Source organism: Microtus oregoni, unplaced genomic scaffold (assembly GCF_018167655.1).
Source record: "Microtus oregoni isolate MIOR12 unplaced genomic scaffold, Mior012 000037F_ref0000500, whole genome shotgun sequence".
Classification (NCBI taxonomy): domain Eukaryota; kingdom Metazoa; phylum Chordata; class Mammalia; order Rodentia; family Cricetidae; genus Microtus; species Microtus oregoni.
Window position 1 is genome coordinate 15,137,650 of NW_024543096.1, and position 262,530 is coordinate 15,400,179.

A 262,530-nucleotide genomic window follows, 5' to 3' on the forward strand; every position below is an offset into this window, starting at 1 on the left:
CCCATCCCAGAGCTGGGGTTACAAATGTGCACCTCTGCATCCCACTCCACCCCAGAGCTGGGGTTACAGGTGTGTACCCTGCATCCCACCCCATCCCAGAGCTGGGGTTACAAATGTGCACCTCTGCATCCCACCCCACCCCAGAGCAGGGGTTACAGATGTGCACCCCTGCATCGCATCCCATCCCAGAGCTGAGTTACAGATGTGCACCCCTGCACCTGACCTTTATGTGGGTGATGAGGTTCTGAACTCAGGTCCTCCTAATTGCACAACAGGCACTTTACCAACTGAGCAACTTCCCAGCCTCAGATATCATACTTTTAATCCTCATTAACCAGCCAATGGCATCAACTAGTCCAACAGAAAAAAAGAGATAGTCAAAACTGATAGTTTATTTAAATGCACAAAATGAACATATGACAATCGTATCAAGGTTACTACTGCAGAGTCGTTTTAGTTAGTATTTCTCAACATCACCTCTCGTTTGGTTCTAATGGGAGTATAATTCAGATCTTCACTTTTTTCTCTTTAGGTTTGAGTTGCATATTTTGTATCTCCCAGTTAAGATCGTTATATATTATTTTATTACTTTAGTTTTAAATAAGGTCCATGAACTTTATTGATATTGAACTCCCATTGTAGTTCTTTGAACTTACCTAGAAAACATCTTTAACATGGTAATCACTTAGCAAGGGAGGGTCTATGCCACATTGGTGCCAGGCCTCCTTAGCCTTATTCCCTGGGGAAAGGTGAGTGCACTCTCTGCCTGTTCTGCAGCCCCACAACGCAGGACAATCAGACACAGAACAATCAGATGCAGGACAATCAGACGCAGGACAATCAGACACAATAGGGAGTCAAGTTAAAGCAGGAACTCAGTTTATTACTGTGAGCATCTGCTTATATAGGTTAAGTGACATTGGGGCTGATGTGATGCAGGGGCCCTCCAGCCAATGAGAGACAGCCAAGCCCTCCCTCTGGCTGAAGGGGCATCTACCTAGATTTTGCTGTGTCATTCCCACTCGGTAGCTTTGAGACTATCCTTCAAACTTGAGCCAGGCTTTTCTCTGTCCTACAGCCCTCGAGGCACAGGCCCTGAGATAATTTTGGCCCAACAATTGTAACCGTACAGTTGTTCCTGACAGCGCCTGCATACCAAGATCTTTGTATTTAGGAGAAGGTGCTGTTTCTCCTGTGTAGCTGAAGAATCAAACCTAATAAAAATTAATGTCCTCCAAAGTATCAGCTGAGAGCCCAGAGCCTGGATGTTTAGATTCAAGGACTTTCCCAAACCAGGCTATTAAAAATGATTGAATTAGAATCAAACAGAACGCTGATTCTTAGAAGCTCCTTCCCCACAAAGAAAGTCAGAGCCCTGCCCCCTTTCTCTTTGAATGTATTGAGTGAACTTACATGTCTGAATGTGTACCAGACTGCCTTGAGAGTTCTCAAATGCAGGATTCTTTTTAGTAGTTCTTGTCTTTCTAAATAATAACCCAACGCCCCTTTTCAGAATGGGCCGCAGTTAAAGGAAACGAATACATTAAACCTCATCTGCTTTGGTTAAAATTAAAAACCGGTGCTTGAAGAATAATTAAAACAGGGACACAATTCACATTATCATGGCGTCTTGTTAAGGGGCAGTGCAGACAGGACTCCCCTCGTGGCCGCCTTTGTTCTTTATAGCGAGGGCATTCTCTCACTTCATCCTCACTGGCCGTTCTTCTCGAGATCGGAGATGTGGACGTTTTCTTCTAACTGTGCTGTGCTGAAGCTGAGTGTAGGGTAGTAGAGGCCCCGAGACCCTGTGAGTCTCTGGAAGAAGCCACTGTTCTGCTTGTAGATCCAGAAGCAGAGCACAGCAAAGGCCAGGAAGGCCATCAGCATCAGCGAGACTGCAAGAGGAACGATGCTGTGGTTCCGTTCTGAAGGGAGACAAAGACAAAGAGGGTAGACCCTGCCACACACCTGCTGCCTGTCCTATTGATTCTAAGGAGCAGCTAAATATCCTCTCTTCTTCCAAACCTACCTTTCCCTGGATGCTCCATTACTGCTGGAACATCTAAAATCAAATAAATAAAAAAAAAATTTTTCTTAAATTCAGTAAAGTTAGGTCATTACTGAGACAAAGCAGGAATCCAACTATGGCTCATACATCAAATCTAGTGGCTGGTGTTGATGAATGATATTTCAGTGGAAATATCTGCAGTTTCAACTTTTTAAATGCTACCGTGGTGGGGCAGCATTAACCAGAAAAGAGTCAACAGGGAGACTTACCGTCTCCCTTCACACACCTGCCTCCATTTTACAGATAAACCCATTTTGGTCTTCGCATGGGGTAAACTGCCACACTCCTTCCAGGATCCTCAAGGCAACACACGGACGGGGCTGGAGGGGATCTACAGTTGGCCTCTGAACGCCCCAGCTTGACTGGTCTGTGGGTGTTCCATCAAACCACCTCAAGGTTTCATCTGTGGAAAAACTGCTGACTTATTATGAATTATGTGCATGATTACCAGTGTAAGACTGGGATAAGCCATAAGAGCAGCCCCCAAATCTAAGGAGACACATTTAATTCCGTAAGTACGCTCATGAACAAAACACAAAAATAGGTATGTATCCATTAAATTTGCCTCTATTTTTAGATACAGATGTCTTGTTTCTTAATGTCCTGGTTTGAGTTTTAAAAATAGGTTCACATTTCTAGCCAATTTAAATAAATCACACAGTAAATGAAATGAAATTAATTAATGTATAGAAAATCCCTCAAAAGCCTAACATCAACACCACAACAAGAGGGCTTATTTCCTGAATCTGTCATTATCCTAGAAGTGGTTCAGTGGGAAAGTTCAGCCTATAAGTGGTCAATGTGGTTTGTGTGTGTGTATGTAGGGGGCACTGTCTGAAACGAATTTAAAACCAACAATAAAGCGAACTATAAGACAGCTTGCTTTTGGTTATCACCAACTGCTAGAAATTCAAACCACGTCCAGGATTAAAATACGCAAGGATGGTCTTTGTTCCCCTGCTTCCTCCACCAAGGTAACGCTCTCTCCGTTCCAATTACAATAATTTTCTCTAGCCGGGCGGTGGTGGCTCACGCCTTTAATCCCAGCACTCGGGAGGCAGAGGCAGGCGGATCTCTGTGAGTTCGAGACCAGCCTCGTCTACAAGAGCTAGTTCCAGGACAGGCTCCAAAACCACAGAGAAACCCTGTCTCGAAAAACCAAAAAAAAAAAAAAAAAAAAATTTCTCTATAAGTACTTTTCAGTAACATCAGTTACATAAAGAAGAGTGTGCCTCCTTACACACACTGGTGTTTATGAGTAGTCTGTAAGAATTCAAGAAGTGCAGTTAACAATTGAAATGGCTCCCTGACTCTGTTGGGCTTTGTAACACTTAAGAGAGTCAATGTGGCTTTGCCATAAGGCTCAGGACAGAGTTGGAGCAAGCATCTTTATGGTCAGTATGAAGGTTAACTTGTCATCTGTTTTGTTTGTTTGGGAGGGGGGTGGCTTTCGGATTCACGCTATACTTTCACAGCAAATGTGTCCAAGGAGAGTTTTGTGGCTCCCAGAGGCCTTAACGGCTCCTTATTTATTTACTCATCCTCTGCGCCCACATCACTTACTGTTACTATCAAACTGGGCATTCAACCAAACCATCTGGACAGAAGAACTAAAAGCACGAAGCTCTTCCTGGAGAAATAAATTTTCAGCCTTGTCCTTGATGGCTAAAAGATTAGATCCTGTAAAAAGAGATGAGCAGCCAATGAGCGAGGGAAGTGCGATTCACAAATGTCTCTGCGCCCTGTCTTGTGAAGCCTGGGCTTTGAAAAACCAACATTGCACCACTCAATGCATTTTTATTTTCCTCTCTGGTGCTGCGGCTGGTAGCCCAGGGCTTGCCATGTTAGGCAGTTGCTCTACCCCTGAGCTACAGCCCCAACTCTGTTGTTTCCATGGCTAAAAAGTGATTGAGCATGTGGGGAAATAGCTCAGTTGGTAAAGTGCCTGCTGAACAACCACGGAGACCCAGGTTTGAATCCTTAGGACTCAGGTAAAGAGCAGGATTGGGGAGGCAGAGACAGATCCCTGAGTCTTGCTGGCCAGGTTCAGGAGGAGATCATGTCTTGTCTCAAACATACCAGGTGAAGAGTGATTGAGGAAGATCCTGGGTATAAGACATATACACACATGCCCCCCCCAACACACACACACACACACACACACACACACACACACACCATATACATACAAAAAATAAAGTGATTAAAAACAAAACAAAACAAACCAACAAGTTCTCACTATATAACCTGGTTGGCCCGGAACTCACTATGTAGACCAGGTTGCCCTTAAATTCATAAAGGTTTGTCTCTGCCTCCTGAGTATTAGGTGGCCTGTGCCACCACACCCACCGAAAATGTGATTTAAACCTTTTTAAATTTTATTTCATTTAATTAACAATTTAAAATTTATTTTACATACTGACTAAGGCTTCCTCTCCTTCCTCTCCTCCCATTCTCTACGATTTAAGACTTTTGAGGTAAAACTACATTTATAAACATGTATACAAGCTTTCACTTAGAAAGTTAAAGTCCTGATGATCCAGTTTAGAGAACATTAAAGATCCATAGTATACGTGGCTTGAGAATGAAGAATTCTGGGGGGATGCTATACACTGAGGCACCATCTTGGGTTTCCAAAGTCTGTACTGGAACTTAAATTGCCTGTAATAGCTGTCCCCGTAACAAGCGGATTCAATGGTGTTTATTTTATTTTTTTTAGTGGTTCTCACGGCTCCTACAGTTACTGGATAATGAGCATTCGAGCAGGCGCACTGTTTACTGCGACGTCAAAGAGTCCATGACAGCGTTTAGTGCCACAGAAGAATTACCTTCTCTTTTGCAAAATTCATGAGCATCCTCAAAACTCCTGCTGTCCAGGACTGTAGAAAGACTGTAGCAATTACCTTTAAATTTTATCCAGGGAACCGATGTTTCTGGGCAGAGCACTGGGTGCTCAAATGCCTTTGTTTCTATGAAGAAAAAAAAAAAAAACAAGCATGATTTCAGGCTGGTGCCTGAGCTCCTATGCTAAGATAACCCTTATTTTACAGTCAATGAAAGGCCAGAATCAATGCATTCATTAAGATTTTCATGATAATACCCAAAAAGACTGGATTTGAAGTCAGTGGTTACAAACGTGGGTTAGGTTCTTATATTTCTGTTACTCTTTACCTAAACATGCAGAGTGTGTTAACAGATTGCTTTGTCCTTTTCCTTTGAGTGCTGCCTGGTGAAGGCATTGTCTACTGTTAGCCTAAAGCTTGGGGCATCAGGGAGATACAGTTCCTGGAGGAACTGGGAGCTGAGTGATGCTGGAGAAAGGATGTCTACATGTAAAATACGTGTCCTATGCAGGGCTAAGTGTCCAAGGATTTCTAAAATCCTTAAATGTCAGGGAGCCTGCGAGAGGACAGCACCTTCAGTGAGTATCACAGTGAAACACAACATGAAATAAATAAGCAGAGTTTGAGGGGGCTTTCCTTCTGCCACCAAGCCTGAGAGTCAGATACATCCATGCTGAGCTCCTGGCCCCATAGCTTCCTAGCTGTGTGGCCTTGGGTATGTTACCCTATGCTCAATTTCTTTGTAACAGGGAGCTAACAGCAATGCCATTCTTTTCCCCAGTTCGAACAGTTTAGATATATTAACATCTGGCTTTTGTTATTTTAAGTCTTTCATTTATTATTGTCATATAGACAAGTATGTGTGAGAACATGTGTGACAAGTTTGGGGAGTCACTTCTTTCTCTGTTTCCATGTGTGTTCTGGGGATCTGAACTCAGGATGCAGACTCGCTCTGAAGAATGTTTATCTGATGAGCCATTCTGCCCGGCAACCCTTAAAAGTCTACAATAAACGTGTACAGTTTCATCAAAAAAGGAAGGAGACTTACAGTGTTTTAGAAGAACTAATTTCGCCATATAGGTGTGTGCGTTTCTTACGCTTTCATATGTAGATGCAAGCATATAGACATTACTCATGCTTAATCCTGAACTGCTTTCATCTACAATTATGGAAATGATGTGCGTTGTTTGTCGAAGTATCCAGAATATAAGTCAATAATGCAGTTTTATGAAATGAGAGCTTTAAAAGGAGATCAGAGGGAGAACTCGTGGTGCATATGATAGCAACAAAGAAGACACCTGGAAAGCGGGACCACACACCCCAGCGGGCGAGGAGACCGAATCTCCCTCTCTTCTCCTGATGGATGGAGCCTTGGGAATCTGTGTAATGCTCCCAGTTAACGTTCATCTCCCGTAAAGGATTGGGTCAGCTGAACTTCATGTAAATGGGATACTATGCAAAGTGTGGGGTATCACAGAGTATCAGCTACCACCGCCGTAACCATTGCTTAAGAATCTAGCAGTCTTGTCTCAAACCCTCAATTCAGATTCTCCACAGAGGCTAAAGCACACCTCTGTAGTGTGACCTCCTGTTTTTCTCTTACCCTAACCTGGGATGCCAGCAAAGTCAGCACCAGCTTTGCCGTCTGTGTCCCCATCCTGCACCCCTCTGTCCGTATCTACGCTTCTGCCTCAGAATGCTTCTCTATGTTCTGTGACTTCCTATAACCCCGCCCATTCTTCAAGTTCCAGCTACATATACTGCCACACCCTTCAAAAAGCCCTTCTGTTTCTCTAGACAAATAGGATGCTCTTTTAAAAACAGCAAAGTGTTATTCACTATGCTGCAGACATGGGGACGGCAGCATAAGAAGAAAACAATGCACCCCTTTCTTGATAATCCCTCTTACCTCCTCTCCCAGCCATGCCTGGTATGACAGCTACTTGTCTTTGTATCACAGACCAAGGCTTCCCAAGGGCTGGGACTTTCTATTATTCGTGTTTGTATTCCGCAGTTGTGAACATTCAGAAAGCCAGGACACATTGGCTCTGTTGAATGGAATGATACTTACCAGTGGGGACATGACAAATGGCGCCTTGCAGAAGAGACTCACAGGCCGTTCTATGCCAGTGTCCACTAGTGTCAGCAAAAACACAGTCACCAAGGAAAGTGGACTCTTCCTCCTTCCAATAGGTGAAAGGGGATTTGGTGCCGTCCGACCAGTCAAAATTAAGACCATTCTGCAGAGGGAATTCAAAGCATCACTTCACTGCCGCGACTTGCTGGAATCACCCCAAACTACCCAAGGATGCACTCCTTCCAAATTCCACATGTTTTTTCCAAAAGAACCGGAGGTCATGAATGGAACAGAGTTTACCTTTCAGTAATTCAAGTGTGTAATACTCTTGTTTTCAAAAGTAAAAACAAAACAAAAAATAAAATAAAAATCACACAAACAGAACTCTGCATGTTATATTTCAAGGGCAGTAAATTAGTTAATAATTAATTTCTGAGCAGGAAGCAGAAATCATTTTTTTTTCATGGAGATTCTGGAAATCTAACAAATTACCCAAACATGGTACTTGAGTTTGAGATGTGTTTCATTGTATAAATGATTCAGTACTCAGGGGTTCTTGAGAGTTTTCAAAGGACCCATGGGGGCATTATATTTAGAAATCAGGCATTGCATATTCATCCTAAAACAATGTATACTCTTGTTTTGTAGCCCCAGGGTCCTTAAAAACAAAACAAAACCAAAATAAAAAAATCTGAAAATAACAACAACCCCCCCCCCCCCCCCCCGTAGTGTCTGTATAAACCAGCTGTTGGAATCTTATATTTATGATTGTGTCTGGGAATTATGTTTGCATGCTGGTTCCAGTAGTTGTCTCCCTAAGGAAATAGACAGAAACTTTGCAAAGATGACTGGCGGGACTTTGAACACCTACGTCTGTGGTGGAGAGGCCAATCCAGTGGGCATATCCCAGCCTGCTGAGAACAACAGTGAGGAAGGCCTGCTGGAAATTGTCTGCAATGCTGGCCAGTTCTGCTCCATGCATCAGGCAGGTTCTTCTTGCTGTGTACCACGTCATATTGGCATGAATGATTTTATAAGTTCTGTTTCCAAATTCTAATGTATTGGGGACTGAATGCATTTCAGACACGTTTGCACGGTATTCAGGAGTATCTAGATTGAGAACAACAACAAAATTGCTTGTGGCATCTGGACTACAGAGGACGTCAGACTCAACATGCATCTTTGTCACTAACAGCGACACTGACCAGAGCTTTTCCTCCAGAAGTGATGAATTCAAAACAATGACACTATCCTTGGAAGGTGTGCCATGCTAGGGCACTGGAACACTGTGGTGGTTTGAATGAAAATGGCCTTCAGAGGCTCAAATATTTGACCCCTTGGTCCCTAGATGGTGGAACTGTTTGAGAAGGATAAGGAGGTGTGGCCTTGTTAGAGGAAGTATGTTACTGGGGTGGGCTTTGAAGTTTAAAAGGCCATGCCATTCCAGTTAGCACTGCATGTGTTCATGTGTGTAGTGAGTGCCTATGTGTGCTTTCTCTTTAAGATGTGTGCTTTCTCTTTTTCTGTCCTGTATTCTGCTGTAACCATAGAACAGCCTAAATTTAGGAAAATGTTTGTGCATCTGACCTAGAGTGAATTTAGTCCCTCTTGCACACTAGGCTGAAAACTGAATCTGTAAGTGATTTTGGCTTCTTAAAGGGCATGTTGAAATGTGAATGGCTGAAGGCCTGGACTGCATCCCATTCCTGACCCTCCCTGGCTAGGAGGCCTGGAGAAAATCAGTCCTTCTAAAGGTTACATTTCAGGTCTATAAGAACTGATAAGTTCTTCCTAAGGAGGGTGTGTGTAGAATTCACTGCAATATCCACACAGGGCATGCTCTATTGCATCCAGGACACACCAACAATTCATAAATGTTGCTCCTCACTGCCCTCTCCTGTTTTGGTCATGTTCTCCACAATAAAAATGGCAAAGTGAAAAGTAGCCTTTTTGCCTTTGTTACTGTTGCTTGATTTAGAAAGAACTCATTGTAAAACGGAAGCGAAATGAGCCTATTTATTAATTACCTTGTGACAGACTGTACTTGGTCACAGTGTCCTCTTGGCTGCAAGCCTGCTTGCCAGCCTATGCTCCCAGTTTATGGCTAGTTATACAGAATCTATATGACACAAAGTACTATTTTAAAGTGACAACTGGCACAATAATGTAACTGAAAATTTTTTGTTTCCTTTTACTGGGTTACACCATTGCTTTTATACCTAAGAATTTCTCCCAGTGCAATTAGTCCTTCCAAGTTTCAAAACAAAACACACATGGTTTTGAGCAATGTGGTTTTGCAGCTCGTTATCCTGGAAGAAATATCTATGGACACTGAGTTGTTCCCGAGTGTTCAGTCTTTACTTTGTGTGTGTGTCTCTCTCTCTCTCTCTCTCTCTCTGTGTGTGTGTGTGTGTGTGTGTGTGTGTATGCACGTGTGGGTACATTTGTGTGTGAACGCATGCCTGTGGTGTGCCATGGTATGTGTGTGGAGGTCAGAGGACAACCATGAATGTTGCTTCTTTTCTTCTATTTGAGTCAAGGTTTTGCTCTGTTGTTTTTCTGTTGTGTTTGCCAGGTTAGCTGGCCTATGAGCTTTAGGGGATCCTCCTGTCTCTGCCCTCCATCTCCCCCCCACCAAAAGTTCTGGGATTACAGAGGCTTATACCATACACCTGGGCTTTTACTGGGTCCTGGGGGGATTCAAACTCAGGTCCTCAAGCTTGTACTGCAAGTTCTTTCATCCACTGAGCAACCTCCTCTGGCTTTTGCCTCTCTTTTTATCCTTCCTTCCTTCCTTCCTTCCTTTCTCTCTCTCTTTCTTTTTTGCCTTTTTTTTTTGAGGCAGGGTTTCTCTGTGTAACAGCTGTGGCTGTCCTGAAACTTGCTTTGTAGACCAGGTTGGCCTTGAACTCACAGAGGTCTGCCTGCCTCTGCCTCCTGAGTGCTGGGATTAAAGGTGTGTGCCAGCACCTCCTGACTTACTCCTATTTCTTTTTTCTTTCAGGAACATAGCATTTTTTGGCTCAAACCCAATATAAGTATATATTTATGTCAAAAATACAAGGTGTTCATTGTAATAAGAATGAAAGTTTAATAGCATTTTTCAGAAATAACAATTTTTAAAACTGTCCTTTGTTAAACACATTCTGAGAACTATGCTAAGCTTTGTATGTGCATATGAAATAGTTCTTACCTCATTTTACAGAAACTGAAATCAAGGCTCATAGAAGATGCAGTCATTTTACTGATCAGATTTCCAAGATTTCCAAGGTGTCACATTATACAGCAAGAGACTGGGGTGAGTGTATTGTGGTTCCTCTCTCCAGTAAAAGCCACCAAGATACAGCCAGGGGACCCTGTGGCCTTACTCCAGCTCGGTCACCCTTCAGAGACCTCACTTCTGAACTTGTTGCTGACGCTTGTGTAAAGAGGTGAAGTGGGAGCTTGTCTGGTCAGACATGGGGCTTGTGCTCCCCCTCTGTCCTGCAATGTCACCGAAAGAGCACCTATGTTGCTCGTCCCCAAATGCCAAAGAAAGCAATCAGCGCATAAATTTGAGACGAGGTCAACTTTGCAGAAACAGAATCACTACTATCTTTAACTGAAATACTGCTTTGTTTTGTTTTGTTTTTTTAAGACTAACATTCCTTATCTATAGAATGGAAAGACTTTGACCTATTTCCTGGAATGGTCTTGAAGGTTTTATGGCATAATGTTTATAAACCCAAAGGCATGGTGCCAGGCACAGGGACACACAGGTTGTGAAAGCAGGAGCTGTCTTTGCTATTTTTATTATTGAAGGTTACTCAAGGACAATCACACTGCTTAGTCATCCCACTGGATATAGAATATAGGTGATAGTATCACACTTTAATTAGGATCTTAAATATCCTCCAAAGGCCCTGGTATCCCAATTATGATCCCCAGAGTGGGACCATTGGACCTGATGGAGCATTTGACAGGTGAGGCCCAGTAGAAGGTCTTAGGTCACTGTGCATGCCACTGAAGGGAATTAGGGAGTTTGGACTCTTTCTGTTCTATACTTTTGCCTCCCAGTCATGAGTTGGATGACTTTGTTCTGTTTCCCGATCCCTCCATAGCTTTCTGATTTTGGCACAGCCCCAAAGCAATGGGTCTAACCTTCAAAATTATTATGCCAATATAAATAATCTTCTCTTGTTATAAGCTGATTAGTTCAGATATTCTATCACAGGGAGGGGAAGCTATCACATATGGCTTTGATATTACACTCCAGAAATTATTAGGGAGTTTTTTCCCCAGATACAGAAATATACCACATGCCGGGAGGTGGTGGCGCATGCCTTTAATCCCAGCACTCAGGAGGCAGAGGTAGGCGGATCTCTGTGAGTTCGAGGCCAGCCTGGTCTACAAGAGCTAGTTCCAGGACAGGAACCAAAGCCACAGAGAAACCCTGTCTCAAAAAATAAATAAATAATTGAAAGTGAGTTTTCTGCCTGTCTGCCTCTGCCTCCCAAGCGTTGGGATTAAAGGCATACACTACCATTGCCTGGCTTTAGCTCCTCATTCTTTTTCAACATTCTGGGAGACATTTAAAAATTGCCGCAATAGACCATGATTAGACCTACTGTCGGTGCTCTCTGCGAAGTGCTGTATGTTGGAATTTAACCCTCAGTCTGGAGGATTGAGTGGGAAGAAACTTATCTGACTGTGAAGTTCAGAAGTAGGATCTCTGGAGGGTGACCAAGCTGAAGTAAGGCTACCGGGGTTCCCTGACTGAATCTTGGTGGCTTTAACTGGAAAGAAGGCTCAGAAGGCACTCACCCCAGTCTCTTGCTTTATGACATGACACCTTGGAAGTCTGGCAGGGTAGATCAACAGATGTCATCACTTTGACTTTGAAACAGAACTGTGCATGAATCAAAAAAAAAAAAAGTGTTTTTCTCTGTGTTGTTGCTAACATCACACAGTCTAGGAAAATGGACTGGACCACACAGACTCCCAGAACACAGGTGGAAAGCTATTTAGTGGTCCTAGGGTTGGTGTATAAACTCGGCTTTCTGTCAGATGGTTTCTGCAGTCCTAAGTAGTGGGGGACACATGGCTAAATATGCCTAAGTATAGAGGACAATGACTTATATCATAGTTGCAAAGCTCATAGACAGCAGGTGTGGAAGCAAGGTTGGAAATAAAAAGAATAAAACCCCAATTATTTCTTACCTTGCATTTTTTCACAAACAAATCCATAGCCTTCTTTCCCACAGTCATCAAAATACCATTTTCCAGTGAAATGAAAATTAGGACTACTTAGCATCAGGGCACAGAGTGGAACATGCTTTTTCATTTTAGAGGTATTGTAATTTGGTATCTTTAAAGGAATACACATTATTAAAATATGATAAATATAACATTATTGTCACATTGAAAAATTTGATTTAGGGCATAAATTGAAAAAGTAAAACACCATTATTATCTTATTTACATCTAATTAGAACCAATTCAGAAATCTCTTCATAGCCTCCAAGATAAACAATCATCATGATTCATAGTGTAATTGTGTTTATAGTATGCATGAAACTGTTATAATGTTACATTATTGAAAATTAACATATGGCTGGTAAACTAATATAAATTTATAGCTTCAAAATACAGAAAGAAAACAGTTTTAGTCAGTAAGTCTCAGTTACGATCTCTTGTTAAAAAGGTGTAACAAAAAATAAATCTTTGAGGGTCTTAGAATACAGCACAAAGGTTAAAATATACAAGACCCTGATCTGATCCCCAGCAAGCCGTGCCCCCCGTAGCTTAAAACTTACATTTATGACATCAGATGGAGACCAGTTAGAATATACTACAGGCTTCCTATTCACCCACGTCTCGTGATTGTCACTTTTTAACCCTATCCACACATTCGTGGTCTGGCCGAAAAGGTTCATAGTAATGAAAGCTGGAAAATAGAAACACATTATCTAATAATGTCACATAAACCATTGGGTCGTCATCAAATGCTGCTCAAAGACATCATTATATTTAAATGACAGCATTTTGAATCAAGTGTAGAAATTCTTTATTTTGCTCTCATTAAGGTAACCCAGCCTCTTTCGTTTTGGTTTCAGTTTAAATTGAACGAAATTAGCTGGGTAACTAACTTGAGATTTTATCAGATCATTAGCAAAACAATTTCCAGTGTTCACTTACTACTTTCTTAAACAAACAAGGACTAATGGAGTATATTTAAAAAGAAGTATGTAAATGCCTAAGTTTCAACTTAAAATGTATAGGTGAACTCAAAATGATCTTTGAAAAACTTACCGTGCCATTGTAGTAGATATTCCAGAGAAATTACGTTAGCCATTCTAGAACACACATAAATATATCCTCATTCTCTCCAGTTAAAACCTCTAAAGTTAGCAGTTTCTCGGCAGGCTACCGACTCTCACAAATGTCATGGCAGAAACCCTGGCGCTCAACCTGAAATTTCCTGTGTCTTAGCAGTATACTGTTTTAAATGTTGATTTGTAAGCGAAAGTTTGGAGGTGACGTTTTGATCACTATTAGAATGATGGCGGCCATTTTGGCTTGGTGGAACTCTTGGACTCTACCTTGCTCTAGTTCACTTTCGATGGAGACCAGCGTCCCGCCCTTGTCGATGCAGAAGTCCTGAGCGCCTGCCCAGGTCTTCAGCTCGCGGGTGTCTTTGGGAATCCACACCTGGAAGCACTACGAACAATAACAACATAACACGTTCATTCCCGCATGCGAACGAAAGCAAGTTCCCAAAGGCACCGAAGGTGGGCCTTGGAAATGATAATTTTCTTAGGTAGAGAACTCATCAGCTTTCTGCCTGCTCTGCAGGCATTAACGAAGCTGCTTCGGGGTGAAGAGCGATTTGTCTCATTCACGTGAGGCAGAGCAGAAGCAGGTATGTGTTTGTCAACCGGAATGTCACCATGGCGTCTTCTGCTCCGTGGAGAGGGGCACTCTTTCTAAGGAGCCAGTCAATTTGCAAGGTTTACAGTAGGAGTTTAGTCAAAGAAGAACAAAGGAGTGGCTTAGCTAGACCCATCCCGAAGCTGACTTGCTTACTTTAGTGAGAGACGATTGAAGTTCACTCGAAGCTCAGAGCCCACCATTTAACATGAAACACACAGGAAGTTACAGAAAAACAATGGGGGAAATGAGGGGAAGACAGAAAAACAAAGCAAACAGACTGAGGGACAAACATCACCACCAACTCTAAGCGGAACATAAAAATACAGGCTGGAGCTTCACAATGAGGTGGTCATCTTCAACAACAACAACAACAATAACAACAACAAAAATCTTTATTATGCCACACACAGGAAGGTCAGAGAACAACTCTAAGGAGTCAGTGCACTGTGGGGTCCAGGGACCAAACTCACGCTAGCCGTGTTGCGGCCTGTAACCATCAAGGCAGAGGTATTCTTGTTGTCCAATGGGATGAGAATCGGAATGATACAATTAGCCTAGTGTTGTGGAATATTAAAGTGTGTTGTTTTTGTTAATGCTGCACTTAACTCTGTGAAGCTGAAGTTCTTTGGCTGTCTAAAACACCTGATGGTCAAATAAAGACCTGAACAGCCAATAGTGAGGCAGGAGAAAGGATAGGTGGAGCTGGCAGGCAGAGAGAATAAATAGGAGAAATCTGGGAGCGAAGGAGGAGCAAGAGAGGAGGAGGAGGACACCAGGGGCCAGACAACCAGACACCCAGCCACACAGCCAGCCACGGAGTAAGATAAGAAGTAAGAAAAGGAAAAAAACCTAGAGGCAAAAGGTAGATGGGATAATTTAGGTTAGAAACAAGCCAAGCTAAGGCCAGGCATTTATAAGAAAGAATAAGCTTCTGCGAGTGACTTATCCCGGAGCTGGGTGGCGGGCCCCCAAAAGAACAAAGAGTAAAAAGCAACCAACTACAGTCTAGTAGGCTCATCTTGCTGATAAAATGTAAACAGGGTAAGAAAAGCTGAAATAAAGCCATGAGGTAGAAAGAAGACCACAGCACTAACACTTCCGGACAGGGTTCACGGAAGTCAGGAGAGCCTTCGTGCAGGGACACTCGGTGCAGAAAGTGCTGGCAGTTTCTCTTTCCACTCAGTTGCCTCCTCAATGAACAGAGGCAGCCCTAGTCATTGGCAGGTGTGACCCCAGGATTGAGCCACAGAGAAAATTTCAAACTAACCCCAATTTACCTAGAAACTCACACAAAAGAAAGTGCCACCTTTCCTGTCCTACTCTGGGATGGCGCTCTTCTCCCTCAGTCTCTAACTTCCCTTCCATCAGCTGTCACCCCCTCCCAACAGCCAACCATCACTGCAGAAAAGCGGGGCCAGTCTTCTTTGGCACACAAGGATAATCCCTAAAAACCCATCCATGAGACAGAAGAATGGTTTGTGAAATGACTGTCGATTTCAACTCACCAAGCAAGGCAGGAACCTTGGAGGGGAACTATTCCATTAAAATAGTATTCATGTATCTTTCCATTTTTATTTTCTCCAGTGTAAACTTTTTTTGGGGGGTGGGGGACAAGGAAATCCAGTTAGAAGGCAGTTGAGATGGCTCAGTGGGAGAGCACTTGTCACACACTGTGATGACTGGGATTTGGATCCCCCACCCCAAACTCATGTAAAAAAAAGCCAGGTGACACTGGGGCTTTCCACTGTAATTCCAGCAATCAGGAGGTGGAGACGGGGATGGCTGGAACAAGCTAGGCAACACTGAGAGCCCGCCTCCATCTGTAAGGTGAAGAGCATTTGGGGTGATATTCGAGGAAGAAAACCAATGTTAATCTTGGACCTCCACACAAACGTAGACACACATACATGCAGCTATGTAATCATGTGTACTTATACACATGCAAACACTTGCTCATACACTCACATGATGCATGCATTTAAAGACAAAGAAAAATCAGTGCAAATTACTAACCCCATAGAGGTATTCTACCCCATTCTTCTGGGTATGTAAACTTGCCTCACTCTCTACAACATTGAACCAGAGTATTCATGTCCTCTGTCTGTGCGACATTGAACTGAATATGCCCAGAAGTATCCACATTCTCCACCTTAACCTTGTAGACCTGTGCTCTATGACCTTGATCTGAACATGCCCAGAGACGGGTCTATTATCTTTCCTTCTTAAACTATAACCTTAACTGAGCAAGCTCATGGGTGTCCACCTCACGGCGCTTCTCCAGAGGAGTCGAGATGGACTCTCGGCTAAGGTCACCATCCTTCCATGCCTTGGGGAGAGCAGTGTTCGGGGGACAACCCCAGCAGGCTCCTTAACTGTTGCAGGCAACAAGTCTTCCCACTCTTATCTCCTGCTGTGTTTCTGGTTCGGCACTCTCCAAGACACAACTCCTTGCAATCAGTCGCACAATGATGCTCTCAGACATTCTAGACTTTACACAGCACAATTTTCCCTCTCGTGGATATTGCGACAAAGTCTGGGGGAAACTCTTAGTTATTCTTAGTTTGGGAAGAGTTGCCACTGGCGTACACAGATGGAGACTAGGACGCTGGCAGATACTGCCGTGAGTGACCATATGATTTCCCACAACAAAGAATTATCTGTCCCCAAATGTCAGTAGTGCCAGGGCCAATTTCCCCAAAACTCAGTTCTGATAATGTCGTTCTTTAGGGTTTCAGTTTACACACACACACACACACACACACACACACACACACACACACACGACTTTTAGGATTAAAAGCCAGAAACTGTGATGTAGCCTGAGTTACCGATCAAGAGAGGAGTGGGTTTCCAAGCCTCCTGCGTCCCTTTTTCTTGTGTGCTTCACAAAGAAATGGAATTGGCTTTACAGGAGCTTCATTTTTTAACAACCACCCTTTTATCTGTTCCTTTTTATTCTGCTCCTTTCTTCTAATTACAAATCCCAACGAGCGGCACACACTAATTATTGAGAAGTCTTATCATTTAATGCGAGTTCGCCTTGGGTTCAGATAGTCACTAATGAACCATTCATAAACACCAGTGACTCTTGCTGGCTCAGTCTGCTCCACCCTTCTCTCCAGGAAAGCTTCTCCCTTCACTACCTTCCGTGTTTCCTGAAGCCAAGATTTGTCAGTTTGACAGTGGAGGTATGGCTTTCTATTGTCACAGGCTTCTTTTCTAAATATACCATATTTACTAATAAACTCGGAAACAACATCACTAATCAATAAGGCAGAAGCGCTGAAGGAAAAATGGCCTCCTCGATTTTAACTTGTTTACCTTCTGACAAGTTTGCAGATTGTGTTCGAGTTATATGCGTCTCTGATCATAATTGTGAATTAAGGAGGCTCTATAATATTCCAAACGAGCTTGGAGTAATAAAATTTCTTTGTTCCAAAATAATTTATAGTCAACATTTGGCAATAAAATCTATAATATTTCCTTCAAATTTGGTCTTTTCTCAGTTTTCCACCTATCATCGAATGTTGACGTCTGGAACTTTGTGAATATCCTTACTCTCTCCCCCTTCTCTGCCTTAGATGCTACTGAAGGAGTCATTGGCAGGGAACCAACACACACACACACACACACACACACACACACACACACACAAAGGGGGGAGGAGAGGAGAAAAGAAAGAAGAGCTCCCTCTTAGCCCTGCTGACTTGTCCTTCCTAGGGTAACATCTTGTCAACCTCCCCAAATGTCATTAAGCTACATTATCACACATGGAGAAGATGATTTATGAATCATAAGAAAGGATGCTTAGCTTCCAGGTATCTTGGTTTTTAAAACTCTAAAAATGCAATTAACTTGTCAGCTGAGTTTTTTTTAAGTAATAAAAATTAGTCCTTGAAAGAGTTGATGAAGAAGGGGGAAAGTTCAATGGCCTATCATGTATTGAAATTTGTTCTGAACGTATCCCCCACTTTTCTTCCTGTAGCTTTAAGAGTTAAGGGGAGTGTGGGGATGTGGTGGTGGTGGGGGAATGGCCCCACAGCACTTGCTACTTCCCTCAGCTTCAATCTTTTCTTCTCTGGCTTCCAGACTGAGTAACCCATTAACAGCAGTCCCTTCTTATCCATGGTTTCACTTCATCCTTTCAAGGACTCAGTCAGAAGAGTGAAGGCATTGACAGAGGTAGGCTCTGCGTGTGGGAACGAGAGGGGAGGCGGTCCCTTAATTTTGTTATAAGACATCATTTTATTTTATCATTGCTTATAGTGATTCTTTCTCTCCTTTTAAGGATTTATTTATTTATTTATTTATACATGAGTAGGTTAGGGCAGGTGTCTGAGGAGCCCCCCCCCCCCCAGTTAGAGTTAAATGCAGCTGTGAGCTGCCCCCATGTAGGCGCCGGGAGCTGAACTAGGGTCTTCTGCAGGAGCAGTACAGGCGCTTAACTGCCGAGGGAGCTCTGTAATCCTTATGGTTTCTTCTTTTTTTAGATTTATTTATTTATTTATTATGTACACAACATTCTGCCTCCATGTATGCCCGCACGCCAGAAGAGGGCACCAGATCTCATTACAGATGGTTGTGAGCCACCATGTGGTTGCTGGGAATTGAACTCAGGACCTCTGGAAGAGCTGCCAGTGCTCTTAACCACTGAGCCATCTCTCTAGTCCCCCTTATGGTTTCTTCATCCACCTCATTTATAAATGGAAGATAGCTCTCAGAAGGACCCTCAGAAAGGCTTTCTCTACAGGTGGCTGCATTGAGAGGTGCTGTGGGCATTCAAGAAGTGAAGCTGAAGAAGTATTTATGAACTCCAGGCGTCCCTCACAAAGGACCATGGGACCCTAGTCTCTGTTTCTCTGTCTGCCTACTCCCACCCCCACATATGCTCAAGATGCAAACACTTGCCTTTGGATTCTGTTTTAAATAAAATTTTGGGACAGGATATGATGGAGGAAGGTCATTGGCTAATAAAGAAACTGCTTGGCCCTGATAAGTTAGAACATAGGTGGGTGCAGTAAATAGAACAGAATGCTGGGAGGAATAGGAAGTGAGCTCAGACGCCATGCTCCCCTCTCCCGGGCAGACGCGATGAAGCTCTGACCCAGGAGATGAAACTAGCACACAGGTTATACCATGAAAGACCTAATTAACGAAAATTGCTTCGCTCAACTGCCAACTGAGATGAAACTGGTGTGTGTGTGTGTGTGTGTGTGCGCATGTGTGTGTGCGCGTGCGTGTGTATGTGCACGCATGTGTGTGTGCGCGTGTGCGTTGTGTGTGTGCATGTGTGTGTGTGTGCATGCGTGTGTTCCAGTCGGAGAGCCAGGCACCTCTCTTTTCAGAGGACAGCTTAGGGTTTCACTCCTTGCCTTCCACCCTGCTTGAGACAGGATCTCTCTTGTTCACTGCTGTGTATGCAAATTAACTGGCTCATGGGCTTCTGGTGGTTTTCCCGCCTACACCTCCTAGGTAGAAGCATGTGCTGGGATTAGGAGCATGTGTGCTACTGTACTTAATGGTCCACGTGGTTTCTAGAGACCTGAACTCGGGGGGGGGAGGGGTTAACAAGACACGTTTTTTATATATGACGACAGAGGCTAAATTTTGACCTGATCCATATGTTCATAAAAGTCACACAATTGTGCAAGCCTCAGATTTCTCAGATGCAAAATCAGAACGATAACTGTCTATCTTAAAAATCAGATCAAATAAGAAATATTTACGAAACCGCCCAGCAAAATCAGCCAAGAGGCGAGGGTACTCCAAGTATTCATGATGGGTGGCTAGAAGGCTGAGCAGAAGGTGGCCACATGCTGTACAGGAATAGTTCTGAGCCAGATATCTACCATCAGCTGTGCCCCTTACAGAAGATTACCCCAGCAGGCTTTGCTGACCGTTTCCTCTCACTGGGAGGAAGAGGCTCGTGAGACCCTCACCTGAGGATGAGTTCCTCTAGCTGCTTCATACCACCTGGTCTATGCGACACCATCTAACTACATGTGGCCGGGGGGAGGGGCTAGGGTATACAGGCAGGAGAAGGCTAGGGGAGGAAGGCACTGCCCACGTGGCTAGGTCGTCATCCCTGATAGGTAAAGACATAAGCAACCTTTTGCCTACACTCTGGAAGGAAGCCCAATAAACTGAATGGTTCTCCAGAGTCACTTTTGGTAGATTCATACCTTGGTTTGTCTTTGGGGCCTCAGGTACAGGGGTAGATAGTGTTTATATCTCCCACTGGGAAGGGGTTTTGGCAATACATATGCCACAGAATATACTCAGCCTTTAAAAGAAAAAACAAATCCTGTCACATGTCATAACATGGCTGAGACTTAAAGACATCCTACTAAGTGAGCCAGTTATAAAAGGATGGGCACTGCATGTCTCCATGTTCAGGATTCTAGCTCGGAGAGACATGAGATATAACGGGGGAGCCATTTATTTAGGATGCAGGATGTGATGGGGAAGAAGAATAGGGAGTTGTTACTCAATGAATATCGAGTTGGGTTCTGTAAGAAGAGAAAGGACCTGGAGAGGCGTTGTACAACATACTGATGCTGAACACTGGCAAACCACACACTGAACATGACTAAGGTAGAAAATTATATGGTAATTGTATTTCACCATATTTAAACTAGCCATATGTGACTAATCATACGTGTGTGTGTGTGTGTGTGTGTACAGAATTCAGGTAACTCATTGCCTGAGTTAACAGTGGCAGCAAGATAGTGAAGAAGAATATGCCTGCGGTGTGGCTGTCCACAATTAAAGACCAATTTCAAGTTAGCGTGTGGAATTATGACACCGTTTCAGTTCTTAATTCTCTAAGAGTTAAGCAATTACAGTTTGGGATTCATTTAGTCACTTTCACCCAAAGCCTCTAAAGTTATTTTATTACAAAACCTAAGGCGTGGAGGCAAAGTCTCAGCCTCCCCGGACGGACGCGTCAGAGATCATAAACCTGGTTGACGGCGTCCCTGCTGGCAAGCTTTCACTCCGAAATTGAATTCGGCACCGAAGCATCAGCTCTATGAAGCTCAGGATGACATTGACCAAATTGCATTATTAGTTCATCACTTTACAGGTGGGTAGAGTCCTGCGGCTTCTGGGCGGGGAAGAGGAGGAGGAACAGGATATGGGCTCTCTAAAGTTTACTTGCGGGGTGGGGTGGGGGTGGATGAATTAGCACGCAGGCACACACAGGTGTATACACACACACACACACTGCTGACACGCACACACATCCTATCTAGTGACTCACACAGCACAAGGGACATCCCTAGAAAAAAAAAACGCCTCCACAAACAGGGTGTGGGGGCACAGCCGCCTTGCACAAACCCTTTCTGTTCCCAAAGGGAAAGCTTCTGAAGTCATTTGAAAGGCGTGACAGTGGCAGCTCAGGTCCTGTGGCTAACTGGTGCTTCAAACAAGCAAGCAAGCAAGCAAGCAAGCAAGCAAGCAAGCAAGCAAACAAACATGCCTCCCCCCCAACCCCTCTCTCACTTTAAATTACTTTTCAACTGGCATTCCACAAAAGAAAAACAAAGACGACGTTACAAGAAGGAATTTACCTTGTGGTTAAAATAAAGCCAGCCTTTGGGGCACGTCCCATGTGGCAAGGGTGGCTTCTTCTTCTCGATGACCCACATTTCCTCTCTCTTGCAAATGCTGGGCATAGAAACAGAACAGTCCTCAGTGCCCCAGAGCCCTGCGGGAGGAGACAGGTCAGAAAAGCTGTTGGAGCCAGGACAGCCCCTCCACAATCTTTATGGATCGATTTTCATGGCTGCTATGGTTTTTCATAATTTCATTTTTTGAACTCTGGAAACTGAACGAAACGACTAAGTACAAAGATCTCTAGTGACACCCCCCTGGGCAAGGTGCCATCTGAGTAATTAGAATGTAAAAATGTAAAAAAAGTTCACAAAAGTAAACAAATGCTATAATTGAAATAAGATTAATTTAAAGTCATACGAATATTTGGCTTGGGAAGCAAAATAAGCCTTCAGGTTTTTAAGTATTCAGCTTCAGTACAGGGAAAATATTTCTAAGACAATAGATCATCATTTTTAAACTTTATAATACTTCTTCCAAAAATGCAGGATAAATATATCTAATGTAGATATCTAAATCCTAAAATGTTTGAGTGCTGACATGGTGTCTGGGAAGGCATTTCTAGGTTCAGATGTTTAGCCAGGAAACAGCTCGCTTGTAAAGCCCCTGTAAACATCCCCAACTTGCAAACATCAAAACACTTCCTATCTTACTCTTGTTGGATAAAAGATGCTCAGCCTACATAATACTGTAGAATGATTAAATTAGGAACTTCTCAAAAAGGAGGATTGCTCGGTCTCGACTCTTATATGAGGCAGACTCTTAGATGAACATGTCTTTTCTAAGACAGATCTCTAACCTCCCAGCCTCTTGCAAACCATCTTTTAGTTTAGAAGGGCTGCAGTTCCAGAGGAAAGTGACGGATGCCTGTTCGTATTGAGTAAAAAATGCCAGACAAAGAAGCTGTGTGCACAGCATAAGGCGGGTCTAGCTTTGTGTGTTAAAACAGGCATAAAAACCACGAGCTTCAAAGGTGGGGCTGGGCTGTGGCTGTCAGTGCCGATCCTCAGCTGTTCTGGCAAAACAGTCCTTTCCATAGGCTGTTGTGACACCTGCTGGCAAAACAGGCGGATTAGCTACAGTTTTCCCCTAAGTCTGCAGAGGGCCGCCCACAGAGGAGCGCTTCTCCTCTCTCTCTATTTCTCTCCTGACCATATTAGTTATGAACATGGCTTTTTTTTTTTTTTAAGAATGGCTCGTGTCAGTAGATGCTCAACTAGGCAGTACTATTCTCAGAGCACAGAGAAGCCAGTCTTTAGTTTCAGGGCGCCATCGGATCTAACTTGCAAACAGATGCAGTCTCAGATGAGCAGTCATTAGTGCCAGAAATAATAAAATTGTAATGAACAATAAAGATAATAATAAAACAGTGAACTGAATGTAAATACTTTTCTTTAAAAGAATGACTTATTTATTTTTAAGTGATTGGTGTCTTATCTATGTGTATGTCTGTGAGGATACCAGATCTCTGGAACTGGAGATACAGACAGCTGTGAGCTGTCATGCAGTGCTGGGAATTGAACCCGGGTTCTCTGGAAGAGCAGCCAGTGCTCTTATTTGGGTCCATCTTTCCAGCCCTGAACACAGGTTCTAATTATACGTGGGAAAAAATTCATAGACTGCACAGAGTGAGCATTTACAAACAGGAAAGTAGAGATGGATGAAAAATAGCCTGCACACTGAGGTTTCACAGAGAACAGCATTTACAGAACATTTTTTCACTATGTTGAGTCATTTTAATAATTTCACTTTTACAGTTATGGTAATTTCTCTGTACTTTCTACATTTAGTACATTTTACTTTTCCTCTCACACCTTCTTTGATGCAGCTGCTTCCTGTATATTTTAAATTCTATTCCCACTTCATTCTCAAGCTTTAGCATATTTCCTTGTAAAATTAATGAACAATTCTTCATTGTTTTGGGTAGGGACAAGAAACATCTATTTTGTTATATTTGAAAATGAGGTGCATGTTTGTCTTTAAAAAAGATTTCTTAATGTCATTATTGCATGTGTCTGAGCATTTGGATTGAATGCATGCATGTTTACCACATTCTGGTTCCAGAGGTGGTCAGAAGAGGACATTTGATCCCCTGAAGTAACTGGAGTTACAGATGGCTGGGGGCCACCACGTGGGTGCTGGGAAGAGAAACCAGGTCTTCTGGAAGAGTAGCCCATGTTCTTAGCCCCTGAGCCATTTCTCTAGACAGGAGCTCATGTCTGTAAGTCCCAGCAGGCTCACTTCAGGTTCTGCTGGCGTGCGAGGACTTAGCCATTTGCAAGTTATGCACAGGAATGTGACCGCATGAATTTCGCAGGATGGGTGTTCATCCAGAACCCTGACAACTGAGGAGATTGCACGCCATCAACAGAAAACAAAAGTAAGCATTCGAAGGAGCCTGGCGGCCTCTAGAGGTGTTTGCAGCGCAACCCCAGACAAGAATAAGTGAAATAACCTGTTACGGAAGAAATGAAGGCACACCGCTGGCTCTGGTTATCCGCTCTCTTCTCTCTTCCTCCGTCCCAGTCCTGGAATATCACAGGTGACCCATTATGCCAACTGTGGGAAAATTTTTAAAAATTAAAAAGATTTATTTTTTTCATGCGTATGTCATGTCCTATCACTGTGTCTGTATATACTTATGCCACATGCATGCAGATCCTGTGGAGACCAGAAGGGGGTGTCAAGTTCCCTTGAGCTAGAGGGGTATCTGAGCTGTCCAGTGGATGCTGGAAACCAAATTCTGGAACAGAAGTGAGTGCTCTTAACCACTGAGCCATCTCTCCAGCCCCAGAAAAATTAAAACAAAATATTAAGGTCTCATTGGCATGTTCAGTATGTGAGTCCATTTTTGTAGTACTGGGATACAGACTGAAAGTATAATAATTTACTCAATTTAATTAAGCACACGAAGCATTGTACCTACAGCTAATCTGCATTGTGTGCACCAAAGTAAAGTATATGCTGCGTTTTTTATCACATACACACACACAAAATAAGGGAGGCAGATTCTTTCACAAGTGATGGGCACGCTTGTGGTGTAGACCGGTGATGGCTAAAACACGCCTGAACCTTTGGTTAGAGGAATGAAAACTTGTAAGTTAAGGATAACAGTTGAAGGCTATTCAGCAAAGCGGTCACCAAAATCCAGTGCAATCACTATGCACATACAACTTGTCAACTAGTGTTAAATACAGATTAATCTTGGTTCATACTGAGTTGGATCGCTGGCTCCTCCTTCTTCAATTCCAATCCACCAATTTACACCGTGCTTTGATAGCTATTAAAGGGAAGAAAAAGAAGTGAGCATTTGTTGTTCTCGCTTACCTTTTTCACTATTAAGATCAATGAAGATGCTATTAGCTCTTTGTTTATACGATTTTACCTGGCTACATGAGGAGGAGCAATGAAGGGCTAGTATCTAGAGAAAGCTTGACATTGCAGCATTCTAAAACACCCTCTGTCCACCATGAAACAGAGTAGAAATGAACCACCGAAAGTATTTTCTGTTTCATTCAGCTTGAAAAGCCAAATTTCTAACTTTGTAAGAAGTCATAAAACATAAAAGAGAAGATAGACTCTTTTTCTGACTATAATTAGTGGCATCTTCTCTCTGTGATTTATGGAAGCTCACTGCAGATGTCACATGTATTTGACAAACAAAGTACAAAGACATTAGCAGAATAAAGATTCCGAGTGTATGTATTAGTCTGATGAGCTTTGAACAGTGTCAGCATCCAAAGAGAGAAACATGACATAGGACAAAATAATATGGCAGAATCCCAATGTCTGGCAGCTAGAAAATTACCGTTTATCCATTTTATTAATCTAAAGCCAATATCAATCACCCAGCCTAAGCACAGTGAAGTAGCAAATGCACACACATGTACACAGTGCACAACAGATGTATGCTGGACTTATGGCCCAGGAAATTGAAGCCCACTCCTTAGCCGTAAAAGAGGAAGGGACAGAACGGATTTCACCGAGCCCTCTCACGTGCTGTGCTTTATGGTGTATTTGCTCCCTCTGTGTGTGCGTTGAAATTCAAATTCACGTTTGTATGCCAAAAACCTGCTCATTTTAAGGCACTATGTATTTAAATTTGTACTCTTGTTTCATTTTGAGAAGGCTTGGGGATACATTTTAAGATATGTTATTTATTTCCATATGAATTTCAGGTCATCGTACAACAGAACGTGATAGCTTGCTAACATTCTAATTTTGAGATAAGTGTGCGTTTACTCCTTAAACAGCATGGCTGTCTGCCAGATCAGCAATTTGGGAATATCGCAAGGGGGAACTACTATAATTTGAGATCCCTGAGGAGTTGTTTCATGGACAACAACTAAATTCATGTACCGCACGCTAAATTCAGATTTTCATTTTCAGACTTCGGAATGGCTCTGTTGAGGTTGACTGAGGGAGCGGTGGGAAGACCGCAACTTCATCCCATCTAGAGATGGCTTGTGAGTTGCCAGGTGGTGGCGGAGCACACATTTAAACCCAGCACTCAGAATCTCTCCGAGTTTGAGGCCAGCCTAGTCTACCAAAACCAGTTCCAGGACTATTTCAGAGAGAAAGCCTGTCTTGAAAAACTGAGAGGGAGAGAGATAGATAGATAGGAAGATAGATAGATAGATAGATAATGATAGACGGGCAGACAGAAAGACAGATAGGTATGTAGGTAGATAGGTAGTAGGTAGACAGGTAGATAGATAGATAGATAGATAGATAGATAGATTAGATGATAGATAGATAGACAGACAGAAGATAGATAGATAGATTAGATGATAGATAGATAGACAGACAGAAGATGATAGATAGATAGATAGATAGATAGATAGATAGGCAGGCAGATAGATAGATAGATAGATAGATAGAGAAGGCTCATGGGCAACAGCAGTCAAAATCATGGACTGATTGCTCACTGTTCCAATTTAGGACCTTTAAAGAGAAATCATGACATTTACATCTTAACTAGCACATTTATTCCCACCTAAGTTAAGGTATGGTAACCTATAGAGCACCCCACAGTTGTGATGTATGTCGTAGAGAACATCATAGGACAAGCTGAAAGATGTTTAGGCAAAACAGCCTGATGTGGAAAGATCTTAACATTACATGGAAGGCCACTTTCCAACGAGGTAGAAACACAAGCCAACAGCTCATCCACTGAGCTTTCTAAAGCAAAGGCAATCTGTCATCGTCCATGTTTTTTACCAAAGTGATCTAGGGCTTCGATTTATTGCAAGGGCTTAAAATGTCAAATTTTGAGGAGTAATGGATTTGATGCATAGTTTCAGAAGTGTTTATAAACACAACTTAAAAGTAATAGTGAGTTGTCATTTTAAAAAGCAGATACTGGGCCGGGCGGTGGTGGCGCACGCCTTTAATCCCAGCACTTGGGAGGCAGAGGCAGGAGGATCTCTGAGACCAGCCTGGTCTACAAGAGCTAGTTCCAGGACAGGCTCCAAAACCACAGAGAAACCCTGTCTCGAAAAAACCAAAAAAAAAAAAAAAAAAAAGCAGATACTGTAGATCACAGAAAAAAGAAGGAGCCAAGTGTCTGGTTGGCGAGACATCCATGCCTAAGTGCTTATGGCTTTTAATGCTTTCATCATTGATCAGAAAGAGAAGATGGGCCGAAGAGAAACATTCAAAGCTCGCCCTGATAACACGCCATGGTCTGTTATCAAAGAGGGCGAGGAAACATAAGCATTCTTCAAAAGAAAAATCACTTTTTTCAGACTTTAAAAACCTTACCTAGCCTTCTTTCTCATATTAAGTTCTTCTATATTCCAAGTAAGTATTATCTTTGTCTTTCACAGTCCAAGTGACTATTCATCATAGGAGAGTGATATGAAAACTTTTGGACATTTATAGTGTGGGCGTGCCTCAAGATCACGTGACATGACCTCTAGAAGTTTGACCCCTCATCCTGGAATCAGTAAGTTCTGCATCAACCCACTCTACAAGAATAGTCGGGGCTGGAGAGATGGCTCAGTGGTTAAGAGCACTGCCTGCTCTTCCAAAGGTCCTGAGTTCAATTCCCAGCACCCACATGGTGGCTCACAACCATCTATAATGAGGTCTGGTGCCCTCTTCTGGCCTTCAGGCATACATGCAGGCAGAACACTGTATACATAATAAATTAATAAATCTTTTTTTAAAAAAAAAAAAAAGAATAGTCTTGGGCACAAGGCTTCTTAACGGTGAGATGTTAATGCTTGCCATGAACACCACCACACTCATGGGCAGAAATAATATGGCCTGGAAATCTACAGCTAGGTCCCGCCAGACTAGATCTGTATATGTCTCCACCCTCCCTAGTATATGTTAAACTCCTAACTCACAAGATGACAGATTAGGAAGTAGGAGCCTCTGGTAAGTGATTAGATCAGGAGCGTGGAGCCCTCTGGAGCACAGAGAGTGATGAGCGAATCTCACTACACAGAACTTGACTAACTTAAAACCGTTACTATTCCAGAACAAAGTGAGGCCAAGGGCCATAGCAACATAATAAACCTGTGCCTCCATTGTTTTCTATTAATCTGTAGAGTGGGAAGGAAAACAAAAAAAACAAACACACTTTTATGAAAACGTAAATGAATGTGTGGAGCCAAATTTTAAAAATATCTCCTTCCCCAAGGACAGGAATAGGTGTAAACTATGAATTTCATATAGTGATTTGTGTTCGGGTACCACTCTGATTTTGCTGAGGATGAACTCTTGCTCCTGAGCAGAATAAATTGAGAGGATATCACCCCGTAGCCAGCCGCAGAGAAACTCAAAGTCGTCCCACTGGGCAGGGTGGGTGTGGAAGAGGTACTCGGCATTCTGGTAGAAGAACCAGGGCGCATCTGCAAGGGAACCAGATGTGGACTGTGTCAAGACTAGTGAGAGATAGAAGGCAGACGCGAAGGGGCATGGGCTGTCATTGACACCCACAGTAAATTGTAATTTGGTCACTTGGCATTTTAAAGAAGGGCGTAAATACGGATGGACACATGCACACATGTGCACACATACATAAAATTTGCTTATTTCCTTAGTCTACCTCACTTGAGACCCCTCCGCTAGTTTTCAAAGGGCAGGGATAGATACATATCTTAAAATAATATGCCATGAAAATGGAGTTATGATGTTAATTTCAACCCTACTTAATGAGCGTACTTATCACATGGGTTATGCCTTCTTGATCTGTTAATTTGAACAAATCAGCCCAGGTTGATATATAAGAAAACAAACAATATGGGAAGGATAGGACAATGCGGTATCACTCCCCCCCCCTCTGTGCTGTGTATTTAGAAGCTTGAGAATTGCCAGGTGGGCTCTTACCGTATTCGTACCAGTCTGGAAAAGTGGGTATCACACCTGCAGAGAGAAAGCAAAGCATTGCCACTGAGCCTTCTGCATAGGCGCAGTGTCTGAATGACCTCCCTCTAACCACGCTGCTGCTATGCCACCTTAAAACGTGACGTTAAGGACAGACACTATACTGTGTAGACTCTGTGAGGACTTCCACCACGAAGGGGACTCTCCAGAGAGTCTAAAGAAAGGACACGGACACTTGCTGGTCACTCATTGTGCAAGGTGCTTCCATACACTCACCGTATAGGTGATGCTGTGTGCTTGTAACGTCAGGGTGGTATCTCTGCCACCTGCGCTTATGCCACCACGACAGCTGGTGACCTTCATTCCTAATGAACAGCTCGGCACAGGGTACTGTGCTGCCTTCTCTCCTTTGCCTGTTATCCCTGCTTACTACACTGGAGTAGCTGGATCCATCAGGTGGGCTGTCGGCCGTGTGGCTCACGTCCCAGTGCTAAGATGTCGCATCTCTGTGACTATCATATGAGAAAGCGCTACACATCGTTAAAACTCAAATATATCAGGAAAGATCATATACCTCTTGGGATTTTGCATATCCACTCGTGTTTGGAAGCACAGTCTGTGGGCAGCAATGTTTTGTTTGCCTTATACACAGCACAGTTTCTTGCAGCATCTTCAGAGTAAGTACTGTCTAGAAATGAAGACACAACCTGCAACAGATGAAGCTTGTTATTCCTTACTGATGGGTCCCCCAAAGGAGATCAGAAGATCAGCGAAGGCATCTGTGAACACAAGTGCTAGGGCAGTGGTTCTCAACCTGCGGGTCGCGAACCCTTTGCAGGGTCCAGTGACCCTTTCACGAGGGTCACTCAAGGCCATTGGAAAACACAGATATTCACATTGTGACTCATAGCAGTAGCGAAATTACAGTTATGAAGTGTCAGCAAAATAATGTTATGGCTGGGAGTCACCACAACATGAGGAACTCTGTTCAAGGGTTCGAGTGTTAGGAAGGCGGAGAACCACTGCTCTAGGGACTTCAGAGGGATCTTCAGAAACGTCTGCATGTCATTCCAGGGTTAGACCGTCCACATTTGTGACGACTAAGCCAATGGGTACTTAGCATTTTTTCTTTCTTTTCTCTCTCTCTCTCTCTCCTTCCTTTCCTTTTCTCTCTCTTTTTGTTTTACAAAGAAGCATGAGGACTGGGGATATGAGGCAGCTGGTAAAGTGCTTACTGCACAAGCATAAAGACCCAAGCTCAGAATGCAGTTCCCATATTAATTTTTTTTAAAAAAAAATCCAACATTGCAGCATGTGCCTGCTATCCCAGCACTGTGGAAGTGAAGATAAGAACCGTGGACCGTCTGGCCAGCCAGTGTAGCCCAATCGGCAAGTACCAGGTTTATTTGGAGTCCTGTCTCAAAAAATATAGAGAGTGATTGAGGAAGACGCCAATATTGGCCACTGGCTTCCACACACGTGCAAACATGCACATGCGTGCACACATTTTTCTATTGTTTTCTCTAGAAGAAATCAGATGCTTGCTTCATTCTGAACTTGCGATGTGTGGTGGTTCAAATGAAAATAGGCCCCATAGGCTCATAGAGGGGCACTATTAGGAGGCGTGGCCTTGTTGGAGTAGGTGTGGCTTTGTTGAAGGAAGTGTGTCAGTGGGGGTGGGTTTTGAGGTTTCAGAAATCCAAGCCAGGCCCAGTGTCTCTTTCTCTTCCTGCTGCTTGCCAATCCAGATACAGAACTCTCAGCTCCTTCTTTAGCACCATGTCTGCCTGCATGCTGCCATGCTTCCTGCCATGATGATGATGGACTAACCCTCTGATCTGTACGTCAACCCCAATTAAATGTTTTCCTTTATAAAAGCAGCTATTTTTCTGAATGGGAGGCAGTTTAGGGGAGCATTTTTGGAGATTTGGATTTCTTCTCAGGTCTTAGAACAGTACGGTCACCCTGGGTTTCCTGGGACCGTGGTACAATCACTGTCACAGCAAAGACCTAATGTAGTTTGCCAGGGTGCTACAGCCGCTTCCAGGCTCTCTTGGTTGTTTTACCAAGTGGGTCCAGGACCACCTGGCTTGACTTCATGTCCCGTGTGCAGTTTGAAAAGACTTACAGGTGTCCTGTCAGACCACTCCCAAGAACCTGCATTCAGGGGATTCCTTTTATTGAATCCAATCCAGAACTGCCTTTCTTCTGTCCTAAAAGGAGAAGAAATAAGAGTGCTGCCTTTCCAATTTCATTCCTGACATAGATGAAAGGTTCTAAGATATGAAAAAACACTCACGTGAACAGGAAAGAGCTGATGCTAAGTGGCAGGATTGGGCAGGTTGGCATAAATGGGTCAAACATTGTTTTATATGTAAAAACCTGTGCTATAAAATGAGGGGAGACATCTAGACGCACACACTCCTGTGTGGCTTGCTCCAGGCTCATGCACAATGAGGAGCGAGATGGTTTGAACGAAAATGGACCCCAAAGGCCCATAGGGAGTGTCGCTGTTAGGAGGTATGGCCTTGGAGTAGGTGTGGCCTTGATGGAGGAACTATGTCACTAGGGGTGGACTTGGAGGCTTCAGAAGCTTAAGCCAGGCCCAGTGTCTCACTCTCTTCCTGCTGCCTGCCAATGCAGATGTAGAATTCTCAGCTAATTCTCTAGGACCATATCCGCCTGCATGTCACTAATGATAATGGACTAAAAACCTCTGAACTGTAAGCCAGCCCTATTAACTGATTTTCTTTATAAGAGTTATGGTGATCATGGTGTGCCTTCATTGTAATAGAAACCCTAACTAAGACAGGGAGAAGAATAGATCTATACTGAGAACATGAGCCTCTCACAAGAATGGAAATGTCTTCCAATCAGGTCATGAGCACACGAAAACAATCTGCTAGGAAATCCCAGAGCACGGTCTCTCTGGATGACTTTAACTGCTGTACTATTTACTACTTCATTCTGCTTTCTGTGCTATTATACTATGGTTCGATGTGTGGTTCTTCTATCAACTGTTTGTGTATTTTCTACAACTTGATCCCTGTCATCCCCATGTAATAAAAGGTACACAGAAGGTTCGTAGACTTTCTTTTTCCAGTCTCCAACATAAAGAACTCTGTGGCAAATCATCCTGGGCCATGGTAAATTAACTTGCGCAGTCACCACTGGTTTAGACTTGGCAAGAAGCTTCCCAGAGAACCATCGTCCCTTCTATCAGGCAGAGAACAAATATGTCAAATTGCAGAGCCCTCAATAAATCAAGCAATAAAGCCTAATTGTATGATGAACCATCTCACTAAGATAATTTTCTGAGAATAATTTTGAAGAATTAAAGATTTAAGAGACTCAGAAGTTGTGACAGATACTTTCCCCTGCTCAGCACAGAGAAGCGCAATCCTTCTGCAGGGTCGCTTCTCACACGTGAAAGACAGGGACCAAAGTCAAGTGCAAGCCAGAGCATCTGAGGTCGCTGGTGCCTGGGGGGGTGGGGCACTGATGATGCCAAACTCCTAAGAATGTGAGGGCGACCTCTCGAAGGTCAGGCGTCTCCATAGCACAGGCTAGAAACCAGCCTCGCTCTCCCTACACTGGGAGTGTTTCATCTATTTCCTCACTGATTTCAGCGTTTTCAGTTGTTCCTGCTCTACTGGCTCATGGAAGACAAATTGATATTTATTTTCTCTCCACTCATTTCCTCAATTGTGTAATTTTTAAACAACACACATTTGACACAGCTGAATTCCCTCGGTAGCGTGGGCAAAAATAAAGCACACATTATACAACTTCTGTACTTAGATGCTGAAGATCAATAATTGGAAAGATGCACAGAATTCTACCCGGAATTTCAAGTGTGGACCCTTATTTAGCCAGAAAGCACATTGTTATATTTGATTATGTTGAAGGGAAATCACTTATGACCTGATGTGTGGACAGAATATATAAGCATATCCTCGCAAGGGATTAAAGTATCAAAGCACAACAGAACATAGGGCAGTGGAAGGTGGAAGGTGCCCCCATAGCTGCAAACAGTCCAGCCAATGGGGAAGCTTCTTTGACACCAGTCTCACGAAGTCTGAGGTGGCCTAGAGGGCTCTATATCCCAAGATGCCCAGGATGTAGGTTCTGTCTGGAACCAAGGGGTCAACCAGTGGCTCCTATAGGGACTAGCAGTTCTATGGGATGTTAAGAAGCATATTCAAGAGGGAAAAAAAGCATTTTGCAGAGAAAGAGCTAGAAGCCTCCACAATACTAATTACATACCATATTTCTAATGTTGTACGTTGTTTTTTAATTTATCTGGTCCCTCTGATACTATATCCCCTACCCCCTCTCAAAGAACAATAACAATATCCCCTCCATCAAACCCTTCCCTCATGGAATTACTCTAAGACTCACACTTGTTCTCATCTGCAAGGTTATTTTGTAAATGCTAAAGGTGAATAATTTGATGGTTGTTACATGTTCGCTTATGGAAGTGCCCTATGAAACCATTAGGTTTTTTACAATTTAAGCTTAGTTAATAGTGTTGGGAATTTAGCTCATTGGTGGAGTACACAGGCCCTGGGTTTGACCACTAGAAGAAAAATCCCCACAAACAAACCAATAACCACCAATAACCAACCAACCAACCAACCAACCAACCGAAAACTACATTTCTAAGTTCACCAGCATGGACATTCAAATAATTGATGCACCCTGATACGTAAACATAGATCCTTATTCAAATACACAATTAGAGAGCTAGACTTGACTTTGTTTTAAATTGTTGGAACTTCCCTCCCCAGCAAAATCTTCACTGAACTCTCACCTGTATCTCGTCAGTCGAATGAGATTGTGTTTTCTGGGGAGCCAGCAAGCAAGGACCTGGAGCTCTGTCCAAATGGTCCCTTTCACTCCAAGACAAGACTTTGAAATCCACCAACCCAGTTACCGCTGGCAACAAAGCTCTAAAAATCTGACTGAAGGCACACGATTCTGGATATCCAATGTGCAATGTGAACTTGATGCCATAAGACATAAAACTGTACAGGGATATAGTTTTTCTTTCACAGGTTGTGACCAGCTATTTTTTAGGCATGAGACAAATACTTGAGGTTTTAACAACCACTTGGGATACTCATCCCCCAAGAAGCTACTACTAGCAGACAATTTTTGACTCTGATTTCCCCAGAATTAGTAAGGGTTTACCGGTTAAATTTTGAATGCAGAAGCTCATTCACAAACTCTTCTTCCTCTATATGGGCAAAACTTGCCAACTGAGCTCCGAACTCCTCGCAGAAGAATTCGGCTTCTCTCCATGATCTTTTCATCAGGACCTTTTCACTGTGAAACACCTGCAGGGCAACAAAACCAGAGTAAGGCTGCCAAGTTCTGCGTAAGGTTGTTTTCTTTCTTCTTTTGGGGGGTGTGAAGGGCAAGAAATGGAAGGCTTTTTGCAGGCTAAGCACACACTCTTTCCACTGAGCCAGACCCCTGCCCCTTCATTATTCTTCATTGAAATTTTGATCTGAAGAGGTAACACATACCCTCCTTGGCTTCTTTTTCGCTAAACCTCTTATGGCAGAGATAGAGTTTTCTCTTAATAAATGTCTGTCAAGATATGAAGAAAGTCATGCCAAGAGACATTAAACACCTAGATACCTGGTTTAGACCCAGGACTCCTTGTCTCCAGAATCTAGCATTTTCATTAAGGCAGCCTGTCTATGAACCAGTTAGAATTTATGGAATGACAATGAAGTTATGGGATCCATCACAGGCAAGGAGACACAAGGTTGAAGGCCCAGATCAAGCCTATTTCTAGGGTCTCTGTGTCTTTGCTGAGCTGGCAGCTCCATGGTATGTCTCTAAATTCTCTGTTAGTCCTTAGCTGTTATGGTAACAGAAAGCAGTCCCGGGCCTCTGCACCCTTGCTGTTTGTAACTAAGGTTATCAAGCGTTACCCTCTGATACTGCAGGGACACTCTACGGCCACCTTTTGCCAGGCTCTGATTTGCTGAGACCAGAACGAATGCCTCTCCAAGTCCTGTGGACCACAGCACAGCCTTTCCATCTTTTAAATTATATGTCAAAACTTGCTTCCTTGGGGAACCTCCCCCCAATCTCTCAAAATTCATGAATCCTACCACCACGCACATCAAACACACTGTGCCTTTGCTGACACATCAGGGGGATGGACAGTAAAGCTACACTGTACGGGGAGTCCCAAGACCAGGGATTGATTTCAAGGCTGTCAACAAATAATTGTGATCTTGTGCAAATCACTCCATCACACCGGCCTCGGTTTACTCAGCTCTGAAGTTTAACTTATTGCTCCGTGACATCATGGCTGGACCTTTTGCTTATGAATTTTATGTAAGGATTTCTTGTGTACATTTAACCGGAGTGAATCCACTTGTGCTTCCTGCTATGTCTGCACCACAGTATTCTGGGGAATACTGCCTGTCTTCATCCTGTGTGTGCCCGGCTGATGAGGAAGAACTTTTTTTTTTTTTTTTGGTTTTTCTAGACAGGGTTTCTCTGTGGCTTTGGAGCCTGTCCTGGAACTAGCTCTTGTAGACCAGGCTGGTCTCGAACTCACAGAGATCCGCCTGCCTCGGCCTCCCAAGTGCTGGGATTAAAGGCATGCGCCACCACCGCCCGGCGAGGAAGAACTTTTTCCACGGATGTGGAGAATTGTTACCTGAAGAATGAACCAAGAGAAAACTGCCTAACATAAGAGTAATTTTTTAAATGTATGTATTTCTAGTAAGAAGGTTGCAAGAATTGGTTTAGATCTAGGCTCTGAAGCTGATTTGCAAACAGACATTTCTTCAAGAATTTCACTTGTATATCACATGTACGTCTCATGTGTAGCATGAATAATAAAAACCCAGAGACAGATTGGGGTTCAACCTGAAGATCAGAAAAGCAAAGCAGCCAAGCCACAAGAGAGCTCTTACATCTATGAAATCTTCAGACTGAAGGAGAGCGAGTTCCTGTCTCATTCTGCCTTATATTCGTCTCTAGTGCTAGATTAGAGGCGTGCACCACCACCGCCCAGCCTCTGTGTCTAACTAGTATGGCTGCTGGGATTAAAGGTGTGTGCCACCACTGCCCAGCCTATATGGCTGACTAGTGTGGTTGCTTTGCACCGACCTTCAGGCAAGCTTTATTTATTAAAGCACAAATAATATGCTACAACTAATAAGGCTGAACATTCTTAATCTGGGATCTAAAATATGGAACTCTGGGAGTGACATCCTCACTTTCTGACTGTCATAAGTAGGTAGACCATTTCATGTTCCAAACATTGCATAAAACGACTGCCAGGCTATGTGTGCATAGTGTATGTGAAACAAATGAATTTTGTGTTTAGACTTACGTACAAACCCCATGATATCTCATTATGTATATGTAACTATCAACACCTTAAACCCAAACTCTTCTTGCTCTGAGCATTTACATATGTGTGTGTGTATGTGTGTGTATATGTACATCAACTGTCTGCATTACTTTGCTTGATCTTCAGGTGTCTAGCAGGCAGGCTTTAAAGTCTATCTTTAGTATAAGAATTATTTCATATGCCGGGCGGTGGTGGCGCACGCCTTTAATCCCAGCACTCGGGAGGCAGAGGCAGGCGGATCTCTGTGAGTTTGAGACCAGCCTGGTCTACAAGAGCTAGTTCCAGGAGAGGCTCCAAAACCACAGAGAAACCCTGTCTCGAAAAACCAAAAAAAAAAAAAAAAAAAAAGAATTATTTCATAATAAGTACTTTATGCATGGGCTTACAAACAGTACAGACGGCACCATTCTAATACCCACTGAGTGTTGGCTTCACTTATTCTGTATATGCTGGCAATATAAGCAGCATTGACTAGTATCTTTGTGTTGGGAGCAGTGAGACCCCAGATCCCGAATTTCTTGTAATCCCCTGATCTGAGTGCCTACAGCTGCTCTGAGCATGAGACCTTCATGAGTTCCTGATGGCAGGAGAGTGGTTTCTGGTGGGTTTGGCTGGGGCGTGGCTATCTCTATATAATCTGCCCCTGAACACAATAAAGGGGACATTCTTGGGGAATTCAAGGATTCGCTGTCTCTCTGTCTGTGTGTGTCTGTGTATTTTAACCTCCAGCCCCCTTGCCCGAAGCTCGGTAACTGGGTGCCAGCGCACAGAGCGCAGACAGGGGGGTGCGGTGCGAGGCATCTTTGTTCTTATTAAAGGAAGACAATTCCATTAATGACCATGGCTGGCCTTGCTTTCCTCTTTCTTGATTGCAGTTTTAGTCCAGAGTGTATGGAGAATGCAACACCCCGAGGAAAGGAGGAACTGTCCTTGTCCCTCCCAGAACAGGAGGAGGTTCTGCGGTGTTTTATTCCAGCGGATCTATGTGGCTCGTGAGGCATGAAGGCCAGAGAAGGGGGCTTTCCAAAACCCTGGGCTGCAGTAGGGAGAGAGTCCGTCTGCCACCCTGAGTTGCTTTCCTGAGCCTTGAGAGACAGGCTGTCTAGGTTCCTAGGATTCTACGGTTTCTTTTGCCTATCTGTGAACAGTAAAGTTGTTTTGCCTGAGCTGTGGGCCTGTTCTGCCACCCTGGACTTGGACTCTGGTAAGTGAGATTGCTCAAAACCTTCCCGCCAGTCCTAAGGACTGGTCAGGCATTTAGAGCCCTTTCCTAGGGCTGATGGCCAGTGCATAGGGTCCTTTTCCTTGGGTTCAGTACTGATGCATGGTATTTCTGCCTTCAGTGACACTGGGGCATCTGCCATCTTTTTTTTTTTTTTTTGTATTTACAATTATTTGGAATGTAAACATAAGGAGAGAGAGGCAATAGATACTGACTGTACCAGGCACTTGTAAGAAAGAAATCTTAGAAAAGAGACTAGGGATACATGGACCAAATGAATATGGCAGATAGCCTTGACATTACCTTGAAGCAACTGGCTAGACCAGACTGCGACTCCCAATCCGCATAGCATTTGCGAAAGGGCCACCTTCTTTCGAGCTCTGTTTTATCCCAGGTTTTGACTGGCATCTTACACAGGGACATTGCCTTAAAGTTGCTGCAATCCTTCACTTCCCAGCGACCAAGTGGACTTCCTCCTCGCATGACAACGCAGCCACCACTGTAGCCTAAAAGCAGAAGTCAAGCATTTTAATATGCGATGATCATAACATTTTGTGCTCCAAAGACATCTCTCCGGAGTGTTGAATAATCGACACGCCATAATGAAGCACCGGAGAAGAACAATGAAGATGAAAAAGGACGCTTGATTGGCACCATTATCTCGCTTTTCTTCATCTCTGGAGAGAAGAACAGAAAACAGAACCAGGAGAGAAAAGAAGCTATGGAGCCTGAAATTTGGACATTGTCTGCTTTGAGCTCAGATGGTAAATGATGGGAAATGAGGTGCTGTTCTGATGTGGAGCCCAAGAATGCCCCACTGCTCGGGGACTTGCTTTGCAGCCACACTACGAACATCACGATGCCAAGTGCACAGTGCCCATCCCCTGAGAGTGAGGTGCACCAGGGCAAGCTAGTCACATGAATAATGGATTCAAGGCAGACAAGAAGCAGAACAAAGACCCAGACTCTAAGCCACCCACCGTGGAGAATGGGGAAAATGAGGTAGACTCTTTTTATTTTATTTTATTATTGATTTTTATTGAGATCTACATTTTTCTCTGCTCCCCTCCTTGCCTCTCCCCTCCCCTTCAATTCTCTCCCAAGGTCCCCATGCTCCCAATTTACTGAGGAGATCTTGTCTTTTTCTGCTTCCCATGTAGATGAGATCTATGTATGTCTCTCTTAGGGTCCTCCTTATTGTCTAGGTTCTCTGGAATTGTGAATTGTAGGCTGGTTTTCTTTGCTTTATGTTTAAAAACCATTATGAGTGAGTACATGTGATAATTATCTTTCTGGGTCTGGGTTACCTTACACAAAATGATGTTTTCTAGCTCCATCCATTTGCCTGCAAATTTCAAGATGTTGTTATTTTTTTTTCCTTATCCATTCTTCGGTTGAGGGGCATTTAGGTTGTTTCCAGGTTCTGGCTATGACAAACAATGCGGCTATGACAAACAATGCTGCTATGAACATAGTTGAGCACATATCCTTGTGGTATGATTGAGCATCCTTTGGATATATACCCAAAAGTGGTATTACTGGGTCTTAAGTAAGGTTGTTTCCTAATTGTCTGAGAAATCACCACACTGATATCCAAAGGGGCTGTACCAGCTTGCATTCTCACCAGCAATGCAGGAGTGTTCCCTTTACCCCACAACCTCACCAGCATAAGTTGTCATCAGTGTTTTTGATCTTGGCCATTCTTACAGGTGTAAGATGGAATCTCAGAGTTGTTTTGATTTGCATTTCTCTGATGACTAAGGATGTTGAGCATTTCCTTAAGTGTCTTTCAGCCATCTTAGATTCCTCTGTTGAGAGTTCTCTGTTTAGGTCTGTCCTCCATTTTTTATTACATTATTTGTTCTTTTGATGACCAATTTCTTGAGTTCTATGTACACTTAGAGATCAGACCTCTGTCTGATGTGGGGTTGGTGAAGATCTTTTTCCATTCTGTAGGCCCCTGTTTTGTCTTGCTGACTGTGTCCTTTGCTTTACAGAAGCCTTTTAGTTTCAGGAGGTCCCATTTATTAATTGTTTCTCTCAGTGTCTGAGCTACTGGCATTTTATTCAGGAAATGGTCTCCTGTGCCAATGCAATTAAGTGTACTTCTCACTTTCTCTTCTATGAGGTCCAGTATGAATGGCTTTATGTTGAGGTCTTTGATCCATTTGGACTTAAGTTTTGTGTATGGTGATAGATATGGATCTATTTTCATTCTTCTACATGTTGATATCCAGTTATGCAAGCATCATTTGTTAAATAGGTTTTCTTTTTTTTTCCATTTGATATTTTTTGGTTCTTTTTCAAAAATCAGGTATTAGAAGGTGTATCCAGGTCTTCAGTTGAGTTCCATTGGTCCTCCTGCCTGTTTTTATGCCAATACCAGACTGTTTTCAGTACTGTAGCTCTGTAGTAGAGTTTGAAGTCAGGGATTGTGATACCTCCAGAAGTTCTTTTATTGTACAGGATTGTTTGGCTATCCTGGGTTTTTTGTTTTTCCGCATGAAATTAAGTACCATTCTTTCAAGGAATTTTGCTGGGATTTTGCTGGGTATTACATTAAATCTATAGATTGCTTTGGGAAAGATTGCCATTTTTACTATGTTACGTTTACCTATCCAAGAGCATGGGAGAGCTTTCCACTTTCTGGTGTCTTCTTCAATTTTTTTCTTCAAAGATTTAAAGTTCTTGTCATACAGGTCTTCCACTTGTTTGGTTAGTTACTCCGAGATATTTTATATTATTTGGGATTATTGTGAAGGGTGGGATGTCTCCTGAATGGAACTTCTAATTTGGAGCCTTGAGACTGGGATTCTAGTCTCAGCAAAAATATTTAATAACTTAACATTTGAGTGAATGAATTAACTACAATAAGTCTCATTGAGAGAGATAATTCCTTTTCTTCTCACGGGTCCTCGTGAAGATTAAATGAAATAATTACTAAAAAGGATTTCATGAAACAGAAAGTTAAAACCATCCCTAAACTTCTTATGGGCATTTTTGTTACAAAACAGGTTTTTTTTTTTTTTTTTTTTGGTGACACAGGTTCTGCTGTGTGTTCAAGAATTCTTAAAAGGTTTGAATCAGCAAGTTTACAGTAATACTTTTTTTTTGTCGGCCTTGCATTTTGCCTTGCTTCCCCACATTAGACAATGATTAACTAGCTATGGTTTTAGATGATGTGGATATTCAAGTCGTCTTCATTAGTGAGGAAGGAGATGTTTGTGGCCCACCGCGAGGATGAGAAGTCCTGCAGGAGTGTTATTGGTATTCTAAAGTGGCTCACTTAATGTATCATTTGACCCAAATTTTAACATCTCAGCCCCAGAGAAGCAGTAAAATGTGTAATAAAGGGAGGCTGGGCGAAGGGGATAGAAAGGGAATTTGTAAGTCAGCTCCTGGGGAAGCTTGCCAGGCCAAATAATAAGGGAAGGGTAGAGGGCAGAGGCAGGTTTCTCCCAAAGAAACTACTCTTCCATCGGATAACTCCGTTCCTGTTGGAGAAGGGTAGCGGTCATCCTTTTCATTGGTGAACCCCAAATCTCATGGTTCAATGACTCTCTGATGGAGGAAGGTCATTGGCCAATAAAGAAACTGCTTGGCCCTGTGGGTGGAGTAAACAGAACAAAATGCTGGGAGGAAGAGGAAGTGAGGTCAGAGTCTCGACAGCTCTGCTCTCCGGAGCAGACGCCTCAGCAGAGACGCCATGCCCTGCTCCCTGGCAGACACACGTGATGAAGCTAGGACCCAGGATGGACTAGGCTAGAATCTCCCCGGTAAGCGCACCTTGGGGTGCTACACACAGATGATTAGGAATGGGCTAAATTAATATGTGAGAATTAGCCTAGAAGAGAATGGGCCAAGCAGTGATTAAAAGAATACAGTTTGTGTGTTGTTATTTCGGAGCATAAGCTAGCCATGTGGGCGGCCAGGTGTGGGGGACGCAGCCCTGCCTCCCCATATTACTACAACTCTCTTGATCCACCTTTTCTCCCTCTTCCCCTTCACCATCTCCCTTAAACATCAGCAGAAAAACTTTCTGTAATTAAGAAATTATAACTCACGATTCTAGACTTTTCCATGTGAAAGCTGTCACCGGTGACCTCTTTGGTCCAATTCTTAAATATAAACAAACTAATCAAGACATTTGTGGTATCAGGGCAGGAAAGAACTACGCTGGGCCGTGGTACCACTAGACCATTATTTTACTTGGTCTGCCCGGTTACTTCCAGTTTCTTCCTACAATTCTCTCATCTTTAGATGGAAAAATTGAGGTGCGAAGATTTTAATGATCTCCACAGGCCACAGAGTTAGTGATCCTAGCCTGAAAACGAGACTTATCTGCGTCTAAGTATGAGGTGGCACTGAGGCCTGGAGATGTAATCAATACACAGTCGCCAGGAGGAAAGAGTTCTCTCGGGTTATGGCCCCCATGCTGTTGCTTAACTCTTCTCAACTTGACATGAACTGTGAGGAGGGAGCCTCAGTTGAGGACTGACCTCCAACAGATAGGCCCGTGTCATGTCTGTGGGGCATTTTATTGATTGCTAATTAATACAGGAAGGCCCAGTTCACTGTGGGTGATGGCATCCCTGAGCTGGTGGGCTGGGCTATAAAAGAAAGGTAGCTGGAGGGAACAAGCCAGTCAGCAGTGTTCCGCCACTGTCTTTGCTTCAGTTCCTGGCTCTGGGTTCCTGTCTTGAGTTCCTTGATGATGGACTGTGGTGATTATTTGGTAAGCCAAATAAACTCTTTCCTCCGAAGTTGCTTTTAAGTGTTTTAAAAAGGTTAATGAGACCTAGCTTCCTCTTGTACCGAGCTCCCCCTGGCCCCAGTCCCCTTTCCCTTCCTCCACGCATGACTCTCTCCCTATGTGGCCACAGGATTCCTTGTAGAACTCCTGTCATGGGTCACCTTGTTTGACTCTAAGGAGACCTGGAACTGTGCTCAGAAACAATACTGAGGACATCCTCAGTGTGGGGGGTTTCTTTTCAGAATCCAGAGGCACCTCAAGCGCCTGATTGACGTGACAGGTTTCCCAGCCCCCACTGTAAAGGGCACTCTAAGCAGACAAGTCTGGCCTGCATTGCTGGGATACAGCTGCCCTGAACTGGCAGATTACCCCTGATTTGGAAGTACTGGTGTAGCACAAATTCTAGTTGGTCTTAATAGTAAAAACCTGCATTCAGATATAGGCGTTAATGCTGGCAGATAAGAGAAGCGGAGTGGCCAGCCATGAGAGAGTTCTTACCTCTACAATGCTCAGACCACAGGGGCAATCCTGTCCTCAGACTGCGTCCTCAGATTGCAGTGAGCACCTGTCTCTTCCTGCCTTAGATTCCTCTCTCGGCCTAGCCGCATCTCTTCCTGTCTCTACCTCCCTAGTGCTAGGATTAAAGTTGTGTGACTTGCAAGTACTGGGATTAAAGGAGTGAGCCACCACTTCTTGGCTCTGTTTCTCTTTTAGACTTGATCAGTTTCGCACAGCTCAGGGTGACCTTGAACTCACAGAGATCTGTCTGCCTCTGTCTCCTGAGTGCTGGGATTAAAGGTGTGCACCACCAATGCCTGGCCTCTATGGCTAACTAGTGTGGCTAGCTCTGTGCTCTGATCTTCAGGCAAGCTTTATTTGTTAGATAATAAGTAAAATATCACCATAAACTGGGGTCCTGGCTGGCAAACATCAATGACAGAGAGTTACTTTCGTGTAGAAATATCCCATCTGTAAATGAAGACACTCCTGGTAGGCCAGGGGATGTTGTTTGCTAGTAGATCACATGCCTATTAGGAGACCCTGAGTTTAATTCCCAAACCAAAACAAACAACAACAAAACCCCAACTCCACCGAATCAATGAATCTTCATATTGCTCGTCAAACATGCCCTCTCACCACAAAGAGAAAACTGGGGATTGTGTTATTTTATATAGAACAAACAACTACCTAAAAAATAAAATTTTCTAAAATAAAATAAACCTCAATTTTGATGAGGTCTTTGGTGAACAATGAAATATAGACTTTAGAAAAATTTATAAGATGAATAGCCTCTTAAATTAGTAAATATACTTTAAAAGAAAAAAAGGGATGGATAGAAAATATAGACATTACAATAAACTTTAGGAGACTTTATTGACCAATTGCAGTGTGCAAATGTTATTTGGGTCCTCATTCAAACAAACCTTAAAATATACTATATAGTAGTTAAAATATTTGTGGGGGGGCTGTATAATTTAGATATTTGGGTATTAACTGACAGAAATGTTCTTGACCGAGAAGGCCTTCTATTTTAGTGATAATACTGCAATACATGTGGATGAAACAATCATCTCTTTCAAGAAAAGTCTCAGACAGGACTGAGGTTAGAGTTGAGACAACACTTACCATGGCTCAATAATTGCTTGGTGTTTCATCATAATACTCAATGAACATATGACAAAGTTGGGGGGAAAATGACTGAACTGTGATTTCACCATGGGTTGGCCATCTTGTAGGCATGCCTTAAGGACAGACTTGGCAGAATTTATTAAAAGCTTTGGGCTTCCTGTTCAGTGGTCAATTTAGGTAGTCAGTTTATGCTGGATTAAGAGTCTGACACGGGGCCTGAGCTAATGGATTCTTTTGTGACAGGCAGGAGAGGAGAGGCGATTTCAGTGGTGTTTCTACAAGCTGCACTTTAAAAGGGAACAGAGAAACACAGGGGCTTTTATATTGCCATTTTCTCCAGAAACGATTTACATTTTCGTCTTATTCAGAGACAATTTACTCCATGTCAGTCAGTCTGCACAGCCATGCTGAGCATCACAGCGTTAGTTTTGCTTCAGGGAAAAGAGAGAGAGTAATGCCACTCAAATAAATTACCGCAGAAACTTAGGAATGACAGGGCGCTCGGCTTCATTTCCGGATTTTAGACGTCTAAATATGCCCTGAGGAAGTTAGCATGGAAAACCAAAAATGTCGTCTGCTCAAAATGTATTAATTTATTTTGACAGGTATAGACACTCCTAACCAAATTCCACGGGATATAGACGCGATCCCGAGTGATTCCCTTTTAACTGCACAGTGACACAGAGCTGTGCTGCTCTTTGTTGAGCAATGGGGCTCAGAGCACAGAACGAGGAAACTGTCCCGCTGCTCTGGCTGTGGTGCTTCCTCTCTCTGAGCTGTGGCAAGTTGACAGTCTCCATACAGATTTCTTAAATCGGTGCTTACACACACACACACCCGACAGCCTACACCCCACACACATACACACACACACTCATACCACATCCACACCACACACACACACTCACACCAGACACATACCCACACACACACCATACCCACACACCACATACACACCATACACACACCACACACAAACCACACCACACACACACACACGCCACACACTCACACCCCCCACTCACACATCACACACACACACCACACACACACACACACGCACCCTACACACACATTTGTTATCACTTTATGTGCATCTTTAAAAAGAAGAATTAAAAACTGGCTAAACTCGTCAAACCGTCGTCGTAGGTCTGCAGAGTGAGATGGGATGGAGAATGCCGTCATACCCCCCTCCCTGCCTCCTGCACATTGTCCCTCACTTTAGACAGCACATTTGTCACAACTGAGGAGCCTACAGTGACACATCGCAATCACCCAGAGCCCCTCCCGTCCGTTAGGTGTCTCATTTATATAGGAGAAAATGCAGGTCTGCATTTCTGTCATTTCCCTTGCAAGGCCAGGCCAACTGGCACTATGTCCTTCAATTTTTATCTTATAAAAATAGCCCTCCTTCAATTTTAAAGGATAATTTTACGGAGAATAGACCCTGGGTGGCTTCCCTCCTGCCTTTACCACCAGAATTCAGAGTCTTCTTGCCTGCTGGTTCCTGAGAAGCCAGAAGTCGTTCTTATCTTTGCTCCAGCTCGTGGAAGGTGCTTTCTTACTCTGGCTCCTTTGTCTTTTATTTATCTGAAGTTTGAAAGTGATATGTGTAATCCTTAGTCATCTAGGATATGAAATCAAAACTACTTTGAGATTTCATCTTCTACCTGTCAGAATGGCTAAGATCAATGAAATAAATGACAGCTCGTGCTGGTGAGGATGTGGGGTAGGAGGAACACTGATCTACTGGTGGGAGCGCACACTTGTTCAGCCACTGTGGAAATCAGTATAACGGTTCCTCAGAAGGATGGGGATGGATCTACCTCAAGATCCAGCTAAATCACTCTTGGGCATACACTCAAGGGGATGGTTCATTCTATCACAGAGATACTTGCCCAACCATGTTCAGTGCTGCTCTACTCACGATACCCAGAAACTGTAAACAACATAGATATCCCTCAACAGATGAATGGATAAATGTGATACATTTACCCAATGGAATCATGAAATTTGTAGGTAAATGAATGGAACTATAAAAAAAATCATCCTGAGTGAGGTAACCCAGACCCAGAAAGACAAATATTATATGAATTTATATACCGATATTAACTGTTAAGTCAATTAAATCAATGAAAACCAAGCTACTGTCCACAGAACCACAGAGATTAGGCATAGAGAGAGGGAGCAGGGAACAGATAGATTTCCCTAAAAAAGGGAAATAGAATAGATAGTTATGAATAGAAGCCAGGGGTGAGGGGTAGGGCTGTAATGGACCCATCAAGCAGGAATGGGAAGGGGAGAGGAGGAGGATGGAGGGAATGCAGGGAAAGACAGCTAAAATTAAGGGCTATTTGAGGAGTAGTATGGAAGCTTAATACAGTAGAAGATTTGTAAAATATAAACATATATGGAAGCAATCTAAGTGAAATCTCCAAATACTGAAGGAGACAGACCCCATTATTGGACATTCTTGTCACCAAATGAAACTTCTAGTATTGGGAATGGGTTATATCTAGTTGAGTTGTGAACAAAGGTCCCCCATGGGAACCCCCAAACAACCCATAATGTTGCCAAGGTTATGCGTTGTTCTCCACACACCGATAGGAAGGTCCTGTTGCTGAAGACAAACACCTGTAGAACTCATTGAACACGGAGAAGTTGAGTTGGTGCCTACCTAGAGCTTTCACCGCTGCACATTAGTATTCTTGGGGCCAGGAAACAGGGGTGGGGGTGGGGTGAGCTGGTGTTGCAGGGGACTCACTGGGTTGATGTGTGTTCCAGTGCGTGTACTGCATCGGCTCAGGCCTCTGCCCCGCGGTCTTCCAAGTGTACTCTCCTGTGTTGTTTTCGTCCTGAAGAGCTATCCAAAAATAACTGTCTTTCGTTTTTGCCACACTGCTGATGAAACTGTTTAAAAAAGCCTGTTCAAACCTTGAAAAAAAAAAGGAAAACAAATTGTTATACTAAGTTTCTGGATGATATAAAACATTATTAAAACATAATGAAGGACACAGAATGGAACCAGAGAGTTTCTTGTTAATTCTCCAGAACACAGCACAAGAAAATACACAAGGACCCTAGTATTTCTAAAAGATGTTAAATGTCAGTGCAACCTCAGAAATATATGAGAGGAGAGAACATGACTCCCGAAGACTTAATTATTGTAATTGTCCCAAGGACCAGAGACCAGGTCTGTCTCTGCTGTGGGGCCATGCATCTCTAGGAGAAAGATAGCTATTTGATATTTAGGCTGCATACCACACACTTTACCAGCATGAGTGTGGGTCAGAGGAGGCAGAGGGAGGAGGGAGGACACTATGCTTCTCTGAATGCACATTTTCTACCATGGAGTGCATGTGTGCCCTCTCCCCGCACTTGCTTAGGAAGGAAGGAAGTGGAAGAACAATTTTATGTCTCCCAAATCAGTCTGTTCACAGGCATATGGGGTCTTTGTCTTATTCAAATGTGTTCAACTGTGTGTTTTCACTGAAGACAGATTTCAACAAATCCAAGGCATTCCACTCACTAGCATTTTCCCCAAGCAGTTGAATGAATTTGCTCCCAGTGATTGTTGGCCAAGCTGCCTTTCAACTACAAATCCACCTAAAGCAGATGCAGACAACTTGTGCATACATGCTTATACACACACACACACACACACACACCCCTCTAACAAAGCACAAGTATCCAACTCAACTAGCATTGAATTCAAAGCTTAGTTTGCAACTACTTTTAAAACACAGAAAGTTAAAAAGGACTTCCAAATGGTGATGACTTCTGGCCATATCTGCTGAGTCAAAGGAAAACATAAGGCCTGGTAAAATTACCCAAGAAACCTCAGGAGAAAGCGCGTTGGACTTTTAACGTTCAATTTGAGATTCTTTTTATTGCATGCATTATTCACTTGCTACAGGGAACCAGCACAATGAGACCCTCTGTAAAACAGAGGAGCTGCAAAGGGAATGGGGAGGGAATGGCAGAGGAACAAAAGGTGACATTAAGATCCTAAGGGCCTCCCCAGTGAAGCGCCTGAGATGCTCCCTGTGGCCGAGCATGCGGGTTTCATCAGACTTTAGTAATAGTTTCTGCAAATGTTCTACCAACAATCAAAATATTACACCTTTAAAACCAGAAACGTTACTTCTAGCCACACCTCAGAGGCAGACTGGTACAGACGTGTATTTCCGAGGAAGGCATAGAAAGCTAAACATCATCTAGATGCAGTGGGAATTTTTCTTACTCTTTATTGGCTTGTGCGGTCCCAGTGGAAGACCTGCATTACTGATCATGTCTGCTCTCTAGAACTGCTGTGCTGCAGGCAGAACACCGCTAGTTAGTATGTTGCTGCTAAGACCAGGGCTGTGGCTGGTTCTTCCATTACTTTATCAAGGAATAGCAAGAAATGACTTTGTATACTTGGCCTTGGGTATCATCGTTCATGGCAATAGTGCTTTTGTAACCTGTTGGTTACAGATTTATTTAGTCCACTCTGATTTGCTTTTTTATCGCCCTTATTGTTTGAGACGATAGAAACCTACTTATCGATTTTCGTCTTTTTTTATGACATGCATATGATATTCAAACATTAACATCTTCAAATAAAAAAAATCACTCAGGTTTCCTTGGTGTAATTTATAAGATGGTACCATTAGTAAAATAACTCAGCAAGTGTGTCTTTATTCTAAACCAAACATATTCTCCTAGAGCTGTCTGGGAACTCCCCGTACATGATCTGGGGCAAGCTCTTGAGTATCTGTTTCCAGCTGGCAAAGAAGCAGTTTTATATTCTTTACCAGTTTCTGTCTGATTTCAAATTCTGGATGAAAAGCTCTGATTATGATAATACAGATGGTGTCTGTGAAGAGACACCATGGCGAAGGTGTCTCATAAAACAAAGCATTTAATCTGGGCTCATGGTCCAGAGGGTTAGAAGGCATGACCATCACGGTGGGGAGCATGACAGCAGGCAGGCATGCTGCTAGAGCAGAAGCTGAGATCTTACATCTGATGGGAGACAGAGACAGAGAGACAGAGAAAGAGAGACAGGGAATAACTGGGAACCACAATGGGCTGTTTCAAACTCACAGCCCACCTTCAGGGACACACCTCCTCTAACAAAGTCACACCTCCTAATCCTTCCCAAACAGTTCTACCAACTGCAAACCAAACATTCAAATATAGGGACCAATAGGGACGATTCTCATTCAAACAGCCACAGACAGTAACATTTCAAAGGTCTTTCTACTCTGTGTTTTAGAAACATTTACAGAAGAGTTCAGATTTGTATGCCACCTTCCCATTTTGTTTGAATTTCATGATGTTAAATCAAATGTTATCATCGTTTAGGAAAGGAATACCCTTGTGTATATATAGTTTTATGTTATCCTTTGAACCAGGAGAGCAGGATAGTATGCTATGTGGAGAGAATTAAGTGAAGTAAAGATTCTATGAAGTTTTAAAGCATTCAGCAAAGTTGCAGGATACAAATCTCACATTAAAAAGAAAGTCTTTCTTATCTTTAACAGTACAAAAAGGAAGCTAAGATAAGAAGTCCATTCCCCATAATACCAAAAAGAATGAGATACTTAGGAAGAAACCCAAATAAGAAACAAAAAGGACTGAATAACAAATTGCAAGATGCTAACTAAAAAATATCAACGATGCCTGGTGGTGGTGCACCTCTTTTTTATTATTTTATTGAGCTCTACATTTTTCTCTGTTCTCCTCCCTGCCTCTCCCCTCTCCTTCAACCCTCTCCCAAGGTTCCCATGCTCCCAATTTACTCAGGAGATCTTGTCTTTTTCTACTTCCATGTAGATTAGATCTATGTAAATCTTTCTTAGGGTATTCATTGTTGCCTAGGTTCTCTGGGATTGTGAATTGTAGGCTGGTTTTCTTTGCTTTATGTTTAAAAAACCACTTATGAGTGAGTGCATATGATAATTGTCTTTTGGGGTCTGGGCTACCTCACTCAATATGATGTTTTCTAGCTCCATTCATTTGCCTACAAATTTCAAGATGTCATTGTTTTTTCTGCTGTGTAGTACTCCATTGCGTAAATGTAGGTTGTGCACATCTTTAATCCCAGCACTCAGGAGGCAAAGGCAGGCAGATCTCTGAGTTTAAGGCCAGCCTGGTCTATCAAACGAGTTCCAGGACAGCTAGGGATACACAGAGAAGCCCTGTCTTGAAAAGCAAAGCAAGTAAACAAACAAAATCACAGACAAAAACCTCACAAAGATACAAAATGAAAATGAATGGAAAGACATTCCACATTTATAGCTGAGAAAAGTTACTATTACCACTACCATAGTAGACTATATATTCAATTCAATCACTGAAAATGTCAGCGATCTGCTTTTGCATAATGCAAAATTAATTATAAAATCTATGGAGAAATTCAAGATCTTGAATCGTCAAAATGACCATGAAAAAAAGAACAAAGTTGGATGTCTCAGATTTTTTTTTTTTAATTTCAAAACTTCCATTTCAGGACTATGGTAATCAAAGCAGTGTTGTACTGATGTAAGACAGACATACAGACTGGTGGAATAAACTTGAAATAACCACAAAAATAAAAGCTTGCATATATGATCAAATAATTTCCAACAGAGCTACTGAGACCATTGGCCAGTCCTTTCAACAAGTGGTTCTGGGAAACCTGAATATACATTTGCAAAACAGGACCCTTTCCTTATACTGTGTTAAAATATGAACCCAGAGTATACCAAAGACCTAAACGTGAAGCTAAAATTGTTAAATTCTTGGGATAAAACATATGGGGAAAGTTTCATGACATTGAATTTGGTAATGTTTTTCGAATCTGACACCAAAGAACAGGCAATAAAATAACAGACAAATTGGGATTTATCAAAATAAAAAGCTTTTGGGCATCAAAGATAAAAAGATGCAAAAAGTAAAAATGCAATCACAAAATGAAGAAATATTTAAAATCATGTATCAGGTATAGGTTTAATAAACAGAATACACCAAGAACCCCTATAATTCAACAGTAAATACCCTAAGATTGAAAAGGGCCAAGGGCTTAAATAGAAGGTTCACTAACAAATATGTACAGTGGCCAAAAAGCACATTAGGAAGTGCCCAACACTGGTAATCACCAAGAGAAATAAAAATAATAATCACAGTTACCATGGAATACTATGGCATACTCAGGATGCTAGTCTCAAAACAAAAGAAAGGAAAGTCAGTAGAGAATAAGAAGTAAAATCTGAATGCAGAGAGACGGGAGTCCTGTGTGTGCTGGTGGGGGCGTGACCAATATGGAAAGCAGTGTCACAGCTCCTCAAAATATTAAAGATGAAATCATCACGTGATTCAACAATCTCCCTTCTGAGTATATGCTTGAAGGATTGAAACCAAGGACTCAAAATTGTATATTCATTTAAAGTAGCAGGTTCCCAGTAGTCGGAGGGTGGAAGCAACCCACATATCTATTGAGGGGCGAGTTGGAAAACACGATGTGTGTACAAACGATGGGATATTAACCAGGCCTATAAAGCGGGGAAGTCTGGCAGTGGATGCAATGCACTAAGTGAAAGGAGCCAGCTACAGCGACACGCATAGAAGATGGTCCTGTTTATATCTGGTGCCTTAAATAGTCCAAGTTCTAGAGGATAAAAACAGAAAACTGTTCTTCAGGAGGTGGGGGGGGGGTGGAGAATGAGAAGCATTTCTGAAGCAGTATGGAGTTTTCAGTATGGGAAGAAGAACCATGTTCCAGAGGTAGATGGCGCTGGCGGAGGCACAGCACTGCAGATGCTCTCTTAAAGTGGTGACAGCGGCACATTTTATTTCATGATTATTTTATCATGTTAATTCAAATTGGGTTTAGGGGCAAATGGCTTTCAAAACAGGGCACTGAGAGATACGGCATTATATGTCTTTTTGGGCAAATCTACAAAATCAAGTAGCACTGGTGTTATTTTGTACAAAACTTTTCATGGCTGATTGGCTCATGGTTCATTGACTTCGTTATTGAGCATATAGACAGCACTCTGTGGTATCATTGTAATTCAGTTTTTGCATACTGCTGTCTGGAAGCAAAGGGCCAGACTGGAAGAAGTCTGCCTTTCTTTCTTTCTTTCTTTCTTTCTTTCTTTCTTTCTTTCTTTCTTTCTTCTTTAAACAGTAATCCAGTAAATCAAAATCTGTTACTCAGAAAGGGGGCTCTGTTCTTTTCCCCCTTTCTATCCCACAGTGCCATTAAAAAGTCCTAAACCAGAAGTAGTCGCCTTAAAACAAAAGAAATGAGTAATTTGCAGCAGGTGGTTTTAATTGCACCCATCAAACCTGCCACTCTGCTGTGCAGACAGTGGAAAAACCAATTAACAAGTAACCACGAGCCTAGGTGCTCAGAGTGACAGGAGGGTCCGTAACTCAAACAAGAAATCGGTAGTGGAAGCAGATGATCCCTAAGCCTGTTAGTGCGTCTCCCGGGTTTGAGAAGACCCCCTTCGTAGGGGTTCACTCTCTTGATATCTATTCAATATAGTACTCGAAGTTCGAGATAAAACAATAAGACAACAAAAGGAGATCAAGGGGATATAAATTGGAGAAGTCAAAGTATTGCTATTTGTAGATGACATGATAGTATACATAAGCGATCCCAGATATTCTACCAAGGGACTCCTACAGCTGATAAACATCTTTGGCAAAGTGGTTGGATACAAGATTAACTAAAAAAAAAATCAGTAGCCCTCTTACAAGTGATAAAAAGACTGAGAAATAAATCAGGGAAACAACCCCCTTCACTATAGCCACATATAATGTAAAATATCTCCATGTAACTCTAACCAAGCAAGTGGAAGACCTGTATAACAAGAACTTCAAGTCTTTGAAGAAAGAAATTGGAGAAGCTACCAGAAGATGCAAAACTCTCCCATGATCATGAATCAGTAGGGTTAACACAGTAAAAATGACCATCATACCAAACCAATCTACAGATTCAATGCAATTCCCATCAAGATTCCCACACAAGTCTTTACAGACCTTGAAAGAACAATACTCAACTTCATATGTAAAAACAAAAACCCCATGATCACTAACAATCATGTACAATAAAAGAACTGTGGGAGGCATCACCATCCCTGATCTCAAGCTCTGCTACAGAGCTGTAGTAATAAAAACAGCCTGGCATTGACATAAAAACAGACAATTGATCAATGGGATGAATAAAAAAGACATAAATCCACACATGTATGGACACTTGATTTTTGACAAAGAAGCCAAAATTGTACAATAGAGAAAAGAAAGCATATTCAACAAATGGTTCTGGCGTAACTGGATGTTGGCACGTAGGAAACAGATCCATATATATCATCCTGCACAAAACTCAAGTCCAAGTGGATCAAAACCTCAACATACTAGGTATACTGAATCTGATAGGAGAGAAAGTGGGAAGTAGCCTTGAACGCATTGGCATAGGAGACTATTTCCTGAATATAACATCGGCAGTGCAGACACTTAGATTGACAATTAGTAACGAGACCCATGAAACTGAAAAGCTTCAATGAAGCAAAGGGTGCTGTCAATAGGACAGAATGGGAAAATATTTTCTCCAGCCCCATATCTGACAGAAAACTGATTTCCAAAATATATAAAGAACTTAAGAAACTTGACATCAAAAAACCGAGTAATCCAATTTAAAAATGGGGTACAGAATTAAAAAGAGAATTCTCAACAGAAGACTCAAATGGCAGAGAAATGCTCTAAAAAGTGTTCAACATCCTTAGCCATCATGAAAATACAAATCAAAATGACTCTGAGATTCTATCTTACACCTGTCAGAGTGGCTAAGATCAAAAGCACAAACAACAGCTTGTGCTAAAGAGGATGTGGGGTAAAGGGAGCACTCCTCCATTGGTGGTAGGAGTGCAAACTTGTACAGCCACTTTGGAAATCAATATGGTGGTTTCTCAGAAAATTGAGAATCAATTTCAAGATCAAGTGATACTACTCCTGGGCATATACACAAAGGATGCTCAATTATACCACAAACACACTTGCTCAGTTATGTATATAGCAGCTATTTTGTTTTGTTCTTGTTTTATGAGAGAGGGTTTCCTCTGTAGCTTTGGAGCCTGTCCTGGAACTAGCTTTTGTAGACCAGGCTGCCCTTGAACTCAAAGAGATGGGCCTGCCTCTGCTTCCCAAGATCTGGGATTAAAGGCATGCGTCACTGTCACCCTGCATAACAGCTTTATTTGTAATAGTCAAAAACTGGAAACAACCTAGATGCCCCTCAACCGAAGAACAGATAAAGAAAATTTGGTACCTATGCACAATGGAGTATTACTCAGCTGTTAAAAACGATGACATCAGGAAATTTGAAGGCAAACGGATAGAACAAGAAAAAAATCATCCTGAGTGAGGTAACCCAGACACAGAAAGACAAACATAATATATACCCACTCATAACTGGATATTAACTGTATGGTGAAGGACAACCATGCTACAATCCACACTCAGAAAGGATAGGTAACAAGAAAGGCCTAAGGTGGGATACAAGGATCTTCTTGAGACAGGGAAATAGAGAAGATCTTTCCGGTGGACTGGGGGAGGGTGGGGATGGAAAGGAATTGGGTTGGGGGTGGGTGGAGAGGTTGAGTGCTGAAAGAGATGACTGGAAAAGGGGGCTAGGAGCTCTTCAGGGACGTGCAGAAACCTGATAAAAGGGAAACTTCCACGGACCTACAAGGGTGACCCCAACTAAGACTCCAGCTATGTAACCTGAATTGGCCATCTCTTGTGATCAGATTGGTGATTACCCCAATTGTCATTAAAAAGGGCCTTCATTCAGTAACTGAGGGAAGTAGAGGCACAGACCCACAGTCAGACATTAGGCCGAGCTCAGGGAATCCTGCTGAAGAGAAGGTGAAAGGATTGTAGGAGCCAGAGGGGTCAAGGGCATCACAAGAAAGCCCACAGAAACAACTATCTGGCTCATAGGAAGTCACAGAGTCTGAATCAACAACCAGGGAGGCTGCGTGGGACCAACCTAAGCCTGCTACACATATGTGAGAGTTGTGTAGCTTGGTCTATTTGTGGGACTCCTAACAATGGGAGCAGGGCTGTCCCTAGTGATTTAGCTGGCTCTTGGAAACCTAGTCCTCCCACACAATTGCCTTTCCCAGCCTAAACACAAAGGAATGTGTTTAGTCTTAATGCAACTTGATATACCATGCTTTGTTGATACCCATGGGAGGCTTGCCCTTTTCTGGACAGAAAGAGAAAAGGAATTGATGCTGGTTTGGGGGCAGTACATGAAAGGGTGGGGAGGGGAGGTAATGGGAGGAAAGGAGAGAGGGGAAAGAAATAAATAATTTAAAAGAGAAAGCAAGCAAGCAAGTTGAACAAGCCACGAGGAGAAAGCCAGCAAGCAGCTCTCATCCACGGCTGCTGCATCAGCTCCTGCCTCCAGGTTTCCCAGTCGGTTTGAGTTCCTGTCCTGACTTCCTTCAGTGATGATCTTCAAGTAGAAGTGTAAGCCACATAAACCCTTTCCTCCCCACGCTGCTTTTGGTCCTGGTGTTTCATCACAGAAATAGTAACCCTAACTAAGACATGGCTGATATTAAAGTAAAACAAAACAAAACACCAAATGTGATGCTCTGCTTTGGAGTCTAACTACTCCTAAGGGTTAGCTGCTAAATGTAGTTTGTTAAAGCAACAAAAAAAACAAAAACAAACAAACAAACAAAAAACAAAAAAAAACCCCCAAACATTTATAGTATCCTCTTGTATCCAGTTTGGAGGAAATGAAGCATTCTGTCCTCAGAATCTAATAGTTGCATGAGGTCCCAAAGGTAGACTAGGAGGGATTTGCACCTTAGCAGATCTGTGCCTCGGTTTGGGCCCCATTGGCACTGCCAGCAACCTGCAAGGCTGCTTTGGCCTTGCCCAGTTGTTCTGTTACTCCTCCTGCTGCGCTTGTTCCTCTTATGTAAGGTTCTCCCTCTTCAGTTCCGTGTTGCAAAAGGTACAGTCACACCACCTTTATTTCTTTCAAAAGCATGTCGGTGTTAAATACGATATCCTTCCCAACATTGGTAATTAATAAGTAATTTTCTAATAAAAATTGACTTGATTATGATTTTTTTTTTGGCATGGTCAGATAATGTGTGAGAGGTAATTACCACTGTGGGCATGTGGCAGGGTGAGTGTCCTGCCAGCCAAGCCTCTGCCAAGTACTGTTCAAAGACACTGTCTCCTCATTACAAACAGAAGACAAAGCCCAAATATAGCTGTCTGTAATAACAAAGCTGGAGAACCGACGGATGTCTCGGACAGTAAAGGCCACCTGAAGTTTTGCCATTTGTCATTTAAAAATCAAGTTAGAGGGGCTGGAGAGATGGCTCAGTGGTTAAGAGCATTGCCTGTTCTTCCAAAGGTCCTGAGTTCAATTCCCAGCAACCATATGGTGGCTCACAACCATCTGTAAAGAGGTCTGGTGCCCTCTTCTGGCCTGCAGACATGCACACAGACAGAATATTGTATGCATAATAAATAAATTAATTAAAAAAAATCAAGTTAGAAACATCACCAGATTTTAATTCACCTCAACAAATACTCAATCACTTCCTCTTCTACTATGAACCCACTTTCCATGTAGACGGGCTCCCCTGACAGACTCTTGTCATTACAAAGCCCCTGGCAAAGCAGTCAGGTCAGAGAGTTTGCACTCACCTGCTGGTAACGGTCAGGAGGGCAGGATGGCAATGATACCCATTGGATGCCTCCTCAAAGTTTCTCAGGACGGTGTTGATTTTGTAACAATATTTGCCATGTCTCTCCCACCTCTTAAAGGAAGAAAAAGAGACATGATCTGGATTAGTTAATGCCAAGAGATCCCTCCTCTCCCTGCCCTGCTTTCTCTTCTGACTCGATTAAATTCTTCTTTTCCTGTCACTTTGTATTTTTTTTTACACTCGGAATCGCCACTTGCAGGTTTAATTGATTTCTTATTTTATGTTTCAAAAAATGCAACCAACTTCAAAACTTAAACACAACTGAAAAAAGAGGGAAAACACTAGAAAAACAGAACAAAACGAAACAGGTGGGACACTCACTCAAGAGCTACCGTTCTCTCCCTTCTTCAAAGTCACAGAGTTCCTTTCAAAGGGCTGTGATGTTTGGGTAAAAATAGAGTATTGGCCATGAAGGGAGGACACTCATTTGTTTGAATTCTGACTTCCTCACTAAGCCACTTTATTTTTAAGTGATGAATGCATTATTTAAGAAATATAAGAAACATAATTTAAGAAACATATAAGAAATTACTATTTTAAGAAATATAAGAAACATAATATAATAAATTATTATTTTAAGAAAGAGAAGAAACGCAATCTCTCCACATCTAGTTCTGCCATCTGCCAAGTAGGGAAAAGAGTAGTGTTCATGGCTTCCCAAGGATCAAAGGAGAAAATGCGGCAGAGACCTTGAGTAGAGACAGCAAACTTGGAGGTACAGTCAAGCCAGGTCTAGGTAGTGGGGAGCATTAGGGAATTTTCAGTTTGATTTCGCATCCGCTGTGTGGTTCTTAGGGACTTAAGTAGAGTTACTAACCAGTGAATGGGCTGGGCACATCCTGAAGGTCTACCTAGTTCTTCCGAAATCCAGGGTATTTTTTCATTGCTTTTGCTGCTGCTGTTTTGAGTCATGGTAGCCCATTCTTGCCTAACCAGGAACCTCCCAAGTTGACAGATTAGCCTCAAACTTGTGATCCTTCTGCCTTAACCTTCTGGGTGTTAGGACTACAAGAGTCATTGAGTCCAGCTAAAGCAATTGTGTTTTGCTCTCCCCGTCCCACCTGCCCCGTGCTGAGGGTGGAACCCAGGCTTTGGCACACTTGGCAAGTCCTTTGAAACTGAGCTATATCTGAAGCCCCCAGGATGGTCTTGTTTGGTTCATAATGCTTCCATGTAGAAATGGCTCCCTAATATGGAGACACATATATGGTTGAGATTTTTCCTGAATTAAGTGGTTGGCCTTTGGAGAAGTAAGAGCGTAAGTCCGGGCACTCAGACAAAGACGACAATTCCCAGGTCTGTGGGTTAGCAGCGGGAGCAAGGTAGGGTGGGTCTGTCCCTTAAAGTCATGGTACAGTGGCTGCCCCTCAGTCTAGTCCCTCACCCGACTTCACTTCAGGTTCTAAATATTCCTAAGTCACATGACTCTGTTCGTTTCTACGTATTCACCAGTTTAAAATGCTTGTCATTTCATGCCATCCCAGTGACCACCAGCTTTTGATCAGACACAAGATGATGTCTAGGATAGTTTTTGGAAAAGGCCTTAGCTCTGTAATGCATTGCAGAACGCTGTACAATTTGGCTAATTTGGCTCAAAAACACCCAGGAAATAAGCCTATCACAGAGCTCCTGCATCCACCTAGGGTCTGTCCATTCTGCTCTCCCCACCCTTACTCTGTTCTGGGGCCTCAGTACAAAAGCTCTAGACTGAGCTCCCTCAAGCATCCCTGGGCTGTTCTTGGAAAGACGGAAGGAAGAGCAACTCACATTTGACCTTTCTGTCAAAGTAGTTCTTATTTACCAGTAGCTTTTGGATAGTAAGATGGAAGAATTGCTCACAGTGTCCAACATCCCCCCAAAAAACTCAGTGGGTAATAAAAATTACAAATTTTCCCACTGAGGTGCTCAAGATGGACTATTTGTTTTTAAACAGGGTCTCACTATGTAGCACAGGCTAGCCTGTAGCTTACTGTGGAGTCCAGGCTGGTCCCTAATTCATGAGAGCTAATTAAATAAAATTAACCTGGGCTTAGAGAGGCAGGGTTAGCAACTAGTTAACAGGAAGAAGCAGGGAGGAGCTTAGCGTGGGTGTTTTAGTTGGAATGGTGTGGAAGGGAGAAGCTTCCGGGATGCCAGTAAAGAGAGAAGGTTAGCCAGTTGCTACTCTAACTCTCAGAATTCGTGGGTTTTTGCCCTCACCTTTGGATTTTGAGTTTTATTAGAACAGACTTACTTAAAGTTACCCTTAGTGGCAGCAACAGAACCACTGTCCTACCTCTGGACATTCTGATTCATCATCATCAAGGACTTGTCCTGCTCTTTTACAAACGTAAGAGAGTCTTTCTTGGCAGCCTTTTACTTTCCAGAGTCCTTCCTAAAGGGAAAAGAGTCACAGGATGAGCGAGAGGGTTCTGAGGATGCTGATGGGCCGCAGTGTTAGTCAGGAGCCAGGCTGTGACTAGCAAGCGCTCCCAGTGGGGTGGTCGTCCAGAACCCTGCCTGATCCATCACTCGGTAGCCTGGTGACAGCTCTGCTTGTGGCAGTGAGAACGAACGCAGTCCAGAGCTGGGTGGACCTGAGCGAGGAGGAATTTGGTTGCTGCTGGACATACCTGGAAGCTACCACCAGTTATCCTCGGGGCCAAAATTCATGTTCGACTCCGTCTTTCCTTACTCAGCTTTCTCTTTAATTGATCAAATGTATTTAGTTTTTGAGAGTGGGTCTCGCTATGCAGTTCCAGACTACAATTGCTTCAGTCCAGCAATCTTTCTGCTTTGGCTTCCCAAGTACTAGGGCCAGAATTAAAGACGTACCAGGGCCCAACTAGTTTCTTCCCTCCCTCCCTCCCTCCCTCCCTCCCTCCCTCCCTCCCTCCTTCCCTCCCTCCCTCTCTCCCTCCCTTCCTCCCTCCCTTCTTTTCCCCATCTCTTTCTCTCCCTCATTCCTTTTTTGCTTTCTTTTTTGATGCGTGTAGTGAACATACATGTGTTGGGGGGAGGTGAATGTGCACGTGTGTGTGTGTGCATGTGTGTGCGTGCATGTGTGTGTGTGCATGTGTGTGCACGCATGTGTGTGTGCATGTGTGTGTGCATGTGTGTGTGCATGTGTGTGCGCGCGTGTGTGTGCGTGTGTGTGTGCATGTGTGTGTGCATGTGTGTATGTGCATGTGTGTGTGCATGTGTGTGTGTGCATGTGTGTGTGTGCATGTGTGTGTGTGCATGTGTGTGTGTGCATGTGTGTGTGTGCATGCGCGTGTGTGTGTGTAAACCAGAAGTTGACAGAGTGTCATTCTCAATTGTTTTCCACCTTATTCTTTTTTTAAACCATTTTTCTCTCTTTTTTTTTTATTGATTTTTATTGAGCTCTACATTTTTCTTTGCTCCCCTCCCTGCCTCTCCCCTCCCGCTACAACTCTCCCCCAAGGTCCTCATGCTTCCAAGTTACTCAGGAGATCTTGTCTTTTTCTACTTTCTACTCCCCATGTAGATTAGATCTATGTAAGTCTCTCTCAGTGTCCTCATTATTGTCTAAGTTCTCTGGGATTGTGATTTGTAGACTGGTTTTCTTTGCTTTATGTTTAAAAACCACCTATGAGTGAGTACATGTGATAATTGTCTTTCTGTGTCTGGATTGCCTCACTCAAAATAATGTTTTCTAAGGTAAAGAGGCTGAATATGGTCAAGGTGTGTGCTACGCTTGGACAAACATGTCACTGTAACCCCATTACTGTGTACAATGAATATACACTAATTAAAACAATCCCTATCCAAATGTTAGCTTTTGTTCTATAAATATGGTAAGTGAAACAATCACACCAGGCAATAGGAAATGAAGATCATCTTAACTATATATAAAACCAGTGATTCAAAAAACCATCAGCTCCTGAAACTGGGCTGGGTTTCAGCAGAGCTAGATTCACAACAGACATCTAAAGAAATCACTGCGGCTTCCTCCCTGAATGTCACTCAGACACACATTGGTAGCTTGTATAATTATGAATGCGCATGTTTCTGCGAGTCACAAAAGTAAGTGCTTTGAAATTTTTTCATGTTTAGTTGGCACAATTACTTTGTCAAGCTACTTAAGTAGCATCTAATGAGCTGTTTCTTGGGGGTGCTCGACACAACATCCTGTGCTTAGAAAGAATGAGGACCCCTATCAAGCCCTCCAGCCCCCCCTTAAACTCAGCCAGTGCTCCACAGCTGTTTCAGCAGAGAGGGGATATTTGCTTAAAATGTCTAATAAATATTCAGATGGCTTGGACTTAAGACTAATTCTGCATAATCTGATGCCTCAGAGAAGTGGGAGACGGCAGCCCGAGAATGTGCATAACGCTAACGTCACTGGCTTCACCCGTTCGTGTGAGAGCAAGATCTGCCACCGATCCACGGTCTTCAAAGAGGTTCCACATCCTGCACAATCGTTTGCATTTTACTAAGCTAACGGAGCTTCAAAACTCTCACTCTCCAGTGTCCTCCAGCCTTCATCGTCCCTCGCTCTGCACCAGGATGGTCGGCCCCACCACTGTCTACCAAAATGGTGTTTGTTCAAGTAAAACAACAACAACAACAAAAATCCTGCGTCTGAGTCTCCTCCTCTAATTTAGCTAACAATGAATCTTGTTATTTGGAACATCTGATTCCTCTCCTCTCTCCTCGCCCCTCCCCTCCCCTCCCCTCCCCTCCCCTCCCCTCCCCTCTCCTCTCCTCTTCTCTTCTCTGCACAGCCTCCACCCTAGGCTACCCATGGAACAGCCACCCAATTGTTTCTCTGCTATTCTGTCCCCTCCAAACCATTCTGTATGCTATGACCACAGTTACTTTTCAAGTCATGTTTTCCCTCTGTTGCCCTTGGAGTACTCTGATGGCTCTTATACCTTGGTACACCAGCCAGGATTTTTGTATTCTCTTGTCCCATCTATCATCTCCTTACTACCCGTCATCTGTTTGGCTATTGACGAGGGGCAAGCCTTTGTCTACCTTTGTGTCTTTCTTAGAACCGTTTTTGTCTGTTGTGTAAGGGCTTTTTTTTGAAGTCACAGCTTAAACACCATCTGTTCAAAAAGCCATCCCCCACATGTCCTGTCTGAAGCACCTGCTCTAATCCAAGCTTTGCCCCTCTTTCCTCAGAGTAACAACCGTAGCCTTACCGTGTGTAAGGTAGCCCCGTGAGGAGCAGGCACTGCCTCTCTCCGTCTCTACTATGACACAGGACCCTGGCCTGTGTGGTTCTCAGTGTCAGAACCACAAAACGGATCAAATGAACCAACTTACAGCTTGCTCTGCTGAGACGCACAGTTGGCTTCTCTTGGGAAAAATCCGAGGCTCAAGAGGGTGCCAGTTAGTGAAGACGACAGAGGAGCCAGTGGACCATCTAAAGGAGACTGGAGTTCTATTGCTACTCAAACCAATCCATGTTTCTGATGCATTTCCTGTAAGAAATAAATGTAAATTATTTGTAAGGTAGTCTATGTATATTTTTTATGACACACTAAGCTATCAGTAAGATATACCCTTTCGCATGTGATAAATCTTGTTTGAATCTCACTATGATAAACCTCTCTAGGCCTCTTTCCCCCCTAATATCCAGGTTTGCTCAACTTAGGCCTTCCAACGTGAGCTAAAGCCAAAGCAAGCACTGGCCAGAGCAAGTCCGGGACTCTAGCTCCTCCTCTATATTCAAAGTGACCTAAAATGTCTAGTTTTGTGCCTAGAGAAAAGGAAAAATGAAGAGGTTAATTGGATTTTGAAAGGAGAACATTAAAAACATCAACAGAACTCTTCACCTAGGGTAACTTGAACGTCTTTCTGCTCTCCCTCCGCCTCAGCCGAGCACCACAAAACAAGCAGAAGCTCTCCCAGGCATTAACACAGAACAGTGGGTTGCTGGAAAAGCAAACAAAGCCTCACAGCCGGGATGCAGTGAGAAAAGCTAGGTAGCAGAGAGATGCTCAAGTGTCCTTGTTGATACAGGGGACACTGCAGGATTCTTTTAATCCCAAATGCAAAGGATTAGGGAAAAGCACATAGAAGTATTTGTGTTTGCAAACTAAAACCTAACATCTCAAAGGTCATCACATAGAGCTGAGGGATTTTTTTTTTTGTTTTTAAACACTGAAAAATGAACTCAATAATTTCTAGGATTTTTGGGAAGACTTCATGGCTAACGTATGTCATGGGACAAGGGTGGGTGGGGCCTGGCTTGCTCTGAAGAATTGAAGATGGGAGGCCCAGAAGCCTGGAACCTCTGAGTACAACACACAGCCTGAAAAACACCAAGCCAAAAGAAGTTATTTAAATTATTTACTGAAGTAATTCTCTTTATGAGAGCATAGCACACTGTGGCTAGCCAGTGGCCATAAAGCTAATTTACAGCTTTAGAGTTTGCATAGAAAATCTTAGGATTGACTTTTTTCTTTTCTTTGATGTCCTTAATATTCTTCTCTTCTCTTTTCTTTCCTTTCCTTTTTTCCCTTCCTTTCCCTTCCTCTTCCTTCTTCCTTCCCTCCCTTCCTCCCTCTCTTCCTTCCTTTCTTTTTTCTGTTTATTTGGAGACAGGGTTTCCCTGTGTGTATCCCTGCCTGTCCTGAAACTCACTTTGTAGACCAGGCTGGCCTTGAACTCACAGAAATCCTCCTGTCTCTGCCTCCTGAGTGCTGGGATTAAAGGATGAGCCATCACCATCTGGCAAGGAATGACTTGTATGACATCTACCCCTTAAGATTTTTTTTTTAAATTTAAATTTTAAATTGTTTTGAGACTTTAATGTGTGGGCACTATGTTTACATAACTTCTACCCCCTCCTCTCCTTCTCCATTCTGTGTCCCACTACACCCCCTCTCAAACTCATGATCCCTTCTTAATTATTTTGCTACATATATATGCACATAATCTATTGTGCAGTTAGTGTTGCTCGCATGTATGTGTGTTTAGGGCTGACTACTTGGGATTGAATAACCTATCAGGGGGCTCGTCCCCAGAGAGAACTGGCTCTTCCTCTCTCTGTAGCTTAATTGGCTGTAAGTCTTCTAGGGGTAGGGTCCTGTGAGATTTCCCTTATCTACATTGGCACATCATGGGCACTGTCATTACGCAGGTCTTGTTTAGTCAATTGTATTGTTAGGATTTCATGGGTGCCACTTCCCTATTATGTCTAGAAGATGCTATCTCATAGCAGGCTTCCTGGTCATCTGGCTCTCACAATATTTCTGTTCTGTCTTCCATACATTTTCCAGAGCCTTCTGTGTATGGGTTGTATGGCACAGCCATATCTGACGGGAACAGCAAAAGTCATAAAGCCAGCACAGCTGATGGACAACCATCCAGCAAAGCCGAGACGCATGATAGCCACTGTGGCACCTTTGGTTTTCATCTCTACCTGTTGCAACCTGGGGAGACTTTTAATATTTGCACAATTTGGGGATATTGGATTGGTGGAAAAATTTCTTGTGAATCATTTATGCCTTCTCCTAGGAATGTTGCTTCTAAGCTTCCCCCAGACAGTCCTGAACATACTATTACCCTGAGAACAGGCTGCCATATGCCTCTAGATTCTTAAAAACTGGGTCATGGGGTTAACGAGTAAGAATGATTATAAAAGATAACCCCGTCTATCAATGATTACCAATGTTTATCAATGATGACAAAACTTGAGGGAAAATGATTGGCAATGATAACTCCATTCTGTCATAGTTTATTCATGATGACTAACAGATGAGCAAAAGGAAGTGAAATACATGTCCAAAACCAAAAGTGATGCGATCTCTGTTTCGGAACAACAGGAATGTATCCCTGCTTACTAAATTCTGTATAAATTAAGAAGCACTCTGGCTGCCAGTCAGTCAGGGTGCAAGATTCTCCTGCCCATCATAGCCTGGCTCCCTCCCTCCCTCGTCCACTCCTTACATCCCCTGCTGGGACCTGCATCTTTCCTAGGGATGTGCATCCTCCCTGTCCATCTCTCCTAAAATGAAACTAAGAAGTGTCCCGTGTTTGAATCCTCCCATCACTGCTCTTACATCCATCCATCTTCAGACCCTGCCCTCATCTGGAGCTGGACTCCGGCAGTTGTATGTGCACCAATGGGAGTTGGACCCTGTCCCCCATGGTCAGTTGTTACCTCTTAAGATTTAAAAAAATGTATCTAATTTATTTGGCAAATGTGAAAACATTACTTAGCTTCTGAATATGACTTGTGGATTTCTGGATTTTTTTTAGAAATTCTGAATATATATTTATGAATATATATTCCATATCCACTCACATATATACTATATACACACCATAAATATAATATATACCATACACACACCATAAATATATAACATACATACTACATACACACTATTAATATAAAATATATACTATATACATACCATAAATATAGAATACATACTATATACACACCATAAATAATAATATATATACTATATACACATCATAAATATATAATATATATATATATATACTAATCACTTTTAAATAGTTTAAAATGTCTTTTAAACTCAAATTAAAAACTAGAAACATGCTATTTCACAGGTCTTGAATCCAAGGTCTTTGGTGCTTACCATCCCCAAGGAGGTCTATAAGGAACTCCAGCTCTGATAATGACGTCACATCCATCAATACGCTGTCGTTAGTCTGGCAAGAGTGAAGAGCCTCTTGCCAGGTCCTTTCTTCTTTCTGAAGTTTGTAGCAGTTGCGATTGAAGGGCGCCCAGTCAGGATCACAGTGAGTGGCATGGTATGTCCAAGAGTCGTTTTCTTTATAAATTCGCACAGAGAACATCATTTGCACAATTGCTTCCAATATTATTTAACACCGTTTATGCAAATTGTCATTAGTACGGTTACTTTTCGTAAGTAAAACACAAAATTGATTCTTAGCACCCACAGGGTGACTTACAATCATCTGTAACTCCTATTTTAGAGGATCTGGAGCCCTTTTCTGAGCTATACAAGCATTGGTCACACACACACAGTACACATACATACATACAGCCAACACACACACGAAAGAGAGAGAGAGAGAGAGAGAGAGAGAGAGAGAGAGAGAGAATGGAATTGGTTATGGACCATAATTTAAATGGTATTTTAAGGATTTTGTGTAGGAAAGGTAGGTAGTAGGTAGATAGAGCAGATTCTTATCCTTGAGTTAAAATAGACTAAAATTCTGTTTACTTCTTTTAGAACAAGGATGATGATATTTCACTATCGTTCCCTCGAGGTCACTGGGGTATCTGTGCTCCATGTTGTCACACTGGATGTGAATTCTAGGTTAGGTTCCCCAGGGTCACTTGCCCTGAAGCTTTAGGATTGAGACTCAATTTTATCTGGAATCATAAATCCCTCAAGTAGTCAAAACCACGCTAGGCAAAGAGAATAAAATGGAAGATGTTAGATTATTTGACTTTGGAACGTGTTATGAAACTCTAGTATTCAAAAGAATATGGGATGGCATAAAGACAGACACATTGGCCAGTGGAACAGGATAGAGAGCTGGGAAGTGAGCCCATGAATTGCAACAAATGATCTTCAACAAAAGTCATAAAAACAGCTGGGTAGTGGCACACATCTTTAATCCCAGGACTTTGGAGGCAGAGGCAGGTGGATCTCTATGAGCTCAAGTCCAGCCTGGTCTACAAAAAAAAAAAAAGTTCCAGGATAGCCAGGACTACACAGAGAAACCTTGTCTCAAAAAACAAAACGAAATAAACGGACAAAATTCTTACAAATATAAGAACAAGACTGGAGAAAGAAAAGTTTTTTTCAATAAATGGTGCTAATGTTCTCTGGACTCAGTACGTTCACACGGATACTCACACCCAGACACATGTACACATACATCACATGCATATGCCTTATACATACACTGGACACCATCAACACATACATAATGCACACACTCATACATGCCGATGAATAAAAAACAGCGAGGATGATAGAATTGGACTTACATATATATCTAAGAGATTATATTATATTAGATTATAACTAGGTATTAGCTGAGTCTTAATTATAACCCGAGTTTTGCTCATTGCTTTAGTGGGGAAAGTGTGTTACCAATATGAAATGTGAAATCTGGCGGGAACTCCAGAAGTGCTGTAGTGGAGGGCTGGAGTCAGGCCTTGCTTCTGAGGCACACCAGGGAACCAGAGTTTCCACAGCGCATTGGAACGTTCAAATAGCCAGAAGAGAGACCTCTGAACGGTCTCATCGCAGAGAAAGGATCAGATTTGAGGCAATGGATACAATGATCATTGCACAACACACGTAGGGGTCAAAGCACATTCTACTTCACAGTTATAGATGGTTAGTAAGTTAAAAAGTCAGCAAAAGAAAACCAACATAAGAAAAAGTACTACTAAGTTATTTCCCTTCATCGTTAAGTGTGAGGAATCCCACAAATTCAACTTAAAACTACAAAAGAAAGCAAACTTTGGCTCTCTGGTGTGGAATGATGAAGAGTGAAGGTCTTTTAAAAGAAAGGAAGAAAGAAATGCTTGCTTGCCCCGTGCTATGTTGTAGTTCTGTGGAAATGCATTTGCTGCAGCCGCGGTGCTTCAGGATGGCAGGGATCACTTACACATTTTTAAAAAAAGATTTATTTATTTTATGTACATGAGTCCTCTACCTGCAGTATGACTTTGCGCCAGAAGGGGGCAAAAGATCTCACTATAGATGGTTGTGAGCCACCAGGTGGGTGCTGGGAATTGAACTCAGGACCTCTGGAAGAGCAGCCAGTGCTCTCAACCGCTGAGCCATCCCGCCAGCCATTTTTTTTTAAAGTCACCTCTTTCTTAACAACTAACATGTTTAAGATGCCATTTATACATTTTTATTTATATAACCAATTTTGCTAAGTCCCAGTTAGTGGCAAAAATAGAGACATTCTAAGGAAGGCATGAAGTAGGCATGTGAACAACCAAAGAAGACGGAGGAGCACTCACCGAATGTTTCGTGAGCAGTGTAGTTTAGGAACCGTTTGCATATATAAGGCAAGGCCGACTCACAGTCCCTGCTCCTCCAGGCGGTTGAGGGAGGTTTCAGTGTTCCACAGTGATACTCAACAAATGGCCGATCACTTATCTCTGGAAATTAATAGCATGGAAATGTAGATTCAGCATAGACATTTGTCCTTAGAGATTGCCCTAAAGTTAGCCTTAATGCCCCAAGCCCTTAAAGTTGGCCCTTATGGTGCCTCGTTTAGTGCCCCCTACAGGAGATTTGCTATGATTATCTGTGATTTCCAAGTTCAAGTCCAGGCATGACCATGAACTGATTTTCCAAAGATAGCTAAAGAGACACTTCTGTTGTTTTAGAGTAGGGGAATATTTTGCAATTTGTTGCTATTTTGAAAATAGCAGTCTATCTCTGACCCCAATTCTGCTGCACTGTTAGCTAAATACATTACCTTTCTGTCTTCTGCAAGTCAGTAAGGGTAAACCAATATTTATAAACTACCAGGTGTGGGGCATACACCTATATCACAGCACTTGAGAGGTCAAGGCAAGAGAACTGAGAGCTTCAGGCTTGCGTGGAGAGCATAGGACACCCTGACTCAAAAGGAAAAAAATATTAACCACTTGCAGAATGCTATGTGTAAGTCTGCAACATACCCCGCATGTTGAAGGTAAATAAGATGCTGCGGGTACCTGGGCTCCAGTTCAGGTAGCTGAGCGCTGTACCATCAGACCACTGCCAGCCAGCCTTTTCATCCAGCTGATTCAAGCCAATCCACACCTCCACTGCTTCCCTGCTCAGTTGCTCTGAAAAGAAAACCATGGCATTTTTACAGAAAAGAGAACAGACAGAACACAGTGAAAGTTAAACCCAGCACTCCGCTGTTTTCTTGAATTGTTACTTCTTCAGGTCATAAAGCCATAGGTAATGCCAGACTACGACAAAACCAAGTGTTATGACCCTCATGATGGAGCTTCAGTGTGACAAAGCAGAATTTGGCCATCTGCAGCCACACGGCAAGCTTCTGAAGACCTACTGACAGCAAGGAGCAACGACCAGCTCTGGTCTGTGCGAGGCTCTCCCATGTCCCCCAGCTCACACACTTCCATCTTTGGATGGTGGAGGTGGAGACGTCCAGGGCCGCCCCCAGAGACTGGATGGAAGCAAGTACACACACACACACTTAGGTGACCTGAAGCCCCGCTGAGCTGCTGGGCGCTATCTGAAGAGAAGCATCATAGTGTAAGAGCCCAGTATTCTGGAGGTCCTCAGCGGGGACCCAGGCCAGGGCTTACCATACTTGAGAAGCGGGTTTTGCAGTTCTGCAGTGCCTGCTTCTAACCATGGTTTTGCAATAACTCACCAGTTAATTTGACCATGTCTGTGCAATGGATACTGTAAATAAACATTGGCTGACATACTTGCACAGAAAAACGTGCCTGGAGAAGTTGTATAATTATGTTTTTTTTTTTTTTTAGTATACCTAAGTTGCAAACCATTTTGTAGTACATGAAGATGTACTACACTGTACAATAAAATTGGGTAGGGGAACAGCCATGTCAATGACTTTTAGTAAAAATAGTTAATTTTGTGGCTGTCTCAGATATTGCCATTTTGACATTTCTTCTTTTAAAAAGAGCACCGTTTTCTTCTGGTTCATGTGCTCTGCAATAACTCACTTCCTTTTCTCTCTTTATCTCTGTCTGTCTGTCTCTTTGTCCCTCTGTCTTTGTTTCTGTCTGTATCTTTCTGTTTGTCTCTCTCTGTGTTCCTATCTCCTGTTCCTGCGTGTTTCTCTCTCTGTATCTCTCTCTTTCTCTCTCTCTCAATGCAGGGACCTAGCCAGAGATTATAGGCAGGTCCTACAGAGAATGACTGTCTGGATTTCCTTCCTTCTTTTCTGTAGTTTCAGAACTGTTATTAAGCTCCTCAGTTTGGACCATAGGGTAGGATTACCAAGGTAAGGACTCAGTGTGTTCAAATAAATCTGCTGCTTCCTCAACAACTGGACATTTCAATATCAGAGTGGAAGCCTATGGAAGCCAGACACTGGAGGAAAACCCATAGAAGGTGCTTTATCACTAAATAGAACATATTGCACATGAACATGTCCAATTTTTTGTGGTATTATACTCAGTCTCTTCTTGATGTCCATCTGCTTCCCACTTTCAATAGTACTGTTGGATTAAATCAATTAGTCTTCCTGTGAGGATGAGAGGTGGATTGAGGCACTCACTGACAAGACGGAGAGATTTCCATATTCCACACCCAGGCAAAGTGCTAAGTGGTATTTTCAATAACCTAATTCAAATATTAAATTATTCTTGGAATTACTCCACATGCCCCAAACTGTGCAATTTTGTTTAGTAAAATGCATGAAAACATCATGTAGTTTGTAATTCATGTTTAAAAGCACAAACACACAAAACAAACAAAAACAACTAAAACAAACAAACAACCCCCACCAGTCTATTTACTTTTGTAACAGAATTTACCCTTAACACATAAATACAAACTGGGAATGAAATTCCTTTGAATGTTTCTTGTCATTTGTGACAGCCTAGATAATTCTCTGTCTCACAAGCCATTCACTAGTGATGAGCATCCCTCAAAATCCTTTGGTTGGGACAGTTTCTGTCTTTATGAATAGACTTCTATTTCCCCAAACAATCCCCAAAGCCTAATTATAGACTTGGAATGTTTAAATAAAATCCAGTGACAGATCTTATTTTTTAAAATTGCTATTCAGGCTTGATGAATAGGTACCGAATTCTCCCCTGAGAGCCTGCGGCAGTTGAGACAGATAACAGCCGTAATTCATAAATGGTGTGCAAGCTTTTGCATAAGACCCATTGCACATTAGTAATGATTTTGGAAATTGGTATTTTACTCCAATTAGTTTGGACGATAACTCCCCACTTGTGCCGAGCTGTTGCAGGAAAGGCGAGTGTGCACTGTGCATCCATTTATCAGAGGCGTTCTGGGAGGCCTCTCTGACTTTGCAATGATGTAAGTCTGCTTCTTCCGTCCAGTGAATCTCATTCCATAAACACAGAAAACAGCAACTGGGACTCTGCGTGAAGGTTTATGTGGGCATGGCTCACAACAGCAACAAATAAAAGTCAAAAGAGTTTTATCTTTCTATTCCAACAGCAGATTAATATGTTACTACAAAGCTGCATTACAATGCAACAAATTGTTTCTGTGTAACAAAACGGAGTAACAAGATGTAGGGCTGGAAGGATGGCTCAGGGGTAAGAGTTCTCACTCTGTAAGCATGAGTGCCCAAGTTCAAATTCCCAGCATTGAAAAGCTGGATGTCACAGGGATGCCCGTAACCTCAACATTAGGGGGAAATACAGGAAGACTCCAGGAGTTCTCTGGCCTAGCTAGTCTAGCTGAACCTGTGAATAAGGCAGAGTGTAATACAGAAAAACTTCTGACATCTTGTTCTGCTCTCCAACTGTGTGTGTGCTGGAACACAAGCATCTGCATACTCTTAAACACAAGCCACACATGTAACACACTCACATGCACACACACGCATGCACACACATGCATGCACACATGCAACCCCCTCCAATGCAGAACTATTTTTTCACCTTTACAGACATGCACAATGAACACATGCAGGTAAGCTGATTAAACAGATTGCACATAGCTGTCAATTGGTGAACCTACACCATTGGTTATGCATGCTAGACATTATAAGTCTCCCCCTGCGTTATAAGATGCAATGCACACCGAGGAGCTACTATCATTATTTCCACTCGATAGAGGGGAAAACTGACATGCCAAGAGGCTAAATTACTTCTTGAGCAGCCCTGCCAGTAGGTGATGGTGGGAGGATTCAAACACAGATAGCTGTCTCTCTCTTTGCATCCAAGTCCTGCATAATAGCACCTTGGGTTTTATACAGTACCAGTCTCTATGGATATCACTGGTTAGGTTTTATTTGTTTATTGTGGTAGCCAACTTGATACAAGCTAGAGTCATCTGGAAAGAGGGACTCTCAATTGAGAAAATTCTTCCATCAGGTTGGCCTGTAGGCAAGTCGGTGGGGCATTGTCTTGATTAATGATTGCTGTGGGAGGACCCAGCCCACTGATGCTGATGTTACCCCTAGGCAGCTGGTCCTCTGTGGTACATGTACCCTTCATATATCACCTGATAACTTCGTTTAGAAGAAAATTTCTTTCTTTTTTTAACATTGGTTCGTTGTGGGAGGTCCACTTTGCTGGTAAGCCACTGCCACGTGGCGATACTCAGATTAATAGAAATGGGTTAAATAAAGATGTAAGAGTTAGCCAATAAGAAGCTAGAGCCAATGGGGCAAGCAGTGTTTTAATTAGTACAGTTTCTGTGTGGTTATTTTGGTTCTGGGTGGCCAGGATGAACAAGTGGTGCCCTTCTTCAACATTAGTTTAAACTATATCTCTGAGAAATGCTTAAAGATGAGGGAGGAATAATTTCTGAGCAACCTTTAGAGATGTAACTTGAGACCACCAAAATTCTACAACTGTCATTCTTAAAACATCTAGACAGACTCTTGAGAAACTGACACCCATTTTAGGGTCTGCCTCATTCTTTCCTGTGCACTTCTCTAGCAACCTTGAGTTTAAGATCATGTTTAAAATATCATTTAATAAATCTCTAATTCTGCTTCATATTGGTATACTCTTATATTTTTTCCACCCACTGAGCAACAAGCTTTGTTTGTCAATAGAGGTTTCTAACAGACAGGAAGCCCTTAAGGTTGATGTGGGGGATGCTGTGTAGCTGTGTCTCTGCACTTCTCAGTATTGACAATGGGGGCTTGTCTGGAACCCAGTGAAAATACTGTTGGCGCGTTTCCCTGACGATTCCTTGACTGTTCTTCCTTGATAAACACAACTTGTATTTCATTGTGGTTTCTTTGTTTCTATTTACTGGCTACCATGTGATGTTTATTAAAATAAGTGTTATTAGAAATGAAGATAAAAATCCCATGGCATTTTCCATATCCCATTCTTGGATCAGATAAAAATAACACATAGTTTATCTAGAAGAATATTTCCATAAAATCTGATTTACTGGTGTCTCAAGTCATGCCTTAAAGATAGCAGTCTGAGACACCATACGAAAGCTATCTCCCCAAATAGTACATTCCAGGACCCAAACTGTACTAGTAATGGCCACTTCTATATTTGGCTTTGACCCTATATCTTAAGATCTATGTTGGAATGTCTTTTAATAATCTTTAGCTCTATAATATTGAGTGTCTATATGATTATTTTCTTTGTCAAAGCTGCAAATCTTAATTTAGTCTGAATGGAGGGCCCTAAAGGAAAGAGAACAAATGTCATGGAAACAAAGTAAAACTGTTCCCCCCATTCTCATCCCTGCTGGTATTTTGAAATATTATAGTTTTATACTGTTAGTTAGCATTAGTGTTTTTTATTTTCCCATGAATATTAAAGTTTTGGAATTTACCAAAGGTTTTGTGATGGGCCTGCCCACCATGAATGATGGATAGACTATTAACAAATAGACTATTTAATTATTTACCAATGGAATCGAATGTCTAAGTTCTACAGATGACAAGAATTGGTACTTAACGTTAGGAGCTCCTCTGATCCACTTGCAAGAGTTGCAGCTCACCTGGGTCACACACTATAGCTTCAAATTCTCTTCCCCAAGGGGAAAACTAAGACATGAGTAGATGCCAAAGAGAATGACATAGTGTTTACATGAAAATCCAGAACTGGGCTGTGGTGGTGCTCAGCTTTAATAGCAGCACTGGGGAGGCAGGGACAGTGGTTCTCTGAGTTCAAGGTCAACCTAGTCCGCAGAGTGAGTCCCTGGACAGCCAGGACTATGCGGAGAAACTGTGTCTCAAAATAAAAAATAAATGAATAAATAAAATTCAGGATCAGAATGGTGGTGAGATGGCTCAGTGAGTAAGGTCACTTGCCACTAGGCCTGACAAACCTGAGTTTGATCCCCAGAACCCACCCATTGGAGGCAGAGAATTGACTCCTGTAAGATTGTCCTCTGACATCTGCCTGCGTGCATATAGAAACACACACATGCTGAATAAATTGTTTTAAAAATTTAGATTTTGGGCTATACTAAAAAGATAAAAACATTTTTGAGGATATATAATCTCCAAACATATTTTGCATCCAAGGATAGAATTGTTCACAATAGCCATTTTATTGCATCAACTTCAATATGCATCATTCCCATACTTACTCCGTATAAAGTTTTCCTCGCCTTCATCTGTAATACTCAATAAAGAGCCTCCTTGCATCTGACATGAAGAATGTGCCTCATTCCACGAGAGAGATGAAAGCAGGTTGAATTGGTAGCACACATGTGAATTGAAATCCTTGTGCCACACGGCGTCACAGAATACCTCTGTGGAGGCTAAAAACAAAGTTCATTAGAAACTCAACAGTGTTCTCTGTGCTGTTAGTGATATCAAATATTTCTAAGATGAGTTTAAATAATATGACTCCAGGTCACAACCTCTAAAACTTCAGTGCCTTGACTAGGTCCTTATGTGAGATATTTGCTGTTCTACTGATATTTTATGGTTAAACTCTTTTAAATTTTACTTAAGGTAACACAAGAAATGATCAGTAAAGAATCTCTCATACCTTTGAGGAATAAGAGAAACTAGTTTTAAGAGAAAGAAATGGAATTGAAGTATTTGTGAAAATAATATGTTGGTTCTTTAATAAGAAGGTGTTAGAACTGTACATTAAACATGAGAATTATTTATTAATTTGGGATAGTCCTTAATGCTGCTCCAGAAACTTTTCTCCTCTAATACCAGACTGCCAAAATGGAGTGAAAGTGGTAAGCAGACACATATGTGAAAACGAACACATGTTTTCATCAGGCATAGGGACGATGATACTAATTTTAAGTAGTTCTTTCAGAGAGTAGAAGCAAAACTCATCTGTAAGACTGTAGTCAAAGATTTCATAGTTTAAAAGTAAATTCAGTTAGAGTATGAAGTGTGGATCTGAAACCTGAATTTTATTGAAATGACAGAAAGCAAAGGCCTATTTGGGTGCTTTTGCTAAAATTCTAAACCAAGCCCCAAGGTAAACTAATTCTAGAACTCAAACTCAGTTCACAATGCCTATCCTGGGAGCACATCACGTTACTACCACAGTGAAGACCCCAAGAGTCTTGTGGTTGGGAAACCTGCTTAATAGTAACTCAATATACTTCAAACTTACCTGACAATGAAATCTTTCTCTGTGTGATATTTTTTCCCTAAAATACTTCTATAATTCTCTTGAGGAACTTGGAAGGTTTGATTTCATGTCTAGTTACTGCACACATTTCCAGAACCAAATTAGGCCATTGGAAGTTAGTAAATTATTATACATCCAAAGATGTCTACAGTATTTCCTGGCTGATACTTGTATTTATAGAAGGGTTCAGTATTGGAGAAGACAGAAAACAAGGTCATCACCAAACAGCATTCAAGGGAAAGGAGAAGAGAGAAGGGAGTTTTTAGAAATCACCTTGTTGGGGTGGTTAGAATGTCCTCATTAAGACAAAATCCTTTACCATTGAGATATGATCCTTCATCATTGCCTTTAGGTAAAAGAAGGTGGGCCTTCCTTGAGATGGACAGTACACTGGCTTTAGACTTTTGATTAGCCATGTTCATCTGGTGTGACTGGTGAAACCATGAAAGCTGACTGACAACTCTTTCTTTCTTTCTTTCTTTCTTTCTTTCTTTCTTTCTTTCTTTCTGGTTTTTCAAGACAGGGATTCTCTATAGCTTTGGAGCCTGTCCTGAAACTAGCTCTTGTAGACCAGATTGGCCTTGAACTCACAGAGATCCACCTGCCTCTGCCTCCTGAGTGTTGGGATTAAAGGCATGTGCCACCATGAAAGTTGATAGACAACTTTCAAATGAGATGTGTATATACAGCCCATATAGAGAAGCAGACATCTGCTGGGAAACAATCCCTTTGTAGACAGTAAAGATTTGTCATTGTGATCGGCTTAATAAACAAGCTATACGGCCAATAGATAAACAGAATAAGGTTAGGCAGATGCACCAAACTGAGAATGCTGGAAAGGAGAAGGGCAGAGTCAAAAGGTTGCCAGCCAGATGCAAAACGAGTTGGATACACAAAATGGGATAGAGAAAAAAGCCATATGGCAAAATGTAGATGAATGGAAATGGACTAATTTAAGTTGTAAGAGCTAGTTAGTGATAAGCCTGAGCTATTGGCCAAGCATTTATAATTAAGTCTCTGTATTGATTATTTCAGAACTGGCAGGTGGAACAGAAACTTTTGCCTACAGACACCACCTGGGTCTACCTGCATAGAACCATGAGTTCTAACATTTGAGTTCAACAAATGTGAATGGCAAATGAGCTGACTTGTTGGGAGATGTATAAATGTCTGCTGCAAGTGTTGACTGAAGTTTCTCCATTATATAACATTAGAAATCAGCACATATAGTCTACACCCAAGTAAAATCTAACTTACCCCAGGCTGTTTCCACATCTATAGATTTGCTTATATTATATATTTCATACAACTGAAATTATATAATATATGCTGGTTTTGATCTTTTAGCATTATGTTTTCAAGAGTCATATATGTTATGGCATGTAGCAATATTTCATTATTTTATACTGCTCAAAATGATGTATTATATGGTATGCTAGTTAGCAATTTTCAAATTTGACACAAGCTAGAGTCATGTGGGAGGAGGGACCTTAAAGTTAAAGTTGAAGGATTGTCTCCATCGTGTTGGCCTATGGGAAGTCTGTTGGGGCATTTTCCTGATGAATGGTTGATGTTGGAGGACTGTGATGGAGTGAAGGAGAATGGGTTCCATATTTGAAATTTTGGTTCCCCAAGTATATGAGGGGTTAGAGTAAAGAAACTGCTCACATGACCGTTCCATGTTATGGTTAAGGGGAAGAGAAAAAGCAGCAGACTGAACATGGCCAGGGCTATCTGTGGGAGATGGTAGAATAAACAGAGACAGAAAGCAGAGAGTGTATAGAGAGAATGGACAGGGTATCAGAAGGATGAATAGCTGGGGAGGCAAGTCTAAGAGCTAAGGGTGTTAAGGTGGAGAAGGAAGTAAGAAAGGCTAGGATGCTAAGTGTGGACTTTGAAATGTAAAACAGTTACTTATGATATCCAGGGAGTCTGGAGGCCAGTATGGGCTTTGATATACAACCACAGGTATATGTCAATGGAGCCACCTGTCTCTTCTGCAGAGTAAGGAAATGACAGATGGGAACTGGTTTCACAAATTCCTGAGGAATTCTGGCATTTATCTAACCACCAGAAGACCTCCTATAGTCCAGGTTCAGCTCATTTCTGGATATTTGTAGAACTTTTTGGAGTTCGAGGAATGGAAACTTCCATTGGATATGATGACCACCTGGTAAACTGTTTAGGAAGGATTAGAAGGTGTGGCCTTGTTTGAGGCGTGGTCTTGTTCGAGAAGGTGTGCCACCAAGGGTGGGATTTGAGGTTTCAAAAGCCCACTTGTACTTGTGAGATGTGAGCTCTCAGCTACTGCCCTCATGTCACGCCTGTCCGCCTCTTGCCATATGCCCTGCCATGATGGTCTCACCTGTTGTGGAATATTGTTTTAAAGTGTGTTACATTTGTTGATGCTGTGGAACATTTGTTTTAATGATGCAAAGATGTGTTGCATTCTTCTATGTTGCATTTATTTAACTCTATGAAGCTGTGATTCTTTGCATGTCTAAAACACCTGATGGTCTAATAAAGAGCTGAATGACCAATAGTGAGGCTGGAGAAAGGATAGGCCAGGCTGGCAGGCAGAGAGAATACATAGGAGGAGAATTCTGGGAAGAGGACAGGCTTAGTCTGCAGTCATCACTCAGATGCAGAGGAAGCAAGATGAGAATGCCTCACTGATAAAAGGTACCAATATGGGTTAATTTAAGATGTAAGAGTTAGTTAATAAGAAGCCTGAGCTAATCGGCCAACCAGTTTATAATTAACATAGGCTTCTGTATGTTTCTTTGGGATTGAATGGTTGTGGTACCAGGTGGGATAGAAACCTCTGTCAACACAGGCCCCCAAAAGAGTAAAGAGCCAAAAGATTCATAGTAAAAAAAATAATAATACAGCATTACAACATTTTGGCATTCCAATGTGGGGCTAGAGTAAAGAAAATTCAACACTCACTCTCTGAAATGGTAAGCAATCCCTCAATTAAATGATTTCTTTTCTAAGTTACCATGGTCATGGTGTCTCTTTGCAGTAATAAAACAGTAACTAAGACAAGGGTCTAGCCCACTGTTGGCAGTACCACCCCCTGGGAACTCCTTGGATTGCACAAAGTCAGAATTCCTTTTATATTCTATTTACAAGATTCTTAGAGGGCAAAGTATTTATAAATATTTCCTCCCATTTGCAGGAGATCTTTTGAGAGAAGGGTTCTGGGGATAAAACTTGGGACCTCTAACATACTAGGCAAGCACTAAGCCATTCTTTTCAGTGTCTTGGTATGTTCTTTGAAGCATGTGTTTTTGTTTTTTATTAATGAAGAAAGACATAACACATTGTTGACTCATTTTTAGAGACTCTGGTGAGGTTGACAATTACAGTTGGTACCAATGTATTCTGTTTTGTCATTCAAGTTACTGATAAAACTATCAGCATTTTTTTTGTTTTTTTTTAAAAGATTTATTTATATTCTATGTTCTGCCTGCATGTATGTCTGCAGGCCAGAAGAGGGCACCAGATCTCATTACAGACGGTTGTGAGCCACCACATGGTTGCTGGGGATTGAACTCAGAACCTCTGGAAGAGCAGGCTGTGCTCTTCACTGCTGAGCCATCTCTCCAGCCCTGAGGAACAGTTCTTAACCTGTGGGTTACAACCCTTTGGGGAGGGGCCACCTAAGACCGTTTAAAACATAGATCTGTACATTACAATTCATAATAGTAGCAAAATTACAGTTATGAAGTAGCAATGAAAATAATTTTATGATTAAGGGTCACAAAATGAGGAACCTGTTAAAGGATTGCAGAATTAGGAAGGTTGAGAACCACTGTTCCAGAGGATAGAATTCCAAAAGTATCTCTAAATGTAATTCTCTGGCTGCGTAAGGCCTACAACCCAGAGAAAGCTGGCATGGCACAAATTTGCCTCTGAGCAAACCAGCATGAATCCTGTTTATTCCTGACGCTGCTGAACTACACTCTCAGGGCTAGTGTGTTTGGCCATGTATGTGTTAAGTTTAAATTTTGCTCCCTTCCAATCAACTTTTATTAAAGGCAGCCCTCATCCCACCCATAGAAATTTTAAAAAATATTTCTTGTGAAACTAGATAAGACACAGAAGTGTGAATCTCTATTTTGTTTCTCTCTGACCTGTTTATTTGTTGATTCACGGAAAGGACGGTCAGCGCACTCAAATTTCATTCCTTGACACATCATTTTGAGTTATGTTGGCCACCAGAAACCAAAAGTAATAAGGAAGGGAGGAAAACAGAGCTGTAATTTAACACCATATAAACATGCTCTCTGCTGCTGTGGAGGTCAGGGGAGCTGGAATGGGGGGTGGGGGCTGAGGAAGCTCTTGAGCTGTAGGCAGCCGAATAAATAGTCTAAGGAGTGTCAAAGCCCTGAGCCCAAGAAAAGCGACCTTCCAAGGGACAAAGCTGAAACTGGCTACTAGTGACTGTGGATGGTGACAAAATTCTTCTCAGAAACTTAAGAAAACTGTTTGTGCTGGGCAATCTGTCAACTTGACACAAGTGTTGGTCATCTGGCAAGAGGGGACCTCAACTGAGAACAATGCCTCCATTAGTGTGGCCTGTGGACGAGTCTGGGGAGCATTTTCTTGATTAATGATGGATGTGGGAGGGCCCTGCCCATTGTCAGTAGCGATCTCCCTGGGCAGGGTCTCCTGGGTCGTATAGAAAAGGAAACTGAGTAAGCTGTGAAGAGCAGACCAGTAAACAGTGTTGCTCTGTGGCCTCTGCTAAATTTAGCTCCACCTTCAGGTTCCGGCCTTGACTTCTCTTCATGATGGACTGAGGTTGGGACTCTGAGCCAAAAAGGCCCTTTTGGCTCCAAGTTGCATTTTGGTTATGGTGCTTTATAGCAATGCCACAGAAAATAAACTAATATATAGTTCTTTTTTTTTTTTTTTATTTTCGAGACCACAGTGCTTAAAACCAGTCCCACGTGAAGAACAGAGCTTCATACACACTAAGGTCTTCACTTGGGATGGTTGGTTCCTGGTGTGATGCCAGTTGTTAGATGTCTTCCTGCCATCCTGGTGTATAGATAGAGATAGCCCTAAATGACTTGCATGCTGTGAATTCCCTGCTAAAGGGTTATGTGCATCAAAATCACCTGAGCGCTTAGCAAAAATGCAACTGCCTGGGTCCCACGTCCTGGACTACTCAGTCTTCCAGGTCATACATCCTGGACCACTGGGCTTCTTCCCCCAAGTAATGCTAATGCATCCCATCAAATATTGTCTGCATTTCCTGGCATAGAGCAAGCCTGTCCACCCTGCCTTAAGTCTAGATGCCAACTTCTTTGAGGGGAACATACAAAGCTCTAAAACTCTTGGCATTCACTACTATGCTCAGTTTAGAGGTAGGGGATAGCAATGAAGAAGAAGGAATTATTCACTCCTAAGGAAACGGTGGGAGGCCTGGGATGTAGCTCAGAGTGTTTGCTTGGCCTGTTAAAGGTCCTCGGTTCAGTACTCAGCACTGCCAAAACAGCAAAGGTGCTGGAAAGATGAGCGGCAGCCAGTCCTTAGGATGCTTCCTGAGTGCCCACTCCTTTAAGTGTCTTTGATGCACACTATCTTACTGAACATAAACAATAACCCTGAGAGGCAATCCTATGGTCTTCATTTCATCATGAGGGAAACAGAGAGTGAGAGAAACTGAGATGGGGGAGTTTCCAAAGATTCTCTGCTGGGAGGAAGTTGGCCGCATCTTGGTATGTCTAAATTAAAAACAGCCACTCTTTCTTATTTATTAAACCCGTGGCTCTTTCAATAGGAAATAACTATGAGGCTAGCTTATGGGTCACATTATTGGGAGTTATCTCTTTAATTTACCTTTGTTTTCAATTTAATGGTTGCATCTTAGTGTCTGCCTGGAAGGGAGGCAGGCATGGAGAAAGAGAAGGTGGGACATTCTCTGAGTCTTGGGAACCAACGTGAAGGACACAAGATACAGAAAACAGAGGGTACAACTGTTTCTCCAAGCTCATAAACAAAAAAAAAATCTTCTAGCTAAATAAGAAATAATAATCAAGTACTACCTGACAAACAAGAGGTCGGCCATGACAGCTGAAACTTGAAACTTAGACTCAGAACTTGAAGAAAGGTTTGGAGGCTGCAGCAGAAGGTTTGGAAAAGTGAGAAGTCAAGATGAGAGAGAGCTCACTGTTGACGACCAAGAGAGGGCAACTGTGATGCGACAGGAAGCTCATCAAGGGGCTGGCGATGTCAGGACCTGACACTAGGCAATACAAGCAGCCTAGATGTGGAGACATTGTAGAAGCTCCTAGGAGGCCGTTGACTGAAAGACGGGCTGGGATTTATCTGCATACTGGTTATTTGAAAGCATTCTGCTGGGGAGCTGGCATTGGCGAGATCACAGATTATTCTAATTTGATTCCAGTTAAATCATCTTTATGCACCAAGCGTAATGAAGAAACGCTGGTTAGCATCTTTTGAATGCCGAGCGGAGACAGGACTATGAATTAGAATTGTCTCTTCAAGTCAAAAACAAAGCTCAAATCAAAATCTAGATGGATGGAATCAGGGCACTTGTTCAGACAGACATCAACCCATCAATCCCAGCGTCTGCTTTCACTACAGATACGCTTCCAATCATCCTTGATTCATTCACGACACAGGGAGACACAGTTAGTCTTACTAGGATCAGGGCAGTATCCCCATTTCTCATCTCGTTCGTATCGGCTTGTAGTGGCACACCACAGCAGGTTTTCTTTCCGCCCTTCCCGGGTACATTCATGGTGCCACTGCTGGTTGTACTGAAAGGGAAACACACAAGGCATCCCGTGGGCATTCCCTTTGACTGTATATAAATCTAGGAGAGAAAAGAAAATCACAGTCAAATACAGCGTTGCTTTCTTCTTTGGTACGTGTCATCTGTTAGTGTATTTTTATTGGTTGAAACCCCCCCCCCGCCCCCCACACACTGGCAGGCACGTGTCAAAAGCTCTGTGAACCCTGGGGCCTCACCAGATAGTGTGTGCAGACACACCAGGCCTGCAGAAGTGGTGGCAAACGCTTTGCTCCTGTGTGTATCTAGTTGTTTGTTTCCTATAGCTACGCCTCGCAGAAGCATGCAAATTTGTGAAGGAATGAAAAGAAAAAAAGTGCAATGGAGTTTTTCTCTTTTAAAGTATTTGCAGCCTCCTTGCAGGAGGCTGATGCTGTAGACCACAGTCCTCCAAACAAAACAGCGGCCATCTTCACCAGATCAGCTGTGCAAGCGTCATCATGGCTGGGCCCGTGGACTGTGGACATTTCCTGATAGGAGAAAGGGGTGGGGAGGATCACAGGACTCTCACTCGAGTATCTAGTGATGGTCATTTGTATACTAATGTGTCCTAACAGCAAGTGACCTGAGAGATCCCCGATCTCTAGGATGCATAGGCTGGGGAAGGCTAAACAAAGAGGGATTCATCTATTTATCTTGGGGGCTGCGGTTCACGCCAGGCACAGACGTTCTAGTATGGCTGCTTCAGGTCTACCTACTCTCCAGCCAGTAACCATCGGCCATGCTCTGTAAGGAAGCCTGACAAACACATTGCTTCCTCGGGGTTAACTCTGGTGGACCCCACCTTTGGTTTGTCATTATGTCGGGGGATAGATGCTGTTTATTTCTCCCGGGAAAAGAAGTTTTACAACAGCTAGTAGATACTTTGGGAACCGAAGAGATGGTTTAACTTGTTCCTCTTGCAGAGAGAGGACCTGGTTTCGGTTCTCAGCACCGACATATTGACTCAGAAGTATCATAACTCCAGTTCTGGGGGACACAAAGTCTTCTGGCCTCTGTGGGCACCAGACATGCATGTAGTGAATGCACATATGTGCAGGCGGAACATTTATACATAAATAAACAAATCCTTTAAAATTAAAAAATCAGTATGTATTGAACACTTAGCATATCTATGCCGGGAATATAGTAGTGAATGGTAAAACTTCCTTTCTGTTAACAGCTGGCTTGGTGGAGAAAGAACGTGTGATAACACATATGTAAACATAGTTTTAGGTAATAATTCCACGCGGAAAATAAAATAGGATATGAAGATTGCGTGTGTCGTGGAGCGGCCCCTGCATCAGGTGGTCAAGTTGATTGAAGCAAGGACGCTACTAGAGTGTGGAGGGAAACTGTCCCCACAGAAGGAGCTGCAGGTCTAAAGACCTGGGAAAAACAGTGCTTGCAGAATAAAGGCGGCCCCTGGAGTGGACTCCGGAAGCAGTTTCTCAGATGGCTATTACACATGCCCGTCTTTATCCTGAGGGTGGTGGGATATCACTGGCAGGTTTCAAATGAGAAACCAGACTCCCATTCTTAAAAAGAAAAAAAAAATTCAGTGGGCGCACTGTGACACAGTCTGAATGGAGAGAGAGTGAAGGGGGCTAACGGGTGAGACAGATTCTATCCGTAGGAATGCTGGGGTGCCCTTGATGACAAAAGAGTCCTTCGAGGGGAGCCCGGGTCTCAGACACGGCCAGCAGAGTTGCTCTGAGCCAGTGCTCCAGACAGTGTTTGTCTCACGAATTCAAAGCATGAAATCCAGGGCTCCAGAGGGCGAGTCTTAGAAATATTTATTATAGAGTCTCAGGTGAATGTTTGGGGGAGGGGGACACCTGTAAATTTAGCAGGAAGGGCTCCCAGGAAAGCAGGGACCACCCAGCTGACAGTCCGGGTCTTTTAAGGGACGTATGGCAGACACAGGGCTGAGGTCTGAGGGGGGAGATGAACGAATGGGCCCGGTTGCCTCCTCTTAGTCTGTCAGAAACCTGTAGCCTCACAGTGCTCCTTCAGAACATGAAAGGGGAAACAAGAATCAGCACTTTTCTGTCCTCCCAGGCCTTCAGCAAAGACATTCTCAGAACCCCAACCCACCTGACCAGTTTCTACTTTCTGTTCTCATCAAGATGGCCACTATTATTATTTCCTGCTCTCATTGAGACGGCCATGCAGTTCTGCTGTTTGCTTGGAATATTGCAAAACTCCACCATCGCTGGCCATAGTGATAACCAACAAAACCATCTACGATTCAGCAGGTGATTTCCACGGCAGGGGTTACCCAAGCCATACTCTAGGAGGTCATCAGGCCTTAAACAAGAAGGTCATCTATGGCGATTTCTATACCGTCTCACAATTGGCAGGGGCTGGACTGAGTTCATGGCACATGACCGGGTTTTTATAGGAATTAGAGGATTTCAGGACCCAGGCTTTTATCTCTTTCAGCCCCTTGTTTTCCTATTCAGAAGCATGGGCTACTGTGTGTGTGTCAGTAGGGCTAGAGACCTAAAATGCTGACATAAAGTAAGCATCAAGTTCTTCCTGAGAGTCATAGGGTTGCCAGCATGCTGATAAAACTCTTGCTCTGTTGTAGTATATAAGCCCAGCAAATGTCTTAGGCTTGGCACCAACTCTTTGGTCCCTCACTGAGCTACACTGGCACCAGAAGGTCCTGCCCTAGGGCTTAGGACTTCCCTGATGCACTTCTAACAACTGGTACAGTGTCTTAGAATTTTTAATCTTACCAGACACCCTGAGGAGAAGGACTGGACCTGCCTGGTCTCTGTACACCAGGTACCTAGCACTGTGTCTGATTAATAGTCAGTGCTCAAGGAGGTAAAATGGGTGCTGGACAGAGGGATGAGTGAACAAATGGGTAGAACTGGGGTTGGGGACAGAGCCTGGTGTCAGCATTTTGCCGTGGAGCTTTATTTTTGTGGCTTCCATTCTTTTTCTGTTTAAAAATGCCAAAAAGTAACAGAACTGTAGAAAATGAAAGCCCCCCTATAAATCATGCCTCCCCACAATCCATGCTTGGTACACAACAAATAACCCTTGACAACAGTGCATCGTTTATCTTCCTGCGCCTTGTAGCATGACTGTCACACGGACGACAGCCAAGCTTAGAAGGTCTCTGAAGGCCCCAGAGACACTCCCGTCGCCCACCACAGGCGGGGTTGCGCTTCCGCAATCGGAGAAGTATGGGGCACAAGGGTGGGTGCTTTTTATGCATCAGCGCGAAAGCCTTCCCTTTACGTACCTTCCCTTCTGTTTGTCCCTCTTCTCCCTCTTGTTAGTTCTGCTCTTTTGTACTGATTCCCAAAGCTAGTTCAATTTTTCTTTCAGTACCTTTAGAGTCTGAGATTGTTGTCTCTTTAGCAGACTTAGCACATCCATTCCAAGATTCCAAGAATCCTTTTACTATAAGCAAGGAAGTGATGGAAATTTCCCAGAAGTCTCAACATGGCAGGCTCTATGATATATATGTGTATGTGTGTGTGTGTGTGTGTGTGTGTGTGTCACACGAAATACTATCTACATATTCTATACGTCTACTCTTACCTCTGTGAAGATGCTCACAGATGTCTTCACCATCCGACATGTAGGTGATCCACTTATGGGTCTGTTTCCATGACGCCACCACCGTGTTGCCATGCTGGACCTGGACCTTGTACTGGAGTGGACCCATGATCATCTTCCTGTTACAGTGCCATCTCAAGGAAATGAGGGTGGAATCACATTCATAAAGGCTTAATGGCTCTTCTGGATTGGATAGATTCAGGCCGAGGCAGCCACTGCCTCCCACATTAAAGAGGTGACTGTTTGAAACCCATTTCCACAACATGTACTTATTTGGCTGCTTGCAGTCCTCCAGGGTCAGGACGGATCTACCTGCCTGAATGCATGTCTTGAGGCTCTCGCTCTGGATAATGAAAATTCCTTTATCTGTAACAGAAGAAATGAAAGATGCGGTACACAATTTTCGTGTGTAATTAGCTAGGCTGTGATGATCCCAGTGCGAGTATCTGCGCTGTGATAAGACACAGCTGCCAGTCATTTCGCAGTTGAGGGACCGGGTCCACGGGCTTAATTTACACAGAATAGTTTTCTGGTAAGCAGATCAGTCTTTATTGGCAATGACGAGAGACCATTGACCTAGGAGGTCCCTGGGCATGGATGAACAGGGTTTCCTGGAAGTCCAAGTTCTTATAACGCTTGAACAGAGAACAGTGATGCAAGGGACCAGTGGGAGGGACATTGGGTGTCCAGGGTGTGGCCATAATCTATTTGTCTTCAGACCAATTTCTTAGTATTTGGAACAGGGCAGCTCAGGCAAGAGCCATTGAGATGGAGACCTCTAGCCTCATGTTCATGCAGAGACCCACAAGGTAACAGAAGCCCTTGTCTGCAGCTGTCTGATAGAGGATTCAGTACTGGTGAGAACTTAAGGCTTCTGCAGATGGCTTTCTGTCTAAATCCATCAGGAATGTGAAGGTGCCAACGTCTGCTATTCTTATCACGAGTAGCCTAGGGAGCATGCCGGTACCATCAAGAGAATGCATGATGCTTAGATACAACAGAGGCATGGGATACAGAGGCAGCGGTAGAGAAGAACAAGATAGAACAGGACAAGATAGAATATTCCCTTGGCCAGTTTCCTGTGAAAAAGATGGTAGGATCCAGCCAGAGAAGCCATATCCACTGCTTGCCTGCTGACCTAGACGTCACCTACTCCATCACTGGGCACACATTTCCTCATAGGCCTTCTCCTGATGATGATGCTGTCTTGGTTCTGTAGTCTCGATTCAGTAAGTGCGTGATGCTGACTGGATATGTCAGCAGCTGCTGCTTAAAGTGGCTTTATCTCAGAACATCTGTTCACATCCACGAGTTCTTTTGTCCTCCCCCGAACTAGGCTCCCAGATTATGCTTTACTTCTCATTTATTCCTTAGAATTCTGAAGGGACCATATCGGATTCCTTAAAATGGCTGGGTTTAGGGGAGTGGGGAATCATAGAACAACAGTAGGCAGAGTCAGGGGGAGCCTCTGAGAGATGTGGAACCACACAGATGAGCCTCCCAACACAGGAGAATGAAGAGCAGGGCCTTTTTTTGGGGGAAAATCCTTTTGGTTTCCTCCAAAACTGATCTGGCTAAGAGCTGATTTCTAGTAACCCAAATCACTTAAGACTCTGTTTAAAAAAAAAAAAAACATTGTGTATTAGTGAAAGCCGTACCTCATCTAATAATTGATAACCTTGCTCATAGCTAGGAGTGTGAGGAGTTAAATTAGTTGTCAGAAAAATGCTTTGATTACCTCACATCAGAGCAGAAGAGAAGGGAGTGCTGAGGGGCTGGGGTGGGGTGGGGGAATGATGGTTTTCGGGAGATTTCATTTCGATCTGGAAGTTTGTCTTCCTAATGGAAGCCACGTCTGGGTGGTTATTAGTTCCAGTCATTCAAAATCAAATCCGCCTCTCATCAGCGTGATATGGACTTCAGTAATTAACCTTCCCTCCAACTCTTCTTTTCACCTTCTCATGCCTGGGCAGCACGGTAGCCTTAATTTCAGTTGTAATCTGCTAATTGCTTTCGAGCCAACTCCGAGTCCCATTAATTTTTTAATAAGGGATAATTATTTTACCATGATCAACCTGTGGCTTAGCTTCTATCTAACGTGCATATTTCAGTGTATTCAGCCCTGATGTCCATGGACCGGGCCTCAATTTATGCGTCTGAGATGGGTCCATTGGGTAATTGGATTGTGGGTAAGAGCTCTGGACCCAGGTGGACCCGCCACAGACCAGTTGTGTGTCTGTGGACTGATGGCTGGATCTCTGGGAGCCTCGCTTTCTCTGTTTTGAGTTGGAACTGTGTACCATATGAATTCATAGGATGTGAAGGGCAGTCCAGTAAATATGCCATGCAAAACTACCATGGCAAGCGAGAAGCGGCCAGTGAGCATGACTCAGTAGCCTTCCTCGGACTTCTTGATTTTGAGTGACCGAGCACGCTGGAGATCTGTAAATCTTTCTGGGCTTTATGAAGTTCTACTCTGGGCATTTGCCAAAGAATTTTTTATTTTTCAACATTATCATGAAGGTTTATTTTCACTTTTATTTTAACCACACACAGTGGAGCAAAAATGATCCTGGGATCTGCTATCATCCTTTACAGAGGAATCACACTCTTCAAAGAACCAGATTTGGCTTGCTGGGTGGGGGTGGTGCACTCTTTTAATCCCAGCACTCTGTGAGTTCGAGACCAGCCTGGTCTACAGAATGAGTTCCGGGACAGTCAGAACTATAGGGTTTCTCTGTATAAATAAAAAAACAAATAAAACGGCAACAAAAAAAAATCCCTTCAGATTTTAAAAATCCTATTCACACTTTTTCAAGTTCATGTACCGTTATTATTATTAAGACTCCTCATATTTTGTTCTTCCACACCCCCTTCATTGCAAAGTATATACTTAAAATAATTGAGAAAAAGAAAGATTTGTGACATGAACAAGTAGTATATTGGTGGTAGGTTAAATAAATGGTCCAAGAAATTGCACATCACCAGGATTTAAGGTGAAAAAAATAATGTTTTAAGTTTCCAAATTAATACATTTTTAAGGGAAAAGAGTGGCAGAATCAGGTATGGTGCGATCACACCAGTAATCACCAAAATCTTTCCCAAAGTGTAAAATACAACCAAATAAACCTGGTCCATTCTGGTGATCTCCGGGGTCCATGCCGGTTCCGTGTCAGCTTCCTTTAGGGAAAGTGAATCAGTGTGTATCTTAAACAGGTAGGCACGAACAAATGTGCTGCCTTCCAATAAGCCAAGCTAACAAACGATTCGAGCCACTTTCCCATCAAGTCACAACAGAATCTGATTCTAGTATTTCATGTCTCTGTATCTGTCTACCATCCCTTTATTAGTGGCAGGGTCTTGCTGTTTCGTAGGCTGGTCCTGGGTTTCCTCCTTCTGCTCCAGCCTCTCACACACTGGGATCTCAGGTGTGAGCCACCCCACCTGCACCCAACACCCTCAACTTCCTTGAATTCACAAACAGCGAACAATCTCCCAGTGGACCATGAGGAGACACACTGTAAGCATCATTGTCAGAGCTGTTACTGTGTGCACATCTTAGCTGTTCCTAAAAAATTCTGCAATGTGGAAAAAGGCCACTAATCCTTAGTGTGTGCAGTTGCTGTATTTCAGAGAGGATGGAAATCAAGTGTGGGAGGAATCAAGATTGATTATATATGTCAAGGACATCAGTTCTGCCTGAACAGCAACTAAATGATTAATGAAGTACTGCCTGAATTACTAAATATCTTTGCAAGGAAGTGTTATGTTCTTCCCTTCCTAATTATAAATTTGGGTAGAGGAGAAGTATGGATTATTAGAAGAAACCTACAAGCTAATTAATATTGTTTAAAGCACAGGTAAAATAGTACCTGCGTTTCCCTTCTGAGTTTCTAAACAGGGAGAAGGAACCCTGGCTTGATCAACTGCTCATCTTAAGATACTTTTTTCATGACTGTGGGTGGCCCCTTCTTTCACTTACTCATTCCAAAAGCACTCATTGGTGCCAGCCGTGTGGGAGGGACAGGCCTGGAGGCCAAGAATTGTTAGTCTCTCTGTCCCTGGAAACGATCAATATGTGTGTTCTGGGATCTTGAGAATTGCCCTAGCTAGTATAATGAAGGAAGTCCCATCAGCGCTGAAGAAACATGACTACAATCACACTCAAAATGAGCCTGTGAAAATAAGTAATTAAAATAATCCAGGACAAAGAAGATAGATCACACAAAAAGACACTTAACGGAGCCTCCCACAGCTGTCAGTAGGAAGTAGATGGGACTCCCTTCCAAGTACGTAGGGAGCATGTGGATACCTGTGCTTGCCCGTCTTCCAGGGAAGATAAGCTGAACAGCCCTGGGTAGAACCTGAGTTTATCAGAGGAGACAACATTCACCCAGAAACCCAGACCCGTGACCTTCAGAGTCAGCTAGGACAACTTATCTCATTGAACCATTCATTCACTGTTTCTCTTCCAAATTCACTTTGCCTTAGGATACAAGTTCAAAATTTACTGAGGACTGTATTCCATTGTGGTTTATTTTTATATATCCTGTCAAAGCATTTAGAAAGAAGAAAATAAACTCGAAATTTTCAAGAGCAAACATGCAGTGACTGAACTGTTGGGAACCTGTTGATGGAAGGTATCTAAGTCAGAGTGCTGCCCTCAGGAGTCAGTGCCAGGGACGAAGGTGATTGTAACTCAAGGCCAAACTTACGTTTACCTAAGAGAAGTCCGTTGCAGTGGAAACCAGAGGTAAATGGCATCATTTTGGTCTTGAATATCAAAGGATCACAGTCCTCATATTTTCACCCAAGAAATGCTGACTAGGGGCCTGATAATTGTAACCGCAGGTGTGTACTGGTTCAAGATAGCTGTCTCTGTTTGTCACACAGTGTTCAGTGTTCGTAATAGCTGGAGACTGAGTCCATAGATATCCTGGTGGCTAACTAAGGGATCCTGCAAAGAGGATGGATGCCCTGGACACAGCTCAGAGATGATGACAATAGTTAGCCTTTGGGCGATGACAGCATAGCTGGATAGAAAATGTTGGAAAGCCAGGGACCTTTGCAGAGGCAGTCCCAAGCCAAGAACTACTGTGGAAACAGGCCCAAGCCAGCGGCCTCTGCTGGTGCAGGCCTGAGCCAGCAACTTTAGCGGGAGCAGCCCCAAGCAAGCTAACCTCAACAGATTAAAAAAAAAAAAAAAAAAAGAAATGGAATAACCCCATGTATTTTATCGGATCACTGTGGTTTAAAATTAGAATTCAACAGCAACACTAGTTTCAGAAAGCCCACAAACACATGGAAATTAAACAATGCTCACCTGAATCATCAATGGGTCAAGGAAGACATAAAAGAAGAAATTAAAGACTTTCTAAAATTCAATGAAAATGTCCATACATACATACAACATAACCAAATTTATGGGATACAATGAAAGCAGTGTTAAGAAGAAAGTTCATAGCACTAAATGTCTACATAAAGGAGCTGGAAGAATCCCACACTAGTGAGTTAACAGAACACCTGAAAACTCTAGAACAAAAATAAGCAAACTCACCCAGGAGGATTAGATGGCAGGAAATAATCAAACTGAGAGCTGAAATCAACAAAATAGAAACAAAGAAAACAAAACAAAGAATCAAAAAGACAAAGAGTTGGTTCTTCAAGAAAATCAACAAACCTTTATCCAAACTAACCAAAAGGCAGAGAGAGAATATTCAAATAACAAAATCAGAAATGAAAAGGGGGACATAACATCAGACATGGAGGAAATCCAGAGAATCATCAGGTCATATTTCAAAAAGCTGTACTCCACAAAACTGGAAAACCTAAAGGAAATGAACAATTTTCTGGATAAATATCACTTACCAAAATTAAATCAAGACCCGATAAGCTAACTAAACAAACCTATAGCTGCTGAAGAAATAGAAACAGTCATCAAAAGTCTCCCCCCCCCCAAAAAAAAAGCCCAGGACCAGATGGTTTCAGCTCAGAATTGTACAAGACTTTCAAAGAAGACTAATACCAATGCTCCTCAAATTGTTCCACAGAATAGAAACAGAGAAACACTGTCAAACTCTTTTGATGATACTACAATTACACAGATACCCAAACCACACAAAGACATTTCTAAGAAAGAGAATTATAGACCAATCTCACTTATGAACATTGGTGTAAAAAGACTCAACAAAATACTGGAAAACGGAATCCAAGAACACATCAGAAAAATCATCCACTATGATCAAGTCAGCTTCATCGCAGAGATGCAGGCATGGTTCAACATACAAAAATCTGTCAATGTAATCCAACATTTAAAGAACCTGATCATCTCATTAGAAGCTAAAAAAAAGTCTTTGACAAAATATAATATCCCTTCATGATAAAAGTCTTGGAGAGAGCAGGGATACAAGGAACATACCTAAACATAATAAAGGCAATATACAGCAAGCCAACAGCCAACATCAAACTTAATGGAGAGAAACTCCCAGCGATCCCACTGAAATCAGGAAGAAGAAAAGGTTGTCTACTCTCTCCATATCCAGTTGATGTAGTACTTGCAGTTTTATGAAGCAGTAAGACAACAAAAGGAGATCAGGGGATGCAAATCAGAAAAGAAAAAGTCAAACTCTCACTGTTTGATGATGATATGATAGTTTACATAAGTGACCCCAAAAAATTCTACCAAGGATCTCTATAACTCATAAACACCTTCTGTAATGTAGCAGGATACACGATTAACTCAAAAAAAAAAAATCAGTATCCCGCCTTTACACAGATAATAAATGGGCTGAAAAAAAATCAGAGAAACATCACCCTTTACAATAACCACAAATAACAAAAAATATCTTGGAGTAATTCTAAACAAACAAGTGGAAGACCTATATGTCAAGAACTTTAAATCTTTGAAGAAAGAAATTGAAGAAGATGCCTAAAAGTGGAAAGATCTCCCATGCCCTTGGGTAGGTAGAATTAACATAGTAAAAATGGCAATCTTACCAAAGGCAATCTACAGATTCAATGCAATGTCCATCAAAACCCCAGCAAAATTCTTCATAGACTTTGAAAGAACAATACTTAACTCTATATGGAAAAGCAAAAAACCTAAAATAATCCAAATCAATCCTCTACAATAAAGGAACTTCTAGAGGTATCACAATCCCTGACTTCAAACTCTACTACAGAGCTACAGTATTGAAAAAAGCCTGGCATTGGCATAAAATCAAACAGGAGAACCAATGGAACCAAATCGAAGACCTGGATATCAATCCACACACCTATGAACACCTGATTTTTTGACAAAGAAGGAAAAAAATATAAAATGGAAAAATGAAAGCATATTCAACAAATGGTGCTCTCATAACTGGATAGCAACATGTAGAAGAATGAAAATAGATCCATATCTATCGCCATGCACAAAACTTAAGTCCAAATGGATCAAAGACCTCAATCCACCACATTGAACCTCACAGAAGAGAAGGTGGGAAGTACACTTGAACCCATTGGCAAAGGAGACCACTTCCTAAATATAACCCCAGTAGCACAGACACTGAGAGAAACAATTAGTAATTGGGACCTCCTGAAACTGAGAAGCTTCTGTAAAGCAAAGGACACAGTCAACAAGACAAAATGGTAGTCTACAGAATGGGAAAAGATCTTCACCAACCCCACATCAGACAGAGGTCTGATCTCTGAAATATACAAAAAAAACCCCAAGAAACTGATCATCAAAAGAACAAATAATCCAATAAAAAAATGGGGTACAGACCTAAACAGAGAACTTTCAACAGATGAATCTGAAATGGCTGAAAGACACCTAAGGAAAATGTTCAACATCCTTAGTTATCAGAGAAATACAAATCAAAACAACTCTGAGATTTTATCTTGTAAGAATAGCCAAGATCAAATCACTGATGACAACTTATGTTGGAGAGGATGTGGGGTAAAGGGAACACTCCCTCAATTGCTGGTGGGAGTGAAAGCTGGTACACCACTTTGGTTGTCAGTATGGTGATTTCTCAGAAAATTAGGAAACAACCTTCCTCAAGACCCAGCAATACCACTTTTGGGTATATATCCAAAAGATGCTCAATTGTGCCATAAGGACATGTGCTCAACTATGTTCATAACAGCATTGTTTGCCATAGCCAGAACCTGGAAACAACCTAAATGCCCCTTGACCAAAGAATGGGTAAAAAAAAATATGGTACATTTATACATTGGAAAAAAATAATGACATCTTGAAATTTGCAGGCAAATGGATGAATCTAGAAAACATCATTTTGAGTGAGGTAACTCATACCCAGAAAGACAAATATATGTACTCACTCATAAGTGGCTTTTAGACAAAAAGCAAAGGAAAACCAGCCTACAATTAAAAATCCTAGAGAACCTAGACAACAAAGAGGACCCTAAGAGAGACATACATGGATCTAACCTACAAGGGAAGTAGAAAAAGACAAGAGCTCCTGAATAAATTGGGAGCCTGGGGATCATGGGAGAGGGTAGAAGAGAAGGGGAGAGGGAGGGAGAGAAGTAGAGAAAAATATATAGCTCAATAAAAAACAATTAAAAAGAAGAAAATGTTGGCATCAGGAGAACGTGAAGTTAGACTGACTTCTTTGTGCTTTGAGGTCACTCTGTGACGATCTTGACCTTTATTTCAAAAAGTTTGTATTATTATTCCTATGAAAGGGAGGTTTTAAACAAAACATGGCTGAGGCTGTGGCTTAAAAGATGAACTATGGTCAAAGAGCATTCAAGGAAGACATTTATTGCTTACTTTTTGTGTGCCAAAAAAGATGGTGAGCTCCCAAAATGGCTGGCTTCTTCACCCTCTTGACCTGAGACAAAAGCTTGTCATTGTAAAACAGAGGCCTTTGGACTTTTTCCCTGACTGCTACTGGACTGGCTCGACCAAGTTCAAAGCTGCGTGGGGGCGTGTTTACACAACAGCTGAGAACCCATCAGTCATCTTATCTCTCTTCAAACTGGCCAATCCTAAATTAGGGAAGTAAGGCCCCCCCTTCAATGACTTAAAAAAGCTCCAGTTTTCAAGGGGGAGCTGGACTTCAATTTCTGAGTTCCCTGTCTGCCTTGAGGAGGGTCTTTCTGTGTGTTTGCTGTGTGTTCTCTCATCTATCAGTAAAGTTTTCCTTCACTGACTGATGGCTATGCTTGAAGATATCTCAGCTGTAACCTCAAACAGTGGAGATTATTCCTGCCTTTTCGTTCTTTAACCATCAGAGAAAATGAACCCTGTCAAGACCACTGCACCATAGCAAGAGTTAAAGTACAATTGAATCCTTCTGGCGTCAACTGGAGACACCTGTAGGAAGTGTCTCTTGAGGGCCTTCTACTTCTACCTGTCTTTAGTGTCTCCTGGGTTAGACAGCTCTTCTCTTAGAAGCCGCCGCATGAAGATATAGCCAGGACAAGCTTTGAACTGCTAATTCTCTGAATGGCATCAGCACTTTTTTAGCAAACACCACTTGGAACAACAAAACAGAGTTCTAAAGAAATCCCATGCTATGGTGGCATTTTAGGCACACAAAGGGCTCTCTAGTTTTCAGCAGGTAATTCCATAAGGAAGTTGGCCTCTGTGCGGCTCTGTCTGGGGAGTGCAAGGAAAGTTCAAGTTCACAGTTCACACCAAGTGCAATGCTTAAGACAAACTACTAAGAAGTCATAGCTTGTGAACTGTGCCCAGTGTCAATCTCCTTTCTCAGTTCCCCAAGCTTGAGGTCTCTTTGACTCCATCTACCCAAACATCACCCACTGGCTCCAAATGCGGGCCTGCATCTTCTCCTTGAGTAAGTTTATTTCACGCGCACACACACATGAGTGTGTGTGTGTGTGTGTGTGTGATCTATATGTGTGGTATATGCATGAGCACTTGTGTCTGAGTTATTAATGGAGGCCGAAGAAGTTGGGTGCCCTGCTTTGTCATTCTCAACTATATCCCTTTGAGATGGGGTCTCTGGTTGACCTAGAGCTGTGTTGGAGGCCAACAAGCCCCATAATCCTTCTGTTTCTGCCCACTCTACTTCCCTAGTGCTGGAGTTACAAGAACACGTGCAACTACACCTGGTTTCTTTCATGTGGGGATTTGAATCCCAGTCCCTCATGTTTGCACATCATACCTGTTAACCCATCCCCCAGCCTCTCTGACACTATCTTTGTTTGAGTACAGAAGGGTGTGGAGATAAACGGGAAAGGCATAACCCTGTAACTAGTCTGGAGGTGGACATCTTCTCTCCGGAGATGTATTATCGCTGTATCAGCTTCCAGTATTTGGGTTTGTCTGCGTCCTGGTGAGCGCAGGGATTCAGACCCAGCCTCATGCTTATGATTCTGTAGCAGGAAGGGGTTTGTAAGCTGTTGAACCAAACTCCACGTAGCTCTGAGGTAGAGAAGTCTGGTTCTCTTCCATATGATTTTGGAATCCAGAAGTGAGACTCTGCACTTGCTCACAGCCAGGGCCCCCCCCGGTTCTCCACAGAACGGATGCGGATACCCAAGAGAAGGGCAAGGGAGCAGGTCTTCGCCATGCCTCTCTGCACATAAGTGCACAGTTCATCTCAAATTGCCTGAGTGTTATGTACACTTTTAACAGCCCTTGGGGTCCTGTCAACTGCCTTTTATTAATCAACTAACAAGTTATTTAAGTGCAGAAAGCAAACAAATAAAACAAAACAGAAACCTCAAGCCACAACACTCCTCTCTCAGCTCCTCCTCCCTCAGCGCTTTCCTCCTTCCCTGCCCTAGCATCGTCCTTGATTCCAAGGTGTCTTTATTCTCCAGCTGCTTGTAAACCTGAATAATCACCACCTCCCCAGGTCCACAGGTCCCCTCCTGCTAAATCTTTTTACGTGTTCTTTTCCCTTTCTCTCTAATCTCCCCAGATCACCAGTCCAGGTCCCGGGAGGCACACAATGCCCTTTGTCACAAGTGGGGAAACCAAACCCCAACTTAATCAGCTCCACTGGGTACACTCTGTGAGGCTTCAAATTGCCTGTTATCAACCCCTGCAGGTGCGGTAACTATTTAGGCTGCTTTTGACAGTCTCAGCCAGCCTGGACCCATTCTCCCTCCTCTCTCCAAGCCCCCAGCCAGGCTCTTCGTCATAATTCCATATCTTACAAATAAGATTTAAAGCTGAGCTAGGAACATGTTTCTACCCTTCCGTTTTCAACCTATTCCTGCGTCATCTTGCCATCATCTAAAAGGAGTGTATCCAACAGACATCACTGGGGTAAAAAAAAAAAATCGTTACTCACCATGACTCTGTTATCTTCTTACAGCCTGTGTTGAAACTACACATCTTAGTCACCAGGGAGCATGCTTACAAGGACAAGTTACAGCAGGACACAGTAGGATCGTTAAACTTCCTGCCCAAATGCCTGAATATTAAAGCCCTGGGGGAAATGATACAGACTGAACCTAGCAAGCAAACAGAAAACAGCTCCACCATCAACGGAGGGGGAAAAAAAAAGACTCAGGAAATACAAACAACCTTTCTAAAGGCAGAAGAGTTTATACTGACCTGACTAATATACCTTTAGAATGTGCCTGCGTCAAAATTAATGTTAACTTGAGGTAGATAAATACAATGTAACATGGAGGGGGGTTGTTTGTATCTGTATTAGTTGCCACAAACTCTTTGGTCAAAAGTCACACCGCTATATCCAAGAAGTCTGGGATGAATGGAAGCCCCTGGCCTGGCAGTTGCCCTGGCTTGGACTCCAACTCACAGCCTGCCAAGCCATGACCCCACCCCTGGGGAGGGTGAGAACCATTCCCCCAGGCTATTTATGCTTGTGCTGGAAAGAAGAATGCGTGTTTTTTTTGGGGGGGTTGCGTGGATCCCCCTCTGTCTCTCTCTCCCTTGCCATGCTCTCCTGGCCACCCGAGAGTGCAGCATTTATTAAACATGGGCATTTTCATTTGGCTTATCTGGTTTGATTGGATTTCTTTGTGCCATCTTAGGAAATATTCCTAACACAAACACAGTGGCGTCTACACCAGAAATGTATTTTCTCCTGATTCTGGAGGCTGAAGGGTGAGGTCAAGCAGGGCAGGGTTGTGTCTTCCTGAGACTGGGAGGGAAGGAAGCCCTGTCATTGCAGAGGATCTGCTATGTCTTCACGAGTTTCTTCAGCTCTCTGTTTTCTCTGCATTTTTTTACCCTGAATTCCCCTTACCAGGAATACACCATTGCATGAGGTTGGGACCATGCTAACTAACTCACTTGAACTTGTTCCCCTTTGAGAAAACTTTTTTTTTCTGAATAAGCTCTCATTCTGAGGTGCTGGGGGCTTAGGACTCTACCATATGATTGGGGGTTGAGGGCACAATTCAAACGGTGACAGTCTCCATCTGTGATAGTTTGAATAAAAAATGTCCTCCATAGACTCAGGTACACAGAACCCTGGGTGACACTGTTGGCAGGCGCAGTGGCCTTGCTGGAGGAGACGTGCCATTGGGCAATGGATTTGAGAGTGTGTTGCTTTGTCCCATTTCCAGTTTGCTATCTTGCCTTCATGTTTGAAGTTGAAGATGTGATCTCTCAGCTTCCTGCTCTGGCCTTCTGCTGCCAAACCGCCCTTGTCATTGAAACCAAATGAACTCTGTTTTCCATACGTTACCTTTGGCTGTGGTGTTATACCACAGCAGCAGAAGGGCAGTTAATACAGCATCTTCCTTATTAGATTATTTGCAGACTCCCATGCAAAACAAGAACAAGCATCCCTGGATAACAACAGAGAAATAGCTCTCCTTCCCACAGGCCTACAAGGATTACACCTTATCCCTTAATACTCCTTGACACACATTTAGTATCTAGATCGGACATAGGTGACCAGCTCCCACTTAGTCTTCTTACAGTATGTGATGAAGCTGCTGGCCAGTGAGCAGTCCACGCTCAGGCCCCAGACTGTGTGTTTGCCATTCCAAGTGGAAAATAGCAGTCGTTGTAGGCATGTACCAGGGAGGAAGTAGTCAAGAACCCACCCCAGAGAAGAAAAGCCAGGTGGATTGAATCCTGATCCTCTGGCTTGTTCTCCCCTGTCCATCAGACTCACATAAGGCACATAAACTCAAAGATAAAATTATTAAGACCTCCAAACTACCGAGCATTAAACTGAATGCTGGAGGCCCTTCTGAGCTTGGGATTCCAAGAAACTACATTGAGTACATGCCCATGAATCCTTCCCCAGTCTTCTTTGAGCTAAGTCAGTGCCATGGAGAAAAGACTGGCAGGCTACAGAATATACGCTTGAGACTAAAAAAGACTCGGCCTTGGATTCCCCAACTGCAAAATAAGGTTCAACCTAGCATCATAGATTCCTCATGGGGGATACCCTTGGTCATCCGGAACACTTTGGAAACATCAATACAAGTGAAAACAAATCTTAATTTTGAATGTCAGGACAGTGAAAAACAAAAAAACAATGTTCATAGTTACATAATAGTTACATAATCTCTTTGAATTTCCTGTTTATTTTCATCCTTGCAAACTTTCAACAACAGTAATGACCTATTCTTTTGGAACAACACTAGTCTGGGAAGTAACATAAATTAAAAAGTCATGTGACCACTCACAAAAGCAGAAAGTGAACAGAGCTCATTTTTTTTTTTTTGAGCGGCTTTACGTTATAGAGCTACTATAGGTAATCTCATATTTATGAGGTGCTCTTTGGTTTGTTTCTTCCAAATTATAATTTAACATATATATAATATATAAATTATAATATTTCTTTTCATTTCAATCAGTTCAAGCCATGACTTATGTTCTCAGCTATATGCCAGCTCTCTTCCTCCTAAAAAGCTTTCAAGGAGAGTTTCTGAAGGCATAAGGAAGGAACAGTCCACAGATGTCTCAAATCTGTCCCTCTGACGGATGGGGCTGAGTTCAGAAAGATATAGCACAATCTCAATGCTGCTTCAGGACGCACAACATAAATATGGGAATTGTCAGGTCAAAGAAGAGGCACTGCGTGGACGACTGGACTCCCCAAGCAACTTAACCTTTCTAGTCATTGGCCCGGAACCTGCTTGGATGGCACCTGATGCTATGACAATGAACAATGGGAAACAAGATTCCAAACAATAAAGAAGAGCTAAAAGGACCAGGCAAACTGGAAATCTATGTTACTGTGCAAAATAAGTGAGTGAGGTAAAGAGCCAAGCACAGGAGGCTAAAGATGCTGGGCAGAGATGAGAGAAATGAGGTCCAGGAGGTTGGAGTGATATGTGGCCAGGGAAGGCAGTCTGTCTGGTCATGCTTTTGTTTAAACTCCCAATCTCCAGGCTAGGAGAATGGCGTTTTGCCTAAGGACATAGGAGTTTGCTAGAATGGTGTATAAATCAACAGGTTTGCACATTTTTTTGCTTTACAGAAATATTCGCTTGTGCATGTGCGATTTGAAAGCAAGGAGCTGCAGATAGTACGAGGACCCATTGATCACCCTAGGGCTAAATTGATTTTCATGCTCCAAGTATAGAATAGGAGAAAGACTGGACTAGGTCATGGGGTTGCAGAGACACATCCAACACTTCGAATCAATGTATGCTTCCTCCCTACTCTCTAAGTCCTAGAGATGCAAGCTGCTTAACCTAGCATCCCCCTTAGGCAGGTATAGATTGCTGTGGCCTGCCTCGATGTCATGAGATTCAAAGTGATGCATAGAAATAGGCACAGAGTCCTCTCCAGTGTGGGAAACTACTAGGGTCAGTAAAGAGGGCATTGCCATGGGTATCAGAAACGGTGCTAAGGGATAACATCATAGTCACAACTCTTCCCCACCACCGCCCGCCTCCAGGATGTGGCTCTCAGCCTCCTCTTCTGAAAGCCCTCCCAGGTGGCCATCTCTCTTCCTCTACTGGACTGCCCTCAACCACTTTCCCCCACATGCACCATGACTCTGATGGCAGCAGGCTCCTCTCTGTTCCCTTCATCGGAAAATCTTTAGCTTCCACACAGATACAGCAATTCTCTAACTCAGTGCTTTGCCTACTGGTGGCTGTGCCTTCTAGCGTAGGAATGAATTTAGTGCCATAATCATTATGACAGATTCAATGCAATGGTATAGAGTAGAAAAACAGTGTGATCTATTGGGCAAGGGTATCTTTCCGATGAAACATCCAGATATATACCGTGCATTACCTATGAAATAGGTCCATGAACACTACACTCTTGACTTTGGCTCTAGTATTACTCTGGCCGATTGATTTCTTGACTTCTGCTTCAAATCTCTTTTCTCACTCACTGTTCAATTTCATGACTACTCCCACAACCACATCTTCCCAGGAAGCTGTGGAAGCTACACATATTTGGCGCCGGTACCCAGAATGGGACTTTCCGTGTCTGCTACCCCACCCCCTTCATGAACTTCTCCAACCTCCTTTCACTTACTCATTTTTAAATAAAAAAGTAACCAAAGTAAAAAAAAAAAGTAACCAAAGTAAATAAATATATATGTATACATGCATATGTATATGTATATTATATAATATACATATACATATGCATATAATATATATATATATATATATATATATATATATATTAAATTCACACTAGATGCTCCTTGTTAGAACTGACTTAGCTCAACCTTAACTTTCCAGATGATGTCTTTGCTGGGCTGCAGGGGGTTGCTTCATTCCAGTGGCCAGTATTCTTGGGTTTCCATACGATTCTGGGACACTAACAATGAGCCTCACCCTTAGCCTCAGCGACCTTAACAGGCCTTTCTCTTCACAAATGTAAGAGCCTCAGCAGGAGCTGTCAACTCACTGAACTTTGACAGTGGCTAATGCAGTGTTCTGGGGCTTTCTCATAAAACACGACCCAATACCGTATCTCCCTTTCTTCGTATGCCGACCCCCTACTTATTCCTCAGGAAGAAAGGAGCCCTTTGGCGGGCTGCCGGCTCCTCAGCCAGTCCCTGGCCTGCGTTCCTTCCACTCTCCTCATGGCTCGCTGTCCTGCCACCCATTGCTCTTTTCCCGGTTGTTTGTGTTTCTGTGTCTGTTTCTGGCTTCTTGCCTTCTTGGAGACAGTGTCTACCCCTTCTGGTTTTATTTCCCCGATACGGGGGAGTGGAGCTGCTGCTGCTGGCTCTGAGCTCACATCTGCTAACCTGGTGCTTGTTCATCTGCAGACAAGACCTACGCACCAACAGATGGTGTTTCTGGAATGTAAACCAAACATGTTTCGGAACGCTTCCCTTTCTCCTTGCTTCAGCTCCATGTTGACTTGCCTTTAGCTATGATTGGCATCCGTCTAGCAGATGAAAACACAAATTGTTTTAGTTCCATACTCATTAAGAGTGGCCTTACAGCGACTGTACGTAACAGGTTACATGCTCACTAGTGTTCTGTGCATTCCGAGTACTTACCAGCCCCGAGAGGCAAATGGTACTCTGCTGTGCTGACTTCTCAATCAAAAATCAGTCAGTGTGTCGTATGGAAGTAGAGTCCATCAAGTTTCAGATTCCAAACTGAATTCAACCCCTGCGTATGATATCTGTACCTCAGTTTCCTCCTTTGTAAAACATAGAGTCCCAAAATGGCATGTATCCTCCTTTAGTTGTAGGTTCATCATGACACGTTCTTCCCCTGGGTGGTCCAGGCTGTTCTGGAAGTTCGGCCACCCTGCATCCATCATTTCCTGTTCTCAGCACTGTACTCGGCAGATTCTGCCCTCCCCTTCCATCTTGGCTAAACAAACCAAAGGGCCTTTTGTGGTTGACGTTCCCTCACTGAGCCCTACCATGTGCTACATTTTGATAACAGCGCTGTTCTGGTTAGTTTTCTCTTGCTGTGAAGGAACCCTCTGACCAAAAGCAACTTGGGAAGGAAAGGATTTACACACAGGTCTCAATCTATCATTGGGGGAAGTCAAGGCAGGACTTCAAAGCATGAACCATGGGGGAACACTGCTAGCTAGATCTCTGGCTGACTGGGGCTCACACTCATGCCTAGCTATCCTCATATGGCCCAGGACCACCTGCCCAGGAAATGGTACATCCCCTTATGGCCTGGGCCCTCCTTAATTAATTATCAATCAAGAAAATGCCTCATGGATTTGCCTACAGACTAACACAACAAACTCAACAGAAACTCCTTTTCCAGGTGATTCTAGGCTGTGTTGAGTCGTCAAGTTGACCTCTCACCTACTATGCTGGGAGGGCAAAGGGAGAATAAAGAGGGAGCCGAACATCCCGAGGAAGGACAGGCAAAGTCTTTGCTAACGGAAATCAGCCAAGTGGGCATGAATACATTTTAAATCTATGCTGAAAGTTAAAAGCCGTAGCTGTGAAGGGTTCTGATCAGAGCAGAGTGAGAGAATTTCCTCCGTGGTACCAGCTCCCCAGATACACAAATCCGTCAGGCAAGGGCGCGTCTTCTGAACAATTAGTGCCAAGAAAAATGAGGACATGGCAACCCTGAGGTCATTATCTTGACCTTGAGCCCTGTCTAAAGCAAAGACAGTGAAACAAGGTGGGTGACAGGAGGAGGTGTGAGCAATGGCTGAAGGCCTCCCTGGTTTCTGTCTGATAAATGGCGTGTGCTCTTTCCCTGTGCAGTTTTGGGCTCCTCAGAAAGCAATCCCTGAGACGTGCATTTCTTGCAGTGCAGATTGTCTATTTGGGGGGCAGTTCTAGGAAGCATGGTAAGGGAGAGAGGAAATGAGCAGGGAAGGGAAGAAACCCACTATAAGCAACTGAGGTTCAATTCCACAGTGAGAAGACCCACTTAGAAGTCTCAGTGGGCCCACACAGGGACAGAAAGCTGTGGCATTTTCCACTAACACATGTCCATCCGTCCATCCGTGTGTGTGTGTTGTTGCCGTCATCCCCCCCCCCCCAGTTGATTGTCATTCCTGAGACGTTGATTGCAGCTGTTCCTTGGCTCCCGCACTTGAGTACAAACTTCAGCTGTGCTGGCTAGTTTTATGTCAACTTGACACAAGCTAGAGTCATTTGTGCAGAGGTATTCTCAGCTAGAAAAGCAGGCCACAGGCTGGCACCACAGGCTTGCCCCCAGGCAAATCTGTGGAGGGCCCAGCTTACTGCTGGTGGTGACTCCCTCACCTTGGCTGAGCAAGCAACAGGGAGCAATGCAGTAAGCGGCACTCTTCCGTGGCCTGTGCATCAGCTCCTGTTTCCAGGATCCTCCCTTGCTTGAGCTCCTGCCCTAACTCTCTTCCATGATGGACTGTGTTAATCTGTGAGGTGAAATAAGCCCTTTCTTCCTCAAGGTGCATTTTCTCATGATGGTTAGCCCAACAATAGAAACCCCAAGACAGAGTTAGACACTCTTTCAGGTTTCCTCCAGAATACTGATATTTTGTTCTTCCTTCTTTGCTAATAAAAACTTGACTCACATCTGCCTACAATTCACTTGCAATTCTGCTAGTGCAGGTGATAGGTTCTGGAAGGGAGCCCGGATGGGCAGTTCGTGCAGAGTGCCTGTACCTTTAGCACACCCACTGCAGTGCCTGCACTGGGACAATCTTTCTGCCCATGACATTGAACTTCAGGTTTGCAGGCAGCTCCTAGAAAGTGTGCCCTTGTCATTAGCCACTTTCTCAGGCCAGGATTTGGGCCTGCCAAATATAGAAAGGATTTGCTCACGGTGGGTGCTGACTCTGACTGGAGGATCCCCAGATAGGCTGTATGTGGCTCGTTCCCAGCTTGTCTCTCTCACAAGCTGCTGCCTACCACCTAAGCCCAAGATTCGGATGCTAAGATGCAAGGCAGCCAACTGCAGGATGTGTGTGTGTTTGTGACGCATGCTGAGAGGGAGTTCGACTCAGCTGAACAATGTTTTAAGAGCATTTCCAACTTGGGGCTGCGGAAGTGTTGGTGTGATTTAGCCATGGTGAACATAAAGCCCCTAGAGTGCTAGTAAGTACAACCCAGAAAAAAAAATTCTCTTTTGAAAAAGAAATGTGCGTATATATTGAAAGGAAAATAAAAGAACAGAGACCTGGATTACATCTTGCTTTATGCCTCTATTCCAAATGTATTCCTAGGGCAGAGGGGGTGGGGGCTGCCAGGAGGCTCTGTCTGGTTTAAGGTCACAGTCACGCCTTCTGGGACACACCTTCCACGTCTCAGGGACTGGTTCCTGAGCTGGACCCTGAAGGCATTGATCTTTCCTTGGGTTTCCCTCCACATTCACTGGCAAGTCATACTGTCTGTGGTTGGTGCTCAAACTTAGGCTGAATTTATCAGTTTGTGCACGTGTTTGGGCTGTATAACTTAATTTTCAGTGGTCCCATGAATATTATAGATCCATTGTTCAGCCTAGAGAAATCGAGGAGCAGAAGGTAGTTTGTGTCTGTCTGTAAAAATCTCAAGGCGGCCGAATCCGCTGAGAGATGGAACGCGGTGCCCCGCCTCTCCAAGGGGAGGAGCAGACAGGCCTGTTTGGGGGTCATCTGGTACGCACGGTGTCGTACAACGGTGAACCAAATACTCGCTTTGGTAGGGAAAGAAATTTAGACAGCTCTTCGTCAGCTTTATCTAAAAGGTGACCTTCCTGAATAACTCTGGTAAAGCTTGCTTTTTGAAGCTATCCCCACCCTTCTATATCCCGTGTGACTCGCTCGCCCAGAGGTCCTGCCTCTCGCCGCGCCCTAATTCGGAGGCCAATAGGAGTACCGAAGGGACAATACGGACCGGGTCTATCCCTTCTGCCCCGGGACAGTACACTAGCGACCACAGTACAAACTTGGACGTCTTGCTCAACCAGTATCCGTTTCCCGCCCCTGACACCCGAGTGCCAATTTGCCCCAACTCCAGCGCTGGGGACACTCACCTAGCCACTCGAGGGCCGGTTCCGGGGTGAGAGTTAAATCCTGGGCGCTGCCCGGGTGAGCCCCCAGCAACAGCAGCTGCTGCATCCAGAGAAGCTGCAGCATTGCTAACCATTGCACCATCAGGCACTCTAGGTGGCCACGATCGTGTCCCCTGCACTGGACTTCGGTGCAGGAGGCAAGAGCAGCCTCCACCCTTCTTGAGGACTACGCCACCTAGGAGCCCTGGAGATGAACTCGCCTCCCTTGTCGCCACCGTAGGAATACTTTTGGCTCTGGGCGTGGAGACTCAAATAGCCGAGTTTTCCCCGCCCTGCACACGGAGCCTTGGGGAGGGAGGAGGAAGAGGGACCTGGCCCCGAGCAGTCCCAAACACTCCTGCCTTTGGGGTTCGAAGAAGGCAGGGCTGAGGAGGTCCCGTGGTTGCCCCTTCCTGCTCCTTCGGTACCTAACCTTCTCTCGGGTTTGCTCCCCTCTCCCCGCCACCCCAGGACGCCCCACCTCGGAGGGTGAGAGAACTGATCCTCTCCGGGAGAAGAAACCTACCAAGTGGATTTGCAAGAGGGTTTGGCGGGCCGCAGATGAGTAAAAAGAGCTGTCTGATGAACTCAAGCCTGGGACGCCCCTGAACACAGGAAACACCTAGGGGTTTTCTGGTCTCCAACACCCTGGTCTCCAACATCGCCCCAGAGTAACTAGAAAGAGCCTCCACTATCCAGCTTTATTCTGGCTTAAAATAACCCTAGGCTTCTGTTTCTTTAGATCATCTTTCTAATAAAATATCCCTGTGTAGAGTTGAGAAACCCAGCCTGAGAGGTGAGTGACTGGATCTCCCTTACTCTTTAACTCAACAAAACTTACTCCCTAGATGAGTAGAGACAAAACAACGAAAGATACAAGACACCAAGTCCCCAAATCCTGACCAGAGACAGTCTTTCTAACTGCCCCCCTTCCCCCTTAGATAACCAGCCTTAACTGCACTGGAAGCATTGAGCTCACAAGGGAGCAGGTTGAACAAGACCCACCCTAAGCAAGACCTTGGAATTAGAGGACAGCAAGACGGAACCTGGTGGGGAAAGGGGAACAGGTGATACAATCTTGGAGGACCTGTATTTCTTACATATTTTGTCGATTGCAAAACTTCCAAGTACAGGTAGCACAGTGCGTGACTCAGTAAACATGCCTCTGCCTGGAACTGATAGCCAGGAGTGAAGGCCAGAGTGAGATAGGGGCTCAGCTTTACAGGAGTCTGGACAGCTCTTGGGTGAAGGGTGAAATAAGCCTGGAACTCTGGGAACTAGCGAGGTCTGTGCACTTCTGCCCTGGTGAGAGCCTAAGGCTGGAGGCATCAGGTGTGTGGCTTAAGGAAAGGTGTACTGTCTGGTTGTCCTCTGGGAAGAAAACTGAAGGAGTCAGAGGCAACTGGAGAACAGGAGATGTCCCAGTGTGTACCTCCAATCCATAGCGAGTCAGTTGTATGCAGAAGTCAGTATCTATGCCTGAAAATATGCGACAAAAGAAAAAGGCACATTGTGAGCCCAGCAGACCACACAGTCTGCAGTCAGCAACAGTGACTTTCTCTCCATTGACCTCAGAAGCACATTACTGCTGGACTATTGCCTATAGTGGGAAGATTCGGTCCTGATTAAGTTGCCTGGCATCCATCGTGGCAGGCAGGTGCAATCCAGGTGGCCTAGTTAGGTAACAGGGTTGGTTACAGATGTTAATCTCTGGAGAGAAGCAGGGCAGTGGGAATAAAGGGGAAAGAGACAGGAGGATGTGGACTGGGCTCTGTAGGTCACACCAGCATGGGTGACGGGTGGTGGGAAGAAGCCGCGGGCTGGGACAGGAAGTTGTAAGAGACAAAGGTTCGAAGGAAGTGCTTATAGGAGAGGTTGTGTGCCTGGGTTAGAACAAAGGACAGCCACGGGGCACCCTAGGAAGTAGGGCAACCCTAGGAAGTTAGGTCTTCTACTTGCTGGGATCTCAATTTTAGCCACTGTATAATGAGGCCGGGGAGCCTTTTCTGATCCATGCAGAGAATATTCTAAAGCGGCAGAGCTCTGACGAGGAGGAGGGGAAGGGAAGGGAAACAAGTCATATTTCATCCTCAGAGCAATTAGAGTAATGAAGAGAGGTGAGGACAGCTTCCTGGCCTGTGACACCACATATCCTCGTTGCCATTATAGACTCAAGAACAGCTACCGTTTTTTATCATGTTTTCCCAGAATGTTATTATGGCTTAGAGGCAGAGATCCATGGTGGAATTTTTAGTCCCTGAGGAAGGAATGATTCTGATTATTCTAGACTTCCATTTCAGGTTGGTTTGTCGTCGTCGTCGTTGTTGTTGTTTTCTGGGACAGGTTTTCTGTGTAGCTTTGGAACCTATCCTGGAACTAGCTTCTGTAGACCAGGCTGCCCTCAAACACACAGAGATCCGCCTGCTTCTGCTTCCCGAGTGGTGGGATTAAAGGCGTGCACCGCCATCACCACCTGCCAGCACTGTGACTAGCTTTCTCCAAACCTTTGTCTGTAGAATGGGGAGAAAAACATCTCGTTGTGGGGTCACGTTCAGAACGTATTAAATGAGCTAATGGAAGCGAAGTGCGTAGCACAGTCTAACCTGTTGTGAATACCCATCCCTGGTGAAATTACCCGGGGCGAGTGAGAAGGAAACTCGCAACACGCAACAAACCGGCTTAGGAGTTTATTAGAGGGGGTGCGTACAGGCCTGGGGAATCGGTGTGCAGAGAGAGAGCGAGAGAGTATAAGAAGGCAAGTCTAGCTTTTTAAAAGCTGCCTAGCGCATGTGCACAGTGGGTTGGCGTGACTACGTCATACGCAGATATCACAGATGACGGGCTCATGCATGTGCAGAGGGGCTTAACTGAGTCATCGTGGACGTAACCACGCATGCACGCATGTGGGTCACGCGGGGCCCTTTAACATTCAGGCATCTCCATGCTAAGGGCCCGTCTGCACGTGCATGGCTCCTTATGTGGCTGAAATCATTACACTTAGGAGCTGCGACTGTGTGGGGAGGAAACAGCCAGAGGAGCAGACTCAAACTCAGAACAAGACTACAGAACGGTGGGTCATTGGGGATGTCTCTTGCCCCCAATATTATTATCCTGGCACCCCACTATACACCCCCTTTATAATAATAAGAATGCACCCTGCAGCCCAAGACCTTACCTGCCCATAGGATGTATACACACACCACTCTGAACAATGGGATAGGTTTCTCCTCCTCTTAAACAACAGACTTAGAACAATTTGGTTGCACAGTCCTCTGGACCAGACTGAACCAAACCAGATTTGAGTTCACATGCAATAAGCCAAAACTGTCTTCAAGTTGAGCTTTTAGGGAGACTCTCCTATTTACCGTTTTATGACTGTGCACACTTGGGCATGCATATGATTAAAATAAGATGAATTATGGGAAGGAACATGCACATTGAAAAAAATGTTTATGTCACCCAGTCTTTCACTCAAACTAGAGATCCACCCCAAACTATATCCCTTAGTAAGATAAGAGTCTGGATCCATTCAATTAGTCAACCAGTCCAACTCGATAATTTTAGTATAATGGAGGCTTTTTTTTTTTATCAAAACAACAACAACAACAAAAAACCTGGACAGGACCCAATCAGAGAGTTCTCTAGGTAAGGCCATGACTATTGTTAATCCAAGGAATTCAAAGGCAAAAATCACAAAGTTACAATTTTGGGGAGCCGGATTAACTCATGCCTTGTTTAGGTGCAGGCAAAGCTTGGTTTTGTGACAGATGTCCTGCAAATGCCTCTGCCATCCAAGTAAACAAGGGGTTTATACAAAGGCAGAACTTTACAGTTAGCATGTGAGTCTTGTGACCCCATTTCCTTGTAAGAATAGCTGAGGCAGTGAAAGATATTACAACCATCAGCAGTTTTTAAGAATAGCTCAACTGTGCTGGAAGTCATCCATCTTGGGCAAGTTAGCTGCCAGGGTACTTTTAAGATAACAGCAGCTTCCTCACGGCTTGCAAGTTAAAAACAACTTTGTTTTTACAAGACTTTCCAACACAGTGAATTATCCTCTAAGCATAATGCTCACCATCCCAGTAACCAGCTCCTCATTCTTTTTAGATGCCATGAAAAGAAACGCTGTGTAGTAACTCGGGCCCTGGAGTCTTCGCTGTGTGGCTTGCTGTCAGTCCCTGCACTGTATTCCTTTCCAATATGTTCCATTGCTTTGCTCTGAACAAAAGCTTCCTTACCACTTTCCAATCTGTGTGGGTTTTTCTTTCATTCTTGAGTGAGGCCAAGAGCCTGGAAATACCAGGCCTAGGCCCCGACCACCATTGACATTGTCAAAGAAGGGATCAAAAGAAAGGAGGAAAGAAAGAAAGAAAGAAAGAAAGAAAGAAAGAAAGGAGAGAGAGGGAGAAATTGTGGGATCAGGGGAGAAGGAGGGAAGGAAGACAAGACAGGGAAAAAGGATGAGTTTAAAAGGATTATAGTATTTGAAGTCATTAGAAACTTGATAAAACTGTTTGGAACCTGAAGTGTGTGGATGAAAATGCTTAAGAAAATGTATGTGTTTAAAGCTCACTTAAAGAATGAGCTGTTATGCCCAGTCCGTGGGGACCCCAAAAGACTTCCAGGGAGACCAACTCACCGAAATGCAAAAGCAAGGTTTATTGTGTACACGTTTTCAAGCCGTCAGGGACCTCGTCAGCACAGCAGCATGAGGAGGTACCCCACCCTTCTAGAGGGCACTATTTAAAGGCAAAAATCAGAAAAGTTACATTAGCAGGGTGTGGGGTGATGGGTTCAATCCTGATTGGCTCGCATCTAGGGACTTCTCAGAAATTTTATTTTTGAAACTTGCTTGTTGCTTGTCAAGTTTTCTTATGGCTCACCTTCGGGTGGGTCATTCTAGGGTTATTTGTACTTTCCAGATGGCTTCCCTGTTACTTTTGCCCCTACCCATTTCTGAGGACTGGAATGTTTTATGAGAAATAGCTTACGCAAGACCCAAGATGAAAGTGGAGGACAAAATGGAGCAACTTTGGGTCTTTATTCCCCCTTGTTCTAGTAACCATAGTGAACCCAATCATGGTTCCTAATAGTTAACTCATGAGTATCTTCAGTCCTGAGGGGACTGTAGATTTGTGATCTCTGGACCATAAGTTGTATTGTACCCAACCTGAATTTTACTAGCCGGTTAAGAATGCAAGGCCCAAAAGTCAGTTACAAAAGCAGAATTACCAGGGGTCCCAATAGAGTAGAGATGAGAGTAGTCAACCAAGGGGAACTAGTAAATCAGGTTTCAAACCAACCCTGGCTGGCCCCGCCTTCTCTTTTCCACTTTGTCAGTCCTTCTCTAACTTGAGCCATGTTGTCTTTGATTATTCTTGAGTGATCAGTGAAGAAACAACATTCTTCACCTAGCGCTGCACAGAGCCCACCTGCTGTATAAAGAGAAGATCTAATCCCTTCCTGTTCTGCAATACTAACTCTGCCAGGGAGGATAAGGACTCCTTTACGTGGGAGATGGATTTTTCTGTGCTTTCTATACCCACATCTATGGTAACACATAGGTTGGAGTAATCTTGATTCTGGGTTACTGGTGCTGAGATTCCCATACCCAATCCCCCCAGGCTAGCGCCTAAAAGTAGGCTAAGGGTGAGGGCTGTCATAGGCTCTCTCTTATGTCTCCATAGACATGAGGGTTGGCTCCATCCTTGCTGCATGGGGTCTAGGAACTCCTGATCAGTGTGATAGATTATTCTCGGAATGAGCTTGACTAGCACACATATCTCCTGGTCTGGTTTAGGACTTCAGTATGCACACAAGGGGTAAGCCCCATAGAACAGGCCCACCAAGTGTCATTGTGTGGGAGCAAGTACTGATCCTGCTTGGGTAGACAGTGAAGAATTACAGATGGAAGCTTTATCTGGGGGAACCTGTCCTATACATAGTCCCAACCCAGTCACTTGTTCTAGGGTAAAGCCTTGTTTGTTCTGTTGCCACCAGCAGTGATTAATGTCAGTCGTCATGGAAACAGTAGCACTAACTTCTAGGTCCTCATAGAAAGGAGGAGCTATATCCTAACAGAGCCAGCAAGCTTTGGTCAAATTGGGTTGGGAAGCATTCAGTACCAGGTACGGTCTATCCAACAGAACCATTAAAGGGTGATTGTGTCCCATCAGTGGGCTGATGGTTGACGTGGTTATGAGGCTAGAGATGACATTCACCTGAGCTGGCTGTGGAATCATCCCCCAGATGGAACTTGGGTGGCAGGCTCGGGGACTGAGGTAGATTAATGACCCATTTGGGTCCTATCGAAACCTTAATGACTGTGCTTTGCGGATGGTGAATGTCAGGACTGGGTCATAGCCAGTGTGGTAGAGCTGTAGGCCCCAGGTCTTACCAGTGGTCCAATCAGCCTTTTTCCCACCTCCGTGAATTGGATGACAAGCTGGTTGCAGTGCCCTAAGCAGTCGACCAGGGGTGGTTGGGGTATCGCTCCTTATCATAGCAGGGTCCACAGTCAATTCATTTGCTGCCTATGGGGCAAGTTCCTATCCCCACTGTCTTCATATCCCCTGCCCATTGAACAGTAATTAAGTTTCCAGGGACAGAGGGCAACCAGCTAATCCATCCGGTGGACTCACATCCCCATTTGGCACAGTAGGTATCCCCGGCACCCCCGCAAGAAGGTTGTTGCTCCTTGGAACAAGAGTGATAGACATAGAATCCCAAGGATTGAGTTTGTAAACAACTTGTTATGCTTGTAGTTGCTCTGAGCAAAACAACTTGTTTTCCTGTGTTTGTAGCTGCTCTGAGCACGAGACCCTCGGGAGTTCCTGATGGTAAGGGAGTGGTTTCTGGTGGGTTTGGCTGGGGCATGGCTATCCCTATATAAGCTGCCCTGGACCACAATAAAGGGGGCATTCTTGTTTCAAGGATGACCCATGTCCCTGTGTCTCTCAGTGTGTGTGTACGTGTTTAAATTTCTAGCCCCTTTCCTCTGCTTGTGTTCCGTCCCATGGTGCAGGCACTACATTAATGCAGAAAGAGCTTGTTTTAGCTTGCAATTCAGGCTGTCATCCATCACTGTGGGAAATCCATCATTGTGGGGAGTCAGGGTAGCAGGGACTCAAAGCAGCTCGACACACTCACAGTCCAAAGTGGGTGAGAGAACAGAGATAGAGAGAGAGAGTAGGTGGAGTCAAGGAAACTCCAAGTAGCTGCCGAAAAAGAAGGATAGCGGAAGCTTATGGTAAGCCACAGCCTCATGGTGATACACAAATTAATAGAAATGGGTTAATTGAAGATGTAAGAGCTAGCTAGGAATATGCCTAAGCTATTGACCAAACAGTGTTGTAATTAATATAGTTTCTATGTGATTATTCAGGTCTTGGCAACCTCTACTGAAAGAACAGTCTTCTTTTACAGTTTTTCTACCCTCCTTTTGCAGTATTTACCATGCTCTTACCCTGGTAAGTGGTATTTTTGTCAAAGCTGGTTTCAGACAACCATTGAACCACATGTTCAGCCCATATTGTATTTTATTTGTTATTTATTTGTATGCTTGTTTAGATGCTTGAGCATGAACCTAGGGTATTATGTATGCCAAGCAAGCACTCTACCACTGAGCTATCTCCTCTGCAATACACAAACACACACACATTAATATATATACACATATATACATATATATATACATATATGTATATGTGTATATATATTATAGATGAACATCTTGAGCATGTCCAAATGATGGGAAGGATCCAGACAGGGAGAAATCAATAAAAGTTCAAAATAAGGATCCTGAGAATTCAGAAATTCCCATAACAAACATGAGGGGTTTGCTTCCTAGGAAGAAAACAGTATATCCCGTATAGGAAGGAATGAAGGAAGGGTTGTCCACAGGGCTGAGTGTGTGAGCTGCATAGTTGAGAGTTATCCATTGGCTAGTTTTCTAGCTTCTGCTTGGTAAGTGCTGTGAAGTAGTGGGGACCTTCACTCCTGAGGTGGAGAGGGGACAGTGGGGGAGGTTGACTTCCATAGGGACAGAGAGAGTGCTGCTGGGGAAATGTAGGAGGGGATAAGGGACTCGCTAGATGTGATCTAGGGTATTTATAGTGGCTCATGTGCTTTCTGGCCCCTGTTCTGTGCCCAGGTACAGGCAGGGAGAAGGTAGACATCAGCCTTCTCCAGCCTGATGTCACCCAGCCAGGAAGAGCACATGGGCCAGTGGAAGGAGTTAGCAAGAGAAAGGTTGTGTTGGGACTTTGAAAGACATGGTTTTATGATCACAAATGGACCAGTGTTGACAGGCAGAGGGGACTTCAGGGAAAGATGGTTACTTTTGGGTTCTGGCTTATTACTTACTAGTCCAGTGACTCAGCAAAGTTGTTAAACTCCAGTTAATTACCTATAAAATTAGAACAACAACAGCAATACCTGTATTCTTGGCTCACCTCGGAGACTAAAACAGGAACAGTGGTCACAGTGGCATCACAGCCGTTTGAGAGGTTGTTTTTATTATGAGTTACTGTTACTTAGAGTTAACAAAGGAACGTTTGGGAAATTACAGAGTGAATATGGCTGGATGTCTTACAGGGCAAAGAGAAAAACCATCATCAGACAAAAACCAGCCCTCTTTCATCTCAGCAGCAGCCATTCACAAAGGGCTTTGCATGTACTGAACCTTCCAGGTGGTTAGAAGTTTAAGGCACTAAGTGGGAATCTGCTCTGGGATCAGTCTTTGCACCTTGTCCAGCCTTAGTCTCCTTTCTGTAAAATGGTAGTAACGGAGTATCTAGTGTATAAACCATGGAAGTCCTTTACAACCTGGCAAAGGCTGAGCCCTGGCGAAAGGAACTGTGATTAAGTAACACGGCAGTGACACTGTGTAACACAATGTTACACTTATTTTCTGATAAGGACACTGGAAGAGGTCCCATGGCATTTTGTTACCTTATCCCCATTAACTTCCAGTAAATGAGAACTCTATATAGATAAGATAACACACTCATTTATATAAGGCACAGATTTTTCTAAGCTATTTAATACATATAACTGCTCTCTCCCAATATTTATTAAACACTGAAGAGTGTGGTCAAACTATTATTTTGTGCTATGACTTAGCAGTACTGTGGTGCTTCCATAATGCCTGCAATTGCTGAAGCACTGAGAGGTGAAAATTTATTGGGCAGAAATCCAGTTTTAACAGGGAATTAATAAATGAGCTTTTACTATAGCCCAAACAGCAATTTATATCAATTTAATTCAATTAACAGCATTCCCATGATGTGATGCTCAACCAGAAAAAAAGTTCCACTTGGTCAGGAGTTTCAGGCAAGTCCTCTGTCTTGATTGGTTGTGCACAGGGCATCTTGTGTGCTTGCCAAGCCTCCCCCTGCTTCCTGCCTGCCCACAGCCTGGCTGCAGAGACACAAGAGGAAGTGAAGGGGCTGTAATTGTGAATGCAAAAGGTGACCTGTTCCAGACAGTGCCTGCCTGCCATTATGGCACTGAAGCTCACACAGGTGTGGTAGAGCTTCTTCCTGTGACAGAGGTGTGCAGAGCTCCTGTATTGAGGTTTGTTTTGGGGTTATGCCCATTAAACCTCTCAGGGTTCAGAAAGATTCTCTATGGCAGGTGAAAATTGGCTAATTGGATCTAAGGGTAAACCGAATAAATCAACTCACGTACATTACTGTCACGTGTTCTTTATTCCTTTGCACAAAGAAGTAGAGAGAAGAAGAGGAAGAGGAGGGAGAGGGAGGAAGAGAAGGAGGAGAAGGAGGAGGAAGAGGAGGAAGAGGAGGAGAAGGAGAAGGAGGAGGAGGAGGAGAAGAAGAAGAAGAAGAAGAAGAAGAAGAAGAAGAAGAAGAAGAAGGAGAAGGGATAATCTCCACGAGGTTTTTAGTTTTTACAGAAATAGTTGAAAAATTCCATAGGCAAAGACAATGATAATATGCATATCAATCACCAAAAGGACAGGTAGAACTTGACAAAGCAGCACTCTGGAACAGGTGACACCACTTAGGAAAAAGTCAGCATCCAAGAGGAAATACCTGATATTCCAAACCATTAGATAAAGTTACTAAATGTCTCAAAGCCTGGGCTCACCTATTCCCCTCACTCAATCTCTTTTTTTCCAGCTTTGGGGACACCCAGATTTATTTGTTAGCAAGGATGAGGCATGCTACCTTCATACTCAATGACTGTCTTTTTTTAGAAATTTCTATTTGGTGTGTTAGCAAGTAATTTTGTGGGATTGACTTTATATAAATTTGACTGTTAGAACAAAGAATGAATGTTATTGCTCTAAGGCCCCGTGGTGTGGGGGAATGGAAAGGTCATTCTGTTGCCCATTTAGGAGAAGTTACATTGCAGAGGTGTTTTGGGAATGAATCCCATTTTGAAGGGAGAATCATAAACTCACAAGGTTTTTACAGATTTGACTTTTCCAAAGGACAAGTGTTCCCGCAGCTCTGCAAAATGGGTTGTTCCATGTGGACGCGTGCATATACACTTTCCGTGGATTAGTCTATTGGTCTGTTAGCTGTACATTTACTGTATAGCCTTGTGGGCCCCAACACTCCTAAACTTTGCCAGCACTCAGCCCCACTGCCCCAGGGATTCTGATTCAGGTAGTAGTCGGATAGCAGCAAGCATCAGGCATCAGTATCCTTTTCTAAGCTCTGAAGGTGGTGGATGCTAATGGGCTGGTTAGCACGAACCTTGTTGGGGTCTTGGTAGGGACTTTAGGAGCTAATGCTCAGAGCATGGAAAAGAACTGGAATCAACAAGGAACCTCCCAGAGTTTGGGGTGTTAGAGAGGGCAGGACAGTACATAAAAAGCTATAGCAGATGTGTGGCCACTGAGGAGGAGGCTGTTGCCTGACTCCAGGAACCCCACTGTAAGAAGCAATGCTTCCAAGACGTTGTCAGATGCCCAGTCTGTGGGGACCCCAAAAGACCACCAGAGAGACCAACTCACTGAAATGCAAAAGCAAGGTTTATTGTGTACATGTGTTCAAGCCGGCAGGGACCTCATCAACACAGTAGCGAGAGGAGGTACCTCACCTTTCTAGAGAGCCCTATTTAAAGACAAAACCCAGAACAAGTTACATTAGCAAGGTTTGGGGTGATGGGTTCAGTCCTGATTGGTTTATAGTTAGGGACTTTTCACAGATTTTATTTTCAAACCTTGCCTGATGCGTGTCAAGTTTTTTTTATCAGCTGACCTTCAGGTGGGGATATTCTATGGCTATGTGTACTTTCCAGGCCGCTACCCTGTTACTTTTGCCCTTAGTCATTTCTGAGGACTGGAATGTTTTATGGGAAATAGCTTATATGAGACTCAAGATGGAGGCGGAGGACAAAATGGAGGAACTTTGGTTCCTCAGTTGGTTCCCCTTTCACCCTGTAGACTCCATAAAGGGAAAACCAAAGAATGAATTTGTTTGACATCTAGTCATGGATTTAAAGTAATTTTGACATTTTCTCCTGTTTGATATTGAAGAAAGCATATATAAGATCTCTTCTGTAATTACTGGTGCTCCTTTTAAATAAAACTAATAAAATGTAGGGACTGGGTCTTTTCGTTGTACAAAGTGGCTCCCAAATGGAAGTGTTGTGTTTGTTTATGGAAGGAGCCAGGAAGGTGAGAGAGAGAAGGTAGACAGAGGTAGTAAGCAGGAAATGTCACACTATCTTCCTAAACTTATATCTTATGGTACAGCTTGGGTCAAATCACGTAACCAGGCTGAATTTTCATCTTTTACATATGGAACAACGAACATCTGCCTTGCAGTATTGCTGTAAGATGAGAAAAAAAATTCTGAATCAAATGTTGAGCACAAGCTGGTCCTCCTGCAGTCCAGTCACAGCCGATTCACTGGAGGGAGATTTGTCTTGCTTAGAGTATCCATGCTGAAGAGGCTGTGATTGTCTGTGCTTGTCCCATCTTGCTTGCTCCGAAGGTTGGAGACTCAGTAGAGTTTTATTCTAAACAATTCAAGATGCTAAGGTTCAGAGTGAAGGGCACAGAATGGATACACAGGAGATCATTTTAGAGACCTGTACACAAAAAGTCTTCACATGTCCCAGTTAAATATAAAGTTGACTGTAGCTTTTGGAGGTCTTCAAGGCTGGGTCAGCAGAGAGCTGAGACTCCTGCAAACCTGTTTTATGGTGCTATGTCTCCGAGGGCTCCTCCTGAGGAGTATGTTTTTTATAATGTTAATTAAACTTTTCCCCTTGTTCTCAACAGGAATCCCAGTGTTGTCAAATGTGTGGATTTTGTAAGAAGAGGTGTGGATGGCTGAGGGACCAGGGATCCATGAATATGACTTAATTTTCCCTTTGCAGATTCTAGGCTCAATACATAAGAGCAGTAGTTTTTAACATGTAAGTTGTGACCCCTTTGGGATCGAATGCCCATTTCATGGGGTCTGTAGTAGGGGCTTGCTTGTTTTTTCCTGGCTGCTCAGCCCCAAAATAATCACAAAGAAACCATATTTGCAATACTGTTTGGTCCTGAAATAATCATACAGAAACCATATTATTTGTAATACTGTTTGGCCAATAAATTAAGCATATTTCTGGATAACTCTTAAAGGAACTCATCTCCATTAATTTGTGTATCACCACAAGGCTGTGGCTTACCAGGTAAAGTTCTAGCATCTGTCTCCTGCGGGGCTACATGGCTTCTCCTGACTCTGCCTTTTTTTCTCCCAGCTTCTGTTTAGTTTTCCCCACCTACTTCTATTCTGCCCTTCACAGGACTAAGACCATTTCTTAATTAACCAGTGGAATTCACAGCATACAGAGAGCAATCCCACATCAGGGGTCCCCTACAACCATGGAAAAACACAGATATTTACATTATGATTCATAGCAGTAGCAAAATTACAGTTAGGAAGTAGCAATGAAAATAATCTTATGGTTGGGGGTTACCACACCATGAAGAACTGTATTAAATTAAAGGGACTGTATTAGGAAGGTTGAGAACCTCTGCCTAGGAGTATGGGTTCAGAAGGTGAACACAAAAAGTAGATTAGTTAATAGAGTTTGCGTATAATACATATTGTTTATGAGTTCCTCTGCTAATGGACATTTGGACTGCTGCTTAGTTTTGGGTGATTACAAACACAGCTGCTATGAACAGTCTTGTATAAATCCTTCTGGGGAAAACTGTTTGGGGTTAGCAAATACAAATGAGTAGCAGGACAGGATCATGTAGTTTGACATTTAACATTTTAAGAAACTGCTAAATCATCTTCCGGTATAGCATCATTTTACATTCCTGTCAATGGTGAATGGGAATTCCAGCCCCTTCTCCCTTCTACTTCTTCCGGTTGAGCTGAGTGCCTCCAAAAGATGTTGAAGTCCTAGCACTTAGAACCTGTTAATGCAACTTTAGATATATGAAGTATTCCAGGGCGCGGTGGTGGCGCACGCCTTTAATCCCAGCACTCGGGAGGCAGAGGCTGGTGGATCTCTGTGAGTTTGAGGCCAGCCTGCTCTACAAAGTGAGTTCCAGGACAACTACACAGAGAAACCCTGTCTTAAAAAGAAAATATGAAGTATTATCAAGTTACAGTGAAGTCACTCAATGATCCATAATTCAACAAGATGGTATCCTAGAAAAATGGCAAATGGGGAGGCTGCTGAGGTAGTGCAGTGGGCCAAGGGCTTGCTATGCAAACATGAGGATCTGAGTTCAATCCCCAATATCCACATAAAGCCAGACTCCATACCATGTATCTATTGCACCCAAGATCCCTGGGATTCCAGGTTCAGTGAGAGACCCAACTCAAAAACAGATGAAAAATACTTGAGGCAGACACCTAACATACATACATACACACACACACACCCCACATGCACACACCATAATACATTACACACACACCACAAATGACACAAAAAGACACACACAGCACACACCATATATATGACACACCACACATGCAAACAACATACATACATCACACACACCATACACCACATACCACACATGCACACCCCATACATACCACACATACACACCATATACCACATATACCACATACCACACACACACACCAGACATACTATACACACACACCATATACCACACACACCACATACCACACACGCACACCCCATACATACCACACATACCACATACCACACACATACACAGCCCACATGCACACATGATACACTCCACGCACACACTCATATACACACACAGCCAACATTTACTCACCATACACACACCACACACACCATACACTCCACACATACATCACACCCCCACATGAAACATAAAGACACACTCACACACACCACATATTACGCACATATACACCACACACACATCACATACACACACATATACACACATACCACACACACATACACACACACACACGCACTCACGCGCGCATGCACACCACACACGCCACCCTCCCCTCCACATACACACACATACGGGGAGGGAATTGGATACCGGTAGACATGCAGAAAGGGACCATCTAGTTGACATGAAGGCACAGGTTAGAGTGATGTGACTATAAGCCAAGAAAAAACAATAATCACCCATAAACCCCAGCAAGAAGCAAGGAGATGCTCAGAATAGACCCACTCATGGCTCTCAGGAGACCCTTGCCGTGACAACCCCATCCTTACATTTCTGCCTTCCAGAATTATGAGACACTTCAATGCTATTGTGCTTTGAAATGCCTTTTGATATGCTTTGTTGTGAAAGGGGGGGGGGAGTCCAAGAAATTATTATTTAGGCCAACACTTGGTATGGCTAGTGTTCTCAATTTTAATCATTTTGAAATAATGGTATTCCCTGCGGTACACATGTGCACTTCTTTACTGACTAATAATTTTGAAAATCACTTCATGTGCTCACTTCTTATCTGCATATCTTCTTTGGTAGAGTATTTACCTGTTCAAACCCCCTTTCCCCCATTGAGTCATTTCACTGAGTTCTTTTTTTTTTTGTGGTTTTCCGACTGAGAGAATTTATTGTTTATTATTTATTCTGGATCTAAGCTCTTTCCTTGATATATAATTTAAAAATATTTCCCACAGTCTGTAGCTTATATTCTTTTCTCTTTATATTATCTCTTTGAAAGTGCAAATGCTTTTTTTATGATTTTTTTTGGTAAAGTATGGCTTATGCATTGCTTCTTTTATCATTCATACTTTTGAATCTAAGGAATCTTTAGCCTAAGGATGCAAAGGTTTTTGCCCATGGTTTCTTCAAACTGTTTTGTATTTTTAGATTTACTGTTAGGTTTGTGGTCCATTTGGAGCTGAGATTGGGATATGTTTCAGAGTTCCATTCTTCATATGACTCTCCAAGTATTCTGTACAGAGCATCCTTCCTCAAGTTAACTGCCTTTGCACTTTGATTCGAAGTGAGCTCCTTCAGCCAATAGCCTTTAAGATATCAGCCCGCTTGGGTGTGGTCTCTTATACTATAAAAGCAACTGTAAAACACTGCCCTCACTCTCTTGCTTCTAGCTTTCCCTCCTGGTTGCTAGATTCTGTTCCTGTTTTCCATTTGTGCAGAGGACTGTGATCTTGGACAGTGATCTTGAGTCTCCCCTAAATAAATGACTCTTTATTATTCATAATTCTGAACTCATGTGGGATTACTTTATATCTTCTGCCATCAATCTTCAGTTCCGATTCCTAACTCAGAAGCTATTGATAGTGATAGCAGCTAGGGAGGAAGAGCTGGTTTTCTTTAAGGGCTGTGTTTAGTAGGCTAGCCACACACAGTCAGTGGCTGCATACCCAAGTATGTATGGAAAATACAAGCTGGACTCAGTGGGCTAATAAGATGGGACATAAAGTTGTGTGTGAGGACGGTTCTTTTCTAAGTTTTTTTGTTGTTGTTGGTTTGGTTTTGGCTGGTGTGTGTGTGTGTGTGTGTGTGTGTTTGAGAAAGGCTCTCACCATGGAGCCAAGGCTGGCCCCCAACTTGTGATCTACCTTCCTCAGTTGAGTCCTTGGCTGTCAAGGCAAATGGCTTGTTTTAATCCCTTGGTATTTTAATATCCACCTTTCCCCCATATCTTTTATCAGATCTATTTATAGACTTCTTTATTGATGCTATTGTGAATAGCTTTGTTTTTCAAATGTTCAGTTTTCAATTATTTGTCTCCAGTACATAGAAACACAATTGATTATATATATGTAAATCTTATATCATCCAATCTTGCTAAATCAACTCATTTTTTTCCCCTCGTATCATTTTCGTAGATTCCTTCAAATCCTCAGCCTGATCACATTGGTTAGAACCTTTAGTACAGAACCTATGCTGCGTGGGAGTCGTTAAACATGGATATTCATTGTTGCGTTCATGACCTAACACAGACACCTGGCCTTTTACCAATAACTTAATTGGAGCTTTTTAGTAGATCTCTATCGGCTTAGGGAGATCCCCTATACCCATACCCTGCACTATTTCTAGTTGGCTGAGAGATTTTTGGGGGAATGGATATTGCATTTTTGTCAAATACTGCTTCTGCATCTGTGAGCCATTCAAATGCTTCTTGCTAATATGGCAAAAATTTCTTTATTAATTTTTATATAACCAACAAATTCCTGTACAGAATTTCAGTTCAAGTCTTGCCTTCATCTTTATCCCCTTTCCTAGGCCCCATGAAGACCACTGGTTCACCATTGATCCCTTCTCCTCAGCCTAGACAGCCAAAAAGAACATCACTGGTCTTTCTTTTTTTTTTAAATAATTTTTTTAATGCAATCTTTTCTCGTTTTCCATAGTTATCCCTGTTTCCACTCTTTCCCCTCCTCCTGCCCCACCTTTTCCCCCACCCTACCCCACTCCTCAGAAAGGGTAAGGCTTCATATGGGAGAAATCAATAAAGTCTGACACTTCACTTCCAGGCAAGACCAAGGCTCTCTCCCCCATATCTAGGCGGAGAAAGGTAACCCTTCAAAGAGAATGGGCTCCAAGATATCAGTTCAAGCACTAGGATAGATCCTGGTTCCACTTTCAGTGACCCCACAGACTGCTCAAGCCTCACAACTGTCCCCTACATTTAGTAGTCCAAGTTTGGTTCTATGTACGTTCTCCTTCATCAGCCATTAGAGAGCTGGCGAGAAACATGGTACTAGGAAAATTCCCTGGAATTAACAAGGATGACTCCACCTAATCCTCTAAGCCACAGAGGAGAGGTTGCCTAATTTGACCTTCCCTGTAATCAGATTGATGACTACGTTAATCATCATCATAGAACTTTCATCCAACAACCAATGGAAACAGATACAGAGATATCCACAGCAAAGTACTGGTCTGAGCTACTGGTGACCAGTACAAGATTAGGGGAAGCAAAGGGGTCAAGATAAGCAGTGTTAGTAAGCTCTCACTAGCTCAGGTCAGCTGCACCTGTGGATTGAGTAGTACTCCATTGTGTAAATTTACCACATTTTCTTTATCCATTTTTCAGTATAGGGGCACCTGGGTTGTTTCCAAGTTCTTGTTATTATGAATAATGATACTATGAACACAGTTGAGCAAATGTCCTTGTGGTATGAGTGTACATCCTTTGGGTGGTATTTCTGGGTCTTGAGGTAGATTGATCCCAATTTTTTGAGAATCCACCATACTGATTTCCAAAATGGCTGTACAAGTTTGCACTCCCACCAGCAATGGAGGAGTATTCCCTTTACTCGGCCATTAAAGGGCTAGCAAGAAACATGGCACTCGGGAAATTCCTGGAATTTATAAGGATGACCCCAGCTAACACTCTAGACCACAATTGAGAGGATGTCTAAATTGGGTCACTGGTCTTTCTTGAATGTTCTATCAGGGCCCTATCTTAGTTGCCTTACTGCTGTTTGTGGGTTCCCAAATCTCTGCATTTCCACCTGCATTTTGGTTGGCTTTTTGCTTTCTGAAAAATTTTATTTCCAAATCTAAGGTTGTCTCTATTCTGTGGCCTGGATCAAGGTCTGCTGTGCTGAAATTAAGATGCAAGCTTGACTATTTTTAAACCACTCCAGTCTGTCGGTGTGATAGAATTGCTCCACCTTCTGGGATTCCCCTAGTCCTTGGCCTTTAACTAAATCCCTGTAGGGCTGTGTGACTCACCTGTGTGACCCAATGAATGCCTGTGCATCTCTTTTTGCTAAATCTTTCTGGGTTTTGACTTGTGCATTCTGTTCAGGTGAGTCGCTGTTTGTCAGTAAAAGCGATTACTTTCTAGAAGGGATACACCCAAATCTGAACTGGTCCTGACTCTCATGCTTGCATTTCTTGAAAAAACAAGTCTGAACTCTGTCCCTCGTGTTCTTTATTTTCATAAACAGTGGTGGTGGTGTGATTTCCATCGGAATTATTAAATTTGCCCGTAGGTCCTCATGTCCTACATTCCTTTACTAGGCCCCCCCCCCCACACAATTTTTTGAGCTCCATCCCATTTATTAGAAGAGCCCATGATTGTGATTTGTTTCGTGGGCTGTCCCTCTGGAAAGACTAATCAGAGAAAGGGCTAAGTAAGATACATGGTTGTGTAATTGCTGTTAGCACTGAGCTAAGACCTCCAAGGGCCTCCAAAAGCTAAGTGGAGCAACATCGCTGTAAATTGTTTTTCCTTTGTCTCTCTTCATACCCTATATGTCCACCGTTGACGTCCCTAACCTTTCTAAGCATCAGCAGCCAGTGGGTTTGAATGAGGTATTTTAAACATTTATCCTGAATTGTGTGGTCAGCGTCCACTATTATGGTGCCTAGAAGGGTTGAAGGCTCTCCCAGTATTCAAGAACTTCCAAGGCAGTGCTGTCTTGCCATCTTCACGTTCTTTTCCTGTTACCTGTCTTTGATTTTAACCCCCTCTTCCTCTTTTGCCCAATCCTCCAACCTTAGGTTTCTGCCCTTTTAAGTCAGGGTGGCCATAGGATGCCCTCAGATAATGGATGCAGCTAACACTTTGAGTCTAAAGGCTTTAATATGCCATATACTTCCCATGGCAACTCTAGGAGTTGCTGGAGACAGAGCATAAAGCCAGATATCCATAGGGTTGCTATTTTTCCTTTGTGACCCTCTCAGTATGCGACGCTAAGACACAATTCAACACTCACAGTCAGTTGCTAGCTCCTTTTAGGCCTAGGATATTAAAGGACCTTCTGTATGATGAGGACGTTGCCTTACGACCACAGCATAAAAATTATATGCGTGCTTTTCTTGTGTTGTTCAGTAACAGAGACCACTGCAGGTTTTGAATGAATCATAGACTTTTATTAAAGTATGAGTTGGTTATCTCTTAAATGAATATTAGATTTGATTATATCAAACAGTGACCGAATACAGTGTGACCAAGATCGAGGAAGCTTCAGAGAAAAACATTGTCTATTTTCTTTTCTGTCTTGATAACAAGTTCATATCTTTTATTTTGCTCAATGTTTCCAATCTTTTGCTGTTTATATCTGATCTCTCAAATTCTATCTTCTTCATAAAAAGGTTCTAAAATATGACACACTTCTTGAATTGATGAAATGGATATTTAATATACTGAGAGTAAGCAAAAAATACATTTAACCACCTACTTAATTTAAACTTTTATTATCCCACCGTAAAGTTTACAAAGCCAATAATAATCTGTGGAAAGATAGTATACGCTAGTCACTTGTTACAGAAGAAAATGAATAAACAAGAGATGTGAAAAAATTTTAATAAGAAAATATTTGTTAATCATCAAAATGATAAGGTAACTATTAAGTTTATTGGTAGTATTAAGATGCTTCAGAAATCTTGTAAGACATTTCATGAAGGTGTTTATACCTGAATTCATGAGTTTTACACAATGAGGACTTAAACGATCTATTATTTTTTTATTTAATTCTATGTATACTTGTGTGTGGTGTGTGTGCATGTGTGTTGACATGCATGAGCACATATATGTGCGTGTGGAGGCCTGAAGCTGACATCAGGTGTCCTCCTTGGTTGCGCTTCACCTTGTATACTAAAGCAGAATCTTTCATGGATCTGGCGTTTCTGTTTAACCAGCTTGTTCTGGGGAGCCCTTGGCTCTACTTCCAGAAGAAGCTGGCCTCCACATGCACAGATCAGTCTTTGCTTCTGAGGCTAGCTTCCTGCCAAGTGTGGTGGTTGAATGAACAGTGTCCCCCATAGGCTCTGGAATTTGAAGACTTGGATCCCTGTTGGTGGCGCTGTTTTGGGGAGGTGTGGGAGATGTGGCTTCTCACCGCAGGAAGAGTGGTACTGGAGGTGGGCTTTGAGACCAACAGCCTCCAGCTACGTCAAGTTCACTCTCTCTGTTTTGTGCTTGTGTTTGAAACCGGTTTGCTGCCAGCTCCTGCTACTGCGCCTCCATGTCGTGGTGAGCTTTTACCTTTCTGGAACTAAAAAAAACAAAATAAACTACTCCTAGAAGTTACCTTAGTCACAGTGTTTTATGACAGCAACAGAAGAGTAACCCATATACTTTAGAAAACCTCTGCCTCCAAAACAACCTCATGCTCTCTCTAGAGCTAGGGTAGTGAAACAACCATATTGATAGGTATGTGCATAGCGGCCGTCCGTCCTGTCCTGGTCTGACTTAAGAGTGGAAAGTAGGATTACAGCGTGAGAGCTGGGCAGGACACTCCCCACCTCATTTCCTTAACACGGATGCCTAGGGAACAATCCCCCGAAAAGGCCTCTATTTCATAGTTGGGTTTCATTATAATCTTACGGTTAGGCCTACATGGAGCACTGTAAATCCCTTACTGCACCTGAAAGACTTACCTGAGACAAGGCCCCCAGAGCAGCTTAAGGTAACGCCTTCCTCATGCATGAGAGGAGCAGAGCAAGGGGTCTGAGAGTGTACATGTGTGTGGTGTGTATGTATGTGTGGTGTGTGTATGTGTCCCACCTTCAGGGATGTCGGAATGACACAGGGCTGAAGAGGATGACATGGAGCTGAAGGGGACTCTGCGGCCAGGCCTTTTCAGGTCCTGGCCCCACCTTTGTCACATATAAACTCAGTAATTCTGAGAAAACCCCCTTAACTTTCTAAGCTTCCTCTTCCCAGGAGCATAGGAAAAGCAATCACTTCAGAGATTAAAAATGCTATGTTTTATCACATTTCCACAATATCAGCGACAGCAGATTATCAATACATCAATACTATGACCTAGAATGTGTGATACAGAATGCATGTGGAAAAGTATGTATTCTTGATATCAAATACTTGCCTCCAGCGAAGACTCTTACAGTCTAGTAAGGTTCCACCAAGGTTCTTCTCACCTAGGCCTCAATATCCGCCTATAGAGACATTATTGATACACTAAAGCAGTTTTGAATAACTCAAAACCATATCCTTTGCACAAATCTCCAGCTCCAAGAAGAGTGCCTGCTACGGATTTCTCAAGACAACCGATATATTTTATTATTTCTTCAGACAAAACACAGAGATAGGACCCCGCCTTGTCTCTGTGAGCAGACAAGAGACTATCTTCAGTGTATGCCAATAAATCCCATGTTTCCCACATACCAACTCTTTCCATTGGGTCTTTTCTACTTCCTTGTCTACTAAGAACTCAAGTACTGTTTCTATGCCCAATTCTCCACTTACTATGCTCAGTTGTCTCAATCTTACGGTTAGGCCTACATGGAGCACTGTAAATCCCTTACTGCACCTGAAAGACTTACCTGAGACAAGGCCCCCAGAGCATTGCAGGGGATTTGGTTTGGTCTGGAATCTTCTCTGCTGCAGCAGTGTATTGCCAATTAAAATCTGTCCTTCCAGTTTAGTGAGTGACAGACTTCTTTACCTTGGACATTTCATTAACTCTTTCTGGATGTCTCAGCTTCCTCATATCTAAAATGAAAGATAATACCACTCTACAGAGCCATTTCAAGCTCTCAGGGAGTTAGAATATAATAATTACTGTACTTAGAACAATAGCTGTTCTCCAGTTTTATTAACCACACAAGCTATTTAATGCTGATAAGATACGCCTATTAAAATAAGAAAGAAATGCATGAGTGTTTCTGTCTACACACTTCCTTATATTGACAGAGTGAAGGCAACTGGATGAAAGAAAGGGACATGACTTTTCAACAGGTCAGTTATTGACAACCAATGGCATTTCATGGCAGTACCTGCAGCTATTGACCCGGAATGCAATCAACTGGTACTCAAACCACAAATATCAATACATTTTAGACTTAACCCAGCAGATATTATCTGAGCAGTAAATTCCTTCCCAGAACTCATTTTTTTGGAAACTATAAAGGTCAGAGCACATTTCAAGGGCAACACGATCCTCTATGGGGTTTGTTATATCTTGTAGTTATCAATGACATCAAAAGAACATGAAGTGTCCAGATCTGTGTCTTTGGTTGCCACTTTGCCAGAGGTCATAGCTATAAGAAAGCTCATGGGATGAAAAGCTTCTGAGTTACAGTTTCTTCCTTACTGACTGTACAACCGAGTGGGAAAGAAGAGAAAGTCAGGTTCCCCAGCCTTTCTCCGTGCAGAGAGATTTTGCATGGCAGGTTGCCAAAACAGAGGGCAGCATCCAGCCCCCTGTATGCTGCAACACAAAGGAATCATTGTGTTGGTCCAATGTGTGGGTCCACTCAACCACTAACACCCTTCAGTAGTAGCTACATACAGTCTCTCACTTAGAGTCAGAACTTCTCAGTCCAACCACCTTGGTAAGGGAGTCATGGCCACGGTGAAGCCTCACATTTTCTTGCTTTTGGGTTGTGTTGGTTTGAGTCTGTTGTCGAGTAATGAATGCTAACCCAATTATTGCTACTGACGACACTTTGTTCAGTTCCCGTTTCTCGGTATATTTTTCTATTTAGATTTATAAAAATGATAGGGAATAAATATGAATCATCAACATTTTGGGGAGGAGGGGTTGTTGGGGAGGGAGCCCGGGAGCTTGACACCCAAGGCAAGTATTTTACAACTGAGATATAACGCCAGCCTGTATCAATATTTAAGTGAAGGCTTTGAAGGTCAGCCTTCTCTGATAGTTACATAATGCTGGTTGTGGGATTGCTTCTCTGGCCCCTTGAGCCTACAAGATTGTCCTAGCAGGAATAGGCAATTGAGAGATGAAGAAAAAACAGAAAATCAGAGGACTTTCGGTTAATTAGGGAGGTTATTTGTGTCAGAAATGGTACTTATGGGGGTGTTGTTTCAGAAGGTTTTTTTTGTTTTGTTTTGTTTTTTTGAGACAGGGTTTCTCTACGTATCTCTGACTGTCCTAAAACTCCCTCTGCAAACCAAGCTGGCCTCGAACTCATAGAGATCCGTCTGGCTCTGCCTTCCTGAATGCTGGAATTAAAGGTGTATGCCACCATGGCCGGGCTCAGACCATGTTTCTGGTGTTGAAGAGAAAATGAAAGGCATCTTGTGGATGAAATCTCCATATAGCTGGCCTTCCTGCTCTTACCATAGAGCTAGTCCTGCTGGCTGGGGCCCTCAGGGAATGTCTCAAAAGGATGAGCATATTAAAAATGCTATGTTTCATTCACAGTAGCACCCCTGCCTAGGATTTTTCTTTCTTTTCTCTAACTTCCCCACTCTTCTCCAGAGTGGTTTCTTTTTTCTCTCCACCTTGGCTTAGTGATTTACAGCTCATGTTTGCCTAGCATTGCATTCTTCTTTTGGAAGACTGATCCCCTTATTACCTAGGTCCTTTATAACAAAACGACCTCTGAAAGCTGCCATGACCGTTACCTACCCCAGCATTAAAACAATGACGGAGCCGGGTGGTGGTGCTCACCTTTAACCCCAACACTTGGGAAGCAGATCTCTGTGAGTTCGAGTCCAGCCTGGTCTACAAAAGCTAGTTAGTTCCAGGACAGGCTCCAAAGCTAGAAAGAAACCCTGTCTCGAAAAATTAAAAAACGAAAACCAACCAAACACCTTCACAAAAAAAATACCCCAAAACAAAAAACCATGATGAAACTCTAATAAACCACAATAGCTTCTTCTATAAAAGTAAATTCCAGAAATCATTAAGTCTTTTTTGAGGCTGCATTATCATCTTTGGTAGCCAACTACTAAGTGCAATAGTGGATAGGGATCAGGTCACCTTACGGTCAGCATTGTGCTTAAATTTAAGTGGGCTCTTCTCTAGGAACTTATCTGGCAACTGATCTGAACTGTGTTCCTGTGAGTGAGATTGATCACTGAGCAACAGCACTGGAAAGAATTGCAAAACTTAGAAACTTCAAGTTCCATGTCCAAAACACCAATGTTTTCATTTCAACAGTCCAGTCAAATAAGTTGGCTCCATTTTTAGTACACAGTTGCTCCCCTTTATGTCTTTTAACAGTTCACCTTGTTCTTCCTGAAATATGACAGTGTTGACTCCTGGGGCCCTTGCACTTGCTCACGGTCTTCTTACACAGGTCCCTGATCAAAAATTTATCTCTACACACGTCATGATAGGGCTTTATGTTCTTATGTTCTGCATAGCTCCCAGTGCTGCTGGGCTATCTTAGTTCAGCCTCTCTGTAAAGCAAGGGCCTGAAGCAAGCAAAGTTCTGCACTAATGCTCCAGTTGGAGGCGCTATTCCAGGGAAAAAGAGAACATGGACAGCATGGACAGGGGAAAGAGACACACCATGGGAACACACAATGCTGCTGTAGGATGCTGGTGAACTCGTTCACAGAAACTCCTTTGGGTGTCTCAGCTCCACTGTGCCTGATGACTACTTTGCATCTCCCCTTCTAGGGTATCTGCTTGCTTCCTTTGGGTGCTAACTCTCCTGCATTGGCTTGTTGTGTTATGAGGTCCACTAAGATAATAAGCGGCAATGCCACTCTGAGCTGCTGCAGGTGGGTTTACTCCCAAGAGGACTGTGGCAATTAGTGCCAGGATTGCTTCAGCCTCTAAGCACCTGAGTCTCGGGAATCATTGCAGAAGAGGAGGAAGAAAGATTGTAAGAGCCAGAGGAACAGAGAATTTGCTGTGAGATTGTGGCTCACAACCTCAGATATGTCAGAAGCTACATCTATAAAGTCTCAACATGTTTTCCTTAACAACAACAAGGATGACACTAACAGACATGTTAACATGGATGGGGAAAAGCTCGTGTGACCTCAAACCTGTAGTTCTAGACAAAGAACTGTAGGCATCTAAGGAATTCTGAAGTGGGAGAAATAGCCTTCCTTAGGGAAGAACATATCATTTTAATATCCCATACCAAATGGTCAGCTCTAAAAATACATGCATGCAAGCAATATTATATAGACAGAGCAGACTGGGTGGGGGCACAGGGCAAGAGTGTGACAGAAGAATCTCAGGAGCTATGTGGCCAGCCAGTCCAGCTAAACTGGCAAACTCCAGGTTCAGTCAGGGATTCTGTCTCAAAAAGTAAGATAAAGACTAACTGGAGAGGATACACAGTGTAGACGTCCGATCTTCACACACACACACACACACACACACACACACACACACAAAATGTACACATACATACACATGTGTACACACATATATACATGCACGCACACACACCCTAATCAATTAAACCAATAAATGATCTAATGAAATGAACAGATACTTCTAAAAATGATATAAATTACCAACAAATATATTAAAATTTTCAATATCTTTAGGCACCAGTAAAATGCGAATTAAGACTATACCAAGCTTTTATCTTACCATAGTCATCAATGGTTATTGTAAATCAAAAATAGCGGCAAATGCTGGTGTGGATTTGAGAGAAAGGGAACAAACGTTGATGGGAATGTACATTTGTAGAGCAAAATAGAAATCAATATGGGTATTCCTCAAAAACTTGAAGGCGGGGCTGCTATTTGATTCATAGGTATCATTTCTAGGTACATACAAAGCACCCTGAGTAAACATCAAGCCTCCGTGGTTTATGGGTGACAGTCCTCTCCTGTGTCACTGTGTTTCTGTGTACATTTTTGTCCTCTCGCCTCTTATAGGGGACATCGGTCATGTTGGATGAGAGCCCCTCACTATAACCCCACTAAAACTTAGTTGTCTCTTTAACGATTAGATCTGTACTTGTATGGTCACACTCTAAGATTCTAGGGGTTAACATGGTTCCTTGGGACAGTACTCAAGGGAAATATTTGAGCCCATAACACCAATCCTTTTTTTTTTGTTTTGTTTTGTTTTTTTGTTTTTCGAGACAGGTTTCTCTGTGGCTTTGGAGCCTGTCCTGGAACTAGCCCTTGTAGACCAGGCTGGTCTCGAACTCACAGAGATCCGCCTGCCTCTGCCTCTCGAGTGCTGGGATTAAAGGCGTGCGCCACCACTGCCCCGCTAAGAACTTGATTTTGCCCAATGTGGGATAATGTTCTGTTCTTCTCCTTGGCCCTTGACTGAAATCAGCAATGTACATCAGAGTAAGCCACAGAAAGATCCAGAGATATAAGAAGAGGGTTTCATATGAAGTAAATAAAAGACACTCTCATCCAACCAAGGTTCACTGTTTAAATTATGTTTATTTATGCCAATGCAAAATACAATAAAACCACTTAAAAAAAAAACAACCATCTCATCTTCATGTAACATAACTCTTCAGTGAACAGAAGCACTACTGGCAATGTTTTGGCCTTTTCAAGGTCCTGCCTCAGGTCAAAACGGTATTTAGGGAAAGAAAAATTCTTCCTAATACACACGTGAAAGAAACCTCTATGTTTTAAAGTCTCATTTCAGCAGTAATGCAAAAATAGCACACACAGCCCTGTGTAATGGGGGCAGTGCTGCCGTATTATTGGGAGTGCCATATTATTGGGTCGTTCAGGGATCCAAGGAGATTCATTCAGCTTTTTCTTTTAGGTTTAGCTGTGTACTAACTGACTAATTTACCTGAGTTATTTAAAAAATCCAGAAAAGAAAGACTCCAGACAATCAAAACATACACAGACATATCGGGAAGGAGTGAAGGAACTTTGAGACTAAGTTGACAATCCAGTGGATGACCATGAAGCCGCCACTCTGAAGAAGCTGCTCATCTAGTGAATGGTTTCACGTGACTTATCCAGTCACGTGACTATCCACAATGCGCAAAAATCTAGCAACTGGCCCGCATACCAGGGACCTAAGCGCTATTTGTTTCGTGTCAGTAGACTTTCAAACTAAGATAGTTATGCCATAACTAACACAAGCCTTCTATCGTTTTACTGACAAAAGAGTATTAAGGCAGTAGGGAGAGCAAAGGCTTGGCGTTAGAAGATGGAGAGTCTGTCCCCGGCTCTTCCGCCTACGCTCTGAGCTTCTCTGTGGAGATCTAGCGAGAGCAAAGAGCTTTGCAATGCAGCAGTAACCAGAAGAAACAAAAAGTCTCCAGCGACTTCCTCTCCATTCTGCTACTGAATTGCTGACTGCCGGTGTAGATTTTGTAAGTGGTTTTTACTTTTTAGAGCCTGTGGGTGACAAATTCAGCCCGTGAAGCTGGGCTGTGAATGCTGGGTGGTGTGGACGGGATGGCAATGTCCTACGGGAAGCCCAGACTCCATGAGGGACATGCTGGGTGTAAAGTCATGTGACCTTTTATTCTATTACCCAAGGTTCCTTTTATAGTCCTGAAACTTTTTTTGATAAGCTAACCACTTTGAGTTATTTTTAAATGGACACTTTCATATGACAAAGGTGGAGTTTTGAAGACTGTGAAGCTGGGTGAAACAATTAAGAAATATGGAAGGATGGAGGGGGGACTTGGGGACAAGAGTGAAACTGAGCATATTAGACCCTGTCTTCAGTCTTACTAGCAACATAATTTATAAATTACTCCTTCCTCATCTGTGAAACAAAACACTTGTTTGTGTAAATAACTTGTAAGTGAACAAATCTAAGGCAATTACTAACATTTAGTTTTCAATCTTTCACTTGGGATATTACAGGAAGAACTGTATTCTTTCTGTGGATGAGAAACCAGAATCTCATTTCTCGTACTTAAAAAAAAAAAATTGCCTAGCATGATGTGGTACACACCTTTCATCCCAGTACTCAGGAGGCAGAGGCAGGCAGATCTTGGTGAGTTCAGGGTCAGCCTGGTCAATTCCAGAACAGCCAGGACTTTGTAGAGAGACCCTGTCTCAAAGAACCCCAAACCAAAACTAAAAAACCAACCAACCAAACAAACAAAAATCCTCCAGGAAATGGGAGATTTTTCTGCATGTTTAGAAAAAGCAGTCAGTGTGGGTACAGAATAGAACCATAAGGACTCGGTGACTTTGTGGAGACAAAGGTTTTAGGTAGCTGGATTTAGGAAGCAAATGAGATTATAATTCTGAACATTTTTCAAATGCAAATCAAGTCCCCATGAACCATTTTGATGATGTTTTTTTGAGGCATCAGTGCAACAGGGTTCATATTCCTCAAGCGATCTTGAATTCACCTCTTCACTTAGGATATTCTTCTCTTGATTCTTTTGAACCTGCCAACAGTGTCTCACCTTCAAGCTGAGAATGCCTGATCTCCAAATGACCTAGTATTATCTTAAGTCAACAAAGAAAGGCAAATCAAGCAGTGCATTAACCTTTAACATCAGTGAAGTTGACTTTCCCCTGGCCGAAGGAGGTCTGTTTACCCATCTATGGAGAAGCCAGGCTTGTGCTTTTCCCTGTGTTTGTAGGTCACGTTCTTAAAAGTACTGGTGGAGCCTCTGTACAGCGGATTGGTTCCCTAAAGGACAGGGGGAAAAGGGTTCAAAAAAAAAAAGATACATTTTGTTATTATACCACTTTAATATCTTCAAATGTTTACATTGTAGTTCAAATTGGAGTGTCAAGCTCAATCTTGGAAGTTATTTGAATGATTTTCGATAAATTTTAATTTTATTCAGCTTTATTTCATTTTTTGGTGTGGCACATGCATATGCATACTTCTAAAATTATTATTTTTAATTTTATTGTACTTAATTACTTAGAAGAGGGGCATTCATGTGCCAGTATGCCTGTGGAGGTCAGAGGGCACCTGTGCAGGTCAGAGGGTACTTGTGGAGGTCAGAGGGTACCTGGAAGCCATTTCTCACCTTCCATCATGTAGGTTCTGAGATCAAACTGAGTCCAGCAGGCTTGGTCACAAGCTCCATTACCCTTAAAGCCATTCTTCCTGGCCCTCTGCCTTATGTTTTGAAACAGAGTCTCTTGCTTAGCCTGGAGCTCACCGATTTGGCTAGACTGGCAGGCTAGCAATCTCCAGGGCTGTTTGTGTAAGGAACACCAACACACTCATAGTCACCCCCTTCTATACTCTGTGAAGAAGCCCAGTACACTCAGTGGTCCTGTAGAATAAACTGTGCCTGGTTTATCATGGGGCTTTAGGAAGAAAGTGTATATAGCTTTCAACTCCCTGGGGGAAGGAATTTTATCTACTACTTGACAAAGCAAAATCGTATTTGTTCTCCGAAGAATGAGGGAAACAGACACATCTCCTGGAACCATCCCACTCAGAAGCTGCTTCTGTCCTACTGAGAGCCAGTGTCCCAACCTTTGAGAAAGTGCCATGTTGCCTTTGGTCATATGACTTCAGAGAGTCAGATGCCATCTCTGTATTGAGGGTAAGTAGAGGTAGTTCCGTGGCTAGAGTCCATGGCGGGTAAAAGCTGGGTTGCTGTACTGTCTCTACTCCTAAAGTCTGTCTGGCTAGTTAATCCAGCTGCCACAAGAATTAAGAGCTCTTAAAGATTCAGAGAAACTTGTGTGGTCTCAGGTAGGTGTAGAGTCTCTTTTGCAATAACATTCAGAAGACGTTTTATGAAGTTTAAGGAAGAGAAATTAGTTGACAAAGTAGTCAATTGAAGAGACAGAGTTGGATAGCATGAGCTGCGGGTGGGGATGCAGGCTGAAGCCTGGACGAAAGAGAGATAGGGAGGTTAGGGAATAGGAAAATAAATTGGCTGTGATCTGGGCCTGCTTAGATTTTTGTTTGTAGGCCCCACTCCATAGCTGTCAATCATACTAAAATGTACCTACTTCCCTCATGAAGAAGAATTGTAATGTGTGTGTGTGCACGTGCTAAACATGTGTGTGCAGGTATGCTTGCTTATGTGTGGCATGTGTATAAGCAGCAAGAGGTCAGTGCTGGGTGTCGTCTTCTATCCCACCCCCGCTTTGAGACAGTCTCTCAGTGCTGTGGAGCTCACCATTTTGGCTAGACTGACTGGCCAGTGAGCCCTAGGATTTTGCCTGTTTCCAAGTCCTTCAGCACTAGGGTTGCAGATTTGAGTTGAGGGTCTGACTTTTACAAGGGCGTTGGGGATGTAAACTCAGGTCTTCTTTCTTGCAAGCTTTACCCACTGAGGCTCTCTGTAACCCCACAAAATAGATTTTAAAGTACTCTAAAGGGGATGACGCAATGTCATTTTGTAGATTGTTAACCATTCACTTTTATGAAGTTTTTGTTTCTTTTTTTTTTTTTTGGTTTTTCGAGACAGGGTTTCTCTGTGGTTTTGGAGCCTGTCCTGGAACTAGCTCTTGTAGACCAGGCTGGTCTCGAACTCACAGAGATCCGCCTGCCTCTGCCTCCCGAGTGCTGGGATTAAAGGCGTGCGCCACCACCGCCCGGCTTGTTTCTTTTTAAATTACTTCATTTACTCAAGTCTGGGATAGTTCAGGGGTCCCTTGTGTACGGTCAATGGACTAAGATTCCACCCTAGTAGGAAGGTAAGGGAGATATGGAACCCAGAGAAGGAAAGGTTCACAGCACTGCTGAGGTGGGGGAAGGAGGTGTGTACTGACCTCAGACGGTGATCAGAGCTCAGGAGAGCATGCTAGGGTTGGGTTTTGTCAGCAGATGCGAAAATGGCCAGTACCATATTTATTATTGACCTTTGTGGGATGTCCAGTTGAGACTCAGGCTTAACGCCTGCTTTATGGTGGGGGAGTGTCCACTTTTAGACAAGGCTGGTTCTAAGTGTGTAAGGTGTCCAGGCCGAGTTTCTCCAGAACATCTAGCCTAAGCCTGGATTCTGGCAGCCAGTGGCATATTTCTGAGGCTTGAGCAAAAGCGGTAACGAGAAGGCTCCATCATGGCTCACAGCTTCCTTAGTGACTGCCTAACTGCGACCTGTAAACCCGATTTGCTTAGGACAGAACAAAGTCAATCCATGGCTGCAAGAAATGGCGGGAGAACCTTTTTTTTTTTCTGTCACAAGTCCACTTGTTTTCCAGAAGAAAAACTGTCAAATCAAAGATGAATTTAAATGTCTTCTATTTGTATTTCCAGAAGAAAAATGCTGAGTTTTTTTTAATGTAATAAAAGATAACCTTTCTTTATAGTCCTGACAAAATGTTTCAGGGGGCAAGAGCCAAGATGTGTCTTCAACTCTGTCCCCTTATGAGTCTGTGGAGCTCGATGGGTCAGGTGACTGCGCTGTTTTTTCTGTCCTGCTTTTTAAGACTTAGTTAAGTTCACCCCTTGAGAAGAAATAGGTTTTAGATAAAAACTGAATTAAACTGAAGACCTTTAAGTGTACGCGCCAAGCATACATTTGTCCCAGGAAGAGGATGTGTTAGTGAAATTAGGGCTGAATATTGAATTGAACCTCTTTTGCATGTAAATGAATAATTATTACCTGGTCATCATCTAGTCGGGAACATCAAACATTTGTTATTCAAAGAAACTCAATTTGACGGGGAAATAATATTTTCCATTTATGCTTTTATCTGTCTAATATGTGGTTTTGTCCCATTTTAGACGAAGAAACAGCTAAATTTAGGCATTTGAATTTCAGTCATGTTTAGCTTCCTGAGGGAGAACAATTCATGTTTTGGGGGAAATTAACTGTTAATTAAAACGTTATTCTAAAGATATTAATCATTTGTCAGTACTCACACCCGCGTCGGAGAGCATTAAAATATGCTGGTTAGTAGACACGCATCACAAAACAGCCAAGGGCTTGCTGGCAGAATCAGAATACCCACCTCATTATTTCCAGACGCTTCAAACGAAGGCTGTTAGAACGAATTCATGATTGGGGCTCAACTCTACCTGTACCAAGACTTTGGGGAGACCTGAACTTTTGGCTGAATTCTTTTAAGTACAACACCTGTTCTCATTTCTCCTCACTCCTACACACCAGTTTCCTCACTAAAAACTACAGACTGTACACTCAGGAAGTCACCAGGCCTTGGTGAAATCTGATCAAATCAAACATACATCCTTGCTATCATTCTAGTATCTAGAGTACATCAAACTTTCCTCAGTCGTCTTAAAAACAAAATCTTACATCCGGACCCTTCCAAGTCAGGACTCAGACTGGGTCCATAGATCACATTTGTTCATTATAACTAAAGCATTTTTACAAAGATGAGGTAGATTAAATTTTATTAGCTTTTCCCCTGAGATGTACATTATGATTAGTTTGAAATCATCCCACCCATTATAAATGTTCATTATCAAAAATGGAAAATTCTATTTTCTTTCAGAACTGAGGAGAGCCATATAGGGGAAATAGTGTTGCCATCAATTTATTTAGGCAGATGAACCCAAAGGCACATTGTGTTTGCCTGTGTTTTCTCCAGCGAGTTCGCTGTTGTTGGAATCAGTGATGTAAGGTAATTGCTATTAGATAGCTAGACACACCATTAGAGATTGAGAGATGAAATTAAAACCATGAAATTGTTTCCAGGGGTCTCTAGAAATGTAATTATCTCTTCCTGTGGAAAAGCAACACTGAAAACTGTAGTCTTGTTTTCTGTTTGCCTACTGAGAAGACATTTAAATTATATCATTGAATACATATATTTAGAAGTTTATTTCATGTAGCTACTTAAATTTTATGTTATTTGGGAAAAAACTGCTTGGTGTTTAAAAAGGCTTATCAATGTTGTTTTGTCGCCCATGATATCAGCAACAAGTATTTCCATGGAAATTGGCATGAACAGTCACAGTCTCCATTAACATTATCCCATTAGCCGGCATATAATCAATTTGCAGAAAAGTTTAGCTATAGAACCTAGGCTCTATTTAATGAGGTCGCCTCCACGACAGCCCTAAGCCACCATAGCAGGAGATTCATGAGCCTCCCCAGGTGTTACAAGCCCACCACACTGAGACATCGGGTGTCGTGAGGACAACCCGGAACCAGACAATGGGCTCTTCTGGCTCGCTAAGCAAGAGAGAAATGAAAGCTGCTGGGGCTACACAGAGAGTGGTCATGGACAACTGACCTCTTCTTTTCTACAGGGCATGGCTGAGTCCCCCATCATTTTCAGGTCCCCCGAGTTCACATACCGTTTGCCACTTGGCCTTTGATCGTTCTGCTTCGAACTTAGCGACTTCCTTCCGGTCGTGCAATGACACCAGCAACTTCCAAATGCACAGTAGGACGACTCCGATGAGCAGGATAGCCAGCGACACTCCCAACATGATCATGGGGATGTTTGGAGGTTTGGGGCAGTCTGTGGAGCAGATGGAATAATCTTTAGAAGCTGTGACAATTAGTGTTTTGCACTGAACACATTGTACAATTCTTCTCTCTCTAAGCTACACCCCCATCTTATGGAATGGAAAGACCTTACTCACTGGGTTTTTCAAGTCACGTATTTTCTACAGGAGAGGGAAAATAGTGATATCTTCTTGTTCTGTTGAACTTTTTTCTTCTAAAACTGAGCTACTTGTTTTAAAGAGAGCTTTGTATTTAGTCTCAGTGGAATAAAAGTTTCACAACAATTAAAAAATGAATTTATAACCAGCCTTCCATATCATTGGTTTTGCATGCACAGATTCAACAAACTATGGATTGAAAATATGTCTTTATCAGGCACGCCCTGTCTTTCCCCTTGCTGTTGCTCTCTAAATAGTAAGTGTAATATATATTCGATAGCAGACACATTGCACTGGCTTTCAATCTTCGTTCTTTCTTTCCTTCCTTCCTTCTTTCTTCCCTCCCTACCTCTCCCCCTTCCTTCCTTCCTTCCTTCCTTCCTTCCTTCTTTTCTTCCTATTTTCTTCCTTTCCCTCCCTCCTTTCTTCCTTTCTTCTATTTAACATCTCTTGCATCACAGGCTAGCCTCAAACTCTACAGCCAAGGATGACCTTGAACACTTGAACTTCCTGCCTTTTTCTCCCCAGTGTGGGATTACAGATGTGCCATACTATGCCTAGTTTTATACAATGCTGGGGATTGAACCCAGAGCTTCATTTGTGCAAGGCAAGCACTCTACTAACTTACATCTCAAACCCTGCATCATATTTTGCAAGAAACCTAGAAATGATTCCAGGTATGTGGGAAGACATGTAAATTCTATGCCAGTATAAGGGCCTTCAGTATTCACAGGTTTTAGTTTCTTTGGCCCAGGAGGCTCTGGACCCAATCTCCTGCAGATACGGAGAGGTGACTCAATTGGACGGTTGACTTTAGAACTTTTATACAGCAGAGCGACAGTCTTGTCAAGGAGTTCATTGAATCATGAACAGTCTAATTATTTCATTATTTAATAATAAAAATTATTAGTCCTGCCCGGTTGCTCATGCCTGCAATCCCAGAATGCAGCAGGCAGATACAGAACATGTTGAAGACCAACTTGAGCTCCACAGTGAAACCGTGTCTCACAAACAGAGGACTGGGAGTGTGGAACACTTGCTTAGCATGTGCAAAGGTTCAGGTTCCACCTCCAGAACAGAAAAGATTCCCCTTTACTGTGGGATCCTTGCCCCTTACCCCTGTAAAGACAGAAGATAATCATAGCTTTCTGTTTTGTACAATGCTGATTTCCTAGACTAGAAGAGGGTGGGTTCAATTCTCATCTGATGTACAGTCGCTGTTTGGATTCAATCCTTGAGTCCCTTGACCTCATCTGTGAAATAAAGCACAGCGCTCCCTCGATTGCCCTGATGACATGTTGAGGTAGTCTTGCTTATCAAAACCACAGCCTCCTAGACCCCTCCCCAAAATATTGTTTCAGTGGGTTTTGGGTAATACCACAGGATATATATTATTAATCGTATCTAAGTCACTCTTACGAGCAGGGAAGTGTAGGGAATCAGATATTCTCAACTTGAAGATTTTATGAAATTTTATTTTGGCTCGACGGATGGTATAAAGTAGTTTTGCAGTTACAGTGCACCTTCCTCCATTGCCAGTAAGATCACTGATCGCCCTTGCAATGTGCCAGCAAGATGATAAATCTCTTAATGGAACATTATAATTAAGCCCTTCTTTTGCTTTCCTGGGAAGAAAGTCCACATCAAATGATCATTAAATATCTGCATCCCACCACAGGAAGTGAGGCCACACCCCACAGTCGGTGGGGGAGAAATGAACCCCGCTTATTCTAGCTTCCAAAACGTCACTCTTAAATAGTTAATAATGGAGAGTTGAACACCGAGGATGGATCAAGTGGCTTTTCAGACCCGAATCTGAATAACCCTCTAGTGGCATGATGCCTAATCTCATATACTTTTTCTGGGTGGAAAACCATGGAGGTACATTGTGAAGAAACAAGCAGAATTGAATGGCCTGCTTACGATAGTACCAAGGGCTAATGGAGGTACTGTAGCCAGCAAATGAAGCATGGCTGAGTCCCTGGGAAAATATACGGACCCAGCTATATCTTTGGCTAAGCAATGTTCATATTGCTCCTGTTCACAGCAGGACACAGTTTGCGAGGACCTGCAGCTGGAGAGAGAATCAGGAGGATGCTCAAGTAGGGAGTCAATGAGGAGAAGGTGTGGCTTGGGAGAGAGAATCGTTTTAAGAACCTAAGGTCCTAGGCTACTGTGAATTTCTCAAGAAAAGATTTCCACCCGTGTTCCGAGGCAGGTTTTCACAGCACAGGCCTCTACCTCCCATGCTCTGCATGATATTCCTTTGGGGCTCAGACTGAAGAGCGCTAACTAGGCGGGAGGAGAGGGGTAGCTCTGCTCCTGTGTGTAATACCACCTGTCAAGTTGGGTCACAGCTGTACCTAACGCTGAGGTCCTGACCACCTAATTCTTAGCTCTGGCTAAGCTGGTAGCTGAACCATATGTAGCTCTCAGGCACTGGCAATGTGACATCTGAAGCAGGTTGTACTACAAATCCTAAACAGTTATCTCACAGTCTAAGTATGAAAAATGTAAAATCTAAATGATTTTTATGTTGTTTTCCATGTTGAAATGAGAATATTTTCGACTCAAAGGTAAAGAAAACTAACTTCACCTATTTTCTTTTTGACTTTTTAATGAGGCTTCTAGAAAACATCACGTTTCATCCAGAGCTTGCCTTGACCGTCCTGTTGGACAATGCTAACAACGTCATTTAGGGTCAGGTATTTATTACAGTTGTGCACCCAGTGGGAGGCAGTGTAGCACAGTGGTTAAGAGCCTGGGCTCTAAGCCGGGCTGTCAGAGTTCCCCAGGCAAGGAGTTCTGGGAGTAATTACTGCAAGACCAAGCAGTACCCTTGTTTTCATGCCTCAGTTTCCTCTCCTGTAGGTCAAGAATAACACTAGTGCCCCCTTTGTAGGGCTGTTGAAGATAGTGATTCAGCAGGAGCAGAAGAAGAGAGAGCACGAGCAAGGAACTCAGGACCGCGAGGGGTGCACCCACACACTGAGACAATGGGGATGTTCTATTGGGAACTCACCAAGGCCAGCTGGACTGGGTCTGAAAAAGCATGGGATAAAACCAGACTTGCTGAACATAGCGGACAATGAGGAATACTGAGAATTCAAGAACAATGGCACTGGGTTTTGATCCTACTGCACGTACTGGCTTTGTGGGAGCCTAGGCAGTTTGGATGCTCACCTTACTAGACCTGGATGGAGGTGGGAGATCCTTGGACTCCCCACAGGGCAGGGAACCCTGACTGCTCTTTGGGGTGATGAGAGAGGGGGAGTTGATTGGGGGAGGGGGAGGGAAATGGGAGGCGGAAGCGGGGAGGAGACAGAAATCTTTAATAAATAAATAAATTAATTAATTAAAAAAATAAAAAAATAAGCAAAGATAGTGATTCAGCACATAAGAAACACGAGGAGTGACATGGGGGTTAGTAAGGGCCCCATAAACACAGGGACAGTGACCACACGTGTATTCCTCTCCCTTTTCTGTCTCCCAGAAGGCAAAAGCCTGGATCGTCCAAGCTCAATTCGCAGATGTATCACCTGCAGTGGCTGGCTTCTTCCAGCAAAGAAGGCTTGGCTGTCATATTTTTTATATCTTATATGACTTGTAGGCTCTGACATGCTGTCCCAGTGGTTCTCAATCTGGGGGTCACAATCCCTTTAGGGGGTCCAACCCCTTCCCATGTGTAGTCTAAGACCATGGGAATACACAGATGTTTACATTATGTTTTATAACAGTAGCAAAATTACCTTTACAAAGTAGCAACAAAAATAATTTTATGGTTGGGGTAGGGTCACCACAACATGAGGAACTGTATTAAAGGGCTGCAGCCTTAAGGAAGTTGAGGACCACTGCTCTATCCAGATACAGAAGGAAGATGAGGGATGTAAGGTTGTGCCTGCATCCTCAGCAACAGCAAGCATGCTGGACCAGCTCCCTTTCAGCTTGCTTAGAGGACACTGGGAAGCATTAACCTCTCCCTGCTTTTTCCTGGTTTTCATTTGACCTTCTTTCTCATTCTGGTTTCTAACTTGAGAGCCACAGGTCTCAGCTTAGGGAGGAAGGAACTCCTGACACCTTGGGGCTTCTGGAAGCACCAGGCCTGCCCAGGAATGGGACATTTGAGGTATTTTTGGGCCTGTCAGGAGATCTTGTGAAATCTCAGGGAGATTGTTTTTCCTTCTCTTCCGCTTACTACAGAAGACTAGGGGATAAATAAGACACTACAATAGAAAGGCACCCGGACATCTGTGCGTCCTCTGACGGATGGCGTGTTGGTGCGCTTCTCACACTGTGTACAAGAATAAAAGAACGAATAAGAGTTCAGTAACGAGACAGCATTGATCAGCTGAAGACACGTTCCACGGGTGGGGGAGGTGGGCACGAAAGAAAGAAAAAAGAAAATCAAGCCAGCCAAGCCCAGAAACCTGTAGCGGGGTGTAGGGATCAGAAAGGCAATACCTGCATCACCCAGAACACTGGCCAGCAAAGATATATAAGCCCGAGCAGGGGCCATCGAGAACCCCCACATTTTCTGAATCAGGAGGTGTAGGTGCCCTGCGGTCGTGGATCGAGAAGATGGTGAGCACTTTCTGAAGGAAGGGCTGCCTTTGCCAGTCGGAGTACTGCAGCAGGCCCGCGTCCCTGAGGTTCATGCCACACCGACCCGACCTCTCTTTTATCGGGTCAAAGCGAAGCTTGTTCTCGCTGGTACCAAGGTGGAATTTGTCTCTCTGATAGGCCTCACGCTCTGGAAGTGGGCGCGGTAAAGACCGTAGATACCAGTACCACGTTTGGACAGGACATGGCTGACAAAGGCGGCTTCAGAACCACCCAGCCTGGAACCTGGTTGGACAGGCTGCCAAGATGACGGGGCTTGCTGCCCCGCTTTGATGTCACATCTAGAGTCCAAGAGAGGGAGAGGTTCTTTAAACTTCAGTTTCTTTGTCGACCCAGACCATATGAGGTTGACCGCCTGGGACAGTAGGTAGCCCATCCTCTTTTCCCACTTCTGAGAGGCTTGTGTGCTTTACTGGTCTTCTGGCGAGAGGTTCTGCACCCGCTGGCTAGTCAACTGTAAGCAATGGTCCATTAGGACCTGCTGCAGCTTCAATATCTTCCCCGGAATCGTTCTGAAGACCTTCTTTCCAGAGGAGTTCTTTGCCAGCTGACCCTGGGGTTTGGCGTGGGTTCTTGCTCACGACTCTGACTCTGGGTACTTGTTCGGGCCTCAGCCTGGCTGGAACCCGCTCTTCTCCTTCAGTTCATCCCTGTGCAGTCTAAATCTCCACTGCTGACAGTGTCCTCGCTGTTCAGGGACAGCCTGCTCTCTCTCTCTTTTAAGAGTTCAAGAAACCCTGTTCTTTTTAACCCCAAGATTTGGGAGACAGAGAAAATGATGTCTCAAGACCATTCTGGGCTACACAAAATCAATGCAGAAACAAATCCAGGAGGAGGTGGTTCACACATTTAATCCCAGTACTAGAAAGTCACAGGCCTTTAGTCCCAGCACTAGAGGGAACGTAAACCAGGAGGAGAGAGGCTCTGATCTGCTGAGTCTGCAGTTGCCCAGCCTTGGTAGAGGTAAGACTTCTCTGATGGCTTGACTGCTTTGCTTTCCTGGTTTTCAGACTGAACCCCAATATCTGTCTCTGGGTTTCCATTATTCATGCTACAGAAACCCACACATGAAAACACGGCCTTCCACGGAAAGTCGCTTTGTTGTTCCGGATGTGATTTCCCAATAGAATCAATTTAAGGGGTGGTTTTGATTTCACGTTAACATGCTAAAATCACTACCACAACTACAAACACAGTGATGGGGGTTTGTAATTGTAACTGTATAAAGCTCATAATGAGGGGACAGGATTTTTTTTAGTTTTATGAAATAACTTGCTTATTACACAGTGTGACTCACCCGGCTTCCTTAACTGACTGCAAAATGCATTTTGTGTTTATATTTCTCAGAAATATGCCGGGAGTATCCTGCCCTCCCAAGAATCAAATCCACATCCCCAGTCATCCCCACACTTCACGAACTGTGCCCGACCTCCAGCTCTGTTGGCAGGATAATGTGACATTTCTCTGGCCATTTTCTTGATCGTAACATGAGGTTTAAACCCACTTTGCAGGTATTTGGTTTCTTTTCAACCTTTAGTGTGATCATCAATTTGATAGCTTTGATTTCAAGATCAGGACTTAACATTCTCCCAGCGCATTGAAAAGCAAGTCCACACAACAAACTCCATCCGCTGTGTGTTCTGCTGTTGTCTGGGCCGGACCTTGGGCTCCAAACCCCAGACTGATGAAGTCACTTAACACAGCTGTCATTTCTCTGGGACATTTTAGGGAGGGGTAGGTCACCGCGGAAGACAGAAAATGTGAGTCACCTGTGCGTGTTTCAGAACGCCGCCAGGGTTTGTTAGCACAGTGGCTCCAAAAGCGCCTGGACCATCTGTGCTAAGTTGGATTGTTGGAATGCAGACCCAGCGCATGCAGGCCTGCTGACTCGGGATAACAGCCTTTTAGATAAACAGGGGAGTCTGATACACACACAATTTGAAAGCTTCTTAAAGATGTGTTCTCCACTGCTTCCCTTTCCATGGTGTGTAAACTCGTCTTTTCCCTTAGCTGGAGATGAAATTTCTAGGGGTGCATAGGAAACTGATTCCACGAGTTGACAATGATTGAAAATCTACAAAAGCACAGAAACAATTGGCTCTTGGCTGCCCTGGTCTGACATCACTCAGTGGAGGCTGCCTCAAACTCAAAGCAAACCTCCTGCTTCATTCTCCTGAATATTGGCATTAGAGGTGTATGCTAGCTGTCCTGACACTTCGACATCTATAGCCATAACCTGATTTGCTGCCTGTGTCTTTCCTGATCCAAGAGTCTCTTTTAATGGACCATTGCTGGGAAGCCTCTTTTGGCATGTATATTACATCCATTGTTCCATTTATTCCTTGAGTTATCTCTTAAAAGTTTGTGCCACTGTTTTTCCCATTTTACAGATGAGGAAATAGAGGCTTGGAGAGGCAAGAAGATCCCACAATCTCAAGCGGTGATTGCACAATGAAACAGTTTTTGAACCACCACTTTAACTTGGTTTTAGAATCTGTTACTCCTTCCTGCTAGGTTTTGTTTTTTTTTTTTTTTTTTTTTTTTTTCAGAAAAGCAAACCAGTTTGTATTTTGTTTTCTTGGTTCACCTCTCCTCAGGGCCAGCAGCTAGCTGTCAAGGAGGTGATGCTTGGGACAATGAAAGTTATCACGTTACCTCATCTTCATAAAAGACGCAGGAACACAACAAAAGCTTTAATGAAGGATCTTTTCAACCTTGGGAGAAGCCCTTTACCCCAAACTTTGAAATGTCTTTTCCTGGCAAGCCACCTGAAGTGACTGTCTGGGTGCCTCGAAAGGTAGTATCACTTGACCTTGACGATGGAACCCAAGCTACCCACCTTTCTCATTGATGCTGTGGATGATGGCCTTCCCCTCATTGTCTGTGGTTATTAGGAATGTAATAAGACATTCATTTTCTCCTTGTAGAGAGCAGGAAACAGAAGTATCCTTTGAAAAATCTGCAGGTGAAAGAATCATTCATTAGGGTAAATGAGATTTCAAAAGAGATCATTTTTAAAGCAAAACAGTATTGAGTCTTTCAGTATGCAAATTAGGGTTTTCAGTTCTGTCGGATGGGAACTGAGAAGCATAGCAGATGTGGTCAATCAGGACTGACCATCAGAATTCCCTCTGTCTGATGGAGGAAGACTTCAATCAAGAGAAAGCAGCACAGTGCAGGTGCCCACCACTGCCCGGGGGATAGAACGGCCATGATGATGGTAATGGGGGGGGGGGGGCAATGTGTTCCTCTCTGCTCAGAGCATCTGGGAGGTTGGCTAGGTGACACTCTGCTCGGGGCAGATGGACACTGATACTGGCAGAGAGGGCTTCTCCATGGTGCAGCCTGAATTGCTGGCTTGGCATTTGTCACATGGTGAGAAAAAATTAATATCAGGAAGCCGAGACAGAGGGGTTCTGTATCTCGGAGACCCGTAGGATAAAGGGGAGTCTCAGATGAAAAGGAACCCAGGTTCTCCGACACACAGTATACCTTCTTTCCTAAGAAGAAAGCGAGATCTTCCTCAAATGGTTTCCCAAACTGAATGTTTTCCCTTATGAAGCTTAAGAGTTAGAAATGTGAATTTCATGATAATTAGTAATAAAATTTTATTTATGGTGATAAAAATGTAAAACTCTTAGTTCACACATCAAAAATTCTGATGGTCCAGCTACTCTGCCAGATTCCTCTAGTATTTCTGAATTAAAGCAAACAGATTAGTTTTACAATTCTTATTCTAATTTGGAAATTCTTGATGAAACTATTAACAGTTTTTCAGAAACCTATAATTAAAATAACATTTGCTCTGAATCTAAACTTCTAAGACATATGCTCCAATAATAGTGTATTAAGACAGACTATGAAAATCAAACTATCCCAGGTAATCTTGGGCCTACTCTTTCTGGAGTGTGATTTTTTTTCCCCATTAGCTTAAATTTTTTTTTTTTCCAAAACAGGTTTTCTCTGTTTATCCTTAGCTGTCCTGGAACTTGCTCTGTAGACCAGGCTGGTCTTGAACTCAGAGATCCACCTGCCTCTGCCTCCCAAGTGCTAGGACTAAAGGTCTGTGATACCACTACCCAACAGCTTAAGTTTCTAAAAGGTATTGATAGAATTTGTGTGTATGTGTGTGTGCGCGTGTGTGTGCATTCTTACAAGAAAAAATAAAGAGCCTATTTAGGGCTATTTAGGGCGCAGAAATGCTAGCCATAAAATATAGAAATATTAAGTTGTCATTGTTTGTCTTTGCATTTAAATTTAAGAGAAACCCCTGATAGGTCCTGTGACTGATAAGCCCTTTATCATTCATGATAGTAGGGACTAGTAAATCAGAAATTCACCATTCTAAATGAGATAGATTTACATGGCCTGAACTGGTTTTGAACTCATTAGAAGCATCTCTTTATGTACATATCCATATTAAGAAATTTCATGCAAATTTTTCATGTTAGATCATTCCCATATGCATATAACAATCTTATTCACCTGGGTCTGGGAACCCAGCTTGGTTGTTCTAATGGGAGAGACTGTGATATGCACAGGACTCGGGCATTAGGTGGTTATTAGACTTATTAGAATAAACATTCTAATAAGATGTCTTGGATGAGGAGATTTGGGAAGCTTTTGGCAACTCAGCCTGTGTTATTTCATGTGTTTGATGGTAAATAGCAGGTACCCTTGTTCAAGTCATAGTTTGGTCCTCTTTATATGACTTTCACCTCTCCAGTGCTTAATTTCCACTCCAATAACTAAGATTCATGAAGTCTTGGAGTGTTTTGGCATTTTGGAGCATTTTCTTTCTTCAGTATTTGCTGCAGCAGTGAGAGCTCACACCCTCTTCTGAACTCAATGGGACGCCAAGCTTTCAGGCTGAACGTATGTGGCTGGTTTAGCCTCCTCACGTCAGTAATATTAATCCCGCTTCTCTATTTTCTTTCAAATGGCCGCATTGAAGCGTTGGGAGGCTTCCTTTGCTTGGCCAAGATTATTGAGGTTTTAATGGAACTGCAGATCTGACCTTTGATTCACAACTCCCCCCTTGTGCTTTAATTACTCCACCGTTCCTTTTCCTGACTTTTGCAGGCTAAATGGGCCCCGTTTTGCAGTGTTTGGGTGTTGAAATAGTATGATTGGATGTGCAATGAAAGATTTGCATAATTAGCCGCTAAGGTTTTCTTTTGTTCATAGAAAATGGCCCTTTCTTTCTTTCTCTTTCCCCTTCTTTGTGAGACCTGAATTACTGCCACTGAATAATACAGGGAAAAATAAGATCTCAGGCAGTCTGGGAAATCATGTTTAATGAAGGAAGGAAAACATATAAGTGGTGGTGGGGGTGGAGAGGCAGATCCAAAGAACGTAGAAAACATAAATGTCTGTATTGACTCACAACCCTGTGTTTTAAGACATCAGCTCTGGGATCAGTTAGCAGTTCTGGAAGTAAACGGTTTCCCAAAGGTGGTCATGGTGTGTGTTGAGGAGTGGTTCTCCTTTTGAGATACATTTGGATATCTCTTTTACATGAGTACCTCTCCTGGCCCTCTTGGAGACCCACACCCATATTTAATGTACATAGCAATTATGAAGACTTGTAAAGCTCTGGGATCCCGAGTTTCCCATTTCCAGAATGTATATGAATACATTGACTTATTGTGAATACATTTCGAAAATGTATATGACTGTGGGTGCTTTATTTTGTGAACTTTTCAGAGATAGTATCTGGTGGAGCAAGCTCTGAGTAACAAGGATCTGAGTGTCTGAATAATGGGGTAAATTAAGAAGCACGACTCCTTCAATAAAACAGAATGAATGTTAGATGTGCCCACCCAGGGCACAGATGCACAATGGGTAAATTCATGTGAGTTAGACAGTAGGTCTGTCTACTCCACGTCCTCAGCAGAGGAAAAGCGGGGCTAAGAGACCCTTAGATGAGGGAGGTCGTTTGTTCAAACTAGTGTGACAACGACCCAGTGTGACAACAACATCAGTGGGCTAGAAGTTCAAAATGATTTGTAAGGAGGCGATTGAAAAGGTGTCTTTTAACCTAACTTGGCCAGATCTCGTGTCGCCTCCTCACATTTGTCCAGATTAGTGCTTAGAGTGGGTTAATAATCCACTGGCTGATTTCAGTAATATCCTCCTCTCTTAAGGAGATGTCAGCCAAACCCAAAGAACATAAATGTTCTAAAAGCCACGTAAGCTAGCCTTTCTCCCCAGAGCGAGCATCTCTGCCAAAAACAGCGACTGCCCTGTTCACACCTGTGGCTGGCGAGCCGCTGCTTCATTTCCTTTTCAGCGCACACTGCCTGTCCCGTGTTGCTGGCGAATCGACTCCCAGTCATTTGCAGGCATTTTCTGCAACTTTTACTCATCTCCCAGAGACAGCTGGTGAATACCCCCGCTGCTGGGACGTGAGCCTGGAGGATGCTCTGAGATGCCTGCTAGTTACTGATGTGGAGATGCCACAAACGCTGCTCTTTCTCGGTGCTTTTATGTGCCTCACCTTTATCAGACAAAGCACACAGCATCTCATTCCATTCGCTGCTATTTGGCAGACTTATCCTTGGTCACCAGAAAAGCACAGATGAGGGGTTTTATGAGCACTCATCAGGCCCTGACCCACCCAGTAGCTCAACTGTAGCATCACTACAATTTTGAAGCATAGCGGCCATCTCCTTTGTTGTAAAGTCTCCACATCTCTTTTTAAATGTCTTTTCTCCTGCTCATCTAACATGCAGGGGCATTAAATATTTGGGATGAGATTTTGCCACTAGATCCTCATTTTAAATAATTAAACATGACAGGAAAGCAGAAGCCCAGCTCTCTTAGCAGTTAGAAGAGGGACTTCTTGAATTCGGAGGATTAGTCAAGAGGGATGGGGGGATGGATGGTGATGTAATACCCATGACTGGGAGGAAGTAAAATCACTAGGAGGAACAGTGGAGGGGTAGACAAAATCCAGCTAGCTCCTGAGCAGAACACTTCCAGGATCTGTAAAGTGCAGTCAGGCAAACCATTAGGGCAGGTTTTATCTTATCTTGACATAAAGCAAACCTGTGATATAGAAAAATTTCAGGCTGTCAATGGCAGTTAAGAGTCATTTCTTCCAATTTCTGTCTTACTAGTTTGGAAAACACAGCCTTGTAGAATTCACTAGGCACCCCTGTCAAGCAGGGGTGAACTCCCTAACAGAACCGAAGACTGATAGAATAGCCATGACTTTAAATTGCTTGCTTCTTGTGCCATTATTTCTTTAGAAAATGCATCTATCCTTCAAAAGGGGACAGAGAACCCCAGCACCTAGATCCTGGTAGAAATGAAGTCAAGATCCTGGGAGTCCCTTGACTCCCACGGTTTCTGCCTCTCAAGAGCTATGGATTTAAGACAAGGAGCACCTTCCTCGCTGATGGTGGCGCCGGTGGCTTGGCACTTCTCCATGCACTCTTGGTCCTGGCCATCTGCAGACAGGTAGCATTCGACGCAGCTTCTGTGGAGACAACAGAGTTCATCAGCTCATATGGTGGAGAACAGGCATGCAGTGGGCATACTGCTTTACTCTTCTCGATGGCGAGATTGACCTCTTTCAGAAAGAGTTGGGTGACTCCTAAGAGAATGCTAAATTGTTCTGACTCCTACTCCATACTTAGTGCTCCCTGAGTCAGCCTTGATGGCATTGTCTATTCTATAGTGACGGCTCCTGATTGGTTGAGAAAAAATACTTTAGTGTTTTAGCTATGCTTTCGTTTCACATAAGGGAGAGTTTATATCCATAAATATGACTAGAATCTAGGCAAAGTAATGAATTTCTTAACCCAAATGATCCATATCTCAGCAAGAATTCTAAGAGTGATGGGTGCTCTCAATTTATGTCAAATAGGATTATTCTAAAATTCAATTTTATGTTGCTCTTTTTGAATAAGTATAAATCTTGGTAGTGTGTTTCTAAGGCTTAGGATTTTAGCCTGGATCTTCATTAATTCAGGCTTCTAAATAAAAGATCGCTGCTTTTAGAAAGTATATTTCCAAGAATCCAAGGATTATAAGATGCCGATAGACAAAAGTAATATGTAAGCCTAGAATGTATCTTGTCCTACAAATAACTTTACAAATAGATTCAGTTTGTAGTAGGACAAATCTGCAGAAGTTTCTGTGTGCATACACATGGCTGGGGTATGGGCGGTCTTCAAAGGACTTAATGCTCATGCCCATGGGATGTCGGCTGAAGCTGTATTACCTTTGTGAGGACACCCAACCGTAAAATTATTTCACTGTTAACTTCATAGCTGCACTTTTCTGTTCTGAATCTTAATGTAAATATCTGATAAGCAGGATGTCTGATATGTGACTCCTCTTGGGATTCGAGACCCACAGGTTGAGAACTGTTGCTCTATAGGCAGGGCTTGGGTCAGCAACCGTGTGGGAGTGAGAGCACCATCTGGTCTTGAAGCTGCTTTTGTGTTTTGAGTATTTCTGGGCAGGCTTTGTGGGGGCCTGGAGCACCCTGAAGAGACTCTTCAACCCCTTTTGTGTGTCTCACTGTGATTGTCCCAGACATCTTGCCTATCCCCAGCATCCTCTACAGCCCCACTGTGACTGCAGCCCACATATCTCTGTTAATTACCTGAAAAAGAAATAGGCAATGGGACTGGCTCAGTGGATAAGGAGCTTGGCATGCAAGTATGAGGACAAGAGTTCAGATCCCCAGAGTCCACATAAAATCTTTTCCCTTAAACAACCCTATACTTGCTGTTAAAAAACCTAACAGAACCTATTGCCTGGTTCAAGACCTCCGGCGCATCAGCTCTTCAGTGGTTCCTCTTCAAATGTTCTTGTTAAGATGTCACAGGAGCTTCATCTTGACTGGGTAAAACTTTTGCCTCTGGCCCTTCTTAGGCTTAGGGCTCTCCCCAAAAGCCCCATTTCCATCTTGCCCTTTGAATCATGTATGGGCAGTCGGTTTTAACTCCCAGCCTCTCATCCAAAAAACTTCTCCCTTTCCTGATCACCTGCTTGCTCTGCTGTTATCCCATCTTCGCTCCCTATTACGGGATTTTACTGACTACTCATCACCTCAACTGTGTGCCAATTCATGGCCACCGCCAATTAAAATAGGAGATCAGGTACTAGTCTATCCCCCAGACCAATGCCACTCATCCTTTCCCCTTAAATGGCAGGACCCCTTTAAAGTGATTCTTGTAACTCCCACAGCTGCCAAGCTCAAGGGACTCTCTCATTGGATCCACCTGTCTCACCTTAAACCTTTTACTCTTCCAGGTCAAGATACCCCCTTGTATATGGTAACTCAAACAGGGCCCTGTTCCCTTAACTTCCAGAGGACCCCAGTTCACGAAAAATAAGTCTCATCACTGTACTCAACTCTCCTGTGCCAAAAACTCCATATACTTACTCTCCCTCTTCCTCTTTCTCCTATCTGCTTTACCAACTTCTTTGTATCTCCAATGCCATGCCTAAATTTCCAGTTAACCGCTCAGCTGTTATTACAGGGACCATTATTAAGCATAGAGTCAGAGGTATGAGAATTGCCAAAAGCCCAGGTGGTAAGGAACAATAATGAGTTTGGGGACATTCACAGCTCCAGACTCACAAAACAGACGTTAACATAACAGGTTTGTCCCTGACTGCAGCAGTGTCTCCTGGATGTTAAGGTAATACCATGATGCTAAGGAGAACAAGTGCCTTTAGATTCGCTTCAAGTAAAACATTAAGGGGTCTAATAATTCCCGTTTCCAATAATTCCCCCTACTTTTCCTCCCTCCTCCTTATCATCTTCTCTTCCAACACTATACCATTGTAATTATAAGCATTTAATATGTCTAAAATTTATTTCTTTTCAAACATTTTTTTCATAAGCTCCAGAGAGCCAATTGGACCTATTTAAATGGATCAGAATCACCCAGAATAAGTATCATTTAGTTCTTCCCTTATTATTCCTGGTCTCGGGATCCCCTGGAAAATTCCCTCTTCCCCCCTCAAAAAAAAAAAAAAACAACAACAAATCCTCTATCTTCCATCTTGGAACTCTCCTCCCTTAATCACCGGGATCTAAAATTTTTTTCCAGACATAATTTTCTGCCTTTCCAGCATCTTGTGAGGGTCAAGCTGCCAGCCAGCCTGTTCCACAGAGCCTGGTAGAAACACAAAAGTCATCAGCGACCCCAGGATGTGGTCAAGCATCTGTACTGTCTGACACCCACAAAATCAGCAGGAAGCAGTCACAAGAGACCTTCAAATGCCCCATTCCCACCCACTAAAGACCTCAAACACCCTAAACTTTTATAATAAACAAAAGGGTGGAATGTAATGATTTCAGCCACAATAAGGCTGACACTTCCGGGTTCTAGGGGCCATGCACGTGCAGACGGGCCCTCAGGGAGAAGTGCCTAATGGCCCCCGGGGATGTTAAAGAGCCCTGTGTGACCCACATGCAGTGTGGATTACATCATCCATGTATGACTCAGCTAAGCTGTTGCACACATGCATGAGCCTCATCATCTGTGTCAACCCTGTGTGCATGTGCTAAGCAGCTTTTAAAAGTTGGATGTGCCAACTCTCTCTCTCTGCACACTGACTTCCCCTGGCCTGTACACGACCCCTCTAATAAACTCCTAAGCGGGTTTGTTGCATGTTCTGTGTTTCCTTCTCACTTGTGCCAGGTAATTTCAACCACCACACATGCACCAACACATGTGTACCATACACATGCAAACATGTGCCCCCACTACATACATATACACATGCAAAACATAAAGTCCATCTTTCCGTTAGGCCCTTAGCACATATGAATGTAGGAACCATAACTGTTAACTGCATGCCTATGACATGTCACTATTTTTGGCACGCAGCATGTATGTAATGTTAGGTAAATGAACACATGCCTGAGAAAAAGGAAGAATAGATTCATCTCAAAATTCATCAAGATGCTGATTCCCAAATTGGAACAACCTCGATAATTGTTATAGAATATTAGTTGAAGATGTGTTGTTTATGCTGTGGAATATCTGTTTAATGATGCAAAGATGTGTTGCATTCTTCTATGTTGCATTTATTTAACTGTGAGCTGTGTTACTTTGCCTGTCTAAAACACCAAATTGATCTAATAAAGAGCCGAATGGCCAATAGCTAGGCAGGAGAAAGGATGGGCAAGGCTGGCAGACAGAAAGAATTCATAGGAAGAGAAATCTGGGAAGAGAGGATTCGAAGAATGAGAAAAAGGAGAAGGAGGGGGCCAGCCACTCAGCTAACCCAGTAAACCATGAAGTAAGAAGTAAAGAAAGGTCTCCAGAATAGAGAAAGACAAAAGCCCCAAAGCAAAAGGTGAACAAGATAATTTAAGAAAATCTGGCTACAAACAAGCCAAGCTAAGGCCAGGCATTCATAAGAAAGAATAAGCCTCTGTATTTATTTGGGAGCCGCATGGTGGACTCCTCAAAAGAGTAAAGAGTAAAAGCCAACTGGAAACAGTTAATTTTGCACCTTACAACCCTGATAAAAGACTAACTCATGTTGATAAAGAAGATGGAAAAGAAAAGGAATAAAAAAAAAAATCTTTACTTTTTTTTGTGGTGGTTACGCCAAGATTTGAACCCAGAGACTCCTGAATGCAAGGCAGTCACTCTGTCACTGAACTGACATTTGATTCAAGCTCCCTACTTGGCATGTATCTCAGCTTGCCAGGGACAGTGACAGGAAAATCGTGACACTGGCTTGGTGGGTAACCACTGGGGGGAATTGATTTTCTTCCTTGTTTATATCACACACGCAAAATGCCACCATTCCAGGAATCAGTTAATGAAAGTATGAACTACTTAATCCTATTTGCTGCTAACCTGCTACACTGTGACCTCACAAGTCATTCAGAGACCTGCTTGAGGAGACCTACAAGATTTGTTCCAATTCTGTAAAGTGAAGCTGCTAAACAGAAATCAGTTTTAATAGAAAAATATGGGTGTATTTAGTTTTGTTATTGTCTTAATAGTGTAAAAATGAAACCACAGTATATATGTATAATGATACACAGAAGTGCCCAAGTGTACCATAAGGAGAGAAGTGAAAGCTAAGATTGTCTTTCTGCTTCTGCCTCTTTTGGCCTTACCAGAATGGGAACGACTTTTGGTAGGTCAGCCTCAAGTCTCTAGATAAGAAGTTTGTCTGTTTCCTCAGAAAAGGAACTGATTGCCTATGGATGTCAGCAGGATACCTCCTGGATACCTCTCCAACTGAGAGACCATCTGATGCTATCAGTAAGGGACATCAGCTACCCCTCACCTCCAACTCCCCCAACCTCCCACCCCACCCCCATCTTTAGCAGAAACCTGGCAGTGTGGTTTTGGATAATCAGGACAAAGAGGCAGGTGAGAGGCTGACCTTCCAGGATGAGGACCACAGTGGCCCTTAGGCTATGAAGTTTGATGGAGGCTGGATGGAGACCAAACTCAGCTGAGACAATTAGAGGTTGAGTTTACTAGATGCCATTTAAACTTCCATCACACAGAAACCTTGCCACAGAAGAGAATAAAGTAGAGACATTACCGCTTAGAGTTACAAGGGTCGCCACAGGTGGGACAGCGTTCACAGGTGGGTCCTGAGGCTCCAGGGTTCCTGCAGACACACTTGCCACAGATGCAGTCCCCACGTCCACTGCACAGCACTCCATCCTCAGATGCACATGAGTCCCTGCTGGTTGTACAGTTGCAGTACTCTCCTGTCCAACCTTCCCGGCAGATACATTCGCCACAGTCACAGTCCCCATTATCTGTAATAGAAACATAACATGTACACTGTGCTCCTTATTCCCCAAGATGAGGAATATCTTTTCTTCTTACCTTTAAATACTTTGAAAGGTTGGAGGGGATTGGCAGAGAAAGAGGCAAAAAGAGAGAGAGAAGCAATAGATGTGTGGATGGATGGATGGGTGGATGCATGTGTGGCTGGATGGATGGGTGGATGCATGCATGGATGGATGTTATGGGACTATGGTCTGTGTACCCTGTCACTTGTATTTTAAATAAACACTGATTGGCCAGTAGCCAGGCAGGAAGTATAGGCAGGGTGACCTGGGAAGAAGCAGAGGTGGAGCAAGGAGAACAAGAGAATTCTGGGAAGAGGAAAGATTCAGTTGGCTGCAGTCATCTCCCAGACACAGAGTAAGCAAGATGTGACTGCCTCGCCTAAAAAGGTACCAAGCCATGTGGCTAACACAGACAAGAATAACGGGTTAATGTAAGATGTAAGAATTAATGAATAAGAAGCCTGAGCTACTAGGCCAACCAGTTTATAATTAATGTAGCCTTCTGTGTATTTCTTTGGGACTAAACAACTGCAGGACTGGGTGGGACAGAAACCTTGGTCAACAGATGGATGCATGGATGTATGGATGCATGGATAGACAGGTAGATAAACAGATGATAGACTATGGATAGATGGACAGACAGATCGATAGACGGAATAATGAATGATAGAAAGACAGAAAGATGGTAGATAGGTGCTCTGTTGGCCATGTATATTTACTAATTTGTCTCCTAGCTGAAAATCACAGCAAACAGAGTAAATAACTAGTCAAAATGAGATCATGCAGACAAGCCCATTGGAGCTCTCAGGCAAATTGTTCAATTTTAGGATCGAGATGAAGGGCAGACCCATCCTTCTATGTCATTGGTTTTCAACTTGTGTGTTATAACCCCCATAGGGGTCACATATCAGATATCCTTGCATATCACATTTACATTAGAATTTATAACTGCAAGTGAGACAATGAGAAGCTGCATGGCAAAAGAATATTTTCCCAGAGAGTTACAAATTTTTCTGTAAGGCAGTGACCTGAACAGACAGGTATGTGTGTAGACACACCCTAACCCCACAGAGAGGTCAAATGAGAGGCAGGAAAGGCAGTTGCAATGTCTTGCAGAAGCAGAGGCCTGACCCATGGAATCATTCCTGAGAACAGTGATGAAAGGACAAGCAATGTAAGCTGGAATGTTCAGAGCAGGGCATGACGGGTAATAGTACAGCACGAAGAAGGAGAGATGGAGTCCTTGCTAGGCCAACGGGCTGGATAGCCAGCTGGTGGCATGGCTCCATGACTTGGAAGCTGGTTCCTGGTTACTGCCACACTCCAATAGCTGGCATGCCCAGATCACTTGTTGAATGCCTGAATGGTTCTGGAACAGTAAAGAAGCTTTGGGTGTGTTGGACAGTGAGTCTCTATGGCTCTGTGGAGTTTGGGAGAGAGAGAACTGTTGGATATCTTAGCAGGCAGTTGAAGATAGAGAGATGAGCCTGGAGGAAGGGGCTTGGGATCCATTAGGGAAAGGCATCAGGTGAGGCAGTTGTGAATCAGGTCGTCTAAGGCAAGCAGGCAGAGAATGGAAAGCTCTGGAGCCGATCAGCCTGTAAAACATGGACAGAGGAAATGCTCCTCACAGGGGAGGCTGAGAGGAGGAGGGCGGTGGGAGCATGGCCGCTGCAGACGCCCAGGACAGACTCAGATGGCAGGAGGAGGAGCCTGGGACACTGGGGGACAAAGCTATTTAGAAGGGAGTTGCCCTCAGAGACAGAGAATGACGGGAGGCGGTGGAAATATGCCCATCAATCATAGTACGTTCACAAGGCAGAGCTGATAGTGGCACTCAAGAGCCCGTTCTGAATCAGACCACAGAACGGTTTATGAACCAGTCCGAACTGGCAGATAGTGTGTTTCAGGTAAGTATCCTTCCCATGGAGTTCTGAGAGCTTGCCAAGGATGATAAACCAAGCATTTGGTGTTCCAAACAAATAGTATTTATTTACAAGCCTCCAGAAAAAAAAATATGGCACAGATACGGGCAACTTGTAGCAAAAAGTTTGGTTCTTCCAGGACAATGTGCATTTACCTAAGTTAGTCTATGCTCGTGTTTACAGTGGTACTCCCCCATAACTGAACTCCACAAGGGCTGGTCAGAAGAAGGTTCCTAAAAGCTATCTATGAGGAAGAACTTGCAGGCAAAACCAATTATCAAAGTTCTATACTTTTATTAGAAACAAAGTAAAAATGAATAGATGCTGCATGCTTCCCCTTGTTGAAGGTGCCGGCAAGTTCACTATGGGACAGACGACTGACTTTTCTCTTGCAACCTCGGTTCTAGTAGTTGGTTACATTTCTGGCTGTGTTTGTGGGCCTTAAGAGATGGACGATAGAAGGGTCCATCATACGCTGGCCAAACCAAAGAGCTTTCAAATTTGCGTTCTGAATGCCCCTGGGATGTGTGTGTATTCTCTGTGTCCACTATCATTCCCTCCCTCTTCCCCAGGAAAGAGGAAACAGGTATGAAAGGGAGAAAACTCTGGGTTGTAATTTATTCTGAAAATCAGCACGGGGCATAAATGTACCTTTCTAGATGCCCAGAGGCTGCCCACTACACCTCTGCATGCAAGAATTCCTTGGCACTTTAGAAAACCCTTCCTGGAACATTAAAAAAAAAAAGACCGCCACAGCAAAAATATAAAATATGCCTTTCAGAACTTAGAGACCCTCTCTATTCCACTGGCCTTTTGGGACCATCATCTAGGTCACTAAAGGTGCCAGTTGAGGTCCTTGGGCAACAAACTCTCTGCAGTACCAGCTCTTGCCACCACAGCACCGCCTTTATATTGGTCTCTTGTATAAGCAAGATAATAACCCAAGATCTAGATGCTCTTTTCAGAGGGATAGATCATTCCGGAATGCCCCTGAAAAATAACTCTCAGTGCATAATCACAAGGAGTTTCTTCTCTAATGCCATTTGCCTGATATAGCTCCCATTCCCTTAGAATCAAAATAGACTAATGGAATTTGGGCAAGGATAAACAGAATCAATGGAGCCTTCTATCTCTGGGTGCTCCAAGATGGATAAAAGACACTGTATGACACAGCGTGCCATGATAAAAGCTTTTCAGAGAAGCAGCGCGCTGTCAAGTCAATTACTGATGGCGTAAGTGAGATCCATGCAACTTGTGAGTGGCATATCTGGTGACTTCGGGCTATCACGGCTGGGAGGACAGCCTCCATCCCTGTGCTGTGCCCAGTCCTGGACACACAGAGGCTGTCCTGCCAATCCTGCCTGGATTTGAATTCTTGTTTTTACTTTCCTGTGCCTTTTAGAGAAGGCACTCAAGTGAAGGAACTTGGCACTGGTCGAGGTTTCTGATGCAGCTAAAGAAATCTTGTTTTCTAAAGAGAATTTCTTGTGATTCCTGCATCTGACTTGATGGATGTCACTATTGTCTGATCTTCCTAACTATACAGTGTATAGGTTGAGTAAACTCTGTTGAATGTATTCCTGATGCTCTGCACACATTTTTTAAAAAGAAAGAAATGGGGATGGGGACACTGTGTTGCAGAGCACGCGCCAGAAATTCCTGTTGCTTTCAATCTTTAAATGCAGGATTTAGTACTGGAATATTGGGAGGGTTACTATTACCCCATTAGGTTAGGTTAGATTAGATTATGTTACAGTTGGGGCTCTCAAAAAGATTTTCATGTGTTTTGAATATGCATTTTACTAAAAAGGCAGTGTGAGCGTCTGCCAAATATATCCTTCGTACTGTGTGAGGATGGCTTTGACATTGGCTAGCTTCTTGTCACCTACAGGTTGTGTCCTGCCAAAATCCAGTAAGATAGATAGATAGATAGATAGATAGATAGATAGATAGATGATAGATAGATGATAAATAGATGATAGATAGATGAATAGATGATAGATAGATGATAGATAGATGATAGATGATAAATAGATGATAGATAGATAGATAGATGATAGATGAATAGAAGATAGATAGATAGATAGATAGATAGATAGATAACTGACATGGGTTTATACACACACACACACACACACACACACATCAGAAAGCGAAACTTTGAAGGAAAAGGGGAGGGAAATGTATCTTCTTCAGGGTAAATGCTTTCACGTAGTTTTCAAACACACTTGGAATTCCTTAAGTCTTCCTTCCTTCCTCCTTCTTTCACTGCTTCCTTCCTTCTGTCCTTCCTTCTTTTCTTTCTTCCTTTCTTTCCATTTCCTTCTTTGTTTATTTTTTGTTTGTTTTATTTATTTATCTCATTATCTTCAGCTTCTGATTCTCCCATGTCAACCTCCTGAGCCCTGAGAAAATTGGTCTTTTATCTGCTTCTGATACTGACTTGGAAATAAATTGCTTAGTTTTCTGTAAAGATGATGTTCCGTTTTGTTGAGACATCTGCTTACATCATGGGATAACCAGGGTGTCTAAGTTTAGTCAAGAGTCAGTGAAAACTTCAAATTTAAAACCGTGTCAACATAGTTGCAGCTCCTGCCAAACATAGGTTATAATTAAATACGTGTATCAGAATAATTTTGAATTGTATTTGATGTAGCATTTTTTCTCCCTCTTTTTAAAAGGTTCATTTTCAACTGCTTTACTTTTCTTATTTGTACATATGTGTCTGTGCATACAAGTATAGGTGCCCGCAGAGGCTACAGGGATGTGACCGTCTGGAGCTGGAGTTACAGGCAGCTCTGAGTCACCTGACATGGGTGCTAGGAATTGAACATTGGTCCTCTGAATGCGCTAACTGCAGAACCCCTAAAACTTTATTGTTATTATGTGTATGTGTATCAGTGAATGCCACATGGGTGCAGGTGTTCATGGAGGCCAGAAGAGGGCATCAGAGCCCATGGAATGGGAGTTATAATTAAAAGCCATCTATCAAGAGCCCTGGGAACCAAAATCAGGTCCCCTAAAGAAGAGTATGTCCTCTTAACCACAAAGCCATCTTTCCAGCATCTAGAGTCAATTCTTTTTGTTGTTAGTTTGTTATTTTGAGAGAGATGGGACTCTTGCTATATAGTCCTGGCTGGTCTGAAACTCACAGTGTAGACCAGGCTAGACTTGAACTCACAGAGATCTGACTACCTCTGCCTCTAAGTGCTGGTACTAAAGACATGCGTGCGTCACCACACCTGGCCTCTGTAGTGTGTTCTTAGCGTGTTTCTCTATCTACAAGAGAAATAAAAGCATATATATATATTTACATTTTAAACCTTTCTTGAAAGTTTCAAGAAATTCCGAGCTACTTTCGCCTTTCATTCATTCCAAGGCTTTCTCACATGTGTGCTTGGCTTTACTTGGTCTAGTCCCTAACCTGGTCTATTTGGTGAGTATTCATGGCCAGGTATGATAGTCACCTGTAATCCCAGTGCTCGGGAACCTGAGACAGGGGGACTGTGAATCTAAACATGGAGGGAGGGGAAACGGAGGGAGGGAAGAGGGGAGAGAGTGGGGAGAAAGAGAAAAAGAGAGAGGGAGGGTGGGAGAGAGAGATGTGAAGTGAAGGCCCTTACATCTATAGCATTTCTGGGCCTTTTCCTTGGTTCCATTCTTTTGGAATGGAACTCTCTGTTTAACTACTACTACTACTACTTCTTTTTCTTCTTCTTCTTTTTTTAATTCAAAGTAAAAGATATAAGAATAGGGTCTGACCCAGCAACCTAATCTAGACAAGTCTGACAGACAGTGAAATTCAGATCATAGCCAGTTTTGTGGAATCTGGGTGGTAACTAGAAAGGCGACATCTCCAACTTTTGTCTACCTAGCCTTATGAAAATATAATATAAATATATAATAAATATATAATAAAAAATGTAAATATAAGCTAACTGACCCCAAAGGAACATTAGACAGGCAGCAAACGCAAGAGATAACTCAGTTACGCCAAGGAAAGTTAGACAGGCAGCAAACGCAAGAGATAACCCAGTTACGCCAAGACTAAGGATTCGCCCACTGAAGCCATCGGCAAATAGTTACTGAACAGCCACTAAGCCCAGGAATGCGAGGAAGGAATGAAAGATGAAACCCCTTCAACAGCTGCAGGAAGAGGTCCTGAGCCATAGCCTACCTCCACAGAGCAGGCCTTTGTGTCGCAGGCAGGAGAAGTTGTCGCACTGGCAGTAAGGTCCGTAGATGCTCCCGTAGGGCGATAAGTGGCAGATGCACTGTCCACAGTAGCAGTCACCTCTTCCACTGCACGAGGGTTGTCCCGGGGACTCCTTGCAGGAGTCCATGCTCACCGCGTCCTCGCCGCACTCACAGTGAGGGCCCATGTGGCCGGGGTTGCAGGCACACACCCCACACTGGAAGGAGCCGTTCCCGTTGTGGCATTTAGAACTGTTCACTTCTACTTCCTTCTGGCAGTGGCAGTCACATTCTGCGGTGACAAGGATTTCCAGGGTGTCCCCTAGCCCCACGGGCTTTATGATAAGGCTTCGGCTTCTTTTCTCGCAATTGGATATGCTCACGGTCACATTGAAGGATGCCTGGAAAAGAAGGACGCTGGTTATCTGCTTCCTCCACCCAGCAGCCTGTAGGACTTTGGGACAAGGCTGGCAGAGACTGGCTTTGCCAAAAGCAGTTAGTAGGAAAGGATTGAAATTTTCCCGAGGAGTCCAGCATTAGCAAGCTGAGCTAGCGTCTGACCCATCTGAATGGTATTTCTGGAGATCTACTGGGTATCTACTTACTGTATCCCCAACTTTCATGTGGGAGCATTTCTTCTGGTTGGGGAAGAGGATGCCATTGTTACAGAGAGCCGTGAAAGACAGACTGAGTCCTTCTGTGTCTCCCAATACCTCCAGTTCCACCTCAGACCGCAGTTCCTTCAGTGTAGACAAGAAAGGGTTAAATGAAGTCTGAAGCAAAAATAAATCCAGCCAGAAGAAGAAACCGAATCGTGCTCATTAAAGGACAAAAGAAAGAACTAGGAAAATGGCTCCGTGGGAAAGGCTTCTTGCTGTGGACGTGTGAGGGTCTGAGTTCAGGTCTCAGAACCCAGGTAAGGAGGGACTCCAGACTGCAAGCCTGTAGCCTGGAGTCTCTGATGAGATGGCGGGTAGAGACACGAGAAGCCTCGGAGGCTTACTGGTGTATGTAGTGGTGAATTAACAAGAGACCCTGCCTGCAACAAAGTGAAAGGTGAGAACCACACCCGCATGCGTGCTGGGGTACGCGTGAGTGTGCTCACGCATGTTCACACATCATACACACAAGGAGAAACAATTATACATTAATGAAACTAAATTGGATACAAAATTCATCATTTCATTAATCAAGTAAGAATGTGATATATACAAATATGTTATATATATATATACATACATATATATATTTCTCAGACATTATCAATGTCAAGATATACTATCTTACGACAATTGAGCTATGAAAACATATCCAAAGGGGGTTTTGCACCGCCTGTGACAGGCATGTGACAGTCAGTTATTGCCTGAAAGCTGGAAATTCTCTTGACCTAAGTTGCACAGCTAGGTTTCAAAAGCATAATTATCTTGCTTATGTACCAGTAGTAAAATATTACAATGGTATCTTTTACTTGAATGCATTGCTCTTCCTTATTTCTCACAGAGCTGCCCCTGCTGCTTGGTGAGGAGAGAAGAATCACATCCGCCTCCCCCCCTCCCCAACAGTGAACAGTTGCTTCACTGATAACAAATCTACAGCCTGCTGCTTGTTGGGCACATTTCTGCCTACATGACAACTTTTTGTCTCAGTGTTGAATCACAGTTCAAAAATTTTAAACATGTTTTACAACAGTATCTACACAATGCTTAAAGTTGCAAAGACTCATGTAATAGCTCAGAAGGTTAGTAATCTCAATTGCGGATGAAGATTGTACCATGATAGACGCCTGGCACAGGGTGGTGTAAAGACTTCTATAATTACGAAATGGATCTATATTTCTTTTCTTGCCAGGCTTCAGATCAAACAGAGGGCCTGTGGCCTGCCACTCCAATGTTCACTACTGAGATACAGCCTCCAGCCCTCCCCAGTGCTCACTACTGTGTTACACTCTCCAGCCCTCCCCAGTGCTCACTACTGTGTTACACTCTCCAGCCCTCCCCAGTGCTCACTACTGTGTTACACTCTCCAGCCCTCCCCAGTGCTCACTACTGTGTTACACTCTCCAGCCCTCCCCAGTGCTCACTACTGTGTTACACTCTCCAGCCCTCCCCAGTGCTCACTACTGTGTTACACCCTCCAGCCCTCCCCAGTGCTCACTACTGAGTTACACCCTCCAGCCCTCCAGATTTTCAGGCTGTTAAAGTATGGTGTGTGAGAGAATTGCACCTTGAAGCTATTTGGGAGAATTATCGTGCCTTGAATTTCAAGACAGATCTTGGCAGATCAAGACTGGATTTCTGTTCTGAAAGGTTCTCAACTTTCCTTTTCTATTTCTTGACAAAATCAAACTATCAAACAATAAAAACACTTGTAGTATTGAGTTGAGTTATATTTCAATTCATTCTAAAGGTTTTGTGTTCATACCTATTTTACTGTTGGCATGTATCACCTATCCTATTTGTCTGTCTGTCTGTCTGTCTGTCTGTCTATTTGCCTCTGATACTGATGGTTGAATGTGTTGGTAAGCACTCTATCATTGAGCTATATCCCCTTCCTTATTTTTGACTTTATAAAAACACATTGGGCTTCAATTTTTTTTATGAAGTGTAATTTTGCCAACTGCACAGAAAGGTAATTCTACTTCTTCCAAAATCTGGTATGTGTGTGTATGTGTGTGCAATAGTGCACATTTGTCCATGTGTGTGCAGAAGCCACAGGCCAACTCAGGTGTTGCTCCTCAGAGACCATCCACCTTGTCTTTTGCGTCTGAGTCTCTCATTGGCCTCATGCTCACCAAATTGGCCAGGCTAGCTAGCCAGCAACCTCCAGGGACCTGCCTGTCTCTGCCCTCACAAGAATGGGATTGCAAGCGTGTGCCTTCGTTCCCAGCATTTCTCTATGGGTTCTGGGGATCCAACATTAGTGTTCACGATTGCAAGGTGAACTCTTTTTTGAACAAGCTATCACCCAGCCACCCAAAGCGTACTTATGCGAGACTCATGAAGAATTAGGGAGAAGTAGTGCTGGAGAGAGTGGCAGAGGGAATCAGAAGCTATGTAAGGAAAGAGGAACGCGTGTGCTGGTGACGATAATAAGGACTAGTGGGTAGCATTGTCTAACGGAAGTGAGGAGAACCTCAGCATTGGAATAACTGAGTAACTAGGGTGCAAATTTGACTAGGAATATTATTAACACGCATTTCCCGAGGAAAGAATATAAATGCTAACTTATAATTCTCATCATTTCACTCATTAATTTTTTTTTAAAGCATCTCCTACAAGGCTGGGCAAAGAACACAAATGAATTTCTTCCTAGAGGTTAATTCCAGGAGAAAAGCCGACCCTGGGACCACTGATACTCCAGTTGCCTTTAGTGTGTAACAAGGGGAGGAAGAAAGCTAATGAGTGGGTGAGCATGTGCACAAGCAGTTTTAAGATTTTTTATATCAAGATGGCATTTAAGAATACTTAATTGATGTTTGTAGCCACAAATTGTTTCTGCCTTGCTAGGTTAGGAGTCAATCAGAAGCCCTTTGCTTTCTCTCAATATATTCTTTCTTCATATAATGAAGAAGATATTCAGTCTATAGTTTCCTCTATTCGAAAGTCTTTTTCAAATATATTTAATAACAACAGAGTAAAAAAGTAATAAGTTTAGACAAATGTCACAGTATCTTGCACATGTCACCTCATAGATCACACTGCTCCAGCAAGAACTCCAGGATAATCTAACTCAGCAGAGTGTTAGGTGTTTCTTGTTTTCTTTTACATACACGGGTGTTGTTTTGACTGTATGTATACCTGTGTACTGTGTGTGTACCTGGTGCCAGTGGGGGCCAGAAAAGGGCATCAGATCCCCCTGGAACTGGAGTTACAGATGGTTGTGGAATGCCATGTTGGGAATCAAACCCAGATTCTCTGCAAGTGTAGCCAGTGATGCTAACCCCAGAGCCATCTCTCCAGCCCCAAGCCTTCGTATTTTTAAGGCAGTCAATAACAACCCAAGATTCCATTCAAATGTGTCATGACTTGATCTTAGCTACCTTGTAAATTGTGTGAGCAATTTGGGAATGCAAAGTGAGACCTACCTTGGAACAGAGCAAGTAGGGGCGTGGAAGGGGTTGGCTGATGGGGTAGGTAAACATTTTTGACAATCCCCTATTTCCTCGTTTGCCTCATTTCTTTGAAGTGGTTAGCAGTCAACACTTTTGAGAGAATAAAGTTAAAGAAAACGAAATGCATTATAATCTAGTGGAGGATTGCTTTGTGCTTCTTTTTGATTCTACACATTAGAACTTTAATTAGTGCATGAGGATGGGGGAGGGGTGTTTCTGTGAGTTTCATTGACAGTTTTTACTGTCTGGAAGAATTTTAAGGATGGGCTGACATGGTGATTAATTTTTGATGAGCACTAAGAGAACTGCAATATCTGCGCATTGCTAGGAAGAAAAATCCCCAACATTGGACAGTTTTAGTGGATAGAACGTGTTTCTTTCTCTGAAAAATGACATTTTTGTGAAGGGCCACCTTGCTTGTTGCACAAGTTTCAGAACAGGTGGGGTGATGTCAAAAGCACACAGGAGGTGTGTTTCTCTTCAAAACACGTTTCTTCCCTTCCTCTGAATGCCTACAGGATGTCTGTGAAGGGAATCTGAGCAGGACAAGCTTTTCTAAAAGCTTCTCAGTTAACTCTGGTCTGTTATTTAGCCAAGGAACACTGGCTTGGCAGACACCCAGTATTAGTGTATGTCATTACGTATGGGTCATGAATGTGCAATTTTCAAACACCAAAAATTTGAAGAATTTAATTCATTCATTTTTAGGTAAACACTCTTTGAAGAAAGACTAGAGTGCTACTGATCTCTAAAAGTTTTTATGCCTGTCCAAATTGGATTATTGTTGTTGTTGTTATTAATTTTTCAGTCAGGAAGGGAAAATGGTATTTAGGACCAAAATAAATAACATCAGTGGCAACCTAGTGTTGACCAACTGAGTTAGACAATGGGGACAAAGAAAACACAGCAACCTCATCTGTATGCCTTTGTCCAGGAGGGGAATTCTGTCTTCATTATGACTTCACAAGTCAATGCAAATTAAATAAATAAACAGATCGATCCATCTGTGTCTGTCTTGTGTCCTTCCCTGTTTCTGTGATTAAAAACAGTGATAAAAAACAACCTAGGGGACAAATGGTTCATTTCAGCATTGAGTTTCAGGTTACAGTGGGAAGCCCAGGCTCCCGGAGCTTGAAAGCTACCATGTGATATGTGGCATGTGTCAGAGGAGAGCCTGTCTCACTTTGCTCCACTGTGATGGACTCTGACCAGAAACTATGAGCCCAAAGCAAGCCTTTCTCCCTTAAGCTGTTCTTGGGGTGTCTTACCAGAGCAACAGGGAAAGAAGCTCAGATGGGGCCCTCACTCCTCTGGAGATACAGAATAGGAAACCTGATACAACGAGGGCTTGGTATTTTGGTTTGGGGTCAGGCCTGGTAGTTTTGTTTGTGTTTGATCTGCTCTCCTTGAACCTGTGGAGTTGGTTCGACACATAACTATTACTCGCTAGCAATTCATGCTGTTTTTTGTTTGTTTGTTTGTTTTAGCAGAGAGGAGTTCCATCACAACTAGAAGTCTTTTCGGTTGTATTCGGGTTTTGCTTCTGCAGGCCACTATTCTACGACAGCCTCAGTTGGGGTCAGGATGAAGATGGATGAGTAAATAGAAATGTATATTTTAGCTGCATGAATGCAGAGGGATTTTCCCTGGATGGGCAGTCCTCCTACAAACACATGAAAGTGTGTTTCGCTACCTACATCTTAGTGTCTAGATGCCAATGGAATGCTGAAAAGGAAGCCAACTGCTCGCAAAGTGAGATAGCATACTTCATAAGCAGAGATGATCAGCTGGAGGACGTTCCCAGAGTCCTTCTGAAGCAGTCCCACGGTCGCCCCAGGGATGAGTTTTGCATAATTCTGTAAACAACCACAAAAGAACAGGGAACCAATCAATGCTGATTGCTATTAATAACAGACATGTTAAGGGCAGAGTTCATTTTGCTGTCTGTGATCCCTTCTCTTTAACTCGCCTCAGGAAAGCAGGCCCCAGTAGATCTAAGATGCCACTAGGTTTGCCATACTACACAGCTGTGATTTATATCATGTCCTAATCAGACTTATATAACATCATTTTCCCAGAAGTTTTGGGAAGGCTTCCACAAACGTCTCCTCCTTCTTTTCCCATTATTGCAGAAACCAAATTTTAGTGCACACAGGGGCAAGGAAGGAATCGGGTGGCTTCAAGTCATTAGGTCTAGAGCTCTTAATGAGCAATCAGTAGAGAAAGGGAGTGAACTCTTGCATGCTAGCTATTAATTCCCCACTTCTGCCTGTAATCAGCAACCCACAGGGAGTCAGAATAGGCCTAGAGTTGGGTGGGATCGAGCCTTTCTGCATCATGATTGCTTAGAACCAATCCTAAGCGGTCCGCATTCTCCACTTACATTGACTGTCCTGAGCTGTCCTTTCCACCTGGGGAGGATTTCCACTATGGTCTCATCAACAGCTTAGGCAAGGAGCGCGGCCAAGAGATAAGGTATTGCTGGGAGCAAGCTGTCTAGCCACGTGACTGTTCTCTTTTAAGTTTTATGTTGTAATACTTTATTTTCAAATGAAAAGTGTGTTGTGTGTGTGTGTGCGCGCACACACACATGCACGCATATGTGCGTGTACAGGTCAATGTTGAGTGCCTTCTTCTATTTTCTCCATCATATTTATTGCCTTGGTGTGTATGCACATTTGCATGTGCCTGTAGGAGTGTGTGTGTGTGTGTGTGTGTGTGTAGGCTTATGCTTGATGTCAGGAATCTTTCTAAACCATTATCCATCTTATACACAGAGTCAGGCTCTCTCATTGAACCCAGAGGTTGTCGTTTGGTTAGTTTGGATACCCAGTGTGATTCAACAATTCTCTCACTCTGCTAGGATTAAAAGCAAGCTTTTAATGTTCACCCAGCTTTTCTGTGGATTCTGGGAATCTGAACCCTGATCTTTGTGAGCTATCTCCCCAATCTTTTTCACCTGACTTTTTGAGACAGGTTCTCTCATTGGAATTTGAGCTTGTCTAGTTGGCTATGTTGGCTAGCTAGCAAACTCCAGGAACCTTTGCTTTTGCCTCCCCAGTCCTGCAATTGCAGGTACCTACAGTTGCTTATAACCCTCTCTGTTGGTATGTTCGCTTGTTTGTTGGTTGGTTCTGGGGCTCTGAATCCAGTTTCTCAAGCTTGCAGAACCAGCGCTTTACCGACAGAGCCATCTCCACAACCCCAGAAGTGACGTTTTCTGAAGTATTTCTGTCCATCCCTGCCTTCTCTTCAACAGAGACTTTCAAGAATACATCGGTGCCGTTTTTTTCTTAAAAGAAATGAAGTTATACTTTCAATATTAACTACAATTCTACTATAATCAAAGTCTTCCATAATCCGCAGAGAAGTCAAGCATGGCAGAAAATACCTGGGATTTTGTGATCCTGGGGAGGCCAAGGTGGGAGTTTTGAGGTCAGCTTGGCCTACACAGCAAGTTTTGAGTCATCTTTATATACATATATATGTATATATATATACATATATATACATATATATGCGTGTGTGTATTTCAATTTCAAACAAAATAAAGCAAAGATTAAGGAAAGAAATTAAATAGATCCCAGGACCACCAACCATAGGTAGGCACCACCGACCAATGGGCTGGGCCCTTATCCACCAATCACTCATTAAGAAAATGCCTTACAGGCTTGCCTACAGCCCAGTCCTCCCAAGTTGCTTTTGGTCATGGTGTTTCATCATAGCAATAATGACTCTAACTAAGACACCATCTTATTCTAAAGATGATTGAAGTGGTTTAAGAAATACACAAAACTCAATTAGAATAATTATCATTAATTACAATAGTCACTATAAGAAGTCAGGCCCAGCGGGGAGAAGTAGAGGAATTGTAAAGAGTTCAATGTCAAAATGCAAAGGACCTGGTGGCCCCAGGGAGCTGTCAGGGGGGTGCCCCTGGGGAAACGCTAGCTCTCTCCACCTCTGGTATGGGAACAATGGGCTTCAGTTTTGTGTGTGGATTTTGCAACAATCCACTTACTCCTGTATTCATGTTCACCGTTGCTAGAATCTGAACTCTCCGATGTGCCACCTGCTGCCACTTGTCGCTGTATCTTTGTATTGAGGGGGTCGAGGGGAGCCATGGCAGGTGGCATAGCTCATCTTACTCCTTCCAATCACATCATATTAGAGAAGGCCCCTTCCAGGTCTCGGAGTAAGGGCGAGCTTGTGAAAATGGAGGAAGACCCTGCTTTACTGGCTTACCTCTTCATATAAACACATGTCACAAAGGGCCATGAAGCAGGAGGCTGTGGTTAATAGCAAACACCTAAACAGGAACTTGAATTCCACTCAAAGCGGAGCCAGGATGTGTGTGTATTTGCCTGATCCTAGAAGAGAAAGCTGTGGGAACCTTTGTTCCTGACAAAGAAAGGTTTAGGTCCTTTGGAAAAGGAATTTCAAGGTCCTTAGCTGGGCACGGAACTTGAAGGACATCTTAGCATCCCCACGGATGAGCTAAGATGAACTGTTGTAGTTTTGCAAGCACCGGTTCAAGTGGCTCTGAATTTGGGGTTAATTCCTGGCTAATAACGCGGATCCCCTCCGCTTCCTAATTTCTAATTATGATCCTGCATGCTGTATGACATTTGGCATTTGGCTATTAGGACAAGTGGCTAATGTTAATCATGCTTGCTGATTGCCACTAGAGCCAGGGTACAAAGGAGCTGGCAGCCAGTAGCAGTAGCCAGGGATGACACTGACAATTATATAGAGGAAAACTATTCATTAATTTTTGAATGCTGATTTTTTTTCCTCCCAAAACTATTTCAAATAATGAACTAAAAACATGACAGCTTGGCTTCGTTACCCCAACACGGGGTAAAAGCATACTTTAAATCTTCACAGTATTGTGATCACTGTAAAGATTGAGCAAACGCCTTTCCTTCATTCGAATCTTCAAGCAGTGCTGTAAGTTGTGATTAAACACGTTTAAAGTTAGAAAAAGTGCTGCTTTTCGTGTGTGTTGGCGAACTACAGCCCTGTGACTTAGACAGACAACGCTGACCCCTGGCGTCAGAAGGACGTCAACATGATGGCACGTGAGCTGATTAGAGATGCAAGGTCCCACGTGTGGGCGTGAACGCTGGCTCTCTTAGCCTTCTGTGGATTATCCTAATTACAGAGGCTCTCGGATCCCCCTGCTCGTTCTACCTCCCAGGAGTTCCTGGGCTTGCTTTAAAAAAATGGTGACTGGTTTGTTTAACAGTATGTTTGCAAGTGGAAAGGGGTCATTCAATCGGCAGGCATCAGAGGGTCACGGTGCCCAAATGCACACCCGCACCCTGACCTCCTCTTCAGAGAGCAACTCCTCGCTTCGTGGTGCTTGATGCCTGGTTGTCAGACCCGTTTTAGGTGGGCATACTTGCTGAGAGCAGAGGAATGTGTGTCACCTGCGGACTGACAAGAGTGACTCTGACACGCTCTGGCTGAGCACCTTGGTGAGCATTCCTGTGCGTTGGGAAGGCTCTTAGCGTTCTGCCTGGCTAGCAAAAGCTCCCAGCGGGCTGTCCATTCCTACTCTGGCACACTTCCTGTTGACCTCCCAAGAGCACCGTTGACTTTTAGGTGGGTGTTTAGTATTGACTGTCCTCTTTCAGGCCAACTTGATTTGTTTCTTTTTGCCCTGCCTGATGGTGACTCAAGCCCAGATCTACTCTATGTAGTTCCGGCTTCAAGCCGGGATCTCTACAGCCTTCTCTTGTAGTATTTCTGCTACGGTCTCAAAGACTCTTCATCGCCTCTGACCTCACCGGCAATCGTTTTTCAGGGACCACAGTACTCATGTCTTTTGTTAGATGGTGGAAATCCGAAGCCAAGTTTTCACAAGCTGACTGGAAGTTTTCATAAACAATTTACAGATTGCAGTGCTCAGAACAGCCCTTCGGGCTCTGTGTCTGCACTCTCCTTTCCATGCAGACGTCCTAAGGTGTCACCAACACCATGACTTTATCGTATGCTCAGCACTGTTTTATCTCAGCATTGTGTATTTAGCATTACATTCGCAACCTACTTCAGTGTTTCTGATCTTAAAATATATTTATGAAATATAGTTCATTGAAATGCATTTACCGGAATGCTGGCTCATATTTAATCTGCTCACAAATATTTTATGTGATCGCACCAAAATTTTTCTTACTTCCTTATCTATTTTTACTCTCTTTTTCCTATTAGTATTATCCACATCTTTCTTTCTATAATACATACACGTAGCATATACACAATCAGTATACAGGTAAATGGGTGTTTAAAAGTAAGCAAGTATAGCTACCGTGACAACCTTGAGGGTAAATATAACCAGTCTCTAGGGCCCTCCCTTGTGTGCAGTCAATCATGACTGCACCGCCTTCAAAGGTGTGACAAAAACTTTGTACCTGTCACTATAGAATCTAGAGGAGAGGTCTTTGTCTTTGTTACTTTTTCTACAGCCGGGACAAAACACCATGACCAAGGCAACTTAGAGAAGGAAGGATTCACTTGGGCTTAAGGTGCCAGGGACATGGGAGTTCATCATCATCATGGCAGGGAGGCATGGCAGCAGGCAGGCGTGGCAGCAAAGCTACAGCTGAGAGCTCACATCTTAGAGCAGGAGAAAGAGAATAAACTGAGAGCAAAGCCCTATGCTCTCAAAGCCCCCTCCCTTTCAGTGGCATACTTTGTCTAGCAAGGCCACACCTCCTAAGCCCCCTGAAATAGTGCCACCAACTGGGGACCAAGTATCCAAGTACATGAACCCATGGAGACAGTCTCATGTAGGCCACCACAATCTTCATGGGTTTAGGATTAAAAGAAATGTCTTAAGTAGAACACAAAAACCACTACCCATAAGAAGAGTGATAAGTAAAACTTCAAAGGAACCATTCCATCTATAAATCTGATGCAATCTCCATCAAAGTACAAACAAGTTATATTGTAGCTATCAGCAAATGGATGTAAAGTCTATACGAAGTATCAAAAGGCCCAGAATAGCCAACTAAAATTGAGAGAGGAAGCTAAATCCAAGACTTACTAAAAAGCTACAATACTCAAAAAGTATGGTTTTGATAAATAGATCAATGAAACGGAATAGAAAGCCCAGAAACCAGCTGACATAAATAATATCAATGAATCTTTCCCAAAGAGCAAGAACATTGAATGAAACAAAATTAGTCTTCTTAGCAAATGGTACTGATTCAACTGCACATCCCCCCCGACACTGAGTCTACACGCACACACACACACACACACACACACACACACACACACACACACATATATATATATATATATATATATATATATATATATATATTACCCCTTCCAGAAAATTTAACTCCAACTGGATCACAAACTTACTTGAAAGATGAAAAACCATATCACATAAAAGAAGTTAAGGAGACGATCTAGATGGCCTTGACTTTGGGGGATGACATTTTGCTACAAAACCAAAAATTTGTTCCACAAGGGGATTGACAAGTGAGGTGTAAAGGAAGACAATTCTGATGTGTGAAAGGCAGTTTAAGAGCATGAGAAGATGAACCGAAGACCGAAGGAGAACATTTCCAGAGGACACATCACACAGAGGCTTCTTACTTATGAGTACAAGGACCTCTTAGAACCCAACAAGAAAACAATCTTCTAAAAGGAGCAGAAGACCCACCTAGATGCCTCACTGAAGAAGAGATGCAGGCAGTGAGGCAGACCCTGAAAATCCACTCCGTGTCATGCCCTCAGGGAGATACAAATGAAACCACAGTGAGGTACCACCGCACATCTAATAAAGGAATGATGTCTGTGGTACTGACCTCAAATCAAATTCTCACCAGGGTGTAGACTCAAGAGCAACGGGACTCTCATTCATTCCTGGGGGGACGGTAAATGGTGTAGCAACTATACACAGTAAACACTTGGTTCTTTCATACAAAGCAAGCCACACTCTGCCCGTATAATCCAACTCTCGAGTTCCTTGGTATTTACTTAAAATACTTTGAAAATTGTCCACCCCAAATCCAGCACATGTGTGTTATATGACAACTGCATTCATAATTGCCCCAACCTGGAAGCAACCAAAATACATTTCAGTAGGCGAATGTATTAATATACTGAGTATATCCTGAAGTGATCTGTTATTCCATACTAAAAAGAAAAGAAGACTGAGGCACGCAAATACATGGAAGGACTATAAATGCGTATTATGAAGTGGAAAAATCCATGCAAAAGGATGCATAATATATTATCCCAGGTATATGATGCGAAAATGATAAAACCATGGAACCAGTAAAAAAGTGGCTGAGGATGGGCAAGAAGCTCAGTAGGGGAGCACTCACATACCGTGTGAAAGACCCTGAATTTAGTACCCAGAACAAAAAAAGAGATCAGTGGTTAAGAGAGAACTGGAGAAGGAGGGAGGGAGGAAGGAAAATAGGAAGGGAGGGAGGGAGAGGAGAACAGGCAGAGCACAGAGGGCTTCTAGGGAGTGAGTCTAATATGTACGATAATCTGTAATGGATACACTGCCTTATGCATTTGCCAAGGCTTAGAAAATGAATAACACCAAGCGTGAACCTTAATGGAAACTATGGATTTGGGGCAATCACAGTGAATCAATATAGTGAGGATTTTTATTCTAACAAATATCCCACCCTGAGGTGGGCAGTAATATGAGAGGCTACGTCTGTGCAGCATGGCACTATATGGGAGATTAATATACCTGCTGCTAAGTTTTGCTGTGAACACAGACTTTTCTAAAAATTAAAAGCATTTTAGAATTAAAGAATCTATTCCCCAAAAGATGAGAGCCATAAGATGGGGGGAAATATCCGTGAGAGATGTAAATGATAAAGGGCTTAGCTCTAGAACATGTAAAAGATTCTTACCTATCACCGTGAAAAGATATCTTAATCAAAAAAGAACATGCAAGTAGCAAACATATGTACAAAATGTTCCACACCTAAATCTCTAGAACAGAAATTAAGACGGCAATAGAATGCTAACATGTATGTACTAGAAGGACCAAAACTCAAAGAACTGACAATGATCTCATCTGCTGGGAGAGAGGGTATAGTTGTCAGGACCCACAGGGGTTGAACACAAGGACACTGTATGATTTTCAATTCTACTCCAAGGCATTTACAGTTCAGAGCCATAGCATGCATGATTATTTGGAGGCATATGTAGGGAAACACCTTCGTTGCTGTTGATGCTGTCAAGGGTATGCATCTGGGTTGTCATTTAAACTGTGGTTGATTCTGCAAAGAACTCAGAACGGTCGAGTACTAAGGAATACACAGCTCCTACCTGAATCTCACTACATGAGAAATGAGCAATGGGAGGCGTTACCAGGCTGACTTCAGCACGCATGGCTACCTCCTCTGCCTGCTCCCATGCCTTTCCCTTTCCCAGGACAAGTCTCCATGACTGCAGCTACCAACCTAGGGGCCTCACCATGGGGTTGGGAGGGTCTCTACAAGTCTCCTGATGTCACCAAGTATTTCCTACCTTGCAGACATCTGCAACCACGGAGCTCCCAGACCCTAGGGCATCTGCTGTTATGAGGATTGTATGCCTGGGGAGGAGGCGACCTGGACCCCTGCACAGAATCAAAGATCTCACACTGTTGATAGGGCATAGGTGCCTAGAACCTCCCACATCATTGGGACAATAACTAGAACAATATTCATGCCTTTTTGTCCCTTTTATTATTCATAGAAACTCTATTATTTGTAGACTATAATTATCCCTGAATAGATGTCAAATACAGTGATTCAGAGGATTCAGCTAACTTTCTTGAAACTGCACCAAGAAGCAGAGCTGGACCCTCCTCTATTGGCACAGGACCACTTTTGTCAGATGCCCACTGGCTCTTTTTACTGTGTGATGTCACTGCTAGAGATTGATGAGTAAAACCAAAAGTGGAGTCATTACTACCCCACCCCCCATCACTGTCTTTTCCTGTATGTGTATGCAGACACACCCTACTGGAAACTGAACTCACTACCCCGTGCAGGCTAAGCAAGCGCTCTGCCATGGAGCCATGTCCCTCGCCCACGGTTGCCTTTTGCTAGTGTTTGGTTCCCAGGATTCCTTGGTTTGCAGATGGCATCCTTCCATTCTCTAACTCCATTCTCCCACAGTGTTCTTGCCTCAAGTATCTGACACTGTGTTTTATCTTCATAAAAGGACACTGTTCCTATTAGATTGAGAGTCTGTGTGTGACCTATGGTGATTAATTGTGCCCCCAATGAGCCTACTTCCAAATACTTTCACATCTGTGGTAACAGAGTTCGATCTCTAACCTAGCTTTCTGGAGGACATGATTCAGAACACAGAGCTATGGTTCTTGCGTTGCCTTTTGCCTCACACCCGTAGTTGAATCTGGGCAGGCAGCACCTTGCCCAGGCGCCGCGGCCTAAGTGGTAGAAGCAGACTGTGGCTCTAGGCCAAAGCTCACCGTCTTACATCAGACTGCCGTGGGAGGAATGGGTATAAAAGCCAGCAGCAAACGAACAGGAGCATCTCATTAGAAAGTGAAGATCTCAATGCCTGATATGCGTGCTTAGCAACTGGGATCTTAGAACACTCTCCTACCCAATGCGAGCAGAAAGGGTGGAAGAAGAAACGCAAACTTGTCAAATTCAAAGGCTGAATCTAGAAAGAAATGTAGGGAGGAATGAAAGGATTGGGTGGGGTGGGAGAGTTCCCAGGAGACCGGTACTGGTCGAAGATAAACTGGTCCTCAGTAAAGCCTTGTTTCTGTAGAAGAGCATGATTCTCCCCATGCTGGGGCCTGGACCCGCTGACATAATTGATTCTGAAGGCAACCGGAAGGCTTGCTTCTCCAGGGGACTTCCATTCTTGTGGGCTTTTCATTTCCCTGGTTCTCAGGTTCATTATCAGTGAATGCAGGGCTCTTGGTATTATGCAAAAGTTTACCCTCTGGCTCTGCTGTGTTACCAGGACACCCAAGATTCCAAGCAGAACATGTAATTGTTTCTGGCAAAAGGGTGGCATGACTGTCTGTCTCCGGGTTGCATGATATCTGCATTGCCTTCGGGCTTTCCATTGTCAGCATTCCGCAGGCAGGCAGGCAGGCAGGCAGGATGGGAGTGTGCTAATTAGATCAGGTGCTTGATCTTGAAGTCTGTACCAGCAATGACTAGGTAGTCGGCCTCGGAACTTTTGAGCACTACCTGTCTTTCTCCCAGGCTGCCCAGAATGTAATTATCTTGTCAGCCCAAAGCCATAGCACACCGCTGAACAGAGTGCTCAGAAGCAGCCGCCGTGATAAGAAAAAAACGAATGGACCACGGTGCAAACTGTTAGGAGACAAACAGGCATCGGGAAGGGAGACTCTGAGAACAAAGGGGCTGTGTGGAGTATTTGTTACCGAGGATGCTTCGTAGCTCCTCTTAATGAGATTAGTGGCCTGCTCTCAGAGACAGAGGACACACCTTGGCTACAGAATGCACGTCCTGAGTCCCTAAGCTTTAGAAGGCCATTTGAAAATGGAAAGGGAGATGAGTTTCCGTGACAGCCCGTGTGCTCTGCAAACCAATGGGCAGGCAATAAAACTCTGAAGGATGACTGGAAGGAAGGTTATTCGGGGAACGAGAAGATAGCCAAGCAGAGTGTGAGCAAGGACTGCGCAGAGCCAGGAGCCCCCACGCTTCAAGTGATGTAGATGGTTCACCGCATCAGCATCTCTCTGGAGCCTGTCAGAGATGCTGAGGCGTGGACATAGGAGGCATCCTGGATCAGAATCCATATTCGTAAGGCGCAGAATGGATGATTAGACAGAGGAGATGCAGACACCAAGCCTAGTGTCTGCATCCAGAGATGTCAGTTTAATCAGGTCAGGATGCTGCCAGGGCATTGAATATGTCTTTTAAAAGCTGTCTAGGCAATTCTACTAAGCACCAATGATTGAGAACCATGGGTAAAAAATAGTCTGTGACTTGGAAAATAAGGACATTATATTTTTAAGACATAGATCCCTAAGTCATATGTAGTATTCAACCTGTCCAATACTTCTGACATCTCTGCCACAAAGGTGGAATTTCCTGAGTGTCTCCATGAACCTGCTTCCAATGTCTCTCACCCTCTCTATCTCCTTCCACTTCAAGTCACTCCGAGCTGACTGACTTTGAACATTTTTATTCTGTTTCCTCATATATTCTGAGTTTGGGTTGTTTACTGCCCTAGGGCCTTTGCATGCATCTCCTGTTGATGCTTTCTCAACCTTCTGGTTGCTGTCTCAATATCTCTTGGATGGAACCCTCTCTGAAGAGCCTCTCCAATGAAGAACTCAGATTTCTCCTTTAATTATTCTGTATTGCTGGACACTATTCCTTTCCATTCCTTCAACAGCACATTTAAAAGTCATTCTTGGCTATTTATTAGTGGATTATTATTATTATTATTATTATTATTATAGCCATATGCCCATGGGGACAGAGAGAATCTGCATTTATTACCTACTCCTTCAGTGGCTAGATCTGCTCTTGGTAAGTATAAAGCACATAAAATCTTGAATGAATGAATGAATGAATGAGCAAACTAAGACCTATGGACAACTATTGACCTGTGTCTTAGGGTTTCTACCATGACCATGGCAACTCTTATAAAGGAAAACATTTAATTAGGACTGGATTACAGTGTCAGCATGCAGGTAGACATGGTGCTGGTGAAGGAGCTGAGTGTTCTACATTTTGATCCACAGGCAAGAGGAAGTAAATTGTCACCCTTGGCATGACTTAAGTGTATATGAGACCTCAAAGTCCACCTCCACAGAGACACACTTCTTCCAACAAGACCACACCTAATCCAACAAGGTCACACAGCCTAATAGTGCCATTCCCTATGGACCAAGCATTCAAGCTCCTGAGAGTCTTTGGGGGCCATACTTATTCAAACCACCATAACTTGTCACAATCTTTTATCATAACACACACCTATGAATCTTCACACAGTATGGTCGAGTTGTGTGCTTATGACTTACAAGGCTTAGATGACTATCTGATTCTTATTAATAGGCTTCCAGAGGAAATAGAGCCTGCTGATTAGTTAAAGCCTCAATCTTAGATGTCTCCTACAGGCTCCTATTTTGAACTCTTGTTCCATAGTTGTTGGTGCTATTTGGTGGGGGATATGGAACCTTTAAGATATCAGGGTAGGTGGAGCAGTTGGCTGCCTGAAACAAGCCATTAGGGAGGGGCCTCTGAAGGTGGTAGCCAGCTTCAGGTTTCTGCCTCATCTTGCTTCCTGGTCTTCTGTGATGTGAACGCTCTTTCTACAAGCTTCCACCATATGGGACTCTTCCATGCCTTCCCCACCATGGTGGGCTGAGATCTTTGACACTGGCAGCCAGAATGACTGTCTTTCTGTCACTTGTTTTCTCAGGACTTGCCCTCACAGTGATACAAAGCAACACTTGTGTGTCGTTAGAACACGGAACATTGTTTTAATATAAGAGTATCATCAGTATTGCAAGGGACATATTTTTACTAAAAATATTTATTTGAAATTCAATCTTAACTAGAATTATATATCTTGTGGGCAAAAAGCTGTTGTTAATCCTATGAAATAAGTGTTCCAGATCCTGAAATAATGAATAAAGTATGCCCAAACTATTCAAACTCAACAGTTCTCATTTTTTTTCTAGATTTTCTGTTTACTTTCTGAAGATTCAATATTGCAAGAGCAACAAATATTCAACTATTATAACTAATAGAAACCCTTTATAGTACATTATAGGTTCTCTCTGACAACTGTGCATAAGATTAAAATATATAATACTCCCAAGCTTTGTGTCCGGTGGGCCATCAGTTTAATTTGCCCCCTTGGGTTGATGCTCTAGTGAGCATTTAAAAGCCAGTGCAAAGTGGAAAAAGCTTAGTTACACTTAGACTACTCCATAAGGTCGTCAAGACAGGCAGGCAAGCTCCTCATGTGCACTGTTGGGATTTAGCCATCCCAATAGTGATACACACATGGTAGCCATTACAACCATAGGAGCACCCAGAGAAAGCAGAAGGAGGGCAGCTCCACATCGTTACTGGTGTGCACAGACAGTGGCGTTCTCAGCGAAGGGATGCAGTGAGTGAAATGAAAATAGATATTACATATAGTGAGTTTGGTTTATGAAAGTTAAAATATGGCCATGCAAAACCAAAACGAAACCCAAACAAAACAAAAAACAAAGCGTAAGACTATGTGAAAAATTAAATCTGGAGGGGAAATGACTTACCCACATAGTTCTGGGGCTAACGCTGAGAGGGAACAATTATTATTTTATCTTATTTCTTTTTGGAAATTCTGAGCACTGACCTGTATTAACACTAGTGAGTGTTCTACCTCTGGGCTTCATCTAAGCCCTCTTTTTATTTTATATTTTGAGGAATGCGCTTAAAAGTTGCTGAGGCTGGCCTTGAACTTGTGATCTTCCCCCATGCCGCTACCTCTAACTGAAGTAGTATTACAGAGCTGTGCCAGCAGGTGAGGCTCAGTTTGTTTTTAGTTTACAGCAGAGAACCTATAAATATAAAGGCTCAGGGTGTTACAGGACAACCTTGATTTCCATCTAATGTTATTCTTGCTAATAAAAGTGATTAATGAATAACTACATAGCATTTAATTCTTATGCCTTTCTAAGATGATAAATATATAAACTTGTTTAAAAACGTGAACATACTTAATATGTATAGTATGATAGCAATTATGTTAAAATATGCAAAGACATGCAAAGAAAGGGGAAGGAAGACTTATTCTAAAATGTCAACAGTGGTTAGCTCTGTCTGAGGGGTTGGTTTATGCGTGATCCTTATTTTCAATTTCTGTTTTCTCATCACCTCACTGCCTCCCTCCCTTTTGTACGAATGTCGCATTAATTTTGTAGCTAGGAATGGAGTCGCTCTGCTTTGTGTTGGCTTTCACTCGTTCATACCGCGTTGCCAGCAAGAGAGTCTCCAGTACAGTAGCAACAGGACAAACTCGGTAACTTTGAAGACCCTGTTTCCTTGGGACCCAGGGGCCTCCCTTGGAGCTGTGCTGGATCCATGATGGAGAATATAAGAGTAGGGATGGGTACAGCAACAGCATCCATGGTGCCGGATAGTGGCACATGGCTTAGTGCTCTCAGTTACAGAAAAGCGTGGATAGAGTCAATTGACACTACCAGCATCTGCCTGGATTAGCCTCAGACACAGACTGCTGAGCACAGCAAGGTCAGTGTGCTTAATGCCTCAGCACTGAAACATGAATTAAAACCCTAAAATGCATACCTTACATGTGTTTCACCACAATATGAGACTACAACAAAAATACGCCCCCCCCCGCCCCTGCCAATGCAGGTCATTAGAATTCCTCTTTTCCCAAGATCAATCATTCGCTGTTAAATCTTGTCGGTTATTGAGCTCAGTTCTTCAGAAGAAAGCGGTAGAAATCGCATGCACACAATGCCATTAATATAGAATCAGTTGCGGATGTGTCTGTATTTTAGTAGCATACAAACACGTGTACGGGTGATGAACACTGAGTTCAGGATCCTGCTCACCTTGCGGAAAGGAAGAGGGAGGACTGAGATGGGGTGTCAGTCAGAGGGCAATTGCACGCTAGATGTTTTCCTTCTTCAAATGAGCCAACGTGGTGGCATCATTAGATGGGGGAAACTTACCAGTGGGTATGCCACTGTTCAATGTATGCCCTGCTTTTCTGTGTGCTTAAGTTGTGTGCACTTACTAACTCTATAGGCTTTGTAGACCCCCCTTGCCCCATTGCTTCTTTTTATTGGAAGCAGAGATAATGAGTATCTTAGATGGGGTTTAGATGGCAGTGCAATACATTGTGCTGGTTACATAGCATCTTTCTACCACAAGGAAGAAGTGGGGGGGGGGGTGCTCCTTCACCTAAATTAGCAACAGCAGTAAAGAATTGCCCAGCCTTGAAGGACTGTCATTTAAAGAGTTCCTCGGCTGGTCCCCCTGTCTGGCTCTGCTCCACTCTCAGACTCTGTGCCTTTACAGAGACATTAAAGCTGACGTTGGAAGGGACGTTTGGCTGGTGCTCTAGTGTTCAGGAGTCGCTGTGGTCTGCCACTGTCATAGCCTGGGTTCAGGGCTCAGCTGTGACTTTTTCCCAGTGGTTAAGGCTATAGACTCTGGTTATCTGGGTCTGTCTTCTGTCAACTTATTTTGCTAGTTTCGGGTCCGTGGTGACACATGGAGATTAGATGATAAAATAAATGTAAAGCACAGTCTCCTGGGGCCGCTTATTGCTCTCTCCATTAACATGGTTATTGCTGCAGGCATCTCCAGGCCTCAGTTTTTACCCACGCAAAAAAAAAGGTTAGGTATTGCGCTTTGCTGTTGTTGGCATCGAAACCAGTTCATGATTGTCAACTAATGGGCTACTTCTTCTAACAAAGGTGATGAACAGATAAAAAAAGCCACTGATTGACAGAAGAAATTCTGACGCATTAGCAAAATTCTACCCCACCCTTCTCCCTTGGGTCTCTACAGTGCTCTCACCATTACTTTTTTTGATTAATAACAGATTTAAAAATTTGTTAGTGATGCTTGAGACTTCTTGAGGCAGACACTGCACTTTATTCTTGTGGTCATAAACTCTGACCTGGTTCCTAGGAGATATTTGATGAATGAATGAATGTGTGACTATGTAGTGCGTGGCATCATTGCCCAGTGATACAATGCTCAGTAGACATTCTAGGTGTTATGCAAATGCTCAAACATTTAGACTGTATAGTGGCAAGATCTCCTATATGAGAAGACCTAGTAGGGGATCTCATGAAGACTCTACTTAAGACCTGCATCTTCCTTTTCTCCTATGTTTATGTTGTGGAGTACAAGCCTTTAGATTCTTTAAAAGCCCTATGAGTTAGCTAACAGTGACTGCTGGTGGTTGGGATTTACTAGTTAGTCTTATTTGGTAGATGCCCAGTAATCTGGGGACACGAGTTTTCTTTCCAAAGCCTCCCTCTCTGAGTGATGCTTCAGCTAATGAGGAAAGTGTAGGCAGCTGGCTCTCCTCGGGCTTTCTTCCCAGAGACCATCAATTAAGGAGAAATAAAAAATCTTCCCCATTATCCTTGAATCAAGAGCAATTTATTAACTCCATGGCAATGCCACATAATCGTGAAATTGCTTTTTATCCCAGACAATTTTATTTGCATTAAAAATCCCAAGTTTGGAATATCCAATTATAGCATGAGATTGAGAGGACAGGGAATAACTTCTTAGAGTGGGCCCTAACATCAGCCACGGTGCAGCTAGTGAACCTTGTTATCTGTGTGTGGATCATCAGAACGCGTGGCCAGCTCCAGCACTGGTCATCGCCTGTTAAAAATGGAGGCCATTAGGCGTAATCTTTTTATTTTACAAATACTGAGGCCTGAGAGATCAAGGGATTTCCACTGAACTGAAATGGTTTTGATCTTTTCCACCGAGATCAGTAGAAAACAAAACAATCGAACCAACTAACGAACAGCAAGGAGGTCCAATTTCTATTTAATCTCCCTCTAGTTCACCTTACCTCCTAACCTCTCTCGCTACAGTGAATCGCCAAAGGGAGAAGGGGATAAAGAAAACTGGGGTGACTGATTCCTGAAACACGGATGCGTATGGACAGGATGTTATTTCCATGAGGTGAGAAAGAGCACGAGGCTTACAGTGTGTTACCACTGCTTGTCAGACTTGCTGTTTGATCTCATGTGTGCCTGTGGATAATCGCTCAGGGGTTTCCTACTGGCCCAGTGGGAAGGGACGCATGGAACTGCTCCAGCAGGTCTGCCCTGAGACAGATGGCATGGCTCTGCTTTCCTTTCTGGTGCCATCTGGGTCCAGGATGGAAGGCAGAAGACGGGGACAGCTTGGGTGGCAGAGCATCCTGTCAATGGTTAGGTGCCCTCTACTTGCCCTACGTGCTCAGACAGCCTCCGCCTTCACATGCATCTGTCACATCAAACTCCAAGTCCTGAAGAACATTTGACTCAATTTTAGAAAACAAAAAAGAGAGATGCTTCTACTGTATTTTTATATTTATTTAACAACGTCGTGGAGGCTTGGCCTAAACAAGAAGATGTGTAAGATACATTCTCTTCAAAGATCTAGTAGCCGAGAGCTGCTTGTCTCTAGGGAAAGGGTCTTCCGAATGCATAAGAGCCTAATCTACCTGTTACTCTGTCCTAGTGACCACAGGGCACCAGTTAGGGTGACCATAACAGTGGCTGACCTGGAGACATGTGCTGCAGATGGACTCATTGTAGTACCATCTTGCTGCCAACACTAGCTCCTGTAACTGCCATCGCTGCTGCGTTTCCATGCAGTGCATCCTTCTTGCTAGGTGTAGACATTTGGAAAACATATAGGTGATGTGGGATGTTCTTCTGTAAATGTTTGCTTTAATTGGCTAATGAATAAAGCTGTTTAAAGCCAGACTGGAAATCTGACCAGAGATAGAGAGAGAGAATAGGCGGACTCAGGCGGACGCCATGTAGCTGCCGAAGGAGAAGACGCCAGAAACTTAACCAGTAAGCCAGAGCCTTGTGATGATACACAGATTAATAGAAATGGGTTAATTTAAGATGTAAGAGCAAGCTAGGAATACACCTAAGCTCTTGGCCAAACAGTGCTGTAATTAAGATAGTTTCTGTGTGATTATTCGGGTCTGGGTGGCCAGGAAAGAAACGAGCAGTGTTTGTCTGCATATAGATATTGTTAAGCCTTGCAAATAATAGGAGGTGATTAATAACATGATTCGATAATATAGTAAAACTACTGATTTAATTGCTTTATCTCAGTATCTCACTAGGAAGGAAGGACACCGCAAATTAAGCAGTTGGACTTTAATTTACTGATACTATCGTAATGTAAATTTAGTGAGCATTTAAAAACAACAGACCGAGGTGTAAACTTTTTTTCTTTATTCTTTATTTTTAGCTTGGGTAATCAAATCTTCATTTTAAATGGTACTTTGTACTAGGATATAATATACTACCTAATGCTCAGCCGATTATCTATCATTATCTTTTGGACCCTGTAATTGGACAAACAAGAAACTATTCATAATAATAAGTTTGTTCCTAATTGTCTGTTTGCCGGAGTCTGGGGTGCACACTGCAGTCGTCCGGAGCTGAAAGGAAACTGCTTACGGAATCCCTTCCATTGTCTGTTCAGATCCTTATGACAGGGCCCAGCAGTCCCCCACACCTGGGCAGGCCAGAGCATCCTACCCAGCTGGTTGAAACAACAGTCATTTTTCCTGAATTACATGAGTGGGCAACATAAATCTTTCTTGCTGCAAGACAGAGCCGCCATTGAACCTCACCCATCCCTTGCCGGCTGTGCAGGCACGGAACTCTCCTTATTATATAATTCAGGCAAATAATTTACCTTCTGGAATTTCCATTAGATCTCACTACTTAATTTATCCCACTGCTGGCTTATTGCTCAAGGATTCTTTGGTGCTTTTGTTCTTTATTTCACAGCTACCCCACACATCATACTGCTCTGGCCTCCAGCACACAAAAGGCGTGTTCTAAGAGGTTTAAATGGAAAAGCAACACAGGCCATTACTGGTCTATTTTCTGTTTTCATTATCAATAAAACAAGAGATCAGCATTTCCACGCTATGCGAAGCCTTCAGGGAAGTATGTGTGGCTGTCATTATCTTTAGACCAAGCTGCCTCCTGGCCCCCTAATGCAGATGGCATGATGGGCCATCAGAAGGAAAACAGAGCAAGGAGACACCCGTCAGGGCAGATTGCTGACCTGGCTGCTGGGCTGTGGCTCCCTGAAAATGTTCCTTCGAATTTAGTGGCGCCCGGATGGCAGAGACCACAGATCATGACAGGACATAAATTCTCCTCATAATGAGATTAGTAGGCAGACAAAATAAATGTCCTGCTGTTATATTAGAGGCAGGCTATAACTGGTGTTTTCCTTGGAAATGATCGTTTCTTTTGCAACAGGGGAACCATGTGCAACTAACCTGAATGTAGCAGATTCTGTTTTGCCACATAGTTATTTTTCATCCTCCTCTGTCTTCTTAATAGTGGTTTGGGGGAGGCGTCTAAACGAGCTGTGGTTCTTAAAGACTATTACCAACGTGAATTATGGGAGTCTATGTTCATGACCATCAATCGTGTTCCCCAGACTCCCTTCTGCAAGTAAGTTCTGGGCAGCTACCCCTCCAGCTTCTAAACTACAGCCCCGCTGGGGAGGAGGCGCTGCGACCCCTGGGGTCCTCTCCCTTCAGTCTTCAGGATCAAAGGCACGGTCGACCCACTATTGTGCTGAGGTAATTTAAAAATATATCTTTACTGCAACCCTACGACTGAAAACCAGTGGAAACCGGTATCACATACTAAGCTGCCTTCAAAAAAAAAAAAAAAAAAGTCCAGATCAGGTGACTCGAGAAACAAAAGCCTTGAGGATGGAGCCTGATAGCAATGGACTTCCTTAGTAAAGGCTCTCTCTCCTGGAGTACAATACCCTCCTCTCATGAAAAACGCAAGATAGCATCTCCTCCTGGACTCTTTCCATAGAATCTGATGCAAGTTCATGGACTGCACCATTCTGAGTAGCGAGTACATTTAATCAAAGCCTTCTGGGGGGAAAAAAAATTGGAGTATCCCCTGCAAACTCACCAGGTGAAGAGGCCCTTTCAAGAGGAGTGGGAAATCGGAGTCTGAACTCAGGAGTATCTGAGCAGCCCTTTTGCATAGAAAGCACGGTCTAACGGCTGCATTTCTCCGCCGTTCCGCCTTTTCTATGAAACTGCATTTTTCCAGGAGGCCCCTGGCTGTTATCACCGTTCGCAGCATTTTGACACCTTGTTTTTCTTAGGTTGTAAAGAGACCACAGAACTCTTAAGTTTGCACAGGCGCTTTACAGTTTATATGGTGGCTAGCAAGCATCGTGAAAATCTAATGAAAGACTCCCCTTTCCACACTGGTGCCTCTCCAACACCTGAACTGTAAACACAACTACATTTGGGGTTGGGGTTGGGGTTGGGAGTGGGTAGGGATTATTTTTTGACCCAAATTAAGAACTGATTTTCTTTCAACTTTCTGTTGGAGTCTTTCCATGTTTGCAAATATTTAGTCAGTGCCCTCACACTCTTAATAATGTCCCTGTTCTTGCTTAACTCCTTTTCAGAGGAAATGCTTGTTTTAATGGCACTAAAGTGACTCCACCTGCGCTCATTGATACTCCCTTCTCCCCTACCCTTTTCACCTCCAACCTTTTTATTGTTCTACTATGTGTGCCCCAACTTTCTGCTGGCCCTCCACAGCTTGTTACCCAAAATTCCAACAGCAGATGAAGGAGCCTTGCCAAGCTCTCAGTTTGCTTGGTATGTGTTAATGATTATCCAAGAGCCCTTCCAGGGGTGAGTCACAGAGTTAACCTCCTCGTTTCATGACGCACACATCTCCTTGAGGGGATTTCTCCCAGCATATTCGCTTACCTCATACAAGTGGACTTGTTCCTGGGTTACAGCGAAGATCAGGAGCACGTTGTTTTGTACCAGCTTATCAATGAGTTGACCGATTGTTGGATATTCCTAAAATTGATACACAGATTTCAAATACCATCTTAACCCACAGAAGGCGCAGTTTTAAAATGTTCCTTCCACAGTTGAGAAGGTCGATATTCACAGGTAATTTATCTGTCATGCTAAGGAAACACTCCTTATTGCTGATATTTGTTCACTTAGCTCGGGAACTGTCCTGAGTCTTGCAAGCTCAGTCCTAAGAACGGAGCCTGGCAGTGTGCTAAGCAGTCTCCCCTAAGCAGACCCCTGGGGATTTATTTCAAGACTTCTAATGTGTCACATTATCTCCGCCAAGAGCCCCCAGCAGCAGGTAGGGATGTTAGACTAGGGGGCGGGGTGGGGAGTCTGTGATGTATGATGTAGATGGCGAGGGGCTCTTGTAACTCTGACGGGAGTTAGATGAGGCGACCTGAAGGTTGAGGAAGGGATGGAAGCTGAAGAATACACTATAACTCCTGTGGCTGTTTGATTTGAGACAGGCCCACACTGGTTCTCGGGGTTGGTTTTATTGCCTTTGCAATGCTGTAAATTGGTGGTATGGGATCTGCTACTCTTTTCTCTCTCTCTCGTTTTTTTTCCCCAGCACTAATGAAAACACTTGGTCCTTCTGGTGTGGCAACGTTCATTCTCAAGTGAGGTGGATAATTTTAGAAACAAAAGAAGTTGTTCCATTACCAAATTTACAGAAGAATTTACTTCCCAAGTTTAGAAAACGTGAAACACATCAGCCTCCCCATGATTCCAAAAGCAGATATTCACAAAGAGGACGCTTAAAGGAGCAACCAGAGGCAGATCAAACTAGGACTATAAATTATTGGCTGCAGCCCATCAAATGGAGGAGCCCTGAGAACGAAGCCTCCTGTTCACTGAGATGGTGTGTTCTCCCATCCTCAGGACTGCCAGAGTCTTTCTGTCTGGCCTATCGTTAGAAACAAGGTTCAATTGGAGCAAAGGTATTCCTTTCTCTAAATTACCCAGAGAACCTTCCCAACTGTGCTGTGACTCAGGCTGGGAATGCCGGGTTTTTTTTTTGTCATATTTGGATTTTTACTTTCCATATTTTTCATTATCTATCTATCTATCTATCTATCTATCTATCTATCTATCTATCATTTATTTATCTTTATGTCTGTGTGAGGATATCAGATCCCCTGGAGTTACAGACAGCTGTGAGCTGTCATATGGGTGCTGGGACTTGAACCTGGGTCCTTTGGAAGAGCAGTCAGTGCTCTTAACCACTGCGCCGTCTCTCCAGTCCCACTTTCAGATTTTTATTAACAGAAATAACAGATAATGGAATTGTTCCTGGGTCTGACAGGTTTAGTGTCATTTGCTTTTCAGTTGCCCAAACTCCAAGCATGATTTACTCTAAAGCTGAAGGACCTTCCACACGGGTACTCCACAGCTCCATGGGTACACACCTTTCTGCTGCTTCATGTGGAGGCTGGATCACACCATGCAGCCCACATAGGATGCTGCTTTATGTTAATGAGATCTGTTGCATGAGTGCTTATAATTCTATAGAAAACTCAAGGCCAGAAGCAGGTTCTGTTTGGTGGCCCTGGGAATCTAGCTGTGCTTTCAGCAAACAAAAATAGCCAAAGGACTCGGAGGGATGGAAAATGGCCCATGGCATCTGTACTCATGCAGAAATTTACTCAAAATAATGAGATAAACATTTATTAAATGAGAAAGTCGTGTGAGGTGATGCATATTGTTTGGTTCTATGATTTTCGGTTTTTAAGAGTTCTTTTATGGGACAGTTGACAAATTCATGATAAAAGGACCCGTTTACTGGAACCCTATTGAGTTAAAGGCAAACTTTGACAATAATCATTGAGATTCTCAAATGGAAAGATTAAGATTAGAGACCATGTGTGTGTGTGGGGGAATAAAACTGTTCAAAGATGGGGTAAAATCTAGGTTGAAGTTCAGAATTTGGTTAAAGAATGAAATGGTCTAAATTTGTTACCCAGTAGAGTTTGCATAGAATAGCTTTTTTTTAAAATTGACATTGCATTCCAGGTTTCCCCCTTCTCCTTCCTATGTGTTCTATAAATCATTATTTGAAGGGTCCTTTGGCCTTTCTGAACCATGCTACCTAGTGCGTTGAATTTGCACAGAAGGACTTTCCCAGAGTGATGCTTCTTCCTTCATCTCATACATCCATCAGCACCCACTGTGACGTAGGCACTGAGCCCAGGAAACAAAGATAACAAACCATCCCAGGCTCTGAGGAAGGCACCGTGAGAAAGACAGCGTAAGCGAACCCATTGCCATATGGAGATGTGCGTGAAGACAGACATCATGAATAGGGTGAAATAAGAAGTGACTGCTTTGGGACCCAGAGGAGGTCTAAGAAGGCTCACTGGGTCGGAAAGGGCAATGTAGTTTCCCCAGTACAGGACATAACATTTACAGGTCCAGTAGCTACATGGTCTGTTCTTCAAAACAGCAGTGAGACAGAGTCCTGTTGAAGATTAGATGAGACCATTGGGGCAAAGACCTCTGAAATTTTTTATCTCATTTGACAATGGCCGGGTTTTTCTTTATTTTAAATGTTGCCAGCATTTTTCAAGAACAAAAAATGAGCTAAGTGTTATTAAACACAAACCAAACCCCACTTGATTCGCTGTCCAAAGAGAGCACCATGGTTGCGGCACAACCGAGAGATAACGATGCTCAGAAAGCCCTCTACGGTACTGGTCTGACCTGGACCACTTTGACTTGGAATAGAGAGCTATCTGCTGCTTTTGCTGGCCTCGGGATCTCTCTGAAGCTAGAGAGGTTCTAGGCTCACCTGTGACCTAGCAGATTTAAACTCTCAACACAGACCCACCACCTACCTAGCAGAGGTCCCGTGAACTCTGTGTGGAACCTGCATACAGGTGCGGTAGAAAAGAGTGATGTCTATCCCCTAAGGTAGAAAATAGACACCACGTTCACCAAGTAAGTGAGTCATTACACATGGTTTCACGGCGGTTGCTGTCGTGTGGGTCTACTTGTGGCTCTGAAAGCTGAAGACAGTGAGGGTTACATACCAAGACTGTTGACATGGAGTATTCATTCCTGTGGTCCAAGTGACAGAGCCCATCGTTGGGAATGACAATGCCGGCTAGCTTGCTGTCCATTCCAAAATGAGAATCAGCATCACTCACAAAGACCAGGAGGTGGAGTGAGTCGTTGCGCCAGCCAATCTTTTCCTAGAGCGAGAAGGACGCCATAGGGTGTATGGAGATGGTCAGGCCTGAATTGAGGATGGTGTGGCTTCTCACAGTACGTGGATAGCCCATCCTAGCCTTTCTATCTACAGTGAATTTGAGGCTTAGTAAAGGGATGAAATCCCATAGCATTTGCTTTTTCCTAAACAACTTTCAGGTTTCCTTGCATCACATAAATTAGTTCCACTACCAGTGATGCTGGGTTCATCTTGGCTTCTAGTAAATGATCTTTATTGCTCAGCTCTCGATTCGCCAGACAGATAATGAGAGGAGGTAGTGGAAAAGGTTGCAGTCATTCTAAATTCAAGCTAAATGCAATGAAAACTGGTTATAAAGTAAGCCTGTTTCATTATGATGTCACCCAACATTTAGGTATTGTATTTCTAACGATGTCACCTGAGAATTATACATCTAACACAAGCATAAGAACTGCTGATTAAAGATGTCCCCAGGGTCCTACTAGTGGAGATTGTCTGCAATCTGTGTCTTAGCAGCGATCTAATATTAGTCTAGGAAGCCTTTGGGCAAAACCTCCTCCTGGCTCTTCTAACCTGCCTTATCCTTTCCTTCCTCCTTTAACTCCTGACCCTTCTGCCTTCTAGAAGCTTCCACCCTGGACATTTCCTGGGATTGCCCACTACAGACTAATGTCTAGACAGGGTGATTATTCTCAAAGAGTTAAGGAGGACCTGGGTCCTGACAGGGCTGCATAGATAACGTGACTTCTGATCCTGACTTTATTACTTCAAAACAACAGATTTTATCTTGAACTATGTACTGCAACTCTGCCTCTCAAAACCAAGGGTCGGGTAGCTCATTAGTAGTATTAGTATAGAGCTTGCCTAGCACGAACAAGGCCCACATCATGAGAAAGGTAAAATACAATAGTTGTGCTGTATACTGAGTCAGACATTTCAAATTTGTTTGTTAATATTCTGCCCTTAATTTTTTCCTAGTATAGTTGATTAAAAAATAACTAATCTGTTCTTTGAACCAAAATTTCCTTTGATTATTTGATTATTATTATTTGATTATTCAAATATCACACACATAAAACATTCTCCCCCTTCAACATGACTAAATTAAATGCTGAATGGAAGTTTCACATTTTAAGAAAAGGATCAAATGAAGAAGTACGGTGATCAAAGGAAAGACAGTTAGCTAAGCTTCCCAAAGCAGATTGGCTAATAAGAGATGAAATTTATGTTAATAGGGCAGAGCACTGACCCCACCCCTGCCCCCCCCACTTACCTTACACACAGCAGCCTGCATAATTGCATCAAATCCACCTTCGGGTGTGTCAATATTAGCAGAAATCTTCTGTTTTCTCACAATTTCATTGAATCGCTCAGCATCATCAGTCAACGGTAAAATGTGCTTGAATCCAAACGTAGGTAAACAGAAGTAGGGAATACTACTGCAGAAGGAATATGGAAAAATATTCTTTAGTGTGGTCCAGGGCAGTTAGTAGACCTGATATCCTGAGAACATTTCCTTAAGGAATGATTGCTTTTGTAAAGGGCCTCACTGTATGACTTGACAGTGAATCTTCCATTTGAAGTTGCCATCTTCCCCATGTAGACTCTATAGGCTAAAGCACATTTGAAGCCTGCTGTGTATCGTAGGCAGGCTCCAACGGGACTGCTGATGATCCTGTCATCAGATCCTTGTTCCGGGGTGTGTAATTACTTCCTTCTACTGACTACAAACCAAAATCTATCTGATAAGTTAAGTTTACCTGATGACAACCACTTTGCGTTGCTTTGTGGTCAGATATCTTAACTTGTTATCAAGCGTGAGTCAACCCCAAGCGACAGAGAGAGGAGCTTGTCTCCTTTCTCCTCTACTCTCAATCCTGTCTGCCGAGGACCCAGAGCCCACAGCAAAACTCTTGGTTTTTGTCTTAGATTTTCCATTGCTGTGATAAAACACAAGATAAAAGCAACTTGGGAAGGAAAGGGTTTGTTCCACCTTACAGCTTGTAGTCTATCAACCAGGGAAGTCAAGACAGGAACTCAAGGCAGGAGCCTTAGGCAGGATCTGATGTAGAGGCAGTAGGGGCAGTAGGGGAGTGCCACTTGCTAGTTTGATCCTCGGGATTTGTTCGGACTGCTTTCTTAAAGCACCCAGGACCACCAGCTTAGGGGTGGCACCCCATGCAGTGAGCAGGGCCCTCTAGTGTCAATCATTAAGTAAGAAAATGCACCCCACGGCTTGCCCACAGGCCAACCAGATGGAGGCTTTTCTCACTTGGAGATTTCTCTTCTGAAATGACTCTAGTTTGTGTCAAGTTGACTTAAAGCTAGGAAACAATATTTCCAATACATCATGGCCCACCTGCCTGGGAGCAAACCTATGGTTGAAATGTCATGGTAGTGTGAAGCCTGCATCAAAGTCAATGGGAAGAGCTGACTGGGGATTCAGTTATACTTGTGGTTCAGAAGCCAGTTACTAGCAATGCACAAAACTCTGGGGAAGTTACTCAAGCCTTCTTAGCTTTGGGCTTTTCCTTTTAAAAAATGGAGCCAATCACGTAGACCCAAGGTAAGTCTTTGGACCATTAGAGCTACAGGATCACCTGTAGAAATGAACCATCTAGGACACTACTTCTGATCTTCAGTTGAAATGATAGTGACAGGTTTAGCAATATGTGTTGTATCAAGTCTTCCAGATGCAAGCTAAGGTCTACTATCCCTTCGTATAGAAGAAAAAGAGATAGCAAGAAGGAGCCCCAGCGAGAGTGGGGTACACTCTCTTAGACAATGGGGTGATCGCTGTAGAGCACACTCAGTTCCCTGGCCTTGGTCCTGCAGCTCCATCAGCACACCTGGCTTCCATTAGCCACACATACTACCTGAGGTCGACTTTGATTTTCGTTTTTTTTAGATTTGGTGGTTTTTTTTTTTTAATTTACCTACTTCACCGTGGACTTGCTTAAGTGGATCCAAACCATTGAGTCAGTGTGTGTGTGTGTGTGTGTGTGTGTGTGTGTGTGTGTGTATGTGTGTGACTTTGTTAGGGATAGGGTCTTACAAAGTAACCCACGTTGGCTGGGTTTGAACTCCCCAATGAGCTTACGCATGTTTTGCACATGTGATCCTTCTGAGTCAGCCTCTTAGGTGACTGAATAACCCAGCATTTGGATCATTTTCTCATTCACAGATGTGAACAGCGAGAGCAAAGAAGTCAATTTCCTTATGCAAATTCCCAGTTGAGGACAAGCAAGGCCAAGCTCTGCTTCTCTTTTAGTCCCAGCACTCACAATATACACAAACAAATGACCTTTAGTAGTCTATTTAGTGACTCCTGGTTCATTTTTCATTTCTTTAGTACTTTTCATTGATGACTTCACTAACACTGAAACGCTGTCCTAAGTGCAGCAAGGATGAGGTGGATTTGTATAGAAATAAACTTTCTTCAGACATTAATTATAGTCCAATGGTAATCAATCAATAATATCGATTAGATTGGATACCCTTAAACTGAGATGCACATAAAATAAAGGTGTTTATTGGTCAGTTAGCTAAAGCAAAGGCTCACAGGAATCCACTTCCTTTTGGAACAATCTTTAACATATTGTAGGTCTAACAGTGCCATACATGATGAGAACCGGCAAGGTTACAGAACTGGCCGGGGATCTCATGGGGACAAAAATGTTGATGTCCATGAAGATGGTCATCTTTTTCTTAGTAGACATGCATAGGAAACAGTTCAGTCTCTGTGTTCCCAAGCCTAAGAATAGGACAGTTTGAGAAGCCTACCCATGACTGGCACAACTCAGATATCTTGAGATATCCATCACCAGAAAAGATGTTTCTGGTCCCAGAAAGTCCCTCCTGCCCTTTGTTCCACTTCCTCAGCCAAAGGGAGTTTTTAGAATCTGTCTGCCAGTGGGCCAGGAAGCATGAAGTGCATTGATTGGATATAGTCTATACTTGCCTCTGTGTTCCTGAGCTTATCTAACTATTCTTTATCAATAAACAATCAGGAGTCAGATATCAGGGTAAGAACCTGAATAATCAGAGAAGTTGTGGAGAAGCCACCAGTGACCTCTTATCTCTTCCCTTCCTCCATTCAAAGAGGCTGAGATCTTTTCTTAGTCCTTCCTTACTACTTCCTGCCTCCTATCTGTCCTCAGTCTTCCAAAACCTCTATGGTTAATTTTGGTCAGCTAGTGGCTAGCTCCATCCACCCTCTGACTCGAAGCAAACATTATTGTCAGAATAGCAATTAAAATATCACACAACAGTGTTCTCTGCTCTCCTGACGTACAAGGTTTGTCTATGACTTCAGCCGTGTGGAGACACCTGGTCTAATTGGCCCAGGAGCAAATGTAAATTTCCAGGCCACATTTTCTATGTCCTTTCTGATTCACGGTGTTTATTTTTAACTCTCAGTTTGCAATTCTCTTCTCTTAGTAGTGTGCGTCAGGTTTCTTTGAAACTGATGTGATGACCACACATGGAATCTCCCTGGCAGGTAGAAGCTAAGCCATTCAGAATGATGCACTGTGAAAAGGCAGTGCCGTTTCCTACAGAGATCTCTTCACACAGATGAGCACACACCCGAGGACAGATAATAGATTTGATTAGTGATAACGTTAGAGTCATGCTCTCTTTTATAAAAGTAATATAAACGTGAAGGTTCACCGAAGAAAACTTGTGTTTATGCAAACATATCAGGAAGGGAATAAGAATGAATTTCAATGGCTATGGGCTGTCTCTTTTGGTTTAATCACCTAACTGCTGAAATTCATTTTAAAAAATCTGGTGGCATCTTATGCATTTCTTAATTGCATCAATGGGTTATATCAAGTAGCAGTGTCTTATCTTAGTAAGTGCAGCTTATGGTATTTGAGCTATGACATCACATTTCTCAGACTGGGCTTCCACCATTAAAGTGGTGGAAACCTCTCTGGTTTCTCTGACTAGGTGACTCACCTACACTTATGTATGAATTACTGGCTTGCTTCTTTATAGTTTGAAGTAATGTTCTGTTATATAGAAACATGTTTTTTTCCAAAGTTTGTCTACTAAAAATAAAGTTTGGGTACACCATGAATGCTGCCTACTGGATATGATATGGCCATCGAAGTCATGAACACACAGCAGCTCTGGCTGCCTGCACAAGACCTGCCCAAAGTAATACGACATGGAAGGAGAAGGCTGATAGCTGAGAAGATGAAGGGGCCGCAGGACTAAGGGAAGGGGTTAAAGAGGGTCCTGGGGTAAATATGGTTCCAACTCATTATGTGCATGTATAAAATTGTCAAAATAACAAAAATGAACAATTGAGTAAAGTGGCCATGCTCTTTCAGTAACTAAATAATAGAGCCCTCCATTTATGTTCCCATTTATAAGTTATGCCATCCCTTTGCTAGAAAGAATTTCTTTGAAGGGGGTTTGCTGGGTTGCCCTTGACCCATATTAACAAACTCCTTCCCATTAGTTTCTGATGGCAGTGTTTGAGGCCATAGCCGTTTCACAACAGAAATGGGAAAAAGTAAGAGAATTGATTGGCTAGAAATGTCATCTGAACATTACTTTTCATTTCCTTTAATGACCAGGACTCAGCAGGTGTCTGTCTTTATTGGCACTTTATTTTTAGCCCCCTTTCAATCGGCAGACCTCTATCCATCGTATATTCTTGTACTGGCTATTTTTATTGTAATTTTGTGTGCTCTCTGAACAATACTAGTCTCTTACCTCTGTCTTTTAATTTTATATTTTAGATGTGAACCTTAAAACTTATATATATATTTACTTAAATGGAGAAGTATTTAAAGCACGATGCAAGGAAGAAGTCAAATGTTTAAAAATGATCCCCATTTTTGCTAGGTGTCCTCCTTGCTCCCACAGTGTCTGGAGAAGCTGTGGGGCAGTAGACGTACACTCAGTTTAGAAGAGACGTACTAAGCAGTTATCTAACCTTAGGCAGGTCACGCAGCACTCCTGGGCCTCAGAGTCCTTGCCTAGTTCCCAAAGTTGTGAAGATTATATGACACGGGAAATGGATAGCTCTATTGGGCTTAGCATCTTCCCTGAGACCTAACTATTCTTAGAAAGTCTGAATCCTTTATTTGGGGCTATTGGTTTGCATCATACTGGGGTCATCTTTTGGAACAAAAGAACTGGAAACTGACTTTAATATGAGAAATTTACACCTTTGCTGCTCAGAGTGTCTCCTCTTATTGGAGACTCTGATACGGAGATAGTTTTGTGTGTGTGTGTGTGTGTGTGTGTGTGTGTGTGTGCTGTACACATGTGGAGACCAGAGGTAGACTTTTGTGTCTTTGTCAATCATTCTCCAGATTATTTTTTATTTTATTTTTGTGTGTGACAGGATCTCTCCTTTAACCTGCAGCCCACCAGCTTGCCTAGCCTGGCTGACTAGGGACCTCTAGAGATCGTCCCATCTCCAGCTCCCAAACACTGGCATCCCAGGTGCACACTGCAGCCGTCTCCCTAGTGAACCAATTATAATAATTATTTTATGAGCACTCTATGACTTTGGGAAATGAGTGAAAATTTAATATTATCCATTCAGCTGGTTAAAGGGCAGGGGACATGCAGGGAAAGGAGGTGGGTCACGGCTGAGAAATTGGAGTCAGAGATCTGCCTCTACTGAGTGGCACTTTAGGATTCTACTTTCTCAGCTTCAGAACTAAAGGAAGAGGCTCTTCTCACCAAGGAACAATTCTGAGGTCCTAGACAACAATGGATTTGCATTTCCATTGCAGGATAATTATGAAACACAAAGCAAACAGGCACTCCTTACCTTTTGTTCATTTTTAAAATAAGTAAGTACTGATAAAATGAGACTATACTTACATATACCGAACATTATCTTTTTCTGTCAGGAATTGGAAATGACTTCCATTTCCTTCTTTTTGTCTGTCTTTTTTTCTTGCACACAACTGTCTTATCTTTGCAGGAAGAATCTATATGCTGTGTACTAATAGTACAGAAAATCCCCTTAAGCATTTTATAGCTGCCATTTTCTTTTTACCTTGCAATGTTTCACTGCCAGTAGGAGAGCAATGGAGGGGCTGGGGCCTCCACCATGTTGAGGCACTCGCGCCAGGCTCTACTCAGTGTCCTGATAGAATAAATTCTCAAGAAGCGCTAGACTGAGTAAAAGGAAATGGTAGTTTCACTTGATTGTCCCTGAGGACAGTCAACTATTATCAATCATCAACGGTATTAGTGGCGGGGCATTTCTGAATACATGGTTTTTCTTCAACACATGGAGAGTTTGCATAGAGCCCATGAAATACAGAGAGGAAGCATTTGCATGAGCCAGCTGACTTGGCCCTTTTTCCTGGAGCATCGTTTTCACTGAAGGAATGATTGACAGCTAAACCTGAGTTAGTCCACTATGAATATCTGACAGACATGTTCTTAAAAATGAACAAAGCAATACTGTCATTTCCAAGAAAGTAAATGCTGGCGTTTGCTGTCAGTAGCAAAATTCAAGGAAACTAGAATATTTGAATTGAAGGAATTGCTCATTTGCTCCCTGAGAGATTGACAACACCCCCAACGTTTTCTGGTGCTTCAAGACATGCGTGATGAGGTTGGTGGTGATATTAACAAGCAAGCCTTTTGATATCATGGGTTCTGGAGGATGCGCAAACTCAGTGAACTCCAAATGACCAAAGTATCACATTGCAAACTCACAAGTGGTGGGAGTCACCCATGTGCAGTCAGACCAATGAACTGCAATGCAGCAGAACAGGAGGGGTTCGTTGACACTACTTTAGATTCTACATGGGGAACTGTCACCTAGTATAATCTGGGAGCAGACAAGTGGACACAGCCATTGGACATAGCTATCAGGTGAGATTCTCCTTTGACAAATACATTTCCATGTGAGGTTTGACTTTCATTGAGGAATTCTATCAAAAACATTGCAATAGATTAAAGGGAAAATTGGATGTGATAATCCAGTTGCCTTCAATTAAACCAGCTGCTTTAGAAATTTGCAAAAAAAAAGTAGACTATTATCACTCTATTTGATAACAAAAGACTTGCTGATTTCTGTTTTGTTTTGAAAATGTAGTTATTGCTCTTTAAAACATGTTATAATAATATGCATTATTTCTTATTGTAAGTATTAAACCAACAAATCAATGCTTATTTGTTCTATTATATTCTGATAAAGTAACTATTAATATATATAACCCACATAAACTGAGGCTCTCTTGGAGGTATATCATCACCATCATCATCACCACCATCATCATCATTTTAGTCAGAATCTCTCTCTGTAGGTCAGTTTGACCTGTCACTTGGGATCCTCTTGGCTCAGCCAACTGAGGACTGGGATTAGCAGCTTACAATACCAAACATGGGTGAGATATTATCTTTTTATTATTGGTGTTTATGTGTGGTGCTTGTATTATGTATGTCATGAGTGAGGTCAGAGAACAATTTTCAGGAGTCTATTCTCGCCTACCATAGGATCCAGGGTTTGAGCTTGGGTCATCAGGTTCCCATGGCAAATACTTTTGGCTGTTGAGCTATCCTCATTGCCCAAGAAGTGTTATTTTTAAGAGAGAAAAGGAGTCCTGGGATTTGAAAGTTTGAAGACCACTAGAAGGAAATAACTAGAGACGAGGAAGTGAATTAATGAGGGAAAGGAAACTGATGCTTATTTTGAATGTCCGTTGTTCTGAGCTCAATCTCTTGATTACTCTAGCATCACTATCATCCCCGTATATGGATTAAGAGACTAAATGCAAAGGCTGTTGCGTGTTGCAGAACCCTTTCAGGCTCTTTTCCTCTTACCTTTCATTGTCTTCTTACTTAATAACATTTTATTCTATATTAGAAGGTTGAGTTTGATTAATAAACGTATGTGTTCATCTTGTGCACACACGTGGGATGCTAGCTGGACAGAGGAACTTAGAGAGCTCGAGATATAAGGGAAAGGAAAACGGTGTTGCAGGTTTTTTTTTTTTAAGTACTTTTGGTTTACAATCTGAATGATGGAGGAAGGTCATTGGCTAATAAAGGAACTGCCTTGGCCCATTTTATTGGTTAGAAGATAGGTGGGAGGAGTAAACAGAACAGAACGCTGGGAGGAAGAGGAAGTGAGGTCAGACTCCACAGCTCTCCTCTCGGGAGCAGACGCCTGAGAGAGATGCCATGCTCCCAGCTCCCAGGCAGATGTACTCGATGAAGCTCCGACCCAGGATGGACATAGGCTAGAGTCTTCCCGGTAAGACCGGTGCTCACAGATTATTAGAGATGGGTTGATCGGGATATCAGAATTAGCCAGTAAGGGCTAGAGCTAAAGGGCCAAGCAGTGATTAAATGAATACAGTTTGTGTGTTGTTATTTCGGGCATAAGCCGAGCAGGAGGCTGGGGTGCTGGGGACACAGCCCCGCCGCCTCTATTTACAACATCTGAATGATAAATTTTGCTAGGAATAAATAAAGAAGCAGCGTTAGCCAGCAAGATACATTGAGTCTTTCAGGAGAGCAAATGCACAGTCTTCTTTCAGGTCCCTACTAACTACACCCTGTGTAGTAGTCTGGTTTCCTCTGATCATGGTTTATGGTTACGAATAGCACCTGGTATTTATTGAGAATTTAGCAAGGTTAAGCCAGTGCTTCCATTCATGATCTGACCTAATCCTTACAAGCACTCTGTGTAATTAGAACTATTACTCTTGATTTACTGAAAAAAAAAAACATGATTTGAGAGGAGAAATGATCCAGCTAAGGCCTTGTTAGGAGTGATTCTATGAGCCAAGACTATGCGGAGTTGACTCTGGAACTCATGTTGTCTTCCAAGGTGTCTGTCCACTAAAGAATTTCAGTTTCTTGTGGAATGGGTCCAGATCCCCGGTTCCCAGGAATTTCGACACTTAGCATACTGCTCCAGGCTCTGTAATTTTTTTTAAATGAACGCAAGACTACTTGAATGTAATCCAAGCATGGTTTCTCACACCAATTATCTCAGTATTTGGGCTAATGTGTGATGGTTGTTTTAACTTCAAGGCCAGTTGAGCTCCATGGCAAGTTCAGAGCCAGCCTCGGCTACAACATGAGACCCTGACTCAAACAAAGCAAAACAAAACAAAACAAAAATAATGTTGAAATCAAATGTATGCATAAAACTAAATAAAAAGCCAAACTACTTTGATGTTTCTAGAAGCTTCTTTAAAGATTCTGTTTCATTGCTAGTTCAAAGTGTTGCATACCAATTTTTAACTGAATAGTCTAACTTTGTTAGTTTCAATTGTATCTCTGAGAACATTCTACACTCATTGTTTCCCTATTGTACGTCAAATTGCTACATCTTATCTGGCTCAAGACAGGCAGACTGAAACAGAAGTAGGTGGTACTGATGGAACCGCCCTCCATTCGGCTGGACTGAAGCTTGTTGCAGGAAGATATGTGATACACCAAATAATTACATACAAGCTTCAGGCAGGTACAGAGCTCTTCGTCTACCAGAGAAACAGCCAGAAGCAGAGGGGAGGCTGTCATATCAGACAAAATGTTTTCAGTAACACATGTATTAATTTACTTCTACAGATGGATCGAAAACAGTGGCCACGCCTCACTACTTATTGCCTGGCAATTTTAATGTGCATTTGAGTCATTATCTCTCTTCCTAGACATCTCCACTTCTTGTGTTACAGGTATCGCTAGAAGCCACCTAGTGTCCATCTATCCAGGAACAGAGGAACCCCCACTTTTAGGGCAGGAATGGGCTTCCTTTCAACTATCTTTGTTATGTAAATAGATGTAGAATTTGGGGTAAAATTTCTGACCAACATTTTTAAATTGGGAAAACAAAATTCAGCATTCATTTATAACAAAGAGGAGAAATGTTTCAAAGCGGGAACAGGAGGGCCCTTTCTTGCCTTGTAATGAAACTAAAAACATCACTAGCTGACAGCATATTCAACGGTGAGCCTGAAGCTCTCCTCCAGAGCTCATTGACATGGCAAGGGCCATGTCACCACGTCATGTCCTCCCTCACCACGTCAGTTAAAAATTGTGTTGGTGGGCCTAGATAAACTGATCCTAGCAAACACAGTAAGGCAGGAGAAGGTAAACAGAGGAGTGGGCACTGAAGAAGACATTGTCCCTCACAGATGATGTGACTGTGTTTAGAATATCAGAAGATGTCTACAAAGGCAGAAAAGAATTAATGAGAGAAAATCTATAAAGGTTTCAGGAAGAAAATGAATATCCAAAATATGTAAATTACTTTTGAAAACTAGGATTTTACAAACCTCAAACAACCGATAATATGAAGAAAGACAGGAGAAAGTGAGATTTTTTTTGTTTGGTTTTGTTTTGGTTTTACATTGGAAACAGTGAAGTGGGCCTCAGAAACATTCAACAAGAATCAAAGAAGCAGAGATCCATGTCATGTGACATGACCAGAAGGCTCAAGAGGTTTAAGATCTATGGTTTTGTTACAGTCTCTTTCAAAACCTCAGCATATATTTTTGGAGACATTGATAAGCTGATTCTAAAATCTATGTGGAAATGCAAAGGATCCAGGAACATCAAAAAAGGACCACGCTGGAGGACCCCCGTTCCTGATTTCTCTTCTGACAAAGCTGCTGTAAGCAAGACGGAGGCGTGTGTTGTTCCATGACCCAGAGACAAGGGATCAGTGAAAGAGAAATGAAGGTCTATATTCAGACTCCTACATACAGCCAACCGATTCCTCACAAAGACGCCAAGCTAATCCAGTGTGGAAAGTCTTGCTTCACAAATAGTTTTGGAATAACCAATCCCATGCAGAAACAAAAGATGAATCTCAATGTTTCTCATTCTCAAGATAAAAATTCATTTGGTTGTGATCACAGTTCTAAACAGAAGACCTTTAATCTTAAAGTTTCTACAAGAAAATATGGAAGAAATTTTTTACTACCTTAGAAACTTAGGCCAAAGTTTCTCAGAACAAAAAATACGAACTACAAACTTGATATGCTGATCATCAAAACTAAAAATATATATACTTTTACTAAAATAAAATACAAACTACAATCTGGTAAGAAAATCTGAGAAATATATTGGACAAAGAACTTGTATCCAAAATGCAGGATACAAGGGGCAGGAGAGGGGCTGGAGAGATGGCTCAGTGGTTAAGAACACTGACTGCTCTTCCAGAAGTCCTCAATTTCCAGCAACCACATGATGGCTCACAACCATCCATAATGAGATTTGGTGCACTTATTATTATTAAGAGCATTTATTGCTCTTGCAGAGGACCCAGGTTCAGTTACCATCATCCACATAGTGAGTGGCTCAGAACCATCTGTAACTCCAGTTCCAGGGATTCTGACTCCCCCTTCTGGACTCTGAGGGCACTGCACACACATAAAGCACAGACGTACAAACCACTCATACACATAAGATAATTTAAAAAGCCCGTAGAAAACAATGTTAATAAGAAAACCAAAAAATTTAAAAATAGTTAAAATATTTGAGAAGGTATTTCCCAAAATATGACATTAGGACAAATAAACACACGAAAAGATGTTCAATATCACTCATCAATAAACACAAATTATTAGATAGCATTGCAAACTCACCAGAATGCCTAATTTAAAGGACTAATTTTTTCGTGAAAACTTAGTCATTCTAATGCTACTAACTCCATTATTCACTAAGGTACATCACATGAAAAGCTTGCAAACCTGTTCTTGGAAATAAAAGGCAGCACATCTCCTTTGCAAAGAGTCTGGTAGCTTCTCAAAAAATTGAAAACATTATACAGCTCACCAGATCTATTCTACCTATGCATTTAAGATAAACAAAAAAGTACGTTTTTGTAAAGGCTCATATGCAAGTGGACATGCCAACAATTTCCACAGTGTCGGAATAGGAACATGCAAACTCTTGTTATAGTTGGAGACAACCTAACTATCCATCAATGAACGACTGAGTAAAGAAACTCTAGCAGAGGCATAAAGGGCTGTGTGTTAAAGAGGAGCAGACTGCTGATGTGTACAATCAAGTCATAAAGACATGTAAAAGCATTTTGCTGAACAAAAGAAGCCAGACGCCAGGAGCAGGTTAGCCAGCCCGAGGCTGTGAGCATGGGAGAGCTGGCTCCCTACTTTTCCATCATATAATGGCATGGCTGGGAGAGAGATGCCCCTTTTGCCCCCCCCCCCCCAACACCTGCTGCGGGCAGGAGAGTTGGCCCCTGGGACATGAGAATGGGAGAGCTGGCCTGTTCCCTCATCAGGTGCAGAACTTGGGAGAGCAGGCCCTGCACCTTGCCTGGGCAGCACAGTAGAGCTGACCCCATTGGCAGGGGACAGGGGTGAGCTGGCTCTGAGGGTGTGAGAATGAGAAATCTTTCCCCACTTCCCTCGTCTGCCATGTGGTATGCAAGGTGAGGGAAAGATTTCCTCCTCTAACTTACCCCTCGCCACCTGTGGCAGATGGGAGAGCTGACCCTGAAGTAAAGAGAGCAAGAGCCGGCCCTGTTCCTACCAGCAGTAGCACTTGGGAGAGTGGCCCCTGCACCTTGCCTGGCAACACAATAGAGCTGGCCCTGGTGGTGTAGGTGTGGGTGAGTGGGCCCTAAGGAGTAAGAGCAGGAGAACCAGCCTTGCCCTTCACTCCTTGCTGCAAGGATGGCCTATGCAGGGCCAGTGCTGGAGAACTCACCCTGGTAGTGAGGATTGGGAAGAGCTGGTGGGTTGACCAATTCAGCTACATCCTAGACCTAGAACCAGGGCTAGGAGTTGACCAACATCCACCCCCTCTATGATCTGTTGGAGCATGTGAAGGGGCTGGTCCTGCAGACTCAAAGTTGCAGGATCTTCACAACAGAGGGCAACAATAGGATATCCAAGAGGAGTTCCAGTGAGGGCCCAGTATTGATAGTGTAGCAGAAACCAGGTCTAGAACCAGGCCAATGACTCATTGTAAGGAACACTTGCAAGCGGTGACTACAAGCAAAGTAAATATGGGCTAAAAGGTATATTGTGTGACTCACTGCGTAACAACACTACAGCATCCAAAAATATCTATTTATTTATTTATTCTTGTTCTTCTTTTCTCCTAAATTTTACTTCATTTTATTTTGTGGAGGAGATTGCGGGGGACAGAGGGTGGAGTCAAGGGGACAGGTAGATGGGTGGGATCGAGATTCACAGTGTAAAAGCCACAAAGAGTCAATCAATAAAAGGTTTAAGGAAGAAAGAAGAAAAAGAAAGAAAGAACGAAAGAAAGGAAGAAAGAAGCCAGACAGGAAGCGTGCATACTACACCCTCTTACATCTATTTGAGAACCAAGAACAGGCAATAAACAGCCTAAATAATAGAAATCAGAAGGTGGTTGCTTCTGAGGAAGCAGAACTGACTCTAATAGGCCATGAAGAATCCTTCTGAGGGGAAGACGAGTCTGGGTTGTAGACTATTTGGGTGCATTCGTTTACCAAACTCATCAAACAGTGTTTTTTGCTGTGTGCTTTTTTGGAGTGTTCCAATTAGATCTTTATTGATCTGCCTGCTTTCCTCCTTTCCTACTTCCTAGAATAAAGACATGATCAGTGTCCCAGCAGCCTTCTTGGACCATGAAGACAAAACCCAAGTACCAACAATGGCAGACAGACAGCAGGAAACCCTTGGATCCCTGGGTGTGGAGCCACTGAGCCAGTCCTGAACTGCCCTTCTCCAGCTCCTTTATGTGGAGGAGAGAGAACTAATTCTCTTCTTAAGTCAATATCTCTGTTGCTTACAACCAAATGCAATTCCTAAAAATAAATAGAATCGGTAAGAGTAAAATTGTTTGGGGCTGTGTTAGATTAGTCTCCTCCCCCTCTTCTCTCTCCTTCCTTTCTCTGTATAGCCCTGACTGTCCTGGAACTTGCTCTGCAAAACCAGCTAAACTAGCTGTTATTGAACTCAGAGATCCACCTGTCTCTGCTGGGACTAAAGGTTTGTGCCATCACTGCCCAACTTGTGAGAACTATACTAAACTTCTAAACTGAGATACCATCATTTCCTTCTTATAGATACTGCTTCCTTTGATGTATTAAAATATTAAATGCTACCATACATTTGGGAAATTGGTGTGTGTGTGTACCTGTGTGTGTGTGGGGGGATTGTATTGTGAGGCTAATATTTTGAATCAAACCAGATCTTCTCACAAATCCTCGTTTGGTCATGTGGTCTTGGGTAAATGGCTGGCCTCTCCAAGTCCCTTGTCACTCCCTCTGGGTACAGAACTCACAAGTCCAGCTTTTACCTTCCATCGTTATGAAGCTGGAGGAAGGCCATGCATATGAAGTGTTCAACATAGAGGCTGGCATGGGGCAAATGGTAGCTCTTTCTCAGTGGAAAAATTTTAAATAACTTAATTTTGGACATGGCATTGACCATACAGGTAAGCCATCACAAAACCGTTTGCCCTTGACTACCATCAGCATAACACGTGATTTTAATGGCTGATTATAGCATTTTGTAATAGAGTCACTGCCTCATTTCCTATTGAGTTTAATTGCAGTGAAGGCTGCTTCCCTCAGAGGTGAGAGAAAGCCACATTTCCCAAAGTGTGTCAGACAAAACTGCAAAAATTGTTATTTTGATGGAAAGACTCAGAGAGCACGTAGGTTCGTACGAAAGAGTTCTAGGAAGTGGTGGTCACGGAGGACTGAAGATCTCTGAGAGACTGGTATGTGTTGCCTGTGTAGCCAACAGGCAAAGACAGTGTCTCCTTGCCCACAGACTGGAAACCCGGTTGGCTGCATCCTGACCTGCAAACCTGGCAGCTGATGCAGGTCTGTGGGCTAGAACATTGAAGTTATGATGACCCTACCTTGGCTGGAAACTACATAGAGCACAGAGTATTGCTGAGATCCCAACCTGAGAAAGAAATGCCAGGGTGTTAATGAGCTCCTGGCACAGCAGCTGGGCCGTGTGGATTACATCTGTAGAAACCAGTGCCCAGGGATGCCAAGGAGTTCACTTACCTGCAAGGGTTGGTGATTTCCTCTGGTGTTGTTTTCATAAAAGGAGAAACGGGCTTTTCCACAAAGGATCCAAAGCCCAGTCTAAAGTTGCTGGTTAATTTAGACATCTCTTTGGCAAGCCGGGAGCCCAGCTCTTTGATTGTGTTGAGGTCGTCATCCATGGAGGCCGAGAGGTCCATGAGGTAATACAGATCGACTGGGTAATCTTCCGTTTGGCGGACCTGCACTTGCACGGTCTGCTCACCGCCTATAATGGCCCACGAGAAACAAATCCATAAACACAACAGTCATTTGTAACTGACCAATCCTGAGCTAACCAGCTATTGTATTTCAGAGCGACCTTAGTAAGGTGCGCGCCATCTCATGACCTGCGCGGTAGCGTCTCTAAATGAACACGTCCATGGAAATCTCCCAGCGGTGAGTTTGGAGGGACTGAAGGAGGTGGATGTCGGGATATTTTATATATCCTTGGGAGAAGGAGCAGCCATTTAGATGAAAGATAAGCCACGTCTTTGTATGTGTGGCTTTAGAAAAGGTGAACCGAATAAAGGGGAGATTAAATCTACATTTCAGCCCTTGAAGAAATGTACAGTTAATGTGGGCGACATTTGAGTAATTCAAACAGTCACCCCTAAGAGAAGCTGTCTTCAGTGACACATTCAACGTGCCATAAAGAGACGTGTGATTCCCGTGCCCTTCAGATGGGGAAATGAGCGGCACCGCAACCAAGGATGGACACGTGCTGGGTGCCAGAGGTGTTGGTGGACCGTCAGCGACAAAGCTAGGAAATGGAGCACTCCGTACCTGGCCTCAGTGTAAGAACCACGCTCTGAGGAGAAATCTGAACAATGTCAGAACTGTTTCTCTGTCGGCCCACGCTCAGCGGCTTATTTTGAAGTATTTCTATTTGGGAGGCAGGGTTTTCGATGAAGGGCGGTTGACATCCTTTGGCCAAAAGGTTTGCAGGTGTGTCGCACCTCTCGCCAGCTCCGGACGGGTGGGTAAAATTCTAAAAATGGAAAAAAATTCACCAAGAGGGAAAGGAGACGAATCTGCATCACTTTGTAGCAGGCCAGGCATTAATTCTCTGATGCGCTTTGTGAGATAAGTGTATGCTAAGTACCTCCTAACCCACACTGCTGGTGGTGACTGTCAGGTGGAGTCTGTGATAACTGGAGAAGTTGACCAGTAAAAATTTGAACAAAATTGGAGCCTCTTTTTAGTTATACTCAGTCAAATATTTAAGTCAAATTTAAATTTTTTTTTAAATTCAAAGTTCATGTCTTAAAGTTTCTCCCACGATCTGAGTGGATATTTAAAATGGCTGAGTTTCTAAAGTTGACATTTTCCTGTGAATTTACTTGTCCGGGATGAATGGTTGTTTTTCTGGATTCCTAGGACTGTCATGCTTTGTAAATCTATCGCCCAACCCAGAGAGCCATTTCCTATAGATTCCTAAAGGACAGGGCACCTGACATCTCCCTGTCTGGTACTCAGTTGGTTCTGTTTGCTGATGTGTCCCCATCAATTACAGCATCCCTTCATGGAAGGTGACTTCTCATGGACTTTAAGCTCAGCATCTTCAAGAATTCTAGTTCAAGGTCTCTTAGAGTTCTCTCTCAGGTTTGGAGGTTAAAAGGGAATATGGTTTAAAGTTTGCACTCTGTCTGGAATTCCAGAAAGTCCCAGTCCTTCGGGTGCATCCAGAGAGAAGGCTGTGACATGTAGGGCCTAGCAGAGATGTGGCTGCTCTGATCTTGCAGCACCCAGAGCAGGGAGATGGAGCCAAGACAAGAGCAGACCAGGTGCTACTGATAGGCAAAGTTGTTCCTGAGCTGAAGTGACCATAGGCAGGATTGAATTGAGGCCCTTGGATTCATGTGTGTGTGTGTGTGTGTGTGTGTGTGTGTGTGTAGAGAGAGAGAGAGAGAGAGAGAGAGAGAGAGAGAGAGAGAGAGAGACTCATGGAAACCAGTTTGGAGTCTACTACGAACCAAACTAATGCTTACATCTTTTCCTTGCCCCTTCGGATTCTAAGTCACACCTTCTATTTTCCCCACCTAGGAGATATGTTCTTCTAAAACTGATGTTGAAAATACAGCTGTTCTCTTCTTACCAATCAGACCTATACAGATTTGTGGCGCTAGCCTGGGTATGGCTAACTCTGCAACTTCCCATGATGTAACAAAGGCACACAGCGGCTGGACAAGGCCTCAGAATCCTTCCTACCACAGTGGAATGGCTACCAGTTGTGTTCAGCCTTTGCAGAAAGACCAGAGGTGGCGTGAACTGTATTAGCAGTCTGTGTACACCCTAAGCTTTGTGCCTTCTTTGCTCTAATGGTCACAGCTGTCTGCCACAGCTGATGCACTAATGACTGTGTTGATTATCGGAGAGGCCTCTGAAATGATCTGACCTTGAAACTTGCTGATCCCTTGGCCAACTACAAGGAAAACTCTCAGAAGCACCTTAGGAAGCACTTACTAATGGAAAGATGAATTTAAATATACATTCTGGTGGGTTTGAGAGATAACTCAACAGCTAAGAATGCTTATTGCTCTTCCAGGGGACCCAATTGCGATTCCCAGCACCCACATCAGGAAACCTACAACTGCCTATAACTAACTGTAGTGTCAGGCGATCTAATCCCCACTTCTGGCCTCCATGAACACATGAATGGGTACATGCACACACACACACAGAGTAAATGTAAATTCTAGATCAATTTTTTTGTCTCTGCCCTGAAACTAATATTGTCTTCTAGACAATATCCAAGGAGCATATGGGTTTGTTTCTTGTTGAATATTCTCAACTCTGCATTTGTTATTTGAATTCAAAAGAGCGCAGTTGCCTTGAATTTTGTTTGTGGACTAAGCAGTCAAGGCAGTGGAGGGAGAGTGAGCTGGTTTATGCTCTCCTGCCTGTAAGGCAATGCTCCACACACATAGTGAATGTGGAATTTGGGTCCTAACAGCTACAGCCCAGCTCTGAGCCAAGCATCTACATTCCTTCCCCTTTGAGCTTGCTGCTGGGTTCTTGCTGTCGGCATTTATAAGCGTTGATTGGTATTTAGATTCTTTCCAGTGGGTGGGACTTAAAATCCTGAAAGCCAAGGGCTCTTTTTCTTAGTGCGAATCCTTCCCACGTTGCTCTCTGCATCGCGGCACAGGCTGTGACTTGGTCTGTCTTGTTTGTAGCCTTGGTCTGCACATACATGGGTTCCCTCTGACCAGACAAGGACTGTTTCTTCCACACTTTGCAATGGCTGCGCAAGAGTCACTCAGTTCATGAGCATGTGATTTGTGAAAGAATTGCCCCATGCATGAATTATAGTTTTTCCCTTCTTGAAGTGCCTAGCAGAGACTCACAAGGGATCTCAGGTCCCAGATGGAACAGAATCACACTGTATCAACGTTAAATGCCTGCTTCACTTTGAACAATATCATCTCCATGGCTACCAGTTATCCAGACAGAATGTAATACCTGTAACCAGCTAGAAAACCTTTAAAGTAAGAGAAGCAGAGGGCTGGCACCTGTTTAGTCTCAGCACTGGGGAGGCAGAAGCAGACAGATCCTGGTCTACAAAGTGAGCTCCAGATGAGCTATGCAGTGAGACCCTATCTCAAAAATAAAAATTAAAAAGCATATTTAATTACTAATTAATTAGAAGTTGCTAGATCTAATAAAAGTTGTTTAGTTAAGTTTTTAAAAAATAACTTGACATCCATTCCTTGAGTAAATTGCTTTCAAAGTATACATGAATATAATTTTGATCTTCTGACACTCAGGTTCCTCTCTTGATCTGATTTAATCACGTGACCCTGCAGAGAGAACCGCTTTCACTGAGGACATTAACTGATGTGTAAACAGTGTTCAAACAGGGCGATAGCCAGTGACTTACCTCCTGGGAGCACCAGGCACAGTGAGGTCCCGTGAGCAAGCAATCTGAGCAGGTCTCTGCACCGCCCCAGGCACAACCACCTAAGGGCAAAGCCAGCAAGACATGGGAGTTAAAGCCATCTCATTCATTCTGCTTATGAAACTTACACTTCTTACTTGAGCAAAGCTATATTAGAAGATTAATGTTCTGAAGGTTACTAACTCATGTCTGAGTTTATAGTTTATACCCATCAGATTGGGAATATATATACCATGTGAACAGAAATTAGCTCTCTTTTGTCTCAAACCACAGCAGTGTCTAACTGCTCAGCAGTCCTGAATCATCTGACTTATTCTCCTATTCAGCACCTGCCATGTAATTTCAAAAACTTATCTGTACCCATTAAAAAGGTTTCTCTTATAAATTTGGCATTTCTGTTTCTAAAACCCTTCTCTACTCTCAATATTATGACTCCCAAGTGGACGGCCGTGTCGTACAACAGAACAGAAAAGCTTCCCAAGTGGCGATCCCAACGACACGCAGAAGTCCCATTGTGTAGGGAGGCTGTCTAATTCTCCTCATTAAAATGCCCATGCAACCTTTGTATTTATTTGCCCAGCACCTAGAACGTTTGCTGGAGGAAATTCCCGAGTCTGCCCATAGTTTGTTAAAGTGTCTCTGTGCCAAGAGAGCCATCAGACAGATCAGATGAAAAATGACGGCGGGTCTGCTCTCTGGAGCAAATGACAGTTTGTCGAGCATACAGCGAAGACGAGAGTGATAAACGGGAGAGCTCTCTTACCTTGGACGAGCTCATTCCTTCCTAGAAGTAGCAGGAACAGGCAGAGCAGCTCAATCCCCATTCGGTTCAGTTTTCACTGTGCAGACAGATTAAAAATGAATTACCTCCAGGGTTACAAGACCAGAGTTGGAGGCCGTGAAAGTCTTTCTTGCAGTGTAAAAAAAAAAAAAAAATGTCAAACTACTTACGCTGCTTTGAAAAGTAACTCGATCTGTAAACCCAAAAGCTTTCATTAAGACTGATATGAAAACAGAAGCTACCTGGACAGGCAAAGAAGAAAAGCTGTGTTTAAAAGCAACTTCAACACGGTTACTTCCTTGTTTGCCATATAAGGAAAGCAGGTGTACAATCACCGGGAAGGTGGAGAGATTCATGCAGGAGACATTTTTGTGTGTGTCAGTTCTGTTAGTCTCATTGCGTCCTAGGGAAAGTTGGTAGCTTTAGTAAAATGGTGGTCAGCGGGCTGTCCAAAGACCAATTGAAATGTGTGGTTTTTGATAACAATTTCAATGCAGTAAGGATGTGAAATAAAATGCCAGGATTTAAGCTAAATGTAAGGAAGCTTTAAAAAAAAAAGCCAACTGAAAATACCTGAGATTTTTGTTTTTCATGTTAGAGCTTCTGTAGAGAATTGAAATAAGCTCTGAAAAATATAAACATTATTTTACAGTCAAATTAGAAGTTAGATCAAGGAGAACAAAACACAGTTTTCTTATTTTTCTAATTATATGAGATTTTTTTTCACAAGCATAGAATTCTTATTTTAAATCCTTATTTTAAAGAGTGTTTTGAAAACACAGGGTAATAAGATCAACTTGGTCAAAATAAAGAGAATCTCAACACAACAGACGCAAAGAGAAATAGCAGGTAAGATCCTGACCCCTATTTCTGAAGCACTCTTCAGGGTGGGAACCACACAGAGCCTTTGGTGGGCACAAGGAAGGCCCTATGCTTGTCTTCAAGTACGAAGATTGCAAAACAAACAAAACATAACCAAAAAGCAAGGTTAAAAAAAGAAAAGGTTTCTGGTTTCTAGCCCCTGACTTGGCACATAGGAATTGATTTATTTGTTAAGTGAAAGAGTGATACCTCAAAATGTGCACAGTCTATGAGTAGATCTGTGAGCTTTGTATTCCTTGGGCATGGGGATTCAGGATGTATTTGGAGGAGAACCGTGTTCGAGGATTAGATGTGAATATGAAAGGAAGAAATGCTTATGGCCCGAGACACTGGGTGGCAGTGCCCCTTGCCTGAGAGGTGAGAGAGGGGGAAGGGCAGCTTTCATGTGGAGGGTGAGCATCAAGAGTACGGCATGTTTGAGATTCCAGAAGACACCATGAATGCAACTGGACATCAAATCCCAAGACTCAGGGCAATATCAAAGTACAACGTACCATACTGTAGAACTGGATATACTAGCATGGCAGCAGCTTTGGGGCTGGAGTTATTCAAATCAGGGGTCTGAATGAGCTCTCCAAGGAAGTGACCATGGATGAGGAGGAGCCCCGAGAGCTGAGGCCTGGCCCTAATGTTATCTAGCAGGCAGAGGAGCAGTACAGAATAAAGGAAGCTGCTATCCAATGCCCACACCATCTTGCCAAAGGGGAACTGTCTTTGTCAGAACACAATTCTCTGAGTGTCTCTCATTTCCACACCTCTTGCAGGCAGAGGCAATGGCTGCCTTTAGTCTGGACTCCAAGAATGTTTATAAAGTGATCAGCCTTTGAAGAGAGGCATAGAGTCTCTCCTAACGTCAATGGAAAATTGCGGACGACTCTGAAAGTTCCAGACCGTGTCTCTGTCCAGATTAAGGGGCTGGGGTGTGTACACCTTGCAAAGTTATCAAGAGAGAGAGCAGGCACGCTTACTGGCTGCCCTTCATGAAAGGCTCCAGTTCTTTAACTCAGGCTTTCTGTCCTGGAGACGGCCCTACTCCATTTGTAGGCATCGTGGTTCTGTGGGTCGTCTTTTGAGAACTGGGATTGGGAGATGGATGAGATAAAGGGCTGACAGTCAGATCACTGTTGTTGTTGCTGTGAATGATAACATCCTTTATCTCTGTCACAGGTATTCTATTCTATGTCAGTACCCTGAATCCACGACAAGTGATTGTGTTAGCTTGTCGGTACATGTGTACCATTCACGCGTACACACGCAGATGGAAATAAACAAGAAATTTAGAACACACACAGAATGTCAGAAAATGTAAGCATTCAACAAACAAACAAAAACCCACCCTCTGACCCAGAAGTTCCACTCCTGGGCACATAGCCCAGGAAATTGAGGTCCATACATTGAAAGAGACACCTGAGCTTGTGTGCTTAGATTCTGTGCCTTTATTCTGTCCTGTACAGCAAGTTGAATAGAATGGAAACTGTTTTGTCCACGGAAGTAGGTTGGATGTCGAAAGACAAACATGAATACACATGCTCATAGATATATGGAAAGTAAATAGCTGGGCTCAAAGAAGTAACAAATAGAAGAACGGAAGAGGGAGTGGGGAGGAATGGAGAGATGATGGTTGATGGGTATCAGTATGCAGTTTCTGAGTAGGAGTAACATCTAATGTTCTAAAACACAGTCAGTCAACTTCAGTTAACAATAATTTATTGAATATTTAAAAATAGCTATCAGAGAGGATTTTGAACATTCCCCAAAGAAATGATACATTTCTGGGGTAACGATATGCCAGTGACCTGATCATGTTGTATACATTCATTGGAAGCCCACATTTCACCCTAACAATGTATCCAATTATTATGTCAATTAAAAATAAAAGAGTGTATCTTAAGAGAATGCGTTTGACACAATGTAAGTGCTCAGAAAACACCTTCTGGCTGTTTTTAAATGAAAGCAGTATCATGGGTACAGAAAATCATGGTTCAATCATGTTTCAGGTATAGCTCCAAATTCCACAAGCTGTGTTTTTCCTCTCGGAGGTTCATCGTTCAGCTCTCTAACCTGGATTTTTGCTGTAGGAGGCTTTCTGTTTTCTCCCAGGGTTTTGTATATGAGAGTTGAAAACTGAATATAGGCTTCTGGGCAAAAAAAAAAATCCAAGTAGTCTATAATTTGTTTTCCTCTCTTTACAGGTTTCTCACGCTTGCCTGGAAACATACCGTCAAAAGACAGTCTCCCAGGACCTGAGCCCAGACACAAAGGAACCTGTCTAAGGTCAGATAGCTTAGAGTCACAGCGCGCTGAAACCCCAGAGACCCTCAGCCCTTCCTGGTTTGTAACAATCTCCTCAAATCACACCTCCTTCTTCAGACGGAACACGTAACTTTCCAACACTGCTTTGGGAGAAAAGATCTCTTGCATCCGTAAGGCTGCCCCTGCGTGACTGAGAGAGCATAGAGATGCCTGCATCCAGAAACATCCCAGGCCCCAGAACTGTCTGCTCACCACACTTCTCAGGCTGCTTGCGTCAGTGGCTGTGGGTGAACTGGCACCATGGGTGTCTGCACACTTTTTCAGCTACCCTCTCCCCACCTTTGCTAGGGTTCTAGCAGCCACCAAATGCTTCTTCTTCCTGCAGGGCAGTGGGTCTACTCCATTGTGGTCAAGAGAAGTCTAGTGACTGCTCTTGCACATGGGAGATGAGTGGGAGTTGGTACGTATTATTTCATGACCTGCCAACTGGATGGAGGCAGCGAGGTCCTGAGAGAATTGGGAAAACCCAGTTTGACTTGTGAAATTGAGTACCTTGAATTGAACTGGACTTTTAATGTAATATTTCATATAAACACTTCCATCCCAGTCAAGAAAATTACAGTCACTTAGGGACATTTATTTTTGTGTTCCCAGCAGTAATCCTCTGCCGTTCACGCCTTCCCTCCTTTCCAGGCCCTCATACTCGGCTCCTGCTGCCTGCAAACCCTTGTCTGCCTCTCCCCGGCCAGTTCAGCTCACTGCTCTTGGTTTCTGAGAGACTTTTGATTTTGAGTCTCTTGTGTCCTCGATTCCCACAGATGTTCCAGGACACCCCTTTCCACTGCTTGTACTTGTCTGAATGCTTGACCACTTGCTGTCACTAGAGTGTGAGTTTTTCCAAGGCATTAATTTACTAAGAATTTATTGAATTCTTACTATGCAGCCAGGAGGAATTGCATATAGTTTTTTTTTTGAGTCATACCCATCCTTGGCTGGTCTTCATTCTGAAGGTTTAGAATGAAGTCCATGACTTTGGGATGCTTATATGCTAGTCTGACTCTTAGCTTTGGCCCAGGCATTACTCCAATTCAAAGAATGGCTGTCTAGAACACCCCCGCGCCTGCCCTAGGTCTCAGGAAAGCACTCTTGGAATGGGAAATGTGAGCAAACCTGCCTGGAGACCAATCGGATCATGAGGGCTTTAATAATGACCACTGACTTGGGCTGACCTTGCCTGGCTACTTGTTTTTCTAAAGTGTCACTGACACATCTCTCTGTTTTTTTCCGTGTGAAAATATTTGATAGTTAGGGGTTCAAATAAGAAAGTGTGAATGGGTGTGTTGTCTCTGAGTCTGCTGTGGGTACAGCTTTGTGGGTCTACACAGTGATTGCTTGCAGAACGCTTTGGCTGCTCTGGGTGTGTGTAACACAGTCAAGGAATCTGGAAATGGATGTCTTTGTCTCAAATTTCAAGACATTTGGGAAAATGATCTTTAAAAACAGATATGTTCAGACTTCCTGCCATCCTGCCATCGTGGGTACAATGCCTATGGTGTATTAAGTGAAGAACTTTTTCTTGTCCTAGACCTTACAGTTTAGGTGAGAGTTATTCTTTTTATTGTGGTAAAGCACACATGGAAAACGTTTCCATTTCAAACACTTCTAAGTATATATCTAGTGGCAATTTTATACATATGTATATATTTATATATATATTGCAGTATGTATTATTAATTACAGTATGACCTAGTGGTATTAAGTACATGTCACAAGCTATACAGTCTTTACCACAATCTGTCTCAAGACCTTTTCCCATCACCCTTACCCATTAAATGATGAAGACACTCCTCGGCCCCACCTCTTAGTAACCACTATTCTGTTGCACATCTCTATGAATTTAACTCTTCAAGACACACTCTGTGGAATTGTTTGTCCTTTTGTGACAGTCTTCTTTCACTTAGCATAGTGTGCTGATATTTCGCCCATGTTTTAGTCTGTGTTAGATTTCTGGTTCCTTTTAAGGCTGAGTGGTCTTCTGCTGGATGGCTATAAGACATTTTACTGATCCATTCAGTTGGAAATGTAAATTTAGGCTGTTTCTTGCTCTGGCTCTTGTGAATGGTGATGCTGTGGGTGTTAGTGTACACATACACGCATACTCCAGAGCCTACTTTAAGCTTCCGATGCTTGTGGGTACAGTAGGGAGAATTTTTAATGTTGGCCATAGGGAGCTTGGGATCAAACTACAGCCTTGCCAATCCTTGCTGTCTGTCTGCAGGGATGCTGCTTTTTCTCTCAGCTCTTTAGTTTCTAGATTATGAACAAATACTAACACTCACCTTTCAGTATTTTGGAGAAGATTGAATTATAACCACTTTGGGGTAAATTCAGAATTTTGTAGGGTCTGAGATTATGGTTCTCAGGGCAGCCTCTTCAAGAAAGGCATGCAAAACTGGAAAGCAAGGTAACGCGAAAGTTTGTGTTTTACACAGGTAAGGCAAGAAAGCCTTGACAAGATGCCTAAGACATGAAGATTCCGGTGTTCTTGCTCATTTTGTGTTTTTCCTTGACATCACCTCAGGCAGTTCACGGGAAAACTCTACCTAGAACCTGTTCTCTTCCCACGTGGAGCCACTTGCCACTCCCAAGAGCTCCGGGAGCCTGTGGAAGCTGGCAGACGGAGTTTAGACTGTTTTCATTTCATAGTAAACTCATCTGTTTTTCTCAGGGTTTGTGCCTATTGTAGCCAGTGTTATTGAATGCTTACCAAGGACCAGACACCACTACACATTTCATCAGTTGGCTTGATTTCAGACACACACACACACACACACACACACACACACACACACACACATTCTGTAGAGGTGAATTTATCCCCATTTATCTGATAAATAGACTGTGTCCCTGGGAAGCCATGCAACTGCTATTGCACTCATGGGGCAGAGTCTTGAAGATAGGTCACTGCCCCCACCCCCTGCCCCACAACTCAGGATCACTGTGCCAATAAGAGATGGTCACAGAATTATAGAACATCACAGAAAGAGATGTCTACAAGAAAACAAGGCAACAAAGGAGTTTAAAAATGCATTTCTGTGTCTCAAGTCTCTTGTTCTGCTCCGGCTCAGTCTGTATCCATCTGTTATTTGCTTTGTTCATCTTGTGGGTCATTTGCTGCTGAAAATGAGACAAAGCTGCCATTCTGTCCTGCACAATCCTTCCTCTTCCTTCTCTGTTTGAAGTCTAGTTCAAACCACTCAGACAAAATGAACAAGCCATGCTGCTTGGCCCCTTAGGGGAAGCTGTAGTCACTGGTGGGCAGCCAGGCACCAAGTGCAGCCTGCAGTTTCCTGGGCTAGGAGATATGTAAGTCCTGTGGCTTGCCTGCCACCTGCCCACACTGGAACCTAGCAGGCACACAGGACACTCTCCCTGGGTTGAGCATCAGCTGCGTGAACAGCTTTTCCCCCCTTAGGAATCAGAAATTACTTTGAAGTCTGAGGTCTTCATGACTTCTTGCTTATGAGATAAACTCAAAATGAGACCCCCCCCAAATACCAGCAAATAAAAGTTTATTTTGACTAGCCACTGAAGAGACTTATTATATACTCTCCTCTATACTCCACTCCCCTGCATGCTTATCTTTTTTTCTGTCCATGAACCAAAGAACTGGTTTGCTACGGCAAGAAGTGCATGTGAGCAAATAGGCATTGATTGCCAGGCGATTTATTCACAGCTTGCAAACATGATAAGCATTCCGATCTTTTTCATTTCAAATTATAAAACGAGCAATTCAAGCAAGAGTCAGGAGTCCTCAATTTTGAGCACATACCCATACACACACACACATATATTTTCCAATGAAAACTGTCTACTACTATTGGGACTATAATAGGCCAAGCATTATAGGTTAAAAAATAGATTCTCATTCATTTGTTCATTCTTTAATTTATCAGCTCTCTATTGAGATCATAATATACACAGAGGACTGTTCTGGGAATATAATGCAGATTAAAACTGACAAAGTGCCTACTTATTGGAGTCTATAGGGCAAGATGAATAAAAACACACAAAGGTATCAAGAAGTGGGTGATGAAAGCTAAGGGAATAGCAAGGAATTAAAATCAGAGAGTTCTCAAATGGAAGACCAGAGACTATTCTCTGCTAGGGAGTAATTTAGACAGAGCCCCAGAGAGAAAGCAAAAGAGAGAGAATCACATTGATTCCCATGGGAAGAATGCATATAGGCTGCTGGGAGAAGAGACGTGAGGCTGGTGTGGTTTGAATGGATGATCCTATAATGAGAGACAGGGTCACAAGAAGAAAACAGAAAAGAACCCACTCAGGAACAGAAAGAGGGCTCACAGCCAGGAATCTGCCTGTGCATTTTGCATGAAAAGAGCAGTTTTTAATGAAGTTTTGGTTGTGTTTTAAGGCATCCCTCTGTAGACTCTGTAGAGTTAGCAAGGTTGGAAGCCGGAAGCTCATGGGAGGCTGTTTCAGCAGTGAGAGCCAGAGATGATGAATATTTAGCTGGGACCATGGTAGAAGTGATGGAAACAGGGACAAGTGGCTGGATCCTGCATCTATATATCCAAGGTTGACCAGATGTCTAAATGGACTGCTCGAGGCAGGGAGAGAAATGAAGTGAGCAATAAGAACTGGAAGAGTTATAAAGGCTCTGCCAGATAACCTCAGCATCTCTGACATATTTTTCTAGATCTACCAGAGAGATATGGCATTGTACCCAACTGTCATCAAGTCATAGAGAGCTCGGGATATATTGTAACAACTTGGGGAATCGTGACAAAGGGGGCTGAAAGGATGAGCTAGAAGAGTCTAGACCGTACAGGCGAGAGTTCTGTTCCTATGTTTACATACTGTGTAAATACTCCTTCAATCCAGTACAAGTCAGATTGGCTGGCATCTTCAGTTCTGGAATTTTCCATGCACCTGAAGAATAAAAGAAAATCTGAGGAATCCCTTTGGCCCCATGATTGTCTACGGCTGTGCTGGTAGAGACTAATCGGGGTCAGTTTTAATAGAGAAAGAGTCTCCCCGTTTACTTAGTATGTCAACATCTGTTTGGTATGTGCAATAAAAATAATGTAAATATATATGCATTCCTTCTGAAGCCACTCTGTAAGAGGGCAGGTGAGATGGGTAATCTTACTCTAAAACGAATGCAAAATGAAAGGGTTTCAAACTTCTTCTGCCCTTAAGGACATAATTTGTATAGCTGTGGCATGACAGAGGGTTGCTATGTTTTAAAAAGCCGGGGAAATGGTGGCCAGTGAATGTAGGAGGAATTTCAGATCTGTTGAGGGTTTAGTAGCTCCACTGCCATTTTATGGATTTTCCTGAGAGTTTCCTGCCCACACATTTACACGAAGAACAAGAGTCTGGAGAACTGACCACAATGCGCCTATGTAATCATCAAACAGGTCAAGAGAGGCATTATCCTAACAATCTAATCAAAATGCCATGGAGCTGCTGGCCTCTCAAGCACTGCAAGAGGGAAAAGGATAGAGGCCCGTGCAAGCTAAGGCAGCTAGCATCTAACTGAAGATGGCTTTGTGAGTTTTAACACTACAACAGAAGTAATGAATTTGAGGGTATGATTATTCCAGACCCAAGGTAGCTTTAGTGAGCTGTCACCTATGGGAAATTTGGAGGGAGTCTAAAAGCCACCACTGTGTCCTGCCATCTCTGTTGTCTACTGGCTACTCTGGGTAGAGTGTCCCAGGCAATCTTTCCTCATCTAAACCCCCACTTCTCAGCACCTCTACTCATCAAGCCTGCAGCAGGCTATTCACCTCATGCATAGATCAGCTGAAGGCTCAACGGTGAGTCAGCATTAAAGTAAGAACTTGACTATTCTTTTTTAAAAGATACATTCTTGCTATGCATCTCAGACTGGCCTCGAACTCTGGATCCTTCTGCCTTAGCTCCCTGGTGCTGAGATTACAGACCTGCACTGCCAGCCCCAGTAACAGTAGTTCTATACCATGAAGTTCATTAAAGTTTTAACATTACAGAAAAAAAAAGCCTTCTGATAGAAGAAAATTGCTCTCAGTTATAGACAGCTTGGGAGGGGTGCATGTAATGCCAGAGGGAGGGTATCGTTCCTTCTATGCACTGAGATAAATGATAAATCTTAGGTGTCCGTAGGCTAAGACATGAAGAACCCAGTTGTCAGTCCTGGTCCCAGCTCAGGTGTTGGTGGATTTGGGAGCATCTTTTTTAAGTTGGTCTTGAAGTGATTTAGGGTCTAAACTTCATGCAACCAAAGATGAGGAGGATGGGATTTGAACTGGCAGGATGATTTATTTTATGTAGATCGCTGGTGGAAGTACCTGCTTTCCCAAACTGTGTTCGAAAGAAAACTGTTAATCCTCGCCCTCATAATGAAATGCGCTATAGTTTATTTAATATAGCCTATTAAATCCCCTCATCAGAAAGTCATGGTGCCCATTAATCTAGTAAACACTCCAAAAAGCTCCACAGGGAAGAGAACTGTTAATCTTGTTTAACAGTCAAACAGGAACCTGCTTTCCTGGGGAAAGCCTTTTTCGCACATGGTTTCCAGCATTCCCTAATCCCTTTCACCCAGTTCAATCTCAGGTTTACCAGGAGAGAGAAACCAGAATCCAATACAAGCTGCCTCGTGGTCACCAGCTTTCATAGGGAGACCCTGCTTCTGTCTTCAGAATGTATTTTTCCCTCAAAGGCTCCCCAGATGGGGTCCCTGGTGGGGAGGATTCTCCAAGGAAAGTTCAGAGGGCTAGTCTATTTTAGGGATAGTTCAGATATGGGCCCTGGGGTAGAGATGTCTCATAGATCTCCAGACTCAGAGCCAAGCCTTGACCTCAGCTGCTTAAAAAGTCCAGGCACTATGTCTTCCACGTGAATCACCCAGCTGGCTTCCCTTTGAAACAGGCCCTAAGCTAGTCATTACTTTCCATTGATTTTTCCTCCACTTCTCTGAGTTGCTGTGTCAACTCTTAGCTGATTCTTTGGGACACAGCATCCCCAACTTCTCATCTTTATCTGTCCTCCCACCTATCTGGCTTGCAAAAGGTCCCCGAGAGAAGTTCTCTCAGGGCCACCATCTTCCCTTCCTGGAGTTGGCTCCATCCTGCCTGATGAAGTTGCAGTATTTTATTTCATTGCTTCTTCTCATGGTGCTGTTTGGGTCCTGTGATGGAGGTGGCATTTGCCACACAAGGCAGGGACACTCTGCTCACATCTGGATCTCTCCTCTCAACACGCTGGCTGTCTGAAAAGAACCATTCGCTTCTTAATGTGATCAGTCACTGCTTGAAATGTGAAGGCTGCCATCAGTTTAGAGCATCTTGTCTTGGCATCCTTATGCAATGATGCGGTTTTATCAAAGTTATTATTCTCCCGTTGCTATGGGGATCGAAGTGAATATACAGGATCCATGACACCTGTCTACCTTGTTTGATGTCAAAGCAGTTAAGAAGGGATCACCACAACTTACTTTGTTTGGTTTTCTAAGCAAAATGTGAAATACAATGTGCGTGTTTTTAAAAATTGAATTTGCCAGGCGGTGGTGGCGCACGCCTTTAATCCCAGCACTCGGGAGGCAGAGGCAGGAGGATCTCTGTGAGTTCGAGACCAGCCTGGTCTACAGAGCTAGTTCCAGGACAGGCTCCAAAGCCACAGAGAAACCCTGTCTCAAAAAAACAAAAACAAAAAAATAAAATAAAAAAAAAATAAAATAAAATAAAAATTGAATTCGCTAGCAGATTGATGTAAAAAAGCAGGTAGACCACACTCATACGTATATTTGTGACTTTGCAGATTTCCTTAAAATTTTTTTTCTCAGAAAGAAAAATAGATCTGAATCATTTGAACAATATGCAAATAGTAGGATGATAGGTATGAGTTCAAAAATATCTGATACCCAAGCATCACTGAGATTTTGGTTTAGTTTTACTTATCTTTGGGATGAGACAAACTATAATTAAAACAATATTATTCAGATACTTATTATTAATAACAAATAGTAATAAATATTACTAAGATAATTTATTTCACAAACATAGGACCATCTCACTTTTTAAAATCAATAGCCTGTCTTAAGACATGAAGTATTCTCAGTCTTGCTAATCACTGAAATGGCGGCAGTTGACAATGACTCTTGCAATGTGCCAGCAGACCTTCTAAATATCACACTCTAAGGTGAGACACATTTTCCCCACTTAGAGATATTTTGTACAGTGTTTTAGTTCAACGAATTCATCTATGGATTTCCCATGTACCCTATTTTCCTTTATTATTAATATGTGGTTTGTCCAACACAGTTTTTACAGTTAAGAAGCCAATACCTATATTTTATTGTTTTCTGAAGCTCATGCTTCATTCAGATTTACTTGCTTTTATCTTACCCCTTTCCATTTAAGAATCTGATTAGGATGCCACATCCCATCTTTGGCCGTGTCTTTTTGGGACCTTTTGTGGCTTCTCCGCATTTTACAGAAGAACAAGCATGGCACACATGAAGGGTAACAACTCATCACAGCCTCCTAGCTCCGTAGGCAGGAATGCTGGCCTCAAACCCAAGCAGTCTGAGAACAGACATTTGGTTAACCTTTGAACTAAATTATTGTTGCCTTAATGGTGCTTTTCATCTTGAAGTGCATAGTTCTTTGTCAGTTCTGGCAGGCAAGGCGTGACTGAGCCTGGTGGCACCTTGTAACAATGGAACAGTAGGCCCCTGATTCTTGGGAGCTTGAAGAAATGTTGGAGACTGCAGTTGGCTTAAAAAACAGAAATTGATTCTCCTTCTGGAGGCTCTCAATGGGCTCTGGCCTCTGCCCTAGCTCCAGACGACCCCCAGCAACCCTTACTTTCCAGACTCGCAGATGTATCACTTGGACTGTCTCCGTCACATGTGCTTTCCTTCTCTGTGTCTCCTCTTCTTAAATGGACTCTGGTCCGTTGAGCTTCTGACCATCCCAAAGATTCAGGATGCTATCCAAGAAGACCCTTAGCCTAGGCATATCTAAAAGGCCATTTTCCAAATAAGATTCCATTCACAGACATCATGAAGGTGGACGTAGCTTTTGGATACAACCACTTTTTATACCATCATAGAGATTAATAATGCACATAGGCTTGTTATAGGAGTAAATGAGATAAAACTATATAAGATACCTGCATGGGTGGCATGTTTCTTAAAATGACAGTGTTTGGGTGGAAGTGTCACTCCAGCCCTTGGCATCCACAAATGTTTGGATTCAGGCTTCACCCCAACCCTTGGCATCTATATACCCAAAGAGTCTGGGATGTTTGGCTGGAAGCCTCACCCCAGGCCCTCGTATCCATATACCCAAAGAGTCCCTGCCATGCAGATATCCAAAGAGTCTAGAATGTTCTGGTAGAGGTTCCATCCTCAGCTCCCTCCCCTGGGAGTTGCCTCAGTCCAGACTCCACCCCTGAGAAAGTCCGCCAAGCGATGACCCCTCCCCAGAGATACTCAAGACCACTCCCACAAGGTATTTAAACTGCCCCCCATAGAACAAACGTGGTTTTCTGGTCTTCCTTCCCTGGCCCCTCTCTGGTATATACCGAGAGCTTTGGTATCCATTAAACCTGGTTCTTTTCTAATTGGGGTTGATTTGGTCTAATTCGGATATTGAGTCGGCGAAGAGGCTTATCGGGGCGCAGAAACTTTTCAGACAATTGTTTTTGTTATCATTATTGTGTGTCAGTTCTTTCAATACACAGGTGTTAAGTTGGACAAATATCCCGGATGCAATAACACCACTCATCCATGACTAGTTTTTGTGTCTACCAATTTATTATATTGTTTGTCTACCTATCATTGTGTAACATTATGGATCTGGTTGTGTCTATGTTTGTAACATTTAGTTCTATCAGGAATTTTATAGGGCATCTCCCCTCCTTCCCCTTTTCTCTGATGACTAAGATAGAGCACAAAGAGGGTGCCCTCAGTCAAGACTTTTCCCTAAGGACCCTTGTCCAAAAGACAAAAGCTTAAAAAACCCTTTTTAAAAAGCTGCTTAAAACCTACAAAGGGTCTCTTCATCAAACCAGAGAGCGGGGTGAATACATTTCCTCACTTGTCCAGTTTGATAGACAGGCTGCAGGAAAACAGCTGGCCAGCTCAGCTGCTCCCTGCCCTGGGGTTAGCCTCTGCGGTCACTGGTTATGGCACTTCCGCTTTCTGTTCAGGATCTTTATCTGAGGGGCAGAATTCCAGCTGGGTACTGAGAGCCAGGCTGGTCCCCACCCAACGGCATTGCACTGAAACTCCACCCACTGCCTCTGCTGTCTCCTGCGGTCTTTCCTCACAGCCACAGGTCTCTGAGCTGGCTCCAGTAAATTTTTTCTGCATTTGTCAGAGTCTTAGAGGGTCAGAGCAAGCAGGGAACTTAACCTGCCAAGTCGGAGCCCCCTCCATTGCCTCTCCAATCCTTTCTTCATTGAGCAGACATGTATTAAACATTCATTCCCACAAGGCACCATGCTAGGCAGGGGGCAATATGCAATATTAAGCAAGCTCAAAGGTCAACCTCCCAAGAGCCCAGCAAGGGTAAGTACCTCTCAGGCTGAGTAGATAGCTTGCTTATATAGTCTTCAGTAATCATTGACGGCCTATGTTTTGCCTAGAAACATCTTAACATACCTGTTTTTAACCTGGGGTTTAGCTGCTGACAGAACTTACTGGGTCTATGATTTTGGAAGGAGAGAAAAGACTGTATCTTCATTTGTGGCAATCCCACTTGGAATTACTTTGAAACCAACTAAACATTTCTTCCCAGTAACGCAGCAAACTGCTGTAATATTAGCAGTTCCTGCAGCTCTCATCAAGACAGGTCACACAGGTTTGCCCATCACTTTACAGTTGCTACAGACATCTCAATACAGGGTCTACACGAAGCATCCTATCAAGATCACAGTAGACACTGGGATCACCGGTGAACCTGAAATCTACAGTGCTAATAAAGAATACATGTGTTGTAAAGAACATTCATTTTTAAGTATTTCGATAACTGTTCAATCTTGTTGGTCTTTATTACGATGTATATTTTAGTGGAAACATTTCCGCTAAACTGTTAAAGGTGTTTAGGAGAGGATAATAGTCACGCAAGCAGAAGACCCCTGCTTCTAGATCATCTGAACCCTACTGACATCTTTATCCTTTTATCTCTGAGATGAGATACAAACACATGTGCTCCTGGGCCTCACTGGTAACTATAAATATTTGTAAGAGTTGGGGTTCCAGCATAGGACAGAGTATGTGGTACGATGTAGTATTGCTAGGGTTACCTATTTAGAAAGGTATAATCAACTCCTTTTCAATTTTTTTAGCATAATTAAATTCCTTAACCCTTGAGCCTGTGAGTTCCAGGCACAGTTCATTCGCATTGCATACCCTTTAGGGTTTAGTGTTTCTGAAGAAAAATATTCAGGAAACACAGAAGTGCCTCTGCTTATTTGAACACACACACATGCACACACCTGCAAACATAAAAGTTTTTGTATTACTTCTTCCTACTTAACATACTTGAATTGTTGAATTTCCTGTAGGGTAACCAAAAGGAGTCAGCTTTTGACTCTCTTTGATGTTACTTTGGCCAATACTGCCAGAACGTTCTAAACCCCAAAGTTATGAGAGACTCTGAGGTTTGAAAAGGTACAGGAATATGTCCTGACAAAATTTCAAAGTTGAAGATAGAAATCTCTTGATGAAACAAAGGCTCCACTTCCGTTTAACCCATACTTTCTTAGCTTCACTCCAGAGTGACCCTGCTGATGGCTGATTGTGATTCACACTTGGACATCCATACACCAGCTGGTGAAATCACGTCCTACTGAAGTGTATACAACTCCGGCCAGATGGCCCACACTTTCACCTGGGAATAGTACCATCTTTACTCATCAAAGTCCAGGAACAAGACTATTTTGTTAAGTTTGTTTCATTTGTTGTAGTTGCTGGTTTTTTTTTTTTTTCAAATAATTAGATGGGACAAACAGAGGTGCCATTTGTGGGAAGAAAAGTCCCAAACTTGGAAATCACTAGATTAGCCTCATGTGTCTGCTCATTGACTTCTGGATGCATTACTGAAAGAAATGGACAAAATGACTACACACACACACACACACACACACACACATACACAAACACGTACACTCAAACACATACACACAGGAAGTATGACCTTTTACAAGAATAACAAGGCCAGATTATGGGTTACAGGGATTGGCAAATGGAAACCTTTCTAACTTTCTGAGACCAACTATCTACCATACTACATCCCTGGGCAACGCAGATCTTATACCCACATCTTGCATCTATGTCCTGGGAGAACAGGATGGTGTGATTTTGAACAAACCACCAATATACTTCACAACTCATTTTTTCCAACCCCACCTCCACAAATGACAGTTATGAGTCTTGGACTAATAAAATGATTTCCATTACCCCCAAACCTGCCATGTCAAGCTTCTCCATTCACACAGAGATGACTAAAGCATCCTTAGTCTACTTCAAGAAGCTTAAGGTGTCTCACCTCCCAAGCCTTGTTCTCTCGCCCACACATACACAGCTGACTCCAGTAAATCTTTGGTGTGTCCTCACAGCCTACAGAATAAAATCCAATGACCTTACCCTATTCAGAGTCCCCCAGAATTCTGCCCCAATCTATTACTGAGTTACTGTGTAGGGCTATCCCAGAAAGCCATTTCCTGATGACAGATTGTTTTTAAGCCATTCCCAACAACACACAAAAACAAATGAACAAACAAAACCAAATCTCTGTGCATATTCTTTCCATTGCTGGAAATGTCTGCACATGCCCACAGAGGTACTTGGATCATGCAAACACCGTACATCCTTAACCGACACATTCATGTCCAAGTCTCTTTACTGTACCCTGAGGTCACAATACCAACCTTATTTGAATCCAAAACCCCAAAAATATTGCTCATTTGGGATTTATTGTGGACTCTGTTGTGACATTTATACTTTAAGTCAATTATATTTCAATTTTTTTCCTTTGAGAACTAACACCATTCCAATCACGTAGTAGGCATCCCATAAACCCTGACTTCGTCATGCATTGATTTCTGACTTCTCTGCCTTTTCCTGTCATTAGCAGGAGAATAACTGAAACATCGTGTGACTGGCGGAATCAGAGAAAGCAAAACAGAACTATACAAGTAAGCTGTTCTCTTGGCCACTGTTTTCCAGGGCTGGGAGTCTCTTGCAGGTCTGTTGTTGCAGCCTGTGCTATTCCGCTTGCCAAACAGAATGTGGGAGGAGGCGGTCTCAGCCTGTCTCCTTCCCAGGCTCTAGGCAGTGTGACCTCAGTAGAACCTGACAAGGAGAAAACCGTGTGTCTCAAGTCAGCAGCAGGCCTAGCTTGGCCTGCCCCTGCTCTAGACTGCTCCCCTTTCTTCCAGGTGGCTCTAAGCTGTAGACAATCAGGTTTGTACCTCGAATGTTGGGAGGAGGAGGTAGGTCTGGGGTAGTCAGGACATTCACACTGCTCTTGCACCATAGATCTCGAGAGAGACTAGAAGATCTGTCATGGGGAGATGACTAAAAATTGTGGGAAGGGCCAGATTGCTCATCGTCCTCCTGGTAATGATGGATATCATAATTGAGCAAGCACAAGTTTACTGACTACTCAGTTCAGGTAACTATAGCATAACAGAACATTAGAAACAGAGCTCCTGTTGGCATTGTAGATTTGCTTCTAATAACAATTGTCTCCGAGATGGAAATAAACTACTTTAAGGAAGAGGCACTTTGATCTATTTTGTGTGGACACCCGTGGTCTCTTTAGAACTTTTCCTCCTTCAGGCCCTTAGCTCTATTGAGCTCTATTAGCATCTTTTGGTATCTGTGAGCAACAGAAGCATAAACACTTTTTCTTGCTAGGCGCGGTGGTTCACACCCATACTTATTACATTCAGGAAGCTGAGGCAGGAAAATTGCCAGAAGTTCTAGGCCAGCTTGGACTAGACTGTGAGACCTTGTCTCTAAAAACAAAAAAAAAGCACTAACAACCACACAGAATTTGTTTTGTTTTCCTTTGTTCTGGAGAGAAAAACCGAGGAGAAAGTAGGAGATACAATGAAGAAAAGTGTGTGATTTCAACTCTTTATCTGGCAGGAAAGTCTAAAGCCCTTCTTCTGGGCACTTCCCAGTTCAGTCAAGTTGACAGTCTTGATCAATCACCACAAACGCAGGCAGCGGGCCTGCAGGATGGCAGGTGCAGCTAATTCGGTCTATTCTATGTGTCCTTTGGAACCTCTCAGGATTAAGGCATGTAGCCAGAGGTCAGGGACCGCTGGAGAGTTTGGGAGTTTGCTGATTCACTCGCCTTATACTTACCGGCTTTATGGGAGAAGCCGTTTGGTCTTTCTTTCAGCACAGTCAATAGGCCTCTCTCTCTAAGGAGGTCACTAAAATGGAGAAGCCCAGCTTCAGGAGGAGAGTACCCATGGGTTGCCTGCCAAGAGGCTTTGTATGTCGGGAGCTGTGTGCGTGGCTGTGTTGGCAGGCTGTGTGGGGGACTGGAACCATTGATAAGGGAAGGGTGAGGGCAGGCAAGATGAGAGACCGTGGTTTGAGGTAGGCAGATAATGGTTTTTAAATCAGCAGCCATTTTGGATAGCCACTGCTATTACTTTTGTTAGTATAGAAGCTGGTAAACTTAGCTTAGAAGATTCCAATAGTCTACCTTCGTTTGGCTGGTATGAAGCTGAAAACACTTCTTAGAAAAAACAACCACACACACACACACACACACACACACACACACACACACACGGATACTGCCTCTGTGTGGATGAAAAGACCCACTATACTGTAAAACCCTCTTTGTAGCCTGGCACTAGGCGTGGCAATACCTTCCACACCAGCAAACCCTTTCTGACCTCTCAGGGCAATGCCTTCCTCTTCAGGCATCCTTCTAGGTATCGGCAGGCCTGCGGCGTTTTCTCTGATGACATCAATGCATCAGGGTTGGGATCTTACTTGGATTGACGAGAACACCCCCCCCCCCCCCCCGTGATTCAGCGATCTGGTCTCATTAACACCTGTGAATTTATTTAATTGAAATCCAGTTCAAACGCTGAGAGCTGGGAAATTGCTTGTCTGTTAACGCAAATATATAAAGCCTCCTTCCTGCTGTTTCCCGCCTGCTTATAAGTACCCTGGCCCTGGGACCTGCTTTGACTATTCTACTTTTGGCCCAATGGGTAGTAATAAATAAAAATAGAAGGTGGTAGATGTAAAACTGGATTTAATTTATTTGTGGCTTAATAGGCTCTGCTCAGGTTGGGGTGTTAAGGATCATTGGCTTATTCCTGTCATATCAAGGTTGGCTTTTGAATTCCTACGCCCAGGTCTTCCGGGTCAGAAAAGGGATTTCTTGTTTCGTGGATGATTCACCTTTGTTCACTGGGGACATATGAGTCACTGCCATTTCGGAAAGAACCTTAGTCAGTCTTCAAAGTAGGGCAGTTGCATTCCCAACCCAAAGGAAACACTGAGCGCTCAAGAGCCGCCCGTGAGTTCTTCTGGGGTTTCAGCTTGTGGTATTGTAGAATATTTGGATGAGCGACTACTACAGACCATAGGACTATAAAGTCAGGGTCTTGGGTAACCTGGATTCTCTAAAGTGACTAGATACCATTTCAGGACCGGTGCATTTCCTGCAAGATGTGCTGCCTTCTTAGCCACTGCAGCTGGGGCAATGCAGCAGGGGCAGTCACCATGGGTCCCATGGCTACGTCTAATGCAATAGTGAGACCATCTGAGCTACCTGACAGTCCCTATGGGATGCATCTGGTGACACCGAGCTGTGGGATAGGCAGGCTTCCTAAAGCTAGTGGTTGGGTTGTACACCGACCAGTATCCCCAGTTAGCTGCTCAGCTGAACTGCGCCAGGGTGGCTCATTTAAGGGAGGGCAAATCAGATGGAGACGTGAGTTCCTGATGCCACCAGAGCAAGTGTCTGGAAACACTGTGAACAATGTCATCATCTGTTGTTACAAAGCCTCTCCTTCTGGTTTGGCCCCTCCCCCACCCCATGTGCTGACCCAGGCTCTGCTTTTATAGCTCTTGCTTTATAGGGCTACCCAAGACTGGCTCATTGCCCAAAGCTTTTAGCTGGTTCTTAAGTTTCCAGTTCACATACCTGAGAACTTACGTTCTTGCTGCTTAGCAGGGTCCTGTGCATTGCTTGCCACGCCACCGCCACCGTGGCCACAGAATGAAACAATGTTTGCTATTTTGTTAACATAGCTCATTGAGACAGGTTATATATATCTCACAGATCATACACACACACACACACACACACACACACACACACACGGAGCTTCCGACAAACAGAATGAAATCAGATGTGTGAGTCTTTCAGAATGGACATTGCTGAATCGTGGCAGAGGTGGAATTAACTCAGCATCACCCTATTTAATTTGAATACAGCTGTGTTTTGGTAAAGTTTCTTCCTGAAAGGGCTGATGGGAAAAAGTATGTGTTTTTTCTGAGTGTTCCTAAGTAATGGTTTTTGTTATATGTACACTGTGGTTTTGTTACTAGAGCTGAGCTCCTTGGTCAGAAGGAATCTTTCTTTCTTTCTTTTTCTTTCTTTCTTTCTTTCTTCCTTCCTTCCTTCCTTCCTTTCCTTTTCTTTTCTTTTTTTTCTTTTTTGAGACAAGGTTTCTCTGTAGCTTTGATGCCTATCCCGTAACTAGCGAGGCTGGCCTCGATCTCCCAGAGATCCACCTGCTTCTACCTCCTGAGTGCTAGAATTAAAGGCATGTGCCTCCACCACCCGGCTGGAACATTTATTTCTTGCTGAAGTTTAAGTCTTTTAGGTAACACTGGCTGAGCACCTACTACGTGCAAGATCCCAGCCAAGCTTCTCAGGTTGTAATAGTAGCCGAGGTAAAGTCTCTACCCTCTGATACAACAGTCTGGCATTTCTTTGCTAGCAACATAAAAGGCAAGCAAGTTACATGTGTTCGCGTGTAACTCTGAAATGATAACTTCATAGCCAAAGTCTCACTGGAGCTCTTCTGGGGCAGACATTTAGATCTTTGCCGTGGGAATCACAGTGTCATCGTAAGGAAGGAAGCTCGTTTCCATATTTTGTATAATGTGTGTAGACTGCAGCCTTAGGGCAGAGCAATTACAGTCTGCTAGTGTTAATTAATTATGCCTATTTCAATGCAGAAGCAGAGCAAGGGTGGGCTTGGAGCATCGTCCCCAAAGTCTGTGGGATGCTGGGCTCTACAACAAGGCTGTTGTTCTGCCCACTGTTGCCTTTGGCTCCCCCTTGGCATTGATGCTTAATTGCATTCCAACTGGGGAAGTCTGAACCTGTCTGCTGAGCCTTCCTGGCAGATGTGTAACCAAATGTCCCCGGGCCTCGCTGGTTTGTGAGGGCCAATTAGACCTCACTTCCAGTCAAATGTTTCTACCTGATCGCTCCACCTGAGGCTTCTTGCTCGAAATCCCTTTGCTTCTGGGACAAGGTTGCAGGAGGACTCAGACATGCTCGGGAACAGTTTGTAGAGCTTGGTTGTTCGTGGTTTGTTGGTCACTGAAAGTTGTCACTATGTTGATAGCCTCTGTCCCAGTTCCTCTGTTAGGGCTAAGTCTTCCCCTCAGCCCCACCCGGTACCTTCCATGAGCTTTGGGTTGCTGAGAATATGGGGTGTTGAGAATATGGAGAGCTGGTGATCTTGGAGAAGGCTCTGGGCGAACTAAAACCATTGCACAATTGAGAACACCAGGACAGCTCATGCAAGCCCTTACCAAACCTATCGTATGTAGGATCTCTCTGCCAGTGGCATGAAGCTAACCCTCTGCCTTGGCTCAGCTGCAGAGTGCCAGGGAGGCCCACATTCTCTGCATTCTTCCTACCACCAGCCAAGACCCTTCCTGCCTCCTGGGGAAAGCACCTCACTGCCCTGCCTTGCCTTACATAGTTTGAATCCCACGGCTGCTCTGCTTGGCTTCTGGCTCTGGCTTTGCTCTTAGTGGGGGCTCCAGTCCTGCTGGGCCTCCCTCCTCATCCTCGTGCCTCAACCACCCTAGTTATTCCTTAGGACCCAGATACCTCCTGACTCCTTTAGCTAAAAACAAGATGATGCAGCTCAAACCCACCCATAGCTGTGCTAAGACAAGGATCCCAGGTTCCTGGGTCGTTTCTGCCTGGCAGTCTCCCTGCTAGAAGAGAAACCTTGAGCCCCCAGAATGTGAACTTTTCCTGGCATTAGGTAGGATAAAGTTCACGACTTCTCTGCAGAAGGCCTGATTCCCTTTCCTGACTGGTCCAGCATTGTTTCCACAGGGTTGATTGAGCTGTATGTTGAAAGTTATAGCTGTAGCAAGTGACTAATTGTGTGGCCAGAGGTTAGACCCTTGCATATGCTTACTGCTCCTCAGACATTGTGAAATGGCTACTGGCCATGGCGTTTTTTTATTATCTAGCAGTCTATGAAGTTGAATCAAGTATGGCACCTTATTCTAGCACTCAAGAGACTGAGATAGGAGGATTTCTATGAGTTTGAGGCCAGCCTAGGCTAGTGAGTTCTGGGCTAGCCTGGGCTACATAGTGAGTGACTTCCAGGCCAGCCTAGGCCACAATCTGATAAACAATTTCCAGTGAAGAAATTACTTTCTAGACAATATCTGGATGGGAAGAGATAAATCGTAAATAAATTGATCAATAAGAAGAATAATAAAATATCTACAGAATATTGATTTGGAGTGATAGAATGAGGTGTATCTAGATGACTCCGTAGAGCTGGATGCCAGGTAAGGCATCTCTGAGGAAGTGATAAAATTTGACTGAAAGGGATCCATCCATGCAAAGATCAGAGGAAAGCAAGCTCCAGAGAACGGAACAGTGAGAGAGCAAGCAGGCCACGAGCATCTTGGCGCTATGACAGAGAAGTCTCCAGCGACGGGGTCTAAGAAAGGACAAGAAGAACTCAGCTTCAGCTGAATGGAGAAGGGAGAGCAACTAGGCCAGGTTAGTCATATCCATCCTGGAGAACCTCGGGGGTGGAGCCTCTGGGGGCGGGGCTGACAGGACTTCCATGAGTGGATTGAGAAGATCCCAGGATCTCTAGATGACAAGAATGATCTACCAGAAGCCCTGCCTGCTCAGATGCAGGACATCTAGACGAGGTGCTTACCGGAGGATCTAGACAGTGGCATATCTCACAGGAAGGGCAAGGACTGCCCTCCTACCCCCAATGCTAGACGAAACCTTTGGTTTCAAATATTTTAAATTACAGTCTTGAAGGGCAAAGCATAACTAATTCCACAAGCTAGAAAGTCAAATAACTTGAAAGTAGCCCAAGATGAGTAAAGTACATTCAAGTGGCCAGAAGTTCTGTTTTCCCTGCTGAACTAACTGTGTCAGCAGGAATGGGAACTGAGGGCTAGGGCTAGGCTGGGGTGGGGGGATTCTGAGAGCAGCCCCACATCTGAATTTAAGTCGTTTTACCTAGAAATAAACCTGAGGCCTGTTCTCATGAAAACTGCCATCTATTCTCTATGGACTCCAAACCCAGACTCCAAAGGAAGCCCTGCTTTGCCAACAGTCATCATCTCTCCGTGTTTGCTAATTTCGCAACTCAGTGTAAAATATGAAAATGCCCAAAAGGGTGGACATGAGAGAACAGGACCTTCTGGGAGCCCAAGGTACTCGCAGATCCCTGAATGTTATCATGTACTTATCTCTAAAGTCCATACTGTTTCTTAGGGTTTTTGGTTTTGTTTTTTGTTTCACAAACAGCACTAAAGTGACTCAAGCCAGTGACATGATCATGTTTCCCAGAACGGGGAGTGTCCCCCGCCAGCCAGACACAGGAGCACTTTTTTTCTTTAAGGTATGACTCTTTCTCCTCGTCCTTAGTCACACGCAGTGACTCATTACTTCGAAGGGCATGAAGAGTTTATCCGTGGCTACTGAGCACTCCACGCTGCTTCGCTGAAGGAGGAAAGATGCAGACCCAGCTGAGTCACTGTTTTCAAGTCATTTTTCAATTTCACCTGGGGCCAAGGTTTCCTATACCCATACAGTTTTATTGCTTTCCGCCTCACTCTGATCATAGTCTTTGTGGGATAATTCGTTCTTCTGCTTGGGGATATTAATAACACACAATATTAGTGTGGAGAAACAGTAGCAAAGTCCTCTCAAACAGATGTAGAGAACAATGAAACTAGTGAGGTTGAGTAACTCACATTCAAGGTCTAAGAGAGACGGCTTAGAGGGGAGGATTAGACCATTAGGAACCTTAAAACCATGGCCAGAGCTTTGTGGCTTCAAAGAAAACTATTTCATGTGGTTCTCAAGCTGAAAATTGTTGAATTAAATGGGTCTTACACATCTATTATAAACTCAGCTTCATTACACAGGTGTATATTCATGTACTTAGTCAATAAAATAGTTTAAGTACACTATTATATGAAACACATAGATGCAAGGGCCTTGTCTTTAAGGACCCTTTGTGTTGCTGGATTTAAAAAAAAACAAATAAACAAACAGAAACTTCTCCATGAAGTAGTTTGTGGTGTGTGAGCTGAGGCCAAATGAGAGGTGCAGATATAGGTGCTGGAGGTCGAAAGATTTCCTCCTTGAAGTAGTCAATCTGCCCTAGCTGAATGATTCCTGAAGGGCTATCAGGATATGAACGGGGACACTCAGGAACAAGGCACCTGGGAAGCAGGAACAGTAGGCATCAAGGAACAGACTGGGAAGCATTAAACTGTACATGCAGTCAATCAGACTGCTTGGTGAGAGGTTTGGCAAGGACACGGAAGAAATATAGACTCATTGTGTCACTTGCTGGGGTAGAAGCAATGCTGAGCAACAATGCCTCATGTGCAGTTAGGGTATCAATATTTATTATTACTATTAGCATGAGTCAGGCTGGAGCTATCAAAGTTGACAAAGCATCTCATTAAAGATTCCCTAGGGAATATGAAGAGGCATTGAGGTACACGCATGCCCACTGAAGCACCATCACAAATAGTTAAGGATGTACACACAGTTTGGTACATTGAGCCTCCCCTGAAAAGGCTCAACCGCAAAGATTAGCTCTTTACCTGAGACTCTAAAAGTAACCTGAGGTCATCCCAGCACTGCTGAGGTTGGTGGATCTCAGTGAGTTCTAAGCCAGCCTGGTCTAAACAGTGAGTTCCAAGCCAGATAGAGCTACATAGTGAGATTCTACCAAGACAAAAACAAAACCCTCAATGGTCAGGAGATGCCTTCAGCTGAGAGGGTGCAATGGACATAAAACCAGAATGGTCATTGAGAAGTTCCCTTGGCTGGCGATGTGCATGTGTGTAGTCCTACAATTACCAAACCCTGGCTTCTCCATCTTTAAAACATGAGAATGTTTTGTGGAATGAGAGTCTAGACTCATTCTATGGTGTCATGAATAGAATCGACCCGTTTTCAGATTCGAGATTAACTATGATATTCCCCATTTGTGTGACCTGATAATTTCCTGAACCTCAGTTTCCTCCCCTTTAAGGACTGAGTAATTGTGTCCTTCAGAGTATTATAAACATGAAGACAGATACAGCAGCCAAGCAAGCTGGAGGGCTATCCATGAAACACACTTAAACTTAATCTTACTTTTGCTAAGTGTTTATAGGTATAGTTCATAAGGCACTTTTGAGGGTTTTCCAGTAGCTTCATAAGATAAATACAATTACCACCAGTTTTAGAGATGATAAAGCAGACGGAGACACACTGAGTATATAAATAATACACAGTAGGAGTTGAGGCAGGAGAGTGAGCCCAGTTCAACAGATTTACTCTTTAACTGTCATTTAGCTGCGATGCCTAAAATAAATCAAGTTATTCTTATATTTTTTTATATAGCACAAAATTAGGATTCCAAAAGGCGATTCTCTTTGATTCCTACAAAATAGGTGTGAGAGCTCTAGGCAAGACTTTTAAGTCAATCAATGATTTCTTGACCTTCTACAATACTGCCAAATATGACCACAAGGATCCACAAGACATGAAGAATCTAAGTGGAGACTTGCGAGTATCAACTACGCTTTGGATTTTAAAAGTTTAGCGTGGCTAGTTTTTTTTTTTAAAAAAAACGTTAATTATCTTAGTTTTTAATTTATTATGATGAAATAAAAGGATTTCATGCTTCTGTTTCCTTTCTTATGGTACGTCTTCTAGAAGAAGGTCACTTGCACATCTGGCTCAGGTCTGTGGTATCTGCTATCTTTCCATTAGACAGAGCCACTGTGCTTCATCCTCTGGCTTTCCAGAGGTGCTTCTGGCTTCCAGATCCCCTCTCTTTGATTCTAATGACTCCCTGTGTGGAGAGCAGAATTCTGCTCACCTACTTCACAGGAAAAGGTGCTGAGTGCTGATGGGTCCCCAGCTGACAAGGAGAGTCACACGGATGGCCGTCGTCCTTCATGAATCCGTCTCACACCGTGGCATTTATTCTACAAGGACACACGCTAATCATTTACCTAGAGTGAACTGAAATCCCTAAATAACTCAGGTGGAAAAAAAAATAATAAGAGGGCCGAATTCCTGTGTTATTTATAGATAGGTCTGCATTCCAGTTACCTGAGTCAGCCCCCTTGGGAGAAGGTTTCCTTATTCTGCAGTTGACACAGGGAGATTTTGATCTGGGTCATACTCAGAATGCTTGTACCCCCCCTGCCCAATTCTAAGGTGCATAAGGCCTTATCCAGGCAGTGGGAAAATGGAGATAAGCAATGTTAACATTCACTCAACACAGCCTTTGTTCCTTCTGGCCGCTCCTTGTGCAAATACGGCTTTCAGAGCTCTTAAGATCTGAACTGCCCACTTACGATATTGATGATGATTCCAGAAAAATACCAGATCCAGAGTGGCCCTTCTTCTCTTTCTCTTCCCGGGGCTATCCTAAGTACTGTCTGAAGATTTAAGTTTCCTTATTATCCAGGTTATCAACACGGTGGAGATGGCCGGGTGTTAACTGCTTGCTAATGTATAATCCCACCCATCTAGAGTTTTTGTCCCTTAAGAACAGATCTATTTCGATGATGCTATTTGTCCCTCCTAACTGCCGATGAGATCAGAAGAAAAAGCACCATCCACATTAGAGGCTAACTCTGGGACTCATCTAGATGGCAAGATGGAGGTATCTGCAGCCCCCAGGAAGGTTTTCTCCTGTTACATCCAAAGCACAGAGGTACTAAGAAACCTCTAGCTCCCATTACTAAGTGGAGGTCAACTCCATTATAACTCAGCACACTATGACATGGCCTTATTCAAGGGGGAAGAAAGACCTACTAAAATATCTTTCATACTTATAAAGATCCTAATCCCAAATCTCAATCATTGTAACATTGATTTTTTTTAAATCTAAGTGAACAAAAACAAAAAACAGGAACTATTGGATTTTTGATAATTGCCAATATCCTTGAACAACACAAAAAAGGTTTTATTTTCTCTGCAGAAATTGTTTTCTTTCTCCACAGGATTTTTTTTCTTCTCTCTATAGGTAGACATTTAAGCAAGAGATCACACCAAACAGGGCCAGCCAAACAAGTGATCTTTGAAGGCATTCACCCATATGTGGGAGCTATACAAAGGAAAGGTATTTCTGCCCCTATATAATTTTATATTGAAGGGCATAGATCGACAACAAATTATTGAAGATAATAGGTAATGCTATAGATAAAAGGTGTTGAGGAGGGCCAGGAGTAGCAACAAACATAACTTTATGGTTAGAGGTCACCACAACGTGGGGAACTGTAATAAAGGGTCGCAGCATTAGGACGGTAGAGAGCCATTGCTCTAAGAGGAACTGATGTCATGGGGCTGCACCTGGGAAGGGGTTTAAATTCGCTTTCCTGTAAAAGCCAGTCAGTTCTCTTAATGGGATTGGTTACCGCAAGTGCAGCTCTTACTAAAGCGGCCTGGCTCTTCCTTCAGTCTCGTCCTTGGGATTTCTCTTCTCCAGACTGCTCTGGCTGAAACTGAGCTGTGTGACATTACAAACCAAGTTTTGAGATCAAGATCGTCGCCGAAGCTCGGACTTACAGCCTCCAAAGTGATACGGTAATCCCCACCCCATCCCTGGCCCCTTTATTTTATAAAGCATTGGTATTGGCTTTAGCAGCGTAAAATGGAAGCAGGAAGTGGCTAGACCTTTCTCTTTGTCTCTGTCTTCAGTACGAAAGGGTGCTGGACTAGCAAGGCATCCATGGGCAGTATGTGGCTAGTATATGGCCAGGACAGTTATGGGGGGGGGGGCGGTGAAGAACCTTCCCAGGCACCTACACTGCTCAAATGAGTGATAACCCCTCAAGGGTCAACCGGCTTGCTCAGCATGATGAGGAGTGCCACCAAAAATGGGCGTATAATTTTCAACAGAGGGACCAACCGTAATGGGTGAAAACAGGGGAAACCTGCGCAAGACCTAGAAAACTATGTTGCCAAATGTGTAACATCAATGTGTGGATCTGCAAAACCCATGATTCCCAAGGGGCATGGGAGGGAGTGGGCTGTGAGGGCTGAAGAGCCCCCTGTAAGTTCAGAGGCATCTGAAAGGGTGAGAGAAAGCCAGGCCTTGGAGCCAGCAGAGCTTGTCTGACCTGTAGCTCTCCTATTCTAGCGTAACCTCTTTGAGCCTTAGGTTTTCGCACTGCACGGCTCACATATAAACAATAATTCAGACCGTTTTTAAAGAGCAATTGAATGCACGTAGACTGTGGTGTGCTGTGAAATGCGAACCGCGCTTTATGAGATCGTCTTTGTCTGAACTGGATCACCTGCACTAGGCCCCAAGCGCACGGGACTCCAGCAGCACCGACCACCTGTTCTCACTGACTCTTCAAAGGCCGTCTGAACAGCTGCACCTCTTATTTTCATTAGGTGTTGGTGCCGAAGAAGCAGCAGAAGCTGCACGGAGGAAAGCCGCGGCTCTTGATCCTAAGTACTTCATAATCTTCCTAAGAACAAGAGACTTGCGAGCAGGGATTATATCTGAGTTCCAGAAGGTCAGTTCAAACTAGACAAGGAGGGCAATGAAGAGGAGACAATAGGTACGGGACAAATTGTGGCTGTGGTGGGTGGGATTCCAGCCGTTTGGTTGGAGCCATCACTCACGTGGAGCTGCGGTGGGCAAATGGGTGGGAGGTGGGCCCTGAGAGACTGGAGAAAGCAGCCTCCCCCTGCAGAAGTAATTTGGCGGCACATTGTGGAAGTTCCCGGGCATCAGCAGGTCTGAGATCATGCGCACTTCTGGGATGCCATGTTGGGCGTTGGGATTGGAAGTCTAAATGGTTCTAGGACCACTGAGAGCGGTGTTGTTGCGCAGTCCTCTAGGAGGTGACCTGTAACTCATATGCATTTATAGATTTGCACATTTATGAAGACTGTCTTAAGGCCACTGAAAATCAAGTGTCTGGGAGGAGAGCGACTCTTGTTCCCATTCGTCCATGGTGCTCTATGGGCTCAGTCACTTCTGCCCGAACTCTGGCAGCACACATAGGTCGTGGTGATTAATCGGAACCCTGCCTTCTCTTTTGCCACGACGCTGCCTTCTCAGGGAAAAGGACTGGTCATGTTCTTTCTCAGGAAGGGAGCCCTGGCGACAGCTGTCTCAGCCTGGTGGGGCCCGTCCCAACTCGTTTCTGTGAAAGACAAATGAACTTTTCCCTTCCTTGAGCCTTCTTGCTTCTTCACCACTTTCTTAATACTTCTTTTCAAATTTCAAATAAAATGTTAGCTTTTAAAAACGAGATAACACAGCCAAAAAAGCCTATTTGAAGGGTGCTACTTTGAGTTTTGAGTTTGCAAAGAGCAAATGTTCTGCCTCCTTTATTGGGCATTCTTCCCGTTCTAAGTGTTTGTGCTCAGTGGGATCCCAAACCAGGCCTTTCCCTGAAGCTTCCAGGCTGACGGGAAATCCCAGGCCTTTGCGAAAGGAAGTGAGGTCATGTGGAAGGGGAATTCTGGAGAAAGATCACCTTCAGTGGAGAAAACTTTCTCCTCTCAAAGGTGTGGACCCGACTGGCCTATCTCCTGCTCCACTGAGTCTTGCTTCTTTGTTGTTCAGTGTCACAGAGCCTGGGTGTTCCCTTCCGGACACCTGGACACCTGGCAGATGCGCCTTCTGCTCGCCTCCCCTTGTGTGCCTCCTGCCTTAAGCCCCTGCCTGAGATCAGGGACTGCCTGTTCAATTATTATTCCTCAGCACTCAGCACACTGCCCTGTGCATATCTTGGCATTCCCACTCGAATGTGACATCAGGACATGAATGATGTGCAGGGGTCCCTGCACAGCAAAGCAGGGTTCTCTAGTAGATAACCGGTGAGCTTAGATGAACAGAGGACTGGCTTTTTGTTGGTTGGTTGTTGTTTTGTTTGTTTTGCTTTTAGTTTGAAAAAAAAAAAGCTCATCCAAGGCTTGTGGCTGGCCAATTCAAAATCCTCAAGGACCTAGGAAACCTCAAGCAGCAGTCAGAAGCCGGAGCTGTGGTTTTGAGTCGGAATTTGTGTCTTGCTTTCAAGGCCTGAGCTGATTGAATGAATGCAGGTTGCATCAGGAGCAATCTTTAAAGTTAGCTGATGGCAGATGTCAGTGACAGCTACAAAGTACCTCTCCGGGAATATCTGAATCAGTGTTTAAGTTAATAACTGGGTATTCCAGCCTAGCCAAGTGTACACATTAAGCCGAGCCTCGTACCCTGGGTCACATAAACACTACCAACAACCCTCCCAGTCTTCTCAGATACCACACACAAGTGCCAGGAAACAGAACCGGTCTTACACTGTCACCACAGCCAGCCAGGTGCCAGCACCACTTCCAACATGCTCCCTGCCCTGGCATAGAGGCATTTATAGTGAGAGAGACTGCTCGGCAAGCAGAATACAAGTTACAAACTTCTATTTTGGACGAGATAGCCTTGAGTAACTTAAGAACATATCTGAGGTCAGCTGGGCTAATATTACACTTAGTTGCTTGCAGAAAGAGTTTAAAATACTTCCAATAAGTGAACTGTGAAATGACCCACATGCCTTCATGACAACAAATGTCAAAACACCCTAGGCCATTTGGGTAGCTGGGGAAAACCCTGCAAGGCAGCCACTTGCCTCGTTGCCTGGGGGTTCCGAATGCCACTCAGACAGCCTGGTCCCTGTCCAGATATTGCTCCGAAGTCCTTTGGATAAGTTCCCTAAGAAACTGATGGAGGGGCAGATGACTGCCTTGGCTCGGGGCTGTCTGCTGCCTTGCCCGTGGTAAATGCCACTTGGGCTGAGCATAGACATAGTCTATTTCTGGGGTGGTAGCATGGCATCCTGGTTGCTTCCCCAGCAGGTGCAAGCAGACCAAGAGCATCTGTTCCCTTCCACAATCCTGGCAGCTTTTCTGAGGTGAATGTCCTTCCATGCTCTTCCCGGCACTATGCAAGCTCTAATTAAATATCGGGCTTGTGGCTGCATTGCTCACACAGCAGTGGTGTTATGGATTTTACCTCTTATTCTCAAGTTCAGATCATTCAAATAGATGCCAGGGTCCCTGCATTCCGATGCCACATGGTCAGAGCCATTTACAAGACTCCATAGCTGGGCTTGGAGTCTGTCTGATGTTGCATCTGCTCCTGGGTTTGGGAATGTAGAGAAGCTGAGGAGGGCCAAGGTTCTTATGGGAACAGAAAAACAGAGGGAATATGCACCTGCCCTGTCTATCAGTATCTGATGAGTAGGGAGAAGGAAGTTTCAAATATTCAGACTGTAAGGACCCTGGGAAAGATGCACCTCAATGCTCTCTTAGCTGTTTCTTAGGAGGGAGGGGTGGAAAGGCTCACTGAGAAGCTGTAATTTCCACTTTCCCTGCTTCCACATTGCTTAATGTTGATGCGTGGAATATTTATTACTTTTACAATTGAAAATAAATCTGGCTTCTAGTATCCTTGATAACCCTATAAGTGTCCAAGAGAATCCACTAGCCCTACACATGAATATCCTTGAGACACTGAACATATTCTTTGAGAGAGTAGGTGACTCGTAAGCTTCTGTGGAGTTTGGAAGACCCACCTGTTTGCGGGGTGGGAGGGGGGGGGAGGGTGGTCATTCATCCATAGCCTCTTGATGTCTCTGTGCTAGGAAGTCTCCTGCGTGACCACACTTTTGTCTGATTGAGGTGGGGCGGGGGTTGTAGATGGTAGTAGCCTTCCGAGTGTACAGTTGCCAATAAGATGATGTAGCCAGGGACTGACACAGGACTTAATTGCCCCGGGGAGCTGCAGCTGGCTGTGGCTGGAGCGAGTTGGCATCTGCCTTTGCAGAGCACAGTCTCTGCAAATAATTAACCAGCAGAACTCTTGATTCTCTCTAATTAAGGAAGAGGAAGCCTGGAATCTTCAAAGTCCCCGAATGTCATGCTGCCATAGTGTCAGGATTGATCTCCTTTGTTCTAGACTGAGAAGCATGCCTTTCCTGCCTCCCCTAATTCTTCATAAATTGAATTTTTCTATTACTCGTTGTGACAGCTAGGGAACACGGCTTCAGAAATTCACCCGCAGTTCGTGCCAGTATTAGAAGCCTGAATAATAATAATTTTTTTTTAAAAAGAACCATAATGGAATGGGTTTTCTGTCTCTGACCCAGAATTAATCATTGGGAAGAGACACCGAAAGGGACTTGTTAATTAGTGCTAATGGATCTTGCTAGGTGGAGGCTGAGTTCCTGGGAGTCTGCAGGGGGAACCAGGGAACTCATCCTCTTCTGGCCATCTCTATGTGCTGCTAAGATCCACAGTGATGGGATGATAGGAGACAGGGATTTGTGACAGGGGACTCCACAGAGTTTAGTGGGAGCCAACCAAGGCTGAGAATACTGAGCAGCTTCCAGGAAAGAAGTGGGAGCTGTCGTTGTCGGTGACCTTGGAGACTCATCTGGACTACAGTGAAATCTACCACAGAGGCCAGAATAGGACCTATGAACCCCTGTGCCAGGTTGTGTCACTCACTGTGTGATCCCCACACCCTGGGGATGCAGGCTTCAGACTTCAGCCTCTGAGGGCCTACCTGTCTGTCCATGGTCCTCTCTACACCCGCATCCCCCCTTTGCTCCTCAACCCCTCACATTACATCCGCATCAGTTTCTACCTCAGGGCCTTCGTGCTGGCTATGTGGAGCATCACTTCCCAGCCATGAAATACATGCCACAGAAAGGAGGGCCCTCTCCTCACTCTTCGGGTCCTGCTATATTTTGAGGTTATTTGCACCACGCTGAGTAGCCCCCTTATTTTTCACGTCTCTCGTTGAACCTCAGCAATTCCTCCCATTAGACTGTGGGCTCCCAAAGACAGGATCACATCTCTTTCCTTTGCTGTTGTCTTCCCAGCAACTAAAAGCAGTTGCCAGTTCAATACGTGTTCACAGTGTGCGTGAGTCAGCTGGGACACTTTGGAGCGACCGGGGTACTCATGGGGCCTGTGTGTGTTCCTTGTTCACGCCCGCACAAGCTCTGTGCAAAGGCCGCTCCTTTACTCAGGTGTCGAATGAAGTGCTGCTGTTTCCTTTGGCCACCGAATACTAATAATTAAGGCACACGCTGTGAGCTGTTAGCTGCATTGGAGTGCTCGCCTCTTCCTGCGGCTTCCAGGAGGAAGGATGGCACTAATGACACTTGTCTAGAATGGGGTTCCTTAGTGTTGTCTCTAGGGGCGCAGACCCTTCCACAGTCCACAGAGTGAGGGGCTTTACTGAGTAATGATGGGGGGGTGGAACAGGAAGAATACCTAGGAGAGAGTCAAAAATGATGCATTCAAAGACTTTAAGAGGATCAAGGATCAGCGTTCTGAGCATCCTGGCCAGCCCCCAGCAGAGTACTGTGGGCAGAGATGTAGGAAGGCCCCAGCTACCTCCGTGCCAAGTCACTAGGCTATAGATTCCCATTCTGTATCCTTTCCGTTGAAGAATACCTGGTGGGCCCTGGCGTATAGCTGTTAGTTTCTAAGAGTCAGAAAAACCTGGTCTAAACTGCAGCAGAGACAGACAAGTGCCCCGAGGACTAGACAGAGTCAGGCTGCTGAGTTCTGGTCTGTCACGAGAGCAAGCCTAGGCAGAGGAAAATCATCAGGCAGCTGCTCCTGGGCTGGGCCCTGTCACCACACCCAGGCTCTTGCCCTGAGTCTGCAGCTGCTAGTGGAGTCACTGGCCACTCCTCTCCCACACTGTGATTTCCTCGGTGGTTTGGATACCATTTGTCCTCGGCTAAACTCCTGTTAAAGTTTTGTTGTCAGTTTAGTGGTATAGAGAGGTGGTGACTCTCTACACCATTAAAGAGTGGTCCCAGGGCTCTACTGTCCTGAAGGGATTAATGTGAGTCCTAAGAATGATTAGTCATCATGAGTAGGCTGTTGTGAAATCAGTTGTGACTCTGTCCCCTGCCTCCCCTCGCCTCAGTTTATATGACATGTGTGGAAGAGGACGAGGTCTTCACCAGGAGCCAAATAGAGTGTCTGCTTGGACTTCCAGAAGTAGGAATCAAAATAAACTTCTTTGCTTTCCAAATTACTTGGCTGTGGTTATTCTGCTAGAGCAATGGGAAACACACTAGACCAGTTTCTAATTCAGCCATTTAAAAATTATTTCTTATTTTTATTTATATGTGTGTGTGTACATGTGCACCTGTGTTAATTTATACACAAGATGTGCATGCATATTCTGGAAAAGGTCAAAGGGTGTCAGATTCTTTGGAAGTAGGGTTCCAGCAGTTGTGAACCTCCTGATGTGGGTGCTAGGAACTGACCCCAGGTCCTCTGGAAGAGCAGTGAGTGTGCGCTATGCTATTAGCTGCCTAGTCTTCTCTCCAGTCCTCAGCCTTGCTAGTATCTTACAAAACCCTTTCCCCTTTTCTCTTAGGGATAACTTTTTCTCAATTTGAGAGAAAAAGAAGGAAATGGCCACCGAGGTCAAGGTCCTTGCTTCGTTTCACACTACTATTAAAACAAAGGATATAGATCTGCACTTTGCCCACGGATCCAGCTTTTAGCACAATGCGCTTCTAGTCAGAAGGACACCTATGCTATTTCCCATTGAAGACACAAATAATTGTTCTCACAGAGGAATGGAGAAGGGTTTTACTAATCTACAGTGAATCATTACTAAAGTTGTCTCTCAAAGTTAGAGACAGCTCAGAGGTCAGAGCTGGGAATGCAGGCTAAGTCTCATGGGCATAAACAGAATGAATGCCTGGAGCTGGAGATGGCTCAGAGAGAGGTCAAGAGCACTGGCTGCTCTTCCAGGGGACTCAAGTTCAATTCCCAGCACCCACATGGTGGCTCATAATCATCTATAATGAGATTCTGGCATGCTGGCAACACTGTATGCATAATAAATATATAAATCTTTAAAAGAAAATATATGACTTCCTGTATTAGATGTCTGAAAATTCAAGCCCCGAGGCTATTTGAAGTCTTTCTCCAAAGTCAAGTTAGGCAGAGTGTCCTGGTTCCCTGGAGGGAAGACAAAATTGATCTTCCCTCCTAGATCTGCGACCAGAACCCTGAAATTTCTTCCAGACTGCACCCCATCTGAAGCAGCCTGGTGCACCTACAGATTGATGACTCTCATCCTCCTAAAAGGGATGGAGAAGAGCCAGGCAGGCTTTCTGGTAGATCACTAGCACGCAGTACATCACTACATCACTACAGCTGGGCTTGTCCTTGAGCGATACATCATTCATCAGCCCTGTGTTTTCCTGAAACTGCCCATTTGCTGGAATACTAAAGGAGACTTGTTCCTCAGTCCTCATCCACAAAGAATAAGGTGGAGGCTGTTGATGGCTGTGGAACATGCTCTTGACCATCACTCCCACAGTTAGCCCCAAAGCCTTTGCTTGCTCAGTTCCCATGTCAGTGGCTTGGCTTTGGTGAGTGTCTGTGACTCTGATGTGTGGTGCCCTTCTGTTTCCTGCCTTTACGGATGGAATAAAGATGAGAAGGCAGAACACAAGCCGCAAGCTCCAGCTGTCACTGGTTAAGATGCAGTGATTAGCTGTGAATTGGCCATTTGGCTCAGGCAAAATAAAGGAGGGGATCCCCGTCTCTGTGTTTATTCTCTTCCAGAACCTTGAGCCAGCTTTCGGTTCATCAGTGTAGTGATGCCCCTTTTGTTTCCCCCAGAGTTAGGAGAGTGACAAGAAGAAGGACCTTTCAGGTTGCTCAGGACTTTGCTTGGAAAATAAAGTATTCGATAATCAAGAGTGCAAAGCTCAAATGACTATGGGGTTTGAGAAGGAAACATGAAGGGAAGAATGAATGAGTAAATGAATGGGCAGATGGATGAATGGATGAAGCTATGGTATAATAGCATCCTTAAGGTATATTTTTTCTACCCAGACACATTTTCCATATTTATTTCTCATATATGAATAGTCTTTCCTTCCCTGGTTCAGTGGCTGCTCATGTGTCTTTAGCTTTTTCATTTTCAGTAGAGAATAGAGTACCACCCTCGGTTCTACAGTGGATTAAGAGCCAGGACAAGTGGTAACCAACACTTAGTTCTAAGAGGTAACTGAGGTCATTGGAAGAGCCACAATGAAGTGGTAGGGATTGCATCCGGTTGGAGGGCATGTGGATAGGGAGAAGGAGCTAATGTGGACCACACTGCTTTCTTGCTGTGTAAGAATGGGCCCCACTAATATCCTGCATCTTCAGTATTTTCTGCAATACTGTGTTTGCCCACTCCATAAGGCATGTTGCCATATCTCTTCCTTAGATGTCTTTGAACTCTTCTAGTGTTTCCATTTCCTGTAAGTGCTGGAAGGCTCGTCTGTGACTGTAGAAGGGTTTGTTGTTTGTTCCCAGGAGGCTGGGACGTGCTTGATCAGCTCTCATCTGGACAGACAGGACCCTCTCCCCAAGGTCTGGTTAAACTTACACAGAGTGGCATGTGTTGTGTGGTGGTCGTTAAGGAAGGTGTGTCAAACCTACACGCAGGCTTCAGAAAGACAGCCTCCAGAAAGTCTCTGCAGTAGATGGCAAAATGACCCCCAAACCACACTTTTGTGTACTTGGCCTCTTTGTACTCTTCCTGTCTACATTCAGTCCTTCATTCTGCCTTGAGCTGTGTGATAAAGGAATTCTAGCAAGCACATGCAAGTAGAGGCCTGAAGAAACCTGAGGCTTGGCCACTACGGCTGCGGTGTATCCATGGGTCCACCGTGCAAATAAGATCAAACTAACCAGTGCGGCCACACAACTGAGGACCCATATAAGCAGGCAGCCTGTTCTCCGTGAGATGTGCATGAGACTCAGCCTGTACTCATAATCTGAGCCCAAGAGAGACCTATCAAACAAGCCATGCCCACTGTGCCCAGCACAAATTGTTAAGAATTGTGAGCAAATAAATGATGGTTGAGAAGAAAAAAATTACATGACATGCTATGCTGAACAAACCAACTGAAGGCCAGATTTTACCTCCTGTCCTTAATTTGCTCCATGCTGAGGTCATAGTGACTTCACAGCCATATAGAGAGCACAGGAAGCCTGACTCACTCTGTCTACTCTCCCCAGTCAGCCTTTCTGGATGGCTCACCAGAAACTGCAGTGATAGACCTGTGCTTGTGTCAGAGCTGGAAGCTGAGGTTTCCAGGTTCGCCCTCCAGCCACACAGGAACTTGTACAGATGAGCCAAGTGTATAGATATTGAGTGAGTCTGAATGCATATGTGAACTGCGTGTGGTGGTTCTCTCTGGTCCTTGTTTTGTTTTGTTTCGGGTTTGGTTTAGCTGTTTTTGAGACAGGGTTTCTCAGTGTAATCCTGGCTGTTGTAGAACTCATTCTGTAGACCAGCCTAACCTTGACCTCAGAGATCAAGGTCTACCTCCTGAGTGCTGGGATTAAAGTTGTGCACCACTGCTGCCAGACCTGTGCTGTGGGATAATGGTTTTATTCTGTGAAGATTTGTTTCTTGTACTTGCTTAATAAAGTGCTGCTTGGGCAGTAGACAGGCAGAAAATATAGGTGGGGTGACCAGGCAGAAAGTAGAGGCAGAGCAATGAGAACAGGAGGATTCTGGGAAGCAGAAAGATTCAGTCTGTAGCTGTCACCCATACACAGAGGAAGCAAGATGTGAGTGCCTCACCAAAAAAGTATTGAGCCATGTGGCTAACACAGACAAGTATTATGGGCTAATATAAGTTGTAAGAGTTAATAAGGAGCCTGAGCTACTAAGCCAATCCATTTATAATTAATGTAGACACCTGTGTGTTTCTTTGGGGCTAAATGACTGTGGGACCGGGTGGGACAGAAACCTCTGTCAACAGGCCTGTCTATTTTAATAGCCCTTGGTTCCCAAGTCTTCCAGCACTGAGATGGACTCATGAGGCAGCAAATATCAGCCCCCAACACATCCTGCTCTTTCCACCTTATGACCCCACTCCTTACTCCCCAAGATGCTGCCAGTTGCTTTTAGCAGCAATAATTTTTGGCAGTACTGATGTAGAGTCATAGACCTTGAAATCAAGTCTATAGTATAAGGAAAAGTCAAAGCAGGAATTTTTTCTAAGTATGTTTCCTTTGATGATGCTGGCTCTTTTGTTGGAAATTTGTATTTTTATTCATATAACACATCTGTTTATTCCTTAATCTTAGGTATGTCCCTAGGTGTCTTGCACACAAAATTCAACACTGAATTCCTATATTAAGACCCCTACATCTCAAAGGAAAAGTCCTGTGAATGGGGGTGGAGAGATGGGGATTGTTGGTGGAGGTACAGGAAGAGTCTACAGTGTTCTGGAGAGACCCATAGATGGTGTGATTAAATGTATTCATTGTGGAAACTAACTGGAGTGCTTCCCTGAACTCTTAGGCATGTTGGTCCCACTTACTTGGGAGGCTGAGGCCCTCTGGGCTACAGAGTGAGTAGGGGAAAAGACATCAAAAAGTGATGGTCCAAATGAGTACTGAAGGAAAGCAGACAAATCCCTTCCGATGTATTGTACTCTTCTTCTTCATCTCCAGTCCCTAGTTCTCTTTGGACAGAACTAAGGAAGAACTGGAGACATTGAGGACTGCGATAGACTTGGAGAATAGTAAATGCTTTGGTCAAGACTTAGGATATATTTACATGATGAAGGACGGAAGAATACTACAGAAGGGGGATGTAAGAGAGGAAGCTGGAAGAGTAACTAGGAATGTCCAGGTTTCAGATACTCTTTACAGAGCCGAGGCGCTGAGGTCTGAAATCCATGTATTAGAAATTTAGCTTAGTAGTGTACTAGTGTAAGAAATGGGATCTTTACAATGTGTTGGGGACACAAATAGTGTACTAGTGTAAGCAATGTTATCTTTACAATGTGTTGGGGACAGAAGGCCTGCTTGATGTCTCTGAGAGTGGGCTCATTCTGGTTCCTCAGAGAAGGCAGAGTGGCCTCTATTTCTCCCGCTCACTATTCCTTGCTTTGCCATCATGGAATAACCTAACAAAGAACTCGCTGCTAATGTCTGGCCCCCTTGACCTTGAACCTCTCAGTCTTCACAACTCGATGCAAAACTTGGCTGTCTGTTCTAAGTTTCCCAGCCTGTGGTATTCTGTTAGAAGCATTAAAATGGACAAAACACACTGGAGGAATCTAAATTGGGAATCGTATAGATGATGAGGACCACTGAAGATGTTCAAGCAAGAAGAGAGTTTCCTGGTCTGTAATGGGCTTTTTGTGCAATTCTATTTCCTGTACTGGAGCTGGAACCTAGGGTATCATGCCTAAGTAGGAAGCGTTCTACTGCTGAATTCTGTTCCAAGTCCCCTTAAAAATAAACTTGCCCAGGTTAGCCCCAAACTTAATCTGCAGACTAACATGCCTAAGCTCCCCGACTCAGTGAGATAAAAGACCCAAGCTCCTAGATCTGGGCTCTGGTCGATAAATCCAGCTCAGCCCCTCAGATGATGCTGAGTGGAGGCCTGGAGAAAGGACAAGCTGCAGTGATGGGGGAGGGTAGCAGAAATAGGAGAGGAGAGGGCCCCAGCAGACCCTGGCCTCTGAGCATGGATAAGGCCTGGTGGTGGCTGTAGCTGGAGGCTAGGGATGGCAGGAGTGAGGAGGGCGGGGTCTGAAACAGCCTAAGATTTTCTGCACAGGCACTTGGTGAAGCCATTTGATGAAGCAGAGCTGTGTGTGTGTGTGTGGGGGGGTGAGCTTTGTTCTGTTACACACCAAGTTCATTTTAATATCAGAGTGTGACATACCTGCTTACCTGCCATCGGCCTCTCCAAAAAGCTAGGATAAAATGGAGCAGAGAGGTCACCACGCCTAGGACAGACAGTTCAGAATGGCTGAGTAGTAAATTGAATGCTAGCAGCGTGAAGGGCAGTCAAGGGCTTTCGCTTGGGAACTCCAACTGAAAATAGCAGTCTTGCCTGGCTTGGCTGGCCTGGCTGGATTGGCTGGATTGGCAAAGCTAACTGGGCACCGTGGCTAAGTGTGAGCATTAGCCATGTGAGCAGCCTGGGTTGGTCCCCAGATGACCTTGGTCTAAAGTTAGAAGATATTCAGAGTAGCAGTAATATAATAGCAAGAGACAGCTTTGGAAGCATATTTTGTTTTCCGTAAAGAAAACGTGGTCACAAGCAATACAGTTCCTGGTGGCTAGTCCTCTCATTGACTAAGGGCATATGCCTCTGGTTTCTGGAAGGCTATTTAAAATATTAATCATTGTTTTTTTTTCTTGACTCAAAATACCTTGAACCTCTCATGTAATTTAGAAGAATCAAAATGTAAGTCCTTCCCCTGGGGAACATGTCAAAGAAATGCCTGTTTGCATACCATCATTTGTTAGCATAATTTACCTTTCTGGATAGCACAATAAAAGCAAATTAGAATGCAAGGCTTCAAAGCCCAGAAAGAATTTATCTCTTAAGAACTAGTTTAAAAGTTCCTGGCCCTTTGGGAGTCTGAAGATGCGTGAAGGGTGTACTGGGTTTGGATCCTCAGATGTAAAATTCCTGCCGTCATATAATCCTTCATCAGCACACGTAGTGGTAAGTGTGCTTTAGTATATGGTGTCTGGGGAAAATATTGAGGTTAAAAAAAAGTAATCATTTGACTTCTAATTTGAACTTCAGAGACTGCACTTCTTCCTGGGAACACAAGAGGGCAGAAGTCAGAGAGAAAAGGCTGTCCTGGAAGAGGGAGCTCCGGGAAACCAGGAAGGCTTTTTTTTTTCCCCTTTCTTTTAAATTTCACTAAGGTACACAGCTTTACTTAGGCAGATACTAATGCTTATAATGTGACCAAGTGACTGCACAGTTGGAATTCAGCATTCAAACTCCTATGATCTGCTGTAGCTGTTCAGGATCTACAACAGCAAGGAGAAAGCTATTACCCTCCAAACGGAATCTATATTCTGTCCCTTTTAGACAGTTTGAGAGCCAATACAATATAGTGTGTCTATGAGTCCTTAATTTTAGGGCATACATTATTTAGATGAATAACCTCTCACAGATATTGAATTTTTCAAAGTGCAGTATTGGTCTTACTCAGAGTTCTCACAGTGAATAGCAATGAGACCAGGCAATCCAGGTGCTCCCAGAAATGGGCTCTTTGTAGATAGCTAGGATGGATGGGCTTCCCTCCCCGCTGCCCCCATGGTTTTCATGCACTAGCTGAACATTAAAACACCTTTACATAATCCAGAGACACTCTGGTTAACTCATCCTGTGTCATTTGCCGGTCAATGCCAACAGGTTTGTCTGCCTGTCTGTTTTTTCTCATTTAAATTCTCAGTTGATCATTCATTTTGTGCCTTTTGAAAAGACTAGAGAGAATCAATAAAGGCTAGTCTCATTGCCCATGTGAAAGAAAAATCACAATGACCTCAATCGTAAGCAAATATCTTAAAATCTTCTTTAAAAAGACCATCCGATTAATAGTTAAAGCATGTTACCAAACATCAAGTGAATATAAATATACGAATTCCTGTCCTTTGTCTATTACAATTTTTTGAAGCATCTGTGAATCTTAGTGTAGGACGGGTCACGATAAAGCACACTGAGCTACTATAAATTTGTTCTTTTATAAATCTTGGGGTCATATTCAAGGGTTCCTAAGTGCTAAGAAAGTAGAAATAGCATTATGGATCTGAATTAGAAATGACATCATGGATCCCCAAAGCAGAGTTGGTCTGTAATGATCAATGGCTGGGCAGGAAACACTCAGCTCTAAAAATTCAGGCTTGCATTTGTCATGCAGAAAACTTGGTCCACTTACCTCTCAAGGGAGCCCCTCTAATCTCAGAGAGTGCTGACATGCGTTACTGTACCCGTGAGCAAAGTCTTTGGCAGAAGTGCCATTGATCCTGGGGGGTAGTGAACAGAATCAAAGCATCCTGTTGCCACCATCCCTGAAAAAGTGCATTCACGTGAATGTTTCTCCCACCGGCATAATGAGACAGCTCACGAAGGCATGTGGGTGTACACCACTCTGTGGAGATACCGCTGGTGAGTGACAGAGCGCCTGGTTGATTTACACAAGCCCCCAAGTGTGCGGATGAGAATAGGTTAGGTTTAGATTGATGAGCAAATGTGTAGCCAGACTTCTGGCTGACAAATGGCAGAGCTATGCCAGCGCATTCGCTTCTCTGGAGGGAGACCAAAAGCGAACCAGGATCAAGTTCACTCTTAAAGGACACCCAAACCTAGTAGACGGCTGGGTTGGTAGAGCGCATATAGACACAACCCCTCCCCCACAATAGAATTAAGAGAGTTCATAGCTGAGCACATACCCAGGTCAGGGCCAATGCTTGCAGAGCATCCCGGGGCCCTGTGTGTATTCATAGTGACATTCCTTCAGAAAGGTCCTGCTGTTTTCAAGACCAATCTATTTTATTGGCAGCTTAGGTTTAAACTCAGTGATCTCTAAAAATGGCCTGTTTGGGTAAACCAGAAACTGAAAATAACAACTGATGGACTAGTGTTCAAAATGGTGCCAAAGCAGTAAAAGGGCCAGATTGGATCAGGTTTATTTGGGCTAGGCACAGCTGAGAACAGAAATGTCCAAACAGCATTTGTCAAGAAGGGTGAATTATTCCCGATCACTCTTTCTAGGCTAAAGTTGAAAGGTCAGGTCTCTAAGACAGTAGCATGACATTGATACTAGATACTGTTTCCTGAGCTCCTTTGGCGTGCCGGGAGCGCCACTCAGCTCTTGCTGTGGCTTGGTGTATTTATTTCCCACCCTCACAACATGGAGCAGAGCATATGGTCTTTGCTTTATATGACCCTGCTGTTCAGAGAAGTTAGTTGTCCTGTCCAGAGCTGCACAGCACTGAGACTCAAGATTTAGACTTTATGGCTCCAAAGCCCTTTGAGTCACTGCTGATTGAACATGCAGTGTGTGTGCTGATCAGATTTAGCAGCTTGCAGTCTCTGCGGGGTTTGAGGAATGTTGGAGTCAGAACAGAGAAAGCTGGATTTGAATCTAGACTCCACTGGGCTGGGGCATCTTAGAAAAATTCCCAGCGTCTGAGCTTGCCCGTGGTCTTTCAAAAGTGGGGGTGGGGGAGGGAAAGGAGTATGTGGAGGTGGCTAAACCACCCTTCACGTCTCTCTTCATTTCAGGAGTCTTCCATCGGCTTTTAAGTTTCTGTAATTGAGGCATGTATTTGGTCTTTTATGCAAACTTGGACGTGAGGAAACATTTTCATTTGAAATTCCAAACCTGCTTTTAGTTTTGCCCCAGGAATGCTACTCTTCTCTGTCAAGCTCGCTTCAGGGTGAGGTGGCTGTGGCACAGAAGACCTTCCATCACCTAGGTGAAAGACTCCATTTCAGAGATGGTGTGGTTTCGCACATAAGTGAGCCACAGAGAGTCCTGGAAGATGTGCTGAAACAGGAAAAAATTATCTGTGGTGGCTAATTCTTATTGTTGCCGTGACTAGATTGGAATTACCCAAGAGAGACACCTCCGGGCATGCGTGCAAGGGTATTTCCAGAGAGGGCTAACCGAGGCGAGAGAATCCACTCTGAAAGTGGGTAGTACCATTCCATGCTCTGTGGTCCTGAATTGAATAAAAGACAAAAGAGACAAGACATGACATCAGCCTCCAGCTCCTTCTCCTTCCTGGCTCTGTGTAGCATGACCAGACACCTCCACTCTCGCTGCCGCACCTTCTCAGCCGTGATGGGCTGTACCCCCAGACCGTAAGCTCTCCTTCCTTAAGTTGCCTTTGTCATAGCAACAAGAAAACTAATTGCTACCTGCAGAGTTTTACAGCATCACTGCTAGATTTGACTTCCATATGAAGATGCTGCTATATCCAAGGGGGTTAGGGAACTGCACATGCTATATCCAAGGGGGTTAGGGAACTGCATGTGCTATATCCGAGGGGGTTAGGGAACTGCACATGCTATATCCAAGGGGGTTAGGGAACTGCATGTGCACATGGTCGTGCTCATTTTGTGGGCTTTAGTCTACTTTTATAAATTAACAAGCTCTATTTACTGCGTTCTCCTTTTTGTTTGGACATCAATGCACTCTGAGGTTGGGATAAGCTTTCTCTCAGTGTACCAACTCCACCCACAATTTGTGCACCCCCACCCCACCCCAGTTGATGGAAACATATACATGGGCTCTCTCACCAGGACATGGGTCACCCCCGGCTCAGCATTCTTGAGGCTTAAATGACATGAACCATACGGTTTGGGGGGGTGCAAAGACCAAACATTCCTTTGATGTGCCTCATGACACTCACTGACTAAATCCAAGCATTTGCTGTTTGACCAGATGCCAAACATACTAGCCTGAATATCTGTGAACTTACAGATAGATAGCTGGATGCAAAAATAAGACCAAACCTCCAGGAAAATGTCTCCATATTGTTTTTGGAGGGATAGGTGTAAAGTTTTGATTAATTAAGAACTATTTAGCAAGATATTTTAGCTAAAGTATTATACTTCAAAATTTCAAATAATCTCATCTAAAGCATCTTATAACAGTTAATGTTGAAAATATGTCTTTGATTTCTTTTCAGTCTTTTTGATATTTTTGTGGTTGTTATAAATTTGGATCAAACAGAATATGTATTTTCAACCCCCATTTATTCATCTATCATTACACGAATATAAGCTAAGTATCTTTCTGCTAGGAATATATACGGAGCGTAAACTCTCATTTCCTGAAAGTTGGGGTTCGTTTCATTTGCGTTCCATTCTACTCTTATTTTTCAAATTCTCTGTGTGGAATTATTGAATCAAAGGAGATGTAGTAAGTGCTCATTGTCATTAATATTCATTGGAATTCCTTTCCTAAGAAGTTGCTCCATATTGTCCCCAAATCTCTGTTAAATAAGCTTCTTTTACTGTCTCCATTTTTATTGCTAGGTGTGTGTATGTACACACACACATTTTTTTTCAGTACCTGCTGTCTACTGATGGCACCTAATAGCCTGAAGAGCCAGAACATGCTTTAAATAGAAGGGTTGTTTGAATGTCCATCCTCCGAATTCTTCATACTATAAAGATGGCAAAGCCCATAGTTTTTTTTAGAAGGTTGGATACTTAGGAAGGCCAAATCGCCTGCATCTAACTGTTGTCAGAAAGGAACTGGTCTTGTTTCTTTTGAGTCTAGTCTCATTGTGCTCTACTGTACCACAACAGTCTCTTAAGTAACAGCACTGGGCTAATCTAACAAGCCTTTCAAGCTAGACTCAGAGAAGGTCGACGCGCATAAGGATGAAATAGACAAGCAGGTCTAGAATTGAAAATGACCAAATGGGATTGTTTCCTCCAAAACCAAACACTTCACCCCAAAGAATGAACAAATTTCATTATTTTAGTCACACCTTTTTATTTCTCCATATGTGCATTAAAATTGTTTTTTTCTTTCAAGTGCTTAAGAGAGTGTTTTAACTAAACTCGGATACATATGAGAGTAAATCCAGTTGGAAGTTGTTCATGCATATCTGAAAGCAGACTGTGGCCTTTTTGACTTTAGCTTATTAAACACAAGGAAATTCATAGTTAAAATTCCACTCTTAGCTTCTCAGCCAAGATGGGAATGGTCCCAGCCGTAAAACATGACGGACATGCCTCAAGTTCAGCAATCTGTTGGAATTGTCAAGTGTGCTATTCAGGTCACGATAAATCAAGACTTCACCTTCATTTCTCAACATGCAAGTTGGTTAAAAGTGTGGTGGTGGTGGTGTGTGTGTGTGTGTGTGTTCCTTAATGGTCAGGAGGCACACCGATTTTGCAGCCAGCTGAAGCAGAGCATGGGAAAAAGACAAACACCTTCTTGCTCTGGGGGATGTTGGATGTCCCCTGTGAATCATGAAGATAATTCTTGAGAGAATGATTTGGCCGCTTCCTTATTTGCTGGGACGAAAAAGGGAAAACCCAGTTTGGAATCCACAGTCCTGTAAAAGGCAAGATCTGTTATCATTACCCTCCCAGTGTGGTTATGGCTTAGAGGACTCAGCCCTTGTAGCTACCAGAGAATTGTTGTGTTTGAATGGCTTTATGTGAGCTGACCAGGAGGTTGAAAGCCCCAGCTGATAAGGCACATGATTTATCCAGTCCCCTGATGGATATTCAAGACAAGCAATCAGCAAAGCAGCAACAAATGACAGGTGTTTAATTTACAAAGATGCGGTTCAGAATGTAGCTGGAAATATCATGCTGATGTCATCAGTTTCTTCTTGCTAATTGCAAAGAACTCAAGTGTTCCGTCGTCTGGAGGCTTGTGCGGGAATGTGAAACTGCTTTGGTACACCATCAGCACTGCAGAGCTGCTGGTTTGAACTTGCCCTGTCTTTGAAAAGAAAAGATGGAGGATGCAGGATACATTTGTCGAGAGGCCCCGTCTCTGTGGGTCCCTTGTGTTACAACCAAATTTTAATTTTAATCAGTGGAAAATCCTGAAAATAAAAATGTACGGAGCCCTATAAGGAGATCTCTACTCCGCCCATGTGTTTTCCTAGCCGTTTGCTTGAAAGTCAAGACAATAAATATGCAAGTATACTGCTCACAACTCTGCCTGAGGCTGAGCTCTTGTTTGGCTGGCAGCACCAGAGAAAAGGCACGCTGGGCGGATAAAGCTCTAGGCATTCCCCCTGTCTAATCTGCATGGCTCTTCTCTGCCTGGAGTGTTTCCCTCACCTTCAAACCCTGCGTGCTGTGCTAACATTCATTTCCAAGTTTCCTGCCCAATGTGGCACTTAGGGATGCCATTGAGATGCAAGCTGAGTTGAACAAGATGACTGGATACCTCGCCTGTGCAGGCCAGCCTAGGTAAAGGGGAAGGGACTGATCCTCATTTTGCCCCCGGTTGTTTTTTGGTACCAGTGGGTGATCACTTAGGTCTCCTACTTCATTCCAAATATTTCTAAAATGTTCTGCGAGGAGGACTGTCAATCAAATGTACACACTCTTCTAACTCTGAGAAGGTTGGGCAGGCGTTTACCCCCACATCCTGGTTTTGTTTTCTTTGAAGTCGAACTGAACATAGAAGGATTTGTGAACACCTAAAACTTGGATTTTCATAGACATTTCCTCCCTCCCTTCCCCCCTTCCTTTCCCACAACCCCTGGGGTTCCAAAGCTCTAATAGCCCATCAGAGTCAGCCAAAGATTTTAAACAGGTATTACAGCACATTTATAAATTGTATGCTTATGCTGCTAAATCAATACTTTGTTATAACTAAACAGAAAAACGGAAAGATGAAGCATTGTTGGTGTAGGAGGTCCTGTATTTGTGTTGCCTTCATCGGTTGAATAAAGAAACTGCCTTGGCCTTTTGATAGGGAAGAGCTTAGGTAGGTGTGGAAAAGAGAATTCTGGGAGGAAGAAGGCAGTGTGGCAGATGTCATGAATCTCTGGCCTGAGACGGATGTAGGTTAGAATCTTGCCAGTAAGCCACAGTCACGTGGTGATTCACAGATTTAATAGAAATGGGTTAATCAAGATGTGAGAGTTAGCCAATAAGAGGCTAGAGCTAAAGGGCCAGGCAGTAATTTAATTACAATTTCTATGTGATTATTTTGAGTATAAGCTAGCCAGGCAGTGGGACACAGTCTGCCACTCCTACTACACATTGTTGTGTATTTTCTCCATTCTTGCTTCTACTATTAAGGTTGTAAGCTTACTTTATATTGGTATGGTCAGAGCTCGGTATCTGTCGCTTGAAAAGTTTGGCTTAGTGCTTTGTGATCTGAGTTGCCTGTGGGTAGAGTTCTGTTTATTTTTATACCTGGGTTCTGTGGCTCTTCCAGCTAGAAGCTGTGCTACAGAGAGCACAGAAAGGGCCCTGTCTGGACTGAGTCATCCCTCGCTCGTTTTCGGTCTCACCTACCGGCTTTTCAGAGGTTCTATTGAAAGTTCCTAATAAGTTTCCATCTGCCTCGGTGTCAAACAAATGCTATTATAACCTAATGAAAAGATGCTTCCCGTGGCTCAGACCCACGGAAGATGACAAGGTAGAAAAGTCAAACCAATGATGCGCCATTTACCCCCACACTTAGAACATCTTTAAATAGTTTAGAAAACCTTATTCCCCAGTTTTTCAAATATGTATTAGAATTTTATTGAAAATAGATTTGTTTCTCACATAACAATATAACCTGGTTGTAGTTTTACTTCCCTCTTCCCAGCTCCTTCTCACCCCCACCCCCCTCAGATCTAGAGCCACTCTGTTTCTGTCTCTCATTGGAAAACAAACAGGTTTCTAAGGGAGAATAATAAAACAAAATAAAATAAGATAAAACAAAAGCTGGCATATTGGACAAGCAGAAGGAAAAGAGCCCAAGAGAAGGCACAGAATCAGAGACCCACTCGTTTGCATATTCAGGAATTCCAGGGAAACACTAAATTGGAAGCCATAATGTAAATACAGAGGACCTGGTGCTGACCTGTGCAGGCCCTGTGTATGCTGTTTCAGTCTGTGCATTCATATGAGCTTTGATTATGTTGATTTAGAGGGCTTCTTTTCTTGGTCTCCTCCATCCTGGCTCTTCATCCTCCTCTTCCACTCTTCCCTCCTCCTCTTCCACTCTTCCCTCCTCCTCTTCCACAGGCCTCTCTGAGCCTAGAGGGGAGGGATTTGATAGAGACATTTTATTAATGGCTGAGTGTTTCCAAGTGTGTTATTCTCTGTATAATGCCTGGCTGTGGGTCTCTGTAAAGTATTTCCTCATGCCAAAGTCCCTAATCTAATCTGAATGTTTCTCTAAAGGAAAGCATCACATGCCCTCATGACTTTAGTCCTTTATATCATCTGCAATAATCCAAGAGCCTCAGGTGTGTCAGAGGTGTCCTGTGACTAAAGTCAGGTGAAGGCTGCAATTCCCCTCCAGAAAAACAATTCTATGAATCACAGGAAACCATTCCTGTGACTCTTCAAGGCCAAAGTACTTCTAGGGAACAACTATTCACCCTAAGGTTTACCCCTGACTCAGTGCCTCTGCTAAGTTTCTACAACAATACATTCTTTTGTTGTGGGACATCTAGGTTGTTTCCAATATTTAGTTATTATAAGTAGAGCAGCAATGAGCATGGGTAAGCAAGAGTCTCTAGGCAAGGGTAAAGCATCCTTTAATATGCCCAAAAGTGGTTTAGCTGGATCTTGAAGTTGATCAATCCCTATCTTTCTGAGGAACTACCACACTGATTTCTATAGTGGTTGTACATGATTCTACCTATAACAGATGAATATACCACTTTCTCTACATCCTTGCTGGCATGAGCTGTCACTCATTTACATTTTAGACATTCTGAAGGACATAAGATGGAATCTCAGTGTACTTTTTATTTGTATTTCCTTGATGGTTAAGAATGTTGAACATTTTTTTTTTTTTGTTTCTCAGCCCTTTGAGTATCCTCTTTTGATAATTCTCTGTTTAGATCTGTACCCCATTTTTATTTGGGTTATTTGTTTTCTTTATCTAGTTTTTGAGTTCTTTATATAGTTAGCTATTAGCCTTAAGATGTATAATTGATAAAATCTTTATCCATCCTGTAGGCTGATGCATTGTCTGAATGATGTCCTTTGCCTTTCAGAAGTTTCTCAGTTTCAGTCCCATTTATTAATTGTTCATCTGAGTGCTTGTGCTAATGGTGTTCTTTCCAGAAAGCCTTTTTCTGTGCCACTGAGTTCAAGGTTATTACCTACTTTTCTATGAAGTTCAGTGTATCTGGTTTTATGTTGGGGTCTTCAATCCATTTGGACTTGAATTTTGTAGAGTTGATAAATATGGATTTACTTGGATTCTTCTACATATAGCCATCCAGTTTTGCTAGCACAATTTGTTGAAGATGCTGCATATTTTCCAATGTGCTTCTGGCTTCTTTATCAAAAATCAGGTGTCCACAGATGTATGGATTTATTGATGGGTCTCAGTTCAATTCCATGATTAATGTGTTTATGTTTTACAATACCATGCTGTTTTTGTTAGTATAGCTCTGTCTTACAATTTGAAATCAGATATGGTACTACTTCCATGGTTATTTTTATATCAAGATTGTTTTTTACCTACCCTGTGATTTTTGTGTTTCTAAAACTCTAAAATCTCAAATCTAAAAATTGTCCTTTCAAGGTCTGTAAGGAATTTTATTGGAATTTTGATGGAGATTGCATTGAATCTGTAGATTGCTTTTGGTAGGATGGCCATTTTTACTATATTATTTCAATGGCCCATGAGTATGGGAGATCTTTCTGATATCTTAATTTCTTTCTTCAAGGTCTTGAAGTTTTTATCATGTAAGTCCTCCACTTGCTTGGTTAAAGTTACCCCAAGATGTTTTGTTATTTAAGGCAAAATGTGTTGTTTCTCTGATTTCTATCTCAGTTAGTTTATTATTTGTATTCAGGAGGGATAATTTTTTTGAGTTAATTTTGTATCTACTTTGCTGAAAGTTTTTATCAGCAGTAGGTGTTTTCTGGTAGAAGTTTAGGTAGCTTACATATACTATTATATCATCTGCTTTTCCATATGTATCTCCTTGACCTCCTTCAATTGTCTTATTGGTCTAGCTAGAACCTCAAGAACTATGTTGAATGGATATGGAAAGAGTGGACAGTTTTGCCTTGTTCCTGATTTTAGTGGAATCACTTTGAGTTTCTCTCCATTTAAGCTGATGTTGGTCATGTTGTAAACCACCTTTATTATTGTTGAGGTTCTTTGTATCCCTAATCTTTCCAGGACTTTTATCAAGAATGGGTGTTAGATTTTGTCAAAGACCTTTTCTGTATTTAATGAGATAATCATGTGATTTTTTTTCCCTGTTTGTTTATATAGTAGATTACAACTATTTATTTATATATGGTGAACTATCCCTGTATCTTTGAGATGAAGCCTGCTTGATCATGGTAGATAATCTTTTTGATGTACTTTATGATTCTGTTTGCAAATATTTTATAGGGAATTTTTGCATCTATGTTCATAAGGGAATCTAATTTGTGATTATTGTTCTTTGTTGGGCCTTTATGTGGTTTGAACACCAGGATAACTGTGGCTTCATAAAATGAATTTAGAAATATTACTTCTGTTTCTATTTTGTGGAGTAATTTAAAGCATATTGGCAGTCACTCTTTGAAAGTCTGGTAGAATTCTGTGCTAAAACCATCCAGTCCTGTTTTTTTGTCTTTTTGTTTTGTTTGGTTGGTTGGTTTTAGTTTGTTTT

At 43.2% G+C, this 262,530-nt stretch overlaps 2 protein-coding genes across 2 annotated transcripts; both read right to left on the reverse strand.

The window, feature by feature from the left end:
- Positions 1-446: 446 nt before the first annotated feature.
- Positions 447-105,159, reverse strand: Pla2r1 (phospholipase A2 receptor 1). The gene is made up of 30 exons (XM_041631580.1): positions 105,039-105,159; positions 85,194-85,577; positions 81,504-81,677; positions 73,809-73,982; positions 68,267-68,380; positions 67,562-67,702; positions 65,181-65,375; positions 61,888-62,045; positions 58,889-58,987; positions 56,552-56,664; positions 46,605-46,774; positions 37,762-37,964; positions 34,043-34,188; positions 30,978-31,062; positions 29,424-29,556; positions 28,853-28,888; positions 28,217-28,374; positions 24,730-24,794; positions 23,970-24,073; positions 21,472-21,608; positions 13,570-13,687; positions 12,784-12,914; positions 12,188-12,335; positions 7,860-8,098; positions 6,983-7,151; positions 4,897-5,037; positions 3,632-3,748; positions 2,295-2,471; positions 2,030-2,062; positions 447-1,925 (listed from the first exon to the last, which is right to left on the reverse strand). Exons 1-30 carry the CDS (start codon positions 105,157-105,159, stop codon positions 1,711-1,713), a joined length of 4,398 nt encoding a protein of 1,465 aa, XP_041487514.1. The 3' UTR covers positions 447-1,710.
- A 26,371-nt stretch (positions 105,160-131,530) lies between these two features.
- Positions 131,531-211,989, reverse strand: Itgb6 (integrin subunit beta 6). Its single transcript, XM_041631554.1, has 16 exons — positions 211,873-211,989; positions 211,685-211,760; positions 210,904-210,983; positions 207,807-208,011; positions 207,003-207,249; positions 192,291-192,456; positions 190,860-191,021; positions 187,732-187,827; positions 168,000-168,089; positions 162,728-162,862; positions 162,106-162,523; positions 155,745-155,967; positions 150,590-150,681; positions 146,038-146,157; positions 138,267-138,433; positions 131,531-133,712 (listed from the first exon to the last, which is right to left on the reverse strand). The coding sequence occupies exons 2-16, from the start codon at positions 211,743-211,745 to the stop codon at positions 133,614-133,616; spliced, it is 2,361 nt and encodes a 786-aa protein (XP_041487488.1). The 5' UTR covers positions 211,746-211,760; positions 211,873-211,989; the 3' UTR covers positions 131,531-133,613.
- Between the last annotated feature and the right edge of the window lie 50,541 nt (positions 211,990-262,530).

Excerpts from the sequence above, each read along its gene's own strand:
- Pla2r1 (XM_041631580.1), bottom strand. The coding sequence starts at position 105,159 with ATGGTGCAATGGTTAGCAATGCTGCAGCTTCTCTGGATGCAGCAGCTG. Across the intron at positions 73,983-81,503 it reads GGGATACTGCCCTGATCCTA|CCTCCACAGAGGTATTCTGT; the intron begins GTAAGACTAACT and ends CTTTGTTTTTAG. Across the intron at positions 24,795-28,216 it reads TCCTCAGCAAAATCAGAGTG|CTATCAAAGCACGGTGTAAA; the intron begins GTACCCGAACAC and ends TCCCTTTAATAG.
- Itgb6 (XM_041631554.1), bottom strand. The coding sequence starts at position 211,745 with ATGGGGATTGAGCTGCTCTGCCTGTTCCTGCTACTTCTAGGAAGGAAT. Across the intron at positions 162,863-167,999 it reads TGATCATCTCTGCTTATGAA|GAACTGCGGTCTGAGGTGGA; the intron begins GTATGCTATCTC and ends TCTACACTGAAG. Across the intron at positions 150,682-155,744 it reads GACCCTTGTAACTCTAAGCG|AAGCTGCGTCGAATGCTACC; the intron begins GTAATGTCTCTA and ends TTGTCTCCACAG.